Below are 261,177 nucleotides of genomic sequence, written 5' to 3'. Positions count from 1 at the left end.
GCGATCATTTTACAGTATATTATAGACATTGGTTCGCATTAGTGCTCTGTGACGTCATTATGTTCAATCACAGAGTGGGTTCTATTTTACTTGTTAAGGCAGATGTTACCTTATGATTTCACTTACATAGTATTTGAATGATTCGGTCGAGAGTATAGTGTACCAAAGACAATGAATGTATCTGAGAAAGACGGGACTTCCTCACCAGGGTAATTCCTACTAGTGTGTTTTCATTAATAGTGAAATTTAGCGCTCATTTTTAATGTACGTCACGTGACATTTGTTCTGTGTTGTGATAGGTGGACGATGTTCTAGTAATTTTTAATATCCTTTCTGCCAGTCCGAGTACCTTTCTGTACTTAAAGTTTTGTCATGTGAATTTTCTAGATATGCCAAGCCAAGCTTCTGATCAATTTACTATACATTTTACACTATCTCTCTTTGTATCCATTTTCCGTTCAACCACCCCCTAGCTATGAATAGTTTTCTTCCACTTTGAAGAGCAAAGTCACTGTCAATTTTAATGCTTTGTATTCCTGTATTCATTAAAGTGATTGATGAACATTTAGAATTATGGTGGGATTTATTGCATAACATTAGGGAGTCTGATTCTTTGGTTATTCAGCCATGGTCTATCAACATTATGAAGTCATAAACCATTATAAATGTGATTTTTTTACTTTCATGTCTTTATCCAGTCAAAATTTTAAAATACATATGGCACAACTTTTCAAGGTTATTCGTGATTCTGAAATTAAACTGTCTGGGACAGTCGTTTCCAATAATTGTGCAAACAATAGGTCTGCAATTTTGTTTAGTAAAGAAAATACTGCGTCATTTCGTTAACGATAGCAAAGTCTTTAAAAGCTGACAACATAAAACATTCACCATTTAGAATTTATGCTGTAGACATAATAAAGGGCTTTAACACCTGAAACGTTTTCTCATTGTCACTGAATAATATTAATACAGAATAATAAAGGGACCATTGCTCGTATATTAGGTGTTAAAACTTGCCTAGATTTGGCAGAATAAAACCAAATTACCTTTCCCTATGAAGTCTCGAAAGCTCGTCTCTGATATCCAATCTCCGAGCAATGAAATAAGTATTGCAACTTTGATGTTATAAGAATGTCTATCAAGCATGATTATTTTGATATTTTATATATGTAACACAGAAATTTTGGTCAGTTTATATAGATCTGTAAAACTGTTTGTTTACTTGTAACTTTTTCCCAATTTTGCATATTGTACTTATCAGTAGGTCTTCTATTTCCTACTATGGTTTTTATTTTTTTCTTTCTTTTTTGTGATCAGTTTTTTTTCTAGGAATCTCGTTTTGATCGACACGCTTATATCTGACACAGTCAAAACATCATGCTTAGTCATCTGCCCTAGCAGCTGTGCTTAACCAAGTTAAGACTTCATTCTCATTGTTGACATGCAAGTTGCAAAAGCAACTCTAAAAAGGACTGTGATTGGGCGACATCGTGTCACGTGTCACTTGGTGGTCAGTTGTGTTTAGTGCTATATTGTATCATCGCTTTTGTTAAAATAAATTGTAGAAAACATTCATTTTATGTTTTATCTTACGAAGGAAGTCAATATCGGACACCCTTGGTGTGATATTCCAGAACGCTATCCAATGTGTTACTGAAAAATAATTTTAGACTTTTTTTAATCAGAGTATATACATTTACGAGGGTTGTTCCAAAATTACGTAGACAGAAAACCAAACATGAAATCTGTTCACTGCAATTTTATCGTACACCTATTTTTGTCTCATTACTTTTTGTCAAACAATACCCCAAAAAATCAAAACTGCTTTGTGTATTTTTTTTTTTAGAAAAAAAAAGATTAGTAACCACAAGTTTTGCCAGGTGAAGCAATGTCCTTCCTAAATGTGTCGTTTAGCATTTTAATTTGTCGTCCATTTTTATCGGTCAGGATTTCTTTTTTTCACTTGATGTCATCATACTTGTCAGAATATTTTCGATGTTGCCAGACTACTAATTCACTAAATGCATTGCTATACGTTACGTTAATTATAAGTTAACGGTGTGCCGCCTCAAATGCTTGCGAAGTATTTTACAACGAGTTCACATTTCAGTCTGTCATAAAACGCGTTATAAAATCTTTAAAAAAATATAGCCAAAACATTTACTGGTAAATAATTGAGTTAGCAAATTTAAATGCATTTTTATTTGAATTTTATCCTCGCGATGTTCTTTTCTTTCTGTTGGTTTAAAAATTTTGGTTTTTTTTTTTAACATTGCGCCACATGTCGAATTTATGATCTAGGATGCTTTCCTTTTACTAATTTGATCTCGCACAATATTAGACATTAATACATAATCTTAATGCAAACAACTTAACTCTTTGGGACACAAGTTTCATCTTCCTGTTTCTTCCATTAACTGAAAAACACCACGTGTCTACGCAATTTTGGGACAACCCTGGTAAGATGTTATGAGTCAAATGAATTGGGAGTATTACGAGTATAACATCAGAATCTTTTAATGTTATTAAAGTCATAACCAAAAAAATTTAAACCAAAAATAAGTTACTATGTTTTCAAAAGTGTTTTTTGTCGTTGGGTAAACTTTGTCAAACTACACGCATCTGTAATTTGCCACAAATCCACGAGACTCGACCTGAGCATGATATGGAATAATCAACCGTTGAACGGTACGAAAAATATGGAAAGAAGAATGCAAGATTTTTCTTTCAAAAATTTTCAATATTACTGAAATTATATAAATATAACGTTAATGAAATCACGTATTTTAATCAGTTTTTTTTTAATTTTTAATGTAATAGAAAACAAATATTCAGCTTTCAAAAAAAGGTTCTGACATTTCATGCTATAGAAGCAAAAAATAGAAAAAACGCACTTTTGACTTTTGACTTTCATGCGTGTGAATTTATTGTGTATATCGTAATCCAAGACATAACAGTAATGACATTGACGGTTTGGTGAAACAAAGCTACCAGCATTGTGAGTTATACAAAGTGTTATAAGATTCGGGGCGAAACGTGTCAGTATCGTATGTAAAACAATGACACCAGGTACAAAATTAAGGTTGTACTTGTTAAAACAAAAGTTCCAGTAACGTGTTTAAAGCAAAGTACCAGTATAATGGGTAAACAAAATATCAATAATATGAATAAGACAAACAGACCAGTTATATGTATAAATCAAAAGTAAAAGTATCGTAGATTAAACAAAAGAACCAGGGGCCCGTTTTACAAAAGTATCTTATGACTAAGATCAATCTAAAAATCAAAATTTGTTAACAAATTTCACCATGGTTGTTCCACAAAACTGACATATCTTCTGTCACAATCTTAAGACAACCAAATACATGTCTAAGTATAGCGAGAACCTACAATTTTTTTCAAAACCAAAGGCAGTATATACAGTACTTCGAATGCGCGCCACTTTCCATGCAGTCTTTTATTTTCATGCGGCCGTTGGTGCAACATTTACCATTTCTTTAGTATTGTGTTTTTAATATCAAAATAAAAATTATCCATAACATTTATGTGTTAAAGATAATTTATTTATTTATTTATTTTTTGGTACAATAAAAACATGACAATAACAAACCGTCAACCATTCCAAAAATCCGTAAAACGAAATACAAATTGAAAGCAGAGAAAAACAGACCTCCAAAAAGGTAGAGGTATGATCAGCTGCCTAGGAGGAGTGAGCAAATAACAAGAAGATGGGTGAAAAAGGCGTGTAGATTGCCTATATGAGGATAGATAAGGTACTATAAATTTAAAATATCGACAAATCTGATAATTTTTTATCTAAATCATTGAAAACAATGTATATTTATTATAACATCAATTTATAACCTTTAAATATTTATGCTACATACTTGGAATAGGTTGATTTAAACAGGGGTATGCGTGTCAAAACCTCCAAATAGTGTCATTTTCAGAACTTCAATGACCTTTTTTTCATAGAGTGAGTCTGAGCTCGAAAGTTTTGTCATAGTTTTAAAGGGAATCAAATCGATTTCAATCAACAAAAACGTAGGGAGATGACCAACTATACTTTAAAAATGTCATTTTGTATCTCAACAATTGAACGCTTTAGAAAAACAATACAAGTCGTCGAGGTCCCACATAGCGTATAAACCAAGGTGTTTGTTATGATTGAAATGGATTAGTGGTTAGAGCACCAGACAATAGGTAACATTATAGAACTATGGTTTTGGGGATGTGGGTTCGATACCACAAAAACTTTAGAATAAAACTTTTTTTCTTATTGTTTGATTAAATATTTAAAACTGAATATAGTTCGAAATTATCCTTGTGTAAACTTGTATGATGACATAATCAAGTATATCTGGTTGGAAAACATTAAATTAGAAATTGTATATTGCTACTAAACCAAATGGGTATTTTTAGTCATATATATATATATATATATATATATATATATATATATATATATATATATGCCATAAGTCATATCTTTTCACAGTCTTTATAGATGTCTTATAATTAATCTTATGATAGATTTGTGAAATTCGTATAATTTATATCAAAGTCGAATAGATATAATTGACAACTATCGGTATTCAACCATATTTTTTTCGTTGCAAGATCAAGGTGATGTCAAATATTTTTTTCTCTTTTAAAATAAAAAATAAAATACCAAATAATGAATAAACATTGAGACATATTGTTTGAATTGAAAATGATAAGACAATGGATATTTTGCTCTTATTTTATATACTTTCGAAGTACTTGGTTAATTTTCCTTTGCAATTATTATTTAATTTTGTTGTATTTACATATTATAAAACCTTTGAAGAAAAATAAATATGATGAGCTTTGAATAAGAAAGAAAATACAGAATTTTGTAGGTGTTTACTAAACTCTGTTCATAGACTGAATACTATCAAAAGCTAGCAAGGTTGTAATTTGTTAGAAAATCGAATTTTATGAATAAATTCTGAAATCCTTTTTACATTAACTTAATTTATAGGGAATGGGAGGAAAAAGATAGGTGTATGGTACAATTGTAAGAAAAAAATTATGTTATAACATCTAAATTTATAATGGATATTAATTCTATTATACTTTCGATTTACATGTATTAATATAATATTATCGTGAATTTTGGAATAAAAAATATTTGTTCAATCCGTATTCACGTATTTTCATTTACATGCCAATCTTCTTGTCCATTTCAAGATCTTTGTTTAACTGGCATCATTTCGGGAAGGGGGGGGGAGGGGTTGGTGGTTCAATTTTTTTAACCTACTTTCTTCTTATAATCACACACAGAAAAATAAGTAATAACGAACAGGTCTTTTACTTTTTCCTGTCAGTGTTAATAATATAGTAATTAAAAGATATATCAAATTTTAAAAGCACGAGGTTTTTGGGTTAGGATTTTAAGGATTGTTGATTAAATATTTTTCTTTTATTTCAAGATGTAACGTCGCCTGCTAGGACGGTAGTCCCCGTCCAAACTGTCATAAATTACCTTAAAAAATAATGTTATATAAGAACTGTGCATGTGTTTACAGCTTTTAAAAAATATTTTCAATATTCATTTATCAGTAGACTATAAACCCTGCACTTTAAAAATCAATGAATTTTAGATGTAACAATGTTTTACTCTCTAAAAATACGCGTTTTCTTACATAAAAAGACGCAAAAACAAAGAACAATCATCTTCTGTATAACATTGCAGAAATAGTTTAACTAGAAGCATCTAAGTCATGAAACAAAAAAACGGAGCTAAACGCAAATGATCTTCTCTTTCTGAAATAAATATACGATTAAGATGGAAAAAGAAAATGGTTCTCAAGACTCAATGCACCGGGGACAATGTAGGTATGAACCAAGAAGACAGAGGACGGCGGATAACAAAGAATAAAAAAATTCCAGTTCTGGATACCATTAACAGAAAATATTCTTTTCTGCAGTGATTATATTTCAAGTTAAAGAGATGAACCGAAAAAATATTAAACCATAAAGAAAACATATTCCTTATGTACTTGTGTAGATCTGTTGTCCAATCTCTTTATGTATTTATTTTGATGCATGATAATATATTGGTTAATTTAAAATAGTTAAATTAAAAGTGATGATACCTAAACATTCAATAGAAACATGTATAGTTTTGCAATGTTTGGTAGATGATTGTGAAATTATAAACTTATATAGCTCACCGAGACGAAGTCAAGGGGAGCTTATGCTATACCCCCGGCGTCGGCGTCCGGACCTGGTTAAAGTTTTTGTTGCAGGTCATGAATCTAAGCTATTACTTGTCCTATCTTCACCAAACTTGCATGGGTGATGCATCTGGACCTACTTATGGACTTGAAAGACTTGGATGCTAAATCTGGGTCCTAAATTTCAGATGCTGAAGGAGGTTAAGGTTTTTGGAGCAGGTTAAAGTTTTTGTTGCAGGTGCCCTTTGATAGCAATATCTAAGTTACTCCTGGTCCTTACTCCACCAAACTTGCATGGATGGTGTTTTATGATACTGATGCACCAGACAGGCTTGAGTGCTGAATCTGAGCTATAGGTTTCGGATGCTGGAGGAGGTTAAGGTTTTTGGAACAGGTTAAAGTTTTTGTTGCAGGTGCCCTTTGAAAGCAATATCTAAGTTACTGCTGGTCCGTACTTAACTAAACTTGAATGGATGTTGTGTCTTATGATACTGATGCACCAGACATGCTTGAATGGTGAATCTGAGCGATAGGTTTCGGTTGCTGGAGGAGGTTAAGGTTTTAAGAGCTGGTTAAAGTTTTTGTTGCAGGTGCCCTCTGATGATTATATCTTAGTTACTACTGGCCCTTAATTCACCAAACTTGTATGGTTGGTGCGTCTTATGATACTGATGCACCTGACAGGCTTGAATGGTGAATCTGAGCCATAGGTTTCGGATGCTGGAGGAGGTTAAGGTTTTAAGAGCTGGTTAAAGTTTTTTGAGCAGGTGCCCTTTGATAGCAATATCGAAGTTACTGCTGGTCCATACTTCACTAAACTTGCATGGATGTTGTGTCTTATGATACTGATGCACCTGACAGGCTTGAATGGTGAATCGGAGCGATAGGTTTCGGATGCTGGAGGTGGTTAAGGTTTTAAGAGCTGGTTAAAGTTTTTGTTGCAGGTGCCCTCTGATGATTATATTTTAGTTACTACTGGTCCTTTCTTCACCAAACTTGTATGGTTGGTGCGTCTTATTATACTGATGCACCTGACAGGCTTGAATGCTGAATCTGAGCCATAGGTTTTGGATGCTGGAGGAGGTTAAGGATTTTGGAGCTGGTTAAAGTTTTTGAGCAAGTGCCCTCTAATGATTATATCTTAGCTGCTCCTGGTTAAAACTTCATCAAACTTGTGTGGATGGTGCGTCTTATTATACTGATGCACCTGACAGGCTTGAATGCTGAATCTGAGCCATAGGTTTCGGATGCTGGAGGAGGTTAAGGTTTTAAGAGCTGGTTAAAGTTTTTGAAACAGGTGCCCTCTGATGATGATATCTTAGTTATTACTTGTCCTAACTTCAACAGACTTCCATGGATGGTGTGTTTTATGATACTGATGCACCTGGCAGGCTTGAATGCATAGTCTGAGCCATAGGTTTCGGATGCTGGATAGGTTTTTTTTTAACAGGTCACATGTTACATAAATAATATTACTATTTCAAACTTGCATAGTTGATTAAACTGTAATATGAATGAATCGCAGAGGAAGCTTCAGATGCAGAGCTTGATCTCCATTATCAAGGATGCTAAAAAATATATCTTAGTTATTACAAGTCCTTACTTCACCAAACTTGAATGGATGGTGTGTCTTATGATACAGATGCACATGGCAGGTATGGATGCTGAATCTGAGCCATAGGTTTCGGATGCTGGAGGAGGTTAAGGTTTTAATTGCTAGTGACCTCTGATGATGATGTCTTAGTTATTACTGGTCCTAACTTCACCAAACATGGGTGATGCGTCTTATGATACTGATGCACCTGACAGGCTTGAATGGTGAATCTGAGCCATACGTTTCGGATGCTGGATGAGGTTTAGTTTTTTGGAACAGGTCACATATTTTATAGATGATAGCTTGCATAGTTGATTTAACTATATCATAAATGACACGCAGAGGTTGCTTCAGATTCAGAGCCTGATCTCCATTATCAAAGATGCTAAAAAAATCTCCTACCTCACTTAAACCTGCTTGATAGAAAGATGTGGTTGTTGTTAAATGATATAACATGATTCCTATGATAAAGTGTTGTATGATATGAAACACTATTGTTTAATATGATACAATATAATATCATATGTTATATTGTAAAAAGTTATATGATACAATATGATATTGTATGAATTTTTTTGATATTTTATGATATGATATTGTATCATGATATTGTTCTGTATAGTATACTATATTATGATACAATATTATATAAATATTATATTGTATCTATATGTATATTGGATGCAATATCATAGATATTATATAATATTGTGTCTATGATATTGTATGATATGATATTGGTTTCTGAAATTGTATAATATGATATTGTTATAATATATATTATCGTATTATACGATATTGTATAATATGATATTGGTTTATATTATTTATTATTGTATCATATTAAACAATATGTATAATAGAATATTGTATTATATAATATTTAACTTAATCAAATGATATTGTATCATTTGAAATGATACAATGTTGTATCAAATTATATTGTATCATATGATACAATATCATATTATGTATCAAATATTGTACAGTATCATGCAATACAATATCATACTATATTATACAATATAATATCATGTTTCAATGTTATGATGTATTATGTAATATGATATTGTATCATATAATTCAATATTGTATTATATATAATGATGTTGTATTATGTGATCAAATATTTAATTTTATATTATTGTATTGATTAACATATGAATATATGATTATCATACAATTTTTTAACAGATGACATATGATTTTGTGTCAAAACAGAATCCATGAATATCCAAGATCATAAAATTTGATTTTCATTTAATATGATAAAGGTGGTCTCATAAAGGTGATGCCTCATAAGGGTGATGCCTCGTCTCAGTGAGCTTTGTAATCTGTGATTACCTATTTTTTGTATCAGAAAATGATATTTTGTAGAAAAAAAACCTATTAAAGGAGTATGGTCACGATTTTGGTCAAAAACTATTTTTTTCCGATTTTTATGTTTACAATGCTACAGTAAGGCATTCTTAATAGGCAACCAAAATTTGAGTGTCATTCGTTGAGTTAAAAGCGAGTTACAGAGATTACAATTCTTTGACATGTAGTTTTGTTTATATTTTAAAATTTGAAGTGAAAATTCCAGTTTAAGACCCAAAATGAAAGTTTTAAACATTAGAAACTGTTTATTTATGATTTAACTGAAAAAGAAGATAGATAAATCAGCTTGAGGAAGGTTTTTACTGGTATATTGAACCTATGTAAAAAAAAAAAAAAAACAGGGCACGAGCCTTGTTTACATGACAAAGCATTGTAAGCCCTGTACCGTGCTTGTAACTCTACAACTGACTCTCAAATTTCATTTGATCATTAGAAATGCATTCCTAAAGCATTTTAAATAATAATTTAAAAAAACAAGAGAAATAGAATTTGACCATGTCCCTTTAAATCATTGCTCTTTTGTTAGCTTTGAAAAACACATAAGGAAATGATAATTAATTTAATATTAATACAAAATAAGCACATTTTTAATTCTATAGAAATTTGTAAATGATACTAAATCAAACTTTAATCAAAGTTTTGTCATATATGTTATAAAAAATACATAACGTGTCATCAAAATGTGGCAGACTGCGCAACATAAACTCAAAATAGCAGTAAATAAAAAGTATCAGTTCTAGTGAATTTTTTAATGTCCAATAAATACCATGGTTTTATTACTAGCGTTATAAAGATAAAGATAATAGTTATTTCTTTAAACATTAACTTGTACTCAATATCTATGTATAAGTGGTGAACTTGACAAAGTGTCACTTAAAAGAAGTCTGAAGAAGGTGCTGCTAATCACAGGCAATTGACGTTAAAATATTTCCGTTTACCTTAATATAATTCCCCGTACTATAATAATAATATATATACACGTTTCTCTTTTTCATAGGTGATCCTGTGTACTATGATAATAGAGTTATGCAATATGTTGATCGACCTTGGCGTTATGCGCCTGTACTGCAAATAAAGTTTAATAAGATAAGGTGAAAAATAAGTGGGACTCTTGCTTGATGTCAATTGGAATTTGGGAAGAAACGCAAATTATATAATCGGAAATATTGCAATCGCAATAAAAAGTTAATTTATGCAAATTTTTAAGAAAGGGAACGATAGCTAAGTGAACATGTTATGCTAAAAATAATCTAATTAGTAACAATTTCATTCTTCTATGCAACAATGGGATTTAAAAATCAATAGTAGATGGTCATAGAGATGTTTTTTTTCAATTTTGAAATTATATTTTACAATTTTTAGTGTCTTTGTATGTGATGACAATACAGATCGATTTTGTAATGTATTGTCCAATACATTTCATCAATGACTATTATTATATTTAATCGTACAATAGTTGAAAATCATATAAATATACGTAATGAGGAATCATTCTTTTAGTATTATTAGGTGAACAATTACAGTCGGGGTGATTAAACTCAATAAAGCCCAAAGGGCTGTATAATATTTTTGATCATCCCCGACCGTATTTGATCACCTCAGACTTTTCAAAGAATGGTTCCTTATTCCTTAAAGAGATACTCGATCAATCAAGTCAACATTTGGTGTGGTGTTCGCCTTATGTGGTGAGAAAAGTACCGGTATTATAACCATAATAAATGTAGTAACCTAATTGGAGAACAACACATTAATTAATTAATTGATATCCTGTAATTTATGCGACTCGAAATAGTAAGTAACAGTTGATTCTTAATTTACGTTGAGAATCAATGCTTTCTGATTTGTGCATGTAAAAATCAATCCGTGAACGTTACGTTGATTGTTTTGTGAATTCGATCGACAGTTTCTAAACGTACTTGGTAAACAAATTCGTGTAAATTCTTGACATGTAAGTTTTAGAACCATATCGCAATCCTTGAATTTAAACCAAATAATAGTTACTATGTTTTCAAAAGTGTCTTTTGTCGTTGGGTTACTCCATAAAATCTTTGTCAAATTACACGCATCTGTTATTTAGACCCGACCTGAGCATGATATGGAATAATCAACCATTAAACGGTACGAAAATTATGGAAAGAAGAATGGAACATTTATCTTTCAAATTTTTCAATATTACTGAAATTATATAAATATAACTTTAATGAAAGCAAGTTTTTTAAATCAGTTTTTCTTGAAGTTTGAATAAAATAGAAACAAATATTCAGCTTGAAAAAAATAAACTTCTGACATTTTATGCTATAGAAGCAAAAAAGAAAAGCAAAAAAAGCACTTATCTTTTAATTGCACTTTTGACATTCATCCGTATGAATTCATTGTGTATATCGTAATCCAAGACATAAAAGTAATGACATTGACGTTTTGGTGAAACAAAGCTACCAGCATTGTGAGTAAAACAAAGCGTTATAACATAAGATTCGGAGCGAAACTTGCCAGGATCGTGTATAAAACAAAATGTACCAGGTACAAAATTAAGGTTGTAATTGCTAAAACAAAAGTTCCAGTAACGTCTTTAAAGCAACGTACCAGTATAATGGGTAAAACAAAAAAAATACCCTGACCGTGGTTAAAATCCCAAATATGATGAGTTGAACAAAATTCAATAATAGGAATAAAACAAACATACCAGTTATATGTATAGATCAAAAGTGAAAGTACCGTGGATTAAACAAAAGTACCAGTATCGTATGTTAAACAAAAGTTTCAGTATCGTGGGTTAAATAAAAGTACCAATATCGAGGGTAAAACAAAGTTCCAGAAACAAAAGTACAAGTATTGCTAACATTGAGATAAACGGTGTGAATGTTTCAGATGAGAGTCGGAAAATGGATGTATACGAGGGATAATGCCTACCTGTTTAAGAATGTTTTGGGTATATAGTTCCAGTGAAAGTCATATAATAACAATCAATTACAAGTCTTCCAACAATATTTGAAGGCTCGTGTATTTTCTCTGATATTTTATTTCCCGTATGACGCTGCCATTTCAATGAAATTGTGCGTTTTAAGACGGTCAAACCATATATTTTGTTAATGAAACCGGCCTTGATGAAGGAGGCTGGATGGTCAACGAATGCCCATCAGATCTATCGTGAAATTCAAGATATATTTCTTAGCCGTACTAAATAAAGAGATATTCTAAATCTTTTACCTTCAAGATTTGAATATTTTCTGATATCATTTGTTTTCAAAAGTTCTCCTTCTGAAGGCGATTAATGTAGACTAAAAATGGCCACGGCCACCTAGCTCTCTGAAATCAATTCTAAAGATCAGGGATAAGATAGGAGTCTTCTCGTACTTATCAGGGGCCCGTTTCACAAAAGTATCTTATGACTTAGATCTATCTAAAAATCAAAATTTGTTAACAAATTTCACCATTGTTGTTCCACAAAACTGACAAATCTTAGATTACATATATCTTAAAATCTGTCACAATTTTGAGACAACAAAATACATGTCTAAGTATGGCAAGAACCTACAGTTTGGTTCAAAACCAAAGGCAGTATGTACTTCGAATGCGCGCGACTTTCCATGCAGTCTTTTATTTTCATACGGCCGTTGGTGCAACACCAACAATTTCTTTAGTAATGCGTTTTTAATCAAAATAAAAATTATCCATAATATTTTTGTGTCAAAGATAATTTATTATTTTCTTCTTTTTTTTTTTTTTTTTTTTTTTTTTTTTTTTTTTTTTTTTTGGTACAATGAAAAAATGACAATAACAAACCGTCAACCATTCCAAAAATCCATAAAACGAAATACAAATTCAAAGCAGAGTAACACAGACCTCCAAAAAGATAGAGGTAGGTTCAGGTGCCTAGGAGGAGTGAGCAAATAACAAGAAGATGGGTGAACAAGGCGTGTAAATTGCATATATGAGGATATATGAGGTACTATGAAATTAAAATATCGACAAATCTGATAATTTTTAATCTAAATTATTGAAAATAATGTATATTTATTATAACATCAATTCATAATCCTTAAATATTTATGCTGAATACTTGGAATAGGTTGATTTAAATAGGGGTATGCGTGTCAAAACCTCCAAATACATGTAGTGTCATTTTCAGAACTTCAATTACCTTTTTTTCATAGAGTGGGTCTGACCTCCATATTTTTGTCATAGTCTATATAAGTTTTAAAGGGAATCAAATCGATTTCAATCAACAAAAACGTAGGGAGATGACCAACTATACTTTAAAAATGTCATTTTGTATCTCAACAATTGAACCTTTTAGAAAAACAATACAAGTCGTCGAGGTCCCACATAGCGTATAAACCAAGGTGTTTGTTGTGATTGAAATGGCTTAGTGGTTAGAGCACCAGACAGTAGGTAACATTATAGAACTATGGTTTTTGGGATGTGGATTCGATACCACAAAAACTTTGGAATAAAACTTTTTTTCTTATTGTTTGTTATATTATTATGTTATATTACAGAAAGCCGATTCAAAACTCTACCGGTTTCATTATAATCTTCAGGAGTTTTGAACAATCACCACAGATACATAAGTACATACATTTCAAAAGATCATTGTGACGTCATATAACATCAAGTATATGTTGCAAACAAAATACCAGTGCAAGGCTGTTAGCGGACATCTCAGAAACTGTGCCAAAAACATTTTTCCAAACTTTACAGTGTGTCCTATTTATGATTTTATAAAACAACAACTGAAAAAGAACGTGAAACAAAAGAAAAACATTTCATTTCATTGTATAAACCAAAACTGAATGCATTATAACTATGAATGTTTGAATATATTTTATGTTTTTCTTGTACAATTATAGAATATTTGAATATATTATGTTTTTCCCGTACTATTCCAAAACGCTTACACTATGACGTCATAATGAACTCTGAAAAGCGCAACATATACTTGATGTTATATGACGTCACAATGATCTTTTGAAATGTATTTACTTATAATTATATCTATGGTGATTGTTTAAAGCTCCTGAATATTACAATGAAACCGGTAGAGTTTTGAATCGGCTTTCTGTTATTTTTTATTATTTATTACTTGTGTGGATTACCTTTACTCATTTTGGATTATATATCTATCTATCTATCTATCTATCTATCTAACTATATATGCCATAAGTCAGATCTTTTCACAGTCTTTATAAATGTCTTATTATAAATCTTATGATAGATTTGTGAAACCCAGCACATATTCAGAAATTCGTTTAATCTATATCAAAGTCGAATAGACAATACTGACAAGTATCGGTATTCACCCATATTTATTTTTTCGTAGCAAGGTCAAGGTGATGTCAAATATTATTTTTCTCTTATAAAATAAAACAGTAAAATACCAAATAATGAATAAATATTGAGACATATTGTTTGAATTGAAAATGATAAGACTTAATGGATATTTTGCTCTTATTTTATATACTTTATTTTTCTTTGCAACCATATTTGAATTTTGTTGTATTTACATATCATGACAACTTTGAAGAAAAATAAATATGATGAGCTTTGAATAAGAAAGAAAATACAGAATTTTGTAGGTGTTTTCTGAACTCTGTTCAAAGACTGAATACTATCAAAATCTAGCAAGGTTGTAATTTGTTAGAAAATCGAATTAAATGAATAAATTCTGAAACCCTATTTACATTAATTTAATTTATAAATTTTTTTTTTTTTTTTAATGTTAATAAAATTCGTTATTCTGTGGTGATATTTAACAAAAACTTACTCAAACGTCATCATTCCGAAAGAAATAAAGTTCTTTTTAGATTGTAAACTGTTAAATATTTCTATATCAAGTGTATGGTACAATTGTAAAAAAGAAATTATGTTATAACATTTAAATTTATAATGGATATTAATTCTATTATACTTTCGATATACATGTATTAATATAATATTATCGTGAATTTTAGAATACAAAATCTTTGTTCAATCCTTATTCACGTTTTTCCATTTACTTTTATGTCAATCTTCTTGTCCATTTCGAGATCTTTGTTTAACTAGCATCATTTCTGGAGGAGTGGGGACTTGCTAGTTCAATTTACCTACTTTTTTCTTATAATCACACACAGAAAAAAAAAATATTAATGAACAGGTCCTTTAACTTTTTCCTGTCATTGTTAATAATATAGTTATTAAAAAAATATATCAAATTTTAAAGCTCGACGTTTTTGAGTTAAGATTTTAAGGATTGATGGTAAAGTATTTTCCTTTTATTTCAAGATGTAACGTCGCCTGCTAGGACGGTAGTCCCCGTGCAAACTGTCATAAATTACTTTACAAAATAATGTTATATGATAACTGGTGCATGTGTATACAGCCTAAAAAATATTTAGGTATTCATTTATCAGTAGACTATAAACCCTGCACTTTAAAAATCAATGAATTTTAGATGTAACAATGTTTACTCTCTAAAAATACGCGATTTCTTACATAAAAAAAGCAAAAACAGAAGAAAAAAAATATACGTTAATGATGGAAAAAGAAACTCAATGCACCGGAGACAATGAAAGTATGAATCAAGATCACAGAGAACGGCGGATAACAAAGAATAACAGATACCATTAACAGAAAATATTCTTTTCTGCAGAGATTATATTTCAAGTTAAAGAGATGAATCGAAAAATATTAAACCATAAAGAAAACATATTCATTGTGTACATGTGTAAGTCTGTTGTCCAATCTCTTTAGGTATTTATTTTGATGCATGATAATATATTGGTTAAATTAAAAGTGATGATATTTAAACATTCAATAGATACATGTATAGTTTTGCAATGTTTGGTAGATGATTATGAGATTATAAACTTTTTTGTATAAGAAAATGATATTTTGTCGAAAAACCTATTTAAGGGGGTATTGACAAGATTTTGGTCAAAAACTATTTTTCCGATTTTAATGTTTACAAAGCTTCAGTAAGGCATTCTTAATAGGCAACCAAAATTTGAGTGTGATTCGTTGAGTTAAAAGCGAGTTACAGAGATTACATTTCTTTGCCATGTAAACAAAGCTTTTGTTTATATTTTAAATTTTGAAGTGAAAATTCCAGTTTAAGACCTAAAATGAAAGTGTTAAACGTTAGAAACTGTTCATGTATGCTTAAACTGAATAAGAAGATAGATAAATCAGCTTGAGGAAGATTTTAACTGGTATATTGAACCTATGTAAACAAAAACAGGGCACGAGCCTTGATTATATGACAAAGCATTGTTAGCCCTGTATCTTGCTTGTCTCAAATTTCATTTGATCATTAGAAATGCATTCCTAAAGCATTTTAAATAATAAAAACAAAAATCAGAGAAATAGAATTTGACCAAAATCGTGACCATGCCCCTCTAAATCATTGTTATTTTGTTAGCTTTGAAAAACACGTAAGGAAATGATAATTAATTTAAAATTAATGAAAAATAGGCACATTTTCAATTCTTTAGAAATTTGTAGATGATACTAAATCAAACGTTAATCAAACAAAGTTTTGTCATATATGTTATAAAAAAATACATAACATGTCATCAACATGAAACAGGGCACGAGCCTTGATTATATGACAAAGCATTGTTAGCCCTGTATCTTGCTTATCTCAAATTTCATTTGATCATTAGAAATGCATTCCTAAAGCATTTTAAATAATAAAAACAAAAATCAGAGAAATAGAATTTGACCAAAATCGTGACCATGCCCCTCTAAATCATTGTTATTTTGTTAGCTTTGAAAAACACGTAAGGAAATGATAATTAATTTAAAATTAATGAAAAATAGGCACATTTTCAATTCTTTAGAAATTTGTAGATGATACTAAATCAAACGTTAATCAAACAAAGTTTTGTCATATATGTTATAAAAAAATACATAACATGTCATCAACATGTGGCAGATTGCGCAACATAAACTCAAAATAGCAGTAAATAAAAAGTGTCGGTTCTAGTGAATTTTTTAATGTCCAATGAATACCATGGTTTTATTACCAGCGTTATGTAATTAAGATAAGAGTTATTTCTTTAAAACATTAACTTGTACTCAATATCTATGCATAAGTGGTGAACTTGACAAAGTGTCACTTTGAAGAAGTCTAAAGAAGGTGCTGCTAATCACAGGCAATTGACGTTAAAATATTTTCGTATACCTTAATATAATTCCCTGTACTATACTAATAATATACATACACGTTTCTCTTTTTGATAGGATGATCCTGTGTAGAGTTATGCAATATGTTGATCGACCTTGGCTTTTTGTGCCTGTACTACAAATAAAGTTTTAATAAGGTAAGGTGAAAAATAAGTGGGACTCTTGTTTGATGTCAATTGGAATTTGGGAGGAAACGTAAATTATATAATCGGAAATTTATTGTAATCGCAATAAAAAGTTAATTTAAGAAAGGGAACGATAGCTAAGTGAACATGTTATGCTAAAAATAATCTAATTAGTAACAATTTCATGCTTCTATGCAACATTGGGTTTTAAATATCATTAGTAGGTGGTCAGAGATGTTTTTCAATTTTGAAACTATATTTTATCATTTCCAGTATCTTTGTATGTGATAACATTACAAATTGATTTTGTAATGTATTGTCCAATATATTTCATCAATGACAATTATTATATTTAATCGTACAATAGTTGAAAATCATATAAATATAAGTAATGAGGAATCATTCTTTGAGTATTATTAGGTGATCAATTACAAAGGGCTGTATAATAGATTTGATCACCCCCGACCGTATTTGATCACCTCATAATTTTCAAAGAATGGTCCTTATTCCTTAAAGAGATACTCGATCTATCAAGTCAGCATTTCACTGTAATGTCGTGTAATTTATGCGATTCCAAATAGTAAGTAACAATTGATTCTCAATTAACGTTGAGAATCAATGCTTTCTGATTTGTGCATGTGAAATTCAATCCGGGAACGTTACATTAACAAAATCGTGTAAATTCTTGACATCTTAGGTTTTAGAACCATATTGCATTAATTTGAAAATTGACATTTAATGGATTTGTAAGTGTTTGAACTGTGATTATACGTATGATAGTATATTAGTAGTATATTAGTACTCGGGACTTAGTAGTATATTAGTACTCGGGACACGTAAAATCGCCTTACCGACATTCCATGGCATATATGTGGAAAACAAGTTGATTGAGGTGACTGTTATAAAGATAGAGAATATTCTCAAAATTTCAAGCCAAAACATTTCGAATTATTATTATCGTTATTTTTTTTGGGGGGGGGGGTGTTAAAAAAAATACTATGTTTGGCCTATACATTGTAATATCATATCTAAAATTCTGTAAGGTAGATCTTGTGGATCACTTGCTCTCCATCCAGCATCCTTTACCTCTGTATTGTTAGCCTGTTTTGAAAGAATTTTAATCAAAATTGGTTAGACATATTTTCAGAGTTGTTGCCCGTGTGACCTACTCAAGAGAGATGGACTTTGGACTACATCATTCCCTTAGACAATGAGTTCTGTATAGAGTCACAGGGAAATTCTAATTTAAACCTTAAATATCTGGTTTGTTTCTTTACTGAATATATTATATAGTTTTCAGCTTAAAGGGTGGATCATATTGGTAATTTGTTGGACATCCGCCTCCGCAATCACATTTTTTTTTTTAATTAAATAACACAAGACTTTATTTTTGATAATCAACAAAGAAAAATGCAAAACATTCAAGTATAATTTTAACAAGAGACCATATGGGTCACATTACTGACTTGGGTGACTGCGGTTGGACCCTGGAACAATTTTGAAGAATTGTTCATGTATTGGAATTAAGATACGCATTCTTTGCACCTCTTTTTAAAACTTCTTCATACAACCTGTAATCAAAGTATACATTGTATTTTGTTTATTCAAGCACTTTTTATAAATAAAAGTTTCAATTTATATATACTTCTGATTTATTTTTTAAGATTATTTTTATTTCACAAGTTTTGTGATCGATCAAAAGGCTTAGCCATCACTGAAACCACATAATACATCATACAGAAAGAAATATATTAGATAAACTTTTTTTGGTTCTTCCATCTTTGTAATGTAACTATTTTAGAGTTGTTGACCTAGTTGCTGTCATTAGTTGATGATTTAAATTGGCATGGTCACGATTTGGGTCAAAAATTCTTCTTCCGATTTTAATGTTTGCAATTCCCTAGTAAGACAAATTAAATAGGCAACCAAAATTTGAATGTCATTCGTTGAAATATTAGCGAGTTACAGAGCTTACAATTGTTTGCTATGTAAACAAAGCTTTTCTCTACATTTTGAATGTTGAAGTGAAAATTCCAGTTTTAGACCTAAAATGAATGTGCTAAACGTTATGAACTGTTTCTTTATGCTTCAAATGAATAAGAAGATAGACAAATTAGCTTGGAAAAGATCTTCTTTTTGTATTTTCTGTGTCTCATGAATTCCGCATGGCCATTCATCTATAACCTCTAATCTTTAACATATTATACGTGTACTAAGGTTTAACATATATATTCTATATATATTAAGATGGGATAATGCATCGTCATAAAATGGCTTACCTCTGATCGAAACCACATTTCGTTATATTAAAAGGATTTTATCGACGGCAACATGTACCTTACTTCATAGCCCGGTGGTTAGAGTGTTGGGCTAGTGATCCGTACATCCCGAGGTCGAATCCATTAGGGGTTTTTTGCTGTGACTTACTGAATTGAAAATTTTAGATATTCATTTTTTTATCCCCAAACTGCAAATTTTTCGCTTATTTGACATATGTACAGTATATTAATCATAATATCTTCCCTAATCAAATAATTTACTGTTAATTCGAGTGACTTTTTCCAGGTGTGTTTTTCCACCTTAAATATATTCTATATTCATACATGTCTTTAAAATAAAGATATCATTTCAAAATTGTTCATAAATATCGTGGTATGTCGTTCTTGATATTATTTTTTGGGGGGTCAACTTTGCATTTGGTATTTGTATAGGGAAAATAAGCTTCCGAAAGATTATCTTCAAATGCAAACTTATGATTGCTATTCCAAAGTCGAAATGCATGAAAGTCCTAAAATGCATGAAAGTCCTAAAATATATCTTACAACAGTTTTAGGAAACTTGCCCCCAAAACACTATCTCGTGTAAACACATACAGAATCCTTGGTGGAACATTATGTTCCAAACGATGAGCCCAAAAGATACAATGATCAGTAACGATGTCATATTGAAAATTGTTCATAAATATCGTGGTATGTCATTCTTGATATTATTTTTTGGGGGTCAACTTTGCATTTGGTATTTGTATAAGGAAAATAAGCTTCCGAAAGATTATCTTCAAATGCAAACTTATGATTGCTATTCCAAAGTCGAAATGCATGAAAGTCCTAAAATGCATGAAAGTCCTAAAATATATCTTACAACAGTTTTAGGAAACTTGCCCCAAAAACACTATCTCGTGTATACACATACAGAATCCTTGGTGGAACTTTATGCTCAAAACAATGAGCCCAAAAGATACAATAATGAGTAACAATTGTCAACATTTTAAAAAGGGCAGCTGGTTATAATTCCCCAAAAAGGCTGTCCTTTTTCATCCATTTTTTTTAATTAACGACAGATTGCAAATGATACCATTTCAGATCTCAATGAAACAAATGTATTCTAACGAAGATATTGATGTAACAAGGTTGTAGCGATGGCGATGTCATATTGAACGCATTAGTAGATTGTTACAATGACGAAGTGGAAGACAACTGGAATCATTTTATTGTACAGGTCCCTGCTAGAAACACTTACGTTAATTATCTAATTATCATAATTTTTCCTAATGTCCTTTCAAATGCAATTTATTTTTACAAATACATGTAGTCTTTTTGTACATACATGCACTTCTTTCGCTGAAATAAATTACTACGTATATCATGCCGGGAGGACGCTAATCTAAGCCACCAATGTTTTAAAGTTTGATTTTACTTTCCTTCACAACTATGCAATCCAGCGAGATTTCTGAAAAGTAATTACCAAACGAAAGAAAAAAGCCGAAGCGGTAGTTTTTGTTCAAATCGAGTTTATGTCCAAGAAGTCATGTATATGTTATGTATTTTATCCTTTAAGATCACTTTTTAGTGTAATTATTCGTTTGTGAATGTTGTTAAAAGTACATAACTACAGACAAGCCATAAAATTTTGGTTAAATAAACTATTATGTGAAATACTGAATTGAAATCACATTTATTCTTGACCAATAAGATGCCTGGCATTACGGGCGCCTGAATTTTAAGGAAGGAGTCTTTTCTGGTTTTCGACTTGTCAAACGTAAATTTGATTAATTGTTCATTAAATCAAGATGAAAGGAAATTAAAATAGTATAATTTTCTTTCTTTTTTCTATCATACATCTTGGCATAGAAAAAGTAAACAATGTATAGAATCTAACAAGGACTATATTTTTGGCGTAATATTGGCGTAGGAAAATATCACATGTTTCGCAATTCAGAATTGCTGCGGATTAATGAGTCTGTTTTAGCATTTTAAAAACAAGAACATTAATGTTGTATTATTTTACTAATGTGAACTAATGATATGATACTTGTGTTTCAGAATATGTTTTTTAAAATATGGTTTGCCTATCAAATTACATTTTTATAAGCTTTTTAAAGCACCTAATCTATACATTGATTTTTGTGAAAAAATCACTAAAATCAGTTTTTTTCTCTTATTAAATGGTCAATATATTAGATTTTCTTTATATAAAGTCTTCATAACACAAAAAAATTAGAAATAGTTTATTATTGGAAGCATAAAAAAAATAATCAAAATTTTTTTCAAAATTGAAAAAATTTAGAGGAAATGCGGGCTTAGCAATATTAATTTTAGTAGAAATGTCTACAGAACTACATTTATTTTTATCATCCTTTATGTTGTAGAAAAAGGGAGTGACCATGACCTGACCTGTATGCGAAAATAAAAAGGTCAAATTTGATTAAACTGATGGAATCATTTAGTAATATGATCCGTTTGACTGTGTCAAAATTTCATGAATTTCTTATTATAAGAAGTGTTTGATAACGAGAAGACTCCTTCCTTAAAAGGGCATGGTCACGATTTTGATCATATTTTATTTTTCTGTTTTTATTATTTACAATGCTTTATGAATGCATTTCAAATGATCAAATGAAATTTGGGTGCCCGTCGATGAGTTTTAAGCAAGATACAGGGCTCACAATTCTTCGTCATGTAAACAAGGCTTGTGCCCTGTTTTTTGCTTACATAGATTCAATATACCAGTAAAAAATCTTTTTCAAGATGATTTGTCTATATTCTTATTCATTTTAAGCATAAATAAACAGTTCCTAACGATTAATACTTTCATTTTAGGTCTAAAACAGGAATTTTCACTTCAACGTTCAAAATATAAACAAAAGCTTTGTTTACATAGCGAGAAATTGTAAGCTCTGTAACTCGCTTATAACTCAACAAATGACGCTCAAATTGTGGTTGCCTATTAAAATGCCTTACTGAAGCATTTTAAACATTAAATCGAAAATATAATTTTTGACAAAAATCGTGACCATGCCCCTTTAAAATTTTTCTTTCAATATTTCTTTTTATGATAAGATTATTCCATGTAGTACTAAATAATTGTATAAAATTTTTCATTTTATGATCGGATTATTTCATGTAGCATAATAATAATTATTATTATTGTACAGTGAATAATCTAATTATAAAAAAAAATATTCTGTGCCTGGCCTTTGTGAGGACAGGGATATAGGGATTTTAACTATGCCTAATTGCTCCTGATGCTGAATCATCGGCGATGATCGGTGAAATGGTCCTTTAATACAGATTGCCAAGATTTTAAATATAGCCGGGAATATTCTATTATAGTGAGACGATCCTGAGAAAAAAAATGCAAAGTCACTTAGTAAAATCCATCATTAATATTAGTCATAATATACAATAACAAGATATAAGTGAGCCAATGCTCACTGGTAATACCCCCGCTATGATCTGAAGTTGACGTCCGACTGGTACAAAAATTACCCCTTATGTATGGCGTGCCTAAACAGTGTGTTAAAATTTAAAGCATCTGCAATTAATAGTTGCTGAGAAATCTTTGACGAAAATATGTTTGAAAGTGTGGGCTAAAAATAAGCAAAGTCGTCATTTAACAAGAAGTTGGCATCCGATTGGTACAAAAATATATCCCATCAAATTTTCAAGAATCTGTGATGAATAGTTGCTGAGGAAAATGCGACAGAAATATTTGTTACATGTACGGAAAGACAGACAGACAGGGGTAAAACAGTATACTCCTCTCTCCTTCGGAATGAGGGTATAAATATTACATACAAAGCTGGTATATTCTACCTGAATCGCTATAATTAATCTAGCTAAAATTTAATACTGTCTCTTCCGATGAAACAAAAATGATATTTTCATCCAATGCTGCCAATACCCCTCAAAAGTGTGTACTTTAATGCAGGCACAAAGACTCGTTATTCGAACTACAAAATAAAATTCTAAAATATAACGTATTTCAGAACAAATAACATGTCGTTTTAATATTCAATAACGTGTATTTGGTCACTGTCATCTTAGAAGCATGGAGATGTTACATTGGATAAAACTAGGATGCGGGGCAAGGTCCAAAAGAGAATAAAAACAGGCCTGAAAGTGAAGAAAATTGAAACATATGATGATAGGAAAACAAATAAAAAAAGGTCCTTTCAACAGAATGCACATTTTCACCTCTAAGCATAATATATGTGATAAAATAGATTAAAAAATTTGTTATTTTAAATATATCTCCTAGACTTTGACCCGTGCGTGCACGGGTTAAATGACATTGCATATGATATCGGACATATACTAGTACGAAATAGATACATCGACACACCGTATTGTTGACATTTACATAACCAAGCTTTAAGCCTACAATAATACTATTAATTTCACTACACTCTGCTTAGTTAGAATAATCTATCTGTGTCTCGGGAAAGGCCTTCACCACAGTTGCTCCGAAACGATTTTGTAAAAAAAAATGATGAAGCTGCGTTGAAAATAAGTCAAATTATTCCTAACAAACCATTTTGTGGCTGTAAATACCTTTCATCTAAATTAATGAAGAATTCAACTCTTTTTCACCAACTTTATTTACTCTCTTTACACACCATGTTGACATTAGGAACTCTCGGGATTTTCATATTAAATGCATTGAGTTAGAGTTATGTCACGTATTTCCTTTGGTGAGAATACATGACAAATTTTCAATGAAAATTAACATGTTTTTGTAATATCGTTTCTGGGTTTATCCATGCAAATGTGAAATTGAAGAAACATTAACTAAAGAGCTCCCGTGCTTTAGCGTGAATGTAATGCACATGCGCAAGATTGTAAAATCCAAAAAATCCAGATGATTTCCGGATTTTTCAAAGAAATTTTCGTTGATTATTAATTTGCAAAGCTTGATTAAGAAAAATAAAAACAAACTGGTAATCTTCAAACACCAATGATTTTTAAAATATATATAACAAGAGACAGTACTCTTCCGATTTCTCGGTATTAAAGCCCAAAAGTTTGAGTCTATTATTTTAATATAGTAGTATAGATTTACAGATCGATAAACAGCTGACAGAAAACACATCTCATTAGAATTGTTAATTTTTCACTTAATTCAATCTGATTGGCATATTAATCCAAAAGATTTTAACATGACAATTCAGCATGTTGCCTGTCAAAAAACCAGTATACAACACAGAGAACTCTGTATATACAGCAAGAAAGACGAAAAATAACGAGACCAATGACCACGGGCCTTATAGTTCACCTGAGCAACCGAGTCGAAATGGCCTAATAAGGTGACCCATGTTCGAAAGTGACATATTTCTGACACCACTTGTTCCTATATGATCCTAAATTAAAATTTATCTATCTAGTTTGCATCAATTTTATCATTGCAGTTAACTTAACATATCCTATTTTCATCAGAAAAATGTGCGTAGAAATTTGGATAATCGCCCAACTTGAAAACCCCATGGCCATCTACCTTCACTTCTTATCAAATTCACAAATTATATCCTGCATGTTCATTGTATTTGAATGTAACCGGTAAACACGCCTCCAAAACATTGCTTTTTGCCCCTTTGGAATAAATTCAAGGAGAACTTTGAAAAATTAATAGGGTTTTACTTATTATATGTATGCAAAGATTTATGATTGCAAGTGCAAAGTTTTTCTTCATGTAGACTACCTTGAACACTGACCTTTGCACATTAACAATGAAAGTGGGGGGGGGGGGGGGGCAAAATATACAATTTATACCAATTTGCTTCTATTCTAATTATTTACTTCCTTTATTTTACTATATTGTTTCCATATTCTCTAAAGGAATTTTATGGTAAAATTAAAGCTGTACACCTAGTTGAGGCACCTCTCTAAATTCACACATGTAAGCTTACTGTCACATTACTTCACAAGTTATAGCTCCATAATGGCATATGCTTCAGAGGAAGATTTCTAAAACCTCTATCAACTTCATGTTTTACTGTGAGGTTTTGACCTCCTTTGCCTCTTTCTGATTCCACAATCATGGTTTGAACAAATTAATTTTATCATACGTATCATGAATTGTTATGTTAAAATTTTGATTTTGCTGGCTTATTTGAAGGAGTTTATTTAAACACCTACTTTTATATCTTTATTATTTTCTAGTATCTTCTTAATTTGATGAAAGTTTGAGAAGTTAATGGAAGACAACTCCAACACTGAAAAAATGAAATACAGATTACTCTAGCTTTCGCTCAGGTAAGCTAAAAGGCAGGATATATTGACACATTTGAATCATGTAACAAACAGGTTTACCCTTTATATGAACGCAAAAATACAATGAAACAGAGAAAATATCACATTAGAAATCATTATTGCCTATAATTCAATTGCACAAATGTAAAAATACAAAAACTGTTTTTTTCTCCATGTGCATGTTTGGTTACAAATTAACTTCTCTATTCTTGTATATCTCAAAGTTAAATCATGTCATAAAATTAAAGTTTCATAAGAATACAAGAACAATAGAATTGAATTCATTTGATTCTCGGTCAAATGAATTAGTTCTCATCTGTTAGAAAGAGAAATACAAAACTAGTCGACTGTCCGACAAAGGACATGACACAAACAAACAAATATGGCAGAAATCAATCACCTCTCACTCGTCAACAAAACGTTTTATACAATCAATATGATTATTTAAATGATATATATTAAGATAACTCTTTAAGAAATGAAATATTTTCACTATCATAGAAAACATAAATATTTCATAATATAAATGAACATGTATTAGTGTGTTAAAAGTCTCATTCATAATGCATGGACATTGTCTTGAAAAGAGAGAAAAGTTGATCAATTAAATGTTCAAACCCTTGTACATCCACAATTAATGACTAATTTCTGAGAGCTGGGTATGAACTACACAATGTTTGGTGGTTAATGAACCACTAATGATGGAAGATACAGAGGGAGATAAACCTAAAATAAATACATGTAATATAACATTCACATGAAGCATCACAATTCAAAATAAAAAGACAGCATATGATAGTTTGTTGTTTTGTGAATCAGCCTCAGTCCACATTAGTCTTTATTTGTGTTGTTGAAGCAAATAAGCATGCTCTTGATGAACAGAAAATGGAATGCATATTCAACATCTGTAACTTATCAGGCAGCCACTGTACAGAAATCAGGCAGTAGTTCACGCTCAATCTGGTGTTTCTATAGAAATGACCGGCACCACCACTTTGGAGACGTCGGGAAGCTTGTATTTTTTGGCGGTGTCTGTCGTGGTTTGTGTGGTAGACTCCTCTTGGTTTTGGCGGTTTTTGTGGAGGGAGTATGATATATTACCATACTCCTGAAGGAAGGGACACACTCCAAGGAGAAACTGACAGAAGTCCTTGCGCATTCCGAACCACCCTAAAAACAACAGTAACATTTTTATAATTCAGACCTATCCAAAGTTAAGTTTATGATTTTCTTTTAAACTTGCCCACAAGCTTGTGAACAATAGCATGCAAATTCACCCACAAACACACCTGAAAAATGCTCTATTTTCTCCACAATAAGTTTATGCAGATAATACTTACACTGGTTGCCTCCCTTTGACCCAAATGACAGACAAATCATTGTTATGAGGGACACAAACAGAGGGACAGTTATGGCAGTGTATTTAAAATGATTATCCCCATCCAGACGATTGGCTAACAGCACCTGTTAAAAAAGGTTTATATTTGTAAAAATGGTTCTACAACAATTCTCATCTTAAGTAATCTACCGTTATCTTACATTGATTTCAGTTGCTGTGTAAAGGTTCTTTCAAATCACCCATTTTTCTCAGAAAACAATAAAAGCACAACCTCAATCTTGATTTGTTAACTACATGAAATGCCTAGGACTTCAGGTGTAGCTGATGTAATTAAAATGAGTACCTCGAATATTAGTAATGGAACAACAATGAAGGAATTTCCAATGGCTATTGAAATATTTCCTCGCCGATGCTGAGGAATGATGTCAGGAGATTTTACGGTGATAATGGCGAAGATGATGACGTAGAGAACCCCTATCATAGCCGTACACATCACAATCCACATTGGAATAAACACAATCTGAAAGAGATTGAACAGCCATCACTTTAGTCAAACAAAAACTATAAGTTTAATGTCACTGCACACCCTTTACAAACATTTTTGTGTGAACTATAAGTCGGATTGGGCAAAGGGAGGTCACCCTTGTTATAGACAAGGATTTCACTGATATTTTTCACCTTGTTTTAAGATCTAGAAAATGTGTTTATCACTGCACATCTCCATCCCAATACCACTCAGTAATTGAAATTTGACAAAGATTGGCCAATGATAAGTGATACTATATTCTGAACAAATCATATTGGACAGATAGCTAGACAGACATAGGGATGTACAGATTGACCACTTTAGGTTTTTGCAAAAGAAATGCCTGAAAAGTGTTTCACAGTAACTGATTTAAACTAAAAAAGACAGTGTACCTACCACCCAACTCCAATCTATATATTTATCAAGGCGCAGGGCAATAAATATAAACTGTAGAATGTTAACTGAGCAAAAGAACTCCATCTACAAACAAAAAAGACAATGTATTAAAAAATATACAATTATGTTTCTTAATTTTCTATGTAAACACTCAATGGACATTGTGATATGTTCTTTTGGTCTCTGGAGCTGGGTCTCATACAGCACTTCAGATATTCATGTACATATTCAAAACACTGCATCATTACTAAATATGAATATTTTGCAACAGAGAAATTATACAGTTAAACACAGTAAAAACACAGTTTAAATTCAAAGGATGTTACAAAATATGTCTGTAACAAATCAAAAGTGTTCAGATCTTGTACCATGCAATCAGCGTGTTTTACTGTATATTACTTTTTGGATGTTCTGTCTCACCTCAAAAGACCGGTCATTTTTGACGGCCCAGATACAGATGCCAATGGAGACGAGGGACAGGAACATGAGGGGGATGAAGACCAGGATCCAGGAGTGGGTCTCGGCCTCCAGGTTGTTACAGGCCAGGAACTCAAACATCAGCAGCAGCAGGTGCATTCCTGTACAGATCACCATCGCCTTGAACTGAACATGGCTGTTGTGTTCCATTCTACGACAAAACACTGAAGTTGTAATTGGCAAAGAATTACAGTACAATGTACAAGTATACAGACTTCTTCCAGCTAAGTCTGTCTCTCACTCTCCCTCATCTTAAAATGCATCATAAATTTATTGCATTCATTGGTTTAAAACAAAATGTTGCCCCTAGCACTTTGCTATCTGTGTATTTTTCTGTAGCTTATCATTAAAAGCGAAGATTCGGTAAATTTTTATTAAGATGAAAACTATCAACTAACCAGTTTATTTATCATATGTATCTAATTCTCAACCACAGAACTTTTATCAGTATAAATTTTTCTGTGTATCCTACCTATACTGTGGATGTTTCCACCAAATGTAGCTTCCTAAGGAAGCTCCGGCTATGACAAATATTTTCCAGATCCATATTGGAAGAAATATGACCCAGTAGCTCCATTCTATAGTGTTGTCCAACCTCAGGGCAAACAGCAGGGAGAACAGCAGCAGGCAGGTGAAGACCAAGAATTTACTGAAAACAAAGAAAACCATTGACTGTACAGTGCGTACTATACATTGACCAAGAACTTACTGAAAACAAAAAAAACCATTGATTGAACAGTGTGTTCTATACATTGACCAAGGACTTACTGAAAACAAAGAAAACCATTGATTGAACAGTGTGTTCTATACATTGACCAAGAACTTACTAAAAACAAAGAAAACCATTGATTGAACAGTGTGTTCTATACATTGACCAAGAACTTACTGAAAACAAAGAAAAACCATTGATTGAACAGTGTGTTCTATACATTGACCAAGGACTTACTGAAAACAAAGAAAACCATTGATTGAACAGTGTGTACTATACATACCAAATAAATCTAATATCTATAAAACTATTCATGTTGTATTTTGGTATATAGAATGCAGTCTCTGGATTGAATTTGAAAGAATGCAGACATTTATAAGTGCAAAGTGCACATGTATTATCATTTCTTAAGATGTCTTGATATACGGTAAATGAAATACTGGATTTGCTCTAGCTCCTATCAACATGCAACAGTCAGACCAGTTTGATCGCAAGTGCCAAATAGCTCACTTAGCTTTAGGGGTTCATCAGTGTACCAATTTAATGGGATGGTATAAATAATGACAGACTGGACTGGGATTCAAACCCAGGCCCCTTGACTATCTAATCAGAGCATCTGAATAGAGAACCCCTGGAACTAACTCCTGCCAGGGTACATCTTTGCAAGGCAACGCTTTACAATTTGCTCCTTTACTCTCCTAACTGTGGCGAATTTAGTATGAGTTTTGTAGCCTTTAAGCAGTGCCCACTAATGAATAATAAAATCACACTAGTTTCCATTAACATCATTACTAGCTAATAGGATTGTGTGTATCTCGCATAGTTTGGCTATTGATTGAGTTCACAAATTCATTCTTGCAATTTTTGATGTGTACATTCAACAGATAGCTGATGACTCCAAACTCTTATTAAAGGGTTAGAGAGGAGAGTATCAGATCTTAATAAACCCTTAGCAAGCAAAGAAAGCCAAGGGAAAGAACCTGGGATGATGAATTATTGATCTTAATGACACCATATAGCTCAGTTGGTAGAGCATCTAACTTGAGATTCAGGGGGCTTGGGTTCAAATCCTGGTCTAGTCTGTCATTGTTCCTTCCATCCCAAATAAAAATTGGTAATTCACCGAAATGTCATAAATTAAAACAGAAAATCAAATGACGGCCAATTTAGATACTTTACAAGCACTAGTTACTAATTTAAATTTCTGTGCATTTATTAAAAAAATGTTCCTAAACAATGCTAAAATCTTTATATTTGTATCCAGTAAGTATGATTCCCTCTATTTCTTACAGAAATTGATTCATTGTAATTTAAAACTCTATAGAAACTAACAGAACAGAAATCTCAACAATCCAGTTCTAAACAATTAATGGATCAGTCGAAACCATTTGAATACTGTAATGACTGCTCGGTTAAAATGACTTGTTGATTGGGCCAATTTACTCAGGGTGTAATGTGAGCAATCAACTTGCGTGCTTCGATATGAGCATCGAAGTTTAAATGGACACACAGTTGATGGAGAGAGGTGACCCGTAATCAACTGTAGGTTTCCAATGATGTTATAAACAGTAACATACTTTCTTTGATGATTCATGCGGGTTACAAAAGTAGTGAAATTGCACAACCTACTAACGTGGGTTATGTACATTTTCTGCAATGTTGCTGCCTTTATATTCCGCATGAATCATCAAAGAAATTTTAATTGTTTAAATGAAAAATACACTTATCAAAATGAACTACTGACCCTATTTCCGTGCAAAATTAAATCTCCAAGCTTTATTAAATAGAAGAAAAATCAATAGTCTCATGCAATAGTTCATGCTCTGTAAATCTGACTATAAGAACAGAGACCATGTCATTATGCAAATGTGTAAGTAGGTCTTTCCTATCTAAAAACACTATAAGTTTTTTATTTGAATAAAATGATGACGACCTCTACAGAAGCGTTAGTTTACCTGGGGTTGAAATCCTGGAAAATGTTTTTCAAATTCATTATTGTTTAACTTTACCCATCTCTGTTCCTCATCTCTGTGTAAGTGTTGTTATTATGTGAGACCCACACACCAATGCAAAAAAGTAAAGCTCTTTGCATAGCGACAAAAAGTTATTCTTTTGTAAAACAATTCAAAACAATTACTATATTATTTTTGTTCAGAAAAGCTAGCAAAAGTTCAGTTTGACAACATAAGTTAAGTCTTTGTTCCTTTTTTTTTTAACTTGATATAAGCAATTGGATTTAGTTGTTAAGTAGGTTAAATTTGATTCGCGTTATGTTTTTTTATAGCCTTGTTTTCATTTTACAGCATTATAATGTTTTCAATAATAAAAAACAGATAATTACAAAATAACTTTGTTGTTCTGCTAACACCAATTCGCCTACTGTGAATCTGTGATGCATACTTATATTTTTACGAATATCGAATAGAACGACTGAACTAAAACAAACGGACACTCGATTTTCGCGTTGAGATGTCAGAATGTGATTTTGGTGCAATGGAAGCGGCAAACACTATTGTGGAAGCTGTACAGAGCCAGAACGAATGTGAATTACATCTTCTTCTTGAGAAGAGTGGAGTTGATTTAAATGAAAAGGACCAGATGGGTAGAACTGTATTATTCCATGCTGCGTGTAGAGGAAATTCGGAAATAACAAAGTTACTATTGGAAAACGGTGCAGATGCAACGGTATTTGACAGAAATGGCAACACGCCTTTACATTTGAGCGGTTACTGTGAGATTATTGATTTGCTTGTTTCCTATGGAGCTGATGTTAATGCAAGGTAAATAATTTGTTTTGAGCACTGACCATGCAATTATACAAGGACTACCAGGTCATGTACAATCACTGATATAGCTACAAAGCTTCATTTGAATTACAGCGGTACATAGAATTACCGAAATACCCGGGATTTACCGAAATACCCGGTGAAAACACAGAAATACCCTTCAAAACCCCCAAAATGCCAATTATTACGCTAAAAAGAGTGTATGTTAAGTATTGTATATAGATAGTTATTATATATAAAGCTAATTAATTGAATAAATCAGCCGATTTTCGTGGTTATTGATTAAAATGCAATTCTTCCAAGAAAGACAACTCTTTCATTAAATTTAGTTTTTAACCTGTTGATAAAAACCCAATGTAACTAAATCTATATAAATCTTTTTATTAATTTATTTCTTGTGAATAATAATAATTAGATTCATTTTGAATTATTCATTTGAACTGGACATAAATGTTTTCATCTCATTAGTTAACAGGTTAACAGGGTATATGGGAGGAAATAAAGATAGAATGAAAGGAATATTTATGGTATTATCATGTCAAATTATTATATGATATTACAAAATAAAAGCTGATAAACTGTTATATTTAAATCTTAGTTATTTTATTCTGGGAATAAAATTTCACACCTCTATTAGAGTGAAAAGCAATTCATGCAAGAGTTATTGTTCTTAATCCAATGTCTACACATGTTAAGGGCATTGGCAACGTTCCTGGTTTCTGGACAAAATTTTTCATAAATTCTTAAATGAATTTATATATGTCTATATAGACAACAACAGCCACTACAGACCCCTCTTTCCGTCCTTATTAAAAAAATTTGTCCAAAAATATTAATTTCGCATTTAACATTGATTTCAATGTAATTCAAGTAACAAATCGCAATAATTAATATTTAAAAGGAGCAATATTTTGATGAGTGAGATATATGATTATAAATTAAATGATACATATTATTGTAAATCGATTTTGTATGATATCCTACTGATGATGAAATGTACCTGGCCAATATTTTCAGAAAAGTGTGAACCTGAAGTTGCCATTTTCTGTTCAAGAGTTACCGTCCTTGATTTTGTCACTGTACACAAAAAGTAAATAATAAAGATCATTAAAAAGTATTTACTTACCTCTGAGGTATCAGGAAAGAAGAAGGTTCTAATATTTTTGAATTCCGAGTTAACCTTTAGGCGTGCTCTAAGAGAGCAAAAGTAACACTATTATTTAATGTCAGAAATGTCTCTTTTACAAATTAATAATTAAACTGTGTGACATCGATAATTCTGGCTTATCAATGAGGTCAGTTTAATTTGGAAATATTCTCATTGTCCGCAAAATAAAGTAGCTATGAATAGTTTATGTGTGTATAATATGTCATGCATATAACTTATATGTGTGTATTGTACTATAATATCAAAACAATAGGTATGAAAATAAATGAATAAAAGACTTTCGGTCAACTGTCTTTTGTTAAAGAGTATCGGAGTTAATCAATGTTTGGTTTACTTTTTGGTTTTTTTTGCTTGTTGAAGATGTTGCGATAGGTCTTACCCCCGCCCCTTCCTCGGTCGTCTGTCTGATAATTGTCAGTAGTAAATAAAAAAACCGAAAGGTCATTTAAAATCTTTCTCACAATGTTTGCCATATAGGAATTTGCTCCTCTCTTTTCTGAGGCCCTTGTAACCTGCTTGTTGACGGAGAGCGATATATAAATATCACTTCATCTTTATACATGACGTATTTTGTTTTCCTCGGAAACACTGCTATTTTACCATAATATTCAAAAAGAGCTCATATTACGGGAGATTACTCCCAGTTGGAAAACAATTCAAGAGGGGTAACTCTAATTCATTGTATAAAAGAGAAAATGCAGGAGCAGATTTTTTAAATCCGGAGCACTTCGTTGCCAATGCCCTTAAAAATCGCTATTTATGTCAAAATACTCACATTATCAAACTGAAAATTGGGGAAGTAAATTTAATCACTTAGATTCAAACTATGATGTTAAATATTTGTGCTCAAATGAGGCAATTTGGTGTTTTTGAAGGGTATTTCGGTGTTTTCACTGGGCATTTCGGTAAATCACGGGTATTTCGGTAAATCTAGTTACCCGAATTACAGTCAAGTCGTACCCAACCCGACTCGCACCCAAACTAACTCGTACCCAAATATTTGAGTACGACTTCACTAGTCAACTCGTACCCACGGGGAAAAAATATACTTATACTAGGAAAATAAAATGAATGGCTTTTATTCGTATGTTGTTATGTTTTGTATACCATTTTCTTGCAGGAAACACACCTCTCTCGAACCGTGTTGATCTTCCAAAAGTGATGAAAATGTGTGTTTCTTCTTAATTATGAGCAGCATGTTTATTTTGTGCTGACAAACTCATTGGTTGATCGGTTGAACGGAATCACATAAAGCAATTAATTTTATTTTTAATTGATGATAGTTAACCTGCTCATAATCATTCTTTGATCCGTCCGCATTCAAGTACAGAACTATAGTATACTAGATTTTTATAACAAATTCTTTCAAGTTTTTTTATACAATTCGCATATTAATGTTATCGATAATATTCAAAACATAACAACATACGAATAAAAGCCATTCATTTTATTTTCTTATAATAAATATTGATCTGCCCGTATTCAAATACACTGAGATCTATGACTAGGACTCGAGTGAACCACATAGTTTTGGGTACGACCTGACCATTTGAGTACGAGTTGGTTTGGGTGCGAGTTGGGTTGGGTACGACTTGACTGTAATTCCAAATGTGATTTAATAACCCTTTTGGGATATAATATCCCAATTGGGATATAAATTTGACGTAAGTGCAAAAAAATTGATTTTGTAATGAATATAAATCCACAAAAATATGGCATGCCAAATTTACAAAAATGTGCTAAACATAGTTTCATAGTAAACTAGATTTACTACTACTGCCTCGCGTTGGTTGATAATGGTTTTTGTTTGGGGTGTCAATTTCAACTGTTACCCTCCCAAATAGGCACTATTTATTAATTTTATTTAATGGTTTAGGGTTCGTAATCTAAAGTTAACAGTTGATTAACATAGTTTATCATCTATGAAACTTTAGTTAACCCCATTGATCTATGTTGCACCTTTGTAAACCATAGTTAAAGCGATTATCTTTGTAATTGTAATGAACACTGAAAACTAACATTTGCAATTGTAAAAAACAGTTTATCTAATAAATATAGTTTGATTAGTTTCATGATTGTGAAACTAGTATGATTAACAACTCTTACCTGTAGTTAACAATTGTAAATCATAGAATACAGATGTGAATCTATTTCAGCAAAATCTATTGTTAACATTATTTGCAGACAGATAAAACTTGTTAATGCATATTTACCATATTTGTAGCAAAATGAATTTTTTCGAATTTTTGCAATTCAATTTTATATCCCATTAAGGCATTTGGACAATTGATCCCAACCTATTTAGTCATGTCAGATGTACAGAATCCATGAAAACATTATTATTTAATATTGACATGTTTGCAATATAACAATATCATATCTACATATAGATGCTGTACTATGAATTAGGTGTAGAAGTTAGGGCTCTATGGGCTGTGGATATCAGACTGAGTAAGTCAGTGCTAGAGCTCCTGACTAGAATTGCAGGGGCCCCAAGTTCAGTTCCTGCTCCAGCCCTATATTTTTGTTGCATTTGTATGCTCGTTCATCCTTTTCGACTACACAGGTTTCTACTTCACTCACTTTTTGTTGATTTTTCATCAAATGCATGTCATACCTTTCAGTGAAGAACTGTTTGAATCATAATATAGAAAAAAGTTTTTAAAAAAAATCCTCTTTTTATCCTGAAATGCTGACATGATCTATATACTAGTAAAAGGAAAAATCAAATTTCTCAAATCTAATTTAAAATTCTGAGAACACTTCTCTCAATTTTTCAAAATAATTATCATAGTACATTCATTTCTTTCACAATGAAAAATTCCTGTAGACTTTTTGGGTCGAGTTTGAGTTATTTCATGTAAAGTTGTTGTCCTGGGTGCATTGGGATGTTAAGTTCAAAAAATTACAATTGTTATATCATAGGGAAACATTGGTGTGATATTTAGGAATTGATTCACTTGAAAAGGCATCAATTAATTTATAATATGAAATTAAGGAAAGATTATCAGGTATAAACCTTTATTTGGAAAAATGTAAAGCCCATTTTTCTATCAACTCCAATTCCCACAGCAGTACGTCTCAATCAAACTGCCTTTTGCAAAATAAATGTTCCATAATTTTTCAGTGGATATGCATTCTCCACCATGACCTACAAGTATAGTTTCTCAACATTTTCAATGGTTTAAAATTTTTCCTTGTTTCAGAAATAAAGCAGGATTGAGGCCTAGGCAGATGGCAGAGAAAAGAGGAGTTGCTACAGATGTTATTCATCACTTCCGTAGGTTAGAAAAATCATCCACAAAAGAGAGACAAGAGACTCTGTCTGTGATCGTCACATTCTTTAAGGAGATTCACCAGGAGCTGGGTGTGAGATACACCCTCCTCTTCATCCTTGGATTGCTCTTTGTTGTTTTATACATAACTTTTACCATTACAGGAATGTCTAGACATTTTGAGACCAGAGATCCTATCATCGTTGAGACAGAGAGCATTAAAATCTGATGTCAAAATAATCAGAATTATTGAATTTTCTGGATATTGGGGAATAACCTTAATTTGTATCTCAAGTTTTGAGCATACATAAATTTTAAGAAGACTGGTCATATCATGTGTACTTACATTCATGCATTTCAAAAAATCTTCTGCACATAGAGAGATGATCGTAGTTGACAGTTTTTAGCTAACCTGAGCTGAAAGCTCAAGTGAGCTATTCTGATCACATTTTGTCTGTCGTCCGTCTGTCCGTCCGTCCGTAAACTTTTCACATTTTCAACATCTTCTCAAGAACTACCAGGCCAATTTCAACCAAACTTGGCACAAATCATCCTTAGGCAAAGGGGATTCAAAGTTGTGAACATTAAGGGTCACACCCGTTTTCAAGGGGAGATAATTATAAATTAATGAAAAATTTCGAGAAATTTTCAAAAATCTTCTTCTCAAGAACCAGAAAGCCAGGAAAGCTGAAACTTGTGTGGAAGCATCCTCAGGTAGTGTAGATTCAAAGTTGTGAAAATCATGACCCCCAGGGGTAGGGTGGGGCCACAATGGGGGGTCGAAGTTTTACATAGGAATATATAGAGTAAATCTTTAAAAATCTTCTTCTCAGAAACTAAACAGCCAGGAAAGCTGAAACTTTTGTGGAAGCATCCTCAGGTAGTGTAGATTCAAAGTTGTGAAAATCATGACCCCCAGGGGTAGGGTGGGGCCACAGTGGGGGGTCGAAGTTTTACATAGGAATATATAGAGTAAATCTTTAAAAATCTTCTTCTCAGAAACTAATCAGCCAGGAAAGCTGAAACTTGTGTGGAAGCATCCTCAGGTAGTGTAGATTCAAAGTTGTGAAAATCATGACCCCTGGGGTTAGGTTGGGGCCACAATGGAGTGTCAAAATTTTACATAGGAATATAAAGAGTAAATCTTTAAAAATCTTCTTCTCAGAAACTAATCAGCCAGGAAAGCTGAAACTTGTGTGGAAGCATCCTCAGGTAGTGTAGATTCAAAGTTGTGAAAATCATGATCCTTAGGGGTAGGGTGAGGCCACATTGGAGGGGGGGGGGTGTTAAAATTTTACATAGGAATATATAGAGTAAATCTTTAAAAATCTTCTTCTCAGAAACTAATCAGCCAGGAAAGCTGAAACTTGTGGGAAGTATCTTCAGGTAGTGTAGATTCAAAGTTGTGAAAATCATGACCCCTGGGGGTAGGGTGAGGCCACATAGGGGGGGGGTGTTAAAGTTTTACATAGGAATAAAAAGTAAATCTTTAAAAATCTTCTTCTCAGAAACTAATCAGCAAGATGATTCTTTATAATTGTTAAGACTTTGGCTCCAGGACAATTCTTCGGCCTCACAAGAAGGTTCAGAGTTTGATGTAGCGAAATATCCCATATATAAACAATTGTAAAGGATCTTTTTGAGAACTGCAATACTCAACATGTGATATGACTATAAAATTGAAGCAGGCAGCTATTTTTTCATTAGAATCTTTTTGTATTACTGTTTTGGGTTATTGCCCTTGATTTATTGATACTTGATTATTTTAATTAATGCATCCACTGTTAACCAATTATTGTGATGATTATTTTTATACAATAATAAATATTCAATGTATATAAGTTGTTTTGCATAAGTAGTTTTGGGTTAGGCTGGATTAGTTTGTTTATTTTTGATTTCCAATTTTTAGATACTATGAATTATTTTAGGCCGGCACATATATAGGGACAGTTTCTATTGCTTTCTACGGAGAGATTGAGGGTGTTAACATCCCTGGTCTATCTAATCCTTTGTTTTTCTAACCAACGATACAGAATGTGTGGTCATTTCTGCCCTGTATCGCATTAATACAAGTGTGCGGTCATACCTGATTGTATTGGTGGTGATTGCGGCGCCTGCGTTAGGTTGAGCTGTTGGCGCAAGTGTGCGGTCATCCCTGCTTGCGTTATCTCTGCTTGCGTTAACGTTGGTACCTGTTGAGTTGCGTAGGTGTGCGGTCATCCCTGCCTGCGTAACGCTGAGTCCCTATATATGTGCAGGAGCGGTGATTAAAGTCTGCTCTTGTAAATTTTGGCAGCAATCAGGGCTATCGGAGTTCCAAGGGGGAAAAATGGATTTTATTTATACAGGATCTACATGTATTAATGTACATTGTCCAGATTGTATTATGACTCCATTAAGCTGACTTTATCATACCTGTTGTTCCTCAGGTGAGCGATGTGGCCCATGGGCCTCTTGTTGTTATTTGTGAACGTATAAACCAAATAAATTTTAATTTGTGTTTATATCATGAAATAAAATTTTTAATTTCTGTATGGTATTTTTTTGTTAGTATTAATAATGATATAATCTTATGAAATAACTCTATACCTTTTAAGATTAATTTTGATTGATTACTTAAAAAGTTAATTAAGATTGAAAAATAAAGGAAAAGATACGTACTTGCAGAAGCTGGTGGTCCTTGTAAGCCTGCACTTTATGAGGCATTTGAAGTCAGAAGCCTGCTCTTTTTATCAGTCAGAAGCTGATAATTTTTTTTTTATCAAAGTATTGAAAGTACTTGGAAGAATGAAAAGCATATAAACTAAAAGTTTAGGAATAATATTCCTCAATTAAAGTTTTACAAGTGTTGAGTTCTTCATCATTTCTTTTTAGCTTACTATATAAACAAAGAAAAGGAGGATTGGGGTGATCGCTGCAATGCTTATGTAACAATAGATGTGAATTAAGTAGAGAGCTGACTTCAGTTACAGAGTTTGCTCTTAATTACGTACTTCATTCAGATGCTAGGACAGGTTCAATTTTAAATTTGGACATTTCAGCAGTTTAAAGTACTTTACCAGTAATAACCACAAGCAGTAATATACGTAGATATGGAACCTGGAATCTGTTCCAGAAACTTTAATTGGATGCCAACCTTAATATTAAGCTACACTGTATCAATCATCAAAGAAAACAGACTTGCTAACTATACTTATGATTAATATATTTTTACAGAAAGTTCCATATATTTTGGTGAAGACAAAGTATGTCAGGCTTGTCGTGTGAGAATGTAGAGAGTTAGGAGCATGCCGGAAGGCCTTTTTAAAACCCCTTTAAAATTCTGACTTATGAAATTCATATAAAAAAGTTACAATTAAAAACTTTGCCCCCTCCCCCCCCCCCCCCCCAAAAAAAAAGTTCAGAGGATATGCACCAATTAACCTATTGAATGATTTATTCCTGTTATTTACAGTTTTATGCAGACGATCAATATTAGCAGAAATAATATCTCGGCAAAATGAATCCATCAAGAGCGAATGGTCTCGGAGCGAACTTTCCTTAGCGTCGAAACAACCCGACGCCTAATTATTACCTAAATCATAAGCGACATTAAGAAAATTTATTAATATGGCATAGTCAAGCACTCATATGTATATTTTAAAGAAAAGTTAGACATCACATAATTATGTCACACTAAAAGATACAGAAGTTACCACAACATTGAAAAGATATCGATTAAATATGTTTAGTGATGTAAGCGGCTTTACCATTATTATCAAGAAAAGAGAAGTCTGTCACATCGTTTAGATATAGTGACATGTGATCTGCAGGTTATTCAGGTAACATGTGATATCTTTATTATTGATAAATATCTATAGTGATTCGACTAAAACAGTTGTTATTTACACTCTGGGTTTTACGTATTCTTTTACTTTCTCTGCACATACTGGAACCGTGGACAGTGTCAAAGACAGAAAAAGATAGCGACGGAAATATCATCTTTTGAAGTATTTTTATCAAAGTTTAGAATCAAACAGAGCGTTTAAGACTTATATGAATTTATCCTTAATTGAAATATACTTTGTTATCATAGAATTTTATTGATTTCTAGAATTTATCTGCATGATTGTAATTGAAATGACTGTTCCATGGTAAATAATTGTATCTGGCATTATTCTGTTTAAAGAGATGAACAGGCATAGCTTTCACCCACCTCTCTTAACAAACGCTCATGTTTTGGTTCTGGAGTATGGGTAATTGTCAGAAGAATGACTGTTTATACTTTGAATTATGTTTGAAGAAAAATGTACATTTGGTACCTGAATTCGCAAACAGAAGTGTATGAATGCCATGCCTGTCCTGGATGCTGATCTTTAGCTCTATGGGAAAATTTGAGTTGACATTGAGTAGAGCTACAGTGCCTTACATGTACAAAAAATATACAGTAGAGAGGTTGAGATTTCAAACGTGTATGGGTACGTGTACGTGAACTAGGAGAATCACCTAAATTCTTTGTGTATTACGTCATCAGTTTTTGGGACGACATGGTTTCTACATGTTCTCTAAACTTATAGAGTGTCGTCTACACGCAAGTACAAATGTGTAGCTTTTTACAACGAATAAAATCTTATTGATGAGTGAATGTATTATTGTGATACATTATATAGATTTTTAAACTTCATTTGCTCGAAAATTGATAAGAAATTTACCATTTATTTGGAATTAACTAAATAAATTTATGTCACAAAACTGTGTCGATTTACTTACACATTTATATCCTACAAGTTAAGAAATCTCAACTGATAAATTACAAAAACACGTATGTGTAGTTTTAAATCTCAACCTCTCTATTATATGGATGTTTTAAATCTCAACCTCTCTATTTTATGGGACACCAACACTTGTGTTGGTCTAGGACACTAAAGTTCAATCTATATATATTTTGTTTTAGATTACTTATTCAATTTTGCTGAGATATTATTGTAGTCTATCCAAAGTTGTTCGTTCCGTTGTTATTTTGACGACTTTAACATACCTGTCAATTAAGTACAATTAAAATCAATGAAAGAGAAAAAATTCCAGATTTCTTCATTGACTCATCATCTGATTGTACCTGGAGAAATTAAAAGGAATGAAAACAAATATTTCTTACCAACAGAGATTTATGATTGGAAATGTTTACGTCTTTAATTCATTTGGAATACACCTTGGACAAATTTTTAACATTATCATCCAAGGTACTTTCATGTTGTTTGCAGGGTAATAATAAAATACCTATACATAGACGATTATTATATTATTATTAAAAGGACATAGACTTTTCATTTTATTACTATTCTGTCATTTTCTTTGATCATAAACAATTTTAATTGCCATATCTACCTTTAGTTATGAAGTTGAGTTTTAATTAAAATGTAATGCATGGAATAAGCCATTGAAAAGTTTAGTAACTAGCTGTTATTATATAAATAGTGCCTGTTTGGGAGGGTAACAGTTGAAATTGACACCCCTCGAAAACCATTGTCAACCGACGCGAAGCGGAGGTTGACAATGGTTTTCGAGGGGTGTCAATTTCAACTGTTATCCTCCCAAACAGGCACTATTTATTTTGTTATACTGAATGTCTTTTTTAAAATTTTTAAGAAAATTTTACTGCTTTTATATAGGAATAACGTGAATTCTACAGCAAACCGTACGCGCATAATTTTCGCGCATGTAACATTTTTTAATGTTACCCGTTGCCAAGTGCGTTGCTAACGCTGAGGGTAATAGTAAATATTATTAACTGCGTCTTAACCAATCAGATTTCAGTATTTAACATGAAAGTATAACAATAAACATTGACAAATATGTGAGCTGTACTTTGGCAACATCTGCATGTTGAGAAAATTTGACTTAAATTATGATTTTAAGGTCAGACAACACGTTCCTCAAAAATCTTTTTTGTATCTCCCCATAATAAAGAGTTCCAATAAAAAATATGAATTTTATAATTACTTTAAAAATGATCAAAATTTACTTGGATTTGGTTATATGTCTAGATGGTCGAGTGGTAAGAACCGTGGCCGCTCACTGCCAAAAACGTATAGGTTCAAGAGGTTGTGAGTTCGAAGCCCCGCCCCGGCGGAGATATCGTTCTAATATAGTGAATTTTGCTGTGCTGTAGATGTATTAATTTTTATATCAGCAATTCAAGTGTATTTTCACAAAGATTATATGGGATATTGCATACTCTAGTATTTTGCATAAATGCCTGGTAAGGTACCCTAATTTTTTGCAAGAAAGCTTTTCAAAGTAGTAGTAAACCATTAACAAATTCCTAGAAAAAGTTATCCAAAATTGAGGAACGTGTCGTCTGACCTTAAATATTATATACAAGTATATGAAATATCTTTGATGAAATAATGCTAGTTTCCAACAGATGTTTAAATATAGTCACAATTTATAATAGAATTTTATAACAAGGAATAGACTATAATAGACTGCAATATAAAGTTTGTTAAATTTAATTTTGTTATAATCATTTCTATTTCAATGGAAATTAGTTCAAATATAAAAAATTAACAATATTTCTTAAATTTTGCAATTTTATTTCAATTATCCATATAAATAGAATTTGATATTTGTTTTTTTTATGAGTTTAATTCAAAATACCCGTAAAAGACCATTTGTAAACTCATTGACCCTGCATGGATATTGATAACTTTGAGTTGTCTTTCTTTGACTTATCGTAATGAATGAGTACTCAATGTTTTTCAAATTTAAAAACATTTTTAATTTTGGATTTTTTCTCCTTTGTATGTTTTGATATTTTAGGTTGCTGGTATATCTAAATAAATGTTTAATTGATATCAGACAGCCTGAGATTGAAACAGAATTCTGTGTTGTATGTCCTACATCTTTAGCAAAGGAGTATAGAACACTGTAACATATATACCAGTATTTACAGTCAGTGTGTATTTCCCCTTATGTTTCCATTGGAAATCTGCCACGTTCAATTTTCTATGGATACACTTTGCAAATTCATGTGCATGAGCACAGATACAAACGTCTTCACATGTTTTGAGTATATTTAGTTTTGTAAGATTAAATTAAACTTTCAATCTTAAATAACCAATTTGATATGTACTTTTGAAAAACAATCATTAATATATATCTTCTTCTTAATAAAAAGATTTTTCTCCACAAAATTTCTGGCACTATATTATTTGTTGCGGAAGCTAAGTAAATATCATGTTAATATGGCTGTTCCACGTATGTTTCATATCCCTGACTAAGAAGGTGAAAATGGCTTTATAGTGGCGATACACAATATTTCATACAAATAGACATCAGTATGAAAATATAAATATTAAGCATTGAATGCTTATTTTTGAAAGTCGTGGGTCCTATGACACACCAAGCTGTGCAGACAAATTATCATTCTGCGCGTATTCAATTTGTGTGCACCGCTTGGGTTGTCATAGGATCGACGACATCCAAAAATAAGCATTCAATGGTTAAGTATAGCCTGTACAATATGTGATAATTCAACAGGTTAGCCTGGATTTGATTTAGTCCATTTTTTCAATGCACCTATTTATCAACATATATATGTTTGACGTTTGGTGATGTTATCAATTTATAGTGAAAGCCAAATTCCGCCCAAACCACTAAATAGCTAGAATACACAGCCAAATGTAATTCGTTTACAGTAATAAATGTGATATCTTGTAAACTGCACTTAATTATATGTTTAAAGTTTTGGGGTTTTTTTTTTCCTAGAATGGCTTGTTTAAAGATTTGAAACCATTCCCAGACCACTCTTGGTAAGAATTTCAATTCTGAAGCCTTTATAATTTAATCATAACTACAGTTAAATTTCGTTATCTTGAACACTGTTATCTCGAATACAATGGATATGTCGAAGTGATTTGTATTTCCCAACCACCTTATTTTTTAAATATTTTACCCTTGATATCTCAATTACTCGGATATCTCAGAAGTTTTTAAACAGTCCCATATTGTTTGAGATAATGAAGTTTGACTGCATGGGAAGAGATATGTGAGAGTTTCCCAAAATTCCATAGATTGAGCATGAAACTTGAGTCACTTGGGCGAATCTATTGTGATTTGTGTTTGTCAGTGTCCGTTGGCCGTGAACATTTTGACATTTTCAACCTCTTGAGTACTACTGAGCCAGTTTTGAGCACATTTGATATATATTAATCTGTTACGTTGGAAGAATTTCATGAAAAGTCTTCGATTTTGCCTAAAAATTGATGTAAGTTTTGAAAACTTCTGTACTTTTAGGCATCTGGTAAAAAAAACTTACCAAGTACATGTATATACAGGTAGCAATTAATTATTGACAGTAGACTTCTATCCTAAGTTTAGATTTCATTATCCCAAGGTCAGGGGTTCTTGTACATGTTCAGGTATTAATTAGTCCTGAAGTGAAAAACATTCTTTAAAAATATTAATCTTCTCCCCTGGGTATGGCTATCAAATAATATTCTGTTTTATAGTCATGGCAAGAAGGGAGGCCTTTTCAAAAACTTCCTGACCTTAGGGCAAAGGTGTGGTAAGGCAGGGCTACTGACCATATAGTGAATGCATTCTTTAAAAATATTCCTCTCTGCTCCTTGAGATTTAGATGATGGTTTATACTGATCATACGCAGCACTGTTAAGGTTTACTTTGTGGTCGTGCCGATCAGAAAGTATGGGAAATGTTAACTATGACATCACAAAAACCAACAAGTCGTCAAAAATGCTAATAAGTAATGTAATTTCCGATTGTTATGGGTACGAAAACATTCAACTACATTAAAAATTACCTATGCGTGCAACTTTGTAGTCAAATAAGTTGAACTACGATAAATATAAACAACTGACTGATCGCGGTGCACTTGTCAATGTGACGTCATACTGTAAATATTGACGCATATTTTGTGTAGAGAGGCGGGTCAATCATTTTTTAAACATGGAAAAATGCATTTTATAAATGAACAGAAGATAATCTAAAAACAATTATCATACCATTGAATCCTATCTATTATGCTTGAATTGATTTGATGTGTGATTATTTTTTAGAGCGTGTATTATATCTTTTCTAGAGTGTTTACTATACAAATTGGATGTGTTTGACATCGTGAAGCCTATCTAAATCCGCTTTTTACAAGGGAATACACTAAACAGATCATTATGATCTTTTGGATATAAATTAAGGAAATGTTTTATTCATTAAAAAGTGCTGCTGCTTCGATGAAATCTATAGAATGAATTAATAAATAAGTAAAATATTAAGCGAAGGTCATATAAATTCCAACCGGAGCTCATTTCTTTGATATTTATTCTAATAAAAGAAGAACTCTATACAAAGCAGCAGCACTTTTCAGAATCTACCAGAAAAGTAGAATTTAATTATCATTTAAATTTTTAATTCAAATAAGGGTATGCCCTTGTAATATTGAAATTTGTTTCTGACCTCCGTTCGGGAGAATTATCATCACATGTCATGTGACTATCAATTCAGGGGACCACAATAAGTGTCATACAAAGTAGCATTTACTATACTGTTTCATTTTATATTACATATACATAATGATGAAATAACTTTACATAAAAATGTTGCAGTAACAGATTTATCGTTTTATGAACATTTAAATCCGCTGATATTTTTATAGTCAGCCTTAACCATGCTGCATATAGTACAAAGTAATGAAGGGGGGGGGGGGGGGGGGGGGGCTCTACCGTAATTGTAACTTTCATAACCCCGAAGTCAAATATAAATATTTTGGTGTTAATACAGGGATTTATTGTTCATAAAATGCATTTGTTCTTCTAAAACCTTCTTTATTAGCAGTAGCATATAGCAGACAATCTGAATACTTAAAGGTGTATGGAATCCTTCTTTGAGTATTATGAGGTGATCAAATATGGATGGGGTGATTTTATCATGCCCGACCATAATTGTTCACCTAATATTCCTTATTACTTATATTTATATATTTTCAGCGATTGTATGATTACCGTTAAATAGTTAAATAGTCAATGAAGAAATGTATTGGACTAAACGTTACAAAATGGATGGAGATGACTCTAGGGGTAATAAACTAACTACTGCATGAAACTAGATATATGCAACAAAACTATTTGTGGTTTGAACAAATGGGTTGAGATCCTAACCCTAAACCTTAACATTCTCCCAGATCATTTTACAGTACATTTAGAGTAGTCTGTTTGGGAAGTGCCCCAGAGTTACTTCCTTGCCCAAGGGATTCTAAAATTCACGATCCTTTGGTCAGGGGTTCTGATGCCTTGATAGGGTCCTGATTTGGCTGAAGGGGTATCGATCAATAATTTAGTTGAAAAGTATTTGTACTTTTCAAAATGTCCCCCTACTGTTCTCTTTATGAAAGGAAAAATTGATTTGTGTATGGGCCAATATTGTACAAGGATGAGGCAGATCATTTACCATACTGCCCACCCACCTACCCACCCACCCAATGGATCATGTATGGAAAATTCATTATGGATTTAAACAATTCTTGACTTTTGATTTTGTGTTAAGAAATCTTGATTGGAGGTAGAAAAACTTTTTACTAACATCAAAATTCCAATGGCACTTCTTTTCCATGATACCCCTACGATGTCTCAGGAGTATATAGGAATTGTACAATATCCTATATACTGTTTAGGTATACCAACATAACCATTAAACATACCGGTATCCATTTGATAAATGCACATGAGAGTATGCATGTTCAAATGCAATGTTATTTTACAGAACCATCACAGGGTTAGATAATACTCAGGTGACTGTTAAGGCCCATGGGACTGGCAAGGGTTCTATTTAAAGAAAACTTGGTTTGATTTAATTGAGAAGCATTTGATTGAAATTAATTTTAGATGACCATCAAAATGCAATAACAAATGATTCCTTAAAGGTCATAGGGAAATGAATTCAAACTTAAAAGATGTAAAACAAAACTGTCCTATCCAATTGAGATGAAAAAATATTCAAAAATGTAAAACAAAACTGTCCAATCCAATTGAGATGAAAAAACCCCCTGTAGGGATATTTTATATATAATGCTCTCGATACCTGTGTGTCTCCATACAGGTGAGAACAGGTAAATTGAGTGACATGTGTAGAAATATCGGCCATGTAGCAGCCCAGAGTGAAAACATTTAATCTAAATAGCTGTCGCTTGGGACAATTTTAAATTGAAATGTACATTTTCATAAAAATAGCATCACTCAAGCATATAGAATGTCTATTTTGAAGACGGGGAGTGAGAGAAGATAAAAGCATTTTAGTGGTGCTACGGAGTTCAGGGTTTTGTTTAGTCTCGGAGATTCATCGTTTTCGTTTTTCTTCTTAAAGCACATGACAATGAGCTGTCACGTTAAAATGTGGAAATTATTCAAACATTTGATTACATAATTTGGAGGATTTTTTCGTATACTGTGGAGATGGTGTCTGAATATTTGTGTGTCTTAGTTAGCATGCTGATCTGCAGTGCTATGCTCTTAATCGAAGTTGAAACATGCATTCAGAAAACTGCACATGATCTAGGAAAAAATTGATTTGTTCAAGTTTGTGTGTTAGTCGACAGGCTGTCAAAAGAAATAATGGAAGAATGTGCTTCAAATTTTGTATTATGTAACGTTTTATCCTGCGATGATATCAGAAAATTCAACTCAAAATTTGAATGCTGTAGATTTTGATAAAAATAGACTTGTGCACAAGATGAATTTGATGGAATGTGTATGATTGGGAAGCAGATTCGAGTTGTTTCATTAACAGCAGATGGCAAGATTTTCATTTCTTCCTAATGGAGAGGATCTTGATGTTTGAAAAAAAAATTCTCAATATATTTCGCAATGCTTGTCATTGGAATTTATCAAAGAAAATGTCACCAGTTTTGATTAAAAAGAACTAGGAAACAATTGTGTCAGATTCTCTGATCGATGAAGTAAAAACAGGATTAATTGAAGCAGGTGATCAATTAAAATGCAAGTTTTATGGTGTTATATAATAGTGAATGGAAATTTATATCCATGATCAATACACAAGCTTATTGCATCAGGGTTGATAGACAGAGAGAAAAAAAACTAAGCACTATTAAAAAAAATAAAGGGACGTTGTGAATCCATTTCATTTTCTTTGCCAAGAATAGTCAATGATTGATGTGTCAGAGTTATGTAATACTTAAAAAAAAAAAACTAGCTTGTTCTCCCGAGAAATTAATGTGTAAAAAACAGGAATTATCGAGAGAGGAAAAAAAGTGTGGATATCAGATGGAAATGATAGCCGATTGTATATGAGAGAGAAATCCCAGTTTTAGTCCGATCGTACTGATGCCCTTTGTGAGACTAGGCCCATGAACTAATATAGAAAACACATTTAAGAAAACTCCTTATTCACCTGGTATTCTTAAAAAAATACAAGTGAAAGGGACAAGAGGAGAGGAATCTAAAGAAAACAGTTACCGCCAAGTGAACTGAAGTCTATTTTTTCCCTTGGATTACGCCTTTGTCCTCCATATGATGGACCCATGGTTTGAGAATTTTAAACTGTTGCTAACGTACTGGTTAATGTCTACAAACAGGGACAACATGTCAGAGGCTGCTAGTGCTGTGTCTGCTCTCCTGTCGTATGGACAGACCCCACCCCCTCAGTCCCACCCCCCGGGCCGACCTACCTACAGCATGGCCTCCATGACCGGTGGAATGTCTCTGCCTGTGGACACCCACCATCCCTCATCACAGTACATCAGGACCCCACAGGGTAAGTTACAAAGCTATTGGGGGGGGGGGGGGTTATTTATTTATTTATTTCAGATGTACACAAATACTGTAGATTCCTTACTAAATGTGAGGAATGAATATCCGCATAAAATCGCGAGAAGCACATCTCGCAGATTTCAAATTCTTGCTTCTGTTTTTAGGGCAGATGTCAACTAAATGAAACTGTAGGTAATAAGAATTCAGCATTTGCAATGACATGTTATATTCTGCAATTTTATGCAAAGCGGTAGAATCACGGAATTAAGTACTCACTTAATATAAGGAATCTACTGTAAGTCTGTTTACAGTAAGTATTGTGGAGTAGGTATATGCTCACATCTTTCTATATCATAGAGAGTATTGATCTAGACTGCCACAGAATGGTTCATAGTAATTCTGTGTTACTTCTTTGTAGCTCATGGACAAAGATTTTAATTAAGTTACATATTGAACTTGTGCTTGGAAAATATTAAACTAATATGTTTGACCTTAAATGATGGTGCTAGTTTTGGGGAAAAGTGAGGTTTCCAGTTTTTCACTAAGGGATATTATGAGAATGATTAAATTTTTATTTTATTTTCAAGTATTTTCTTATCACAAATTGCTTTGTTTGTGTGAGAAAAAAGTTCCATCCACAGACAATCTACTAGGTATCACAATTATAATAAGGCCCTAGTTTGCAAAATATCTGACACACTATTAAATATGGTATGCTGAAATACATATTTCACTTTAAATATCATATGCCTACAAGTACTTGTAGAAATAAAAAGGATTGAAAAGAGAAAAAAAAATTTAGTAATGGAAAACCTCTTTCCTCGAAAAATTTCTAAGTTACAGATTGATTTCTCCTTTTTTCTGTGAATTAACTTGATTTGAATTTTTTCATGCCTATCATCAATATTTCTTGATTCAGTCAATCAACTGACAAGAATTAGAAACCTGTGTACCAATATTGGCTGTGAAACCACCATGCATTGTTTCGGGGCATGTCTAAATAGACCCTTAATTGCTTGCTTGAATTCCATGAGTACCAGTGCTGCATGTAAAAAATTCAATCTTTTATTAGGTACAAGTAATTCATAAAATTAAGATGGTTACCATAGAGATGCATGCCTAATGTGAAAACTCCAGTGAAGAATTGAATTTCAATAATGTTTCATGGAGGAAAAAACATGGATTTTTTGGTATTGGATTTCCGCAAACATTGTTTTAGGAATGCAAATGCAGATATTGAATTTTATCTTAAAGTTTAATTTTGTTTAAAAAAAAAATTCAATAAAATGAATTAAAATTGGGAAATGAAAAGTAACAATGCACACAGTCTAAGCCCTTTCCTTTATTTACTTAATGCCTACAGATTCTAGTAGTCTTATTATTATTTTCAATTAAAAAAAGAGAAATAATGAATCATTTTTCAGTAGCCTCCTTGTATTGTAATCGCTATCATAAGTTTATACATATTGTTGGATACCATGTTATCAACTGTATTGAACAGATACATAGGTTTAGGAGTTGAAAACTTTGTAATGTATAGACATAATAAGCCAAAAAAAACCATACCATGTATATAGATGTACAGACTGTAAATCATGTTCTTAATCAAGAAGTAAATTACCGGTATGAAGATTGTAGGCATAACATATTTTTTTTAACATGATAATTACAAAGGTGCAACTGCCACTACTAAGCATCTGAAATCAAAATAATTAACTTGAAAACTACCAAAAGACAAAAAAGTCACTTCAAACATTTACCATCAATGTATCATTTCAGTGGAGATAATTGTTAGTTTAAGCTTTTCTTTTTTAAAATTGATGACATTATTTCAGACCTGAGCCTGTCTCACCCCACAGACAACTCAGACATGACCCCTGATGACTCCCAGCTGACCTCCAATGACCAGCACTTTGTGGAGGTCAACTCCACGGTTCATCCAGACCGCACCCACCTCTGTCCAAACTGTAGCAAGGGCTTCAAGAGCAAGCAGCAGCTCGCACAGCACAGTTTGGTGCACACTGGGATACGCAAGCACATCTGCTCATTCTGTGATAAGGGCTTCAAGCAGCTTTGTCACCTACAGCAACACCTTAGAATTCACACAGGTAACTGAAAAATTGTTAACAAAACTTGTAGCAACATGAATGCTGTAGAATTTTTCTTGTATTAAACATAGCCTAAAAGACTTAGGAAAAATGACTGTGCCAAATTGTAAATGTGTTTGTATATTTTGTATATTTTCATGCACCATTCATATAAATGTTTAGATTCTACTGTACAGTAGCTTGTGAAATTAGTTCTAGCCTTAATGCCCATACAGTGACACCAACCTCTTTTCAGCCAAGTCAATGTTATAATTGTTTGATTTTACCGAGAATCATGTACCGGTACATGTATTAGACTTTACAGCCAAGGCTTCAAGTTTCCATAGCTTTTGACAAATCTTATTCTTAATTATCTTTGGGTTTGTTGAATGTGTAATGAAGAATAAAATTTTATTATGTTTTGTGTATTTCAGCTGTCATCTCTCATGCCGTTTTATGTGTGTTTTATACTTACTAACTTTGGCTGGTTTCATGCACCTGAGGCTAGCTGACAAATTGTTTATTTTGTCAAATAAATAGAACCCATAAAAATGAAGAATTTTCAAAAAAAATAGAACCCATCAAAATGAACAATTTACAAATATATATGTATATCCACTTCCAAACACTTTTGAATTTTCACTTGGAAGATATGATAAAACCCCTGGATGAGCAGATAAATCTCTATCTGATGTCTGAAAACCCAAGTACATGTATATATAATTTGAAAGATGAGTTTGCAAAATGTTTAATGCTAATGTTTTTACTATAGCTTAGTATTGTTCTATTTATTGCATGTATGTCCAGGAGCTGAGATTATACCCCCAGAAACATTGATTTTTCGGCAGGGAATAGATTTTATTTTTTCACCATCATGTAATAAATATGTTTAGTTCATTCAGTCATAACCTGGAATCATCGATAAATCTTTATCAAATGCAACATCTTTATTTTAATTACAATATTCATATAACTTTGGAGGGATAGGGAGTCTGATGCTCTTTATGTTGTTAACTACCCATATCACTGAAATTCTAAAACAGTTTGGCATGTCTGATTAGTAATTACACAGCAATAAATGTATACAGGGAAATATTCATCCCCATTTTATTTTTCGCCCCCAATTTGTAAGCGGGCAAATTTGAAACTTGGCGAATTCCAATATCTCAAATATATATCTCTTTTAACACAATTAACCAGGGTAAATTCAAGACGGGGCTAAACCGTTTGCAATTGTAATAGGGCAAAAATGACACGGGGTAAAAATAACCCTGTATACAGTATGTATTATCAAAAGATCAAAGCAATTAAGAAGCATGTAGTAATAACATGTATGACACTAAAAGAAATAATCAGGTTTAGATCAAGTATTGAGCAAACTATTTGGTCAAATGGTTACCAAAGGATTGTTGATATATCACTTGTGATGCCTGTCCCTGTACTTATTATCTGACACATTGTAGGGGAGAAGCCTTACCGCTGTTGTTTTGATGGTTGTGACCGGGCATTTGCTCAGATGGCCAATCTCCACCACCACATGCGGAACCACGAGGACCACGTCAAGAAGGCAGCCAACAAACAGTACCAGTGTTCCATCTGTAGCCGCGCCTACACCAACGAGAGCAGCCTCAAGAACCACACCATCAAGGTTAGGGCTACAGTACTCTCCTCCTCTCTCTCTCTTCCGCTCTCTCTCCCCCTCTTTCTCTCTCTCTTCCCCTCTTTCTCTCAAAAACCGTACCATCAAGGTTAGACTAACAGGAGTATTTGGGTAACTCAAATAAATTAAAACAATTCAATGAAATATAGCAGTATTGATACTAAATTGAAGTTCTTGTGTCTTTTTGAAAACCCTCTACTACATAAAGAAAATATGAGTAGCTGTCTTGTGATACATACCATTGAAAGTTTTGTTTCTCTTTCTCTGCTCCCCAAATCTCTTCCTCTCTCTTCCCCACAAACAAACACCCATCATATGTGTATATGAAGGATATTTATTTTTTTATAGATACTTGAAACTTTTGTTATAAATTGCCATTGTAACATTTAGTACATTTTAGCTGTCATTCGTCTCTCTTATAGATGCATGTCAATGTCCGACACATGGATGGTCAGTTCACTCTTCCATACAAGCCCAGAAAACCGCGACAGTCCAACACCAACAATTCCATGACCAACTCAGCGGACCGAACAAAGGACAAGGACTTCTCCGCTACCACCAGGGGGAGCTCGGTTCCGCTCTCCTTTGTCAGTGACCCACGGACGTCTAATTTCAGTCGTTTTCTTGACCTTCACAAGGATAGTTTGTCAAGGCCACTAGAATCGGATCAAATGTCCTTGGCCATGTCTGCTGAACAATCGAACAATATCTCGTCCACCACACTTCTATCATCGCCTCATCACATGCAGAACCCATTGCTACCCCCGCACTCTCTACCCCCACTATCTCTGATGTCCTCAAACATCCCCCACTCCCTGATGTCGCCTTCGTTCATCTCTCATCTTCAACAGAACGTGCAGAATTCTGCGGGACAATTCAATCATCTACTGCCCTCCACCAGACCCACCCCCCAGGAACTGAGGTCCTCGCCCCTCACCTCCCCACCCCCACAAACGTCCAGCAGCTCCCGTCTCACTCCCTCCTCTCAAGAACAGAGATCCACCCCTCGTCAATCTCCGTTGTCTTCGGGCAATAGCGACTCCAGCACACCGCGAAAGGAAGCAGCAGAACCAACGACCAGTCACGGTGTTCTATTCAACTCCTCACTGCCCCACCCCCTCTCTCACACCTCCTTCCCCCTCACCTTACCCCCAAGACTTAATACTTATTAGTTGTAATCTTTCAGAAAGATGTTTTTATTGCTTTTTGTCATTATGTATCAGCCTTGTGGAATAAACCATATCTTTTATTTTAATTTTATCAAAGTGAAAGCTTAAGCATTTAAATTTACCAAAATGTATATATTTATTTTTTACTACCAAGTAGTATGGATTGTTGTTCAGAATTTTTTTAAGAAGTATTTTAACTGCTTGTAGCAATCATCATGTAACTTAAAGATTCCTATTTTATACATATGCATATAGTTTTTACAGCCATGTATAAATGTACTTGTGAATTTCTTATTTTTGATTACTTATGATTTATATCCCCTTGTGAAGGAGTCTTTGTACATGTAAAACATATAGTACTATTGTGGTGAAGTGCTTCAAGCCTTACAATTAATGTATACATTTGATTGTGTTTTAAAAAAAAATATTTATACTACAAGTATAAATTGGCTTCTTGTGAAGCATACTGGTTGAACATTATAATCTGAACTGCGAACTGCAGCCAACATACCGGGGTTGTCTTGGTTCTTATTCTCTGTGTTCTCATAATCTGTCTAGTCTAGCGAGGTTTGAACATGCGACGTGTGAACATGTTACCGCTGGTCAATTTGTTCACTGGTGAAAATTTAGTGTATTTAATACAGCTGCTATGCAAATTTCATACCATGTTTTCTACCTATGTACTAACCTCTATACATAACTTAGTACAAAGACTAACAGTTGTTTAGAATGTCCTCTTTTTTGGTTCAAAACCCAATACACAAGATGTTGATATATGATTTTTCCAAGATGTCAGATTTTATATTTACAAGTGTTACATGTGCAATTTGTTAAGGTACAATATCCGTTTTTTTTTAAAAGAGATATCTCAATACTAGCTGATATACCCCTATTACATGAAAATGATTCTTTTCTACTTTGTCAACTAGAAAAGATGATTTCTAGCAATTTTCGTCCCACAACATATAGTAAATTATCTGCCTTTCAATTTTAACTAGTACCTGTTAAACAAATCATTAAATTACTGGAAAGTGAATAAAGTACAGCAAAATTTTGACTTCTTGAATGGGAGGATTATGTGGATTTGACCCCACAGATAAGTGATTCTGTTTAAAATACTATAAACCAAGTATTATGTGTTTGTCAAAAATATCCATGACATGAAGGAACAATCTTTGCTTTATGTATTTATCATAGATGGATACCTAATGCAATTCTTAAAGTTAAACAACTTTCTGTACTGGTTTTCTGATTTATTCTCAACTTCACAAATAGAAAAATGACACACATAGTACTTGGTTCACAGTGAAAGCGGCATATCAGTGAAGAGGGGGAATAATTTGAGCGAGTGGGAAAAAAATTGATGACAAGTGTTAGGTCCCAAAATATTGTTTATAGTTTGTTTTTTTGGATGCCACTGGTTAATGTTGGCAGTTTTTAAAAATTTTATTGCAATATTGAAAAGGGGCAAATTGCCATTTTGAAAGGGGCAGTTTTGCAATTTGAGGTTTTGAAAATATGAAAATTGAGTTATTTCCCTTGTCAATTTTTTTACAACAGAAATAATTTGAAGATAATGGTACTGAGCACCTACCTGTTACATTATTTTTTTAATTTTTGGCCAAAAAAAATTGAGCTTACAATGTAGCATGTACAATGTACCACTTACATGGTTTTAAATTTTTCTGACCAAGCATCCAAATGTAATGTTTTGTTTCTATTTTACAGTACTTCTCAAATGTAGAATTTTTAATTCATACACAGTATTCATATTTACGCATGCATAATAAGAAATTGATCAAAACCTCTATATAATATGCCTGTATATGTGTGTGATACCATGTACTATGTAAATTTCAGCATTTGTTGGTAAAAAAAAATATCTATATGTTTTATTTTTATGATTGTTGACCTTTTCTTGTTTTGTGAAATCTCGGAATCTCTTTGGTTTTTTACCACTACAGGGACAGAGGCTGAATAGAATATAGCCTGAAATAAAGTAGCATGAGGAATCTAATATTCAAAACCTTTCATTTTGAAATAACTATTTAGTTTCAAAGTGACTTTTTAAAAAAACCAAAGTATATGTAAAAACATTCAATTTTTGAATGTCTAAAACTATAGAGGTTCATTGTGTGGTGTGTATGAATTTGTTACTTTTTGTTTAAGTTGGGATTATTGTGTTGGTGGTGAGTTAGACATCACTTTGTATGACATTGAAGTGAGATTGAGGGGGTGGGCAAAGTTGATGTTTTTATTTTTTAGGTCCGTAATGCTTGTGCTCCAAATTCAGCAACTGAATTTAATTCAGTATGTCCATAGATAGCATTCTAGGTTACTGTGTTTATTAAACTACCGGTATCTATTTTCTAAATGATAATTTCATGTGTTATGTGTTATGATACCAGTCCAACAATTTATACAATATATTAAGATGAAGAACTTTATATCAGTGTCTCCTTTCCATCTGCCTTGGAATGATGAAGGGAAAATTTGAAAAGGGGTGGGATGTAATTGTTAGAGGGTGTTTATTGTGAACTGGTTTTTGTTTGTATCATGTGACCTGCTCTCTGCTCTGTCCCTGTGGTGTGATATGTTGAATGCTTCATTTCAAACTTTGTTGTACAAGTAGAATAAATGAGACACTTCTTGTTTTTGTATTTTTGTTTTGGATTTTCTAAAAAAAAAAAACCCCTATTTTGGTAGGTTTGGATAATTTACAACATCTTAGAGATGTATTAATGTATTGCTGCCCAATTCACATATACTTGGAGAATTTAACAGTCAACTATAAGTATGCTTGACTTAACACAGATATTCATTTTCATGCATTCATTGGTGTACAAGGTTATAATTTTTTCAAGTATTGTGTTTCAGATACAAAATTAACATTACCTGCAATGCTCATGAGCTTAATCGAGATAGCAATCGAGTAAAATGCTATAACGACATTTTCTGGTACATGTATTACAAAAAAATGCAAAAAGTGGAAGAACAAACAATATGACTGTGGCTTTTGGCATTTCAGTATGAACGTTTTGGCAGATAATCATATTAGCTACCTGGAAAAGTTTTATTTCATTGCAAGATAATCTCAACACTGACTAGCAGAATAGTGAATAACTTATAAACTACAACCCATGACTATTAGGTGTGCTCAGACCACTGAGGAGCTACACACAGTAGGCGTCAGACACAGATAGATGTATTCCCCTAAATTATCATACAAAGTCAATCTTTTACAAATTCAATTTCATATCAATTTAATAGAAATTTTGTATGTTTGAATTTGAAAAATGTAAATAAAAAAAAAATCTGTAAATTTTTTTCACAATTTGACTGAAAATTTATTTAAATGAATGACATTTACATGAACAAATTTGGCCAAAATAAAATACATGATTTTCATGTTTACAAACATTCTGGTAAAATTTACAAATCATTTTAAAAATCTCGCACTTTCTATGAAATACATGTAAATGTATAGATATGTCTTCTAAAAATAATCATATTTATATCACAGATTTCATCACAGACTATCTTGTATGCATATCGTTGATGTTTAACAATTATAAAATACATGTACAAACACACAAGCAAATTATTACAAGTGCATGACTGGGCAAAATTAAACAGACCGAATTTCTATTCAGAAGCAGTAAATGACAATTGTAAGGATTTCTGTACTGAATTGATCGAATTCTCCTTCAAGCTTTGAATAATTAAAGAACAGCAAGGAGTTTAAAAATTCAATAAAAAAAATTGAAGAAAAAAAAACAATCTGCGGTAATTTGGTTATTCATGTATTTGTAACATGATAAAAAATAAACACTAGCATGAAATTTTATCAAAAAATAAAAATGCATGGTTCAAAATGTAGATTTTAAAACACCTGATACAGGATACAATTAATGATAAAGAAGTAAACAAATCCATGATGTAAACAGTAAAAGCCAACATTCAAATTCATGAGATATATTTTATACTAAGGACATGCACTACCACTTAGAGTGGGTGTTTTTAATCACATTCAGAAAAATATATCAAATCTTGCTATCTAAAAATAACTGTCAAATACATGAAATTCATAGATTTCATTCATTTAAAAAAACTTCATCAAACATTCATGCATGAACTGCAAATTGAATAGAGACATTTACAGGTGAAAGACAACGGCATAATAGTGTTCATACTTTGACAACCAATCACAGAATAGCTTTTTACTGTACCACTCTGAATACCGACAAGCAATTACTCATCAATACATATCACTGTGGACTTACAATACACAGAATACAAAGCACAATTATCATGGACCATACTAGAATCACACAAGCACCTTACATAATACTCCACCATTGATGCATTACCAATAGTCTCTTTGATCTTATTTTTTTAAACTTAATTGACATCATTTGTGAAGAAGTTTAAAAACTCCTAGCATAAAGTTTAGCCATATCAAAACATATGATTAATAAATATTAAGAGGCCCATGGGTCACATCACTCACCTGGGCACAGCTTCTAAGTTAATTTTGTATTTTGTTACATCCTACTTCGAACATTGTCACTATTTTCTGATTAAGAACATCACACCCCTCATATAGCCTAACCATTGAATCAAATATCACAATTAATTTCAAAGGTTGTATTGATTGTAATGTTGCAAAATGTAGCACTCTGTTTCAAAAGGTGTTTATCTAGATATATTTCCAAGTTAAATTTTTGCTTTCTTGTATGGCGCCATTATTGGTCCTTGAGTCAGTTTAAAAATAAAACGAATATACATGTACATCAATGATGCTTGCATCCAAGCAATACAGCTATTGAAAAGACCCCATCTGGAGCCCCATCAAAAAATACTGTAAATCAACTTTTATTCCCCATGACTTTATTTCACAAGTTACCAGATATAAACTTGTTCATGACAATTAATTATTGCATTTAAGACCTAAGGCCAGCATTTTTTGAAATTTCGATTTACAAACCCGCCGACCCTATTTTTAAAAAAATTCAAATAAAAATAAAAGGACCTGAACTAGCTATTAATTTTATTTTTTCCTCCGACCCGAAATTTTCTTTCTGGTAAAAATAAAAATAAATGTTGATGCAATCACGTATGTGTAGTCTGAATTATTGTTATTCATGCATTGATTAAAAAGACCAAGTTCTTTCCGATCAAGTCACAGGCACTAGAAGTCACAAAAAAACCACCATAGGGCCTACTCCTGTTTGCTTTCGTCCAACCCTACAATTTACGACCCTATTAAGTTTTGTGATCGGCAACTTAGCCAGAATTTCCTCAAGAAAGAGAAGTTGAAGTCTTTTTCTATCACAATTCCGTAAATTTAAAAAAAAACAAGAAAATGATAAGTTACTTTTTTTCAAAACATTTTTGCAAAATAGATTCTAAAATAATCATAATTTAACCGTTTGGAAATAGATCCTCTACATAACGGTTGTAAGTGGGTCATAGGGTTGGACTAATAACCCTAAACACACTGAACACAGGAGTCTTATGACTGAAGGAAAGAGAATGATTTTATTTGTCATTAAGCTAACAAAATAACGAAACATTTCCTTTATTAAAGGTATAATTACATAAATAAATAAGATTTTAAAAGTTAGTTAGTCTTTTTTAAATAAAAAAACTTGTATGATTTTTTACTGACATTTATGGACATGCTTCTAATCCAATTTATGTTCAGTAACAATATTTTAAATTTTGAATTTGTGAATAGCATTGTTAATTTAATCAAATAAATGATTTCTCAAACTTCTTCCTATTTTTCTGCAAGGAAGAAGTGAAAACTCCCTTAATTTTTTTTGTCTTAATGTATATGTACAGTATGTACTTGTATATATATATATATATTAAAAAAACCTTCGTTTTTATACATGAATGTACAATATATCAACACAAATTTTCAGTGCCCATGGATAAAATATGTTATGATAAGAACATCACCAACAACCAGAATTACTTATATATTTTAAAAAATGGCAGCTCCTGGACACGTGTTCTTATTTTAAAAATAAAAAAAAATGTTGTTGAAAAATTGTTTTATTTTTATTTTTTTTCTCGACGGACAAATTTTTCAATTTTATTTTTATTTTTTTTCCCTCCTCCTCACCAAATAATTTGAAAAATATTTCGTAAATCTAAAAATAAAAAAATGCTGGCCTAACCACACCTGTGTTGTTATTTACTTCCATCCAGCAAGGACTGGTTTGCGTCAAGAAATATTCGGGACAACAGGGTCTTGCAAACCTCAAGAAAATTTCTCGCAACAAAAAGTTGGTTTACAGTAATTTACTTTAAAAATAGCATCACATGAAGGAGCTAGCTCTCCTATAAAAAATTATCGGTATTACTTCCAGTGCGGTTAAAATTTTCAGAGAGGGAATTTTTTTTAAGACACCAAATCTTTAAAATATAATTCAAAATTATCTTCCCTTGATGAAGGCAAGGTCATTCAATTTAAGAAACTTAAAAGCCATGATTGCTTTCTATCAAGAGTGAATGAATTTGGTCAAATGGTTCCTTAGAAAGTTAAACCTGATGTCAACTACGACAATGACAGATGCTGGACAAATCTGAATCAGAAAAACAGCTCAGGTTAGCTAATACTGGTAAAAAGTGATACATGTACGGAGAGCTTGAGCAATTCTAGTAATCAATCTAAAACATGTTGAGATTCACAAAGCAATACTTTGTCAAGATACAAAAAATATCTTAATACCGGTACACAGAACATGAACTTTGCCTGAGGAAGGTGGTGATATGATTCTGTTCATGGCACACTACTGCTTCTAGTGTGGTAACTTCTTCCCCAATGCTCACACCACTTGACTAGGCTAGTATGATATCACATGGTTTTCTTCCATTTTGCACTGATATAGCTTTTCTTGGAAGGGCATCACCAATAAACTCCTTAATTGACAAAGACCATGACACAAAACGCTCAGGAGACTAGCGCAGGGAGTTCTTGTTGGACATAGAGATGGACTGGTTTGAGGGAGACAGCCATTCTAGGAATGCATCAGCACTATAAGGACATATACTCAGAATAACAAATCTATACATGTAGTACTGCTATGTTATACTTATTCCTTTCTTCTCACAAAACTCCCTGAATCTCTTGTTTTCTAGGTCTGTCATTATTTTGTTCAGGGCATATATCTGAAATAAAGATTTCATATTAATACATGCATGGTTGTCTCTAAGGCTTGGGAGGCGGGGAATTCCCCCGCCTATAATGCCTTAATTACCTGGCTATTTTTGCATTTTAAACATAATGTAGCAAAAAGCAAGACCATCTACTTCTTCATTTCCTCCCTCTACTTCAATTTTTAGAGACAACCCTGTGTATCTAGTTATAAACATTTGATACAATAACTTGTAATTTCACTTAAATAAAAAGAGAAACCTTATTTTAATGTTTTTAAATAAATATAGCATATACATATTTAACAAAATGCTTTAAATTGTTAGAGATCACTTTAAATTAAGCCTCTGATCCCCACTCACCTCCATTCTTTGTTTGACCCTAAGGTCTTTTTCCCTCTCTTTCTGTTGAAGTTTTTCCTGTTTGGCATGATCATCTCGTCGTCTAGCTGACTTTCTCTGAGCTTCCTTCTCCAAGACCTGTAGTTTCACCTTTACTGCTCTCTGTGACTATAGAATATTATCTCAAAATAATTGTATGCACACTTACAATATCTCTCTCTCTCACTCTCTTGCTACAAATTAATTTTACTTAACCATATTCATTTTACAACGATTGATAAACAAGTTCTTCAACTTATACTTCATGTCTCTTGTTGGCACAGATGTTAGCACGAGAGGGTCATTGATATGGGAGGTAGCTTGAGAACCCAGAGAGAACCCATGTGTCCAAGCTTCAGCACGCCCTATCAGTGGCTATTACATTCAACCACTGTCGATCATGGAGATGTATATAAACGCTGGTCGCAGTGGTGATAATCTAGTGCACTGTCCATCCCCATGATCAACCGTAGTTGTATGTGATAGGTTAGGTGGTAGTCTGCTTGGACTTTGGGTTCTCTCTGGGTACTCCGGCTTCTTCCCACACCAATCAAAATCTTACTTCCAACATATATTCATTTAAACATCTTAATGCATAGAAAGAAAGAATTGCTTACCCTTATATCATTCATACATGGAATATATTCCACCTTTTTGGAAGGATCTTGAAAAATAGAAGAAAGACATTTAATTGTATTTTCAACATTTACAAAAATATTAATTATTCATGGCATGTACTGTAGATTCTTAATTTTACACAAGTATTTAATTCCCCGATTCAAACGTTTTACATTAAATTGTAAAATATATAAAATCGCAAACGCCAAACTTTAATCAAAATTTTATTTAGTTTACATCTGTCAGAAAAAGAAAGCTTGCTTTTAAGATTGGCAAGATGTGCTCATAGCAATTTTTGCGGATATTAATTCCCCGTGTTAATTTAGGAATCAACAGTATATTTACAAAACAAGCAACAGCAGCCAGGATCAATAAGCAGGATAGATATATTAATTCTTTAATACTAGTAGATGATAATAAAAGTGTAAATTTGAATGGCTGCTGAACTAGCTAGTGTAAATTAACACAATTTTCAGCAATTAGTTTACGATAAATGAGTCTCTACTTTTACTGCTTTTACTGCAGGTGCATTTTTTTGTGTTATGATTCCAAATTAGGTATATTTAATTTTTGCAATTTCATTAAAGAAGAATATATGGTACCACAAAATTTCACAATTAGCAAATATATTGTCTTGTAAAAGAATACATGTACCGGTATATAGTAAATTTGTAATAGTTATTATTGCGAATTCTTTATACAGATATTACGAATAACGGATATATCCACTGGTTCCTAGGACTTTGTTATAACAGAGTTTAACTGTACCATACTTGTATTTGGCTGTAATTTTGTTGTTGGTAGGTAATTACAGCTTAAAATTGCCAAGAGTGTACATTCAATGTATTTCATATTGTTAAACCATTTCTTGGCCATAATTTCCTTATAGTAATTGAAAATATGAACCTTTTAAAGCAGAGTAATGGAAAAATTCATTACAATCTAATTACCTATGGTGAGTCTTGCTGCAAGAGAACACTTTATACTTATTGATTTCAGTGATATATTGGAACTAAACTATAGATTTTTTATATGTTAATTTTAATCAGAGTTACATAATATTATTGAATGCAGATAACTCTACGCAGGAAGTGTAAAACCAAAGTATCACAATACCGGCGGGACTAGATGCAGCCACCATTACAACATCAGTGTGGGGTTTACTGCTGATCAGGCCACACATTTTAACCATTTATAACACATTATCCCTGCATAAATACATGCAGTTTCCATGCACTCCTCCAACAAACAAACAGCATGAAAAATCCAGTGAACAAGCTTCAATCTGAATGAACGGGCAAACCGGTGAACAAGCTACACAGTACGTAAATATGAACACAAGATTGTCAAGATGTCCAGTCATTCACTCTGTTTTTATTTTTTGGCAACAGTGGGGTCTCAAATAAATCCAAATTCCATCTCAAACAAGTATTTCATATGATGATTGCTTACAGTACGGCTTTAAATCCTTACTTAAATATTTTTCACCTTGCAGATTTAATCTTCAATCTGAGATTTTATAGGACTTTAAATTTCATTTTGAGCAAGTGCAAAAACCCTAAAAAAAACAAGAGGCCCATAGGCCACATTATTCACCTGAAAAACACATCCAATTTTGATCTAAGTAAAAAACTAAGTTTACTAAATTGTTGCCAGTATCTGCCACTATGATTATTGTACGTATGTCGGTACACCATACATTGGGAGAAAAAAAAAATACAAAATATACAAGAACTTATTTAGTACCTAGAATCATTTAAACAAGAGCTTGGGGTTTTGGAAGTTGTGTCAAACAGCAATGTGAATAGGCCTGTCTATTTCATTGCTAGCCATTCAGCCATGGCTCTTTAAAATCACAAGATTTGTCTGGCTTTTGAGCTAAGACTACGAAATCAGTGTATATTTCACTTGAAACCAGTGTCATTTTTGTTTCAACGCAAGAAATAGATAGTTACGTCCTACAGAAAGTCCAAAGCCTTGTTAAAATGGTTCTATAGAGACTGAGATCTATATATGGGGGTTTGTGTAGGTGTTAAGGGTTTTTTTGGAAGAAGAGTGAAAGAGAAGACTCACCGGGCAAAGGAGTGGCTGGAGGTGCGCAGGGAACATCCATCCCACAATCCCTCACTACTCCTGACTGTTTCTCTGACAAATAGATCTTGGTGATCCTGGAAATATCAGTATGGTTGACTCGACTAGGAGGGTACACAAAAGACTTGGAAGACTGCAGTGAGTCTTGGCCTGAGGTTCTTTCTTTGACATCAGATTTAACCATGAAATTGTTTGTCATCTGCGGCAGTATTATCTGTTTTGTGCTAACTTGGGTTGTCTGGCGATTCACTATACTGACCAATTTTGTCTCGCGTTTTTCGGAATGTTTGCGCTCTGCAGTCTTGTGAAGAACCATTGGTTTACACATACTTTCCAGGACCCCCATACCTGCCACACCGCTGCCGATATCCTGTACATCATTTTGTATCACCCTGGGCTTCACCTTGGTTGCCATGGGAGTGCACTGCTTGGAGACCCTGCCATCTTTACCTTGTTTGGATTTATTTCTTGAAGCTCGTCCAGATTTTCCCCTCTTTTTTCTCTTTCCTGAAATTCATGCATTAAATAGATATAACAGATTTAAAAACAATAAGTGCATATAAGATGTGTAACACATTAACCTTGAAAAGGTAACAACATTTGTTATACGTGTATATTAATTGATCAATGTATTGCTTAAAACTTCCTATAGTCATCAATTCTGAATCTTAGGGGAAGATGGTTCCAATTTATCTCATCTCATAGCACCAGATTATTCATTTGTAAACTTATAATTGTTCTTTTACTCATATCTTATTCATCTTAATTCTTACTTTATTTTGCTATTGATTCAGATTTTCCTAAATCTGACCCTCAATTAGATACATGTATTTTATATTAATTTGTAAAAATAATTACTACATCAAGTTAAATAGACTGGTCTTGAATGCAGACCACTCTTGAAAATGGAATGGCTCTTTCATGGCTGAAGCACTTGGGTAGAAACCCAAAGATAGAATAAGATCATTCTAATGAATTGGGCCGATCAACATAGAAGAATACAGAGAGGAGAAAGGACACCCTTTACAATACTGTAATATACAACGCACGATCGACTATGTAAAATACAGAAAATATGGGTATGTACATTACTGCTTCATAAAAAAAGGCAAATTTGGTTTGATCTTAAAAGTCAACAGCTAAAAATTCAATTTTTATAACAAAACCATTTTTTTTAATACCTTTTATTTTTTGTGTATTCTATTAAAAGGTTTAATATGTTTGAAATGTGTACACCAGTCTCTTACCTGTATATATGTATTACAATTTATTATTTAAAATGATTGCAAATGCATTAATTACAATGGTAAAATAAGGCATCTAACAGTATTTTTAATAAATATTTGCATTTCACATGAAAAAACGTCGTTTACGCAAAATCTCCCCCTTAGCCAAGTTGGTAAGGGGGAGATTCTCCCACATAGCAGCTTTGAAAGGTTAACAGGTATGTGTATACACATTGCAAACAATGAGCTTTTTAATTTAATACTTTACTTTAATTTAAAAGATATGCTAAATACATGAATGTTTATCAAACAGTATATGTACTAAGATTAGTTTATAAATATACATGTATTCACAATTATTATATTTACATGTGCAAAAATGTGGGAATTAGAAAGTATCAAATACAAATACATGCAGTAATATAAATGAAAATACAAATTCATTTTGTAATGTTAAAATAATGACATGACAAAATACAAAACCAGGTAAGGCATAAACCTGCAAGAACATTACAAAACTGATAACCCCAAAACAGCATGCGCATCAGAATATGTGAAAATTAAACACACAATGAAATCATATCACCTGCTTTCCTCTTTTTTGAAACTTTTTGCAGTGTTTTGGGGATTTTTTTCACTTCTGAAAATTAGTAGAAACTATCAAAGAAAGTTTTAAGAGCTATATTCACCCTAATATCAAGCCAACAGGAATTCACTTAGACTGCAGAAGCTGGCATTCTGTTTTTCATACCTTAATTTACTGAACTAAAGCACAAATGTTTGTTACAATGGTGTTAGCCCTCTCCATTTTTTTTTATCTGAAGTTTTCTTGATACTGTAAAAGGGAAAAAAAATTGGGATGGAGAGACTAATTTATTGCAGTTAAAATTTAGATATCAGTATGTGTCCATATGGTATATCCCAAGATTCCTTTTCCATCACTTTTTAATGTATTTTTTATAACACAAATGTACATATAATACAATTAAATCAATGTACAGGAAAAAAACGAAGATTTTAATTGCATTGGTACATCATCTCATTTTATATTTTTCTTGATAGGATTGAAAACTGATTTCTTAGTGATTTATATTTGGAAAATGACACCCTTTCCTATTGAAATTCCACATGAGGGCTAATTTCATGGGGTTTTTTTTTGGTTTTTTTTTTTTTTTGGGGGGGGGGGGAATAGAAAATCCCCATGGACTTTTTCATTTTGGCTGTGTAATTGTTATCAAAACCCAACAAGCCAGATGGGGCATTTCAATGGAGAAATCTTAGAGTTTTATTCATTGTATGAATACATGTCATTAAAGGAAATGTGCAGCATAAAATAACATGGAATAGAGCATAACAAGCTTCAAGTGTCTTGACAATATATCAACCTACCTTTTCTGCTGGAAGACTTTGAGCTGATATTATTGCATTCAATTTGTTGCAGATGTACATCTTCTGTGCCCCTCTCCCCGTCATTTTGAGGACTGGAAGCCTGAGTGGCTCCAAGATCTATTTTATCACTTATACCACTTGATGTTGGACGCAAGTTCGAATCAGCTGCAAGAAGTCTAAGATGAGAGTCTATCTTATTTATAATGTTGTTGCCTGTATCACTTCTGGTAGCCGAATTTTCTCTACTGTTAAGTTTATCAACATCAAGTTTTTCGCCAAGTAGACTGTTGTTTGTGAATCTAATTACAGCAGTGTGTGGCGTTTTATCGATGTAGACGGACATGCGATTACTTATTACTCCACCGAATTTCCTCGACTCTGTGTAGTAATGACTTTCGTCGAAAGTAGCCGTGCCAAACCCCTCTCTCATTTGCGCATGGGTTGTCATGCTGCATCATTTCAATCAATTTGCCTTACATACAGACAAGATAGCTGGACGATGCATTGTGACATAATATTACCGAGAAAAGCAGCAATCGTACAATATCTTGTTAGCGCGCCCATAGCAACCATTCGGAACACACCGTATTTGTACTTTGATCTCGACTGTAAACATTTTTTTTATATCGGGATCACGATTCAGTAAATATATAACTACGTAAACACGTGTTTAGAGCAAAAAGTTGTTTTGAGATGTGATTTTTGTGATAAGTTAATACCGTAAGCAAATATGAGACCATTAACTGACGAAGAAACGAAATCGTTCTTTGATAAACTGTCAAAATAGTAAGTAATTTGATAATACACTTACCAAAAGCCACTTTGATATAGACCTCATAAGCATGCAAGGAAGCACAATATGCACAAATTCTTATATCCTAATTTTGTACATTTAATTTTAGCATTGGTGAAAATATAAAGTTGCTTTTAGAAAGACCGGATGGATCGTACTGTTTTAGGCTTCATCGGGATCGGATATTTTATGTCAGGTAGGTACCTATATACTTACTGCATGCTAAAATCATTTAAATGTGCAGTATTGGTTTTATGTGCAAATTATTGATAAATTTTTATCATGACACCTTAAAATACATTTTGATAAAAGAATTGTGTCATTATGTTTTTAAAGAGAGGACCTGATGAAGAAAGCTGGCAATATATCCAGGAAAAACCTTCTCAGTATGGGAACCTGCTTTGGAAAAATGACAAAAACTGGAAAATTTCACCTGCAGATAACAGCTTTAGATTTTATGGCTCCTTATGCAAAGGTCAGTTAAGTGTTATAACAGGGGTTCTTTCAAACTTCTAGTTTTGATTCCGTTTCCTCAAAGGCCCTCTTCCCTTTAAATTCAGTTACTACTACATGTAGTACATGCATAACACATGTAATATCTTTCAGAAAGTTCTGTTAACAATGAGCAGTATTGGACTGCAGTGTAAACATTTCTGTCTGAATCCATTCCTATAATATGGTAGTTATACCCCATTTGTGTTGTAATCTTATCCTGCAGCACAAAATCTGGCTGAAGCCCAGTGCAGAGCAGCAGTTTGTGTACGGCCACCATGTCATGAAGTCTGGCTTAGGACGAATTACCGAAAATACTTCACAGTATGAAGGAGTGGTTGTCTACAGCATGAATGATCTCCCCTTGGTATGGATGCATCTATTAAGAGAATTTAATTTTTTCCAAAATGCTTGCTATTCTTCATAAAAAAGAAGTTTCTAGTTGATCACATTTTTGGTTTAACAATGCATGCATGTTTGCAGGGTTTTGGAGTGGCAGCCAAATCCACACAAGACTGTCGCCATGCCGACCCTATGACCTTGGTGGCCTTTCATCAAGCTGACATAGGAGAATACATCAGGAATGAAGAGGCTTTGTTATAGACAACATACAACATGGACTCATTTTACAAAATTGTTATTGTGCATAATTGACATATACATGTAGGCACTCAATGTCAAGTCAGAATCCTATCACAAGTACCGGTATTTCATTGAGAAATGAATTTCATCTTAGCCTTCAAATGTAGAAAAATAAGGAACACATTACATAGATTTGTATATATCTATTCAATTACTCATTACCATTGATACTTGTCAAAATTTTACTGATAGTAAAGGTTGGAATTCAGCATATACAGTGTGAATGTTGAGCATAGATCACATGGTAATACAAATATATGTAAAATTGTTGATAGAAACTTTAAACTGGTTGTTAAAAATAAATTTTGTTAAAAATAACATGCATTCTGAATTTGTTTTAATTAAGGGAGTATTTTACTGACACCATATTTTAAAAAATTCTATCCTTTACGTCTCTCCAAAAATGCTACTCAACATTTGCTCAATATCCCTCGAGCAAATTTGTTTCGCTACAGTATTAGCCTGTTCAAATTGGATCTTCCTTGTGGCGGCTTTAAAGAACTACAATGTACCTCCATTACATTATTATATCTCTAGCTGCCCCTTTAAATAACCATCAATGTCTGATGTTGAGGAATCATTTTCATGTTTTCTTAAGAAGAAAAGAAGTGATTCCACTGAGCATGTTTTGTAAGTTCATCAGTAATTCCTTTTTGCACAAAGAACATTCTTATCTTTCACTAGTTCGTCTCCTACCCCGCTGTCTATGATTGGACGAAGATCTTTCACTAACCCCACGCCTTGCCTGGCGTCTGGGCCTCCGTGTTTCTGAAGAACTGCTCTCAACTGACCATTCCTCATCTGAATCTTGCCTAGAACTTCGTCTCCTATTACCAGAAGTCCTTTCATTTATATTCTGAGTATTTGACAATGTCCTTTCATCATCTATTTCCCCATCAAGGTTTTGTCGACTTCTACGTGAACGACGAGATCTTTGTGTTGATGGTCGTTGCACTGGGGACTTGATGTGAGCTACAGAGTGGCTCTGTTCCCCTTCTGTTGATTGTAGTCTGTACACAACACAAGCAAACTCACTGTTAAATGACCGAACTGTCTGCACTACTGTATCTAAGTCTACATACAGATTATTTTCTTCATGCTGAAAAATAAAGAATTCTTGTTATGCCTTAAAACATCAGGCAAACAATTGAAAAACAAATCTATACAAACAGCTTTGAAAGATGAAAACTGTATATTGGTAACATATAGTGGTTCCTTTTTTATAATCCCCTGCTTATGAAGTGGGGGAGGGGGGGGGGTAATTTGAAAATCAATTGCATGATTTTGTTCAGACCAGAAAAGTTTCTTACCATTGACTCTTCAAATGGTTGTTTCAATTCAATTTTCTTCAAAGTTTTACCGGAAATGATATCATGAAAACGTAGATAGCTCTGCACTTTGTCTTCTGACACAGAATAGTCAACACTGGTCCAAAGGAGATTCAGTTCATTTTCATAATCCACATTGTGAATATACTGCAATGTGTAAAGATAAAGCATCAACGCATTGTCAAGTCATTGAGAAAATTTTCTACCAAATAATGGTCATTAAAGAGGCAAATGCCTGTTGCTACAACACTTAGATTCATAGATCTATAAGGAGCGTCCTAATGAAGTGACTTCTATAAAGAATCATGGTAGATAAAAATGCATAAAAATAAATGCTAGTCTACATGTCAAATATCAATGTGAAAGACCATATAAATTCTTTTTATCAATCTCATCATGTACATGTCATGTACCAAATTAGGGAACCCAAAAGGCTTCCAAAAATATGGTATGTTCAAAATTATGGGGATGAAAGACTATTTAATTCCATTATTAAACCTTTACCAAGTTTGGGAGTTCAGCGTCCATCTGAAGCATAGAACCCAGGCTGATCCTCCGAACATGTCGCCCTGAGGTCGTGGTAGTGATGGTGCCTGGGGGAGGTTCCTGACCTTCCTGGCCAAGGTTAATTGTAAAACATTTCTTTAACTCTGAATGGGAAGAGTCTGCCTTATCTAGTTGGTACATACTGGAAATGACAAAAATAACCCAATAATGAAGTTGAATTTTTCATTCACCAATTGTAAACAAGAGGTCCATGGGCCACATTGCTCACCTGAGCAACTGATAACATCAGCTTAATACGAGTCATAATACAAACTACCTAGACAATGTAGTTTAATACATGTAGATCCTGCATAAATGAGTCAATTTTTTTTACCCTGGATATTCAAGTCCCTTTTCTAACAGGATAATTTTATAACCATATCACCTGTTGAGCATTGCAGCTCTCAAAAAGATCCTAAACAGTTGTTTATATTTATTTATTTATTCACCAATCAAGGGCCCTCAGGGAGCATATACATTAAAAAAAATAATATCATGATTATAACAAATAAGGAATGAAATAATAGCCTAGAATGTCCAGGTTCATATTACAGGCAACAATATGCAAAATGATTCATCAATACAATGAAATATACGGGATATAAACCTACATCAAACTCTGAACCCCTTGTGAGGCCCAAGAATCATACAGGGGCCAAAGTCTTAACAATTTGAAATAATTGTCAAAATGGTTGCATATAATTTTGTGAATAATCAAAATATTTTTCTTTGTAAAATTGGAATCCCAATGTGGCCCCATCCTACTCCTCAAGATTTTGATTTGAAAGAATTTAAATCTATATTATCTGAAGTTGCTTTCAGTAAAGTTACAGCTTTTCTAGGGAAGTAGTTCTTAATCAAAGATATTTTTTTTCTTTTTTGATAATTTTTAAGGTCTTCCGTTTCCAACGGAAGACCTTATTGTTATTGCTTTGATTCTTTTCCTCTATTATTATTAAGGTCTTCCGTTTCCAACGGAAGACCTTATTGTTATTGCTTTGTTTCTTTTTCACTATTATTTTTATTGTTTTTTTTTTTCTGTCACGTTTTCTCAAAAATGCTTCAGCCAATTTTCATGAAATTTTCAGATCTTAATCATGACAAAATTTGTAAGAAAAGTACACGGGCTTTTTTTGATCGTCACTTCCGGTACCGAGATATTAAAGATTTTACGTTTTTGCTTGTTCACGATTTTTCTCAAAAAGTATTTACGATAGAAACTTCAAATTTTCAGAGAAGGTAGAGAGTGAACGGCCGCAGTGCCCTTCGCATATCCGAACGTCCGCCGTCACTTCCGGTCGTCACCGGAAGGAAATGAAAAACCTTAATTTTTCAAATTTTTAGATTTGAATTTTATTTATGTTTTTATTCGATAGAGACGCTGAAAACACTTCAGAATATGAAATTCGTGTTAAAATCGATCCAGGCATTCCCGAGATTTTGAGTTCAAAAGTTCTGAAGCGAGAGTCCGCGTAGCTCAGTCGTTAGAGTGTTGGACTTGTGCCCAGGCGACCCGGGTTCCATACCCGAGTGCCGATTATTTGTTCTTCCCTAATTTTGTTTTGTTTAACGATTTTACCTTTAAAATGATGGTTTTTATTGTTTTGCGTTTTATTTTTATCATAAATAAAAATAATAACAGCTTTTTTAGTACAAATATAGAGCTCGTTTTTGTCAGCAGTTCGCATCGCCGCCATCAAAGACATGCCGCCGAAGCGCCCCTGCAGTACGACCGCATTAGAGTTCACTTGGTCGCTTTGCCGGCATCAAAGAAATGCCGCCATCTCAATGACTGTATGCACACAACATTTAGCAATGCACCAACGTTATTCTACATGACCTTAAAAGGAGGACTGATTAGTATTTGTTCACATATATAGATACACGCTTGCATGTATGCATGCGTTTATTGACATTCGTTGCTGATATACTGATTCCCTAAACACTATAAAAACCTAGAAAATCTCTCTCTCTCTCTCTCTCTCTCTCTCTCTCTCTCTCTCTCTCTCTCTCTCTCTAAAGGACTTGTACAGGTAACATGCAGTAAATTGGACAGAGGCTAAATGTACATTGGCGTCCAAAAAGTATACATGTATTTATTTCAAGTTACGGGATAATGTCTATGGATTCAAATAATTTGAAATTCATTGCTTAATGATTGTCTTCATACTGACTGGAAGTCAACGCTAAAATTAAAGATGGTGGACTTTTTCCTTTTTTTGTGCATGTCTATATACTGATACAAATCTGTTGCCTGTCTGGGATTAAGAAAAACCTCCAAAGTTTATACACGTAGCTATACAAACGAACGGGTGACTGCGACAAGGTTTGAAAACTGACCAGCCGTTTATGAGTGTTTGAGCCTAAGATAAACAGATGTTAAAAAATCAATAGTTACATCTTTCAAACAACGCTTATACATTGTTCTAACATATGTATATTGTTTAGAAATTGTGTAATTTGTGATATTTAGAATTATATAGTCTACGTTTTAATATAGAAGTCACCGACCGACCCCCCCCCCCCCCCATTCATAAAATCATTTAGTTTTTCTTGCCCGATTTTCCTTGATCTTTGATCTTGGGCCTTTAACTTCAACTAATTACCATTCTAGATTACTGTACTAATTACCAGACCAATTCGTTCATTATTAACAGAGTTATGAAGTTTTTGGCATTTGAGTTTCAATTGTCGTGATTGACATGTACTGTAAAAAAAATCATAACTCCCAAGCCCTTCACTCAATCCTAATGAAAATTCGTGAAAATGAACCTCGGACACCATTCTTATTGTCTGCCAAATATGCAGCGGATTGAACAATCAAGTCGAAATTCCTGAGATTAAACGGCGCTTATTGCCTATACCGGAAAATTAAATTTACACAGTACACGTACCGACCCCCCCCCCCCCCTCCTATTCAGAAAATCATTTAGTTTTTCTGGCCTGATTTTACTGGATCTTTCATCTTGAACCTTTATTTTCAACCTAGTTCAATTATAGATTACTGTACTACATGTAATGACCGAATCCGAGATCCACACCTCAAAATTCTATTTTCGATTTATTTACGACGAAAATCAAGCTCAGGTTTTTTCACCCCCCCCCCCCCCCTCCAGACACCCCTGCGAATGTTATTGTCATTCAAATTTTAGACCACGTGGTTTTATTTTACCATTTCAGTTTCGCAGTAAAAATCGTACCTCGTGTATAAAGTCTATTTCACAGTACATGTATCTAGGTTCTTAATATAGGTAGTCAAATATAAATCTAGAGGTTTATTGATTTTAAACTTTATCTTCATTAAAGTAGTCCGAGTATCGCACTACGTCATAATACGGATTTTACAATATTGGTTCGACTTTCACAAAGCGTTTTAGATACCCGGTATTGATTTTGCTCTACATCGCTGTTGTAAACAATGGCAATAATAAGCAATTAGAACGGTAATATATGTATTCTATGAGAGATAGAAATGTTTAATGTTGAGAAACTCGATTCTGTTAAAGTAAAATGAAAAACAAAGTTTCTGATTAACCAGGATCTCAGGTATGCTTATATCTTCTTTGTTTTGATGCCCCCCCCCCTAAATTTTATTTTTCTTTTACTAAAACCGGTTTAAATTTAGAGAAAGAAGCTATTTCGAATTTAATCAATCGTCAATTAATTAATGTTTAAATGATATCTAACATTGTTGACAGATCTAGGCAGAAAACTGTAGCAAAATGTGATTTTTACGGATTTTTTCGTCAGGGTCTACTTGGTTTAGAGCTTATAGCGTGAAAAGTAATCCGTCAACATATAATTTATTTTACCAAATCTTTTTTCTAAGATGTCAATCTATAGAATAAACACCATGAATTTAAGTTTGAGTCCATAAAATTGTAAAAAAAATTACCAAACGCGATACTAGCATTGCATTTTTTGTAGTCTATTTTGATACACCAGGTCCATAAAGCGTACTTACTTACAAAAATTTGCGCAAAATTATTGATGAGATATGGCTTAAATAAATATTTATACTCTATTTTGTATGTTCAGTTCTAATTTTCCAAAATTGGTATTTATTTTTAGGATAAACGGACGTCTGGCAAATTTCATAATTGTCAATAATTTTCGCAAGGGGGTACATCCGTCTGAGAGGTGATAACAAACAAACTAGCATGTAAACATGCATATTTTCTTTTGTATATGTATTGCTAGAATGTATATTTATCATTTAAAGCTAAGCTTTTAATGATTGAGCCTATTTAGTGCCGAGTATAGGACTACCTTAATTGGTGAATAAAATGTGTTCTAGAAATAAATGTGACTATACAAAAATTAGTTTTTGTTTGCTGTTGCAACAACTAACATGTTTAAAAGAGATCCCTCCTGAGGATTAATTTTTGATCCGCGCCTGACCTAGTAATAACATCAATAGTGAAACAGACTATACCATTTTATGCAGAATGTTCCTTGAAAATGGCTCGATATACTAAGTTTTAATGCAAAACAGACACCCACTTTTTTTTTTAAAACATGGTATTGCACACCACAAGCATCAAACATGGCTATGATTTTATTAAGCAACCCAATGGTAATATTTTCAACCACTCTACACGTGTTTGAACACGAACGATAACTCTGTTCTGAATATTATCGTTTAATATAAATAACTGCTAGATGGTAAAATAAGACATACATCTTGAAAGCTTTTCCTGTTTTAACATAAATCATAGTAGGATGTGATATGAAAAACGACCAGTACTTACGTATTTTGAGAATATTATCCGAACACTTATACTTCCGCTCGAAATTTCACAGGAAGTGAACAAATATCGGTGAAGTCTCGTGAAGTTTCATTCGAGCACCTCTGGATTTATTACTTACTTAGCAACGATAAAGAAAACATTCCGAACACATTCGCAGGGGTGCAGACACAAACACGTATAAATATTTCAAATGACCTCGCACTGTTACAAAACCTGAATAGTCAGACATCTTACACGTTGTTTTTCATCTCATACAAAAACTCAGCTCTTCTCCCGGGCGGAAACGCCCCAAATTCAAAGACAAATTCGGGAATTATTTCGCGTCAGCCATGTTTTGAGACATCTGCAAAGGCTGTGTGTTCTTATCTCGCCGGAGCCAAGATTTCTTCTTTCTCTCTATTTCTTTCTCTCCTTTTTATTTAATTTCTAACTAAAATAATCAACATAAAAGGGTTGTTGGACTAAAGTTCAAGTTGAAAAACACTCTTCAATTAAGATTCAGACAAAAACAGTCTTTTATTATTAGGGTCTTCCGTCTTCAGCGGAAGACCCTTCTATTCTTATTGTTATTAGGGTCTTCCGTTTACAAAGGAAGACCCTCTTTTTTTCTTCGGTTTCTTTTTATTACAGGTTATTAGACGTGTTATTAGGTCAAAAGCCCTTTTATTTAATATGAAATATATGGGGCTGGTCCTTCAAATTAGGGATCCAACGGGGTGTATAATCCTTCATCCATCGCTCTTTAAGATCACATCTGCATTTCCTGATATGTTTCGTTGATGAAGATAAAAGTCAAGGTCATTTCCTCTTCTAAAAATCGGACGGAAGACCTCCTCGTTGCTCGCAACGAGATCGTGTCTAGTTATTATTCTTTTTTTTTTCTCCCACGTTTTCTCAAAAATGCTTCAGCCGATTTTCATGAAATTTTCAGATCTTATTCATGACAAAAATTGTAAGAAAATTACACGAGCTTTTTTTGATCGTCACTTCCGGTACCGAGGTATTAAAGATTTTACGTTTTTGCTTGTTCACGATTTTTCTCAAAAAGTATTTACGGTAGAACCTTCAAATTTTCAGAGATGGTAGAGAGTGAACGGCCGCAATGCCCTTCGCATATCCGAACGTCCGCCGTCACTTCCGGTCGTCACCGGAAGGAAATGAAAAACCTTAATTTTTCAATTTTTTGAACTTGAATTTTATTTATGTTTTATTCGATAGAGACACTTAAAACACTTCAGAATATGAAATTCGTTTTTAAATCGATCCACGCATTTCCGAGATTTTGAGCTCAAAAGTTCTGAAGCGAGGGTCCGCGTAGCTCAGTCGTTATAGTGGTGGACTTGTGCCCAGGCGACCCGGGTTCCGTCCCCAAGTGCCGATTATATTTCTTCCCTAATTTTGTTTTGTTTAATGATTTTATCTTTAAAATGATGGTTTTTATTGTTTTCCGTTTTATTTTTATATTAATAAAGATAATAACAGCTTTTTTAGTACAAATATAGAGATCGTTTCTGTCAGCAGTTGGCTTAATTCAGACGCTCGTCGCATCGCAAGCATCAAAGACATGCCGCCGAAGCTCTTTGCAGTACGACTGCATTAGAGTTCACTGGGTCGCTTTGCCGGCATCAAAAAAATGCCGCCATCTCCTTGACTGTATGCACACAACATTTACTTAGCAATGCACAAACGTTATTCTACATGGCTTTAAAATGAGGACTGATTAGTATTTATTTACATAATTATATAGATTAACGCATGCATGAATACATGCGTTTATTGACATAGGTTGCTTACATATTAATTTCCTGAACACTATAAAACACTATGAAATCTCTCTCTCTCTCTCTCTCCTCTCTCTCTCTCTCTCTCTAAAGTACAATTGTTTTAGCATTTGAATAAGAACTAATACAAGTAACATGCAGTAAATTGGATAAATGTACACTGCGCACAAAAATTATACAGGTATTTATTTTAAGTAACGGGATAATGTCTATGGATTCAAATAATTTGAAATTCATTGTTTAATGATTGTTTTCTTACTGATTGGAAGTCAACGCTAAAAAGTCATTTTTATTACAGATGGTGTACTTTTTTCTCTCTTTTTTTTTTGTGCATGTCTATATACTGATACAAATCTGTTGCCTGTCTGGGATTAAGAAAAACCTCCAAAGTTTATACACGTAACTATACAAACGAACGGGTGACTGCGACAAGGTTTGAAAATTGACCACCCATTTATGAGTGTTTGAGCCTAAGAATAAACAAATGTAAAAAAAAAAATCAAAAGTTACATCTTTCAAACAACGCTTATACATTGTTCTAACATATTTATTTTATTTAGAAATTGTACATGTGTAATATGTGATATTAAGAATTTAATAATCTACGTTTAATATAGAAGTCACCGACCGACCGACCGACCCCCCCCCCCCCCCCCATTCATAGAATCATTTAGTTTTTCTGGCCCGATTTTACTTGTATTAATAACAGAGTTACGAAGCTTTTGGCATTTGAGTTTCAATTGTCGTGTTTGACATGTACTGTAAAAAAAAATTCTAACTCCCAAGCCCTTCACTCAATCCTACTGAAAATTCGTGTAAATGAACCTCGGACCACATTCTTATCGTCTGTTAAATATGCAGCGGATTGAAGAATTAAGACGAAATTCCTTAAATTAAACGACACTTATTGCCTATACGTGGAAATTAAATTTACACAGTACACGCACCGACCCCCCCCCCCTCCTTCCTATTCACAAAATCATGTAGTTTTTCTGGCCTGATTTTACTGGATCTTTCATCTTGAACCTTTATTTTCAACCTAGTTCAATTCTAGAATTCTGTTCTAATGACCAGACCTATTCGTTCATTTTTAAGAGAGTTATGATTTTTTGGGCATTTGAGTTTCGATTGGCGTGCTTGACATGTACTGTAGAAAAAAATTCTAACTCCCGAGCCCCTTACTCAATCCTAATGAAATTTTGTGTAAATGTATCTCGGACCCCATTCTTATTGTCTGCCAAATATGCAGCGGATTGAACAATTAAGAAGAAATTCCTGAGATCAAACGGCGAGTATAGCCTGTACGGGGACTTAAAATTTACACAGTACATGGGATGTAAGCAGCCGCGTAATATTTCTGTTGCATGTATATTTCTTGTTTTCCGTTTAATCTGTATCTACGATAGCGTGTGAACTACTTATGAATGTTAGAACTGTGGAAATTACTGTCATCAAATTTTTACCGAATGAATAAACGTGTTTCTTATTTCGTTATTTCTACATTTATAAAGATTTTATCAATCCTGCTGAAATAAAACAGCCAAACATAATAGTAAACGGCACAAAAAAAATTCTCAACACTGAAATACATGGGTAAAATGCATCGGTCATTGTTTTAGGACTTCCCCTAATTGTTGTTAACCGAATCCGAGATCCACACCTCAAAATTCTATTTTCGATTTATTTAAGACGAAAATCAAGCACAGGTCTTTTCACCCCCTCCAGACACAAACACGCATCAATATTTCAAATGACCTCGCACTGTTACCAAACCTGAATAGTCAGACATCTTACACGTTGTTTTTCATCTCATACAAAAACTCAGCTCCTCTCCCGTGCGGAAACGCCCCAAATTCAAAGACAAATTCGGGAATTATTTCGCGTCAGCCATGCTTTGAGACACCTGCAAGGGCTGTGTGTTCTAATTTCGCCGGAGCCAAGATTTGTTCTTTCTCTCTATTTCTTTCTCTCCTTTCTATTTAATTTTCTAACTAAAATATTCAACATAAAAGGATTGTTGAACTGTAGTAGAAGTTGAAAAACACTCTTCAATTAAGATTTAGACAAAAACAGTCTTTTATTATTAGGGTCTTCCGTCTTCAGCGGAAGACCCTCTATTCTAATTGTTATTAGGGTCCTCCGTTTACAAAGGTAGACCCTCTTTTTTTCTTCGGTTTCTTTCTATTTCAGGTCATTAGACCTGTTATTAGGTCAAAAGACCTCTTATTTAATATGAAATAAAATTGGGCTGGTCCTTGAAATTAGGGATCCAACGGGGTGTATAATCCTTCATCCATCGCTCTTTTAGATCACATCTGCATTTCCTGATATGTTTCGTTGATGAAAATAAAAGGCAAGGTCATTTCCTCTTCTAAAAAACAGACGGAAGACCTCCTCGTTGCTCGCAACGAGATCGTGTCTAGTTCTATCTATATTCCTATGTATATCTCCCCCCCCCCCCCCCCATGTTGTGACCCCATCTTTCCCCCGGGATCATGATTTGAACAAACTTGGATCTACCCTACCTGAGGATGCTTCCACACAAGTTTCAGCTTTCCTGGCTTATTATTTTTGAGAGGATGATTTTAAAAATTTACACTATATATGCCTATGTCAAAGTTTGACAATCCCCCCCCCAGGTGTGGCCTTATCCTATCCTCGGGGGTCATGATTTTAATAAATTTGTATCTATACTACATAAGGATGCTTCCAAACAAGTTTCAGCTTTCCTGGCTGTTTAGATTCCGAGAAGATTTTAGCTCTATATATTCCTATGTAAAACTTAACACCCCCCCCCCCCCCATTGTAGCCCCACCTTACCCCTGGGGACCATGATTTGAAGAAAGTTGAATCTACAGTATCTGCTCAGGATGCTTCCACACAAGTTTCAGCTTTCCTGACCAAATGGTTCTTCATAAAATAAAAAATATCAGTATTTCAATAATTCCTAATTATCTCCCCTTAAAAGAGAGTGTGGCCCTTCAGTTTAGCAAAATTGAGTCCCATTTACCCAATGATGCTTTGTGCCAAGTTTGGTTGAAATTGGCCCATTGATTCTGGAGAAGAAGTTGGAAATATAAAACGTTACAGACAGACAGGCGCCAGACAAAAAATGATCTATTAGAGTATATAAACTTGGTTTTTAACATGGCTGCTTCTGAATCATTGGTTTTACATTTCATCGTAATGGCACTACTAATGCATGCTTACCTCATTAAGTCATATTCTTGCCTCACTGTTACACAAATGCTTTGTCTATTCACTGCTTACCTCAGTGTTCACCTCAATGTTTCCCCTGAGTAATGATTTACATGCTTGCCTTACTTTCTCACATGCTAACCTCACTGAGGTACTGTCAATGTGTAAAATTCTGCCAGATTCATCTGCACAAAACAATGCTCTGTCTTCCTCTAGACCAATTGCTTTTGAATCAAGGGTTCCATTCTTCACCTGAAATAGGTAGATCACCACTTACATCTTCTATATATTCCTATGAGAAGTTACAAAATCCACTGAAATTTGAAAACAGTACAGAGATGCTTGATGTCAAAAAAGTTTCTTACATCTGCAGTTATAACATTACCTGTCTCTCTCTGTACATAAAAATGAATAATAAATGAAGTCAGAAATCTAAAGAAAGAAAGGCTCTACACATGAAATGGGAGTCAATGATTCCTTTATCATTGTACTCACCAGTTGTTCTGAGGAGAGAGACTTGACTTGGAAGGACCCCCTCTTGTTGGGGGGAGTGTAGATGAAGTGCCAGGGACAGCCTCCCACCTCAAGACTATTCTGGTAACACTTGACCTGAAACAGCACTGGTGGCTCTTCTACAACAGAAATTAATCACATGCGAAATACATTTCACAGGAATTTCACAAAACAAATTTTAAATTAAATTTTGCATGATATCTTGCACACTTTTTAAACACGGAGTTCGCATATTGTGAGAGACTTTTTTACTTGAAATTAATGCAAGTGCTCTTTCCATGTTTGGTTAGTTTCACATAATAAAATTCAACATGAAATTCATTTAAGGTCAGACAACACGTTCCTCAATTTTATATAACTTTTTCCAGGAATTTGTTGATGGTTTACTACTATTTTGACAGGCTTTTTTGCAAAAAATTAGGGTACCTTACCAGGAATTTCTGCAAAATACTAGAGTATGCAATTTCCTATATAATCTTTTTGAAAATACACTTGTCTATAATGAATTGCTGATATAAAAATAAATACATATACAGCACAGCAAAATTCACTATATTGGAACTCTATCTCGGCTGGGGCGGGGTTTTAACTCACGACCTATACACTTCTGCTAGTGAGCGGCCACGGTTCTAACCACTCGGCCATCTAGACACATGACCACATCGAATCAAATTTTAATCATCTTAGAATAATTATAAAATTAATATTTTTTATTGGAACTCCTTATCACGAGGAGATACAAAAAATATTCTTGAGGAACGTGTCGTCTGACCTTAAGGCACAATTGCCTGTGTAAAGAATGTTGAGTTTGGCTGTTGAGTTGGATTTAATTGATCAAATTTGTTAAATTATCTGTTGTACAATGTCTACCTTTGATGACAATGTTAAGTGGTAAACCATAAGGCTGCTTCCCACAGACATAACCAAGGTCAGGGGTCAAAGTATAAAGGTCAGCCTCAAACTGCTTATACTGAAAACATATAGTAGGCAAAATTCAGATTACCAGTAAACATTAAAAAATCATCAGGCAACAAACAGCTAATACTGAATTTAGTAATAAAACATTTTTAACATTAGGAAAATAAACCCTGCAAATTGCAGTAGATAATCAAAGTACTGAAAAACTGATGGGAGTTGATTTTGTCGATGTTTATTTATTTTAAAATCAATGATATGTTATTTTGCATGACAAGTACATGGAGTTTCTAATTTGAATTACGCACATTTCTATAATATGAATTTTTGGACTTTTTCGACAAGAATGTCCAGAAACCCCCATATGAATCATTTTAAATAATATTTTAAGATAAAATTAATTCAATCAAACTATGTATCAGTAATAGAAATATTTCTCAAAAATTGTATGGATCCAAGCAATATTGAACTCTTGTCTCGTTCAACCAAACGCTCGGCTGACACCGTAAATCTCCTACAAGGATTTACGGAGACAGCCGAGCGTCGAATTGAATGAGACTATATAGAACTCTGGCGCAGGAATACATACGAATACAAAAAATATTTAAATTGTTCGTACCATTTAAAATCTGACTATATTTTCAAGGTATTTATAAATGAAAAACAATGCTTTAGCATACATTACATCGAATTTATCAATTATTTTCAGGAACTAAGTCTTGTCAGCAGCAATGATTTGTGCTGAGGTCCAAACACTGTTTCACTTTCGGTTTGTCAGAGTAACTGCATAGGAGAGTTGATTAAAATCAACTCCCAAAAAGGACCAGAGAAAACAGTTGGTACCTACTTTCTGGATGATGTACTCTAAGCTGTGTAGCTTCACCATGCCCGACCGGTGCATGGTAGTCAGAAACCCACTGGAGGCCATAGCATCCACTGTATCCTTCCCAAATACCTGCAGAACAAATCAAGAGTGAGGCACTGTGGCTAACAAGGCTCCAGTATACAGAGAGTAAGGAGCTCTAGTCAAGTACTGGAATTCTGCTATATTGTATCATATTGCAAGAATATAATATTGAAAGTAACAACATATGAGAGAGAGAGAGAGAGAGAGAGAGAGAGAGAGAGAGAGAGAGAGAGAGAGAGAGAGAGAGAGAGATCTTCTGCTTGAAGAGTATCTATATACTTACACTTCTAGTAATTTCAAACATTCCAATGAACTTTAGAGGGAACACTTCAAACAAAGCTGAGACACCTACAATATTTGATTGTCCTGACTCTGCCTACAAAGACAAGGTCATAAATCAAAAACAGATTCACCAGATTTGTTTGTTTTAATATCTAGGAGGAAAAGACGGAATAAATGGCTAAATGCCCTTTTACTGATTTATGCAGGTACAAAAGTAGCAAAGCATTTGCTGATCCAGAAAAAAACATGAAGTCCATTTGCTAGTGGGGATGATGGCTTTTACTGACCGGACGGATGCCCCCAGCTACATTGTGTGTGGACTTTACAACTATGGATTTACCCGGTTCATTCCAACTCAAATCTCTGAAAGGTAGAAATGATTGATTTTGTGAATTAATTTAGATATTAATTTAACTTTCTAAAATACCACAACCTGTCAAATCAAAACATATATCCATAGGTTAATTCCTACAATAATTTTAAGAGTGGAATAAACAAATATTGACAGATGATGACAGACTTACTTGAAACTACAATAGGACTTCGGGGACAGATAGACTTCCTCCAGTAAACTCCCAGACAACAAGTCGTACCGCATTAACCAGGATTTACCCACAATGCACAGGAATGATGGCCGTTCTCCATGATGTGGTAGAGATAATGTCTCCTATAAAATAAAATTTGACACATGAAGTTTATACTTTTATTCACAAAGACAAGAGTGTTTGTGGGGGGTGGGGGCTGTCCCATTGCAGCTTTAATACACTACTGACAACTACTGTAGAATCTTTATTTCACAAGAAAATTTAAATTATCAATTCTCCTCTGTTTAGAGAAATGCTGTATATTCCAAAGTTTTAGATGGCCTATTCCGACACACATCAATTCTGTTCTTTTTTTTTGAAATTTCAACTTAAAAACATTAAAATTGCAAGTACCAAATTTTTACTTGCAGATCACAACTGTCAAAAAAATAGAATTTAGGTTTCTTGCAATTTTACGCAGAAATTAATTCCTCACATTTAATTAGGGATCTACAGTATTAATCCAAAATCATCAGATCAATTTCATGTACTTATATATCTGAATCATTTGAATTTAATAAAAAGTTTGATTGACACTTTAATATTAGCAATTTACAGGCATTGTTGGACCTACAAGAACCAGAAATTTCATATTATGAAAATATACTGTTGCTGTCACAAGCATGATTCATGTAATGATATTTACAGCTTAGTTTGTATATGTCATGTATAGGTATTACAGTAGTAGTTTTACATACTGGTTGAATGGCAGCCTCTAGGGCTGTCTCGATCTTCTGGTCCTGGGGGGTCCGTAGAGAATAAAGGTGAACTGGCTTATTCCCCTTTCCATACCTATTAATTCGACAAGTCGATACTCTGGGTATAACATCCATTTTACGAACACATGCATACATTTATACAATTACTCTTTGACAAAAAGATTTTAAAAAATTGATTTTAAAAAGAAGATGGGGGAATAAGATGGCGCAACTGCCCACTTGGTTTAGCAATAAAATACAATTTCTAATCCTTCTTGATCCTTCAAACTATTTTCGTACCCTCCATAACACTCTTTGTAATTTTCTAAGAATATTCTTCCCCTGAAAATAGATTTAATAAGAATTAAGAGCTCTGTACAAAGACATAGGAAAACATTCAAATTTTAAAACTTATATATCTTAATTTTTTCTTTACCAAATTTTAGTTTAAAACTCATATCTTAAAATTCTAGTTATATTAATTTCTTGGGTAATTTGTTGAATACTCAGACTCCTTAAGAATGTTGAAAAAATCTCACATTACCCTTCTGTTTTTATGTGTTTGCTTGAATATACCCTCCATACATCTTTGTAAACATAGTTTTCCTGATAAAAAAAATCAAAGAGAAAGAAAACAAGAGTCATAATTATAAAATGCAGAACTCACAAAACCGTCACATTAAATGTCCCATGAGGGCCACTGATTGCTGAATTATACGATGAACTAGTTCGCATCATGCTTATGAAATATGTAATGCCCCGAGGCTGAGACAATGGGACAAATTGGCTGAATAGCCAGAATGGATTATATTGATATCGAGTATAGACCAAATGCCAAACGGGACTCTCTATTATAATTATCTATGTTTTTGCTAGTTATTTTTATGAATAGAACAATTTTATTCAGCTATAATAAGTTATACATATATTGTACGTAACGTAGATCGAGTATATTATAGCATTGAATCATGATTTTTTGAAGTATACACTCTCATAACTGCAGCGGTGTGTGCATACAAATTGAGTAACGCGCGTTAGCGCGTTATGATTTGTATGCACACACCACTGCAGTTATGAGAGTGTATACTTCAAAAAATCATGATTCAATGCTTATATTTACATTTTTTTAACTTCTTGCCTTGTCTGCAAATGCGATTCATACCTTAAAATTCCTATCTTATCCTAAGGGTAAGTTAATATTAATGGAAGAGCCACAGTAACAGCCACAAGCGTGAACTTTGATTTTCGCTTGTGACGTTGCAGTTTACAGCGTTTAACGTTTGTGACGTCATAACAAAAACTCGTCAATTTGACCTTTGACTACTTGTTGCATTTAGAGGCATTTGAAGATCACAGAATTTAATGGAAAAACACAGTAGAATGTAAATATATAACGGTAACTGTACTATATATATATATATACATAACAACAGTCTGTTGCCGTTATAAAAATTGAGAAACTAAATTTCAATGCATAGAAAAAATAACAGTACATGTACTTACATTTAATAACAGAGTCTTAAGGATTTCAAATTTTGATCTCGGCCCTTGTTTTATGCCATATTCACGTCTTCTTATTTGCTGAAACACATTTTGGCATTTCTCTCTTTCCATTCTTTTTTCACTTTTAAAATGAAAGTAGGACTAACTACCAAAGAAATTTAGGTGAAAATGACGTTCCCGGCCGGCATGTACATGTCTCATGGTCGATGGTCTTAACTTTTAAATATGGTTTCTTTTAATCGATGTTTTATTTTATATGTCTAAATTATATAAAAAAAAAGTTGATGATTTAAAATTATCAAATTGTTATTTATTAGGTAATATATATATTTTTTTAATATGAGAAAATTAAAATATATGGTCAGACAGACAGCGCATTCATAGTATCTCAATTCAGCGACAAACACGACTCGTCTTATAAAATTTTAAAAAGATTTTCTAAATCGATCTTATGTATTTTTTAAAAATAAATCATGGAAAAGATATAAGCATCTCTGTGGCAAATGGCAATTTGCATCAACAATATTGTTATATAATATTTCATTGCAATAATACTTGCGCAAAGTTGTTCATTATTCCTCCTGTAACAAAAAATGTCTCAATATATCACACAAGAAATAGCGAAAATTATAGTGTTTCAATCAGCAGATTAGAACTTTACAAAAAATATTTTGTACATGACACCATTCGGAAATGGAATATTCAAGAAAAACATTACTGAATGTATTCCTCAACTTCCAAAATATTTTTCATTTGGTAAACGCACTATTAATATTTTACATACCAAGTTGAGACACAACTGCATTTTGAACTTTGATCTGTATAAAAGAAACATTATTGAATCACCCAATTGTATTTGTGGTCAAAAGGATGAAGTTTATCAATTTTCCTTTGTATGCAAGAATTATGTAAATGCAAGAAAAAATCTATTTGAATTACTTTTTAATAGGCTTGAAGAAACAATTTTAATTAACTCACATTTGCTTCTTTGGGGTAGTGATAATTTGTCTTACAACACAAACTGCTTTATTTTTTCAGCAGTTCAAAAGTTCATTAAAGAGTCTGGAAGATTTAATAATAGCAAAAGTTGTATCATTTTGTTCCAAAGAATTTATTAATTTCTTGCCCATTCAATGTTTTAGCGTAAAGACGCATTTTCATGCGTGACCACGTACATATTTTATTTCGCGAATATGAATTTTGACGGAAGGAATTTTATTTCGTAAGAAGGAATTATATTTCGTGGTCACAAATTTCTTAAGCATAATTATATAATTTATTAAAGGGCTTTAACTTCTATATGAACATTAACAATTATTTAGTTACTTTTATACTTACTCATAATACATTTTATTGATTAAATATTTGGAATAGTGAAAAAGGAATAGTACATTCAACATTTCATTCATGCTATGATAAGTAATACATATATATAATATATAAATCATTTTCGTTTCTGGCATAGCGCAGTGTACCTGCATGCTTCTAAAAAGTAAATTTGTTGAAAACAAAAAAGACAGTTGCTATAATCGGTTTATATCAGATTTGATAATTCAAATCTCCCGAGTTGTTTTATATGTGTAAATTGTCAAACTACACAAGCTAATGAGAAAAGACAAAAATTCAAATCGAGAAGAGAAAAGCTGAGAATGCATTTGATTCTTTTTTAAATATATCGATGAAGCCAAGGTTTTTTTTCAAAGTGCGTTGATGTCGACGATATCTTGATCCCAAAATTAACGCAATTTGAAAAAAAAATTCAAAGAGTGTAATTTTTCAAAGTGCGTTACATTGCTTTTTGACACAACTATTAAAATAAACCTGATCTTTCTAGTTACAACCACTATTATAAAGAATTGTCTCATATACACTCTTCAGAAACTGGCAGGTCTGAAATCTACATGATCCAGTTCTAACCATGCAGTTTATCGATCATGTAGTCGAAACCTTCAGCAATCTAAAAAAAAAATAATCACGGACTGCACAATATATATGTAATCATAATGATATCGGATTCAAATTCCCAAACAATGACTGTTTCTTCTATTTAACACAATGAACATTACAAATAATATTACTGAATCATTTTTTTTTTTTTAAATTTTAATATCATGAGTTATACATACATGTATTTTTCTGAAATGCTCACTATCTTTATACCCGCGCATGAATCACCAAAAAAAAAAGAAGAAGCATTTTTCTTGTTAAGATCAAATTATTTCACTTTCAAATCAAAATCTCTTTTCTAATGCATACGATTTTTGGAGGGGGTGTCTTTTTTTTTGTACACCTACACAATAATGATGAATAATCTTTTGCACGCTTGGCTTAATTCATGACACGTGATGCCTGGCCATACACCTGGCCGACTGAGGCTAAAGTCGGTCAACGTCCACACATTAACAACATAAAAATACACGTACATGTATGCCTGAGAGAGAGAGAGAGAGAGAGAGAGAGAGAGAGAGAGAGAGAGAGAGAGAGAGAGAGAGAGAGAGATGGTCGGTCGCCAAATATTAACGTTCAACAGATGGACATGCATTTTGTAACCTTGGGTGCATGTTTATGTAAGTGTTCTGTTCTGTAATAACTAAAATACATTAAGCCATATAAAAACTACCGTAGTAAACATTTATATATATTAGAGCTGTATATAATCTGCTTTGAACAAAGAAGTCGATCTACTTTTGTAAGAATATTTTTATATAAATACGTTTATAAAATTATGTGATGCCATATATATAATACTTTATAAATATTATTAGGTCACTTATAAATACATGTAACGTTACCTTGAAAAAAACAACAACAATCTTACCGTGGTGATGTACATTGTGAGAAGATAAAAAGAATTATGTATTAACTATACATAATGTTTAATATGAGACTTTGCCAATTTTATTGTGAGTGTAATTCAATTGATTTGTGTCAATGAAATATTCATCTTTGAATTTTTCATAGCCATGTACGTATATGATGATTATAATGATACTAATTTGACAAATTCTTTATTGCATAATCTGGAAACAACCGGAATTTAACTCCAACAGCCACGCATTCACTATTGATATAATAATGTCATCTGTAGGCTTATTATAAAGAATCAAAATAAAGAACCTGGATGAATTTATACCATTATTACATTCACTTTATACAGCATTTTTATAGAAAGTCTTATCATGGCTAATTTAAGCTCAATAGATCTAAACTGTATTTAAAGAAGTCGAATATGTTCACAAAATCATGCTGAAATAATTTGCACAAAAATCATGTACCTATGTGCAAGTTTTATTTTTTTAAATAAACCATATAGGCTACATGGAACGTGCTCTTCGTCGACGAAGAAATAGCAACTTTTCCCCGCTCCCTGTTCTCATATAAGATCCGCGATCCTGATAATGTAAATAAATACACTAGAAAATTTCCCAAGGTCAGACATCCATGTGCTTATCTATTTTTATCCACCAATGAAACGAAAGGTCAAAGGAATATTATTGGTTGGAAAGTAGGGCGATCATGTTTCCATCTCGTGCACGAAAATTTTGTGAGTTGGAGGTATTTCGAATTAACTGTAGACAAAGTCAGACGTGTTTTGTAAAAGTTGTGTAAAATGGCAAATGATAAAGGAATTTTTGTACATCTTGTTGCTGGAGGGTAAGATTCTATGTTTTAATTTTAGACCTCTTTTGGCAAACGGTTGGTGTCAATATAGAAAAAGCCGGTTTGCGCGATTACAAAAGACGTATATGTTGATTGTGTGACAGAGCTCAAATAAGAAATGTTTTTTTTTTCAGTAATGGGTATAATTTCGCTTATTTTGCATGTAACACTTAACAATTTTTGGCAAGATTAGCATAGAGACTATTTTAAAAGGCGCGTGAAGTCCCCTTGTATTGTCTCACTGAAACCGGATTTTGTAAGCCGAACTCCTTATGTAATTGTCAACATTGGCATGTGTATTTCATTTATGGGTTTATATTTACATGAAATATCATAATTACAACTATATATCTTAAAATAGGAATATTATAAGCTAAATTTAATTTTAAAAGACTGATGGTTCTTGCATCGATAATGATGACAACAAACCTAATATTTACGTCAGATAAAGGTGAAAACCTGACTGGCACATACAAATTAAAGTCCAAATTTTACTGGAATGTCTCCCATCTTTTTATAATACTGTTGTTATTGTAATTTTTAAAGAAACGGGATGTACTTTTGTATTTAAAAATGAGATTAAAAAAAATTTCCACACGTGACCGACCGTTACTGTGTCATTGGGTCATCGGTAAGCCTGTGATGTGTGTCAGGTAACGTTAGGCATAATCCCTCAATGAAAACAAAAAAGTTACAGGGGATCAATGGGGTTTTTTTTACGTAGACTACATGATAATAAAAACAAAGATAAAATACTCAGTTTAGATACAGAAAGCTTTTATTATGCAACAAACTACAAGGGTAGAAACAAAAATTAAATTGGAGAAGGCCATGCTGCATCATCATAATAAAACCATTGACCATTATTTTAATATGAATTTTAAGAAATGCTAGAAATTTATTGAAATTTCTTATTTTATAATATACTGTAATGTGCCACCTTTGTAAAGAAATTCAAATTTGCTGATACATTAAGTGTAACTTGATGGAACTGGTTCAAGGTGGAAGTCAAGTGATATTATCTGATGTTAGGTAAACAAGAACCAGACTAAGCCATGATGCCCAGACCCGGTCTAACCCTGTTACGGTCAAGTTGATAAATTTAAAAAGTCCAAGTCCAAACCAGTTTGTTGTTATGGGTGCATGTGTATTGGACTGATAACTAGGTCAATTTGGTATTGATAGCTACTTTTAAATACAAGTATCTAAAAAGATATATTTAAAATTTTTATATCAAAGCTCTTGCTTTCATGTGTAAAATCAACTTTATCAAAAATTTTATATTTATTTATATTTAGAGCGGGAGGAACAGCAGGGGCAGTAGCAACATGTCCTCTAGAAGTTGTGAAGACGAGGCTACAGTCATCGCTGGGGAACAGCCTTGCATCTGCCCACCACCCTGCATTTCGACCCTCACACAATACAGTCCTTGCCCACGCTGCGGGCATCCACACAAGTCAAGGGGCAGTATTCCCAGTAATGAGGACGCGGACAGGAAGCCTGCGGTATTGTTTGGCGTAAGTCTGGATCAAAATTACTCTGTCCAAAAGGAAAATATTGGTTGCCTTAAAAATTGCAGAATATTTCTTTTTATTTTGTCCATACTTATCATAAGATTATATTATGTTTTCAGACACATCCTGGAAACAGAAGGTGTGCAGGGTCTATTCAGGGGTCTAGGACCAAATCTTGTAGGAGTAGCTCCATCAAGGTAAATATACACAATTTGTTATCCTTTAGGTTTTCCACATTAATTTTAAGGTCTTTAGGAAGCTTAGAGTGATGAAAAATACCATTTCAATTCAATCCTCTTCTCTGTACTTCATGGTAATAATTGTAAACAGGAAATATCAAATTCTTTAGTAGTAAAACATTTCAAATAAATTAACACATTGACCTAATTTATAGTTAGATTTTGAATCACTGGCCTTTTTATAGATTATAGAACAATACAGAGGGCTTTGATAGTGGTACACTTTTCACATTAGTACCTTATTATAATGTATTTCTCATATGCATCCATTTTGTAACCTTGGCTAAGTAGATTGATCCTATGAAAATAAAAAAAAATTTTTACTTCGATATCAGTTGACCACCAGGGAAAAAAATCCCATTACATATTTGATTGGTTAATTAAATTTCTAGGTAAATTCAATTTCTGTTACTGAACATTGTACAAAATCTTCAAACACCACACATTTCCATATCTTAATAGAATGTTACATCTACAAGAATGTCACAGAATTGATAGAGATAATTATTCACTTGTATCTACACATTAATTAATATTTATACATGTATGTTATGCAAATAAGTTTGATCGATACCAAGATTTATCAAGTAATCTGTTGAAGGCAATGTATTAAAGTCATTTATATCAAACTGAATGAAGTCTGTCTAGCCTTATTCTTTTATATTTGTTAAAAAAAGATAATATGTTGGACACTACCCTAAAATTTTACCCAGAAAATTACAATAGTTTTATTTTGGGGGTTGGTGAAAAAGTGCTTTGGAATGTTTTTGGTTCAATATACTCTTTGAAAACCATGTGTCTTGAGTATGAATTCAAAGATGTTATTTGCTTTTATTGAGTAGTTGATTTATGAGTATGACCTCATTGATGTACACCTGAAAAACATTATTGATGGAAGATTACTCACCAGTTATATAGCGGCAAGTTGGCCATGCTTGACTACCTTCAATTAAAGGTTACAGAAATATTCCCCTCCAGTGTTGTTTATATAATTAACCATTTAACATTATTCAATTAAGGAAATGGGATTAAGATGTAAATTATAAACATGTGATTTACATTGGTTTTAGAACATAAGCAATTTTCTGCTTGAAAAAAAAATGGAGTCAAATCAAGGGTCATGAGTGTTCATCTTGATAATGGACAGTGAACTCCTTGTTTTTCAGTTTTGTATGATGATGTGTTTTCCAACGCATGAACAAGTTTTAAGGGGTAAAAGGTGAAACTCATTCATGCGGAAAGAAGTAAACATAGCATTATGCATTATGCGGCATTGGCAAGCTGCCATTTCATAGTTGGCTTGCAGATAGTGGAAAATTTCCCGGTTATTTTTAGCTCAAAAGTTCGATATTTCCATTTTGTCAGCACTGGGCAAGTTTTATTGAATGAGGAATAGTGTAGTGGAAGAGTTTTACTGAAAAGAATCGGTGACCTGACTGGAGATAATTCTGTTAGAAATAGGGTCTGAATCACACCCCAACCCAACTGTATTCTTCAGAAATTAACAAGAATTTGAATCTGTTTAAATTTATTTACTGATTAAAAAAAGCACTTAACCTTTCAATTTGTTTATAAAAACTAAATAGATTGAACCACATAGATAGCACCACAAATAGATTCTAATCAGAAGCATTTAAGAATAATATACTGTGCTCCCTGTTGTGTTTATTAACAGCACTTGTCTAAACTTCATACTTAAGTGGGAGTCCATCTAGCATTTGTGACCAAAGTGTATAGTCTGTTGTCTTAACAAGGCCAACAATTACTGATGAAGCCAGATATTTTCATAAATTTTAACAACAAGAACAATTTCATTTCCATTTTCCAAGGTCATATTAATTTCTGATGAAAATGAGGCACATGCAGACGACATAGAAATGTAAAACAAGCTAGATGATTTCTTGGTGCTTTGATGATGTAATAAATATTTGTCTTGTCATTCCAGAGCCATCTACTTTTTCTCCTATGCCAACATGAAGACGTTTCTGAACAGCCGATTAACCCCAGACACCCCCGTAGTTCACTTCCTCTCAGCACTCACTGCAGGTAAATACTGCATTGATTCTCAGAGAAAATGATTAATTATACAAACTTGTGAGAGTGGCCTTAGCAGGTGTGATTGCATACTCTTTCCATGTAGCTTTAACAAAGGAAGCAGACTGTGTCTACCAATAATCTTCCTGCTCAGGCTCACCTGACATACTATGTATTTATTTGCTTTTTTCATTGTTCTGTTATATAGCATTGTTTAAACTCTAAAACAATACAGTATTATGTGTTTGTTAAAATCTTGCACTTAAACATTATCAATTAGTAATATAATATTCCATGTAGTCACCCACATCGATCCATCAGTTTGCTTTGATTCAACTTGCAAAAATATTGTGACGAGTTGCTTTCAAAATTACCTCACCCTTTGTCACACAATTTATCCCTTTGTGGGTGAATTAAAAAAACTATTGAGGGATCATATAAATACACATTGCTTCAAGAAACGCATCAACATATTCAACAAAATTATAGTCACCGTCTAGATGGCATTTAATGTTAAGCACAATGTTAACAGACATGAAGTTTTTAAACTTCGATCACAGGTTTTCTTGGACAGCTTTCAACTAGGAGTTGTGTTAAATGTCAAACATGCAAATTTTTTTCGTAGCAGCAAATCCTAAACAAAGTTTTTTCAGATGGATGCTGCAGCTTTCATTAAAGAAAACTTCTACAGTACACTTGAGTACTGTCCCTTGAGTACTGCCCCTTTTCTTCTCCCTCACCAGAGGGCACTATTAACAGAGAGTACTTTGAAGGTACAGTAAAGGTTACTTGGATTTGGCTCTATTTTGGATTCTTTTCCACTGTGGAGAAATGCTGCAACATTGATGCATGACTGTCCAACTGGCCACACAATTTTGCAATCAAACTGAAGAATTGGCACCTCACATTAACTTCATTTTTAACCCCAATAATGTGTCAAACCATCAGCAGACTGGCAAAGGCTGTCACATATTGGCATTCATGCATCAGTTTTGCACATTGCAAAACAAAAGACTGAAATCCCTTGTTATTGGAAATAAAAAATAAAAATAAAATAAAGCAACATGTACATGCGACACCACAGAAGACTGAAATAAGACGTTTGTAAACTCTGCAATTGCACAACATCTGCACTGCTTTTATTCATAACATTGAATTTTTATGTATATTGTATGCTAAATCATCTAACTACCAATATACAATATGCTTTTGTGTTATATCTATCCTTATCACTCACAACATTTATACCTTGAACAATTTGTTTTGATGTTTTTGAAGATAAAGATTTTGATGTCCTTTTTTTTTTTAATTTCAGGTTTCACATCCTGTTCATTGACTAACCCTATCTGGTTTGTGAAGACGCGCCTACAACTAGATCAAAAGTAAGAACTCCTCAAGTTTCTATTTAATTATTGGTTAACGATCTTCTAAAAAAAGTTATTAAATTATGCTTTTTTGATAAAGATGATTTTGAAAATAACAGTTGTTGCTTATTTTAAAAAAAGGAGAAACAACAGATTAACAGTAAGGGAGTGCATTAGACAAATCAACGAGCAACACGGAATTCGTGGATTCTACAAGGGAATTACTGCTTCCTACTATGGCATGGCTGAAACTGTCATCCACTTTGTGATTTATGAGGCCATCAAAGCGCGTCTACAAGAACGCTACTCTGGGGACAGCACGAACTGGACAGATTTTTTGCGCTGTATGGTGGCTGGAGCAACCTCCAAAACCATTGCAACTTGTGTTGCTTACCCACATGGTAAATATTGTCGGTTTTCAATTGTTTATGCCGGTGAAAGTAACTCCTTTGTTATACATTGTTAATTTATTTTCATCCTTATATTTCAGAGGTTGCTCGTACTCGACTTAGGGAGGAGGGAACCAAGTACCGCTCCTTCTTTCAGACTCTACTGGTGGTGTATAAAGAGGAGGGGAGGGCCGGATTATACCGAGGAATTGGAACTCAACTGGTCCGTCAGATCCCAAACACTGCTATTATGATGGCCACATATGAATTAGTTGTCTATCTCTTCTCAGACTCGCATTAAGGAATCTCATGAAAAATTTGATTATCTGTGATAGATTCTGGGCGGCAAGATTCCATTCCAGCCAATCAAAAGAAAGGACAGGACTGGCGTTAAATTTTCCTGCCTCTCTAGCTGGTGTTCAATGTTCTATCGTGCCAAACCTGTGTAGTGCTGAAGCTAGTCGTGTATAAATGGCCTAAACATTTGGATTACACTTGTGGAGTGTCTCAATTGGACAAACTTCGACATGACAATATCCCATTTTGGCGTCTCATTCAGATTTTTGAAATGAATGGAAAAAAATTGCTCAGAAATGACACATGTGAAAAAAGGAGTCATTTTAGCTCAGGTTAAAATCAACATCCAACCTCTTAATGATTTAATTTGTATATGCACAGTATTAAAAACTACATACATGATCTTGACCATAAAAACCTGTGGTTTCTTTTTTGAAGCTGATTTGTCAATGATTAGTGGCATAAGTGGAGGCTTACCTTTTAATATGAAAACCAGTTTGAAACTGATAAAAGATGTATTTCGTTGAAAACTTAAAAAAAACCTAAAAAGTTCAGAAAAAAAGTGGCTTCCAGATTAAATATAGAAGTAACTTTGCATTTTGTGTCCTCAAACTGTATAATGGTTGTTAAACTTTACTTGAAATTTTATTATTAAAGTTTGTCATAAAAAATTGAAGTTTGTGTTGTTTTATCATTCAATGAGACAAGATTGAATTCTATGGAGAAATTAAGGAAAAGTACTGGTACCAAACATGTGGGCAGTATTTAATTGTAAACATTTTGAATGACCTCAGACATAAACAAGGTTCCCTTTCAAAGCGGGTCTAGTTGATAACCGCTTTCATGAATAAATTGGATCGAGGTCACTTAGGTAAAATACCTGAGGTTTGTCAGGTTTGTTGTAAATTCTTATCAGCATTTTGAGCCAGATATTAACTACTGTGCCAAAGTCGCATGTAAAGACATGAGACGAATGCTTGGATTTGTAGTAATACAAGACAAATACATGTACTGTGGAATCATTAAAATCTGTTGAGGCCAATTTTCATGGATTGCTAAAATATTTCAGTTTCATTGGGACATAATTTCGTCTATTATCTTATACCTATAAAAGGAAATATGACTTAATAATAACCCTAATTTATTAATTCATGGAGGATGTTAATTCGTGGATAAGAGGTACCCACTAATAAAATTGACCCATCATGGAAAATGATTCCACAGTACTAGGATATACTGTTATACTTGCCTGAATTTTGAGAAGCAATACAACATTGTTTCAAAGATAGACATAAATTAAAGTTAGTGAGTCAGAAAGCATTGTTTGAATTCACGGGATTTTTTTAGGTGTTGGGTCACCCGAGTGACTGGAGTGACCTATTTCCATTAACAGTTTGACATATTTAACTTCTTTTTGAAAATTACTAGTTACTGTACTATTTTTTTGTTTGAAGCACCTCTAAAATAAGAGGAATCCAAATAGTGAAATTTAATTATGGCCCAGGGTCCCATGGGTGGAGCCAAATATGCAAAAAAAAAGGTAACATTTCAAAACAAATCTTCTCAACTCCCACACATGTTGGGGAAAAAAAAACTATATGCATGGTTATAACGTCCATGAAGTGTGAAGTTCCTGGGCCCAGGGTCACCAGTCTGGGCCCTAGGATGTGGCAAATATTGTCATATAGTGAAAATGTATTACTGGGTAAATCTTAAAAAATCTTCCAAATATATTTGACAAGAGGCCCATGGGCCACATCGCTCACCTAAGCAACAATAGGTATCAATCAGCTTAAACGAGTCATAATTCAAACTATCTTGGCAAGGTAGTATAATACATGTAGATCCTGTATAAGTAAGAGTCCATTTTTTTTACCCTGGATATTCTTATGGTTATAACCAAGTCCATTTTTTAAAAGGATGATTTTATAGTCATATTACCTGTTGATTTTGCAGTTCTAAACAATTGTTGATATATAGGATATAAACCTACATCAAACTCTGAACCCCTTGTGAGGCCCAAGAATCGTCCAGGGGCCAAAGTCTAAACAATTTGAAAGAATCAGCAATATGTCAAAATGCTTGCATGTACTGGTAAGTAAAACCATATATCATAACATTTCATTTTTGTGAATACTGCATATCCGTTTATTTTTTTCACGTGTCATAAAATTTGCAAGAATGTGGAAAATTTATAACCTTTTTAATTTGCGTTAGTCATTTTTTTGTGATTTAAAAAGTTTGTTATAGAAAATGACACAGAATAATATATAGTTTCTGAGAAGTAGATTTTAAAAGATTTACACTATATATTCCAATGTTAAAGATCGACCACCCCCATTGTAGCTCCATCCTACCCCATGAGTCATGACTTTCACAAATGTGTATCTACACTACATACCAGGTAAGGATGCTTCCACACAAGTTTCAGCTTTCCTGTCTGATTAGTTTCTGAGATAAAGATTTTAAAAGAATTACACTATATATTCCTATGTAAAAGTTTGACCCCCCTCATTGTGGCTCCATCCTACCCCATGAGTCATGACTTTCACAAATGTGTATCTACACTACATACCAGGTAAGGATGCTTCCACACAAGTTTCAGCTTTCCTGTCTGATTAGTTTCTGAGATAAAGATTTTAAAAGAATTACATTATATATTCCTATGTAAAAGTTTGACCCCCCTCATTGTGGCTCCACCCTCCCTCGGAGTCATAATTTTCACAAATATGTATCTACACTACATAAGGATGTTTCCACCCAAGTTTCAGCTTTCCTGGCTGATTAGTTTCTGAGAAAAAGATTTTTAAATTTTTACTCTATATATTCCAATGTAAAACTTTGACCCCCCCCTTGTGGCCCCACCTTATCCCCATGGATAATGATTTGTACAAATTTGAATCTACACCCCCTGAGGATGCTTCCACACAAGTTTCAGCTTTTCTGGCCAAATGGTTTTTGAGAAGAAAATTTTATAAGATTTACACTATATATTCCAATGTAAAAGTACGACCCCCCATTGTGGCCCTACCCTACCCCTGGGGGTCATGATTTTCATGACTTGAAATCTACACTACATGAGGAAGCCTCTACACAAGTTTCAGCTTTCCTTGCTGATTGGTCTCCGAGAAGAAGATTTTTAAAGATTTACTCTATATATTCTATGTATAACAACTTTGACCCCCCCCCCCCATAGGGGCTCCACCTTTCCCCCGGGGACAATGATTTGAACAAACTTGAATCTACACTATCTGAGGATGCTTCCACACAAGTTTCAGCTTTTCTGACCAAATGGTTTCTGAGAAGAAGATTTTTGAAAAATATCAACAAATTTTCAATAAATCCTAATAATCTCCCCTTGAAAGAGAGCTTGACCCTTCATTTTAAGAAAATTGAACTCCCTTTACCCAATGATGCTTTGTGCCATGTTTAGTTGAATTTGGCCCAGTGGTTCTGGAGAAGTAGTCAAAAATGTAAAAAGTTTACAGACGGACGGACGAACGCCAGACAAAAAGTGATCAGAAAAGCTCACTTGAGCTTTCAGCTCAGGTGAGCTAAAAAACTAAGTGCATGGATATGATGTTCATGAAGCCCTCTACCAAAGTTGTGAAATTCATGGCTCCTGGACTGCATTAAATTCTAGAAATTCTCTTTCTCTACTCCTGACCAATAACAATTTGAGTAAAACTGAATGCATGATGTCCATGAATATACATCACTTGATTCTACTGGGTATAAAAGATATCTTAAATTAGGGTTAGACTCCAAAATGAAGCATAAAATGCAAATATGTGACTTGTTCATACTAGACAAGTCTCACTCTGACTTGTTTCTCTGTGAATGAACATTTTTGTATTTTGTTTCTACAATAGATGTTTTTTTTGTACTATTCCTGATTAACTGGTAATAAGTATAATGTAACATACCTAGTACATTTTTTGCAATTGAATTTTAATTTTAGGCTCAAAATGATTTAGGAAAATTTTGCAAACTAAGGAACCTGCAGAAAAATCACGTTGTACAGTGGGAGACAGAAAAATGAAGTGTTGATTTCATCAGACAGTCATTAAATTGTAACAAACAAAACTATAAATGAATACTGGAACATGTACTCTGGGTACAATGTATACTACCTCTCTGGGGATGAGAAAACACAAACAAATACAGATTATTACAACAATTTAATAAACATTTGTTTCCAATTTCAAATAGCTGTCAATAAGTTCTCTTTGTGACAAGTTTTCCTTGATGATTTCTGGCAAACCAGCTTCAAGTAATGACTCCACCATCTTCTCAGCCTGTTTTTTCCTATTTCCAGTTATCCTCTTCATGTATAATCCCATTAATTTCTTCAAAAAAAGAGATCATATAAATATAGAAATAGGAGATGACAGACGAAAGGAACTCTATATCTACTGCAAAACTCGTTAATAACAAATTTCAAGGGACCATAGAAAACCTCATTATAGCCGTAATTCACTTTCCATATATAACAAATTCTTAAGAATTATTACGACAAATTCATTATAAAATAATGAGCTTACAGTTTACCAAACTATCATAAGTTATAAAATCAGTATTACAGTCATTTACAAACAATGTCAATATAAACTTTTCACTTCAATTCTTAAAAAAAAATTCTGTATATTATTTGAATATGAGTACGGTAGTTTATATATGCATCTTAAAATTGCATGTATCTTCAATGATTTGCAATGGAAAATATTTGTTATAAAAATGATAAAATATGTTAAACTATGTTAATATTTTGCCAGCAGGGTCTTGAATTTACTTCACTATAGCTGTAAATTCGTTTTAGCAGTGTTCGTTATATACAGCAATTTTCTGTAGGTTTATGAAAGAAATTTGCCAGGACATGGATAAGAATTTGTTATAGCTGTAAATTTGTTATATCTGTGTTCGTTATATTTGCGATTTGCTGTATATGCCCTGGCCAATTACATGCCAGGGCATAAAAACTAGATTTTCTCATGAACATAGCAATAGATGATGCACACACTGATTTTGCTTGAGACTATCTTTTCAAGGCTTTCATTTTCAACTAGAACTATTTTAACAAGAGCTTGGACTTTGGGTAGTTGTGTCAAACAGCATTGTGACATAGGCCTGTCTGTTTCATTGCTGGCCATTCAGCCTTGGCTCTTTGAAATCAACAATATTTGTCTGGCATTTGAGCTAAGACTACCAATCGGTGTATATTTCGCTTGAAACCAGCGTCATTTAAACTTGTTTTGAAGCAAGAAATAGATAGTTACGTCCTAATTTAAGTCCAAGGCCTTGTTAAAATGGTTCTAACAGGATGTGTATCCTAAACATACCCTCCCCTACCCCATCTGATTTCCCCATGCCCATCAAGTCATTAACAGGGCATGAGCATCCATGTACATGTACAACAAGACAATGCAGCTTCCTTTTCTTCTGGGGGGGGGGGGGGGGGGGGGGAGAGAGAGAGAGAGAGAGAGAGAGAGAGACTTTCTGTCATAGGGTGATATCACAAAAGCATACTCAGTGTTTCAAATACAAACTTTAAAGCATTACATCCTGCATTTTTTTAGTTCTTAATTGTTATAATATCTATAATTACATTACAATGCATTAGATTTGTAATATTTCACTGAAAATGACAAAAATTGTAATAATGGTTTACAAATGTTGTTGTGGGACAAGCTAATTAAAGGCTCAGATAAATAAAAGCCAAATATCAATATTGTCAACCTGAACTTTTTTTAGACACATTTCAAAGTTCAAATCTTTCTTCTGATAAAAGGTCACAATTTGTTTTAATCTGAATTATCATAAAGGTTTAGGTTAAATTTATACATGTAATTTGCTTGTAGTATATTTTGCAGCAATAGAATTTAGAAAGTTACAGCTCATACTGCTTTTGATAGCTATGTTTCCTTTGTAACTTACCTCAAAGTTCTTTTTATCATAGCCAAGAGGTCTAGACAGCGATCCTTTTGACCCTTCTTGACTGTGTATTTTTCTGTGAAGTCTTATGTAATCCATAACATCAACGATGCTAAAACAAATTAAAAACACATATTCATGAAAAAAACCCTCTTCAAATTGAATGTAAAGAGTAAAGTCACCATTCTATTTTGATATCCCACTTCTTCCACCAGAGAATAAATTAAATAACCTCAAAATTTCTTTCATCGCCAGACCCCCCATACCCTTCATATTTCTCCTCCTTTTTTAACCTGAAGGTAGAGAGTCTGACTTTTTGTTTCTGACAATGCAGTTCTGTACATAGACCATGTATGAAAAAATTTGGATGGACTACTTAGGAACTAAAGTTCAATAAGTGTTAAAGGTTGCAATTTACGGCCCACAAAAACTTGCATTAGTGTTAAGACTAGTAACCTACTTTCAACACATATTCTGTGAAAATATGAAATATTATTAAATTCTTCTGTCAATTTACTTCTCCTGTCATTGCTTTATCTTAGAATATTAGAGGCAAGTAAAGTTTCGATGTCTGTGGAAAAATGTAAGAGGAATTTTTTGATATTCGTGGAATTTTTTAATGAATATTTGAACAGAATATGTATGTACGAGGGTCAATCAAAAAATACGAAGACAATGCGGCTGTCTATCATATATTTTTCATGAAAGTCATACTTAACAGATTAATCTGTGCACCAACACTTATGTTATTGATATGCGAAGTTTTAGTCCATTTGATGAAATGGTATTTTTGTTACCCCTTTTTAAAAACAACATGTTTTGTCACCACGGCGCACGGTAACGTTCAAAACATAACGTCAAAATTAAACACGCACAGTTTATAGATATACCCCATCTTTATATCACGCTTAGTCTCTTGTGCCTTTCTTCTTACAATTTAAAATGGCACTGAACCACTTAACATCTTAGTTGCACACATTTGCTTGAGAATCATAAGTTAGTTCTTCAATGTTTTCATTTTCTAACCGTGTAAATCTTAGTTTACAGTAAGGATAACCCTGCACGTCGGTTGACGTTACTTCTTTTATGACCAAATATTTACAGATATTCTACTCTCTTTTGGACTGTTTTATATTCAAAATACAATGACCACCACCCCCACAAAATTTATTACAGTTAAACACAAACTTGCAAATAATTGTTGACTTATTTTTTGCACCATTGAGCATTTTCACAGCTTGTATCGGCTTTTTCCTGAGTTAAATCCATTTTATTTGTACTTTTCGTTGCGCCGTGACGTCAGGCGACGTCAATGTTTTTAGTCAATTCTAAAGAGGACTATCTGACTTTAGTTGCTAATATCTGTTCGACAAAACGATATATCCTATCATTATTTGGTACATAGAATACCATGACTATACTAAATTTGAAGTTTCAATATAATTTGGTTTTAAGCTAAATTTATAGAGATAATACTTTCAACATTATATGGTTTATTGTTGACATAACACACATTTTGACCGTGCGCCGTGACCTCATTTTTGCAGGATTCCATTCTAAATAATTCTTAGAAATAAAGAAATTTATTAACTTTCTTTCTTGCAAATTGTCTGAAACTATTGCTAAATTATGTCTACCAAATTTAGTAATGATATGACGTTAAGTAACATAGCTATGACAAAAGTCTTCGTATTTTTTGATTGACCCTCGTATGAAAATAAGATTGATCAGTCCAAACTAGCGCAAGTTTTAATGGGTTGTTAATTGCAATTTTTTAACACCAAAGGAACTGTAGCTCCCAGGCTGTCCATCCAAATTTTTTTCAGAATGTGAGCTACAGACTTATAGCTTATTTAAGTGTTCATCTTAACCCACTTCTAAGTTCATGCCTCATAAATTGTTCTCTCATATATTTTTTTTTCAATTTCATTGTAATTTGAACGAATTCAAAATAAGACATTATAAAGAATAAAAGAGACTACTGGGTACTTACAGTTTTCTCTCTAGCATGTCCAAGACCAATTCATACTCTCTGTGACATAAGGATAAGTAGAATGCCATGGATCCAAAATGACGCGTGCCACGCAAAGCATCAAACTCCCTCCTCTCCAAGATATAGTCGTAGATCTCTTTAGTGATCTACAAGCAAAGCAGTGAGTCATTTATCAAATAAAAGGTCCTTTCTACAATAAATTATGCTAAAAATATGTAAATAAAACACTAGTTTTCATTATGAATGCAAATGTATCAATTTGAAAGTAAACTTGAATAGTATAAATCTCAAAGGTAGATTTATCGGGTATTTTGATAAGCATGCTTCAATTTTTATAAGTGAACTCATACTGTTAATCATAAAGATATTGAATCACATTTAAGGAAGTAATTAATAAACAAACAATTTCCATAACTTTACACATGGACTAGCTTTGATTAACAGTGCATGTCGTTGGAGTGCAGGACTTGAAACATTGAATTTTTTGCCTATAGCAAATAATAATATTTCCAAAAATGATTTATTTTACCAGCATTACTATACTTTGTCCCGAGTTTTTGCTTCCACCACTTTTCACTTGATATTTCAATGATAATAAACACCTTTGAAAAGTTTGTGCTCAAACTACGTCCATCCATTAATATGAAAAATGTCCAGATTATCTGTTTTGAAACGCCCCCTCTACCGCTTCAAGTTTCAATACACATCCCAAAATATAAAGTCTACGGGGATTTTGCATTGCATCGGCCATTAATAAGCCTGGGTTATAACGTTGAAAAATTGCGCAAGGTGTCTCGGGTACTTCCGTATGGAGATAAGATGTAAACATTTCTCACTATAAATCTCCGCACGAAATTTATTTTCGTTCCTGTAAAATTTTATGAGTTAAAAGGGATCCAATATTTTGTCAATGAAGTTATCTTGGATATTTTCCATTTCATCGATTTCAACTGTACTTCTTTCACAGGTATGTGTATTTTGATTTATAATAAGTGATGGAAGCAATAATTTGAGACAGACTATAATACATACAAATTAAAAATTTCATCAAATGGTTGGTTCTTACCCTGAGGAATTCTGGGTGATCAGGATCATACTGGACACATACTTTATCCAGGACATAGCTGTGCCGACATCTTTGGAGAGCATTCTGGTAAAAAAAATCAGGCACATTGAAATAAATTTAGAAATAGGCCTAGTGAATTTAAAAATAAAATATGTCACCTGCATAGCAAGGTGTTTAGATAATGTAAGCAGTAGCTTTTAACAGGAATTGTTTCTTGAAAACTAGAAAGAAAGTACGCTGGGATTGGTGAGAGCTGAATGGAATAAAAAAATGATTCTTCCATCCAAATACACTGTCTAAAAGCTCTCATCTTATTGGTTGACAGCAAAAATTAAATATGCATATTGCCAAGGTTAAAAAAGATGAACTCAAATGGTGCCTGTCGGACCCTGTCTTTAAAAGGAGAAGGGGGTGTTTGTGTTTTAATCAGAATGTTATACAGACATGACAGCCCTTTAGTGTGATCTGGACAGTTCAATCAAACACTAAGGACCTGTACCCAAAGGTGTTCTGGTTATGTGACTTTGACAATTCAATCTAAGACTAAGCACTCGTACATGAAGGTTCTCAGGTTTGAAGAAGCTGGATGGGAATATGGTCCTGCCCCTGACAGGGAAGGCTATCTGTATGGCTCGGTCTCTTTCCTCCTGGGTGGCGGTCCTTAGTGTCCCCTCTGTGTCCCTGACCACCACGACCTTGTCCTGGAATATCAATATTTAAATTAAGTCATCACCAAAAAACAATAATGACTTGTAGTGGTTGACTTTGATGTCCTAACTTTCTTACAATGTTAAAATACTTACAGAATTACATTAGTGCATACCTGCTAAACTTTCAAAGCTGTTTTGAACTCAAATTCAAATAAAATCTCTCACTTACATAGGACACTGTCCCATATAGCAGCTTTGAAAGGTTACAGGTATGTGTAAGAGTTTTTAATATTGAAAATAAGCTGAAGAAATTTGAAAATCTGACAAATTCAGAGAGTACCCGGTATGTACATTGAAACAAATGTAGCACAGTGAATATTAGCACAAATAAAATAATCCCTTAACATCATTTATATCATCAAATACCAACAGGCAACAAAGGTTACATATTCTATTCTTTTTCTTTTCACTGCTATATTTATGAATAAGAGCAATGTTAACTGTACTAAAATCATAATATATGAAGCCCAATTTTTAAAGCATATATATATATACATAAAGTTTGTATGATTCATTAATCTTTTTCAAGCTATACCGGTAGCTATATCAGTTCTAATGTCAACCTAGGAAATCAACAATGAATACATTTTGATACAAATCCTGCAGTTTCTTGTTATACGTGTAAAGGTTCATGTAAGACAGGTTTCTTATGCTGAGCACAGGCACTTGGGGCATGAACATCCCCTTTAATTTTTATAACATAAGATAGAAAATTCTGTGTCAGTCCAAGACTTTTTTTAATTGAAAAAAAAAAATTGAAAAGAAAGTGTTTATGTCCCATTAAGTGCCTGCAGTGCTGTGGTTTTCCCGACCTTGTTGGCTCTTTCTGAGCGAGTGAAAGCTGAAGTGTCGATAAACAGTAGATTGTTCGTCATGACAGGGGCTATCTCAGGGTTCCTGGCTAACTCACGGCTGATTTCTTTTCTTGCCCTCATGAATGGTGGCCGTTGTTCTATCTTTGATCTTTCTTTTTTGAAAGAGTCTGCTTGTAACTAAATAAAACAAAATGAAGCCTGACAACTATCATCACAGTATCATGGTAAAAAAATCTTTTTGAAATATGGTGACAAATTCAAACACCATTAACCTCTCTGTCAGATTTGATCTACTTAATTGAGATAAATTGTCACACAAAAAAAAAGTAAAACACATCTTTATATATGTCACCTGACAATTCAACTGAATTCATAAATCTGAACTAACAACTTGATAAAAATACTGTTCATCAGACCCCAAGTTTAATAGGTTGGGATCTGATGATTAGTGATGAACCCAGCTGTGTTCAAAGTATTACATTCTAATTTTGTATAAAATTCTTTTGAATTTATTCTAGTAAATATTAGACAATTACCCTTTTCAATTCCTTATCTGGGACAGCCCTCAGCACAGGTTTAAGGGGCAACTTCTTAGGTTGTAGCAGAGCAGTCTTCTTCAAATCTATCCCAGTAATGTCATTGAGTATAGTTTGAACCCCTTCTTCCATAAATAAAGGAAAAGGATCAATGTCAGTGGGAACCACTGGTGGTTTGAACTGGGATACATGTACACCTTAAATAAAAAAAATCAAATTCAGCAAAACTATGTGTTAATACAGTTAAAAAAGCTTTCAGTATGAGAGAATTCAGGAGAGGAAGGAGGTGATTTTTTTTTTAGCATTTCAATGATCATCATTACTCATGCAATCTCGGTCAACAAACAACATTAAAGAACATTTAGATCTTGATTAATTATTGATGCAATATAAAATGAAATTTATCTCATAACGTTATCTCACATTTTAGGTCTTTAATCATGTCTACAACAGCATTGGGTAAACGACTCGAATTTCCTCTATCTATGATACCATTGCAGTAGGTCTCGAAAATCCGATGAGCATCACATATTTGGAGCCAGTTTTGCTCCATAAGCAGAATACATTGATCAAAATATCATGTACGCTTACCTCTCAACAATAAAAGTTGTGAATGAACACATGACAGCTTGCGAAAAGTTTGCAAAAATGCAGCTTTCGACAGGTTGCACGACATTTCGAGTTCAATGTCGTAAATGACACATAATTATGATGTAAAGTTGATGTCATGATATTTGATAAATGTAAGTTAATTTGAGTGTAATTTGTTTTCGTAAACAAGCTTTTTATTCATTAAAGCAAAAATAAGTTTAATTTTAAAAAATAAAGACTTTCAGTGTTCATTGTCGTAAACATGTCATACAAGAACAGCTTGTTCACAAGATAGTCGATCCGTACAGAAAAGAGCAAATAAACAAGAAATGGCGAATAACAGTCATGATCAAAAATAAAATTAGGCAATATTAGTTGTTTTCTGTTAAGTTTGAGATTTGTTCTTTTTTTTGGGGGGGGGGGGGGGGGGTACAACTCCATAGGATCTCCGTGACTCACTCCTGCAACGATTTCCGCTCAAATTGAATAGAATAGCTTTTCTCACTACAACTCAAACATTGTTGTTCTGTCTGACATAAACTAATTCAAAAATATCAAGTATAGTCCATGTATCGGTAAAAAAAAAATTCGTGTAAACAACGCAAGTTGAAATTGTCCGCCACGTTTACTGACCTTGGTCGGTTTTATTTTGGGACAGCAAATGAGAATTCAGGAAGCAGATCTTGAACTGAATATAGGAATTCTCCCATTTTAAACATAAGGCTGTAATTCTGAAATTTCCAATATGTTCCCTTTCCTTAAATGATGTTTTAGTCATAGAAAAAGGTAAGACTGCTTATTTATACTCACATTCACATTATCCGTCTAAAATCCAAGCTTAAATCCCATAAAATCAATTGAGAACTAACATGTTGGTGTGTTTTATTTGGTTTTGATTTATATACAGTAAGTGTGTTCAACCTGAATTAAAAATCATTTTATCTAAAGGATGTCAAACATAAAAACGATCTTTTCAGACCAAAGTCAGCTGCATTAAAAAAATATTTGCACCATTACGGAGATCCTATGGAGGTGTAGCCCTCTCCAGTATTCATCATTTTAAAAATCGGAGAAGGCTACAAAATGCAGCTACGTTTGACTTTCTAAATTTAACTTTTACTAACTAGTTTTCCCACCTAACTTAATTATCAAGCCCGCGCACATTTCGTCCTACCTTGAGAGGGGGTAGACCTGACTAGCTAATATTACATAGCAAGCAGTAAGGTTCTTTAAAGAGTCCTATTCTGTATTTAGAAGAAAAATAATTTTCTATTCTATTCTCTACTGTATACCATTTAAGATATCCTCGATTCATTTAATTTCACTTAATCGATATTTATAAATAATTCGATCAGGGTTCAAACGATGTTCATTCAAAAGTATTCAAATTTACCAAGCTTTCTCCTTTAAAACGCCCCTTTAGCATCCTCACAATGCAAGGGGTCCTGAGTCCACTCGTGGCAGTAGGACGAGCTTACCAAGATTCAATACACGGCTAAAAATAAAGAAATCTACGGGGACGTTGCCTTGCAACAGACCCGGATGACAATTAACGTTGGCGAAAAATTGTGCGAAGCATTCCGAGTGACTTCCGAAAGGAGAAAAAATGTCAACATTTCCCATTACAAGCTTATCTTTTAAAAAAGATTGGTGAGCTAGCGCTGTAGCCATCGTAAAACTTAGAGGCAGATTTCTAAAACATTAGTTTAAATTTCTGAATCGATTAATTAACAATAGGAAGGCACAGTGGTGTAATAGAGTTGTGTCGGGCTTGAGTGGGGTTCTGAATCTAGAGTGGGCTTCACATCGGCAATGGCATAGCTCATAGACTGTGCCCTATTATCATTATGTATCTACTGTAATTTCAGTTTCAAGGTGAAAATTTTCAAGAACTATTGCATTGGTGCTGTTTTATAACAATCGTATCTTCTAGGGCCTTTCCGGCATGCTCGAAAAACATATATCCGAGGTTGTTTTCCGAGCCTGCCGGAAATTTAAGATAAAACTAGCTATTTATTATAATATATTTAGAATAACTTTGCATTATAATACCTAAGATACTGTTACTTTTTGACATTTACAATAAACAAAAAACTTTATGTGAAGATGATAAAACGAAATTCAAATGGTACAGTTTATCTACAGTAGTAGTCCCAGAATCCCGTACTATGGAATCGAGCATGCGTATTCCAGTGAAAAAGACTAACGTAGTTGCTAGCGCTCGAGAGCGCTAGCAATAAATCTTCGTAAGAATTTTTTTTTTCGTTTCGAGTGAAAAATGATAATATGTTAATGAATTAAGTTATTTTGGATATTTTCCCTTTCATCTATTTCAATTTAAAGCAATATGAGCTGCAATTCTCGTGTTGAATTTTTTTTTCACGAAAATGTTATTTTCTAGTTAAAAGACAAAAAATATCATGGCTTTTAAAGAAGATGGGGGAATAAGATGGCGCAAATGCCCATTCGGTTTAGTAGTGAAATACAATTTTGAATTTATTTTCCCCCAATTAAATCTATTCAAATATATTATAATAAAACTTTGCAAAAGCAAAATTTCTAACTATAGTCAGCTTTTAATATATTTAACAAAAAAAAAAAAAAAAAAGAAAAAAAATATTGTCGGAAATTTTGGTGGTATCGAACCCGTAACATAAAAATCCCAGATATATAAGGTTAGCTTATGCCAGGTGCTCTAACCACTGAGCCATTTCAGACACAACAAAGTTGGCTTTTTAAATATTATGTGTGACTAAGGCCACGAACTACCGGACTTGTATTATTTTTCCAAAACGTTCAATTGTTGGGATACAAAATGATATTTTTATGTTGATGGGTCATCTCTCCACGTTTTTGTTGATTGAAATCGGTTTGTTTTCCAATAGACCTTAATTAGACTATGAGAAAAATATGGAGCACAGACCCACTCTATAAAAGAAAATGCCCTGAAGTTCTAAAAAATGACAGTATTTGCAGGTTTTGATACGTACACGCCTGTTTGAGTCAACATATTCCAAGTATTGAACATACCTTTAGGTTAAAAATCAATGATTCGTTAAATATATATTGTTTTAAATGATTTAAATAAAACCCATCAGATTAATAGATACTTTTATTTTCAGTAGCCTGTCCGACCGCGTATGGGCATTTTACACGCCTTATCCACCCATCTTCTTTCTGTTATCCATATTTTTGTAGGAAAAGGCGTTGAGAAGCCTTAATTGGAACAAAATTGAATTATTGTCGTCCTGTACAAAAATTGATTTGCTATATATTCCTTAGAAGAGAAATTGTTCTTTTTACAAAAATTAATGATTTGTTCTAATCCTTTTTATCATAAAAGTTCAAGTTACATGCAGACTTATTATACTAGCAGGTTTTTACACTAAAATAAAATTATAAAAAATACAGCTCATATTGCTTTAACTTATAATAAATTCTTTCACAGGTTATAATCCTCGAACGGACTATAGACAGAAAACACAAAAAACGTGAATTCTTTTGAGACCAACTCCTCGCAAAAGAACTGACAAATACACACATATATACATATATATATATATATATATATATATATATATATATATATATATATATATATATATATATATATATATATATATATATATATATATATATATATATATATATACACACACGTATTGTATGCACCCTTAAAGAAAAGAAATTCCAGGAAACGATTTTCTGCATTCAATAAAAAAAATAATAAACCAAGAAATTTTTGCCTTATTCAGATGGCTCAATTCCGATAACTTACATGTATTTCATGTACAAATGTAGTTGTTAAGTACAAGTTTATGGCCTTGAATATATATACTATAACCCGTGACTATTCGCGAAAATAAAACGATAACGGTAGTTTTCTTTATACTATAAAACGACAAACATCAAATTAAACGGCGTTTATTTTTGAGAACTTGTTTAAGGTATACGTTTACTCAGAATGAAAAAAAAATCCACTGATGATAATGAAAAACCATCTATTGTGTGTTAAAGACCTATCATGGTAGTGCTATTTTTCACTTTCAAAAAAGTAGGTCAATGACCTACTTTTTGAGATAATGGCCATTGACTATTTCTTAAAATTTTAAGAAAAGTCCCTAAAACTTTTTGAGTATCATTGAATTTTTCTTAATTGTGAAAATAATACAAATTGCTAAACTCTTTTAAAAATTAAATACAGTTTATGAATATCAGTGACACTAAACAGACACAAAGCATTAAGTTTTTATTCACAATTTTTATGAATATTCCAGTCCGAATTTCCTCTATCAGTTTTCAAATTCCTTACCTTTTTTGATTCAATTTTACAAAAAACTGAATGATGATAATGCTAAAACATTAATAACATTAAACTAGGTATATTGACCTTACTCTGCAGGCATAAAAGTTATATGAGGTCAATGATCAAAATTTTGAGATATGGTGTATTTTATCGTTTTTAAGCAGTTTTCAATATTTTTGTAGTGTGTGCAATTCGAATATCAAAACAAAATAGTGAGATAAAACCAGCAGAAAATGTGCAAAATTATGTTTTCTAAAAGATAAAATCTTCACTTTGAACATGACAGTACTACCAAAAATATTTCAGTGAAAAATAAAATCTGAAAAATTTAGTCCGAATTTCCTCTGTTTTGCTTAAAGTAAAACTTTGTTTGAGACTAATTGCATAATATAGTAAAAATACTAAATGGTTTGTCAATAATAATTCATTTCATGAAAACTTTTAGTGTTAAGAACAAATTTTACTCATGACATTGAACTTTATAACAATCCGAATTTTAGAACTCAAACCCACAGGGGCTTGGTTGTTGGATAGTGAATTTCCTAATTATTTGTTCCCGAAGAAAAAAATGATTAAAATTGGTAATCCTATGTGTATTTCTGTGTATTGCAATTAATAAATTCACTGAAATCCCCCGTTTCAGTCATGTTAAAAAAGTGTATTCAATGTACATTAAAAAAAGTAAAGGGACGACACTCGCCATCTTGGATTTATAGGGGGTCCTCGTTTCAAGCTATGTTTTAAACAAGTTCTTCCGTTTCTCCAACGATTTCTGACGAGATCTAGGTTGGAAAATGTTAAAATGACTTATTCCTATCGTCTGACTACATCTGTACGCTGCATAATAAACACATCGTTCCAAAATGTACTAGATACTCGCCAAACTTATCGAAAGCAACGGAAGTTGATGCAAACTCCCCATGTAATCACTGAGGAGATCCGAAAGCATTGGATAAACCAAGAGGACAACTTTTCGCGGAATTTTTGCTCTCTCTAGATTTATCATACATTTTCGGATCATCTCAGTGATTATATGGAGAATTTACGTCACTCAAAAATAAACTTCCGTTGCTTTCGATAAGTTTGGCAAGTATCTAGTACATTTCGGAACGATGTGTTTATTATGCAGCGTACAGATGTAGCCAGACGATAGAAATAAGTCATTTTAACATTTTCCAACCTAGATCTCGTCAGAAATCGTTGGAGAAACGGAAGAACTTGTTTAAAACATAGCTTGAAACGAGGACCCCCTATAAATCCAAGATGGCGAGTGTCGTCCATTTACTTTTTTTAATGTACATTGAATACACTTTTTTAACATGACTGAAACGGGGGATTTCAGTGAATTTATTTATTGCAATACACAGAAATACACATAAGATTACCAATTTTAATCATTTTTTTCTTCGGGAACAAATAATTAGGAAATTCACTATCCAACAACCAAGCCCCTGTGCTCAAACCCTGAGTAAACAACGTCCTTAAGTGAACTTTCAATATAAAATCATGTTCTCAAGAAAAATAAAACGCTGTTATTCGCTTCAGCTGGCGCAGATGGAATAATATTTTGTACAACTTAACTAAAAATCTATGCCGAAAACCGAAACTAGGTACCGTAAACCATTGCTGTTTTCAAAGTACCACGATGTTTCGACGGCGTAAAGCCCGAGAATTGACTGAACAATACGACTCTGTTCTTTTTCCAGAGAATGAAAGTGATTCAGACGAATCAAGTATCGAAGACAATGGTGGGTATTCAAATTCTATAGTGAGCAGCGATTCCTTCCGGTAACAGACAATTACTTGATCAGCTGTGCAACAGCCTGAACAGAATTTTTTTTTATATTGATTAATAATAACATACCGAAAACCAAACAGCATCTATATGGCATCAACTTTTAGACAGAGGAAAAACAAAATTGATTTAAACAGACTGAGACTTATCACCCAAATGGGTCTTCGAGCAGGATAAATTTATTGAAGTTTTGAATTCAATAGCTTGCTTGATTGCTCAATAGGGTATACAATTTGGTATCATAATATGTAAACGGTGTGACAGTTGGGCCGAGCGCAGATTTTTATGGTTTGAAACGCAGACAGTACGATCTGCTTGCTTTCTCAAATCATAATTATATGTTAAATATTTATTAATTATGCTAAAGGTCACATGCTAAGTCACAACATGTTAGTAGAGCAATATGCTTCAAACAATTTGCCAAGAAAAGAGATTAAAAAAAAATTAATGCAAACCATTACCTAAAATTAATTAAATTGTTTTATTCATCTTTTCAATGCATGACATTCTTAAAAAATAATAACAAAAAGATATACATTTCTACTTCAATCATCATTAGTTCTCATAGATAAATAAATTCAGGGAGGAAACAATTTTTTAAGTAAGCATATGTGTTACTTACTTTAATGTTTTTAAAGCATTTTTTATTTTTAAATGAAAAAAGATGTTTACAATTTACAGGTAAGAATTTTGGTAAGAAATGCTTCGTTTTCCATGTTGCTAAGCTCTGCAAATGATTATTGGTAATTTTGAATTTTTTACTTGGTCTCATAAAAATTTCTTTGACCAATGTGCAAATACAACTCAAACTTCCTCTGTTTGTACACACTGTCTGTGGAGCACACTTATGTGATACAGTATCATACATTTGTTGTGCACAGACCACCATTGAACAGCTCCAGTTAAAAAGAAAGATCACTTTAATAACATTGTGGGGTTTGTTTTTTTGGAAGAATAAAAAAACCCAAATTTATTTGATTTATACAGAAGATATTACACTGAGCAAAAGAAGAGTACCTCAAGATGATGATGAGGAAGATGAGGAGGTGGTATTAGAGGAGGAGGGGGAAGAAGATGATGATGAAGTTCCTGAGGCTGTTTCATTTTCCTCCGGTCGCGAGGCAGCACTGCAGCAGATGAAGACGGCTCTTCAGCAAATTGGACAGAACAAACAGAAATTAAAAGATAAACGGCGACAGATAGATGAACAGTTTAAAATTCAAAAGGTGAGAAATAAAACCCATCTATGCTTGTTTAATTTGCAAAAATTTTTCTAAAGAAAAGAAAATTTAATTGGTTGTAATTTACATCGAATACCCATGTAATATTTTGAAAAGATTTTAGCAACCATCTTTTACATTTATTTTATCTGCCTACAGCAAAAGAAACTAGAAGCTCTTGCCAAAAAAAGATTGTCCGAAGATTTTTTTGATGATCTCCCAGATTCTGTACCAAAATCAAATGTTCTGAAGAGAAAGGCAGCCAAGGAAGAAGAGAGCAAACAAGAAAAAAATTCAGAAGGTAAAATATTATCTGGTGGTTAAGTAGTATAGTCAAACAATATGCATTGGCATTAGAACCATTTTAACAAGACCTTAGACTTTTAGTAGGATGTAACGATCTATTTCTTGCATCAAAAAAAGTAAAAATGATGCTGGTTTCAAGCGAAATATACCCCGGTTGCGTAGTCTTCACTCAAAAGCCAGACAAATCCTGTTGATTTCAAAGAGCCATGGCTAAGTGGCCTTTAATGAAATAGACAGGCCTACTTCACATTGCCGTTTGACTTAACTACCCAAAGTCGAAGCTCTTTTTAAAATTGTTCTAAATACCTCGATACATGATTACAACACTAAAGTTTTGATTTTTCTAACCATATGCCAGACTTTTTTTTATGGGACTTTAAGCTTACCACTTAACTAAAGTCCGTCCCATGTTATTGCTTCCATCACTTTTTGATGATTAAATTAAACATACTTGTCAATGAAGTACAGTTTAAATCAATAAATAGGAAAAAAAGATTTCTTCGTTGACAGATCATATGTTTTTACCTGGAGAATTTTACAGGAACAAAATAAAACACCATACAGAGATTCAAAATTGGAAATGTTTACATCTTTTCTCCATTTGGAAGTACTTGGGTCACCTCGCACAATTTTTAATGTTATAATTTGGGGTACTATAATGTTTTGTAGAATGCAAAATCCCCTTAATAGACTTTCTAATTTTGGTTCTGTATTGAAACCTGAAGTGGTAGAGGAGGCATTTCAAAACAGATAATCTGGGCTCTTTTCATTCCAGTGAACGAATGTAGTTCAGGCGCAAAGGTATTTATGATTATTGAGATATAAAGAAAATGTGGTGGAAGCAGAAACTTGGGACAGAGTACATGTAGAATAAATTTCGCCCATGTCTAAATAACCACTCTTACAGTATTTAATCTTGAAAAAAAAGCAATAATTAAAGAGTTTATCTCAGTCAATGCACTGTAAAGATGGATCTTCTGGGTGTTGTTGAAAACAATAAACTATTTCTTTGTACTCTGGTATAGGTACAGGATTTCTCCCATGTATGTATGAAGTCCATGTTTTCAAAAGATAGTCAAGTACAAATTGACATGAATTGGATCAGTTGTCTATGTACCGGTAATCCTCCCTTCAAACAATAGGATATTATAGTGCTTCAAATTGGGAGTCTTTTTATAAGAGGATCACTGTCTAACCATATTATTGAGACTGTTCCCCTTAATAGTCATCACATTTTATGTATACACATGTTAACCACAAAGAGATAAATCTTTTAGCTATGTCCCAGTTTTTATATGAACTTTTATCAAGATCCTATTGAAGTTTCAGATATTAACTTTTTCTTCACCAGATGAAGAAAGCTTTGCAGATACTGAAGAGGACTTTGATGTTGGTGATGATTTTATCCCCCTGGACAACAGGTATGGAATTTTGACTTCTATATGGAAGCTGTGTTTTGTTTCATTTAAAGATAACTGACATCACATTAAGCTCTGTTTTTTTTCCTCACAAATGAGCTACAGTGTATGTTTTATAAAAACTTTAAAAAAGCTGGGTACATGTATTTACCTTGAAATAAGTAAATTTTGGCATTGCCATGCTACTGAATGTTAATAATATAAATGTTAGGGTAATCAGATATCTTTAATTGCAGCAGCTGGTGTGATGCATAATGTACATAAATATAAATTTGGTTTTGATAAAAGAGAAAAGTAAACTTTTAGATTATTGCAAAGAAGCAGTGATAATGTTTTCCTCTCTATTTCCTGTTTGATTCGGGAAACACCAGATAAAAAGCATTGAAGAGAGCTACATTATTGCAGCTATTTGCAAGGTTGAGTTTGGTTACAATGACATTAGAATACTGTAGACCACTTTTATTTGTGATCACCGAAATAAACTGGTTTGCATCGATTTATTGGGAGTTGATTTTAATCAACTCTCCTATGCACTTACTCAGGCAAAGCAAAAGTGAAACAGTGTTTGGACCTAAGCACAAATCAATTATACTGCTGACAACATTTAGTTCTTGAAAATAATCGATAAATTCGATGCTATGTATTCTGTAGCATTGTTTTTCAAGAAAACTTATTTATTTATACCATGAAAATAGTTAGATTTTAAATTGTACAAACAGTTTAGATATTTTTGAAAGTCATATGTATTCCTACGCTAGAGTTCAATGTAGTCTCGTTCAACCAGCGATTGGCTGGCTCCGTTAATATCCGACAAACAGAGTCTCTCTTGCTTGTGGGAGATAAACGGAGACAGCCGAGCGATTTTGATTACTGATACTACTTGCCATGCAAAATCACATATCTTTGATTTTGCATAAATGATAATTGATAAAATCAACTCCCGTCAGTACTTCAGTACTTTGATTTTTAAGATTATGATGTAGATTTCATGGGGAAAAAATACCAGAGATATTTGAGTACTGGTACTGGTTTGTGGCGGGAAATATTCACAACAATGAGGCTCTAATGAATCCACTAAAAAATTTTGCACACAAATAAAAGTTAGTTACAGTTTATGACATTTGATAATTGTCTTTTACAGATTGGGAGGAGTTTGTGTAGAAAAAATTAAAGAGACCAAGAAAAAAGTGTTGTCATCAATAGAGAAGGCCAAGCTATTTAAACAGCAGAGATTGTATGGAGGGAAAATCCCAAGAATGACTAGTAAGTACAAATTAGCCAGACAACGGTTTTGTGGAAACCGTTGTACAAGAGTTATGTCTATTGAGAAAAAAATTGTTTGCATGTAATTCATTTGATAATATTAAAATGATAAATGATTTATAAAGAACTCAACAGAGTCCAGAAAGTGTAATTGCTTTGCCAGAAAGTGCCAAAAAAAATTTAGTTTCTCAAAAAACATTTTTAATAAAATGTTCTTTTTTTGTGAAATGGATTTATTTTAACAACAGTATATGATTTATCTTTTCAGATGACAATCTTATTTCCGTGAAAGGAAAGCGGAAAGCTAGATATAAATGAAGCTGAGAAGCAGATTTTAGTGTTTATGTTTTTGTTAATAAATATTTGTATCTTACTCAAATCTTTTGCTCACAGTTTTTGACAGAAAACATTTTGATTTTATGATTGAGTAATTCCTAGCTCTCTGATTGGATGATATCCAACAATGTAGAAAAAAAGAACATTATATTCACCTGCACATGATCAAGGTCAATATAAAATTTGATTTCCTCTACATTGGACTAAAAATAGATCTTCCAATGAAATATCGCATTTCTCGACTATGGCTTCAAAATAAAGTCTTCGCTTGAAAACACTCAAATTTATATATCTGTATCAATTTGTCGCTGAATCATATAATAAAATAATTATATTGCTGGGTTTTTTTTTATCTATAAAATGATTTAGCTACCTGAGAAGTACACTATTTACCTCGCCTCCGGCTCTGTGAAGATTGTACTTCTCAGGTAGCTAAATCATGGTATTGACATAAAAAATAGCAATAATTGTAAAGAAGTTACTGTAGGGGATTTTGTTGAGGGATTGGATGGTAGGTATGATATTGATATATCAACAGATATATCACTTTATTTATACATCTGAGATGGTCATGAGTTAATTTAAAACCTATACAGTAAAACTTGGGTTAAAGCGAAGTCCTAGGGACCAGTGAATTTACTCCACTATGACTGCAATTCACTATAACTAATTTGTGTTAGCTGTATAATGAATTTATGATAATCAGTATAGCGAATTCAATAATTCATGTTTTGTTCCACAAGACTAGTCTGATTAACCCCCCCCCCCCTTCTCCTTACACATTGATATGTCATCTTCACACAACCTTTATTTCTGAAAACCAGGAAAGGGCTATTGGAAAAAATTTATTGGAACTCTTCACAAAGAGGATAGAAAAATTCATTCATGCTTGTTTTCTATATGACCTCTAGAATTGAAAAGTTACACCTCTCCAAAACAGATAAAAGCATGTCTGTGATTGGCTGGGGTATGTTAATGTATGCAAATGCAGAGGTTTTGTAAAGATAACCTTTTATCGATGCCTGCTTCCAAATTTGAATCAACGAGACATAGCATCAATGTTTTGTTTGTTGTGTACCAATAGTCTGCACGAGGTCTTTTTATGGATATTTGGAATTTGACGTCACTGAGGTTGTGATCGTCTTCAATGAGGTCAGGAAAGATTTTACGAGACTTTACTCAAGGTCATTTCAAACTCCTTTAAATAACCTAAAGCAGTCTTTTGGCAAGATTGGGCAAAAGGGAGAGAATAATGATCCAACAGTGGAATTTAAAGAAAACTGCTTTGACTTTCACATTGGACTGGAAACCTGGTTCAAAGTTACTGCACACCCTTACCCCACAAGCACTATTTATGTGAAATATAAGCCAAAAGTAGAGATCATACATAATTATACATGGTCTTGAAAGGTAACATTGAAAACAGAGGTTTGACTTGACCTTGACTTAGAAACCTGGTTCAAGGTGACTGTACACCCTTCACCCACAAGGCACTCTGTTGGTGAAATATGAGCCAGATCATTGGGACAGGTTGAGAAATATGTTCAGGACATGTGGTATTGGACGGACAGACTGATCCGTCATCAGCAGAGCAGGGCCTTTAAAAAATACCTTTAAGAGGGCCTAGTGGTCACGGTCATTTTTAGACTAACTGACTATATTTATCTCCTTAAGATATAAAGAAATAGGAAAACAATCTGATCTTGTACAAGATTACTGATCATGTAAACTGTGTATTACATTAAGTTAAGTTAATACGCATTTAATGATTCATAAAAGTGCAAATTTTATTTGCTATATCGTTGTGAAGTGGTTTTTCCACCTTCTCAAAAATAAATATGCTTTACGTTAGATCATAGATCCACCAGCAAAGTTCTCTAAGAAAAGCTCTCTACTGAAGGAGGTAGATTAGGTTTAACACACACTGACATGGACGTCAAGAGGAAAGAGGATCCAGAAATACAAACTTTGGTAACGTGTCAAACTACGTAATTAGCAAACGATGTTTATCATCGTTCCCAATAGGGCCAGACTTTAACTATAAATAACAGTTCATGTTATTTAATTTTCTACTTTTCTTTACGAATCTGGTCTTATTGTGAGCAATTGTTGATATTCGCACTAAGGAACAGCTGAGGAATGGTTTTTAAAAGTTTCGACGTTAGTCAAAGAAGTGAACTTTTATGAATTGATTATGACTGATCCAGAACATATCGCAATAAGGTTGTCATGCGCTGAATCTAATGAATAACATTGCCGTTGGGTGATGACACATTTTGATAACGCCCACTTTTTAGGGCCTAATACATGATCTCATCTGGCTCAGAACAGATATAATGTATAAAGATACTAAATATTATATAGAAATTAATATTATAATATTATAAAATGTTTTCTATTATGAATTCCACAAATTTCTCCTGTTAAAAAAGCAAACTATGGTGTTCCTATGGGGCGACTTCGACCTTCGCACTTTCGCCTTTAGGTCGAAGATGCGAGAGTGCGAAGTTGCGAAGGCGAGAGTGTGACGGCGAAGGAGCGAAAGTGCGAAGATGCGACGGCGAAGCGCGAAGATGCGATGGCGAAGGCGAATGAGCGATACTACTATCGCTCCTTCGCCTTCGCAACTTCGCACTTTCGCCTTCGCCTTTTTTGATAGCATTCAGAAAGTCTCGGCCGATTACATAGAATTTGATGCAGATACCGTACTCGCCAAGGTTTTCCAATTAATCCATGATATCATTGGTACGCATGCGCTAGGCCATTGTGCTTACTATGAATGTTTATAAATAGTTTAATGTGTATATGTGACATATATGTTTACCAGTGCTGGCTATGTCTAATCATTAAATATACTCCATATAAAATGTAATGTCCGCCATAATGTATACATATGCACTTCCAGGCTTCTGTCACTTACAAGCTGTCTGTTTACCGTGGATCAAACACAGTTAAATTCTAATTTCATTATGCGACACTCCTTGCTGATGTATGGATCTAGGGGGGGGGGGGGGGGGGGGAGGGGGTCCGCCCCCTGGAAAACTCAATATTAATAACTTCACACATGCTGTAAAGGGGGAGAGAGGGTCCGCATCTCATCCCCCCGGACAATTTAGTTTTATTAATTATATATTATAATAATAAAATCTCCAAAATATGTCTCGGAACCCTCCCCCGCCCCCCACAAATATAATTATTCATCCACCACCCCTCCTAGAAAAAGTTATGGATCTGCGCAAGCTGTTGAAAATAAATTCTAAAAAGTTCATCGTCTGCCTCAGATGTCCTTTTATACAGCTAAAATTGTCTTTAAACGATAGAGAGCTCCACAATTATAAAAAGGCGAAGGCAAAATTGCGAAGATGCGAAGGCGAGAGTGCGAAGTTGCGATGGCGAAGGTGCGATAGTAGTATCGCTTCTTCGCCTTCGCACTTTCGCCTTCGCATCTTTGCGCTTCGCCATCGCATCTTCGCACTTTCGCCTTCGCACTTTCGCCTTCGCAACTTCGCACTCTCGCACCTCGACCTAAAGGCCAAAGTGCGAAGGTCGAAGTGGCCCCATCGGAACACCATAGCAAACAGCTTTATTTCCAGAAGACGAAAAACTGTAGATTGAAGCAGAATTTTTTATTGGGAAGGGGATAAAATTTTGTTTGTGATAGAAAAAAAAACTTAGTTTCAGGGGTTTAAATGAAAGAGTTGAATAGAAGTAAAAGTTGTCATATAAAAAAATGTCATTTTATTTAAAGGGACCTAGACACTATTTGAGATGAAAGATTTGATATTAAATTTTTCTGTATCAAATGATCTATTTGTGTATTTTGAATGATTCACCAACATTTTAATGCTAGAAATCAAGTTACAAGCGAAATACAGAGGAAAGAAGAAATTATTATTTACATGTATTTGACAAAATAACTTGTGGCAACAAGATAAACTGATTTAATGTGTTCCTAATTTCTTCTATCAACAACAAAAAGCAACACTAGAGAGAAACTTATACCAATACAATGCATATGTAAACAATAACAAGACCCGAGCTTTGTTTACAAAACAAAGAATTCTAACCTCTGTAACTCTCTTGTACCGGTAACTCTAATTTGACTTTCAAATTTTGACAAAGCATCGAAAACATCCATATTATTAATAACCATTACTATATATAGACAATAAAATTGTGAAAATAAATTTTGAAAAATTTGCACTTAAATCGTGTCCAAGTCCCTTTAAAATATTACAAATAATTTTTTTTTAACAAGATAAACATTTTAATTGTAGCTTTGAAGAGTCTCTTTATATGAGATTTAAAGTAAATATAAAAAGTGCTTAATATAGAAGACATATTTACCAAATTTTGCTTTAAAAAAAATCTCATTTATCAACTTACCATATAGTGTCATACAAATTTTTGTAAATGTTATGAAAAACACAAAATTTAAATTATATCTCCAACTAATATTTCTGCTTTTACAATAGATACTTTTAATTCATCCCTTATTACAGAGACATGAACTAGACTGGCTATTAAGGGACCAAGTTCACAAGGTTTTGGAGGAAATTAGTAGCATATTGTTGGTAAGTAATATGTAAACGGTGTGACCATTGGACCAAGCGCAGATTTAACACAGTGCAGTTTGATTTTTATAGAATAAAATTTATTTTAAACGCACACAGTAGGATTCGCCTACTCAAATCATTAGCCAAAATTTAACGAAACGTCGCGTGCTCAGTCTAATTATGACGTCATGTTTCAGATGTAAAACGTACTTGCTTTGTCTTCGGAAATAGCCGAAGAGAGTTACGTTATTCCGAAATATTTTTTTTTTATTTATTCTTTCATTGTTTATCACTTTAATTCAAATAAATGCCCCGGTAATAAAATCGAATATTTTATTCAGTACCCAAAAGATCAGTTCCTTGATGTTAATGTTTTTATTTTCCATCTGATAACTTGATAAGACATACATAGATCTAGTCGTGTTTCTTGACTGAAGCACTATTGAAACTTATCTGATGTCCTCTTTTATTTCTTTTAATTCAAATTACCTTCTTTTGAAACACTGGAACATTTTAATCGAGTTTAGGGGCAATAAACATCGATAAGTGCCAGTCAATCAATGATCGAACTAACTTTTAAAAAACAAAATGGCTGCCAATATGGCGGCGCCCATGGCTGGAAGAATTTTTTTTTGGCCTTAGTACCCCTGATTCAACTTTCATATTTCACTAATTTTCTTATATATACGTGTTACCATTAATCCTCGCTTCGCGAGGCGGGCTTCGCCCGCCTCTCGCTGCGCTCGGTATTAATATTACTGTTGATTAATGACATATATTTAAAGACTCTGATAAGAATAAGCTGGAAATATAGTTTGATTTGTATGACGACAGTTGGATAATAAATCCATAGATATAGCAAGTTCTGATCCCTGTCAACATTCATTACAATTACTTACATGTAAAAAAAAAATCATGGATATAAACTCTGACATGAGATATTTACTGATATTATATAGTCAAATGAATATCTGTTCCAAAATTGGATGGTAAAGAAAAAACAGATAAGCTTCATGCATTTTTAACATTTTTAGCTCACCTGAGCTGAAAGCTTAAGTGAGCTATTCTGATCACAATTTATCTGTCGTCCGTCTGTCCGTCCGTCCATCCATTTGTCTGTAAACTTTTCTCATTTTCAACATCTTCTCAAGAACCACTGGACCAATTTCAACCAAACTTGGCACAAAGCATCCTTAGCCTAAGGGGATTTAAATTTGTGAAAATTAAGGACCACGCCCTTTTGCAAAGGGAGATAATAAGAAATTTATGAGAAATTTTCAAAAATCTTCTTCTCTTCTGAATATTGTATGAAAGCATCCTTAAGTAGTGTAGATTCAAAGTTGTGAAAATCATGACCCCTGGGGGTAGGGTTGGACCACAAGGGGGAGGGGGTCGAAGTTTTACATCGGAATATATAGAGTAAATCTTTAAAAATCTTCTTCTCAGAAACTAATCAGCCAGGAAAGCTGAAGTTTGTGTGAAAGCATCCTCAGGTAGTGTAGATTCAAAGTTGTGAAAATAATGACACCCCCAGGAGTAGGGTGGGGCCACAATTGATTGGGGGGGGGGGTCAAAGCTTTACATAAGAATATGTAGAGTAAATCTTGAAAAATCTTCTTCTCAGAAACTAATCGGCCAGATGATTTTTTATAATTGTTAAGACTTTGGCCCCAGGACAATTCTTCGGCCTCACAAGAAGGTTCAGAGTTTGATGTAGGTTTATATCCCATATATAAACAATTGTTAAGGATTTTTTTGAGAACTGCAATACTCAACATGTGATATGACTATAAAATCATACTGTTATAAAAGGCACTAATGATTATAAACCTAAGAATATCCAGGGGGGGGGGGAATGGATTTCATTTATACAGGATCTACATGTATTATTGTACATTGTCCAGATAGTTTGTATTATGACTCCATTAAGCTGATTTTATCATACCTATTTTTCCTCAGGTGAGTGATGTGGCCCATGGGCCTCTTGTTTAACATCACAATGATCGCCCCATTTAGCTTTCACTCTTCTACACTTGCAAACAGTTTTGCTCCTCCTTGAATTCGCCCAGACAAGGTTGTGTTTAAAGAGAGATAATTTGAGACATTGGAAAAGTCCTTATTTTGCCTGGCAAAAGAGCGAAAATAAAATGGGGGTGGGGAGTACCTCCTTGTATATTTCAATATAGATACTCTAGCTTACAAGTTACAATATGTAAACTGATATTCATTAATATTATAACGAATTACGAATTACAGATAACATGTACCGTAGTAAATCCTCAGTTTCCTTAGGTCTTTGCTATAACCAAGTTTAACAGTATTTATATTTAAATTTGCATCACTATCAGTACCCAAGGATTGAAAAATATAATAGACAAATGTTGTTTTGTATTGCTAGGAGTGTTCCCGACTCTTCCCTTCAAGACCTGGACATGGTATGCATTGATTTAGTACCTGTGTCTACCAAAATAATTTCTATCATGCGATAAACATTGAATTGAAATTGCAAATAGTGGAAATTTGATTAATTGATGCAAACTCTTTGTATCTCGTATAATAAATTGCAGCCTTTGTATTTTTCAGATGAAAACAAATGTATGGTTACCTCCCAAAGACTGCTGCTGAACAGTGCTAAGTACGTCTACTTTACTTGTTTGTTATCTGTGAAAGTGTCTTATTCGATTAACTTGTAAATAATCCTTGCTTTGATCTCATGCTTTTCTTTAAACTTTCTCTGAAAGAAGTGATTTTTTTTTTTGTCTTTGTTGATATGGCGTAAACAAACTTTTTTCAATATAGATTTACTTCAAGATTTGGTTTGCAGTGGCTAATTTTGTTGACCAAGCTTGCATTTATCATCTGAGAAAAAAATACAAAAGACTTAAAAGAAATGGTTAATAGCAATAAAAATCTTGTGTACCTAACAAATAAAAGTTGGTTTAAATTGGCATTAATTGAGAGCTGGTTATATACTCAGTGGCAGTAATGGTTCCGTGAAGTGCATGGTCACTCTGGTTGGGGATCGGATCTCGGAAGGGGTAAGCCGTGTCATTGAACAAACTCCTTAATTTACAGAACTGTTTTAATGAAGATTAGGTAACACAAGGTAAATTAAAGTTAAAACATTCAAAAAGAGATATGTCTTTGATGACACATACTAGAAAGTTTTTACTTGTAGGATATCAGCTTTAAACACAAACAAGGCAAAGATAACCACACGTACAAGACAACAATTAATCCAGAAATTTCCTGGAAGCTTCAGCAGGTGGGAATTGTACAGAAATGCTGTGTTTTAGTCAAGATATGAATTTTTAATTGATTTCAGGAAATCTAGCAGGTCCTTTACACAACCTCAATCACAGAAAATTAAAAAGCAAAGTTCAGTTCAATAATGTCCATTTTATTTGATTGTCAGGTCCAAGATGCCACAAATTTCTTGTACAGTGCCATTAACACTATAGAAGAACAGGAGGAAAGGCAAGGTTACACATCCTGTACACAGGTTACACTTGTGAGTATCTACATTGTAATACACACCTCACTTTGACTACACTGTTTAAACTCACTACATATAGGGTAAAAGTTGGATACTTCAGTTACTTTTCAATGGATTTAAGCAGCAAAACATGATGCTTTGTGATGAAAAACCCTTTTACAATTCTGGGAAGCATGTCTCTTCCTTATGGTATGCTGACACAATGACATTATGAAGTCAAATGCAAATTTGTTGTGGCTTTTGGATTTTTGATTTAGAAAAAACGACATAATAAGAGAACTTTGATATTCTTGTAGCTTTTGGATAAAGTGATTGACAGCCTTAACCAGGGTCGTTCAGCCTTGGCCTTCCCGAAAAGAAAATCCTTAGAAGATCTGGTGTATAACCGAAATATGGTAAGACATTGATCAGAGAGCTTGCAACATAAAGTTGTGCACATATGTAATTGATAGGATTATAATGTGATTCATGTTGATATGTCAACATCTTGATTTGTTCAGATTAAATATAATAAGAAAATGTAACAAAAGCAAACCTAACTGGGGAGTGATTATAGCTTTAATATACAAATAGTCTTACAATTTTGTGTAATTACAAGAATTATGAACTCGAAAATTCCGTTCCTGGCTTTTCTTGCAGCAAACTCTTCGCCCCTCTGTGCCAAATGATGTAGCTTTAAGTTTTTATGTTCATGCCTCCAAACTAATTCTCTCTGTGTATCATCTTGGTATCAATGCCTCCACACATCAGGCGGATATCATATCCAGAAATCAGGTATGTTTCCTATCAGATAATAATGCAGAGTTTAAAGAATACAAATATGTTCTTAATTTTAGGCATTAGTAAACATATGGAAAATGTCATAACTTATAAAGATATTTAAATTTCTTTTAAATTATTTATAAAATAAATGATAATGCTGGGTATTATGACCTAAATTCTTGTCATTTTGGAACCCCTCTGTGTTGTAGATTGATTGCTGTGTTCAGTAATTTGCTCATTCTGTTTTGACTTAGTTGTAAAATATATCCACTCTGTGACAATGTTGGGGAGTACGACTTACTTCTTGTACCTCTGTGTTTTAGGTTGAGTGCTCTGTTCAGTGGTTGAACGAGGCACTGATGTTGTTTACCTTAGCCTTACAACGATGTCAACAACTCAAAGATAAGGTCAGCTTAATCAGTATTCAATAAGTACATAGGCAACTTTGCCACATACATGTATGTGGATCATATGTGACGAAATTGCCTAAATAACAGAGGTTATCCATGAGTAATAAAGTATCCAAGATTTTTCATTATGACCAATTTTTCACTTTTTTTGCAATTATTTCAATTTAAAAAAAAACAAAAAAAAACAACCAAGCAGAAATTATATTGGATAAAATGTACTAGGTATTAATCTTTGAATTTAAAAAAAGAAAAGCCTTATGCAAATTAAATAGTAAATACATTATATTTATATTCGCCAAACTCATAGTTTAAAAGACTGCACATATATTTGGATTCACTTTGGGCAGGTTTAACATTCCATTGTTATTTTTACAGGTGACCCTTCTTGAGCAGATTGGCAGTGGGTCATGACACAATTCACATTCCGTAACAGGGATCTCAGCGAGGAAATACACAAAACATTTCATATCTTACTCTATGTGATATTTGTTATCAAAGATTATATTAAAAACTTGTGTTAATAACAAGATTTTTTTTTTTTTATATGCAAGAGTTTATTTATGAAAATGATATAAAATGAATTTGCACTCTTGTTGAGAATAGCATTCATTGTGCTTGAATATTTTTGGAAAGAGTCATACAAATACAAAAGCATTATTTAATTTCCTTGGAATTTCTGATAAATGCCTGGGACCGTGAGAATCGCTATTATGTGGCCATTGAGGGGTACTAGAGGAACAACCTGGCCTTGTTTGCAGGAATTCTGAGACTACAGCACACATGCATGTTTCTGATTATCAGAGATTTTAAAAAAAAGTTATAATGAATAGAACGGAAATAAGGACTTGCTGTTTTAGTATCAGTGCGATGATAAGGAGGAAGTAGAGTACTTGTGACTCAGCATCCGTCACAATGACAGTGTCCCATATATAAAGCACATCAGTAAAGATAAAGATCACAAAAAAGCAGACACTTTGTTGTCTCCCCTGACTGTGAAGTGACCACTTCATAGAAGGACGTTTGTCTTAGATATGTCTATAGATATTTACACGTCTAGATTATAATCTGATGTATACTCCGTAAACATAATAGACATACGCTGGAGTTTCTTGCGGTGGGCCGAAGCGGGGGGGGGGGGGGGGGTGGCTGCTACATGTAGATATTAGGGCCACCTCGGGTCATGTTTTGCGAGAATGACTGAAATATAATCATATGTCTAATACGTTTTCCATGTTTTAAAGTATACACCACACAAAGTGAAATTGTATCATGCGTCCATCAAATGCAAGATTATGCAGTATATAAGACAAATACAAGATAGGCAGTATATAAGAGGATTAAAACTTTAATTAGGCTGAGCGAATACTAGGAATGATAATCTAGGAGAATCACTAATTGTATTGGTCATGATGCAGATTAATAAAATGTAAACAAAAATAAAATCTATGAAAGAGGCGGGGATGGGATGAAACAAAACGCATCACGTGACTTCATTTCCTGCGCATATAGCGATATGAATCACAGTGTATCATTATCATTATCAGTCGTGAAACTTAATTTCGGAGGATGTATTTGCTCAGCTTTTTTGCTATTTTTGTTAGCTTAACGCTTTGTGTTATTTTCATATTTGGTAAGTAAGTTACGTATTGATTAGAATAAAAACCTTTATTTATGTTGAAAGTAATGCTCTCAATTGTAAAATATTCTATAGTTTGGTTTGTTTTGTTATTTTTATTGTTTGTTATTGTTTTCTTTATTTTATTTCCAAATCATTGATAACACGAAAATTTCCAATTTTAATATCAGTTATACTCTTACTTTAAACTATTTATTGAATTTTCAAAGGTTTATCTATCTAAATTCAATATTTTGATTTATTTGAAAAATTTTGAAAAAATATACACGGCATGTCTTTTCTTGTGAGAGTAGTTTTCTTTCGTCAATTAAAAGAATTATGCTCCAAAAATCGGGGACAGGCGCCTGACGTTAAAAAATATTTCTTTTAATTATGAAATTATCACTTATGCTTATATTACTTATATAATTTTATCATTGCACAGGGAATAATTTTATCATTAAAAGAAATATTTTAAGGTCAGGCGCCTGTGATCAAACTGAACAGAGAATAGCATCCGCACATTTTCAAAGAAAAAAAGATAAATTCTTTTGTGGACAAATTGGCACAAATTTTATATCAATATATAATTGAATTCAAAACAGGCTCGGCCCAAGGAGAAGCCATTGACTATGACACAGCGGTGCAGACGTGTTACTTGGATGGAGAGCTGGTCAATAGAGACCCCGGCATCTTGGAGCTTGGGCAGAGTTACTGGGTCAGCGGAAAACGTGTAGAACTTGGATGTCCCCACACAGGTACGATATATCCAACACGACAGTAAAATAATATATATAATTTAATCTTGAACGGGGGGGGGGGGGGGGGCAGGTGAATCTGGGTCTCGCCTGGAAAGTGAAGTCACCAAAATAGGGCTGCAAGTTTATAGCCCTAGTGCAATAATAATATTTAGCTTTACACGTACATATTTTCCAATTAAGAAATAGTAAAAAAAAAACCACCTAAATATTGCAAATAGACGTGCATACATACATGTAGTTCTCCGTGTTTCATGATATACTAGTTACTACATTGTATGTGTAAATTCAAGGAATGCAATAATTTTTTAGGGCATTGTTCACGTTTGGAGATTGGAAAAACTCTTAGATCGCTCTCACAGAGCTTGGATTTCATCTGTGGTAAGTCAATGTCCACTCAAATGAATTCAAAAGTTTAGAGTTGTAGTGGTTCCAATTAGGGTACATATATGAACGGTACTAAATGCTACACATTCCATACTTTAATTTTAGTCAAACGTTCGCAATCTAGTAGTTTGACTAGAATGGCGGTGCAGTGTGCAGACGGCTATGACGTCGCTTCCATTACGTCGTATCAGGACATCAATGAACTGTACAACCGGTCCCTGTTTCCAACCAACAGAACCATGATCATCAGGAACTTCAACAGACCAGGTTAATACCCTTAATATTCGTTGGGGATTTAAATTCGTTAGTTTCGTTAGGAGGATTATTCAACGAAATTAAATCCATGACGAATTTTTTTTACCCAAATATTTATATAATAAACAGTGTTGATACGTGATAGATTTTTGAGATTACGATAAGACGGAATTAAATCACAACGATATTTTATTTGGTTTAAAAACAACGAAGTTTTAACCCAATGAATATATGTGCTTCTATAGTATTTTGATAAGACGAAACCAACATTGTTGATATATTTTGTTTGAATAAAACCAATGCAATTGTTGTGTTTTGTTTTGGGGTGTTTTGTTTGATTTTTAGATCACCTGAGTCACTCAGGTGACCTATTGCAATTGGTCTTCGTCCGTCGTCGTGCGTCGCCCGTCGTGCGTTAATATTATATTCACGTTAACAATTTTACATTTTAACATCTTCTTAAAAACTAAAAGCCTAATCGTTGCAAAATTTTGGTGTGAAGTATCTCTATAGTAAGAGGAATTGTGAAATTTATAGCTCTACCACCCCAAAGGCATCGTAAATGGGGCTAAATAGGAAAAAAGACAAATTTTCAAAAAATCTTTTTCTCTATTTCCACAAATTTGGGGAAAAACCAAAATGCATGGTTATGATGTCCATGGAATCCTCTACCTAAATTGTGAAATCCATTGGGGGGGGGGGGGGGGGGGTTTAAATATATTGACGGACATATATTGAACATGTATTTTTACTTTTATATAGAGTATTATGTGTGTCATACATTAACAATTTGAACTTCATCTTGAAAATTAAACGGTATTTTCACTGGGCAATATTGAATTAAATACATGTTCTATATTAGACAATCTACTTTAACACCCTGTATATTTAATTGTAGAAATAAGCTGTATGCATTTTGTGTGCATTATAAATAAAACTGTGAATATACGAAAAGATTGACCATTAAAAGCCTGCAAGTGTTCTATAACCAAAACAAAATTTGGCCCCTGGAGCTAATGTATAGATAATCAGAGATTCCTCTTACTCTTGAACCCCCAACCCGCTTTTTATATTTGAATATTTTTCAAACATGAATCAATAAAAGCAGGTTAACAGTCAGATGAATCTCATATTAGTGTTTAGACTTCAAAATAAAACTTAAAATGCAAACTTGAGACTTTCTGACATTTCAATTTCAGAGATATGGGACTCAGGTGACCGTCAAGGCTTGAATGCCTCTTTTTTTATTTACAGGCGAGGGTACGGCAAGACATATTAAAATTCTACTTTTTTTATATAGAAATATAACGTTATCTACACTTTCAGGGTTCCTAACAAAATGCAAGACTGTGGTTCGTACCGATACTGGAGTTAATTTTAGCTACCGTGATTGTAGGAGCTTGCTGCCCTCCATTTGTAACAACACATCAGGTACGTTTTGTTTTAAAAAGTCATTTTTTCTATTTCATTAGCTTAAGAATTTGAACAGCAAATGTAATTTAATTAAAATTAACATTTTTTCCTCACGAAAACCATTTGGTGTCGTCAAAATTAAAAAGGGTTTTTAAAAAACCATAATAACCTGATAAAAGTTGTTCGCAGGTGTATTAATGATACAAAAGTCGTTTTTCCGTATTATGTGACGAAATTTTTTTTTTATAACGGATTATGAAGTCGTAATTTACGATTTAGGAAGGTTTTATTGTAACAATGCATGCATATGTGTAAATCCATGTCCGTCCAAATTGTACTATTTCTTAGTGATAAGTCATGTATAGGATTAATTTAAAGTCTTCTTCGAACAAATAAACGTATATGTAAATATCAGTTCGGAAGATTCTGACTTCTTATTTTAATTGATTTTTTTTACCTTTTCTTTAAAGGATTTGATTTCATTATCATTACGAAAGCCTATTGAGCTCATTTCCTTAAAAAATATTATTATCGCGAATAAACGGGAAACTTTTGCGAATAAACGCGTTACTTTTGCGAATAAACGCGAAAGTTCATCTTGATAAAAAAAATCAAGACAGCCTGGATAATATTTTGAAAAAAAAACTTTAATATAACATAATATAAGGAAATTGGAAGTAAAAAAATTACTTGATGAATTTTGATGCAATATACTATACAATAGATATTAAAATACTTTTTACGACGACTTTGTATATATAGAACGATTCATTTTAGAATTTATTACATACATCATTCAATAGATCTTATTTGGCAAAATTGTGAAAAATGTTTAATGATGTATCAAACCCTATTTTAAAAAAAAAACCAAGTAAAATAATCAATACGGAAGTAAGAAATGTATGCCACGGGGAAGTGTAAGTCATTTCCCATGCACAGAAAGCTATTTAGACAATTTTAATTTGAACAAAGTTTGCGCTGTAACGAATTTGTCTATAGAAGTTACATAATGAACATTTTTGAAATATCTTCGGTGGAGAGCAAACAGAAGTCAGAAGGAAGCAATTTTCGTTGAAACGCTCTTTATTCATTATCGGACACAGGTTGAAGGATACCAAATTTTCTGATGCGTGTATAATGCCTAAAATTATGCGGGGTTTTTTTTGGCGAAAGTTTGGCGTCATTTTTGCGTGAAATATGCGTTTATTCGCAAATGTTAAGCGTATATTCGCAAAAAGTTCCGTGGAATATTGCAAAATTTTCTTTAACCGACGAAAATGATCTCAGTGGAGTTTCATATGTAACAGAAATGATCGAAGCATTTTCCATTCTTATTTTAATAATTTCATTTTTTGCAATGCAGTCTTGATGCATGACAAAAATGCAAATATTTATTCAGGTATCAGCTAGGGCTTATTATAAAGACAAATCAAGTCTGTTCTACGATAAACAGATAAATATGATGTTAATAATATCAATTTCATATTTTCTATTCAAATTCTTATTAAATTTTAGATTGATATCTGGAGTATAATGAATTATTGTTTTTGTTTATATTTTGTAACGAAGTGTGCTTTTAAAAGTAGTGCTCTTGACGAGACGGACACGGTGGCACGAAACAGCTTTGCAATGTATAGAGTGTAATGAAAAATAGTGCTTTGTTTGTTTTATACCTTTTAATAAATAGATACCCTGAGTATATTGTACATGTATACGAATACCTCACAAGTTTTCGCGTGAAAATTAATTAGTTTTACTTTTCGTACACTAAAATATTCATACACGATAGCGTCATCAAGTTTTGTTTACATTCGAAGAAGATCTAAGAAAACTGCTTATAGGAGAAGAAAAGAAAATCAGGTTTTTGTCAAATCCTATCAAAGTCAAGGTAAATGCTGAAATAAGTTTTACTGCACGAATTCGTATTTTCACTAAAATTCCGTTAGATTAGAGCTGTATATGTGCAAGCCGATGTTCACGTGTTTTCGTTTTGTGGTTTAGGTAGAATAAGACCAATGTAAAATCTTCTGATTACGTTTATGTCTATGATATAAGAATCTATTATTTGAATATTTTAGAATGAACCTGAAAAAAAGACTTTTGTCGTGATTTATGGGTTCCATATTTAGTGTGTTTTGTTAGTCTGCGAATCTGAAAGTTATAATAATTGAAGTCTTGAGTGCAATGAATCTCGAAAGTAATTAGTGGTATTTATTAATTTGTGCAAAAGTATTTACTATGACTGTACATGGTAGTGATCTGTGAAATCATTGTGCTGCAGGGTGTAAGAGGCAAGGTTTTATGAGTTGGCAGGTTTTGATTCCGTGAAATAAAAAAAGGTTGATTTGAAACCCCTTATATACCAGAAATCTTACTCAGTTTTGCTCTTTACAACAAATGCAAGTATGGTTGAACTAAAAAATGTGATGTTGATTTTAATAAAAAAAAAGAACTTATCAAGAGTTGAAAAACATGGAGATGAAAAAATTAACATTGATTATTGAGATTAAATCGTAGAGTTGAGCATCCAATGGTAAATGGAACAAACAAAGAGATGAACATTCTGGAGACGAACTTTCAAAAAAGAGAGGAATTTTATGCAAATCAAGGACATGGGACTAGAACAGTTATTTTTCTGACATACATCGATAAAAGGAAAGAGCGTATTGATATGTGTATGTTCAGTGTATCAACTTATTATGAGGGAATTTTGTTTTTAAAATTGAAACCAATATGCCAAAGAGATATATATCAACTTCTTGTTCTAATGAAAGGAAGAAACAACAAAAAGGTGCTTGTGGTAGCAGTGATGTTGAAAAAAGTGTGGTTGGTAATTTTCACCAAGGTTCTAATATATTTCCAGAATGGATTCGAGGAAGTCAGTGTGTTTCCAATGCACTCATCAGTATTTTGTAAAAGTATCTCAATTGAAAGGAAGTTCTGGATTTGACTTCAGGAGATATAGATTTCAGTTTGAAAAATGAAGATGAGCTGTATCAGCACGTTTGTCAGTATGCTACACATGTTTATTTAAATCCATGTGATCTGCCAAATTATTTTTGTGTTAAAAACACATTGCTACGATGCTTTCTCAGGCAATATAAGTGAATCATTTGTGAAAATTGGTCCTTTTCTGGCCCTAGAGTCGGCTATATCTATGTGTTTATTGAATCGTCTCAAACTGGTATCTTTATTTGTAAAGAAACGTTCTTAGCAAGATGGAAAATTTCAAACTTATGGGTCAATGACAAAGCAAAATTCTTTGAAAGTCTTTTCATTCTATTGTAACAGTCTATTATTTAAGCAGGGCCCTTTGAGGTGGTGACCATCTCAATGTTGTCTAGTTATTAATGTACATTGTAGAACTACAAACATACTACTGAAATTAAATTTATGCAAGTTCAACTCCTATGAGTACTTTCAGTACTTTGATTAATATTTACTAGTACACGAATCACCCCCCCCCCCCACACACACACACTCAAAGAGACAGACCAAAACGGTTTAATTGACAATATTACAGTTGAATGGTATGCAAGGCCCGTATGCAAGTATGCGGCGGACGTTTGATGTCTAGTTCATAGCTTTTGCTTTAAATTTCGTATTTCATCTGTGACTTCTTACAGATCTAAGCGACCTGTTGACAACCCTGACCATCACAGAATACAAGGTCCAGACAACAACAGACGACAGAGCGCCAGTGTTCCGCGACCTGTCCATCTCCGATCCGCCCACCTCTGATCACGTGACACAGCTTGAATCCACAAGTCGCTCTCTGCCTGAAATAGAGGAACTGCCATGGAAACCGGACAAAAATGGTAAAATAACCGGCCAAGATATTCACAAACACCAACAAACTCCATTTTTCTTTCTTTATTTTTCACGAGAATGGTGTTTCATGTTTTTGCAGAGATCTCCGTGTTTGGTCTTGGGCTGAGTGCCGTCCATATTCTGTCCATTGGGGCTGCACTGGTGCTCTCATTCCTAGTCTTACTGGTCATAATATGCGTGCTGGTTAAAAGGTATGAACAATATGAAAGAAACACACGTTAACGCAAACTATAACCTTTAAAAGCTTTTTAGTTCTATGGTCTGTTATCTTGTAAATTACGCAAAACATGTAAATGGCAGGAAGAATACTTCCTTGACATCTGTAAAAAAATTATACTCTCTTGCCTTCTTCAATTTTTTGCATGTATATTCTTATTATACATTGTTTTAATATTTGGTACCTACCTATCAGGCTTGGGGCGAATTACATTGTAAAGTAATGCATTACATTACCATTACTTCATGAATTTGGGCATTAAATTACCATTACCATTACTTGATTTTCTTGAAGTAATGCATTACATTACCATTACATGAGTAAAGTAATGCATTACCATTACCATTACTTTTTTTTTAAAGTAAAGCTTATAAAGAGTATAAACATGTTTTAAATATACAACACTCTTTAACATATCTACAGCTTCATGCTCAGTATCAGGTTCAAATTCAATGAATAACCAAGAGTCATTCTTTATTTGCTCAATATATAATCATATTGTGGCAATATGAACAACATATTACATAAGTAAAATGATATTTATAGACATTTGACATGATACAATATCAGATATGAAATAGAGACACAGGATAACATGCGTAACAAAAAACAATTTATGAAATAATGTTGCGGTTTTTAAAAGCTAAATATAGATATATCTCCAGATTACACAAATCTGTATAATTTTGGACACTAAATTTTATTAATTCATAAACAGATGATTTTTCCCAGTTATATTTCTTAATATATTTTAATCGTATTTCTTTTTACGGAGGACACTTTAAGACAAAAGATTGCTGTTGCACTTTATGATCGAAGTTTCAATGGGTTCATCTTTTAAATGCAGCCATCTTCCGGGCTGTACTAAATAAATGTTTTGCAGGAGCAGTCAAAGCTTGGACTGGAAAATACTGTTTGACGATCTTTATCTTAGGATATATTAAGTGCAATAATAGATTAAATACATAAATCTTGTATTTTCTATCAGTCCAAACTAATGTACAGTGTAATTAATATACAAGAGAGAGAGAGAGACAGACAGACAGACAGAGAGAGAGAAAGGGAGAGAAAATAAGTAAGATTATTTTCAAATGGGTTATAATATTGGAAGTGATATTGATTTTCATCATGGATTGACAGTGCATTCATTTTGCTTTTAAATGTGCATGTCTGTCTCCTATTCTATTGTGACATAGGGGATTGGGGTGTTTAGCATTAGTACTTCTTATAACAATAGATTGTTTTGATACTTAGGTTATCCTGGAGGCATAGTGTGTTGTTGACACATTTCTTATTGAAGTGCAAACTAATTGGAGTAAATTGTTTAAATGATTAAAAACTCTTAATAATAACAATCTTTTAAAAAAAGTTATGAAATTGTGCTGTTATCTTCAGTAATATAAACAATTCAAAAATGAATTTTAAAAAACCTTTTTTAATAAAACATGTACAATTAGAACATGTTTTTTCTTAATTAGAATTATATCTTTCTTTTAATCAAGTTCAATTTCAACTATTCATTTATTCATCACATTTTTTAAAGTGAACATGCATAAATATGCATAGTAATGCAAAGTAATGCCATGTAATGCCAGCATTACACTAGATTTTGGAAAGTAATGCATTACATTAGCATTACTTGTAATGCTAATTTTGAGGCATTACACATTACTAGCATTACTTTGAAAACATGTAATGCATTGCAATGCATTACCATTAGATTTAGCATTACTTCAAGCCTGCTACCTATGCATAAGATATGATTACCTGTTCCGTTCATTTTCGCAGAAATCGACGTCACAGAAAAGCGAGAGACAACCCTCCAAGTGTCAAAGAAAACGAGAATGATTATGCATCCTGGTTTTCTAGCAAAGAACAACTGACTGAGGGGTCAAAAGGCAGCGGTAACGAGGAATCTCACTATATGACGATACCTGCCGATATGGAGTACCAACCACTGAATGTAATTCCCGCCCCCGAGAGTCACGTGTACTCCTCAGTGGCGCCATCTGCCGGGAGGACGCGCGTGTTCGGCAGAGTAGCCCCTTTAGTGTCTTCTCACCGATGACAAAAAGGACAGGGTAGATTTAAAAAAAAACGAGAAGAAAGATTATATACATGTAGGCGGCTAAATGCAAACACCCTCTTGCAACTGTTTAATCGGTGACGCCTTGATCACCACTAAGGACAGAAGGTTACGTGATGTGTCGATCTCTGTATTCAAATGAATATCATCAGAAATTTAACAGTTCTGTTTTGAATTGTACATCGTCATTATGATTGTGTTACTTTGTGTGGTGCACGTGCAATGATTCATGGATGCTTCCGATCACGTTATGCGAGTAGGCACTTGGAAGGTATTTTCACTTCATCACGTGTGTGTGTTTAGGGGTTCTGTAAAAGCACGTCAGATGTGTGTTTATACATTGTGTGTTTTACAGGAAATTTTATATTGAGTTCTTACACGAGTAACTGGTATACATCTCTTTTAATATTTTTTCTCTTTAAAGAATTCGATCGTTATCACAGACACCCCTGCGAATGTTATTGTCATTTAAATTTTAGACCACGTGATTTTATTTGACCCTTTCAGTTTCGCAGTAAAAATCATGCCTCGTGTTTATAGTCTATTTCATAGAATCTGGGTATTTGTAGTCAAATATAAATCTAGAGGATTATTGATTCTAAACTTTATCTTCATTAATAATTGGTGGATAAAATGTGTTCTAGAAATAAATGCGACAATACAAAAAATAGTTCTTGTCTGCTTTTGCAACAATTAACATGCTTGTAGAGATTCCCTCCTGATGATTAATTTTCGATCCGCGCGCCTGACCTAGTAATAGCATCAATAGTGCAACAGACTATACTATTTTATGCAGAATGTACCTTGAAAATGGCTCGATATACTAAGTTTTTATACAGAACAGACACCCATTATTTCTCTAAAAACATGGTATTGCACACCACAAGCATCAAACATGGCTATGATTTTATTAAGCAACCTAATGTTTATACTTTCAACCACTTTACACGTGGTTGAACACGAACGATAACTCTGTTCTGAATATTAGCGTTTAATATAAATAACCGCTAGATGGTGAAATAAGACATACATCTTGAAAGGTTTTCATGTTTTAACATAAATCCAAGTAGGATATGGTATAAAAACGACCAGTACTTACATATTTTGAGAATATTATCCGAGCACTCATACTTCCGCTCGAAATTTCACAGGAACTGAGCACATCTCGGTGAAGTCTCGTGAACTTTCATTCGGGCACCTCTGGATTTATTACATACTTAGCAACGATAAAGAAAACATCCCGAACACATTCGCAGGGGTGACAGAGCAATGCCAAATTTAAACAGGATCAATTTTAAACCTGCCAACAAACGCATTGTTATCAGTGTTCAGTTCATTAACTGACAGCGGCTATATATATAATAAAAGATGTTTTGATTGCGAAATGATGTCTTATTTAGTAATTTTGAAGTTTACTGTCAAAGGGCAGAGACATAAATAACAGTTATTTATGTCTCTGCAAAGGGCTTTTTCTACATAGTTTAATGATCGATCAAAATTTTACCTACAATTGCAATGAGGATCATACTGCCGAGGACTGTTGCCAAACTCGGCGCCAGTCCTCATTTATCCTCCAACCATTCGGTAAAACTCGGCTGATTCATTAGACGAGGTACGAATCGGCCGAGGCGCATGTGCCGAGTGAACCTCTCCAATGGAAGAATTGACCGTTATTTCCATGCAACTTACTGGTCGTCAGACACGATTTTTTAGAGAAATCTTACAAAACCCTGCACCCTTCCAATAAGTTACCTGTAACAGTCAAAAAAAGTTTAGACAGCTACATGTAAGTTCCGGGACATTTGCAGTTACAGGTAAATGGGATAGAACACAAATACAATGAAGTGACAAAAAGACACGGAAACTGTTTCTCAAATTCGAAGAAATTTGTCAGAACTGCGAATTCATAAAATACTAGTAACTGGAAGCATGAATTTTAAAATGCATTTATCAATTAATTTCGTCCTATTTGTATGAAATTATTCAGAATAGGAAATTCCTTTTAATCACGTCACATGGTACTTGCATATCTTGTGTTTAACATTTAATCTTAATCTGGCCGTTTCCTTTCACATAGTTTGTACAAAAAAAAAATGACGGGGATTTGAACTGTAATCTGTAATGCACATTTTTACATTCCTGTGTTTGTGACAAGGTCCATTTCTTACATTTACATAAACACACATAAAACTTATCCAATTCAATTAATTTTTTTTTTTCAAAATGCGGATTTTTTTTTTCGATGTGCGTTGCCACCTGCATGAACCACCTTCCACGATTATAAGATGAATTCTTTTAAAAACACGTCGATTTATTTGATGGAATTTCTTTTCTTTTTTTAAAAAACATTTCTAGACCGTAGAAATCGTGAAGATGAGCACAACTTGACAAGGACCGAAGGTTTGTGGTGGACCTATCTCAATCCCGACAGTTCCGTCACAACATACATGTACACAGTCACTTCGCTACTGGCAAACAGATTGATAAACATTTTAACAAGACCTTGGCCCTTCGGTAGGATGTTGCTATCTATTTGTTACATTAAAAGTTTAAAATCGAATTTGAAGATTTCTAAACTTATTTATAACAATCTGGTTATCGATTTAAAATTTACAAGCTGCTATGAGAACTTAAGTTGAATTTTTTTTCTCTTAAATTAACTACGCAATTTAGTTTGTAACTAAAAAGGAAATAACCAAGCAAACAAACGGATATGCTTTCATGTGACAAAAATGTTAATCCTCCTAACACCTGGTCACTGAGTGAGTCTTTGATATCTTCTTTACTTAATCTCCAGGCAAATTAAATAATTGTTGGACAATAGAAGTGTGAAATTATCGTAACAGCTATGTATGTGTGAATGTTTACTTTTCTGGCATGCCATTAATATCCCTTTGTCTTAAAAAAGCAATGCCTGTCAAAAAAAGAATTGTAAGAGAGAATGGTTTAAGATCTATACTCTGTCCCGAGTTTTTGCTTCCACCACTTTTTGCTTGATATTTCAATAATAGTAAATACCTTTGTGCTCAAACTACGTTCATCCACTAATATGAAAAATGTCCAGATTATCTGTTTTGAAACGCCCCCTCTACCGCTTCAGGTTTCAATACACATCCCAAAATTGAAAGTCTACGGAGATTTTGCATTGCAACAGCCATTAATAAGCCCGGATGATAACGTTAAAAAATTGCGCGATGTATTCCGAGTGTATTCCGAATGGAGAAAAGATGTAAACATTCCCCATTATAAATCTCTATAAGGAATCTGTTGTCGTTCCTGTGAACTTTTCTGAGTGGAAAGGGATAATTGTTCAATAAAGATATCGTGGATATATTCCCTTTTAACGATTTCAACTGTATTTCTATCACAGGTATGTGTAATTTTATTAAAAATCATCAAAAAGCGATGGAAGCAATAACTTGGGACAGACTATAGAAGAGAACGGTTGGGCTAACTGTGCTGGAACCCCGCACGTTAGCATAGAGTGTTATGTTGGGTTAACTGTGCTGGAACCCCGCACGTTAGAGGAGTGTGTGTGATATCGGGCTAGCTGTGCTGGATTTCCGCACGTTAGTGTCGATTTTGTGCAAAGAATTGTATCAGACTGTCCGTGCTGGAATCTCCGCACGTTATTAGGTTGTTCTCTCGGAACTCCGAGAATCGGTTTTCATTGGAACCCCATGTACCGTTTAATTACCAACTTATATACAACTTGTTGAACTTTTGTTCCGTTTTAAAGTTTTTTTATTCAGCGTAAACTTGAGCGAGCGTAACGAATTGAGCTTTCCCCTGAATTCACCTTATGGATTTTAAGAACTTTTACATTACAATTTACAATACAAATACAAGATACGTTCGTGAAAGTTGGGCAGTATTTATAGCTGAAAGCCGATTGGCATGCTACCGGGCTAACCGCAACTTCACGGAAAATTCGCGATAGGATCTTTACATTTAAAATTCATTGGTGAAATATTTCTTGCGTTAGAACAAGTTGAAAACAACGCTGACGTTGAAAGAAATATATACAGACTACGTAGTCTTAGATCAAAAGCCAGATCTGATTTCAATAAAGAGCCACGGCTGAGTGGCCAGCAATGAAATAGACAGGCATACGTCACACTGCTGTTTGACACAACTACTCAAAGTTCAAGCTTTAAAAAAAAATGGTTCTACAAGTAACAGCAAACACTTTATTTTCTACTAGATAGGTTTAAAGAAATAAACAAGATGCATACATAGATGGATTAATTAATGTATAAACATACTGCAAGACTTTAAAAAGACAAAATACATGGTCGATGATGAACAGTTTTATTTCTGCAAACTTGTCACGCAATATTTGAGTTACGACATGATGAATTGAGATAAGTTTGATCACAACAGCAACAGGAAAAAAAATAATCATCAGAAACACCGAGAACAGATCAGGATTTCTTGATTATTGTAAACGGAAGGAGGAACGGGGGCAGCGCAATTCCTGTCTATAAAAAAACAGGAAGTTTCTACACGGAAGTGAGTACCAGGCACATCGAGAGGTGAGGGGGTGTGTCTATTTATAGACGTGCTTGTAATTACACAGAGTTATCATGTTAAACAGAGGGTTGTCCTAATGATATAATAAAGGTCTGTCCGATTCTTTAATGGGTGATACATATATCGAGACTTAACAATGACAATGAGAGGGTGCATTAATCAGAGGTGTGAACAATCAGAGAGATAAAAATAGAGAACAAGTTGAACAGCAGATAGTTTGTTAATTCAAAATTCTACTCAACCTTATTGAAGAAAACAGATTCATATAAACAAAAACATTTTCAGCTAAATTAAAGCAACAACGAGCAGGTTCGGAATCTTAGAAAAAATAATTACATAACACAACAATGAAATAGCAGTATGTGTTTTTACAATAAGTATAGGTGTACAACAGTCTGTCCAAATCTGCTGGTCAGGGGAGATGTGTTGCCAGTTTGAAACAGAGATAATGCCCCGTATCCTTGGAAACCAGTCCAAAAAAAGTATCAATGAAACATTTCCTTGTCCAACGAGATTACCAAAGGTCTGTGCATAGAAATTATGCACAGTGAATGAATAAGTCATTTACAGACTTTAAAAAAAAAATTACAATAGAAATGCCTTACCCTCATGTATACAAAGCTAACAACACACCAGAATAATAATGCATAGCCTACACAATAGCACTGCTGCCTAAATCAAGATATTGTTAAAATAAAATCACATTCTTTTGTTCAGACAAAAATAATGAAAACATTATTAGAAATATATTTGATATTATACAATTGGTTCCAAGTTAATATTTCATTTTTTTTAAAAATATATGAGAATACAATTAAGATTTTTGACATATTCATTTGAAAATGCAAAGTTACCTCCAAAATATACCCATATACCATGCTTTTTCAACAAAAATAAAAAGCAAAGAAATAATGTAAACTCAACAAAAAAAATTCACAAAGTCATGCAATGAAATGCAAATGAAATGCAAGTTTAAATATTTTTCAATAAAATGAAAATAATTCTACATAGAAAATATTTGCATTTGCTACTGATGGAAAACAATGTTTGGCACCATCATGTTCTAGAAAAAAAAACGTAAAAAGAGAAGAATATTTATAACTCCTTGTCAAATCAGTTCATGATTAGCAATGTTTTTACCACTGGAACTACATGCATATTACTTTGACTAGAGAAAACTTACAAAAGAATAAGTCAGAGTATTGAAAATGCTGTCATTACCGGTATATTCTTGAAAAAAAAAGTGAAAAAAATTTCACTTCATTGTCATCAAAATCTAAAATAATCCGAAATGACATACAGGTTTGTAACCAATTAATTTATCTGTATTCGAGTAGTAAAAAAATCATCAAGCAAATTGTAACCAAAATTTCATAAAATTTTGACCATAAAAGAACTTTAACGACTTAATTTAAAAAGACTAAACTTACAAGTCCATTAATCAAGTTAAGTCCTCAAATTAAATTCCGTCTCACAGATACAGTTATTTATTAAATACAATGTATCTGCTATTAAAATTTTGAGATTCTTAAAAGTCAGCAACCTAACATCACTTAATTAATTCAGTATAAACAAATTCATGCAAACCCTTTTCACTCACAGACCCTGCATTTCACAGCAACAGTACATGCAAAAAACAGAAGCAATTTCTGGAATGTTGGTTTCATTTACCTTGAGCTGACATTGATTGTTACAATTAAATTTCAAGAACATGATATTTCTGAGATTCTGTTAAGTTACTTTGGCTTCTGACTACACATTGTTTGAATGCAATGAGAAACTTTGGGATCACATTAGGTTAATTTCTTCCCCTCAGGGTACATCATTTATGTCAATTATTGATTTATGACAGACATTGAAGTTATGTTTTTATCTTTAAATCAAAGTACTGAAGTACTGACGGGAGTTGATTTTATCAATCATTATTAATTTTAAAATCAACGATATGTTATTTTGCGTGGCAATTAGTTTCTTAACTGTATTTTTATTCCGCACATTTTTAGAATATGAATTCTCTAACTTTTCTGACAAGAATTTCGAGAAAACTCCATATGAATCATGTGTTAATTCCATCAAACTATGTATCAGTAATCGAAATATTTCTAAAAATAGTACACATGTCTGGATCCAAGCAATATTGAACTCTAGTCTCGTTCTACCAGACGCTCGGCTCTCTCCGTTGATCTCCGACTACCAAGAAAGACTCTCCGTTTGTCGGAGATTTACGGATCCAGCCGAGCGTATGGTTGAACGAGACTAAATGGAACTCTGGCGTAGGAATACATACGACTACAAAAAATATCTAAATTGTTTGTACTATTTAAAATCAAGTCTGGTCAGCGGTGATGATTTGTGCTTAGGTCCAAACACTGTTTCACTTTCGGTTTGTCAGAGTAACTGCATAGGAGAGTTAATTAAAATCAGCTCCCAAAAATACATAAGAAAGCATGTAATAATTTCCTTATCATCCAGTTTAACATCTGAAATACATGTATATGATGTGTTTACTTGTACGTGTATCATTTGTTCAATGCATTTCTTATTTCCTGTTGGCCATCTACCAAATAGCTGGCTCCATATAATTATTTACTGTATTTCATATTACTTTCAATGAGTTGTAGATAACATCTAGTCCATTGATAAACTTGTTTCATTCATACCTACAATTGCTAAATGCATTTCCATTAGAGCAATGAACGTTACTGTACAACGATTGTTACAGAAATAAATGCAAGTTCATATGGGAGTTGGTGATGAGCTTTGGTTTTCAATACACAAAGTATCTAATCTCAAAGATATGGTTTTTGATGCCTTGAATTTTGCAGTGCAAAACATTTTGTAGGATTTTACATTGAAGAAATATTGAGGATGGGGGTAGGGGGAGTTAGAAACACCACTTATATCAACCATCTTGTGTAGATGTTATAAGATATCTACAGGGATCACATTACCCATGGAAGAATCTGGATTACAATAAGTTGTGTTAAGTTCTGGTGAGATAACTATGAGCAACAAGCTTCAGTAACTAAAACTACAGGATGTAAAAACATACATTGAAAAAATAAAAACCCATGTCCTAGATACAAAGTACAAAATACAATGGGAGAATTTTACTGAGACATCTGTTGGGGGGTGTCTCTTCTACAGAAGGGTCCACCAGCCAAGATATGTAGGAACCAGAATACACTTCCTAGTGAACACATGTATGACACAGAACAACACACAAGGCCGGACAGAAAAATACACATAGGCACCGGCTAATTTCAATTCTACGACTTGGGCACAAAAAAATTCTATAATAAGTTCTATGAGGGCTAGCATGTCATTCTTTAAGAGACAAATTGTACATGGAGTATTCCGTTAAACCCGTAACTTCTCGCTCAATCTCTAGAAAATCAGGTAAAGGGAGATCATCTCCTTTCAGAGCAGTGTACGTCTCCAACAAAATCAAACCTTTGCACCTGCAACATAAAACAACAGATTTATTCGTATGTCATAAAACAGCTGAGTTTATTTAAGTAGATCAATAACTAAGCTTGTTCAGGAAGACTTGAGGACTCATTTAGTATAAGCAACAGATGAGCTTTTTTTCCAGAAGACTGAGCCAAGTTGATTCAGCAAGACTGCCTACAGCTGAGCCAATTCATTGAGACTGAGCTACTGACAGCTTAAAGGGGCATGGTCACAATTTTAGTCAAATTCTTGTTTTATGTTTTCATTATTTACAATGCTTTAGAAATGCATTTCTAATGATAAAATAAAATTGAAGGTCATTTGTAGAGTTATTAGCAAGATACAGGGCTCGCAATTCTTCGTCATGTAAACAAGGTTTGTGCCCTGTTTGTGTTTACATAGGTTCAATATACCAGTAAAAAATCTTTTTCCGGCTTATTTGTCTATCTTTTTATTTATTTTAAGCATAGATACACAGTTCCTAACATTTAACACATTCGTTTTAGATTTAAAGTTGAAATATTTTAATTCAACGTTCAAAATGTAAACAAATGCTTTGTTTACATACCAAAGAATTTCAAGCTCTGTAACTTGCTTATAACTCACCAAATGACACTCAAATTTCGCCTGCCTATTAAAAAAGCCTTTTTAAAGCATCATTAATACATGTAATAAAATGGGAAAAATGATTTTTGACCAAAATCGTGACCATGCCCCTTTAATTGATTCATCAAGACTGAACTACAGTTGATCTAATCCATTGAGACTGATCAACAGATGAGCTGATTTATTTTGGCAAAGTGACGACTATTCTAACAATAAACTGATTCTTGTACCTCAGTAAAAAAAAATCAGCCAAAATTTAAGCCGTTGACTTAAAACTGAGCAGATCAGAGAACACATATAACATGAAGCAAACCTTTCTGGACTTGGTTCCTTGTAAATGTCAAGGTGAAAATATTGATTGTTCCACAGGAAACACCGCCTCTTTTTATAGATTGGGTGTCTTTTGGAGTCTTTTTGTTCATACAGAATCTGAAATAATAAGATAATGGTGATGTTTTTCTAATAAAACATTTAAATGTACTCTGTTTATTCATAACCAATGAAATTATGTTCAATACCTCATATCTCTTAACAAAGCCAAGTCTACGGTAATTCAAATGAGCAAGACTGGTCAGCTTCTACTTTCACGCAGTTGTTGCTGCGGGGTAATAACTTCCTATATACTGGTATGTATATTGTTTATAATATGAAATTGACAATACCCATTTCATTCAAACTGTAATTTTAAGACATAAATTGGGGATCATAACTTTCATATCCATGTATTTGAAAGGAAAAGTAATCCCTAGTGCAGAAATACAACAATATGTGAGAATCTAGCACATTCTCCACATTCCATTGTAGTTGTATGGTGAAAAAAAATTGCGCTATTAGGAAATCAGAAAATAGAAAATATCTAATATTTCATTCTGAGAATGATTTATATAGTTGTAAAATTCATACATATATTTTTATTGAAATACCTAGCCAGTAGGGCAGAAATATTTCTACTTATTCTCATTTATTTATGTACGTCTACAAGACAGTATAAGTCCTTGAAAGTTCTAAATGACAAATTTTTATCTGTTATTTTACCAGTAAACAGATGAGCTACTCATATGCAGTACCATTTATCTGATAGTTTTTTTGTACTTCACCTATGCCAACTCATGATACATACATTGAAGTCTTTCTCTGATATAGACATCCTTATTTCCACCATTGAGTCCTGGACTTGTCTTCTCATGGTGTGGGTGTAGGTCCAGTTACCTAGAAACAAAGCAGTGGTATTTGATATCACTATTGTAGGTCAACTTTCACAATAATCTGATGTCCTGAAGAACCTTACATTCTTAATATACAATTATTTTATCAGATGTATTTGCAAAATTCCTGAAAATGTCCTCTTCAAAATTACTTTTTGCAATAAAGTTAAAGAATTCAAAAATCTTTCGGTACATAAAATATGGAGGTTTGCAAATTCAAATATTTTCCTCTGATTACTCATCCCAGTTTCTCCTCAGAAATGATATTGTATTCTTAGTGTTTTTTAAACAGTTACCATTTTGGCCCCTTCTTCGGATCCTGGCCTGTGTTTTTCTGCTGGGACTGGACAGATAGTAATGCTGTACATCGAAGTCTTGGAAGCCAGGGAATGCCTGCCACAAAGATTACAAAAAATACAGCCATCTGAATATTGTAACATTGTAACAACGGCTCTCTACTTAAACATTATAACATCTGGCCTTAGAACCATAAAACTTAGACAGCTTGATTTTGATAACTCCTTATAATATAACCCATAAAGTTGATATTTGAAGCCTCTTGCAAATTCCACACAGACTGATCTCAGTTTCACTTTCCAACTGTATATTCATAATGTAAAAATGAAACTAATATGTAAAGTGAGCTTGCATAACTTTTATGGCACTATGGCCAGTTCTCTACAAAAACATGAAAACAAATGCTCACTGTAGAGGCATTGTAACAATTTCCTTACCTCTTCTGGAGCCAGAGACTTGACCAGGAATTTTCTTTTCTTACTTTCTGAGCTCAATCTGTCATTGACTTCTATACCCAGCCTGCTACACACTGTCTGAAACAAAATGTTCACTGGTATGTCAAACTTCACAGGAGTGTCAAGTGGTGTCAAGTAGCTATATATCAAGGACTTGGTTATAACTATAACTCAAATGATGTATATTTACATGTACATGGTTGAGGCCAACAATAGAGACATTAACAATAAATTTTTGTAAACAAATAGCTTGACCGCAACAATTAGTGTCCCATTGGTGAGAAAGAAAATCACTCACTGAGATCATTCTGTTGACTTTCTCTTCAAAGCCTGTGCTGTTGTCTATGACATCATAGTATGGGTGACCTACCCAAGCCTGCAAATCACAGTCTCAGATATTATCCAAGAAATGAATAAAGAAAGGAAAGACAATTTACTCCCAACAATTCAATATCCTCTTAAGTTTTAATATGTTTCATATGTAATCTTTGAATGTACCGGGTAAACAAGAAAAATCACACATATTTAATAAAGAGAACAGATTACGCACTGCTGCGGTAATTTCATCGAGTTTGCGTGCAGTGTCCAGGCCTTCATGCCGCGTGTTATGGCCATCCAGTGTGTAGAAAGGCTCCGCGCCATTGGCTGCCGACACCATGTGTATGATCTGGTTATACCGGTTGTCTCGCAGCTGAACCGAGTGCCAACCGTTTTCAGTCTTCATCCTCTCCCAATCATTTGGATCCAAATCTGATAAAAGTTGAGTAAATAGTTCCATTTTGTCAGGATGATGCAAAAATCAGTTCTCTCTTTTCAGCAATCCAATCACAGTATATTTCTTTGTTTACCGATACATTTTTCAATTTGATGCAAAACATTTTAATGAGATCTTTTTTTAAGAATAATCTTTTGAAAACATTTATACTCTAATCAAAATCACTCTAACAATTGATATGATTAGGAATTTTATCTCTGCTGGATATAACTCCATGTTGTCCTAGGACACCTTGACATTATACGTACAAGCTGAGGCATCCATGAGGCCTCGATCACAGATAAGCAGACAGTTCTGTTCACAGGTGTTGGCCAGATCAAAAAATGTGTCCTCAATCTGCATCATGGTTTTTATGAGATTCCTTTGGAGTCGGTATGCTAGAAATAGATAATTAGATATTATATATTGTTCTTTTTTATTAATTTGTCAATTCGCTTCAACTTGTTTACAGCATATAAAAGAATCAAATATTAACAAACTCAATTTGTACAAAACTTACCATCATCTTTGGAGAGACTTGTAAATTTAACACCACCACTGAAAGAAATTAAATAAGCCATGAAAATCAATTCAATACATGTATATAGTTCTAATGTTGTGTATGCTGGCTCCTGATCGGATAATATAAGTGCATTACATGTATACTATGTAATAAGACTAAACATGTCAGAACAAATTGAATAGTCAAACGGGTAAGAATGAAAATTGCCAAGCAGCAGCTTATCAAAACTTATGGGCAACCTAATCAAAGAAAGACTTCCTCATTAAATGTACTTCCCCATACTGGTATTATTACAGTATGGCTTCAACTCAAAACTTAGTTCAATGTCTGGAAGTTACCAAAAGAAAATCATTAAAAACTTTTACTGAAAGATGGATGGACAGAACAGACAGGGCTAACATAAGTCTTAGCCAAGATATGGGGCGAGTTCGATCACCAACTAAAGTTGAACCCCGGTTGTAAGAATAACTTATAGTGCACGTCATGTTCAAATGCACATTGGTCAACACCAGGTTATTACAATAAGAAAGATGTAAATTGCTTCTCAACTGCTACTCATCTTTTTATTGTTCATTAAAAAGGAAGGAAAACGGCATGTTATTGCAATAAATCCTATGAGTGTATGCTAAAATTTAACAGAGAGTATGCTATGCTGATTTAACAAACGCAAAATTACGAGGCTGCGCTTTCTTCCGCCATCTTTAAAAACCTTGACCAAAGTCTCTCTGCTGGTTGAACCATGGTTTCATTTTAGTCAGACTAAAGTGAGTTTGATATCATTTTACTTGAATTACAGCAACCTAATTTGTGACTGAACTCGCTAATGGTTGAGCACAACAACTTCTATAAATGTAATATTAATAGTCCCTAACAGTCATGTACAATGCTAGTCATACTGTTCTTTTCTTGTTCGTCTTTATAAAAATTCCAATCAAATGGGCTTACCTAAGGAATATATAAGCTGTTTCTGGTAATCGATAGACCTGAAATAAAAGTCAACAAATTTCATTTCAGGTTTTTTGTTTTCTCATTGTGCTACATCACAAATCAGAAAATCAATGCATGAGAATCAACATTGGCATAAGAGAAAGAAAAAACAAACCCATAATCTAGTTCATGATTACACTGAAAGCATATATTATATATTAGATAAAATATTGGAGATTTCACAGAAAATGCACAGAGACCAAATCCTTATCCAATGTGTAGTACTGATTAAATGAAACTAATAAGGTACGTGTTGACATTAATGCTGACATTAATCAGATGTCATTGCTCTTCCGGATAAAAGTGCAATTAGTTTTGGAGTCATGTCCAATATCTGGTGTTCACTTCTCTATCTGTTTTCTTTTTGTGCAGCAATCTGATACACTTTATATGCATAAAGGAGGCTTTTTCTCTGGTATGTTGAATAAAGAAGAGATTTTTTTTTTTTTACATAGTCAGACATTTGACATCCGTGCCGGACAATCACACCAATGCCTGATGATGATAATAAATGGATGGTTGCTGTGAACTCTGATCTCAATATGTCTCACCTTCCAGTTCATGCTCTCAAAAAAGGAGCTAAGTCTGGCCTGGCCGGTGGTTTTCCCTCCACATGGCCCTGAAAAACAAACACAAATGACAACCAACACCGACAAGTACATCCATTGCTATCAAAATAACTCCACATATACATTCCTGACCCCATGGGGAGACAGAAAACTGACAGTCACCACTAAACAGCCTGTCCATCCCCTGTTGATTTCAGAAATAGAAACCAACTAAACCATTTAACTCCCAGACATTTTTTGGCATACCATCATAATGTCATTTTTTATCCCTTCCCCTCCTACATATTTGATTACAGTACTTTTTATGCTAATTCAGCTTCATTGACAAGATACAAACATTTAGGGCTTGATTAAAAAAAAAAATTTTAAACTGCATATGCTTGTACATATGATCAAAAGTGTCAGGATTTGAGGTAAATTAGATACCTGCATGTATATTTGAATTTCTAACATCTGCTTAAAAGCATTTCTCACTTGAAGCATACACAATGTCTTTTCTTATGAAATATTGAACAAAAATATTGAAATATAGTTTGCATCTTTTATATACAATTTGAAGTTGTAACTGGTTTATATACTACATGCATATCAGAAGTTATATCTTAAAATAGGACTATTTTCAGTTTAAACCTTATCAACAACAAACTTCCCTCATATCAGGTTCTATATCAAATTCAGCACTCTGATTTCATCTTTTAAGGAAAAGGAGTGAAAAGAACAAATGAATAATTATCAATTAAAGATATTAATGATGCATCAATGACTTTAAATGAGCTCTAGCTCCGACTTGCATTGTCAGGCCACAGAGATCAAATGAACATGATCGACTTACGATAATTAAACACAATAAAGTGTCGTGATTATTCATAAAATCTAAAAACATCCTGGAAACCAGGAGATAATATGTAGAAGGGGGCTATCTAATATTCCAGATAGTCTGAAGAAGTTATCTAAGGCACTAAAAATAAAACGCAAAAATGATTGTTTTAAGTAATGTAAAACACATAACGAAATCCAGTACAATTTTAATTGCATTATTTGAGGTAGGTGAAATGCTGTGTATGGATGGCAAAATCACACAAAAGAGTTCATTAATCAACTATCTACAAATTCTTCATTTGCTTTGTCAGTTTGGAGCATTATAATATCAAATATATAACACTGAGATAGCTAGCTGCACCAGTTTACAAAGCTCTAGCAGTTTCTAGAAAAATTATTTCAAGGACACACGGGGAAGTTGTTAACGCTCTATAGCTACTGGTGTATTATAAAATGTTTGTGTAATGTAAATAATGATGATGGCTAACAAAACAAACAGGTCAACAATTTATAGATCTTGCATTAGTACTGTGAACATTCGAATTTGTCACTTCTTGCAAAATGAAAATTTATGTAACAGGATATATATTTGCATACCATAGGTAAAGGCAAAGTGCTACTTGTTAAGGGTATTCCTTGGTGATGGGAATTATGTCTTTCTACATTCTTTGAAAGATGCTTGATAAGACTGACATAATTCATACTACAATACATTCAAAATTTCAATGGCTGTGGATCCAAATTGAATATTTTTAAGCCTTCTATACAGTGAACTACGTAGAAGCTTTTAAAAGGCATTAACTCCAGAAAAGTTTTCACGTAATGTTTTGACTGACCCTTGTCCAATCAGATCAAAGAAGTGGAGTTGAGACATAACTGCTCGTGACTTGAATGAGAGAGAGAGGGGGAAAGAGAGAGTTTTTCATGGAGTAAATTAGAAATGACAAAGATGATCAGGAAAAATATCTATCAATAGTTATAAGTGACAAATCAAAGTTTAGTATATCTTATAAATATATGTAACTTTGAAAGTGATTTGAAATTCTTTCACCGGGGAACACCGGGGATGTCTATAATAGATAATGGGATGAAGTAATATCAAACATTAAAGAATGTACAAATATTTAAGAAACTGCTTTTCATTACAAGTATTACCGGTAGTAATTGTAATCATAGTATGCCGAATCTTCCAAGAATCAAACATAGGTCACTATTTTGCTGGAAGAAACGTAGGTATAATATGTGACTTTGATCTATAAAACTTTCTTCATGGTAACTCAGTGTAAAATATTCTTTAACTTTATCTGCCATTATTTTACTTTTTCCCACTAAGCTTTTGCATCTAAAAATATTTATTGCCCATATACATATCCCTATTCTCTATGAAAGTTTTGGTTTGTTACATCATCCCCATATTTGTAGACACTGCTGTCGGCAGCCAAGAAAATTAAAGTTACACCAATATAGGATATACATGTAATATATAGACCTCGATCCATTTGTCATTTTATAACTAATGATGATTTTTACTTCTGCATCACCTCCATTAGCTTTCTCTTTCTTCTCTCTCTCATTTAAGTCATGAGTGACAATGTCTTAACTTCGCCCTACTACAAACTGATTGGACAAAGGTCAGTTAAAACATTATGTTGAAACTTTTTTGGAGTTACCACCTATTAAAAGCTTCTACATAGTTCACTTTAGATACAGAAAGAATGTTCTACCTTGTTCCTACATGTAAATTTATTTCAAGAGACAGATTTTTAAAAACAACCTTCTCATATAATTGAAACTACTGAAATTAAAAGAGAGTTTTTAACCTTCTATTTATCATATACTAACTAAAAATAAAACAGCATTGCCTGTGATTTTTTTTTTTCAAAAGTGAACATAACATGTTATGATGTAATGTTTTTACCATTTAAAATATATCACTTTTTACATACATTAAACAGATAACTTCTGATACTTAAGTAACTTCACCACTATATAAGTACTTAATTTAGAAGGTGGGGGAAATATGCAATTGCTACTATAATCTTTGCCATAGGATTAATTATTTTGCACTGAACAGTTATAATTATACATTTGTCACATTTGTCAATGTTAAAACCAACTATATAATAAAATTGAGGATTAATTTTTTATTATTGTTTAATAAACATAACAAAAGAATTAGTGGACGAGAAAATAAAGATAAATAATCATCTGATACTTCTACTTAAGAATATCGTTCCAGTTTATCTTACAGGATCAGCATCAATATTATGTTTCAATGACACACAAGAAGAACTTAGAGTTAATCGAGACCACGTGCTCTTCTCAGGTTTACAAACATTAAATGCAAGAAACAACGTGCACATACCTCCCGTTAACACGACTTTATAGACCTTGTTACGATTTTTGCCTTCTTCCTGCGACATCACGAAGATCTGCCTGTGGACGTCTATGTAACGGTAACCTCGTGTCAACTGAAGGGGAAAGTGCGATGCATACCTCCTAAACAAATGGCAGAAGTGTTTCATCCAATAGTAGGACCGCAAGTAATGAGAGAAATCAAAACAGAAAAAAAATATTTTGTAGAATCCTGAACCCGATGCATTTAAGGAGAGAGAGAGAGAGAGAGAGAGAGAGGGAGAGAGAGAGAAAGAGAGAGAGAGAGTACACATAAATCATGGGTAATTTTTAAAAAATACATTATGATTTTAAAAAAGAACTATGATGTTTTGAATGAACATAACATTTAAATGCATACCTTTGTATTTATACAGTTATATTTACATCTACATGATCCCCTCTATTTCTTACGGAAACTGGCTTATAGTTAATTCATAGATAGAATGTCGACTAAGTAAGGTGTGGTCATCGAACGGTAAAATATCAAGACATCAATGGCAAAGTATATCACATTCGCGAGGAATCAGAGCTGGTTCAATTCGGCCACGACATTCGGGACGATATCTGATGGACTACAGTGACTTCCCGTACAATCTTCTCCACTCCTTTTGTGAAAGTGAACTCGGTGTTATTTTCTTATAAAACTACCTCTTATTAGACTAAAGATACCACACCTGTTTAAACATACAATGTACCATTCCATTATATATATGTCACTATAATTCAGTAAAATAAAACATAAGCAATTTTATATAAATCTAACTATTTTCCATCATAACCTCTCTCTTCATCCTCACACAAATTAACTCTTTCCATGCAACTTCTACGTCTGCATACATTTTGTACATATATTTTGTTATTTTTCATTTACCAATTACGGTTTTGTACTTCTCCAAATGGAGAGTGTTCCCAACGTAGTTGTTTCGTTTCCACTTCCTTGTTTTTTGTATTCTATGTTTACCTTCACATGTGTACGATTTATTTTTGTTTTGTTGTATTTTTTTTCTGAGACTTTACTTGAACAATATGTTACCAATTGTCATAGTACATGCTCTGTAATTTCAATGTTTAATTTCTTAGCGCAATTTTTCTATCCCGTGTAACGAAGAATATTGACCCGGGTTGAAAATTGACCCGGGGGTCATTTTTCAACGTTGAATTTTGACCCGGAGGGTCATTTTTCAACGTTGAAAATTGAGACCAAAATCGTGAAATTTATACCCGGGGTCATTTTTCAACGGTATGAGAAAGATTTTTCTAAACTCTGATGTCCTCGACCCGTTGAAAATTGATCCTGTTGAGAATTGACCCAAACCTCAGAGTTTTGATCTTACAATTGATCTTACACTACTATGTATAAAAGCTAAAAAGATGACCGTTTGCTTCGGAATGGAGCAGGCGAGTAGGGCTAGAATATTTTTTGACATAGATGACATGGTTTTCATTCCCTCATGTGACAGAATTTATTGTTTAAACTTGTCACAATCTCTGATAAATATATCTAACAAACATATTGTCCGTCACTTTTAAGGCAATTCAACAATTTTCATTTATACTGGTTTTTTTTATACGTATACATATATACAGCATATACATATTTACACATGTTTTTAATTTTTTACGACTTAAAAATGATTTTTCATAAACTTTATTGAAGCACCATCCAATTTTCTGCATATACAGTCATGGTTCTTCTTAAAAATGCAATTTATTTCTATTATTTTGAGTTTTCAATTCTATTATTTACCTGTAAATTAGAAACACAGGCAACTGACGTAATATATTTTCTAAAAAATTAAAAACATATACCCTCTACAGCAAAAATGTTATCAATTAAAAAAAAAGTAGGTTTGCATCTAGATATACAGTCGGAGGATGGTTGATCTAATTATATTAATGGTATATACATTAAAAAGGTATGCGAAAAGTAAACAACTGATAGATATGTTGTTTGGAGCAGCTGTATCAAGGAAAATTCCGAATTGCTTAAACATGTACAAATTGAAGCAACCAGGACAGTGACAGGGATCAGAGTTAATTCTTCTAAAATAATTTTATATAATGAGCTTAATTTGGAAACCCTGCAATCTCGAAGGGATACATTGTAACCATAAACTTATTATATTCTACAAGAATATAAATGGTTTAGCTCCACAATATATGTTAGATTGAATTCAATCATATTTTCTTACTGAACATGCATATAATCATAGATCGAATTAGCTTTTTTACTATCTACCACTATATACTTATTACAATAGCTTTGCTCCGTCTACATGTAAATTATGGAATAAAGAAAATTTCATCAACTTTATCTTTCTATTAAGGCAAAACTTAAAAAACAAAATATACCTAAACCTTTCAGTTAAGGCAATAGGAAATATTATTTTACGTTAATTACGGAATAAAGGTAGTAAAGCTTACTTATTTAAGGTTTTTTTCTGATGTGAGTCGATGTTTATACTGTGGGTCTGAATCTGAAGGAAATGTGATTTTTCCCCTGGATATCCAAGATACACTCAACAAAGAGACGAACTTTTTAAACAACTTATTGACATTAGTGTACCATTTTATATGAACTATATACTTTGTGGTAGTTCTGATTTTTCATAAAGATAAAATTGTAAAATTGTTTCCCATGTTTATACTTATATTAGATCTCCAAAGCGTTTTTGATTCTCTTAAGGTACACTGTTTAAACCTATTTAAGTATTATACCTGTATATTTACTTATCTTTCTATTAAGTCAAAACTTAAAAAACAAAATATACCTAAACCTTTCAGTTAAGGCAATAGGAAATATTATTTTACGTTAATTACGGAATAAAGGTAGTAAAGCTTATTTATTTAAGGTTTTTTTCTGATGTGACTCGATGTTTATACTGTGGGTCTGAATCTGAAGGAAATGTGATTTTTCCCCTGGATATCCAAGATACACTCAACAAAGAGACGAACTTTTTAAACAACTTATTGACATTAGTGTACCATTTTATATGAACTATATACTTTGTGGTAGTTCTGATTTTTCATAAAGATAAAATTGTAAAATTGTTTCCCATGTTTATACTTATATTAGATCTCCAACGCGTTTTTGATTCTCTTAAGGTACACTGTTTAAACCTATTTAAGTATTATACCTGTACCTCAAAATTAGCGATTTGATGATATTTAGTAACATCAAAAGTTAGTCTAACGGAACAAATAAAACACCGAAATTCGGCTTTCAAGGTATAGTTACTATAGCATTGTTCATGAAAGAGTATAATCATGTTAGCATATCATAATTTTGTAAACTGTTATTGGCTGGATGGGTGTGAATACAAAATTCAGACAGTCACAGTTTTAACAAACTGAGTGGGTGCAAACACAAAAATCTCAATATGACATACTGTAATTTTTTTTATTTACACCCACTCAGAAAATTGACAATGAACAATATCAAAGTTTCAATTTACTGGGTGAATGTAAAACCAAAATTAAATAATATGACGTATTGTAATTTTTTAAAATTATTTATATTTGTACACTTCTCCAGCAAATTAAAAAGAGAGTTTTACTGAATTGAATATTTTAACGTGTAACCATGTATACTAATATTATTAAAAACATATATTTCTTTAAAAATATATAGATATCACACACAGCAATTATTCGCGAAAAGATTATTATGAATAAAATAGTTATTACATGTACATATTTAAAGGGATACTATGTAAATTCAAAAAATAATTATTTATAAGTCTCATTTTAATCCCCCCCCCCCTTTGAAACATTTGAACATGTATATCTAAAGAATAAATATATAAAAACTGATAATTTTTAATTAAATAAACTCAAGTTATAATATTGATTCGTTAATTTGTGCTTCTTTGCTGTTGAATTTTGAACCGGTTTCATGATCAAAATTCCACGATGCGGGTCAATTTTCAACGGATTAGGGTCTTTATTCAACACCTTTGGTCTCAATATTCAACGTGGAAAAATGACCCCCGGGTCAATTTTCAACCCGGGTCAAAATTCTTCGTTACACCGGCACTATTTTTCTATCTGGCACTATTTTTCTATAAGGCATTATTATTTTCTACCGATTGCAGCCGCTTATGTTACCCGGTATTTTTCAAATCCAAACATTTTGACAATGGCTAACTCTATTGAGCAATACCGTGCTGCAATCGGCTCTTTCTATTTTTCATGCAGATGTTTGTCAAAGACCGCCACTTTTCTTTTTAAGTTTTCGAAAATGTATTCAATATTCAAATCATGTGTCATCACCATCACAAATACTGCAATACGTATTAGGGATAACGCAGTTTTAATCAATTTTTACCTACAATTTTTCATATTTATTTTGATGATATCGATCCGGCGATATTGAGGTAAACCCTGGACCAATGACTGACAATGTCCTTGACATAATTCACCTAAATATTAGAAGTATCAGACACAAAATTGCTCATCTTAATACTTTGGTTCATGATTTCGACATTTTATGCTTTACCGAAACTCATCTCAACGACACTGTGTCGAACGATATTCTTTCACTTTACGTTTTTGATACTATTTATAGAAAAGATAGAAACTGTTACGGAGGTGGGGTCATGATATATGTTTCAAACATCATTCAAGTACATAGACGCTCAGAATACGAACCAGTAGGGATAGAATGTTTGTGGATAGAAATCGTAAACAATACCTGTAACTTTTTCCTCTGTTGCATATATCGTCCTCCTCACGCTGACAATAGATTTTGGACAAATTTTTTATGGTCTTTAGATAAAGTTGGGGAAATATCCGACAAAATAGTCATAGTTGGAGATTTAAATGTTGATTTTCTAAATATTCCACAGTCACATCCAATTGTCGATGTTATGTCAAACTATAGTTTAATTAACAACATCCACGAACCTACACGAATTTCCAGCACGACACGCACACTTATAGACCATATTCTCACAACAATAGATACTCAAATAGGCGAAGCAGGGACTATTGAAATTGACTCTACTCTTAGCGACCATAAAGCTACACATATCTCGCTTGTTCTGAAGTATAATTTAAAGCGGGCGTACAAACGTAAAATTTCGGATTATATAAGTGCGGACTTTGATAGGTTAAATCTTTTGATTAAGGATAGTAACTGGTCAACTCTTATATCTGAAGCCAGTAACGTCTCTGTCGCTGCTGAAACTTTTGCCATTCATTTCCTCAAATGCGTACGTGAGTGCATTCCAGAAAAAACTATTACTGTTCGACCTAAGGATAAGCCATGGTTTGATTCTACTCTACGTAAAACAATTAGGATTAGAGATCGTCTACGTAACATTGCAATGAAAACTAACAAAATATGTGATTGGTCAAAGTATAAAAAAGTTCGAAATCAAGTAAACAACATGAAAAAGCAAGCATTTTCTAACTACTACGACAACATTGAAACTTTTATTGATGACTCTAGTAAAAGCAATAACAAATTATACTGGAAACTTCTTAAAGACGTTTTCCAAACAAAAACAACCAGTGAAATTCCACCTTTACAATACACAGATGATAAAAATAAAAATAATGTTAAAACAGCGTTTTCTGATGTTGATAAAACAGAAGTGCTTAACAAATATTTTTCATCTATTTCGAATATTCTGACTACCGGTAAGGTTTTACCAGAATTGTACTTACAATGTGACGAAACCTTAGACAACATTTTTATTGAAGAGTTTGAAGTGACTGACATTATATCTGTTTTGCCAGTCAACAAAGCTATTGGACCTGATAGTATTAGTCACAAAATGTTAAAATCAATTATGTTTACAATATGCAAGCCTTTATGTTTACTTTTTAATAAGTCTCTTTTAGAACGATCATTTCCTAATAGTTGGAAAATGGCCCATGTTCTACCTCTTTTTAAAAAAGAGGACCCATCACTCGCATGTAATCATAGACCCGTTTCTTTACTAAGCTGTGTAAGTAAAATAATGGAGAGAATTGTTTTCAAACATGTTTATAATTATTTCCATAGTAACAATTTATTTTATAAATACCAAGCCGGTTTTCTACCCGGTCATTCAACAGTGTACCAGTTAATTGAGACATATCATAGCATTGTTAAGAATATTGATGAGGGTAAATCATGTTGCATTGTTTTTTGTGATCTATCAAAAGCCTTTGACAGAGTTTGGCATGAAGGGCTTCTTTTTAAATTACAAACTTACGGTATTTGTGGCAATCTTTTTCAATGGTTTAGCAGCTATTTGTGTAACAGATCTCAAAAAGTGATGTATAAAGATTTATTATCATCCAGCTTAAGTGTTAATGCTGGAGTGCCACAAGGATCTGTACTTGGGCCCCTTTTGTTTTTAATTTATGTCAATGATGTTGCACAAAATATGTTGTCCTTTTGTAGATTATACGCAGATGATAATTCAATCCAGTATGCGGATAAAAACTTAAGAAATGTCGAAAATGTGTTAAATCATGACCTTAGAATATTAGAAAAATGGTCCAATGATTGGTTACTTAAATTTAATCCTAATAAAACCAAAGTTGTATTTTTTAGCAAATCAAAACGTAATGTAACCCCAGAACTGTTTTTTCAAGATTGTCAGTTAGATATTGTTTCTTGTCATAAACATCTAGGCCTAACGCTCTCTGATGATTTGAAGTGGTCTGTGTACATCAATGATATAGTGAACATCGCTTGTAAAAAATTGGGACTACTTAAGAAACTTAAATTTACTTTAGGCAGAGACAAACTATCAAAATTATATATAACTTTTGTAAGGCCATTAATATTAGAATATGCTTCTGTGGTATGGGATGGTTGTTCTTCCGCAGAAATTGAAAAGTTAGAGAAAGTACAACTACACGCTGCAAGAATTGTCACGGGACTTCCAATTTTGGCCTCAAGGGAATCATTGTATTTCGAAACGGGTTGGGACTCTCTATCAAAAAGGAGAGAAATAGCTAAACTGGCGATTATGTACAAAATTCATTACAATCTTGTACCTCAATATCTTAGTGATATTGCTAACATTTTTAGGAAAGATAATTCTCGCTACAATACTCGTTATGAAGACAATTACTAGTATATACCTCCTAGAGTTAAGTACGATACATACAAAAAATCATTTATTCCAGATGCTATAGGCAAATGGAACTCACTAAATTCGGATATTAAAAAATCAACATCCATCCGCCAGTTTCAAAGAATCATCTATAATAATGGCAGTGATTCAAAAGTTCCAAAATATTTTCTTCATGGCAAAAGAGTAGCTAACATCATTCATACAAAATTAATACACAATTGTTTACTAAATTATGATTTACACAGAAGAAATATTGTTGATTCTCCAAATTGCATATGTGGAAAGAAAGAAGATGTATATCATTTTTTATTTTTTTGTAAACTATTTTCTAATGCAAGGAATACCTTATTTAATGAACTATTCCAAATACAAAGTTTAGGTATTATAGATTCGCATACTTTATTATGGGGTAATGACAACCTAGATTATAAAACTAATGTTAGAATTTTCACAGCTGTGCAGAACTTTATAATCAATTCTCGCAGATTTACATAAGTATACTATTTTGTTCTTTACCATTTTTTTTTCAATATATGTGTATATACCTGTACCATGTTTTATGACAATTGCAAATTACTTGTAATTGGGTGAGAACCTAGTAAGTTGCAAGAACTTGTGTTCGAACCCTTTGTATATTATATATACAATAAAATATGTTCAAACTAACTAGATAGAATGTTCTATCTTTAAATGACAGATGTCCTACGGAAACGGTTTAGCTCTACAATGTATATAGAAGCATTCTAACAAGAGCTTGGACTTTGGGTAGTTAACGGGTGTGAAACAGCAATGTGTCATAGGCTTCAGCCTTGTCTTTTTCATTGTAGGCCACTCAGCTATTGCTTTTTGAAATCAATAAGATTTGTTTGGCTTTTGGGCTAAGACCATGAAATCGGTGTATATTTCATTCGAAACCAGTATCATTTTAAACTTTTTTTGACGCAAGAAATAGATAGTAACGTCCTACTGAAAGTCCAAGGCCTTGTTAAAATGCTTCTAGCTCTAAAGAATTTACCCTCTATCGATTGGTTGAAACCTACAGCGACTGAAACTGACAGGACTGAAATCTACACGCGCCGTTTCGTCGAAACGTACTAATAAGTTTTACTTACTTTTTACAATCAATTTATCAATTTGTTAAAAGAAAGATGTAAATAAAAACAATTAAATGCTTTCTATGACGACTCATGCAGGTTTCAAGGTAGCGATCATTGCAGTATTTTTTTTCTGCAATATGATCGCAGAAATTTTTTCTGCAATGTCGCCACCTTCATATCCCGCATGAATCACCTAAAGTGGAAAGGATTTTATTGTTTTTAAAATGTTTTTATAATTCATAGAGCTAGATGACTTCCTATTACCACACCATATTTACATGAACTCACACAAGATTTGAACCGATTCGTTTATCTTAAATGTACGTGAAGTTATCATTCGCTTAATTATGAAATAAACGTTAAAAATAGTTTTACTATGTAACCGTTTATATTTACACTGTATTATTATTATACTGTCATATATATAGGCCTTTAAAAGAAATTAAAGGTTACGTGAATCGAACTGGCGATGTATAATTATTGTATTGTATACGTATCGAACCATGCAGATATGGCATCGAAAGCGAATTTGAAAGTTGGGTCTTGACTTATTATGTACATTTATAACTTCGCAAAAAAAAAAAAGTTGGGGGGGGGGGGTGTTAAGACACCCCCACCGTTTCCGACGCCTATGATAGGGTCGTATACTTATAAGCTTAATGCAAAGATTTCGCTTTATACGTGTGTTATATTGCGAAAGTAACCTATTTATTTACGAAATATTTTCGTTTTCCACCCCCCCCCGGGAAAGTTACACGTGTTATTCGCAAAAGTACCTTGCATTGCAAAAGATACGCGCCTTTTTTTTCTCGAAAGAACATTGAGCATTTTTACGATACATGTATATCTATGGAGAAGTAACAGGTTTATTCGCAAATTTTTATCATTTTATAGCTATTAAAATAAACACCATTGGCTTTTTAGTAACTCATTATACTGTATAACTATTTTGATATACATCAAAGCAGCCTTAATTATTATTATTAATCATTCATTATTATTAAGAAAATCTCGAGGCAAAATATCAGCATTTGGCCTATTTATCATAGGTATTCCGGAATAAATAAAAACAAAATTAGGAAAATTTTTAACAAATGTCATAACGGCGGACGATTTTTGCCAGTTGTGGTGTTGATCTGTTATTCATGTACATGGCTAATTGCACTAAGAATTAAATAGACTTTCGTATTCAATCAAATAAGACCTGGTTCATATTTATAAATGCAGACTATAAAAAAATAAGGCTTTCAATCCCTATGGCGCTACTTTAGAACCGTTTTCAACAAGAGCTTGGACTTTCTGTGGGATGTTACTATGTAAATTATAGTTTGCTCATCAAAACAGCCCCTTTTTTCTAATCGGGCGAGTGTCATTGCGTTCAAGTGTTCAATGTATTCAGTATCTATTAGCCAAAGACTGCAGGCACGTAGCATCAGGGGGGGGGGGGGCCAGCCCCCCCCCCCCCACTTTTTCTGGCAGCAACAATTTTTTTTAAAATTTACATATAAAAAAATGAATTATAATGGAGTTGCCCCCCCCCCCCCCCACTTTTTTGGAAGCAAGTAAAAAATTGATATGAAAATAAGGAAATGAGGAGTCAAATTGAAGTTACCCCCCCCCCCCCCCCCCCACGGATTAGGAATATCATGATTTGGAGGTAAAACTTTTGTTTTTTTTTTGAAGTATAGTTTAGTCTACCCCCCCCCCCTCCCCCCACGGATTAGGATTTTGAAGATTTTTGGAAACTTTAATTTTTTTTTTTTTTTGCTTGTCAAGATTTTTTGGATGGGTCTGCCCCCCCCCCCCCCCACTTTCAAAAACCATGCTACGTGCCTGGACTGGGCAGTTAATCATGAGTAGACCCCGCCTTCATCAAATCAAAGTTTGTCACGTACTGCCCAAAATCCAAGTTCTTGTTAAGGATGATGTTTACTCAGAATGAAAAAAAATTCCACTGATGATAATGAAAAACCAACTTTTGTGTGTTATAGACCTTTTATTGTAGTGTTTATTTTCATTTTCAAAAAAGTAGGTCAATGACCTATTTTTTGAGTTAATGGCCATTGTATATTTTTGGAAAATTAAAGGAAAATCACTTAAAATTTTACACTATGATTGAGAATTTCTTAATTGTGAAAATAATACAAATTGCTCAACATTTCTGAAAATGAAATACAATTTATGAATGGCAGTGACACTAAATACATACAAAGCATTAAGTTTTCCTTCACAATTTTTATAAATATTCCAGTCCGAATTTCCTCTATCACTTTTCAAATTCCTACTCATTTTTAATCCAATTTTACAAAAAATTGAATGATGATAATACAAAAACATTTATAGCATTAAACTACTTATATTGATCTTATTATGTTGGCATATAATTTATATGAGGTCAATGATCAAAATTTTGAGATATGGTGTTTTTTCTCGTTTTTAAGCATATTTCAATATTTTTTAAACTCATGCCATACGGTTATTATAATGAATAAATGAGGTAAAACTACCAGAAGATATGCAAAATTATAAAGACTAAAATATAAAATCTTAACTTTTAATATTAGAGTACTTCAAAAATGTTTTAGCAGAAAACAAAATCTGCAAAATTTAGTCCGAATTTCCTCTGTTTGGCTAAAAGTCTATTTTTGTTTTGGCATAACTCCATAACATAGTAGAAATATCGAATGTTATGTCAATAATAATTCATTTCACAGATACTTTTTGTGTTTAGAACAAATTATACTCATGACATTGAACTTTATAACAACCCGAATTCGAGAACTCAAACCCTGAGTAAACAACACCCTTAAAACGGTTTTAAGGTTTCTCCACCCTCGATGTTTTTATGGTTTAATCTGTGTAATTTTTGTTTAAATTTGATGATTAATATGCAAACAATCAAATTAAAGTTAAATATTGGTATGTTGCAAATATTTTGTTCATGCTGTAGGAGCTAACACAAGTACACTATCAGGACAGTTATAGCAATGACTGCTCTCTTATCAAACATCACATTTATTTTAACTAATTTCGATATAATAAAGCAATTTTTAAAAGAAATTAATCGCAATCCTTTATTTTAAGTATTTTAACATTTTAAGGCCATTTAAAATTGCCAGTATGAAAGCTATCACATTTACAGTGCATTTTGATACGATTTTTCAACCATGAATAAGTACAGTTTAGCAACATAAAACGTCTATAACTTTTGAAATAATGGTTCAAACTCACTGAAAATTGGTACATTTGTAATTCATTATATATCCTATCGAAATCTGCAAAGAAATGTTTACCTTGCCTGGTAAAAAATTATGAATTGTGGTCTCTGTCAAGTTTGCCTATATACGGTTTTATCAGTTTTTCATTGAATTCAGCGATTTCAACTCAAACTACTCTCTATGAATTGTTAAACATTGGTGTCATTTCACTTTACATAGCTTAAAATATGTTAAACACAAGTATAAATCAAGAAATATTGGCAAAACTATGCACCACATAACACTATTATTATAACCGATAACGATAAAATATTCCGGATTGCTCACAATGACGTCACACGACAATCGAAAGACCTTAAATGTGCAGTTAACGTTCGGTTTTTTGGTAAAGTGGGGACACATCGTTTTACACGAAACACTTGAAAATTATATAGTCCCGATTTAAATTAAAATGGTTGAACAGCTTACATTTTCTTGGTGTTAATATTTGTTATAACTAACACCAAGAAAATTTACAGTGCAACCACACAATATCGTTGAGTGTCAGAGTATATACCTGCAAAATGAACAAAGAATGCAGGAACAAGCTGTTTATAATTCGCACGACTTACTCTAACACGACTTGTCTTGCATCTGCGACATTCCTGTAAACAAACGAAGGCTTAACTTTTTTGTGGTATTTGAAATGACGTTTTCAAATTAAAACGGTAATATTTTGTTTAGAAAGAAAGCTGTGTTTATAAAGAATGTCCATAATTACGAAATCGTGAAGAGAGAATATATACAATTGAATCACGAATGAAATAATTAGATGAATTGTCTTTTCTTAATCATTTCTGTTAATGTAAAAGAAATAAGTATAGCGATATCTTGAGACAGCGGTATACCCTATGGATGCGAAATTCAATTCATTTTTAGATACTTTTGTTTTAGATCTTTGTTAGGGACAAAAATATATTGAAATTTTTATTAAACTGTATAGTACACAGCTGGTACAAGCATGATCAATTGATAGCCATAAATCACAACTAAAATTGATATCAGTAATCACCTCTTTTATCAGAGACATAAATAACAATGTTATTTATGTGTCTGGACATAAATCACAATGTTATTTATGTCTCTGCTTTATATACTATTATATTTTTATGTATTCAGCTCCAGCAGTATATAACGTCTAGGTATGGCAGAGCTGTTGGGAGGGGAGGCGATTCTTGAGAGTCTACGCACAGATGTGTCAGACATTCAGTGGGCCATAAGTGGAATCATATCCCGGGCAGGCCCAGTGGAAGTTGCCTCATGGAAATTTCCTGACAAGCAAAGTGCAGATTTAAACATAGAGGAGCTTCTTGATCTTTACAGTTACAGTGATGATGCAGAAGATAACCAAGTGGCCCACATTGCCTTGTATGAACTCGTCATAGACAGGTACAGGTTGCAATTTATGAAATACAAAGTCATAGATTAGTCACTCATAAATTATTTAGTTTCCACATTTGCATCAAAACCTACTGTACAGATATTTTAAACATGTTATTTGACATAAAATTATTCTGCACATCAAAGATTAAAATGTATGAGTCAACATAATTTTAAACTTGTGGGGTAATTACTTTAAGTGACTGAAAATTATTTACTTTGATTCGATTGTGTCTTAATATAAAGAACACTTCTGAGTTTTCTTTGTATTGAAAATGTAAATTAACTTTAGTTTATTATCATGTACTGGTATATACATACATACTGGTAAATAAATTAAATTGAATTGAAAAAGTATATATTTTATTACTAATTAGATAACATGAAGTTAAAAATATTTACTATGTTTGTTGATTTGCAGATTCGTGTACTTGCTACAAGCTCTGTCTGCCCTGACCCAGCAGATGTTGGTCCGTGCAGGGGAGGATGTTATTGACCAGCGGACCTCTTCTATTGGACTTGTGGTCAAACAGTTCTGTAACAGACAAGTACAGCTCAACACAGTCGTCCAGCAGACCATGTCGGATGTAAGTCAATATGCTACTAATCTTAGAGTAACTATCTACCTTTATGAAGTTAAACTACCATACAATAGTTCATTCACACTCAAAGAAATACCGGGTATGTACATGTACAAACATAGACACAGAAGAGGCAAGCATCAAATTAAAGAGATTTTAATAAAAGTTTAAGGTATCTATTAATCAGTAAATAAAGTTTTCAAGATCAAACTATTGGCACCTTCATGTACCTGAATGTTGATATGGAATTTGATGAGAAAAATGATTATTGTAGATCAAGTCAAAATCAAGAAAGATGGTTGACTTGGAAAACAACATGAAGCAGATGGCAGAGGAGCTCAGTCAACAGAGTGAGACAAGTTCCCAGAGTGGACAGAAGCCATATCACTTCAGTCCTCACAAAGTGGGATCAGCCATGACTGGCTTTATCACCCCTAGTAAGATGGAGGAAATTGCCCGTGATGCCTGCACAAAGTCTTGTCAGACAGTGGAAACTGCTTTTGTGCCTTGTGAGGGTTGTCATGTTGTGCAGAAGAACTTCCGCAGTGCTGGCGATGTTATCGTCAATATGTGTCAGTCACAGAAACTACCCTCCTCTCTTCAGAAGTACCGCCCCCTGGTGGCTGAGGTGAAGTGGTTGTCCCCGAACGATGTCATAAGATGGTCCACTGAACAAGCCAAGGATCTGGGGCGGATCAACAAACACATGGAAAACCTTATGGCCACCATCAACCCTCTCAAGGAGGATCTGGAAAACTGTGAACAAAAGTGTAAAAAGCTAGAGAGGAGAGTAGCAAACTTTGATGCTGAAATGAGAAAAGAGAGAGAAATTCAGACGACCTTACAGAAACAGTTTGATGTGAAGTTAACGGAAATTGAGGCTGAACACAAACAGACAGTGTCCCTTGTGACTAGAAAGATGGAGGAGGTGGTGTCTAATAAGGAGACTATAGAAAACCAGCTCAAGAAATACAGGGCAGAGTTAGACTCCCAGCAAAGAATGCTGACAGAGTTAGGTTTGTACAAAATGCCAAGAGTAATGAATTGTAATTGATATTTAAAGTAATCAATTTTACAGAATGTCATACGTACCAGAAGTTAATTATACAGAATGTAAAAAGTAATAAATTGTACAGAATGTAAAAAGTAGTTTATTGCAGAAATCATATGTATTAAAACAATTTTTTTATGAATATAAATCACATATATGTATACATAGATACATTGTATATTGATTTAAACTATAGAGGATACAAAGAAAGCTTTAGTAGATGAATTAAAAGTAAAGCATGCAGACACCTCAGAAGTCAATAGACTCCAGCATCATCTGGAGGGCGTACAGAGTCGTCTACAGGAAGTGGAGGGAAAACTAGAGAAATCGACCAAAGATCTGTCCAAAGAACAAGCCAGGAACAAAAGTGCTGCCAAACATAATCAAGTAAATAACATTTTTATGTGATCAATATTGTCAATCAAGATAGAAGATAATAGACAGCAAGGGAATTTTTATTTTTTTTCTACCAATCAGGGCAGACCAGGGTGTCAATTTTAGGAATCGTTCTTTAAAGCTGCTTGGTCCGATTTTTTTGTTATTACAGTATCAAAATTTTTTCCATACAAATCATTTATCTTAGAAAGTTATGGACTTTCTCCTATTTATACCACCAGAATCAGTCTCCTTTCAAAGTTAGAAATATTCAAAGTAAATAAAAATGATTTCTTTTTGGGCAAACGAAAAAACAAACCAAAATACATCACGGGAATGTTTAGAAAAGGAAACCGCTTGGTTTCCTCCCCCGAATGATTGGGGTTATTCAACCCGCATGCTATGCATTGATTGTAAAGAAAGCAGACTTCAGAAATATTAGCAAACAAAACGTACACATGTTTATTTGTAATTTTTCTGATCATTTCGAACTTTTTCTAAAGCGATGTTAAAGTCGTAATGCAATCTTACCCGTCTCGTCGTCAGGGGTGAAATTTAACATGAGGCGAAATAACGCGGTACCTTTTAATGTCGTTTGTTTTGTACATATTTTTCTTCATTGAAATATGGCATAATTGACTGGAAAAACTACTGCAATGTCTATTATAATACATATACTAAGCATAGTCATCGTTTAAAAGCGTGCATAAAATTTGATATAAAATCAGACCAAGCAGCTTTAAATAAAAAATACATTGAAGAATGTCTGATATAAATTTATATTTTCATTTTTACTCTGAAAAAAGAAGCATTACGCAGAGGTTAATTAATATGACAAGTATATATGTGAACAATGGATGGACTATCTGTTAAATATCTCTTCACTGAAAATGTACTCAAATTTAAATGAAAAGTCACTATGGTTGCCAGTCAAAAAACACACAATCCCAGGTTACTGTAAACTCAGCAAAATTATACACATGCACCTGTGTACATTTTTTTTGTCCTGATTTCATTGGATTTACAAATAAAGTTTGCATCTGAACAGAGTCTGCAGACAAAGCAGGACTCGCTGCTGCTGAGGATAGATGACCTTGATCAGGAGAACAGAGAGCTGAAAGACCAAGTGTCAGAGATAGAGGAGGAAAAGGACAGGATAGAGGAAACTCTGGAGAAAGTGCAGAAAAATGTCAAGCAGTACAAGCAAAAACTGAAGGACAACCAGGTACAAATTGATAATACATGTATCTTTAATATGTGGTGTTTACAGGTATTAATGATGAGGTTTAAAATCTTTTTAAAATAGTTTGTTAGTATGTGAATGAATCTGACCATAGTGCTAGTTCATTGTGATGTTTTTCTGTAAGTTTGTCTATATATATATGACAATATTTAAAAATCAAAGGTGTCTAGCGACCACGGCTGGCTGTCAGGCATTTTGATGTTTGTGTTTTTGTATTTTAATGTAAGTAGTTATAAGTAAATACTCTGTACTACCATTGTTCAATTATTTTCAGACCTTGATCGATAAGTTAAGTGCCCAAAAAGAAGAACTCCAGGGTTCAATTACAACATTGAAATCCGATATACAACAACTAGAAAACAAACTGGAGGAGGCTGTGGAACGAGAAAAACTCCTAATAGAATATCCAGACCTCCATGGACCAGTGAATCCAGACATGCAAGGTAATGTTACAATCTCATGATAAAATATCCAGACCTCCATGGACCAGTGAATCCAGACATGCAAGGTAATGTTACAATCTCATGATAGAATATCCAGACCTTTATAGACCAGTGAATCCAGACATGCAAGGTAATGTTACAAACTCATGATAGAATATCCAAACCTCCATGGACCAGTGGATCCAGACATGCAAGGTAATGTTACAAACTCATGATAGAATATCCAAACCTCCATGGACCAGTGGATCTAGACATAATATTGAATGGAATAACTTCAATAATCCAGATTCTGAATCGAACTTGTAACACTTTTGTAGTTTGCAAGTTGAGGCAATAAGTACCTGTAAACATCTTGGTGGTATAGATGCGTGATGATCCCGTCATCAGGTGGATCCTCCTTCCTCGGTTGTTTCGGCGCTGTCCACTACAACCTCCAGAGGTGCGCTGACTGGGGTGATTAGCTCCCAGCCCGGGACCATCCAGCTATCCGCCTGTGAAATGATCTTACATTCACAATTGTCTCTCACTGTCTTCCCCACTGTCCCTCTCTTCTTCTCCACAACCATAGCGATGCTATTTCTGCCTCTCTGCTTAGTCGCCCTATGAGCTGTCTTCTCTCTAACCCAATAACTCCAATGACTCTTAGGGCTCGCCACAAGGATTGTCCAACAAAGCCCCGCGTGCCAACCTCCACTTTCTAAACACCATACTCTCCACCCTCTCTCCTGACAATCTGCCACAAGCTCCTGATATTTTCCCATTTTCCGCTCATATGTGTCTTCCATTCTCTCCTCCCAAGGAACTGTCAGCTCCACTATAATGACCTGCCTACTTGATGGAGACCAAATCACTATGTCAGGTCGCTTGTTGGTGGATGCTACTTCCGTTGGGAATTGCATTCTGGTTTTCAGGTCAGCTCGCATTTGCCAGTCTCCTGCCGTGCCAAGAAGTCCTCTACCCTCCCCAGTGCTGCCTGTCTTCTCCCTCTCTCCTGCTCTTACAAAGTTGATGAACTTGAGCCGCTTGTCCTTTGGTGGTGGTCTCTTCCTGGCTTTTTCGAGAGAGTCTGCAAGCACCGAAAGTATCTGGTCATGCCGCCATGTATATCGGCCTTCAGACAATGCTACGGAGCATGATGACAATATATGCTCCAAATTTGCTGGTTTTCCACAAAGTTTGCAATTTGGGTCATCAGTTAAGCCCCATACTGCCAAATTTGTTGGACTTGGTAGCACATCATATACTGATCTTAGGAAAAACTGCAATCTGTTTGGCTCCATCGACCATATGTCATTCCAGGTCACTTTCCTCTGCCTTACTGCATCCCAATTCACCCAGCTTCCTTGTTTCTTCATGCCTACTGCTTTAACCATTCTTGAGTCTTCCTCCATCACCCGGACTTCCTTTTGCACTAGCTTCCTTTGCCTGCTGTTCTCCATCTGGTTGATGTAATTGTTCCAAGGCCCAGTCTTCCGACTGCTACATTTCCCACAATGTCTGCTTGCTTCAGGCGTAACTCTGCTTCCCGGACTGTGTCTTGAACAGACCACTTCCTGCCTGCTTCTAGATTCACCCTGGCTCCGCGCACCTTCTCATCTTTACTGTCTCTAAGTGTTAGATGTTGTCGCACTTTGGTTACCTAGTATTCTTCGACAAGAGATGATAGCGGTAATTGTAGTTTAGTCCCTACACTGTAGAGTCCCACGCTACTAAAGCACTGTGGTATTGCTAGCCATCGGCGAAGGAATTTTGTAGTCAGGCGCTCCATAGCTTCTACCCGGGACATTGGTACATCGTACACCTGCAAAGGCCACAAAATCCGAGGGAGTACTCCATGCTGGTATATCCAGGTTTTGTATTTTCCTGGCAGTCCACTTTTGACTATTGCGTCCATCCACTGTTGTTGTTGTTCTACAGTGTTGGTTGTGTTCTTGGTGTCCCTCAGTGTGTCATCAAAATACTTCCCCAGGCATTTCACTGGCTTCTCCGAAACTGATGGGATTATCTCCTGTCCCAGCTGGAAGTCGTAGTTTGTCACCCTTCCTTTCTTCAGCACCAGACTTCTAGACTTTGATGGTTTGATTTTCATCCTAGCCCAACTGATAAGCTCTTCTATTTCTTTGAGCGTCCATCTTGCTTCAATTGCAGTCTTAGTACTGATTGTCATATCATCCATGAATGCACGCACTGGTGGTTGACGTATGCCTGCTCTCATCCATGGGCCTCTACTCATCTTCTCTGTTGATTTCACCAGTAGGTTCATAGCTGCTGCGAATAGTATGACTGAGATTGTACAGCCAGTGACTATACCAACTTCTAGTCGTTGCCATGAGGTTGTGTAATCTCCAATGGAGAATCTCAACTCCAGTCTGTTGAAATATTCCTCTAATAGATGTCTTGTCTTTGCTGGAACATGATACTTCTCCAAGGTTAGCTGCACAAGTTTATGTGGCATCGATCCATAGGCATTGGCAAGATCTAACCAAATAACAGCTAACTCCCCTTTTCCTTCTCTGGCCTCCCTAATAATTTGAGTGAGAACGCTTGTGTGCTCAATGCAGCCTGATACACCTGGGATTCCCCCTTTCTGCACTGCTATGTCCACATAGTTGTTGTCCAACATGTATCTTGTCATGCGGCTAGCCATTACTGAGAGCAAGATCTTCCCTTCTACGTTCAAGAGTGATATAGTTCGGAACTGCGACAGGTTCTTGGAATTCTCCTCCTTGGGGATGTAGCAGCCCTCTGCCTGATTCCAGCTGTCTGCCAGGCGACCTCTTCTCCAAATGACCCGGATATGTTTCCATAGACGTCTTGTCAGCCTTGGGCAGTTCTTGTAAACTTTATATGGAATACCATTTGGTCCTGGCGCTGATGCTGCTCTTGCTTTCTGGATGACATCTCTCACCTCTTTGGCCGTAGGTTCGCTTTCATCGAAGATGTGTTCTGGTTCACATACTTGAATAAGTTTGGGTTGCTCAGGCAATTCTTCATCCCTCTTCTCATCACTGTGGACTTCTTTTAGATGGTTTTCCACTTCTGCTTTCTCAGCCAGCAGCTTTCCTGAGCTTTTCTTCCCTAACAGCTTTGATGTAAATTGAAATGGGTTTGCTGTAAACCTTGCTCTTGCTCTGGCCCTCTCTTTCCTCCTCTTCCTGCTCCTTTCTGCCCTGTTCAGTATCTTCAGTCGTTCTCTCATGCCTTGTCTTAGCTCCGCCAAAGCTGCTCTTTCCTCTTCGGGTGCGACTCTGTATCTCTTTGACAACTGCCTCAAATCTCTCCTTATCGACGCTCTTTCCTGTTGTCGTCTATTTCTGTGCCCAGTTGATTTCTGTTGTTTCTGCCTTACCTCTTCCAAACCGAATCTCTCCTTTCCCACTTTGTACATTATTGTGGCCATGGCCTCCACCTTTTTGTCTATTCCTCCAGCCAATGATGTGTTCAGGATTGAATCTACATCAAAATCAAATTGATCCCAATCTGCTTTGTTGTTATTAGGTGGCCACCTGATTTTCTGCTTCCGTTTTGTATCAATACTGGGCTCTGGCATCGCCTGGCTGTGATCCTCTGGAACCTGCTGGTCGACTTCCTCGCTGTCTGACACTTGGACACTGTGGTCACTTTGGTCTGAGTCCTGGACCACCTCCTCCTCCGTCTCATCAGGTTGCCCTGTGCGTTGTGCCAGCCGTTGATTTGGTCTGCACCCCATCTTTGCCATATGAATCTTCAGCCCCCTTGCGTTCTTCAGAGTCTTTCCACAACTGCAAGTTGATCCGTTAATCGTGTTCATCTCAGTCCTTTCACGGTTGGTAGTCGTATCCGTGTAATCCTCCTGGTTTGGTCGCTCATCCTCCCCCACTCTCGTGCGACCTCGGGGGTATCTTAGTATGTATCTGTCTATAGCGGATATAGTAGGTTCCTCTTCACAGAGGATGTCCATTGGCCTGCTAAGCCTCCAGACCCTGGGGTGTCCGTCTTTCCAGACTGCCTCCTGTCTATCCAGGTTGTCACTGCCCTATTCACAGTCGTCATCCAGTCTTTCCTGGCGGTCACTGGTATACCAGTATAAGCAATTACCTGTAAACATCTTGGTGGTATAGATGCGTGATGATCCCGTCATCAGGTGGATCCTCCTTCCTCGGTTGTTTCGGCGCTGTCCACTACAACCTCCAGAGGTGCGCCGACTGGGGTGATCAGCTCCCAGCCCGGGACCATCCAGCTATCCGCCTGTGAAATGATCTTACATTCACAATTGTCTCTCACTGTCTTCCCCACTGTCCCTCTCTTCTCCACAACCATAGCGATGCTATTTCTGCCTCTCTGCTTAGTCGCCCTATGAGCTGTCTTCTCTCTAACCCAATAACTCCGATGACTCAGGGCTCGCCACAAGGATTGTCCAACAAAGCCCCGCGTGCCAACCTCCACTGGGAAACACCATACTCTCCACCCTCTCTCCTGACAATCTGCCACAAGCTCGAGATATTTTCCCATTTTCCGCTCATATGCGTCTTCCATTCTCTCCTCCCAAGGAACTGTCAGCTCCACTATAATGACCTGCCTACTTGACGGAGACCAAATCACTATGTCAGGTCGCTTGTTGGTGGATGCTACTTCCGTTGGGAATTGCATTCTGGTTTTCAGGTCAGCTCGCATTTGCCAGTCTCCTGCCGTGCCAAGAAGTCCTCTACCCTCCCCAGTGCTGCCTGTCTTCTCCCTCTCTCCTGCTCTTACAAAGTTGATGAACTTGAGCCGCTTGTCCTTTGGTGGTGGTCTCTTCCTGGCTTTTTCGAGAGAGTCTGTAAGCACCGAAAGTATCTGGTCATGCCGCCATATATTTCGGCCTTCAGACAATGCTACGGAGCATGATGACAATATATGCTCCAAATTTGCTGGTTTTCCACAAAGTTTGCAATTTGGGTCATCAGTTAAGCCCCATACTGCCAAATTTGTTGGACTTGGTAGCACATCATATACTGATCTTAGGAGAAACTGCAATCTGTTTGGCTCCATCGACCATATGTCATTCCAGGTCACTTTCCTCTGCCTTACTGCTTAAAATTGCAAATAAACTGGATGCCACATATATGTAATTCAAAATAATTTAGTTGTGTCAAAGTATATGTTCCTATTCATGTTATGTGTTTTAGTTCTCTATTTTTAGACACACACAGTGTACATACAGTGCATATACATTTACCAGATAGTCAGAAAAGTACATGTAGAATGTCGCCCATACAATATTTCACAAAGTTTTCATTATTAAGAAATGTCGTATTTCCAGTTTACTAAACATTCATTCATAATATACATGTACATGAACTATCTTTAGGAACTGGAGACATTGTGTTTGACATGGAGAATCAGGTCAAGGCCAACACTCTCCGGATCCAGGTGTTGGAGGAGCAGAACGAGACTCTCAGGAACTCGGTCAGCAAAGTCCTGAACCTGCAGCAGGGCAGGGCGCCTCCCAAAGTGGCCTGGGAAAATGTAAGAGTCAAATACAGCCAAACTTTGTCATTTGAACTTTAATGTCATATACCTTACTGTGGATATGTTGTCTCAATGTGAGTTCATGAGTTTGAAAAATACCAGCCTACTGTTTCTTTATCATTATTCTTTTAAACTTAATATCTCAAAATCCTCCAATATCATGTTTTTTTCTTGGTCCCATTGAGTTTTAAATGACTGAGTTTTACTAGTTTACAATATACATTTCATACAGAGAATATATGGTCATCCTTAAGTATTACCGTTAAATAGCAACATCGGTATAAACATACATAACGTTCAAAGTGTTTCTAAAACCTGTGGGTTTTTTTAGAAAGAACCAATGCATCTATGGTCTGATGAAAACCTCACAAATGCGAGACAAGAAGAAAAAGTAATGAAGAAAGATATTTGGATGCCAGACAGGTTTGACTTTTTATAAACAAAAAATATTGATTTTGGCCAATATCTAATGCACAAGTCATTGATGGTTCAATTTGATGCTATCTCTTGTTTCTAATTTAGTTCATATCATGAAAACAAGAATGAGAATGCCAGAACAGAACACGAGGAGAGACCAAGAACCAAGCCCTCCTCGGGAAAGCCCCCCAAATCCTCACCATCAGCCTATGGGGTGAGACTTATAAAGCAGGGTGTCTTCTTTTATCTCGCTAATTTTGTTTCTTATTAATAATTTAATCAATGATTAATTATATGAATCAAATATATGTCTATTTATGTTAGAATTTCTTCTTTAATCTCTACAAATTTATTATGTAGTAATACAGTAATTTTATGTGAATCAAATGTATGTCATTATACATATCAGCAGTGTTATAATAACTTATTTTAACAACTAACCACATTATGAAGCTTTTGTTATGAATTGACGTGATTTAAATGTTCACAGATCCCTGTTTCTGATGAGTTCATCGTTGGAAGAGGAAGCAGACCTTCTAGTGCAGCGAAGAAAGCAGAACGCCCAGCCAGCGGCAAAAAGATGATCATGGCCCCGGCTAACACAACCAGTATCAGTGCCTACATACAACTGAAAAGATCAGGAAAACTAAACATGGAGGATCATCCTAAATGTAAGAAATCTTGTCCTGTATAACTGTTGTATTAAAGAGTTACTTCCCTTGCATTGCAAAACTATCTAAATGACTCTCATTTTAGCTGCAGTGCCCCCTTCAGGGCGAGAGAAGAAAAGGTCCCCATCCCAAGAAAAACATCCTCAATCAGCGGACACTTATTCCAAGTCGAACAATGACCACCATTACCGGAAAAACGAGATGTTCTCTTGTACTCAGTGTGATAAAATGTATTCACGAGCCAGGGACTTGGAGATACACAAATCTTACTGCACAGGATAATGAAACCTTCACACGTAGTTTTAAATCAGGTTGAAGCAAAAGGAAAGTAGATTGTTTTTGAATCTCCATGCCACATTTTTATACACAACAGCAAAGTACAGTAGTGTCAATATAAGAAAAGGCAGATACTTTTTTTAACCTCTGTAAAGACTAGCAATCACTTATACATTGCAGTCTTAATTCTAGAATTTCATAGACACTGCAGTTCTTTTCAGTAATAATTGTAAACTGACAGCTTATTGATAATACAACATTCAATTCTGGTGTTTGTATAGAAATTTTATTTGTATGATAACCAAAAGCAAAGCACTGTATAATTGTTACATCAATATTTATATTATTTCCGTCCAAGTGAAAGACAAGTTCACTGTACATATAATTCAATGCATAATTCATGCTTCGCATGATAAATTTCTACAAGTTTCTTTCATATAATTATGTATATTAGTACATACCACGTCTTGTGCTAGCATTTTTTTTTTTATAGTTGTTGAACATGTTGTGATGTAGCATTACATTAATTGTTGCAAGGTGCTCTATATGTGGAATAAATCAACATAGCTATAATAAACATCCCCTGATTTTCTTGTCATTACAATTTAGAATTACAGTACAGATGCACAAACAGCACCAAATACATCACCTATACAACACTGTCCTCAAATCTACTACACCAGTATTAATAAGCATACTTTTTCATTCACTTTGGGTAATTAGCCACAATAACTGAACCTGGAAGGTGGTGTTTGTTGTATTAAACACAGATGAAAATGATGCCTATCTGAATTAAGCACATCACATCTCTCTGGGAACAACCTCTCTCTTGTTGAGAATCACAGCCTTTGTGATGTTTCCTGTCCTCACACACATAGGTCTGGGAAAAGTCCTGAATTGTCCTCATTTCTTCTTGTCCTCCTTGCAGCAGATGACGTACCTCTGGGCGACCAGGAGGGGCGGGGAGTAACCGTCGGGGTAGGAGGTGTCCTCAAACAGCACCGAGTAGTCATCCTGGGGCTGGGTAAAAAAAAAGATTGAAAACATTAGGGTAACATATTGGTCAGTTCATGTAACACTACATAGGGGCATACATGTAAACAGATACATAGGACCTTTCTACTTTTGTAATAAGATAGGTATTGTAGGATCTTTCTACTTTTGTAATGGGAGACGTATTGTAGTATCTTTCTACTAAATAGATAACGTGGGGCTGGGTAAAAAAGATAAGAAAATTAATTGGCTAGGACATTTCTTTCTACATTTGTGTTGGGATGGGTCTTTTTGTCCAATGTATTGTGTGAAGGAAGAGAAAACAAGCAGGATAAAAATCGTTCTCAACCATAAAATTGTAAGAGATTCTTTTTATCACATACAGTATCTAAACCCTGTTTTTATCATTGAATTGTTTTTGAAAGCCTTTTGAATTATGAAAGATACAAAGTTCATAGCAATGTTATGTAAAATACATTATGATCATCACACTGATATATAATACAATATACAGTGACATTGATAATACATTCATGTATACATGTACATATATAATCAAAATGTCACAGAATTTCAAACCTGCTACACAAACATTACCTTTTTGGGGGGTTCGTGGATCAAGGCTCTGTAAAAACAAGTGGTTTGTGGGTACAGGGCAAGAACAAGCTGAAATACAAAATCCAAGAATCTCTATTAAATAGAGACATCCATAAGATGAACGTTCATTCTCTGCTTAAGATTGTTTTTGCCAAGTTTTTCTTTATATAACACATAGAAAATTTAAAAAAAACCAACCATTTTTAACAAAAGAATATATATTTTCCTCAAATTAATAATATTGACTTAGACCTCTTTATTAATATAATGTATAAAATATAAAAAGTCTAGGAAACTGTTTAGAATTGGAGCACAAGCTCTTGTGGTACTTAAACTAGATACTTACTGTGTCCTTCATGAACAGGGCATCTGGATCTGTCTCCGGATTTGCTTTCCAGATGGGAAGTGGAACAATTCGCCTCTTGCTGAGGGTATGTCTCCTTAAAATTAAATACAAATTACCAGTAACCAAAAACCTACCTCAAACAACAGAACTAATAGTCCTAAATTAAAGATGCAGGTTACTACAAGTATATTTATAGGGATCCAAGGACCATTATATTAAAAATAAACTAGGTTTCAAGCTGCTTGATCGTCATATTATTTTACCAAAGGGTAAAAGTTAATTTACTCTTTAAAAAGATTCACCCTTAATGTGGAAGTCAAAACATTTTCCATGGGACCTTGGCTTTTGACAACATAACAACCTAATGAGCTTTTAAAAGTGTTTTGGTGAACCAAAAATAAATTTTGTGTTCAATTTTCATAGTAAAGTATAAGTTAATGATGTTTTCGTAATTTAACCCAACAATTTTTTTTTTCATATACATTGTAACGTAATGATATCTTTGAAAAAAGCATAGTTATGATGATGTAATTTGATGAATGGTTATTTGTGGGGTTTAAAATTAATGGAAAAATATAAAACCATACAGCTTTGAGGTTTTAAATTTTAAATTGCTATAACTTTATTGCTGGAGTCAATACCACATTCGGGATTGTTTGATCATCAATCCAAATTAAACTTCATAAGAAAAAACTCTTTCTAAATTTTCATTAAATTTTCCTACTGCATGAATAATTTTCAATAAATCCCAAAATTTGATTGATAATAGTGAAACCACATTTTTATTACTATCTGTTACAAATATCTGCCTATTTTCATTGAAAGTCAAACTTTTTGTCTTCATTTCTTGGTTTGGTTAAAAAAAATACCACAATGTGCACATCATCTTGACAATTCATAAACAGAATAATAATTTCATTGTGGTCTTTCACCATGGGAACATGTCATGGAAATATATGTACCAGGAAATGTAATACGCACACACACACATACCTCAAGACTATGTAGAAGTATGAAATGAATAAATAAGAAAAATTTTCATGTTGAATTAATTGCTTCTACATCTATTTCACAAAGTAAATATTCATTTTCTTCTCTCTTTTTTCAACACCATTTTACAAAATTACACCCACTCCTACTGTGGCCTCTCTCTGGGATTATGGTTAACTTAACTATCTGTATACATGTACTAGATTGCTTCTCTTCATCATACCGATATATGATAAGAACATACTAAGTTGTCAGAACTTGTGCTCAAACCATTTTATATAATAAAAAATGTTCAAACCACTACTGTACAGTAACATCTATTTCACAAATTATAGTTTTTATGTATTTTTTAAAAGAAATGTTTATCATATATTTCCTATTTAAAATAAATATATATCTTTAAAAAGTGGCCCTTTCTCATCCCCAGGGGTTACTAAATATCTAAAAGTGAAAATGGTGTTTTACATATAATTCTACAAGTTACAGCCTTCAATTTTCTTCAGAAGGATTCTTTTTTGATGTTGTAAAAACTGCACTACTTCCCTTCGGATTGTGGTGAACCCTCTCATTGCCAGATCACTCATGGCTTCCTTTTACATGTATGTTGATTACATTTATTCACAGCTTCTATTTACTTCAAAAGAATTTGTGAAATCGATACTCACTCTTTGCCTTCATCTGCGTCAATGTCATCAACGTCGTATTTATTTGAGCTCTGATTGAAGTTGACAACTTCTGCCAGGATCCAGTTCTCCTCCTCGTCGGACTTGACCCGTGCTGCCACCTTGTCGCCAGGCTTTGCCACGTAGTTACTGTCCGCCGGCATAGCACCGCATAAAGGCGGGGGTCTACAAGAGGAACAGATCTGTAGAACCTAGTGTACCATAGTGCATGCACCACATGGAGGCTTCCATCAGATTTATGCATACAAGACTGTCAAACTCATTATGAATAAAAAATGTTTGTTGGACAAGATTTCAAAATAAAATGCACAATATCCAATCTTACTAGAGGTACACTACATTGTTAAGTTCAGGTGGATGTAATGGATTCTAAATTTCAGTTACTACTAGTATATGTAATGAGCAAAATGGGTTGAATTCTGTGAACTAACTTTTATTTGCGACAACTTTATTCGCTATTTACTTCTGATAAAAAGACTCGTGAGGACTAATGTTCACGACCAAGCCTTATTCAGACCTGTGTTGTTATAACAACCATACAACAAGGACTGGTTTGGGGCAACAAATATTCATAACGATGAGGCTCTCGCTAACCTCGCAAAATTTCTTGCACACGAATAATAGTTGGTTAACAGTAGCTAGTCCCCAAAACTTAGATTTGCCAATTCTGATACAGTTACAAACATTTTGCATGTGTAAAGTTTGCTTTGCTGGTGAAAGCTGTTAAATACAAGTATATAGCAAGCAACACCCATTTGATCATCTACTGAATAGCACCTTGACCCACCTCTCTCCTGGCTTGCTGACCCACAGGGGCAGAGTCTGGGCATTCTGCTGCAGCATAGACATCAGAACTCCACGCCTCATGATTGGCTTCGGTCGGTCCGAGTCTGCAAATGTAGGATTTGTTTTTATATACTGACCATTCAATCTCTCTCTAAATATGGGAAAAATGAGACTGGAATGTACAGACCTAGCCTTCTGTTTTCTCTTATGCTTTTCACTTCAGTAATCTTATCAAGAGCTTTCCTCAGTAGTCTAAAAATCAGAAAAAGATGTAATAAATAATTAAAGGCTCTAAGGGAGGCATAAGATACCAAATAGCAGTAGATTAATTTGTCAGAATCATTATACAATGGTGTGTTGATGAATATATTTCAGAGAATAGTGATTAGCTTAATTTCTCCCTAAATCAAATACAAAACATCGTACTCAGCCTCTAACTCTGCATCCTGCATGGCTGTCTTGTATAATCCTTTTAGTTTGTTCTTGTAGTATGGTGTTACTAAAAAGGAAAAAATAAGACTATATATGTACTGTATATCAATTACATGTATATCAACCGATTCCTAGTGTGATTTCCTGATTCCAGAGCAGTAAACAATCATATAAAACTGTTTCAAGAGGTTAAAAATACAAAATCCTTTAGAAGATACACATGTTTGTGTTATTCTCAAAATCTTGGTTGAAGGCAGGCTTAGTAACTCTTAGTACTGTATAAATGCACTTAATGGGGAAAAACTAAAATTACATTCATTATTTAAAATCATCAAAGCAATTATAATATTTATAAATGAGATAGAAATTAAGGATAAAAGAAATGGGCTTACTTTCGTTCTTACTTTTTTGTTCCTGCTGCATCCGTTCGTGGGTCTTACATTTATAAATGAGATAGAAATTAAGGATAAAAGAAATGGGCTTACTTTCGTTCTTACTTTTTTGTTCCTGCTGCATCCGTTCGTGGGTCTTAGAGATGTTGGTAAGATTGTGTTCACCTTGGGCTCTCTCATCCTATTGACCAAGATTTCAAGTTGTTTTTCTTATTTATTTTAACATACTGTATTTCATTACATTGAAAATCAAATAATTCATAACTTAGTTTATGTTTCTGAGCAAAATGTTGATTACCAATTCAAAAGAATGAATCAATCTTACAATGGAAAAATCGAATCAGCACAATCTGACTCTGTCGTTATGACAAGACAGGAAAACAATTGTGGCACCTTTTCAAGTGTGTTAAGAATATCCTTATATTACAATCTGAGTGCAGTGACAAAGTGACTACAGTGACAATGTGACTTATTGATAATGTGACTACAGTGAGAATGTAACCACAGTGATATGTGACAACAGCGACCATGTGACTACAGTGACAGTGTGACTACAGTGACAATATGACTACAGTTACAATGTGGGTGCCGCGTACATGTACCTGTATCTGATGAATGAGTTCGTACAGCTCCTTCAGTAGGTCTTTGATGCGCGTTTCTGCAGCGGCTGTGCTCGTGGAGTTGTCAGACGTCAGCGGACTCTGACTGGATCCCCCACCACCACTGTTTGTTTTAGTTCTCCCCATTTCTTCAAACAGAAATGTTTAAATTTCATACAAAAAGTAAATTACTTAAAACATTTCAAATTTGCTGACAACTTTATGCTTAGCATCAAATATGTTTTAAAAAAGAATAATGATATGTGATAAAGGTATTCTGACCATCAGTATTTTCTCCCATCATATTACATTGTGACCAGCCCTTAGAATTATCATGTTAAGGTTAAGAGATAAATGGAAATCTAAAAGAACCTCGATGTCACTGTATGGGGCAGGATTGTTGCATTAAGATGGTATGGTAGAGAATCTATCTTAAGAGTTTGATAGAAAACCCCAGTCTTTAGTATTTTATTGTGTCTCTTTACCAGATACATATAAATGAAACTGTACTTCTCATGGATATTGAACAAAAAGATCATGAGTATTAGCATCTATAATGTCAATGATAAGTTTAGCTATAAAGCTTGAAAAAGCTATTAAGTTTAATAAAGCTATTCGGAATAGCTTGATTTAGGTGTTTTGTCATACGTTTTTCTTAAATGGGTATTTTTTCATTATGTATAAACAAAATTGCACTTCGGTGCAGTGACAGTTTTTAACTTTTAACTGTTATATAAACAATGCAAGATTATATAAACAAGGTAAAGATTACTCATCAAATTGGGTCTCTTTCAAAAAACACAAAAGTTTAAGTTCTAAAAGTTTTTGGGCAATTAATATGATTTGTGATCACACAGTTACTTCATGAATGAAATATAAAGAAGGTCAGTTGTTGTAAAAAAGATAATTGATCATGTTGACTGGAAATAATACAGCACAATGTGAAAAATCATACTGATCCACACCTCAGTGCACCCAAGGTGGTGGACAGTAATATCCATTGCTTTCCCTTGGACTGAAATGTCACATTTTCATTGGTTAAAACATAGCACGTGATTGCCTCATATATCTCTATATTTGTTCTGTGAAAAATAATATTAGGCAATATATATGGCCATCATTGGTCGATGCTTCGCTTACTCATTTCGACATTTCATAGTATTTTATACGTAAACTGCATGCCGTAAGTTCTTAAAGTATTTGGAGTAGTTGCCCTTTGAATTTTTTTAAAATTAGAGTAGTTGCCCTTAGAATATTGACGTCACATTGTTTTGTCTGGAGCAGAACAAAATGGCAGCGTCGAAATTTGCTTAAATCTCTGCAGAGGAAAGGGAGAAAACATTTAAAATTGAATAGCAACAAAACATTGTAAGTAAACATGGGTGAAGCAAAGATTTTGAAAGAGTATTTGAAAGGTGAAATTGAAAATTTTGAAGAGTTTAAACGAGTTAAATTGGACGAGATGAAAGGCATCTTGTACATGGCTTTGCGTAGATCATCGCTATTTGTGAATAAATATGTCGCTTAATGATAGTCCTCGAGAAAACAAAACACTTATCAGGTTAGTTACTGACTCACTACGGAAATATATTGGGTTGATCAATCTCATAGAAGGCTCGGCTTCGCCTCGCCATCTATGAGATTGATCAACCCAATATATTTCCGTAGTGAGTCAGTAACTAACCTAATAAGTAATAATATATGGAAATATATATAAAATTTTAATAAGGGTTGCTTTTTAAATGGTCTATGGTATAAATATGAGTGGTAATTAACTTGCAGTTTTTTTTGTATATTTTGGAGAATTAACATTTTTGTGAAAAATTGCATATTTATAGCTATATCAAGCTATTCTGAATAGATTTATTAAGCTATTTAGCTTTTTACAAGCTTTATAGCTAAATCAAGAGATTGTGCTGGACCTGCAATAACCAATTTTAAAAACGATGATAGAGTCTGGTGCCTTAATCATGTGGCATATCATTTAATCTTGATAAAAAGTTAATTGACCTTTAAAGCATTTTCATGATTATCACAATATTCCGATAAACAATGTATCGAATCAGCTGATTTAATGTGTAAACAAGCCCAACAACATTCTGACGTACATATGAGCTGTCGGGTTTTCCTGTTGTAGATTCTTAAATCATAGCATTTTTACTTTATAAAAACATCTCTGACACAAATATCTAGATTTGAAACAAACTTGCCTGTTTCAAATTCGTTGTTCTTGCAACTGCAAGGCAGCGAAGGCTCCTTAGCTTTGTTCACCGGAAGTTAAGAATTAAGAACTAAATGTAAACTTGCTCTAATATTTCGATCATCTGTGAATAGCTGCCTCCAATTTTTTACGATAAAGCCCTAAATACATTTATTTATAAATATAATTTCATTATTTGCTCTGTGTAAAGAATGAAACACCTTTCTACAATTGAATAAGAAAAATCGGGATCGATATACAGAAAATTGACATCTGATTTGCAACGATGTTTTTGATTCGTTGATTCGTATTCTTACGATACATTTGATTAGTCGATGGTAGGTATCAACAAATATGGAGGAGCTAGGCGTTTTCGTCTGCGGTTCCATATTCTTTCCTGCATGTTTTATCATTATTCGATATCTTCTTTACGCGTTTTTTGCCTCCAGACTTACTGATGCTGACGTCCATAATGTAACTGAAAAGTATGTTTAAGTGACATCAATATTTGGATTTTAATAGACATATTTGATGATAGAGATAGTCGGATGTCTAATTTTAGATGTCAAAGTTATTGCAAAATGTAGAACACCCTCTTGCCCCGAAATTTACTTTGTTAGTTTTTGATTTATGTATTTCATTTATGTTTTGTGTATGTTTGCGTGTGTTGTTTAATATGTAAGAATGGGGTCAAAATATAGGTTATAAACCATGTAAACTGTCGTGTTAAAAATAATTAATTGCACAAAATTTGTTATGTTTATGGATTGTTCAAATTGTAAGATGTTAACATCCGGAACATGGCTACTATAACCTGTCTCAAGTTTCCTTTTATCTTAATGAATGTTAAACTATTGAAATCTATTGAAGCATAAAAGTACCTTACACCAGCTTTTTCTATTCTCTTTTGAGAAGTGGACAGGCATAGCCTACATCCACTTCTCTTCGCAAGCCCTCATATAAAACGTGTAAATGTCGGAACCAAAGACGGTTTACGCTTCGACCGATGTTTCGACTCCAGTTTCCTTCAATTTTCGTAACAAACCTTTTATTTCTACATTTTAAACAATAATGCATCCATATATCGCATACAAATCAACACTAACCCGCTGTCAAATCATTTTCTCAACTTCTGCATTCCGGGTTTAAATTGTGTGATCGCTTGCTATAGGAGGTTTAAAAGGTAGAAAATTTAGAGTCGGAAAAAACGGAAAATATTGTTCTGATTGTAGACTTTAGATTAAAGGTGTTTTTATTTTAATTTAAAGAGGTGTAAAGAATGGTTTTACAAACTAAGACAAATTGACAAAATGCATACGATTAAATAAATAATTATGTCACATAAATCAATAAAACCCTTTATCTTTCTTGTATGCTATATTAATCAAAATCGTTTTAATGTTTAAAAACAGTTGTAGAGCAAAATTTGTCACAATAAGAGAATAACTGATGCTTAAAAAGGGAAGAAATACAACTTTGTAATTTTGTGACTCAGTATTGGTTTGAACATTGTAAGATTCGTTGATCAAGTAACGTTTTTGACATTATTGTCTTTGATAGGATTCCAATTTTATCCGAAACACAAACATTTAATCTGCGATGACCTAGATAAACATTTTGATACACAAAATTTAAACCCGGGATGTAGAAGTTGCGAAAATGATATGACAACGGGTTAGTGTTGATTTTTTTGTGATATATGGATGCATTTATGTTTAAAATGTAGAAATAATAGGTCTGTTACGAAAATTCAGTGAAACTGGAGCCGAAACATGGCTCGAAGTGTAAACCGTCTTTGGTTCCGACATTTACACGTTTTCCAGAATCAAAACATGAGGGCTTGCGAAGAGAAGTGGATGTAGGCTATGCCTGTCCACTTCTCAAAAGAGAATACAGCTTTTTCCAGATATGCCTACACTCTGACATGTTTTCAGCAGCTTGATGTTAGGATCTCCAGGACATATTAAGAAACATTTTTTAAAATTCATGGCGTGCAACCATTTCTCTCCACGTACCATTCCTCACCAGTGCATTGTTTAATATGTCATTTTATCGGCACTTAAAATTATACGCGAAAAATGACATAACAATGCACTGGCGAGAAAGGCTACTCAGCAAAAACTGGTTGCATGCCAGTAATCGATAAATTTTATAATCTTGCTTGATATGTATTCTTTTTTCATAATTGTGTTTGGGTGCCATAAAATAAAAACCTAAGTTTTAATTTTAAATATGCTTTATTAATGTCGGTATATGTATTTATTACTTATTGGCAAATATAAAAACCATTTTTTTTTTTTTTGGTAGATGTGTATCAAGTATCCAAGCAGCCACAGCAACAGTAGTTGGTTTAATCATTGCAGTAAAATGTCAGAAAGATATCATGATGGACAGGTAAACTTTATATCGATGTCAGTTTCCTAAATTTGATTTACCAGAGTATTTATACTTAATCATGTTAATAATAGGTAAATTACTTACATGATATATTTTGTTTTGATGTTTTTAATAACAGACCAATGCTCATAACAGATGAATGCTTATACCCATTAAGAATTGTTTATTTTGTTGTCCCTTCACAGACAAGGAAATCAAGATTTCAAACTTGGTGACGTACTTTTCAGTTGATGGCAAAATCTGCATTTATTTTAGTCTTGCTACATGCATCTGTATAATAGTATGTGTGTATCATTAAGGGATTCAAGATGATCTGAGTATTTCACTGATAAATTTCCAGCCAGTGTACAGACTTTTTGTAGTACAATCTGCTTTGAAATAAAGAAAAAAAAATTGTTATTACTTTCAATTACCCTGTAAGACATTTTTTAAATTTATGTATTAACTTGGCTGACAGCTGATTGAGGATGCCTCTCCATATATAATCTCGCAAAAAATATGAATATGCTTTACTTGTTTCCTTGAATTAAATGATATCAGATTTCTGTAAAACATTGCTTACATCATGATATCAGCTTATTTCATTCTGCTGAAATAGGAGTTTGAATTTCTAGAATACAGGTGCTAGACAACAGGTTTGTTTTGTTGGTATTTTTTTTTTCTTTTTTCCCCCTCATTTAAATTATCATCATGTTAATTTGCTAGACAAACAAATCATAAAATTGGAGAAGTCTACCAAATTTATTCACTAATTAAATTTTACAGAATATTTGTATGCCTGTATGGTAAATAATGAGTTAGGAGTGTACCTGTTAAGTTACTTCTATACCCAGCACATGGAAGAGTTTTGCCTTTGATGTAGAATAAACAAACTATTTTTAGACATGATATCTAAGCATTTTAAAAACATTTTATTTTGTTTGCTGCAATATACAGTACGTTAAAATCATTGATGTCATGTAATAATTTTTTTATATTACACTGTGATGAGCCATCCATGAATTTAAGGCAGACATATCTTTTGCATCTGAAATCCAATCAAAATGTGATTTATTGATTAAACAGTGGGTTTAAAAGTTCAATATGTGGAGAAAAAACAATTTAATACCCATTTTATTTTAATAGTACCCCATCGCTCCCGTTAAAAACGATATGAATGTCAATTTTTTTTATCATCAAGAACTTAATTCTTACAAGTATTACACTATAAATAGCATCCTAGTATATATTTTTTATTTATAAATAAAAAATATACACTGATTTTTGTTAATGTAAATTCCCATGTAAATATGGACATGTTTATGTAATTACGGATGTATGATGGCATAAATTAACCTCCCTTCCCCAAACTATATAAATTTTGGGGTTTTTTTCCGGACATTGGTCTTTGATCTCGCTTTTAACAATGAGTTCTATTGAAGAGGCTCCTTGGTCAACAAATTAAGCATCAGATCGGTGCAAAACTTTTAGATATGAAATTTTTGGTCATAGACTATCATTTAGTGAAGAAATAATTTATCCAAATAATTTTAGTTTTAAAAAAATTTGTACATTTTTCTTATATCTTTATACAGAGCTCTTCATCTAAAGAAAGTAATTTTAGGCTAAAAATGGCCACAACCATCTAGCTTTCTTAATGTAGTAATGACTGTGGCATGGAAAATTTTACCATGGCCCTAGATACTTGACTGTGGCACTTAAAAAAGTGTACTTACTGTGATAGTCGCATGTACACAGTGAAAAGGCTTAAAATGAGAATACTGCGCATGTATTAAACTAAATAACTTTTGGGGAAGTTCCCATTGACAGCATTTCTGTCCTTTCTTCATTTCCATATGTTATTGATCTATGAGTATATATATCTTTGTTATTTCTTCAAAATTTATTTTATTTAGGAAGTTCAAATATTAAAATTGAATAATTTAATAAATGATAGAGCATTGATAATCATTAGTCAATTGTTTGCTTAAGAGGCTACTGGTATATATATATAAGTGTCTGAAAGTAAACTCAACAAATCTGGCATAATTTTACAAAATGAGGTTGGACAGTAATTAATTTGAATCAGTAACTTCTTGATTTCTTGTTTCAGACACTGGTTGACCAATACCTATGCAGTGTTTGGGATGCCCTACTTCTCCTATGATACTGTTGCTATGTACTATACTTATATTCATACCAAGCCTGAGGTTCAAACCCAACCCTTCTTACATCGACTTCAGCATTTTGCTGTAAACTCCAAGGCTATGCTAGTTCATCATCTTCTTCTACCACTGATCTTGTTCCCTTCAATAATTGTAAGTATTGTAGAAAGATGATGATATACTGTAAATTCCTAATTAAAACAGCGGGATCATGGAATTAAGTACTCGCTTAATATAAGGAATTGACAGTATTCATAAATATTATTGTACATAAATGATGATATAATTGTTCATGTACAAGAAACATGCAAGTACATATAGTTGTTTTCTAACTTTCATTATGTAAGAAATTGAGATACTGTAAACCTTTATTCACAATAACTTTATTTCTCGATTTACTGGAGATTAACTGGTTTGCGGCAATTGGGTTTCATGTCAAAGATGCACATTATCTTGAAAATAAAACACCACAGAAATTTGAGGACTGGTTCATGGGTAGAAATATTTGCAACAATGATCGAGGCTCTCATGAACCTGCAAAAATTTCTCGCACTTGAATAAAAGTTGCTTTACAGTATGCATACATGTACTGTACATTAATTACCTTGTAATTAACCTTGTAAGATATTTTCAGTAACTAGCATGCTTCATTTCTTTCAGTTTTTCCGTAGAGGTCTTGGAGACTTTTTTGTTGGAGTTTTGTATATGTGTGAATTTACCATTCCATTTATCTCGGCAAGAATGATTTTAGCTCAGGTAAGTCAGTCACCTGTGAAGCCATCAAATCAAATAACAGGAAGAAAGACAAAATTATAGAACTTTATGCTATATATAACATTTTCTGCTCACTGGAAAGAGATGTACAGCTGGTGTTAACTAAAGACCACAAGGTATTATATAAATCACCGTTTTATGTATGTTAAGGAATACAAGTGATGTAAATCAGCTGACATATTATCGAACGAAGTACAAATAACATATAGTTTCTGTCATAGATATTGACAGGTGTTGAGGGCAACATAAATTTTGTGATTCCTTCAGGAGAGAATAATTTCCACTGCTTTCTTGGAGGGAGATTATCAAACAGGCAGTAAACACATAAATTATGATTTATAGGGTAGATATTATTAAGATAATGTGGTTTACTTACATGTATACCAAACAAGATAATGTACTAGGGAAAACTATTGGTGCAATAGCACTGTATGGACCAGTATAGTTCATATGTACAAGAATTTTTTAATACATATATTGTAAACCCGGAAATGAAAACTCCCTGATCCTATATTGGTCTTTACCTTTATTTCTCAAACCACAAAATTTAAAACTCATGAAAGTAAATGATTTTATAGGCAGGGCATAAATCAATAGTTATTCCATCACATTAATGAAGATGTCAAATTCTTGTACATTTTATCTTTTTTCTAATTTGGTAGCTTGTGGATAAACTTAATGAAAAAAAGGGATTTGTCTCCATGGATATATGTGGCTTATTAGTCACTTCTCAATGATTGTCAGAGATTCATTCATTCTACTGAAATAGATAAGGTTCAATCCTATGTCTCTTATACTTGCTGATCATTAATTAGAGAGTGATTGATCATGCTACATTAACCAAATTATAATCAAAGCAGCTGTTCTTTGTGTGTCATCAAAAAGTGATCAATAATCAATCAAAATTAGAATTAAAATTGAGGTTTGAACTGTATGACTTCAATGTCTTTATTAATGATTCAATAGAGGAAATCATGCTCGCACAGATATTATTTGGAAGACTCCAACATTTGAAGATATTGTGGACCTATAAATGACTAGCTGATACGTACAATACAATGCAATATTTAGATTATCCAATTTATACAGCCTTCATTTTATATAATTACCTGCAGTTCAAAGAACATAATCAATCAATCATACAAGCATTTATAGAATGCATGTAAATCATGTATTCAATTGACAAAATTTGCAGCATTAATTTTTTTCTCATCATCATGATCATACTTTTCAAACTGAATAAGACACATGAATGTGAAGCAATGCATGCTATGTGGTATACATGTACATGATGTAAAGGATATCACTATTTCTGTGGATTTTTTGGAAATTGTCATTACTGGTATTTGTTGTGCACCAACTTTTGTGGAGTTCATTGTTGGTCATGACAGCAATTTTAAGCGTTTATCAAAGTGAGATGTGACACAGATTTTAATGGGTAGGACTACTGTTGAATCATTAGAATTTGCAGTGGCTCAATTTTTGTGGTTTTTGTGGGTAGCCCTCCCCCCACGAATTTACGCCCTCCACGAAAACAAGTTTTGAAAGAGTTTTCTTACTAAAACTGATCGAAATCAACACATCCACGAAAAGACCTTAATAATATCCCAACGATTAAGCAAACAGCCAAAAATCCACGAAAATTGCCCCCCACAAATTTAAATGATTCTACAGTATTGTCCATGGAATAAGGTATTCTCAAATCTGTGTATTAAAATTTCTTTTAAATCCACAAAAAATTGATGCCCATGTATGAATTATATTTATGAAACTACAGTACTGTGTTTCCGTTGACTTGAGGTCTGTGTTCCTTGTTCTACAGCTACAGATGAAGCACACGTGGTACTACATCACCGTGGGTCTCCTGATGATCGGCTCCTTCCTAGTCTCTAGGGTGCTAGTGTTCCCCTTCCTATACTGGAGGTATGCCGTGTATGCGGGCCTCCCCCTGGGTCAGGTGCCTGTACATATTCCCCTCAAGTGTAACCTGGGCTGTCTGCTGATCCTGGTCCCCCAACTATACTGGCTTTTTCTGATGGTGCGAGGGGCCAGCAAAGTGTTCTACAAGATCTACCTCAAGTCCAAACAACATTGACCGAAGAATAAGGTCTTTCAAACAACCATGTGTTACTGGCTAGTCATACAGATTGTGATGCATGTTATTAATTGCTCATTAATTTATTTAACTTTAATATCCATATACATGACATTATACAATGTTGAAGGAATGCCCCAAGATGTTGGGACATTCCTTGTTTGACAGATATGCAAGGGGTGTGTCACAATATAATGTGATTTAATTAATCATGTCAAAAAAAGGGTTTTTTTTGCCTTCAGAGTTATTAACCTTTTTATATTTGATATTGTGTGATTATATTATATAAACATCATGTTAAACATGCACCAGATGGAACTGTCTTACCAAGTGTTAACCAGCAATAACTCATTCTCAGTAGATGTTTGACCTAATTTGTACATTTATAGATATTTGACATTTTTGATTCATTTTGTACATTTATAGATATTTGACATTCAAGTTTAGATGTGTTGTACCGCGTTAGTGAGATAATATGCGAGCTGCTAGGGCTTAATATTCCAGTCCATGCTCAATTTTTGCAATGTGTTAAAATTTATTATATAAGATCAAGGAAACTGTCAGATGAATGCAGTCGTTACATTCCGATTTCTCTGGATGTCAGAGGTGTATTGCCAAGGGGATTAGAATTTCACAATCTCCTTGTTGACAATAGAATTGTTTGTGCTCCAAATACATGTATTTATTATTGCAAACAAAAACAAAAAACAAATATTTAAATACAGTTACAATTAAACATAAGTGACAATAGGTAAACATATAAGTAAGATGATTTGGTTGTTGAATATTCATGAGCTTATTATAAAGACATTGTTTGTTTTTAGAAGAATACTACATGTATTGTTTTGAGAAGTCTTGTGCACTGATTTTGTTTTTGTGTCAACAATTGGTACTGCTATTTACCCTACCACCAGGGCTTTATTTGTGTTCTGTTCGTTTTTTCTTTATGGTACATTGTTGTAGAATTCTGTATGGTATTTATGTTTTCAATCTCTCATGTTGGCTTTATTTTACTTATCAGTGCATGCTTATTATCCATGAATTCCTGTTGACTACTTTAAGTTTCCATTGCCTAGAATTGTTCAAAATAACATAGGCTTATGGTAGTTAAAACTGATCTTAAATGACATTTTGTACACTAGATTCTGATCAAAGTGCCTATACATCCTGTTTTTCAGTATTTCCTTTTGTGCACTTGTAAATTGTACTAAACTATACCAAATATATTTAAAAACAAAATAATAGACTTTACATAAGATGAAGGTGCATGTATTGAAGTTTTCAAACATTAGCGAGGTCATTGTTTTTTTAAGAATGTCACATGCAGTATTCCTTTTCTTTTTATCCTTGTGTGAGAATTTTGAAATATTTTGTGCAATAAATTCCATGCAAGTGTTTTTTTTTTTGTTAAAATAACAATTCTTAGTGTTTTGTTAATTTTTTAAATAAAAAATTGTCCATAAATTTCATTTTTTTACTGTGGAATTGAAGAACATGTATAATGGAAGTAAAAGAAGAAAAAGAAAGTAAACAACAAGTTGGAAATAAGAAATGCTGTTATTGGTTAAAGACAGTCAGTGTTGATTAGGCGCTTGATAAGTCACCTGTTGGCTTTGATGTGGTAAACAAGAATGGGAGAATAAATCATTGCTTGGAATACACAGCGTATTATGTATCAGAAGAGAACACAACTGACAGCATTTTTTTAAAAATTGAAACAATAAACATTTGACAGTGTGATAAATATTTCCCATTAATATGATAAGTGGATTCTTCGGAACAATGACTTGGGCTATAGACTCTTGGATATAAGGGGCCCGGTAACAGACCACAGAGAGCGGATTGGCTTGTAGACCATATACTAAATCAAAGACTGATAAGTTTGAGAGCGCTGGAACTGTCGTAGTACTGTCACAAGTATAGGATTACATTATGTATATAGTTTTATTTTATAACGATTGCGCTATATTTGAAGCCTACAATATAATGTTTAATTAGTTGACTATTTATGGAAAAAAATTAATTCCCCTGCTTATACCCAGTAATCAATTTGTCGATTTTGATTTTTGTGGTTTTGATCTCAATTTCCTCATTCAGTGAACTAATGAAAGAGTATATAATAATATGTAAATACTTCAAAGACATCTAAACTTATCTATAACAATCTAGGTTGTTGATTTTATATTTATATTATTGTGCCATTAAAATCTCTTCTTGTTACTTTGTGCAAATATCTTGGACTATTTCAGACAGCTTTCATTCCTTTAAAATTGCAAATATGACGCAGTGTAACAGCTTTACAAGAGATAATTGTATTCAAAAATACTAAAACAATCTTGAAACCGTCCCGTATAAGGTATATATTCATAACTTTTGAAACTGGTGTTAGAATTCGGTACAGCATCACATCAAGAATACGTTGATCAAAAAATAGAAACATCAGTAGAATCATACGTTAAAAAGAGACATTTTGTTTATAGTGTTTTCGAATTTTTTTTTTATAATAAATGCGCGTGACTTTCAGAGAACCTTACTCTTCAGAAGCACACGGCGTTGGGACTTAATGAAAACATACATTTAGTAATTTGTGTGCAAATGTGAGCTCAAGGTCGCATCTAAAATGGCCAACGCCCGTGACTTGACGCAACAAACTCATTGCCTTCCAGTTACAGATGGTCATAGATTATTTTTGAATTGTTATAATGATATATCTTTCTGAAGACGTGTTTTATTTTTTTTTCCAGAAAGTCTAACCACGTAGGAAGAAACCAAGAGGATTAAAGTTGTATGTTTACTTCTTGTGTTTATGATTGTTGTCCAAATTGTTGTTTTGCATTTCATTTAATATTCCCAATGTCGTCAGAATAAAAATGAGTAAATAGGTTAAATAATGGCCATACACTGATCTTTCATAACAAAATTTCACGTTTAATATATTCTGGATACATGGTACATAAAATAAAACTCCACCCTGGCTAACTGAGAGAAAAAAAATCGGCAGATTTAATCATTGTGTAATATATGAAAGCTATATATGCACAATATAAGTATTTTACAAAGTATTTTAATTCATTTTTGGCCCACTTTTACTGAAATAGAAACAAATTAGTATTATAATATACTGAGTAAAGTTGTCTTTTTAATGGAAATCCTAGGGTTTAATTTGACGTGCTTAGTCTGAAACTGAATCATCACAGCCAAATGGTTAATTAATTACTGAGAAATGAAGTCATTAAAGAGATTGTTAATTGCTGCTGTTAACAATTAGGCCATCCACATCTGTTTGTGTTTAATACAGGATGTCATGTATTGGCTATGTAGAGGGCAAAGACATTAGAGAGGATTTTGTCATCCAACAGAGCAATTTACTTAACAATGAAAATAAAACGCAACCCCATAGATAATAAGAATTATTAATAAAACATGAAAGTTTAGGGACCAAAAAGAAGTATTAATGCTAAAAAACATTACATAAGAAACTGTTCAGGGGCTTGCCCCGCCCCCACATTGATAGTTCCTGAAGGAGAATTAAACCCCCCCCCCCACTACCACCTACAGCTGAAATATTTTGATTGAAATAAATCGTTTATCAGGACATGTAGTACACTGTCGATAATTAAATCTATAAAAAATCAAACATTTCATTTTTGATCTATATTTAAACTTTCTCAAGGATTAAAATTCAAAAAAGTATGCAGATATATAGCGAAAAAAAGTAATCATGAAAAGATCACAGTTAACAGAAATAGATCTAAGATAAAAGGCAGGGGCCTGCATCAAAGACTTTGAGTGCTTGTTTTACATAACAAGTCGTGTTCTAAGGCATGCAAAAATTCCGAAATTTTTTGGTACGCCTTCATTGAAAATAATTTTTTGCAAAATTTCATACGATGTATTTCAGCTTGGTTCAAACTATTAACATTTCTATAAAATTCGAAGGTCGTGTTAACAAGACTATGAACTGCATGGCGATGATCCAAAATCATGAACGACAGAAATCATAAACAATCATTAATGACAGTACCTGTCTTGTACGTAATGAATGACGTATTTATTGTACCTTACAATATGTATGTATCAATATAAAGAGTCATAAACATATTTTTAGAATATTGCTGATTTAATTATCAGTCACGAATGGCTTTGATAAATACGGGAAATTACTTCTGATATCAGTCTGTTGCTTGAATATGACGTCACTTGGCCTCGTTTTGCTGACCTCTGGGTGGACCCGCCCGTTCTGTTTGTTTTCGTGACAAAAGGTGATTTTGAATTTTCCGGTCACTGTCCAAAATGGAATAATTTCCGCCCTTAAAATAAGCAAGTAGTCTATGATTCAGCCCGCCTCTTTGAAACTTATAAATAAGATTTTCATTAACTTCGAAATTTCCAAGTAAGGAGTAACATTTACAATTAATGTTCAGAATACAACCTTTTCAAGAAAACCAAGTTACAAAAATATACATAAATTCTTTCTAAGGTGTTGATTAATTAAAATATAGATTTACATGGCAATTTATAAGATTAATAAAAAAATAACACTATACTTTGCAAATTGGTTAGGGAGATTAATTCCTCTATTTAGTTGTGACATGATTTATATAAGAAATTATGTTGAAGTTAACTACGAATATTGCCTTATATTTGTTTCAGTTCACGAGGCTTTATTTTTGATGTTACAACTTAAATAAAACGATAAACATAAATAAATAACTGAAATACAATCAATATTATATCTTTCTCTATAATACATGTACAAGAATATTTTTTTCTTTTTTTTGATTCTTGGAATTTACAGACTCTATACAAAAAGTTGTTTACTTTCGTAGAAAAATTTGGTCATTAACACAATATATGAGCAGATGTTTTGAAATGAAGAAAAGTCAAATTTGTGGATAAACCTTGATATGTTGTCAAAAAATGCTGTCGTCTGCCATTTTCTTGTGAAACAACTGTGTACGTAAATCAAGTTAAGTTCTAATTGAAATGAATAATCAAAATGTAAACCGAACGAAAATGCATGCAAATATTATTCCAAACAAATTCAAATGTCAACAGAGCTGCAATTTCTTTGCCTCATGAAATTCATTAACCAATAAATATTAGGTGCAAACACGGATTATTATTTCGGCATATACAGTAAGTATCTGTTTTTATCATGAAGAAGTTGAGCAACCTCAGGAATCGTAAAAACTGTGACCGCTAAACCTCTGAAGATTGGCAGCAAGTGCGAGAGCAGGATTCCTTGGAAGAAAGCTCTGGATAGGTGTGTCTGGTGTACGCAGGCCACAGGCCAAGAGGAGAGGAAACCAACACGTTCTGTCAAACCGGAAGTACGTGGGATAGGGCCTGATGGTACCAACTCACCATTCATCGGACCGAGGATGATTGGTACTTCTTTGTTTGATTTGATATTAGGGACGGTTTGGCTTGATTTGTCAAATGGCCAAATCGCATCGAAAGCGTTTCACATGAACATGAAATATTAAAAGGCAAAAATAAAACAAAGCCCTCAATTATCTAATTTTCCCAATTATAAGACAAATTAGTCAAATAAATCAGAATTCATATTAGACGGATGGTTACTATTTGAACCAACAACAGTTTGTTTTTGAAAAAAAACAACATTACAACCTACCATATATAATAGAATTATACATTTCAACTTATTATAAAAAATCCTTTCTCAATAAAATGTGGTCTGTTATTTGAATAAACTTGATATTCACTCAATGGTTATACTTTGCTCTCGGCTTGATTGGAATTAATCTAATGGGTTTTGTGAAGAATATGAAAATGTTATATAAAGTGATTATTTATTGTGTTTCGAAGTAAAGTTTTATCCTACCATTTTTATGATTTTTTCTCACAATTTCGATTTGTTTATATCGAAATAACAGGATATTTTTTGTTAAGTTTAATAACTAGTGATGATCCGGATTTCATTTTTATATAATTAATTGCGGTGTTATAAATCCACCATAATTGAAAATACATGCATTTGCGACTTATTGCGCTGGTTAAAAACACATTTAATATGTAGATGTAACAACAATCCAAAATTAAACATCAATCAGAAATGAACGAGTTCCCTACATCCCTTTTATTATTCCAAGTCTGCTACTAAATGTTATTTTTCGTGTCGTAGTGGTAAACAAAAGTATTTAACCAAGCCTAAACTACGATTTATCATTTAAAGTCAACCGTTTTGGAGCTTGGAAGAGAAAGACATGCCCATTAACTCGATGACACGGGGTCAGTAGTTTAACACGCCTTGGAGGTTATAGTTTTCATATTTCACAACGGTAATAACCAAATCCAAGAACAAACACATTCTTATTTCGAAGCAATATTGCTTTGCTCTATCCATGCCATGCATCGCCTGAAAATCAGGGAATAATTCTATTTGGAAATTAGGCATATTTGAAGATGGTTGATTAATTATTACCAGTTTAAACCGGATCTATTAAGGCCACATTTTTGTTGCTGCACAACACCTCCAGATTATAACGTACTTTTCAAGTCTAATTTCCAAATCCTGTAAAACACGAAGGGCTTTTCAAAAGATTTGATCACCAAGTTCATACTTGAGAACTTTATAGGCTGTTATCTATTTTTCAAGCTACCAAGGGTATAAGCTTATGGAGCTCAGGATTTGCTGGGCATCACTTGAGGAAACAGTAGGATTATCTTAGGAAATTTACATGTATATGGAAATTAGTTCAAAATCCTCTTGAAAACAACGATTCAGTGAAGTTAATTTTTTAAATATAAAATTTTGAATAAACACTATCATGAAATGACCATCAACGCAATAAACTCATACGAAACCCTGTATTCCAACGTATTTCAACCTATATTCTAAATACATTATAATTTCACTGGCATCAGGCTGAAACATTTGGTAGCAGATAAATTATTTGTTGTAAGACTTAGGTATCTTCGTAAATCTGTAACTAGAAAGATGCAACTAGAATGTATTACATAGTCGGAAAATATATATTTACACTGGATAAATACTAGTATGCACTTCCGCCCTTTACTTTGCTGTTTGTTGATGTAATTATAAACATCCGCCCTTTCAATGAATACAACAGTTAACACGCAAATTGAGTTGAAATAAAGCACTCTCACATATAGAGACAAAAGTTCCCACCAGTGTATCTACGGCTCTAGTTTAAAAATTATAATAATGTACATGTGATTTGAAATTTATATCATTTTAATAAATAGAAAAAGTAGTTTATAAATAAAGAGATTTCTAATCCAATTTTATTTTGGCAAAGAGTTATGAGATCATTTTAAATTGCTTCAGAGTAGTTTAATTATATAAATTTGTCTTTTTTACCGACACTACAATCAGAAATATCTACAGTGATCTGCTCCTAAAGACAGAAATTAAATCAATCATATCATCTTTATTATTGCAGGGTTTACCATGGAGATATAAAGAGAAGAACCCCTAAAATTCCCAGTTTTCGGTTTAGCTCGTTGTGAATTAAACAATGATAATTCGGGATTGCCATGAATAAATTTGGCTCAATATGCGATTCAATCAAATATTAATTGTCAATAAGAACAAAACATGTACTTGGTCTTTAATCACGAAGAGTTATAACAAGAATTATGAAGTGACACGCATTAACCAACACTTGTAGGTTTCACATTAACGACACCAGTGATCACCCAGGTATGAAATTTCATGCAATATTTTAATTAGAAGTATAAATTGGAAGGGATGGGAGAGAGACCAGGGCAATAACACAAGGGACGTCGCTTTGACGCAACATCAACGTACTGCCTTCAACCTTCTGGAATACACTTTCAATTTTCATATTTAGCGAACCAGAAGTTTCTCTTTGCCGATATTTGTGGCCGATTTATAAAAGTTTGGAATCTTGAAAACAAATATTAACAAGTACATGTAGAGGATTTGCAAGTTAAGTGTGTACAACGTGCGAAGGACATATAAAGGATTATACAGAATCACATATTTAGTGTTGAAGAAAATTGACATTGAATGTTTCCAAAATGAGAATTTCTAAAAGAACTTTTAGCTTGTTTCTGTTTCTAATAGCATTGCATGCACCGCTTTCACAAGGTAAGAATTATGTTATTAATTTGATTTTTATGAAATACAGAACAAATCACTTTTTTGGACTTTTCAGATATTAAGTTTCCATATTTGAACACTTTTGTATTCGACTAGATTTTTGCAACGTACTTTTTATTAGCATAGATATATCTGGATATTTCCTAATTCCTCCTTAACTGATAATTAAACGCATAAAATATCCTTATAATAATCCCTTAACATTACATTGACATACTTGTATATATACACCGGAACAATTCAACTTAGGAAAACTCTTTTTTCAGATATCCGTTAACAGTACTAAATAGTTATGAAACTACAACTACAAAATAAAATAAACGAATAAATAGATGAATAGATAAATAGAAAATAAAATAAGACAAAATTGAATAATGAAATAACAAAATCAGTAGCCTAAAAACCCAAATTTCCCTGCGTTAAAATTACAACCTAATAACATTATAAAGGCAATGCAACAGAAATAAGATTTCGATGACTTGTCGTGTGAAATGTCTTTGATAGATGAAATGAGACGAAGATCAAACGCAGAAAGAATCAATGAATATGATATCCATATAACCATGGTCTCGTGTCATCAAGTTTCTCATTACATTTTGACAGATGTTTAACTCACTGCCGAGAAAGAATATCACGATTTATGTATTTTGGAAAAGAAATAAAGTTAAATTTGATGGATAACACTCATGTAACGATATATAGAAAGCCATTTTTGTGGGCTCTTAAGATTGACAACACTTGACAGTGAAATCTCCGACTATACGTCAAAAATGATATGTTCTCTCATAACTCATTCTGCCTAACAGAATTAATTCACTGCAATTAATGCATCGCATACAGATGTCATTCAAATATTTAATAATTTGATACGTAGATTACAAATACATTGATAAGTATTTGATAGAGATCATATGTACTGTTAGTTGATCTAATACCCGCACTAACGTGTTTTAAATGAATATGTTGTTTTACTATATCTTTAAAATAAAGAAATTATTCTTTCTAGGCCAAGAAGACATCCTGCCAAACATTGCAGCATTTCCCGACGGTCCCCCAGCCCCAGGAGGTAGGTTAAAAAAATTAAATTCCATGTTACCAATAAATGTTTAATGAAAAAAAAAATGGATTTGTATAATTTAGAGACAAACCCTTTTCTCAATAATATTTTTCTTCTCAGATATATTTGAAGAACCTGCAGTAGTAACCAACGCCAATGAACAGGTTGCATTAGATGCAGTAGGAGACACAGCGACAGTCAGTCCGGCATTAGAAGACCCAACCCCTCCACCTGATCTAGTTGTAGATGCTGTTGAAGGATTGCCTTCTGTGCCAACCGGCTTAGAGGAAACACCTGATGTACCGACCGAAGCACCTTCTGCTAATGGAGATATGACTGCTGACCTTAACCCTACCGAGGAGATCTTACCAGAAGGCATCATTGAAACAGTTGCAACAGCTCAAGGGGAGACGCCTTTGGTAGAATCTGGACCAGAGGTGATTTCAGTAGGGGATGGTGTAATAGCTGTGGACAATATGGAAACTACTACACCCATCACAGATGTACCGATGACAACAGTTGACTCTAACTTTGATCCCCAAGGAACGTTTGATGGTAGAAATGATCCAATTCTTCTCACTGGGACAACGTTGCCAGCAAACAGTTCCAAAGTACTTGGAAATTTGGATAATAGACCGATTGTTCAGGATGAGGTTTTACCAGTTGTACCTGGACAGGACACTGCTATGGCAGAAACTCGCAGCGAATTTCCAATAGGAATTGAAGCCGTATCTACGACTGCTACATTGACTATAGAAACAGAAAACGTTGTAGACGAAGCTGGTGCCACTGGAATAAACGCCCTAAATGAACAAGTCAACCCTGCAACCGAAATCCTAACTCCAGAGGCAATACCGGATATAACAGAATTAACAAATACTGCAGAAAACGATGCCATGACAACCACAGATTTAAACACAATAGTCTCTATCAATACAGCGTCGACCAATGATGTAATCGAAAATACTGCCGAAAAGCCTATCGTTGTTGACCAGAAAACTCCTTCTGAGTTTATGGATGTAACGGTAGCAGAAGTCCCAAATTATGAAGAAAAACTAAACGAATTTAAGGAGTTTGTAAAGAAGAATCCTAACACAACGTTTCCCGCTCCACCTATGCCGCCTCCAAGAAACCCCCCAGCATCTCAACTAACAAGAGAAACCTCAACTCCATTAGTTGTTGCGGATGAAATTGCAGTCATTTCGACAACCGAGCCTGTTCCTGGACCTTCATTGGAGGAAAACACTCCACTTCCTCCATCTGAGGCAATCGTAAGACCAGAGCCATCAAAGCCTACACTGAAAACAGGAAGTGTTGCAAAAGAACCATCTCGCCCTCCATCTATCCCTCTCTTACCAAGAGAAAATAACTTGAAGGAAAAATCTCTGCCACCGTCTAAACCTACGTTAGGATCACCAAAAGTGGCTCTATCAAATTCTGGGACTATACCAAAGAGTACCACTATTTCAAAACCTCGTTTAAAAGCACTATCTAACGTTGTGCCCGCTCCACCCCCGCCTCCATCGGACGTATTTAGGAAAGATTTCAATGAGAACACAAACAAAAAGGCAAACATGTTCAAATATGAACCAAAAATTCCATTCGATCCTGATTTTGATTTTAAACCAAATGACCGAACCGAAACAGCAAACCAGAGATCTACTTTGACCAAAACAACCAATGTACCAAGCACCAGGCAATTACCTGTAGATGTCCAATCCATATACGACAAAAACTCTCTTCCGAACAATGCTTTTCCTCTTTCTGTTGCTAAAAAAAGACCACAGAAACCCATTTCTACGCAACGGGATAGGGGAGTATCCCTTTATCAGTATCAAATTAACAACAAAGATGACGTCGTATCAGCAAGAAAATCTAATGTGCGTGAAAGAAATGAGAATCCCACAAAAGTCAGAAATCAAAGTAGTGGCCAAGGTTCAAATGATATGCAAGCTTTATTTGACAAAACTAGAAAATTTGTAGCAAACTTTGGAGCACCAGGTATGCCAATTTCCTCGAATTACTTTAACCAAAATCATGGTGGCCAAATAAATAATGCAAACATACCTAATGTTCGTCGGAACCAGCCATTTGAAACTGTTTGGTCTCCATCGAGTCCAAATGCACGACTTCAAAAAAGTAAACAAAATTCAATACAAATTTTCGAAAGTAAAAATACGATGCCACCCATCATTGTAGTTGAAGACGGATCAAGTGTGAGCAATAGAAATACAGCATCAGCTAGCAGATCACTACCCGTATCTAAGCCATTCAACCAAAGAGACTTTAAAAACCTGAATATTGCCAGAACAAATGCACCTTACACTGAAAACAAAATGGGCAACAGTCTTGAAATGTGGTACCAATTAAGGGGAAAGTATTTTCCAAAGGATGAAATCAAAAACTTTCAAAATGGAGTAAATGTGGGTACAAATGCACAAAATATTGGAGGAGAAGAATTTAATACCTTTTTCTCTGTTTCAAAGTACAAAAGAAATCAAATACGACAAAACCTACGATTGCGCAACGATAAAGTCAATAATGAAAATAGAAAACGAGCCGGAGGTCTTGCACCAATATCATCACAATCTCAGAAAAATGTTCAAAAACCAAACGCTTATGTATTTAACCCTAAGAAGCAGAGATTTCAGATCGAGGATACGAAAACTGTTCAGAGAAGAACACCAGAAACAACAGCTCAAGTTTCAAACAATAATGCAATTCCATTTGAACCTCAACGGCAAAGATTCCAAATCGAAAACACAAAAAATATACAAAGAAGGTTACCACCAAAACCAACAATTTCTAGAAATAATGCAGTTGCATTCAAACCACGAAAAGAAACATTTCAAGGTGACTTCACAAGAGATTCCATGAAACAATTAAAAACCAAACAGACAGCTCGAAGGCAAAATGCCTTCATATTTGAACCTCAGTTACAAAGGTCTCAAATCGAAGTAGCTGAACCATATAGAATAAAAATCAAAGAATATTTAGTAACTGGGAAACCAAATACAGTAAGTACAACGGAAGCACGATTAAACATGGGCGTTCCAACGCTTTCATATTCACTTGAACCACCTGACATGTTTTCGCAAGATAATCCACCACCGATAAATATTGACGGTAAATTTGATAATATCGCTTTTCAGAGCTTCATTACAACGACAGCGAGACCAAACACACTGCCACAGCCTTCAATGCTCTCACCTAGCGCCTTCAGAATTAAGCAACGTAATACTCAAACACCAAATGATTCATCCAGGAAAAGTGTTGCTTCCATTGCAAACCTTCCTCGTCCGCCACCAATGAAATTTTCTGGTCCATCGTTTTCTAGCACGCTGAATAAAAATTCAGAGACAAATTCTGTTCTGAGCCAGAAAGAGAAAGACATCAATGTCGAAACTAAACTAAATGCAGTTCCATATGAACCAGCAAAACGTACGCTTGGGCCAAAAATTAGCAAAATTTCAGATCTTCCACGCCCTCCAGCAATAAACTTTGCAGGTTCATCGGGAAGCGGCACGGGAAAGGATTCAAATATAGAAATAACTCCCATTGCAGGAGGTTCCATATTTAAGGAAATACCAGAAATTACCCCAGTCCCTCCATTGTTTTCCGTTAACAGCACTATAGTAATGAAACTACAGAATGATTCTGTGACAAAAGAGGAACTGCATCCTAGTAAGTTTGTTTTTAATTTCTAGTTTTACATGTGCATATTTTTCCAAGCTTGTTCCCTTTACGAGTTTTTTTTTCAATTGGTTTTTAGGCGTTTGCCACCAATGTCACTATGTGAATGACATCTGCTATTTACCCGAGGCTGAAATTTGCAACAGATTTGTCGAATGTCACAGAAATGGGGACCAAGTTAGAGCATTTGAAAAGGAATGCGCAATTGGAAATTTTTGGAATCCTGAAACACTGGCTTGTCAAAAGTCTGTTTATGTCAACTGTGCAGCGGGTAAGGGTTATGCATATGTAATTTACTTTTATTTATTAAATAATTTAGCAAGCTGAAGACAGACACTCATTTTTGTATCGTTTTCTTTTATTTTAGATCCCTGTAAAAATCCTGCAGTAAAATCCCACCCGTTCTTGGGACGATGTCGATATTTTTGGAAATGTGAGCGTAGAACATCAGATTTCGAATTCTGCAGCCAGAATTATCGATACGATGGGATAGGAGACACATGTGTACCAGATTTCACGTGCAAAGACGAAGATCCGCCAATGGACGTGGTACAACCCACAGAACCTGAAAGTAAATACTAGTATACTTTCCAATACTATTACATAAACCAATAGGAGTTTTGTTTGTCTATTTGCTTTCACTTTAAGAGGGTTACGATACCTGTAAATGGATAACAAAATCCAACACCGCTCTGGTTTACATTTTGATACGAATAATTTCATGATAATTATAATAAAACATCGCCAAAATAATATTTCAAGCGATATATTTTTTTTTGTATAGACTGCATCTGGACCGCCGTGGAGGGGTCATTGACTACGTTTACAGATGGGTTCAATGTCCAAAAATGCGCACCCGGCACACGATTTGACGAAGTTCAGTGTACATGTGTTATCAGTAATATCATACCGGAAGGAGCAGGTATTCTTTTGGTGTCTAACTGAAATATTTATTCAAATTTTCTTGGAAGGAATTTTGTTGTTGTTGTTTTTTTTTTTTTATCTTATGCCTATAATGATTCTCTAGTTTGTAACCCCGATACACTGATCGACTTCGAGGGAGATGAATTAGAAGCTTTCACTGACAAATCTGGAAACAGGAATGGAATTGGCAAAGAAAATGTCAGGCTGAAGGATGGAACTGGTTTCTTCTATGGAGTAGGAAAAATTTCATTTTGGCGATACGCTAATGTTGAACTTGGGCCTTTGCTTGGAATACAGATTCGTTTCTTTCCTTATGGATATTCGAAAAACCCGATGGGCCTTGTATCCAATTGCAATGGTTCTCCTATTGGTTCTACAGTTGACATTCGACTTGACACAAAAACAAAACAAGCTATTTTCAAATTAAGTACCAACAAGCAACGCAACAATCAAATAGTTTTACCGTATGAGGTAAGCCATAATCGTATAAATACACTTATAAACCGTGATATAAATACGATAGGTTGCATATTATTATACAATTTAGACCCAAACATAAATTTCGAAACAATTCAATTACCGATTGTATATAAACCTTTTTCATCGAATTGTATCTGACATTTTAGCCCTTCAAATGGAACACAGCCACCTATGTGTATGCAGGGGATACATTTACAGCTAGCATCAATGATAAAAAGGAGACCATTCCAGTAGAAGGTCGGTGAAATTCAAATATTGACAAAGTTAACCCGATGCAATGAATGTCAGTTAAATTGGATACCAATCTAATAACGTTTCTTTTTCTTTTTTTAACCCAGGATCCATTCCTAACAGACATCCTGCCATTCAGGTTGGAGGGTGTAACAGAGAAGACGGGTTCAGAGGTTACGCTGATGACGTAAGTATTATCTAATGGAACACCATTTATACAATAAATGTATAAATATCAAAATCTAGTGACCATGCATCTTATGTTTCTTGAAATCGATGTTTCAGGTAAAAATATACAACGGGTGCATTCCAGACGAATTTGAATACATTATTTTTACATGAAGATGAAGGGTACAATGCAACATGAAATCCTCCAAAGGACAACTCTCATTGAGGCAAGGGGCAACTGTAGAGGTGCTTCTACAAAGCCATTCTGTTTTAGGCATCGTGACAATTTGTCATATTCTCTCGTGCTGGAGCTTGACACCGTGTGACAGCGCTAAATATTTATGACAGCGGGGATTAACCAGAGGTTTTGAGACACGCCCTAAGCCGTTTCTCTTCATTTTAATGAGAGAAATGTGCTCCGTGGCAAAACGTATGGAGATTTGAATGTTTAACCACATCGTTAGGTGCAAGGGCGCGCTTTGCCGACGGGAATATGCATTAATTAAAATATGTCATGACCGAAAGTTATATCAGGTAAATTATATTTCTATTGTTTTGTAATAATGATGTATATCTAATATTGTCGATTACGAGAGAAAGTGTCATTTTTTTTGTTAGAAAAATGTTTAATTTTTCTCGTTTAAATCGACCTCCTGAGTGTTTAATTTTTGTTTTGTCACTGACTGTACTGCGGTTTACGACTTGGTGTCGCTGTAAGCGTCGACATTATTATGTAATTTGTATTTAATATGTATGATATACAGATGAGCAAGCAATAATGCCGTGTGAATATATATTATTTATGACTTATTTATTTTTATCGGTTTTATCTGGACAGATGTACATACCATGTATGAAGAAGAAACACAAAACACACACATCATATTTATTTTGTTTCTTTTGTCAGTTATAATGTTTACTAATTGTTTATTTATTAATGTCTTATAAATGTTATGTTAGGTTTTGTTTAATAAATGTTAGGTTTTGTTTAATAAAGTATTTATATATCATTCAAATTATTACAATAAAATATGTAATTGATTTGGAGTATCTTTGATCCTTTATTTGAAATACGCAGTTTCAATAACCTTTCGAAACTAAAATGTAAAAGAACCAGGGTTGGTAATAGTAAATCCTTGTATAAAGCAGGTATCGAGTTTGAGAAATATTTCAATTGAATCGAAACAGATGTTAAATTTCTCCAAATGGTCAACATGCTGGTTCAGTTGAAGCAACGTTACTACTAGCTGAAATATTCACTGATTTTTTTTAATATTGTTTTTCATTTTATCACGTAATGATGTATATATACTGATTTTCCCCCAAGAAATCTGATATCGTTTAAATAGCCTCAAAGAATTGGTGCTGTACCGTAGTGGTACTGCTCACAGGGAAATGTTCACCGCCGTTTTATTTTTGCCCCATTCGTCCTTGTTGTCAGCGGACGAATGTCAGATTTGGCAAATTCTAATGTCTCAAATTGTCTCTCTGAAATAAGCACAACTGTGTCTGGGCGAATTCAAGACGAAGCGAAACTGTTTTCAAATGTGAAAATAACATGGGGCAAAATAAAAAAAACCCAGTTTACAGTAACCAGTTTCTCTTGCATTGCTGATCAGTGTTTATGACATCATTCATAAATCAAAGTACATACGGTACGGTTTCAAAACCTTGATTTGTTCAAGAATAAATTAAGCCGGGATAGAAATGTTTTTTACATCCCGTTAGCATTTAAAATGATCTTCTTGTCAAAAGTCTAAATTATTTCTTACTGCCCGAGGCAATACATTTTGAATGCAATAGATAATAACTTTCTAACAACTGTTAATCTTTATCTTCTATATCTGTTGTGTAATATATCTCTAGATTTTCGGCAAAAATAAAACTAACTCATGACGAGGTCCTAAATTTTGAAATCTTAAAAACTTTTAAAGACTTGAAATCAATTTGCTTGTTCAAATATGCTAAAATGAATCTGTGTCTTTTTCATTCTCATTTAAACACACCTTACACCCCCCCCCCTTCCCTGCCCCAACTAAAGAGACACACGCAAAAGACCATTTGCAAATAACTTTATTGCTATCTTTGGTAATCCAGACAAAAATAAAAAGGGTATCCATACTAATACAATCATCTTTTTTGTCCGAACACCACATATCATTCCAGGAAATACTCGTGTATATACTACTAGAAAATTCAATATATAGAAACACGTTTATAACAAGATACAGAGTTTGCAATGGTACAAGTAATGGTTTGTAACAACAATGTAATCTACCCGCTGCCTTTTAAACGTGTGCTTAGTCAATGCCACAGTATTAAAATGAACTTGAAATCACGCTAAGTAGTATTATTTGAATGTATCCCTGGTTTTTAGAGTACCTCACATCGAACAAGTAATCTAGCCTTCATTTTGATTGAAATAACTAAAACACAAACTGGTGGTAACATACTATAGCTCAATTATTTACTTGTGCCGTGAAAAATTACTGTTTTTCGATTTTGTTTTCATTCCTAGTATATGAAAAATATGAAATAGCAATGGAATTTATCAGTCGATGGGATAGGGTGTCTGTTGTTTGGTGAGGAAGAATAGGCTTCTGAAAGATAAATCTACACCCACGATCAAGATCATATACAATATATGCACTTCTAGTGATGTGTCAACATTATCAGCCGGTGCCAAAATTTTCATAACCACCAAATCTCCATTTTGGTGCCGCAGGACCATTAGGTTTGCCGTCTTCAAAGTCGTAGCGTTTATCTCCGGCCAGCAGTCTGGCCTCCTGTGTCCTTGCTACTTCCGGTAAGACGTCTATGCTGACATTGACGGGGTTCCGTTTTCGTTTATTTCCTTTGTATTCTGGGAACGTTTTCAGCCCTTGAGATGACCAATGTGTTGTGAGAAGCATTCGCTGATAAGCGTCCTTCCTAAATGCCATGTCTTTTTCGTTTGCCCAGATTGCAGGTGTCATGCTGACAAAGACGACGAAGCGCCACCTATGAGGATTCGCTCTAGTTGCGATTGGAGGCGCATTGTCGTGAGCGGTACGAGAATCCCATAAAACGATGCCACCCTTGGGAACGGGAACACTCTCTATTTTGCATCCCTTGTTATAAAAGAACTCCTTCTGCTTTTTAAACATTTTGTAAAACTCAAAGCGCTTTGTTTTTTTCGCGGCGTTCGGGAAGGTTTGGAAGAATTCGGAATGGTAGAGGTGGGACTTTGACAACACTCTGAAGCAGTAGTCGTCCACGGTCTGCTCTTCCAGGCACACAGCCGCTTGGTAAGAATGAAGCCCTTCCCGGCACACACCCTGATCCAGGTGTAACCAGTCGTAATCTACGTCACGGTAGTCATCATCTATAACATTGCTTTACATTTTATTCCAGTGAAAATTTAAATATAATTTATTCACGAAGGTGAGCTGGATAGAAATATTTCACTGTGCAATTCAAACATGAACATATATCTGGAAGTTATCAAACGGCTTATACACACAATCAACTCTTATTAATTTGATAATATCTTCTTGATTAAATATTTCTTTATTATAGTTGTGTATTCAAAATAGTTTGTGTACCATTTTGAGGTGGTTTAGCGATGGCTATTCCGTCAACACTGGACAGCAGTTTCTCAGTCCCCCATACTGCTTGAAAAACGGCCTTGGCTCTAAGGCGCGCTTCCCAGCTCGCCTCAAAATGGCCGACCCTGTAGGTTTGAATCACCGATCTCCTCTTTTTGAGGGGAAGCTCGGCCTTGTCAAACTTGGCCACCCAGTCTTTGAACTGCAAGGCCAACCTGTCGCTTTCTGTCGGGGTGAAAAGGTCAGGGACAACAACGTAACCTTTCTCGTTCAGCTCTTGACGCAAGCGCTCTCTAGAAAATTCACAAGTAAATCATATGCTAGTATTTTTCTATTCTGATTACATTGTATCAAAATAAATACTGTTGAAACACAAGACATGCCAACAAAAGCCCGACAACATGCCCGCCAACAAGTTTCTAAAAATCATGCTGTATGTCCCACGGAGACCATACCAATGTTAATGTGACCTTGACATTGATCGGATAAATTTAGATCAGGGTCACACACTCTCAGATAACGGCAATCTTTGTGGCAAGTTTATTCCTCTGATTATTTTCTGATTAACTAATTAGACGTTGGAGGGACGATGACACGGGCGCAGGAACATTATGATTCCAAACCCTGTTTACTATTGGCAAAGTTTTCAAACTACGTGTGTATATCACGACTATGTAACCATATATGCTTGTGAAATATCGAATACTCCAATTTAAATGAATCTTATCGATATTTCCTAAATTAGATAACAATTTCATGTTTCTTGTTCATATTACGTACTTTTGATGGTCATCTCCCTATTACATGCCCCCTCTCTTCTCCATGTACCAATCATGTTCAATACTACTATAATTTGTTATTTTGTCTTGAGAAATAATAATTTGTATTTTGATAACATTTGATACAAATTACCACAAATAGCGGTAAAAACAACAACACTAACAACAAAAAATGAAACATTTCATGAATTTTATTTTAAGATAAAAAATAAAATTTTATTCATCCTTTTACATAACTATGATTTGGATTAAACAGCAAAAAATTATCTTATTTTAGTTATCTCCATTAAAACTCAAGATAAATACATGTATGATAATAGTGATTATTCACAGGTGTGTGAGATACTTCAGGGGAAATGTAACGGACAGGTAACTACAAGTACATATAATTCAATAAAATATGAAAAGGAAACATGTATTGTTACAATGTATTTTTTTTTTCTAAAATCTTTACTTTTTTCTTTTTAATATAATAAATAATATTTAGCGAAATGAAAAATATTCAAATAAGTTTAATACAATATGAATGAAAGGAAACTGGCCCTTAACGTAACACAACTTAGGTAATACAATATGAATGTCTATATGTAGTCAAAGTTATTAATGGGTTTTTTAAAAAATATTTTTACAAGACTGGACATTGTAAAAAAGAAATTGATCGATATTTAAACTTACTAGTAATCTCTGTTCGTATATTTGTACATAGAACTGGTCTATAAACTCTTTTTTATTGATATTTCTATAAAGAGAAGTTTCTAAACAAACAACTGAAGGTAAGTATTTTTAATTCATCCTTAGTACATACACCAACAACAAGAATTCCACCTTTTTGACTCTGTATCCGTGGCTATGTCGGTAATCTGTTCCTATCTTTTAACACTCTTGTTTTTTTATCATGTAGTACACTGCTCTTCGACAATAATTAAAAATATTGATGTCAAAAGCACAATACTACTGCCCATCCATCAGTTTCTACAGTAGCCACCTACCCGTCATAACGTTTGCTTCCTCCTGTAGCAGAGGCCATGACTGGATACGATCAGACTGTGTCCTGCCTCGGTGGATTCTCTTTTATATAGCCCAGAGAATCTATAAGGATTGCACCACAGTATGAAATGCCGAGTATCTTTCCATTCCCTTTAAATTATTATAACTGACGCACCTAGGGACTATTTAATCTTTTCACGTTTGTATCGGTCAAATTTGATTGGTAAGCAATTTAATTCTTACTTCCATAGAAGCTTTGTATCGTTATGAACGTTAAATTCTTCATGTATTATACTTTTTTGGCAACGATAATTCTCCGTGAAAATGAAGAAAAAAGTCCCAAATATGAAAGGGTTAAGAATTGGAGAGGAGACAAGTCAACAAAAATATCTTTTTTTTTCATTTCTTTTTTTTTATTCGTATACTTTACGTATGTAAGAACAATTTCAAAATGGCATTATATAACTGAAACAGCATGATCACTTAATCACCTGAAAGATAGCGAAGGGAAGTTGTTTTAGATGGAACAATTAATCCTGTGAAAAATGGATCTTACCAGTACTGTTGAGAATGTTAAATGTACATGTATTAAACTCATTTACCTCTCATTGGGCATTTTTGCTATAGTTTGCTTAGGTTTAGAAAAAAAGATTAGCATTTTAAAAGCAACATTTGTATGCTTTAAATGTTATAAGAATGGAAAAAGAAACAATAAAAAATGTGTCAAAGCAATAAAAACTAAACAAAAGTATGCACTGTAGTTTAGGTGTTTCTCATCTCTGGTAAAAATATAATAACAGAAACAACTCCAAAAAACAAAACAAAGAGAAACAAAACAAACCCCCCCCCCCTCCAAAAAAAAGGCACCCCGCCCAAAAAAAAAATTAGCCCCTCTAAAATACCTACAATTAACTAGAGAAAAAAATATAAAAAGTCAATAAAGCGTGAGTACAATGCATGATGGTTGTTATTTTTACTTCAAAGTAATGTAAAAGCATCACCGGACAAATGAACAAAAGTTCAGCGAGATTGAGAATGTGTCCGTCAGCAAATAATCAATGCAAAACCGGTATATAACAACACTTTCGAGATGAACATAATCATAAAACAAAAGGTCACATAAGATCTACCTTGATTTATGTTCTTTTCGCAATACTATAGTGATCTTTTGATGCTTTAGCAATCGTTTGACATGCATAATTGTACTGATATGACAAAGCACATAAATATTACAACTCGTGGTTCCTTGGAGCATATTCACACAAAAATGTTCCTGACTAATTCTGAAATTCGCTGAAATTTGTTATGTAATAACGAACAAAACAAGCGTCAATCACTCAATTACGACGTAAAGAATTCATCCGTTTCGTCGAATCCATTCATGTTTTTGATTCGCTAGAAATTCCGAGTAGCGCTGAGTTCCGATCTTTTGAGTAAGATTCTGATAGATCTTAACGTGGGGGAGGCCCTTATAATAGCTCCAGGTCATACCGCCCGTGTCGGGATGCTGCGTTCGGTATCGGATGCGCTCTTCCAAGCAGTCTACGGCGGTAGTATCGACGTTTATATCAAACTTGTTGGCGATTATCTGAGGCTGTTTCACCAACCAAGACAGATCAGAGGGACCGTACACACACACCGCTCTCACCCACCTCCCACCGCAAGCCTCGCCCTTCATCTGCCACTTGACAGCACGTGACAAGAACGTGCTGTTGTCTTCCGATGTCTCGATGTCGTAGCCACCCGGAGCCCAAGGCAAACTGTTCAAAGTGGCGAACAAGGTTTCTTCAGGGGAATACGTCTCAGACAACCACGAGATAAACTCCTCCGATATGTCATCATGTAAAACAAAGTTCACAAAATCATAATTCAACATGGCGTATGCGCTTCCTTTTCTCATTTTTATTCGGTAACGGAATGATGGATGAGTGTTGTTAGTTTCAACCATTTTGTTTCCAACTTTAATGTATTTGTGCTTAAATCTATAATGTAAGGCTTCAGGAAAATTGTAACTTTCAACGTCATTAGCCCCGTTTAAACTCTTCAAAATCTGAACAATTTCTAAATTTGTCCTTAAGGGGAATTCTTGTCCAGTAAGGTTGATATAGTATTTCCATTTCACGTTTGACTTCATAAGAACCCTCATACATTCTAACTCAGCGTGCACCAAATCAATGCTGGCGTATGTCACCCTTTGCCTCCCCTCTACCACAAAGACATTGTCAAAACAGCGTCCCAGATTCTGCATTATCATAAAGAACTGTTTGATTGTCTTCCTGTCCACATACAGTACAGGCAACGCGGATCCCGTATTGGCCCGCGTTACCGTCACGGTATTTTTATCGTTCCCGCGATACACCATCGCGGTTTTTGATCGCGGTATGGATTGCGACCGTGATGACACCGCGACGGTGTGATTTACCGTTATTCCTGCTGCCGCTTGTTGTTGTTGTTACTTTACCTGTACTGTATATTACAGGCAATGCAGGTCGCGTAAATCCACGTCAAATATGCGACTTCAGATTTAAGCATAACAGCTGCATTGTAAATAAATTGTGGTCCATATTATTATAAAATTAATAAATTATATTTATGAAATAGAATTTCATGAAATCGGAAACTACATTCAAATTACAACATAACATGATTATTATGCTGTTAAATTTTGTGATGTGTAAATAAGAACACATATCTTTGTATTTGACGTGCTTATTTCAGTTATTATTTCTATTAGTTGATGATCCTGTTGTTATAACAATCTTAAAATTAGATATTTTCATAAGATGAACTCGTATCAATGCAGAGCAATTTTAACTTCTCATTTTATAAGTTGACACGCATAGCGCCGTAAACTGTCAATACATGACTTGTGTATGTTTTAAATTGAGAAATGAACAAATGTCGGGAATCAACTAAGAAATCTATTTTTCCATTCAATAATAAAATTATCATTCATATATAAAGTTGGTGCTGCGTTAAAGCACATGGAATCATAACGTGTATCAGTATGCGTTTCCTGTGTATACATATAAAGTTTAAGTCACGATCATTTTCTGTGTATACATGTAGTGATTAACAAACTCAGGGTAGAAAACGACATGCCCTTGAGGGTTTTCACACCTATTCACGACAAAAGAAAAAGTCTATATCGCGTACGGCTGTATTTGTAGTAGCTTTATATTCAATAAGATTACATGTACATGCCCACATAAAATGATATCATTACATTTACTGAAATGTTTAAATGTTTTTTTATCGGCATGAAATGCAAAACTTTCAAAACATGTACTTAATTACTTAATAATCTAGTTATTCTGTTAAGAGAGAGAGAGAGAGAGAGAGAGAGAGAGAGAGAGAGAGAGAGAGAGGGGGGGCTCGGTCGCGAGCGAACGCTAACCTCCGTCACGGCGGGTAGCTGGTACACCATCACGACACCATGACATGGGATACCTACAATATCTTTCGATTACATAATTTTATGCAACTCTGGGTATCTCTAAGGCTCCTTACTCTCTCAGTCAGATTGAGTCTTGAAGAACACACGGCTTCGCACTTAAAGATTGTCGTCGCAAACGTAACGCACTAGAAAGTGGGACTCCTCGCGCTATGACAAACGACGAGCCATACACGTACCTAAAGTAACTCAACACAAATTCACTAAAACGTGTATTCACAAAAAATGTTCTTTACACGTAGAAAACCTTGTAAGAAATGAACGGAACATGCTAAAAATACCGGGTTGGTAATTTTATAGGAAGCCCTAATTTTTAATCACTTGCTCATCATTAGTTGACAAGCATGGACTTCAAAACAAACAATACAAATTTAGGCGGACCAATTAATTGTTAAGAAAACACAATCACACTGCGTACATATTTATAATTTTATTGGCAATTAAAATCATTTCATGATAATTTTTGATTTAACGACCCTAGCTCTTAAAATATGATAATGGATTCGAAAATATTTTATTTGCATTTGCTGCACGAGTATTAAATTAAATACTTTAATAATTTATTTAATAGCTATGAAATAAAAAAAATAGTAAAACAGACTCCATGTATTTCGATTATAATCTCTGTCAAAATTTGGTTAAATATCGTCATTAAATATTAAGAAACATTCAATTTATTTGTCATTCGGGGAGATAACTCCCGCTTGTATACGATACTTTTCCATCGATAATTTTACCGTGGCGGGGACAGGTAGATGATGAGTTTACCGTGATGGGAACGCGGTTTACCTGTCTCACCTGGCCGATCCCCTCGATGTGTTTATACCGTGACGGGGCGCGGGAAACACGGGACCCGCGTTGCCTGTACTGTAGATACAGTAGACATTGTGTGGTCGGTATATAGTCCGCATCAACTGCTCGCCTTGGTCGGCGTTCGTGTGCATTTTTATCGTAAAGGCCAGTGGGAACTCCAGTTCCTCTTGCGACATTGGGTTTAGCATGTACTTATGCACATCCATTAGATTTGAACAGTTTTTGACTAAATTAAGAATCAAGCAAGGCAAAACCAATTCAGAAAATCTTAACGTCCGGCTTAATTTGATTGCCCTTTCTTCTCCTTGAATCAACGGTTGACACGTGATGTTTTTCCTTTTCATGATTCGACATTGCGGAAGGTTGGAGCTTGATGGCTTGAGTCGTCTGCTTATTGGAGGTCCATCGTCAAGGTAATCGACTTCCCCTTTTACCTTTTTTACAGCAGATGATGCTGTACTTGAAACTATATTCTTTGCCGTTTGATGGTAGATGTGTAGAGTCAAAAGAAGCGCTAGAGTTAATCCAAATGCAAAGCACCTTAAATTAGATGGTCTCATCGTAGGCTAACATCTAAAAAGCAAAAAGTTTTTTTTATTATCAAAAATTTATCCAAACAACAGTCATTATCTGAAAATATTTATACACTTGCAAGGAAGAACAATAGATTTGTTAAAATATTCTTGATTTTAACCAAATTTTAAGTGAAATTAATTCATTTGTGTTGATATGGTTTTCATTTCTTACCTTCTACACCCACGTCTCGCCAAGACCGGCCTTGTGGTTTGAAATGGAGCATGGCGAGAGTAAGATAAACGGCTCTTCTGCCTCCTCCCCCTCTCCGTTAGCTGCCGTGCCACGGGTCACCGGAACTCCCACTCAGGCGCCAAACTCACGTGCATCAAACTACCAAGTTACTGGCAAAATTGAAAGAACAAAAGTTTTTAACACTTGTTAGTGAATCAATAGAGTCCTTATATGTTTCTTATCGCACAAGACAAGGACACGCTGATAAGGAACGATATTTCAAATTTTTCAGATTAACAACGGTTAATATCCTAATAATGCAGTTAACAACCTTTGTCTGCAAAGTTAAGAAGTGTCAAAATGTTTGAAGACGTGTTAATACATGGTAACAGTTTAATCTATAACTCAAACTTTAAATGTCTTTCCAAGAACAGTAAATTGATGCCTTATCACACTGACCTCTTGGGGATTTCACGCAGTGCTCAAGATCGTTAATTACAGTTAGCTGAAATATATATCTCTGATGTAGACATGTTTGATGAATTTTTTATTTTTGAAGTGAATTAAGAAATATGTTATAATTTATGAATAAAGGAAATGAGCAGCCTGTGTTTGATGTTGGTAAACACGAGTCCTAGACGATCCAGCAATTATAAACGTTTTTGTTCCTAGAATTTTGTTGATGTAGTGAGTCACGTATTAATCTTCTTAAAAACATCTTATAATACGTGCAGCGTTTTGAAAAATTAACTCGAAAATATAAATATCATGTACGTGTTGTGATGATAATTTCACGAGAGAGAGAGAGAGAGAGAGAGAGAGAGAGAGAGAGAGAGAGAGAGAGAGAGAGAGAGGAGGGGGTAACAGATATAATTAATTTTTGAATAGCGTTGTTGAGACACCAACCCACGAATACATAATTCCATTCTGTATTATGTATGAACAGTATATTATGAAGTAGATGCTTGGCATACCCTCCCCTTCAGGAATCAATTAGAGGTACATTAGTGAGAAAGAGGTGATGGATGACTGAATTAAGGCAAGCAGTTTATGAGCTGTTATTTTATTATTTCTAATGCCTCCATTTATTTTGAATATGTAGTGTTGTTAATGCGTCTCATATATATATACGAAACAGCAACAAAAATAGTTTTTTTTCTTCATAATTTGCAACAAGTTGCTGTGGATTTGTCACTAGAATTTACTTTATATCTGCTTCAACAAAGTAACAAGATGTCCAGAAGTACTGTATGTATTAAAACCCCGACGTCGACGTTCTTACAAAAATTACAGAGAGAGAGAGAGAGAGAGAGAGAGAGAGAGAGAGAGAGAGAGAGAGAGAGAGAGAGAGAGAGGATATCAACATCTTAAGAACAAACCATATGGAATGGGCATTGCACAGAATAAAATTAGTTAATACCTAGAAGGCAAGGTAATTATATACAAAGCAGTTATAATTATGTATGATATATCAATATACACAGTACACAATCTCATTTACTCTTTTAAAAATTATATATAATTAAGTAAACAATTTTATTTCATGGTTGAAAGGCTAAACAACTTGGTTTTCACGTTTCTTTTTTCACTGCAATTTTATTTTCTACTCGCAACTATTTTGACTAAATAAGATGCAAGAATATTGAATATATGATCAATTGACCTTTTATTACAAATCTAATAGACCATATCACAAACTCACCTTCTTGAATTGCAAAAAGACCGACGCACGTTTGCCTTCGAGACAAACACAATACAAAAACTATAAGTCCAGATGGCTTGAATCCTTAAAGAAAGCTTGCCTAAATATTTAATGTAGTCAATTACGATAAAACTATTGCAACATTCTTAAAAACAAATGTGGTAATGATTATTTTTTCCTTTACCCTTCATAAAGTCTACAAGCAATGCAATCATTGTAAAGTAGGACAGTGAGATACAGAACAGGTGTTTTACTGTTACTCTACATTTGTCAAGGATTTAATACTCGAGCAATGGAAATGCAATTGTTTTGCAGTTCAAAACCTGTTTTCGCATTGAAACATAAAATGCAAAAAGAAAATATATTATTAAGAAATGAAGACTGAAATATATTTCATTGCTATATAAAATAATTGATTAAAATGCGCGCCCAGTGATTCTTAGTTCATAGTATATTATGCATTTTGTAGTACATCTCCTTCTTGTGCCATTTCTTTAACTGTCACCAGAAAATCATTAAAAAAAATTCTTGTTAAATCTCAGATATCACGATTATCTTCGAGGTTAGATTACTAAGTACAGGCAAAGACGTACCGGGTTGTCACTTTATACAGAAAGTTGTAAGTTAAATTGTACGACCAGTTGTGGATATGTACAGGAGTCTGCCGGACAAGGTTATACTCTCTCTCTTTAATTACTCTCAAATTGATAAAATTGCAGTCTTCTAAAACACAACTAATACCAATCCATGGAAAACAAGTTTCGGTCAGTTTTTAAAGTTTTTGTTTTGTTTTGCTTAACGCTATCTAGATAGATCAACCATACCGATTTTGGACAAAAAGGAGCAATGTTCACTCATCCAGAAAATATTGGTCGCATACAGCATCCGAAGAAGGGTTAAATTGACATTATGTTTTCTTAAATACTGGTAGACCCTACTGTCCAATAGAACCTTAAGTACATTTGAATCTCTGTTCTGCTGCTACTTTGAAAAATATAAAAAACAAAAAAAAAATGGATAACGATACAAATGAAAAACTTCACAATATAGATAATTTTTTAAAACTTTATAAAATCAACGGAACAAATTGAAATCATACAATAAAAAACCCAGAAAATTATACTATAGAAAGCAAAAATAGAAACACTGGAATGAAAAACTATATTTAAGTAAAATATTGTTTTCAATTGTATTTGTGAAAATCATTTTACAAATGGAAAATAAAACATTATGAATGAAAATGATAAAACGCAAAATTCAATATGGCGGGTTATGTTCTTTTTTTCTGCCATGTTTTTTTTTACCTAAAGTATACATGTAAACCACTAAAAAAAATCAGTTATTAAACATAATTTGGTTCAATCCCTTGGATGCTTTTAATCTAACTGACATAAAAAATTCCAAAACGACTTAACATTCGTTCCCCAAATCTTAATCAGAACGCCTTGCTGTTTTGGTTTAATTAGAAGATAAAGGATGCTATTTTAAGATCGATGACGCGTGTCAAGGTCGTCTCCTGTAGTTATCATCTGGGAACCAGTTCGATGGTTTGGTGCTTTTCGATTTTAAGAGTATTAACTCATTGCTTCCACTGATCCATGAAGTTAAAAAATCCTCCTCTAGTGCCACATCGATTGGTTATACCAATGGTGAAAAAGGTTGATTTACTATTCCAGAACAAACGACGGTTATATTTAGCGGACAAAAAAGAGCAATCTGCGTGCGCTCTGCTAAAAAAAAAATTAAATATTGAAATTAAAGGAGTTACGTGTATGTCATTGATATTCTAATTGGTTTTATACCTCATTCTGTAGTTTAATCTGGTTTCAAATTGACTTTCTAACTAGATAAACTTCTGAAGTTTATTATTGCAGTTTCCATTTCTCTTGAGAAGCCAGCTTTATCTGAAAAATTGAAAAATCAGAACATGACATAGACCATTTCTCAAAGTGTTTGATCTTTTTAACTAAACAATTATACATAATTTCCATATAGCAGCATTTCCTTCATTTGACAGTTTTGGTTCTAATTTCAAATAAGCTTGATTTAAATTATGTAAAGTTCAAAAAAATAATTGGAAATGAGGAAAATGGTGCCCCCATGATATTTTGAAAAGATCAGCGTTTTGACAAATGTCCTTTATTATCAACTATGTATGGATATTTTAATAACGATCCATTGTTGAGTTGTAGTGCTTTTCATTATGCTAGTTCTATGCTATTTCCTGTTTCAAATATCCATGAAAAAGAAACAAGAAAACAAAAACAACAAACAAACGAAAAAAGACAAAAAAAAAAAAAAAAAAAAAAAACCCTAAAACAAAAACAACAAAACACACAAAAAAAACTAACCCCCCTCCCCCCGAAACCCCCCCCCCCCCCAAAAAAAACCACATACACACACACACACACACATCAAAACAACCATTTATTGACGAGTTGTAGTGTTTTTCATCATCTTAATACTATGCTATTTCCTATTTCCCATATTTATGAAAAAGAAACAAGAAACCAACAACAAACAAACGAAAAAGACAATAATAAAATATGTTCAAACGAAACGGCTTGGGAAAAAAAAGAGAAAAATAAGCATTTACATCCTCTCAAAGCGTAGGAAAGAGGGAAACAATAAGAAGAACAAAAGGATAAAAAGGGCACATCTAGTACATAATTAATATCAAACTATGTGACATCAAAATGAAAAAATGCTTTCTCCTGTGTGTAAAAAAACTGAACAAGATCCCTACACTATGTTATGTACAAAGCCTTTAAGCATTTCGATAGATCGCTATTTAAATCAGCTCTGCATCTCTTAAATGATTAAATATAAAATGATGAAATTATTAATTTCATTATAGTTATCTCTGACTCAATAGATGTTTGAGTTAGAGATTAGTTGCTGAAAACGAAACATTTTAAAATTCAGATAGGCACTCAATACCCATTAACAAACGATAATTTTTTTTTTAAATTCCATGCATGTAAATTTCTTTTAAATTCCTAATCAAATAAACGTCATCTTTTATTTCTTAACATCCCGATTTTGCCAGTTGAGGACATGGGATTGTTCGGGGACGAATGGAAATGATTGACACATTACTAATTTTATAAAAAAAAATATTTGTCATATAAGAAAAAAGAAAAAGATATTTAAAAATATTTGTTTAAATTTTACAGGGCTTTTTATTAGATGAAGTTAACTTAACTTGAGTACACATTCCTTGGAAAAGGTAGAATGGGAAATGAAATATATCTGAGTTACATCTATATTTTAAAACCACAATGAATAGATGATAAAAGTTCCGCCCTTCTAATTTATTACAGACTATTGTAATAAGTCGTGTAGTCTATATACTGTGATTAGAGAAATTAAAATTCATATCTATGTTTGCGCAACATTTACAATTAGATGGGATTTAGAGTTGATATGTCTCGAAAAGTATTTTGCATGAGTGAACGTATTTACGTTTCTTACATGAAGAAATCCTTCAAAATAAGGCTTATGCGAAACCTTGAACCATTGGGCTCCCAAACGCAAAAAATAAGCTGGAGGGAGTCATCAACAAGAGAAACATTTGCGAAACTTGATTACATAATAACTGATTCCATATTTGATGGACATTCACTAAACAAAAACGGTTTTCGTTTTCAATTTCAGTTGAACAAACACAGGCAATTCATAAAAACAAAGCTCTATGACTGAAACTGTCTACAATTTGCTGGGAATCTTTTTGCCTCAGTTTTTGGGACTTTCTTGGTTGCACGTTTCATGCAGTTGCGCAGTAGAAAGTAGCATGATTTATTTGTCTGTGGTTCTTCTCCCAGACAAAATTCCTCACTACAGTAAACAACAGACATATCGAATGTAAAAAAAAAAAATTATAAACCGCTTTCGAGTAAATAAAACATTAGACAAAATAGATATTAAGAGCTACTCACATCACCGCATGCTTCAACTGATAAACAAGATTGCGAATTATAATTTTTGGAATTTTGAATGAACATACAGTGCATAGATAAATTATGAATATATTGTCGTTATATTATCTATGAAAACCATTCCTTTTGCACATTAGTACGGTTATTTGATTGACAAAGAGACAAATGAAATGGCCAAAATTAATGTGAAATATCTTATTCAAGTACATATAGATATATGAAAGATGAGTAAGAACAAGAAAATCTTGGCTTAGTAGTCTGGAAAAATACCACGTGTGTCTTATGTAAGGCATGTCAGTTTAGATTAAAAAAGAAAATTGTTTATACTTTCAATCCAAGCTGATCTAAATACATATTGACTAATTTTAGAGAACAGCTTGATGAGTTTCGTAGAAATATCTGATATTTGATACATGCATACAGTGCATATAAAATGATTGTTACAAATATATCTGCACAAAAGTGCACATCAAAACTGATTTAAAATCTCAAAATCGTTAGTATGATCAAGTAATAACAATTTTACTTCGTAAATGTCTTATTAAAATACAAAAAAAAAAACAACCCCAAAACCCCCCCAAAACGTGAGTGCTATTTCTTTGAAAAGTCCGTAAAAATATCTTTTATTTCATCTGCGAGTTAAGTTGATAATTTCAGATTGCATGGTACTGTTCTCCGAGTTCAGCATCTGTCGGCGCCATTGCACTGATGACATGGCGGTACACAGTCACATCCAATCATCACAGTAGAGCACCTTGCTAAGAATGACACGACCCTAAGAGCCTCACGTACGGATATATCCTTCAACATTTTTTTGGGTATTTTTTTTTATATTTTCATAAGCTGTGTACAAGTCATATGATTATCGGAAAAGCAATCATCTTGCAGCTGGTAAATAGCAGGTATATGGGGGCTCTTGTTATTTTGTTTCAAAATAAGTGCATTGCATCATGCGTTTTGGGATTTTCCTCAGTTTCAGAACAATAATGAAACGAAACACTCCCATCCTTTTCCCTTTTGTCTCTAAGAACATACTACGAGGGTTGTTCGGAAATAAGTGAGACAACACAAATATTTCCCTTACTTAGTGACGAATTTAGATGAAAATTGGCATTTATAAACATTGAAGAAATTCAAACAAATAATTGAACAAATTAATATGATTTTTTTTTAATATTTCGTTTACGACGGTGCATAAATTAATTAAGTCGGAGCAGGCATAAACTCGGAGATTAAAAAACTTAAACATCTACATGTACATGTACTTCTTAAGTGTCGGTAGACCAACACTTCATTACAAAGGAAGTCAAATTTTATATATCTTCATTTTGCTTTTATTGTGACTAACTTTTGTGCAAGTTTCACTAGTAGTTTGTCTGATTCTGTTTTTGTTGATATTTCTTAATCCATTCTGTCACGAGTTTGATATTTTTGTAATGGCTTTTCATGTGACGATGCAGAGATGCGACCGATTTTCCAGAAATGTTCTTCTTCTGTGAAAACTATTTCCATATGTGGTTTAGAAACGTCATGTTAAAGTTCTTCAGACTATTTCATTATTAATTTTGGAGGTTCTTTTGTTAACTGATTGTTTTTGTCAGCTTAATCAGCTTAAATTATGAATACAGCAAAACTCGTTTATAACGAATTTCAAGGGACCATAGAAAAAACTTCGTTATAGCCGGAATTCGCTATGCGTTTATAACGAATTCGTAAAAAAATATTATAGCGAAATCGTTATAAAAAATATAAGGGTTTTTCCGGCTAACAGTTTTCTAAACTATCGTAAGTTATAAAATTAGTATTACCGTCATTTACAAAAAATGTCAATATAACCATTTCATTTCAATTTTTAAAAAAATTCCGTATACTATTTGAATCTGAGTATTTTGTATATACATCTTAAAATTGCATGTTTCTTCAATGAAATTTGAAATGGAAAAAATTCGTCATAAAAATGATAAAATACGTTAAAATTTTGTCTTAAAATTACTTCGTTATAGCTGTAAATTCGTTATAGCCGTGTTCGTTATATACATCAATTTTCTATAGGTTTATATAAGAAATTTGCCGGGACATGAATAATAATTCGTTATAGCCGTAAATTCGCTATATCCGTGTTCGTTATATTCGAGTTTTGCTGTATATAGAACCATTACCGTTCAGTCATTTGTCGAAAGCCGTACACTCGAAGAAAAGAATAATCACAATAGTAAAAATTAACATCATCGAGATAGAATCGAACCTTATTTGTTTTAATTAGTCTCTTTTTTAAAAAATTAACTCGAGAATATGTGCTAAGAGAGAAAATCGATACTTTTCAAAATTTTAGCACGTATAATGATAAAAGTTATTTCCCTTGGGACATCGCAATAGTTTACGTTTGAGCCCACGGCAGGAGGCAGATCCATAATTTTAAATAAGAATGGTATTTGCAAAAACATAATAAATAAATTACCACGATTTATTCATCTCCTCTTATATCCGGCCCATTAATAATTTATGTACCGGTATTTCAACAGAACTTCCGGAGAAAACACTGCGAACACGGATGCTAGGTTTACCAAGAGAAGACAATGCTAAGAACTAGATAACTGAATATCGAGGTAGGGATTCTGTAGTTACAACAGCGTGTCACCAAGTACTGTCGGGAAATCTCTAGTAGTCCTATTGACTCAGAGACAAAAGACGATTGATCTATTCACAGAAGACAATCAAGTGCGTGAAACGTTTAACCAACCCAGTGGGTTTAAAATACACCATCTTAAATAAATTCATAAACAGATACATCCCTTGTTTGTGTTAGAATAAGGCAATCAGCGATACCCAATAACAATCTAAATTCATGAAGCGTTCAACGCGATAAGTATGGAGACAATGCGATACAGAGAGAATGTAAATGAATGTCGTGCGAGGACATTGTTTCGGGGCTAATCTAGAGGTACGCCTGCTAATCTAGCACTACCCGAGCTGGTCTCAGGCCACGGTTCCTCCACTGCTTGGGGTGTGATTGAATGGAAAGAAAGATCCATAAATTGCTTAAACTATCAACAAGTTATCTTTTGGCTACGGTTTATCTGACGAATTCTATTAAGTACTTGGTCCATTAATTGACCTTTTCCTCAATGTATTGAAGCTTTTTGAGATTGGAAAACGATTTGTTATGTAAACGGTACCCGTTTTGAGTTTTGTAGAATGGCTACCTCGCCAACCTCTAGATGAATGTCGCCGATGGTAAGTCTAAATTTATTACATTGAATTTACACCTTTGCAGCATGTTTATCATCTTCATAAAGTTTCATTTTGACTTTTTACTCATCTATAGTACCTTAATGTTAATTTCACTATCCATATTCCAATTGCTTATGGTAAAAATAACATTGCATTGCTTACACTAAGCATATAAGCAATTGCCGATAGTATAGCAATGAAACTATTGGCCATTTAGCATGAGTTGTAGTTTAAAGCAATATGAGCTGCAATTTTTATGCTGAATTTATTTAAGAAAAATGTTATTTTGTACTAAATGACAAAAAAATCATTGGTTTAAATTTCTGTTACACAAATTGTTGTGGGAAATGCCGTTAAGAAGCCTTAATTGAAGCAAAATTGCATCACTAGAATTGTCGTCCTATACAAAAATTGAATTGCTATATATTCTCTACAAGAGAAATCTTACTTCTGACAAAAATTAATGATTTTTTCAAATATCATAAAAGCTTAAGTTACATGCAGACTTAGCATACAAGTAGGTTTTTGCAGCAAAATAAAATTATAGAAAATACAGCTCATAAATAATTCATCATCATTACTCATCATAATACATGTACGTACCAGGGTACACTGCAACAATTTGTCATGTAAAATATGTAACATGATATCTTTTACTCTAAAATACTTGCTATTCGGATAGAATATAAATATAATTCATACACTTTACGCCATAAGAACTCCAATATCCATTTTCCACGATGAACCGCTTTTTGAAGATTTAATACTAGTAATTTGAATTTGAATTATAAAAATGATGTATCTACTGATTTAACTTGTTCTCACTCTTGAATTGGCTGACAACTGTGGAAGATTAACCTTGCATATTTCTTTACTGGTTGACTTGTTAATCAAATCGTAAAAATCGTTAATTAGTGCCCCCCCCCCCCTCCACTTTAAAAAGCGAGAAGAAGAAAAGGAAAGAAAACGTTATTTGATACATGTATTTCATACACAGACCGTTATGCAAATACATAAATGATATGATATAATTATATTGAAAACAATAGTATAAGACGACTTCATAGAAAAGGTATATATATACATGCAAAATATTTATACATATATCTACTTGTAGTTATAGTAGATCCGAGCCAAAACCTGCCCCCCCCCCCAAAAAAAAAAATGGGGATTGGGGGTGGGGGTGGGGGGTTCTCGTGTCTTACCATAGCCTTACTAATAATTCCAATATACTGACTTGTACTAAAATGTAGTTGTATCACACTCCGTTTAAATTGTATCTTAGCTAGATGATTATTAATTTAAATTAATGGTAAATCTAACTTTCAAGGAGTTTTAAAGTCAGCAAAGGGTGTTCCGCCCTTCTTTAGGGGTATAGTGACGTGTAGTATCAACAGGTGATCTGTGGTTTACTGTCCCCCAACATCGGAGATCGATATTGATTTTGGGAACCCTAATTTGGGCGTATATGTGATGAGTCAATGTTTGTTTTAATGGGCAGGAGTGTGTACAGAATATATGTAAAGGTAACACAAGAACTGTGAAATGTATTCAAAAGTTGTGACATAATACGTTTATTGAATTTAAAATCACGCAATTGATCTTGCAATTACGGATCTTAAATCCTGTTATATTTATAGACATACTTCTGTAAAATGAAATTGAAGCCTAAATGATTTACCTTACAACAAAAGTTTTTATTTCTGACATATGAGAGGGTGTTTTTAAAAATCTGCTCATTTGCATTTGCACAAAACAATTTGATGAATGTGGATAGGTTTTCTAAATAACGGAGAAAGAAAATACGTTTAAATATACCTTACTTTTTTATTTAACATTCCAAGAGATCCCGTGAAATTCTAATTCAGTGTATATTTAAGGGTGTATAGAAAATAAATTTTAAAATCATTTTAAACAGGAGATTCGGTGTTTTTTATATCTTGTATTGAAATGATAAATAGTGATGTACTGAAGTCTGACCGATAGAAGTGCCTAATACGTGTTAAATTAATTTCAGCGAAAGTGAAAAGTGTGTATATATATATATATATATATATATATATATATATATATATATATATATATATATATATATATATATATATATATATATATATATATATATATATAAACACATGAGCACCCACTTAATGAAATGTCACCACTAATAGAATTTCCACAAATGTTTAAAAATTCATTGAAACAAGTACATGTATCTCACATCTCAGAATGCTTTCATTAGCATTGAAATAGTATATTCTATTTTGCGTGGTTAGGTTTTGTTTATCATAGATATAACGCGAAGAAAACTAGCCAGCATATACTATCTTACACAGTCACTGAAAGAGATGTCAGCCACGGCTAGGAAAAAAACACAGAATCAATATCACAATTCTTGACGGAATGACCTTGACAGTGCCAGTAACCTTGGCATAACCTTGAAATTTCTACTTCCAGTGACCTACGCAATAAATTCTAAGGGTTCAGTTTAATGTATCTATTCCAAGAGACGTGTAGTTACAATCTAAATATAAGTTACCAGTAAAGTAATATATGTACATGTAATGTGACAACATTTTGGATTTTGTAGTCTTATTTTATTATTTTTTAAATTTAATTATTTGATTGATATGGATTATTTAACTAATCAAAGAATCAAAGATATATGAAAAAGTCACTTAGTCATCACTTGATCTTAATAATGTTTGACTTGATTAATAGAAAACTATTTTAAACAAGAGAGAGAGAGAAAGAGAGAGATAGAGAGAGAAAGAAAGAGAGAGAGCGCTTTCACCGAAGAATATGTAGGTATTGAATACATAGTATCCTATAAAGATTATTTAAAAGCCTTCAGGTGACTGTTATAAGATTAGCCTCCAACGTTCTCGCTGTAGCATTAATATTGGATGAAAAAGAGTCAACTCTTTACTTCATAATTGACTTCATAGTATAATTTTGCTGGGGGACGGAAAAAAAGATAATATATAGAAATTTAATCTTGTGGTAGGTCGATATCAAACGCCAGTATGCACAATAATTCTCATCCACCTTATGATGTTCATCCCAGCCTAAAGAGTTGGTTTTATTCAATATAAAAACAACAGCGGGTTGTAAAATTATCACTTCGACGATCAATACAACAGCCTTAGATCCCCTATTTTCTCTATCATTTAAAATAAGAAAACACTGCCTTTTACAACCAAGCAAAAAATTTTCATTTATTTATCCCAAAAGAAAAAAAAAGATATTTCCCTTCAAGTTAAAAGACAAAAGTGAAAATAAAATGACAATTAAATGAGTGGGATATTTTAGCCCTTGCACTAGTTCACTCTGCAAGATTTAAAATCCAATAACCATTTAGTTTCGATTGGCTTTAATTACTCTAACGGTGTGTTTGAAAATTAATAATACAATGCGCTCAATTTTTTTCAAACTTTTTATCGTTGCAACAGCACATAACACAAGCTTTTGTAATTCTTCCAATTTTAATTTCACTTTATCGATATCTGTTTCATTTTCAGCGCTAGTCCTGCTCATCTGAAAAAGCTCCAGGCTGGGTTGAAATCACCGAGCCAGCGCCGATCAATTATGCTCTGTTTGTTTGTGTATTCATTTATCACCCCCTGTTTTGATACATTTCTTGACATAATGTATAGGTAAAATAAAACGTCATTCAAAACTATTGATCTTGATATTTACAGGTTTAAAAATGTCGTCTGCTTATAAGTCACGTGATTTAAATCCTCCCGGCAAAGTGCCAACGATAGAACTTGGCTACCCTGCAGTCGTACTTTTTACCTTCAGTCCAAGTGAGAAAGAATCTAGCGAGATCCCTGTTTTAGAGGGAGACATCGTGCAACTTCTATACAGCATTGGAGGATGGGTGTTTATTCAAACTTATGAAGGAAATGTAGGGTATATTCCCCTTGACTTTTGTGGGGAGTTGGAAAGTTCCAAAGAGGTCGGATCTGTGTTCAAAAAAGATTTTCAGAAGGATTGCTACCCTGGACCCACTCATCTAGGCCACGAAGATGTGACTGATTATCGCTTTAGGTTAGATCAAACTCGGGAAGCTTTCCCACCAAGAAAAAATTCTGAAAGTTTAAATGACAAATTAAGTTGTATACATGAAAGTTTAATAAATCGTGACGACCGCGTAAACAGAGAGTCAAAACATTGGAGTTTTTATACAGAACACGGGTTCAATACAACGGTCTTTGAAACAAGACAGCTAAACTCCTATAGTTCTGACAATGAGCTATCCTGTTTGACGCAGTCGCTGTCGTGTGACATATGTAATGCATTTCTGTCTCGGTTGATCTCCGGAGTTCACAGTTTGGCCATAACTGATAAAGAAAAAGCGGATTTGAAATCTCGAAAGCTACTTAAGCTATTGCAAAGAGCGACACAAGAAGGTCTGAATTTGATTTCCAATATAAGATATTTAACTGGATACGGACAGAAGTGTTGTGTTGGATTTAAAGAGAATGGAATTAGCTCTGGTAATGACCTGGACCACGAGCCCGTGCCAGAGTTTGGTGCGCAATGCATGCAATGTGAAATTTTAAGGGAATATTTTAAATTGTCGGAAAAATACTCCATGACGGATTTATACGCTACGATTCGGGATCTGCATATCCACGCTTTAAGTGATTCAGATTCCGATCCCGACTCTGGAACTCATATCAAGTCTGCATCGTCAAAGAATGACTCGTCTAAAACGTGGGCCTCAAAACACGAAGAACCAAAATCAAGAAACGCTGAACTATTCTTAGCTTCGAAATCTCCCAATGAAATAAAGAGAAGCGTTTCGTTTCAACTGGAAGATAGGACTATGATTAAGTCGGAGATCATAAGAAACAATTCTTTTTCGGGGGAAATTCATTTTGCAAAGTCGAGTGAAGAGAAAACCGACGGAACGCAGAACAGAGAGTCTTTGCATTCGGGATATTCTCAAAAGACTGTAGACTCGGGCATAGCGGATGTTCACGATGACCTTGATTCGAGTTTTCACTTGGAGCACAGGTCGGAGTCTGTGGAAGATAAGGACGAGAATTGCAATGACAGAAAGGACACAGCCTCGCCTTTGATCCAGTTAGACTCTAGTAAGACCCCTGACACGTTTGAAGGTTCCGGGGTGTATGGGTTTCAGGCATTGCTTCACTCGAAATCGTCCCTCTCACCGCGCATTTCCTCCACTAAACCTAGTGCCCAAAGAACGCCACGAAATGAGGCTACTGTGAAAAGACAAGATGCATTTAAGCAAAAAACAACCCCCTTTCTCGGGAAACCTTCCCCGAGGGAGAGTTTTCCTGCTCCTATTGTCGAACACAAAGCTTCCTTTCAACCATCTGTGTCCAAAATGTCGTTCTCACAACGAACATTTGACAAATCAAAAACTCTTTCTGAAATGGAGCTTTCAGTGTCGGGCGCTGGGCCGCCCTTAATTAAACTAGACGAGGCTGTCACAAAAACGGAGGGGGATCAAGTGAAGCTTCCTGTCATGCGCGGTAGTGGGGAGGAGGCTGGGGCTGCTGACAAACGGAAAATATTAGCTAGACGTTTCCAGTCCATGAAAAGCCCTCCGGATCTGCGCCAGTCAGCAGGTATCAGAGATGCCGTGCATTGTTGCAAATCTAATGCACTGATATTTGGCATTGTGGTTTTAATAAGCAATATGAGCCGCAATGTTCAAGTCGATTTCTTTGAGCTTAATTGATTGACTTAGATGACAAATATAAAATGGCTTGAAAACTTCTATTAGTCGAATTGTAGTATGAATATGATTATGAATCTATAATTAAAGCAAAACTACGCCGTTGACGTCTTCTTAAAAATTGGATTGCTGCAACATTAAAGTTTAATGATTCAAAGAATTTTACAACTATATATGGCCTTATAATAATTGGTTTTAATAGTATGCTTTATTGGGGATTATGTTACATGCAGAATTATTACAAAATCATTTTTTTGGGCAAAATTAAATTCTGAAAAATACGCCTCATATTGCTTTATATGAAAAGTGAACGTAAAAGTGTTGTTTGGTTTGCTCGAGTTCTAAATACCCACTAAATTATTTGAATACTGGATATATCAAATACCTAACCTTCCAAAGTCAAATATCTTTATTCATTTTAGGGTCAAATATTTGTTTTCTAAAGCCAACAAGTGATCATCGGAGAGAATAGGCTAGTGAGGTTATGTAAGAAGTCTTGCCAATATTTGGCGGATTTTTCCTTGAGTGCTCCCTTCCTTGGGCCTGTTTACTTTCCTCCTTTACATGACCAAAGTGTATCTTTAAACAATATTTATTTGGCAGAGGGAACAATTAAACGCCCAAAATGACAGCTTGCTACCCAAGTCACCCGCTTCAGTGACTTCTAGTTCCATATTTTTTTGTCTTTAAAGGCAAAAGGTTGGAAATGTTTAGACGATTAATACGAGCTTGACCTAATTCAAAATGATAAGTTTTGTAAAAATAGAGGAAAGAAAATCTTTCAAAAAAATATTTTCAGATGAGTTATCTTTTTGAAAAATGTTGTGTTTTCGAATAAAACTCATGGCAAGCCCACATAGTTCAATTTGTATTGTGTGATTGAATTCCATCGCAAGCTTGCATTGGTAAAAAAAAAAAATAATCTTAAACCGTTATTTATATCGGATGTCCCAAAGTGTGTAGAAACTTTCACCTATCTGCTAATAATAAATAATCCTTGAAATACAACCCAATATCGATCTTCATAACCACTTGTTTGCTCTTCTAAAGGGTCATGTCATAAAATTAAGTAAATATTCGAGTATTCTGTCAAATGTAGGAGAGTCCCCTTACTATCACATAAAACAGGCACATTTGCAACAGGTGCTCTAACGAAATGGGTTAATGCTGTACAAAACACTCCGTACAATGGTTTACAAATTCAAATGTTTGATTTCAGATTTCACACGGAGGGACGATAAAGACATCAGGAAATCGTTGCATGATCTCTCCCAAGTCAAAAGAACATCTAGTGTAAAACCAGCTCCCATGCGCGCGCAGCATTCGATACCAATTCAAACTTCACAAAAAGACGGTACCACCGCAAAAACAGTGCTAGTGAAAAAGTTCAACAAACAAATGTGGCGACCCCCCGTTGGGAGCCCCGAGGGTTCCGATCAAAGACCCTTCTCTCCATTTGGAGGAACTCTGCCACCGTCAAAAATAAATAAAAAGAAAGTCCACGAAGTGTTTGTTTGAGGAGAATGGCGGCATCTTGTGAAATATTTTAACCCTTAAGGCCACGGAATTTTCAGATTTGGGTCAAAGTCATCATTGATGTGTTGAACAATAAACCAATGACTGAACAAATGATTTTCATTTGGCAGGGACTTCATAATGACATTTATACATAGTATGAGGATATCGTTCTACATGGACTTTACTAAGCCATATTTCTTTGTAGTGCCAATGCAACTCGTGTGTGATACATTTACTCCGTCCACTCATTCATGCAGTGAGATGTCCATCTTAATTATAATATATTTTTTAAAATACTGATATAACTGGTTATGCATATGTATTTGTATTTCATAGCTGGTTTTTAGTGTAGAACGAACTGTTCGTCGAAACATTCTACCATATATGGTTACCAATGATCAGTGATGTTCAGCAAACAACTGTTATTGTGATTGCATTTGTTGGTGATGTTATTGCATCGCAAATAGCAAAAATGATACTACATAGCTAGCTTTAGACGGTAAACAAAAAACTGGAATATAGGTAAAAAAAAAGAAAGAAAAGAAAAGAAAAGTTTATAAGACATGATGTAATGGAATTCAGTTTTACCGAATCAGCCGTTGGTCTGGTCGGTTTTAAAATTTGCTGATTTACCGCTTGTGACAGGTTTTGAGATCTGACCGATTTACCGGTCGCGTGACTGGTATTGATATCGTATCGATATATCGGTCGTGGGACCGGTGTAGGATCGTATCGATATACCAGTCGTGTGACCGGTGTAGGATAGTATTAATGAATCGGTCTTGGGACTTGTTTAAGATCGTATCGGCTAATCGGTCGTGAGACCTGATTAAGATCGTACCGATTAACCGATTGTTTGTTACTCTGTGATAACGAATGGATTTTTACATTGTGATATTGTTGGCTATTTATTATACTTTATCCTCTTGGAGGAGATGGTTATTGTACATACGGTTTTAATTTATGTTAACATATTTATTGCATTAAATTGTTAGTTATTCTAATCTATTCTCATTTCTATTTTTCTTAAACACAAGAGACCCCCACCTTCGACAGCCTTTATAAGTTGTTCATGCAATTATTCATGTGATTATAATATGGCTCAGCAAAGTGGATGGTTTTTAATTTTTAATTTTGATCCTACATACCTTGCTTGTAGATGCATGCACTTTCTATAAAGCATTTTATTCAGTGATAATTGAAAGCGAAATCTTTACTTTACATCTCAGTGAACGATTATAAAACATACCATTGAAATTAGAAGTATGAACATGTATATTCTCTGAGAAAGATTATTTTGACAACTGAGACTTTTAATCAAAAATATAAACGACTGATAATGACGTCGCTAGTCTAGCTGCTGTTGTGTACTTTCTAAAGAACAATGGCTAAAAAGCAATAAAACGCTCTCTTTAAGGATCTCCATCTCAGACAACGGTTTAAGCAGCGGTTGAACCCGAGGGACGGACCAAGTTCCCTAATGTCGCTTTCAATGGGTCTTTGTTGGAAACGATTTTACTTGCTTAGTATTAACTGTTTTGAGGAGAGATTTATGAACTACATGGGCATAATGGTTCTATATAAAAATACACTTGGGTCTGTTAAATTACTTATCGCTGATATTTATATTGAGAGCAGCCCTGGAATCCTGGTCCTTTATAATTGCCTATCCAATAACTCTGTATTAATAAAACCTTTCAAAGATAACCGTGCATTATATCGGTATTGGGGGACAATTTGAAATAAAATGAATATCATTGATTAATGGATTTTTTTTTCAGTACAGCTACACTATAAGTTATGTAAATATTTCTTTGAAATACTGATAGTGCCATTTAGATTTAAAAGAACAAACGTTTTTGTACTTTGACCAGATCATACATGTAAGACGTGACAGGGTGACAATTAAAATAGTTGAAAAGAAGTTCGGTACAAATTTACATATAACTGGATGCACCATAGTGCATGGTGAGGCACCCAGTAAGTCTAAATAACGAACATATATAAGGCTAAGTAGATTGTGGTATACATGTACATGTATATGTATCTTTATAGCGAAAATATCTGGAGATATTCGAGTACCAAGCGTATGATATCTCATATGTTAGACTAAAACCATTGCTTAACTGGTATCTCAGAATCTAAATTGTTTTGATTTTTGTATATTATTAGGGTATCCAATAATATCCAGGGCATGAAATGAGACTAGGAAGGGTTTCAGATGATCTATAGACACACGTATTTTATTCAAATCAGGCCATAATATCTCAGTTGCTGAAATGTCTTCAGCCTGAGAAATAAGACTTGCTACAGCATAGTATCTATACAGCTATTTCTTCTTATTTTTTCATGCAATTAGAGACATAAACTTATCGTATCTCAATGGTCAAATTGAAGACACTGGACAGGCTAGTGGATTGTATCTCAAAATTTGATTTGACAAGTCACAGAACAAACCAATGTGTGTTATCAAAATCACAGTAACGTATTCCGAATGATAATGATACGGGTAGTAGTTGTATATTTTCTTTGTTTAGCTTCCAGATTAACAGATTATCGGCTCACGTTAATTCCAAGTGTCTGGTTGGGCTTTGTGTCGACTAATCGGGAATAGATTATCAAATCGGGGATGTGAGCCAGTGACCATGTGCAATATTTTACCCAGCATTCATTGGAGCGGTGAACACCGAGCTCTGAGGGACTTGTCAAGGCCATGTTGTTGTAGGACGTGGTTGGCTTAGCTTGTTTATTTGCTTTAGTAGATTTTTGTACACGTGTAAAATTATACAATAATGGTAGTAGTAGTGAATTTAAACAAATTAAACGGACTCGATTGTTAAAAGATAATTCTTAATTTCAAATCCCTGTCTTCGAATATTTTAAAGTTGATTATGTAGTGAAACTAAATTAACGCGAAATTGTATTGATTTGCACACAAACTGAAACTTGTGAGATGTAAATCTGTATTATAAATACAAATGTACTATATATAATTTAAAAAAATCGAAAAAAAAGGCGATATCTCAAGAAAAAAATATATATACAGCTCCGTATTCATATATATCACCTCTCTACGAAAAAAGTGATAAACCTCCCGGGCGGTACTCGTTGGACCGACGTACAACTAAGTTTGGATCTTTACCAAAATTTTTAATCTTGTAACCCCAATAGTCGAGTAAAGTGGTTTGTCGATGGATTTAAGTAATGTGCTTATATGCTTAAAGAATTTGAATTTACAATGATGTGTGGCGATAGTCGGATAATCTCGGTTTGAACCCTTTTGTTGTTTCTCTTCATGATTGGTGATAACGAGAGAGAGAGAGAGAGAGAGAGAGAGAGAGAGAGAGAGAGAGAGAGAGAGAGAGAGAGAGAGAGAGAGAGAAGGAAAGAGCGAGCTTGAGCTGTCTCATAGATTTGTTAGGCTATAATTATTTTTTAGTAAGGAAACTTCAATAATTACATGTATATTTTACCTTTTAAAATTGGTTATTTTCTATATAAATTTATATAAAGCTCTATATTATTTTAATATAGAGCTCTTCTTTTCAAGGAGATCAATACATGCTAAAAAAAGGCCACGACAATCAAGTCCTCTTAAGTAATTGAGACAGTCATAAGATGGGGAATTCATGGAGGGGACGATTCAACATGGACCCTTGTCCAGTGTGAGAAAAAGAACATGATTTTATAGCATACTGGCCATTAAAACCTTTATTTTTTTATTTATTTATTCATTTATTTATTAACACAAATATATGTAATTGTTTGACATAGGACATTTGAAAGAAACTGAAAACCATATAAAATTTAATAAAAAAATTTGCCGGATACTTGTTGATAGACATTATAGTTCACTTAAGACTGATATTTATGGAGGCTGGGTGCTCAGCAAACTCATCATATCTAACTTAAAATTTATTTGGTAATTTTTTTAGCCATGCATAAACAATATTATTTAGTAAGAGAGAATCCAAATATTTTAAGTTTAGAATTAAATAATAAAAGAAGTAATTAATGTAGTCTAAAAATCGCTACGACCATCCAGCCGACATAAACATGGAAATGTACACACACGTGCACAAATGTAAGATTTCTAACTTCATATCACTTGATATTCATTTTTTAAAGCAATTTGATAGCAAAGATTCAATGTTATAGTACGGTATGGTAAACAAATTAAAAGATAATGCTTTGTGAATACTCTGGTTACGACAAGGGTCGCTTAAATGGAGGAAGGGAGATCGCAACGACTTTTTCATTTAAACGCACTCCTTGTTTTTGACCTTCAGGCAATGACAAGGGAAACAACACGCACAGCAATCTAAACAAACATACAATAATTATACATTCTTATTAATACTTGTGCAATTCTTTAATTTGAACAGACGTTGAGTCGTTTTGATTTTGTAAAAAAATTCTCATCCTAATATTTATAGATGGAGGGTAATAGGTTGTGTAATCGCTTCGATTGTACTGGGGTACTTAAAACAATACTGTGGTTTCATCAATATTCGTTGAATACCAATTGTTCATTGAAGTTCAATTTCAACTAACATTTTGTATTGATAGGATCATTGGCCACGAAGTTACGAATCCTTGAAACTGTGGTTTTCAGAAAATCCACGAAAATTGATCCCCACGAAAATTAATGAAACCACAGTACATTCATTCATTCTTTATTTCTTTTAGCTTTGCGGCTCATCAGATTATACAAATTATACATTGTAAAGTACAGAAGTGGGTGTTTTACAGGAGACCTAGTGCATACATAAATATGAAAAATGACATAAGTAAAGGGGAAAAAATCAAAAGAACAACATCTAAAGTTAATTACAAACATCAGTTCTTAATTTCATGCTACACAAAATATATTTGCCGAGGATACGCATATCTTTAAAATTTTCGTTATTAAACAATTGCAACAGTTTGAACATCGATGGTTTCTCATTAAAAAAAACCCCTTTTTAATATATTTTTACGGTATTTAATATATACTGGACATACTTCAATAAAATAGAATTCATCTTCAACATAGTTTTTACATGAAAAGCAGTTCCTTTGGGCTCTTTGTGAATTACTAGTATTGTACCTTCGAGTTTCGATGGCTAAACAAGGAGAAAACAATCCAATTTCGATATAACTGTTGAATATTAATTTTACAGGAACTGACTTTCTAAGGCACATTGGAGATAAAATCCATCAACTAAAATATATTCATTGGTTGTTTATCGGGTATGAAGGAAGTAAGCATTGAAGCATTGGATAAAAAAATACGAACATAACCCGCGTCAGTGATTTCTTCTGTTCATCTTATATTCATTTTACATGAGAACTCTCAAAGAAGGCAAAGTATTGTTAACAAAAATTAGTTTAATACCTGTCCATTTTGGGTTTTTTAAATCAGTATTTTAAGTGGAAAAAAAACCCGAGCAATTTTTCCATATATCGACTATTTAGAAATCCGACATCAGCCCGTGCAGGCTGTGCTCCGTGCAGTCTGTGCTCCGTGCAGTCTGTGCACCTTGAAGTCTGTGCTCCGTGCAGTCTGTGCACCTTGAAGTCTGTGCTGTTAATCGAATGTTCACGAGTTGCGATCAGTCTCGAAAATACTACGAGTACAATCGAATTTCTTTATATACAATGGAGAAAACACCCAATGTCGACTCAATTTGTACCAATTCAGTTAGACTTTTAACTCAATTTTGAACATATTCAGTACATTTCAGTCTTTACTCACAGTGTGGCAAATGAGTAATACTCAAAGCGTCGAGAGTAGAAGTTAAAGCCGTGTTTTTTTCGGTTAAAAATAATACGTTGCCTTAAAATATGTAAAATATGAAATTATCATGTAGGGACTTTTGTACATTATCTACTGAATTGGAAAACATCGGAAATTGCTGCTGATAATAACCATACTCAGTCTGAAGAAATCATGTCCATATACACGGCGTTTTTTTCTTTCTTCCCTCAGACACTTATTATCATTATCACAAATAGTTCAAGCATACAGAAATTAAATCATAGTTCTAAGTATTGCCCCCCCCCCCCTCCTCGGGGGGGGGGGGGGGGGGGTGTTGAGGGGTTAAAAATACACCCCTTGGGAATGTTTAAAATACAGTACATTAGGACGACCGAACATAACCATTTCTATTGGACTCTTTCGGACCCTCCCTTAGAAGAGGTATTATGCAGGAAAGACAACCCTCGCTTAAAATAAAATAACTGCAGTTCATTAAATAACAGTTATTCCTCCAATTTTCAATCTTTCAGAATATTATCACATCGTATCATCTTAGGAGGGTTAAACAGGCATCAGTTATCCGGCTGTATATAAGAAGGAAAAAAATCGAATTATCGTTATACTGTAGATTAATACTACATGTATAATCACTTTAAAAAGGTGAAAAAAGGCAACTAATACGATTTTCTTCATCAATAACTCACACGGAATTAATTTGAATTGCAACATGAAGTGTGTTTCATTCCGTTATAACGCTTTCTTTACAGCATTGGTGAGCTTAACGACACTTGATGCGCTAACACCACTGATAAAGCCAAACTCCCGAGTCAAAATACTAATATAACGACACATCGATCGGCGAAAAAATCCCCACAAAAACAAAGTATTTCATCACAGGACTGATATAATGTAATTCAGTAACGGCTCTGAACTCCAGTCAACCCCTGTAACTGTTTTTTTAAGTCACAGTAAACAATAACATCTATGATCATGGCAGTAGCATATTCAGGAATTGCATTTTAACTTCTAAAAATTATTTTAAAAAAAATAATATTAACAAAAACGCATGACAAATTATCGATCTAGTTCGGGTTTTTTTAATCGCAGGGGAAAAAGCGGTTCAAATATGATTTTGTAACACGACCTTGAGACCTGTTGCATTAAAAATCCGTGGACGAAAGGTTTTTATTATAGGTATAGTTCAAATTCCAACTGATATAATCCAAGGCCTTGCTTAGTTAAATACCTCCCATGTTGACTACGGTTGATAAAGAGACAACCAGTTGTCAGTGCCTGCAGTGTGCTTGCTCCCACAACATATCAACAGCACCACTGCGCCATGACGACAACCCACCGGTCAGGGCCGCGAGATCCGAGGAGCTGGGACAGGATAATCCAGATAGTCCCATGTTTGTCAATCAGCATCTACCTGTCTGATAATCCAATCAAGTCTTTATCAACAGGATTTTATCCGTGTGTTGCTATCACCTTCTTTCCCAGACATAACAAAAAGACCGTAATCGATAATCAATAACTGATATACATGCATGTCAGCAGTAGGAATCAATTTTTAAAGAATCCAGGTAGTACCATGGTATCAAAATCTGATAATCCAAATCTGTCAATCGAAGATCTGTCGAGGCAAAGATTGATCGCGAAATACAAACTATAACAAATGTAAATTATTTAGTATTTATTGAAGCCTCTCAACCATAAGGCGTGACAATATATAAATAATATTGACAACAAAAAGAAAGCAAGTAACAAACATAGCACTATATGAAAATCTCCAAACACAGTCGATTACAGGATTTGGATGGTCAAGCATACACTTATACATGTACATAGGTGATACACGACCAGTCAGAAATACAGGGCTCCCATTCAATCCATAAGTGGTGAATTCATTGTGTGATGAAAATGTTTCACTTCCGGGTTACAGATTCAAATGGTCAGTTGTTTTTTTGACTGCTTAACAGTGTCAGAGGAAATCAAACAACACTGTGGTAAATCTATCATATAATGGTACTTTGTGGATTAATTAATCCAATTCCAACAAAATAAATATTTGAAAAAAATTATTTCAATACAATGGCAATTTCATGGGGGTGAAAAAAATATGTGTTAAAAAATGATTTTTAACAATTTGAAAGACATTGGATAAGTTTTATATGAAATATCCCCTACAATTTACACATGTTATGAGATGAATTGATAAAGGTAAGTGCATTGACAAGTGTTCCACACATACATACATACATACATACATACATACATACATACATACATACATACTTACACACATGTATTTACAACAGGTATTCTACAAATCTATCAAAATATGTTAGCAAAGAAATGTAACAACAAAATGACTCAACCTCCATATTCTAATCACTAATTCAAATGTATTGTGTCAAAAAAAGCAAACCAAATTGAAAGATACAGATAACACACCTGAAAGATAGAAACCACGTTTACAAAATACATAGCAAATTAGGAGTTATCTCTCTTGATTTGAAAGTGCTCGTACAAGCAACACGTACATGAAATCATTTCTAAAGTATCCTCTTGATAGTTCATACAAAAGAGGGTCAAAGGCAAGGAATCAAACTATGAACACAGCAAAACCTGGTAAAATTTCTGAAAATATTGATGGGTTTAGATATGAAAGTGCTTAAAAACTGCATTACAGGGAATTGTCATTTAACATTACATGCCCTGTTCAATGTAACAGCTGATAAAGACTCATTCATTCTGGTGTTTTTCTCAACCTCCAAAAACTTTTTCAGTGGTTTGTTATTTTTTCTCCTTTTTTCATAGTTATGTATTACCTGAGATAAGCTTATCTTGTGCTTCTACCAAAACACATACTCAGTGTACAAAATCTTATAGAATTAAGTTTGTCCATCCACAAACTGAGAAGTGCGCTGAATCACACTCTGACAGACATATTTACTTATATAATCGGAGGCATTGACAGATATATCACAGATGTGTTCTGTCTGGATTGAATGCCAAGGCCTTGTTCTTTAAATGAAAAGTTTAGCCTCTCTTCATCAAGACTGAGTGTGTGTGTGTGTGTGTGTGGCTTAGAATTCCATTCAGATCAAGCTTCCGATGAATTCTGATGAGTTGGTCCATAGAGAGACTTTTCCTGAGAGAAATGAATGAGAGAGACATGAACACTGTTCTACAGCCTACCCAAACACACAGAGAGAGAAGCCCAAGTCTACAGCAATGGCACAGCTTCCCTGGCCCTAAGTCAACCTTGCCCTCATCATCATAAGGGAGAACACATCACATTCTGCAGTGGTCAGTAAAAAACGGTCAAAATCCAAGAGCATTGTCTGTTTGTTTGTCATCCTAGTCAGGCCCAGCCATTGTCCTTGATCATGTGAGCAAGTTCAATGATGAATTTTCCTTCCTTGTATTTTTGACTGGATTCAAAAGCGTGCTCCTGAAAGTGTGAAAAGAAAATGTTGAAATAAATTTCCTTCTTTAACTTTGCAACATTGCACACAGTTGTTCAAATTTTGCATGTGCAGAAAAATTAAATAACGGGATAGATAATTGGTTCACTTTTGGCAGGTATAAAACAGTTAGAATACAATGAAGGCTCTATAGGTACATCTCATTTATTTGTTTACAACATGCTGGCTTTGTTTTGAACCATTTGTACAATGTAACAAGCTCTTACATATTTCCATCCTAGTGTTGTTTTACAGCATTCACAGAATATGTCAGCCACAGCATGGAGTCCCGTTAATAAAACCCTCTCTTCTGCCGGGCCACAACCAACATTAACCCTGAAAAAAAAATCATTTCCCCAATTAACACACAAATATTATCTACACTGTAAACATTGCTAGAGTTCACCTCAGCCATTATCTTCAGCTTCTGTACTCTAAGTAATATCTATCATCATAATATTCTCTGATTCTAGTACATTCTCTGAGAGTTTTTGCAATTTTCTGTAGTTCTTTAGATGCAGTAACTTGATGATAAGAATTCATATCTTCCCAACAAACCCAAAACTACATTCTGGCACATCATTTGCTATCGCTAAGATTAATTTAGATTTGTCATTTTGAGAGCAAACACCTGAACAGAATAGGTATCAATGCCTACTGATGGATTGAACCTCATCTAGGTTTGACCCCTGACCTACATCTGTCAATCACATGTACAATGTAGATGTGTGCAAGATCTGGGACAGTCCTGTAATGAGAGGCACCAGGGATCATCAGGCTAATGGGTCGATCCAATCAATGCCCCCAAGGTCATCATTATTCTACATATATGTCCTATTCTACTCTGAAATAAGCCCATCATTCTATTTCTAGCCTAGCATTAACATGAAGAGAAAAATCAGAGGGAAAAACAATTTTTTGTGCAGGAATATTTTTTGACAGCAGATGCATACATGTATATCCTTTTTAAGGTTGAGTCATCAATATGCATATAGTTTCCTAACTGGATAGTCATCAAAAGCAAAACTTAATGTCTGAAGCAGTGAAACTTGGTTGCGTCTGATAATAAAATAAGGAGGATGCCTACATCTTGTTCAACCCAAACGATTCCTAAAGGACCTGATGTTTTTATAAGTGTTATATTGATTTTCACTCAATGCCAGGACCAATTTTCTGCTTCCATGTTAGTCACCACAAACTTGTTTTTAAGCCTGCCTGCCCTGTCAACTTTCAATCATAAGCCAGTTATTCCTGGGTTATATAATTTCCTGTCTTGCTTTAAGAGACAAGGGGAGATAATTCGCTGTCAGGATACCACACTGACTTAAACAGATAAAACAAGGGGAGATAATTTGCTGTCAGGATACTTACACTGAGTTTAACAGACAAGGGGAGATAATTTGCTGTCAGGATACTCACATTGAGTTAAACAGACAAGGGGAAGTAATTTTTATGTCAGGATACTCACACTGAATTAGGGGAGATAATTTGCTGTCAGGATACTCACATTGAGTTAAGGGAGATAATAAGCTGTCAGGATACTTACACCGAGTTAAATAGATAAGCTCTTCCTTGACTTCCCTGGAAAGACTGAAAGATAAAAGAAATAAGGGTAAATTTCTATGTCAGTACAAGTACTGCATGATTACAAGATGTTAGCTAAGGACTGAATTCTAATTAAAAGATTCATATATATACATATAAAGTTTAGATGGTAATTCTTTGGATTCAAATTGCATAAAGGGTAATTCAAAACATTAAGAAACTTGAGAAATTCAGGACACCTGTTGGAAAAAGAAAATGTCGATTTAATTAAATATGAATTGGTTGGGTTGATATTCTAATTTATTGAAAGATTCTTAATGAGTGATTTAAATTACATTTATTTAATTCTAATGCATTGCTCTTTTTAATTACAAATAGAAAACTAAATGATTTTGAATATATTAACAAGGAAAAATCTTCACATTGCATATATTTTGTCTTAAATAGATCATGTGATCCTTATCATCGAAACCTTTATATTTTTTCAATCCCTTATATAATGGGATCATTATCATCAAAGAACAAGAATCTATTAAGATAAATTTCATCATGCTAAAACCCAGCGGGATAACTATCTCACTGTTGACAAAAAGGACCATAAGGACTATAAATATCACCTTAACCTTAAGCTTGCATGACTTCTGGCTTTGCTCTATAGGTTGTGAGGGCCTAACAGCTAACTTATAGGGCAGCATAAATTTTGTAGTATCTTTATACTTGTATCCTGTAATAAGATAAGTTTGATATACCTATCTCATATAGCATTGGGTCTGACCCATTTTGACCCCGAGGTTGTGTTGATGTTACTTATATTTCAGATAAAACAAAGCAATGATGGTCATATACTGGTCTTGTTTATATGGCCTTGTTTAAACTGTGGGTATAACCCTGGTGACTTTGAGGGGTGGGTAAGGTTGCATGACTAAAGCTGGGATCCCCAGGTTCAACTAGGTCATGTTTTGACTTGTATAATATTACGCCTGACTCAAACTGAAACCAACACTGGTGAACTTGTTGTGTACAATTTTAAAGATTGTAAAAAATACATTATACATGTAGTAGAATAAAATTAGTGAACATAAAAATGATTTATATGATAATCAAAAATCCAAAATTTTATTGTGTCCAAATCAAGTTGAAATACTGATCTACATCCATAAACAAAACAATCATTACCCATTTAGTGATAAATTATATTAAAGGTCTTTATATGATTTAAAGCATACTGACATCAGGTAGAAACATGCTGGGCTGGAATCTGACTCATTTCTATTTAACATGTATTATTTTCACTTGACTAAATTCTAACAAAGATTTCATATCCTTTTTGCGGTAGTTTTATCATTTAAGCCACATATACATGTATACTCATGTACATGTTAACCAAACCTTCTTATGCCCAAATTCAGCGGTAAAACAAATCACAAAATAAATACGATGACACAATCTATTGGTATCCCACAATTTATGATGCTACTTATCTATATGAAAAATAAATTGCAGGTAAGCTCGTCAGTGATGAAAGGTAGTGCATTTATTACACAACAACATACGTCTGCTAAAGTCACGTTGTTCACCTGTCTCTGAGCTATTATCACCGAGTCCCTTGCTAATTAACTGTATCAAAATACATCTGTCCATACTTATATTGATAGGAAGGACTATCAGTCTTAATGACCAAGGCTCGTAATGACCGTCATTGCTGAGTACAACAAGGTCCTACAACCATATTGATTTTGGCATAAAAAGGGAAATGTGATATACATGTAACAGTAGTCCTATAGTTAATAGCTGCGGGGATCACTTCTACTTTGATAAATATATAATTATTAAAAGTTTGCTATTTTTTACAAGTCCTGTGTACTAGTTATATGTAAATACAGCTATTTTGTTTTACATGAGCTAGTCTCCAATGACTAACAGTCGGATACCGTGATAAATTCCGTCCCCGGGATTTGGTGACTGGGAAACAAGTGCCCTTAAGTTATCATAAATAGCTCTCTGTTAAACCAGGAAACACCACTTATGTATATATTTCCTTTCCTTACCGCATATTGCTATCACTTAATCCTACCGTTAACAAAATTTCACTACTACACAGAAAACTTAAGATTTTGTGACATAATTCCACACAGTACTACAGTGGCAATTCTTGTTTAATTGGTACAGGACCTAAGTAGCAGTAAGTAGCAGTGACGAACACTTGCTACTTTTTAATGTCACATATACATGTATTTCTGAAGAACACACTGGATATAATTCTGGCTTTTAAAAATGAATTAATTTTTCCTGCATGTCTAACTTCATTTACAATGAAATTTAACGGTGCAATTTTTTACAAATACTTCAACTCATCTTTCTTTTTTTACTTTTTGGTGCAGGATACGGTATAACATGCTTATCATGCTTATAGCAAAATGTCTGATGAACAATGTAGCATAAACTGTTTTATCTCATACGTGTGGTGTATATTACCCGTGTGATAAACCTTTGCTATATCACACGGGTGATGCTATATCAAATACTTCCAGTCAGAACTACTTTTGACACAGCCCCTCGCTTCAACGCTTTTCGAAAATTTGCTAGTACTTTCAACATAACTATATCTACTACAAAAATTAATATAAAATTGATTTTGTCAAAGTTACAAATATGAAGGAAAACACATAACTGCCTAGCACAGGCGTCGGAACCGGGGGGCTATTGTGGGGGGGGGGGGGGGGGGGGAGGTTAGCCCCCCCTACCTTTTTTGCAAAGATATTCAAAACCGTAACCACAATACCCTTTTTTCTTGTTTGTCAAGATTTTTGATAAATTTAGCCCACTTCCAACTTACAATTTGCTTTGTGAAGTTTATAAAACTAACACAGTTACAAATTACGTTAACTGTCAAGGATCGAGTTCATCCTGACGATGCGATGAAAACAGAGCGCTCTGGTTGTGTTTATATACAAGAACTTACCGAAATAATGTTTCATAAGACTTTTATTCCACCACCAGTAAGCATCCTTATTCTTGAATCATAAGGCTAGCCTAGTGTTTGTTTTATAAAACATCATGCATCAACAACTGTTCCTCGTTCGAGTCAATTCAAACTAACGAGCATTCGCAACTTTGTGTATGTCAACAAAACTGATTATTCAAGTCTTCTAATCGGAATTTCCATTTAATCAAGTGAATAAGCTCTAAGAAAAATTATCTAGAGCTAAAAAATTATTTTAAGGTTTATTTCAGTGAAACTTTACATTAAAACAGTTAGATTTATCTCAGGAATGACGTACTAAATTGTATTGCGCAAGGTCACAATAGCCGCATAACACAGCGTTGCATCATCGTTTTTAATCTTTGAAAAAAAAATCCAATTTGGGTCACACAAGGGACTGTCTCAAAAGCTTCATAATATAAATCAAATTGTATGAGATAAATAGAACATCTATAATTGTGTGATTTTATATTTGCTTTATCCAACTCGTTGAAATGGTTATATTCGCTCGGCAAGCCTCGCGAATATATACACCATTTCAACTCGTTGGATAAAGCAAATATAAAATCACACAATATAGATATCCTCTATATATCTGATAAACATATAATACATTTTAAAGACTAAGGGGAATGAAAATGAGTTAAATGTAAGCATGAATTCATTATAAGTATGTATGCTGTAACCAAGCTTTATTGTAAACTACAGGCTGTGCTGATAGCTTACCTTTGAGATAAGTTCGTCGTGATTGGCCAGGTGAGCCCGGCAGTGAACACAACTATATTTATAGCTTACCTTTGAGATAAGTTCGTCGTGATTGGCCAGGTGAGCCCGACAGTGAACACAACTATATTTATAGCTTACCTTTGAGATAAGTTCGTCGTGATTGGCCAGGTGAGCCCGGCAGTGAACACAACTATATTTTCGGTGGCACTCGTTTGGCAAATACGCTTGAAAGGTTTTCACCATCTTGGAAAATCTTAGACATTAAAGCTCTGTGCGCCAGTTTCTGTGATCCCAGAATCCCCCTCAGTCTCGCTCTTTTTGCCTAGATCAGCCTGTGTGTTTGTCCTGTTGATCAACTGCTCACTTCTCTTTGGTCATCTAATAAGCCTGCTAGATTTTCTCACCTGGAAACAAAATCAATATTGAGTCTACCTTGTTATATACAGCTTCATACTGGATGTGGAAAGTTCTGCAAGACAAAGATCATGACTCGGCTCTCCAATGGAAGTGAGTACGATTAGGCAGTCTTCTGTCAGGTTTAATCAACTGCTATGACAAAAACAAATACTCCAATGCCAGCAGTAGTGGTAACTGTCACTGAATCATCTCCTACTGAATGAAGAGCGTTAATGTACGGTAGCATGGTAACTTGGTCTGTCAATACTTAACAGGTGTTCTACGAGTTGCCATGCAAGAACAGCCGTCTGCTAGAGAAATCTTACTCAATACCGCTCAATATACATATATGTATCAGATTGTCCCATGGTATAAGCATGGGCCTAGCCTGTTATCCGATATAAATTGTCTAACATGATTGACAGTATAACAGATCAGCTAGTACCGGAAGCTCACAATCACAAAAATATCAAAGAGAAGGAAAACAATAAATTCTTAAAATTCTACCGGCAGATTTTAAATTCTTGAAAATAATAAAAAGAAGCATGTACTGAATTGCATGAATGTCTGCAGCAAACTTAACATGCATGACAACAAAAGGGATTGATAAGTGGTCTCCCCTGAAACTCCCCTCTTTATGAGCTGTCTGCCTTAAACCTGTTTTGTCTGATGTTTTTAACACCAATATCAAGAAACTGCACCTTAAGATCAAGCACCCACAATTACCAAGCAGCAACCAATTGCCAATACCAGTGCTGTTGAGAGCTGAACTGACAGCTTTAAATTAGCAACATGTGATTATTCTTAAAATGATAGAGCATTCTCCAAACTAAAATTAATACAAGACTCTGGCATTCCTCTTTCTAGAAAAAGCATGTACAGTGCAAAAATAAAAAGTTATGAAAGTCATATAGAAATACAATGAAAAATTAGATATAAATGATGTTAGAGTTTCAACACAAATAATCCATTTTGCGTATTTTTTTCAAATTGGTTGCAAAGAAAGTGGACATAATTATCCTGATTTCCTAGATGCAGCACACTCTTTGTTAGCAGTGGGATAGTGATAGGAAGACACACAAACATTGCCAGAAGGCTCTGATGATAAAGATTACCCAAGGAAAACAAGACACAATATTAAAGAGGGCAATGAACCTCACAATATTACAGTACTCTGTGTCAATTACATCATTGGCCATCCTGTCCATGCACGATAACACTGGGTAATCCTCTTAAAAATAGGACCCACAGACCAAACAACACCTCCCTATCTCTCTAATAACCGTCTACATACCTCTAGACTCTGAACCAGTTTATGTATATTCCTCGATTCAAGCAGATTATAGACTTAATAATGATACAAACAAAACACCCTTCTTTGGTAAAGACATTAATTAAAATATTGAACACTATCAAAGTGTTCTGTCTCTTAAACCAATAGTTTTATATGTTTGACCTTTACATCCTTTGATGACACCCCTCTTCTTAAGACTGGTGGGAGGGGGTGTAAAAGTCACATAGGGGTTTATAAGTATGGATTCCTTTGTACTTTAAATTGTCTCATCTTTCAAAGGCAATCTGCCTATTGTATGCAGTGATCCCAGATAGAACTGGTTGTTGATCACATTTAATTTGCTGCAGTGAGGATTCTTAATGATTTTGTACTGAACTCTTGCAAAGGTTAACGACATAGGTGAACAATATATGGTTGTGCCTTTGTCTGTTAAAACAAAACACAAGATATTTAATTCATTAACGTGTGGGCTCAATAAAAAAGCCTGGGAATCAATAGGGAACAAAACAACAATCTGACACATCAATGCATGGAGACTGAAGACATTGGGTTTTGGTTGTTTATGCCAAGCTGGAACAAAGACCACCTATCTGATATGCCATGCAACTTAAATCAAATAATTCTGGGCTTATACTCATCAACCAAACTACCCTGTATACCTTTTTTGCCAAAGCCATTAAATTTTCCACCAATCATATTTTGTTACTCGGAAATTGATGTCTTTCTGTTTCCTTGTGCCATTTATTGGTATGAGTCAGAGGTAGCAACAGTTACTGGACGAGGGTATAAATGTGTAATTGGTCCCGGGATTCCCTCAGCCTCGCTTAATTCAAGCAATTGTCAACCCTGTTCTTTCATGGATGTTGACCGTTTTATATCAAAATCTTTCACGCTGATGCAGAGTCAATCCCAAATAATTCTGTTCCAATTCCTTCTAGCCTCCTTTTTAGCGATAAAACAAGATTTATGGGACAACCCTTGAAACAAAAAGACAAGTCTTAATTGGATCTGTATCTTATTTTCAATGCCAGTTTTGTAATGTCCGGGGGTTATTTCTTATGGAGAAATCTGTAATCACTCATTTAAAAATAGCTGGCTTGGACTGGGGGCATTCAGACGGAAACAGATTGTTGTGGTTATTGATTGGAAAACTCTCCCTTTACCTGATCAATAAGCAATAGAAATTGGTTGTGTGGTCCTTGTGAAATTTACAGATGTATACACTTAAACAAACACAGCCAGATCAATTAGAAATTCAAATAAACGATGCTAGCTTTGAATAACAAACTGCATGGATTTTTAAATTTTGAAAAACAGGTATTTCAAAACAACTATACTGCGCGTGATACACCAAAATAACAATATCATCAGTGAACCCAACCTGTATAAAAACAACTTGTTGGAATATGTGCATGGGTAATAATACCTCATTAAAAGAACGGATAAAAATAAGTCTCTGTGCCTGCTCTTATTTCCTCCCCCAAATTATATTACATGTATATATAAAGGTATTATAATGCTACTGAATAGAAACCCCTTACTCTCAATCTGTAGATATAATCTAACCTTTACACTGAGTAACTTTCTTTTTTGCCATTGGTATAATGGTATCAGCTAGGTTTGTGTAAGTAGGTTTGAACCAATGCCAAGAAATCTTTACACTGGCAAAACACAAAATCAGTCCTTACTCTTTAGTAATAAGGTTTCTCTACCTGCTTTCTGTCATTAAAGCAATTATGCCCCTACATTACAAAGAAATGTTACACCTGCATTCACTTTGCTTCCCTATCCCCCATCCACCCCATTCACCCTTAAAAACGTATGATGCACTTTACACAACAGTCTAATAAACAGTCAAAAATACAGTTTTTAATAATCATGTAGATAAGGACACTAATGTGTACCCAAAAAAGAGAACAGACAAGTACACGAGATATATAGTTTATCGATGTGCAAAAATTTTGTCAGTGCGCTCGGCTGTTGACTCATTACTTTCCTTGTCGAGATATTAATAGATCCCACCACAATAAATAAGATACCAGCCTTAATTAGTATCACTTGATTTCCTTCTTCCTGCTGTACAAGTTTTGATCATATCTCCATCTTTTTTTTTGCATTAACAGGAAAATGTTAGACATAATAAAGTGCTGATATTTCACAAAACTGCCATTATGATGCTTATACTGAAGATATTAACATGATAAACAGCTGACCTTGCTTTTTTCACCTTGTGACCCTTTGTAATGAATTACCTTTATCAATTAGGGAGAGACTTGTTCACCAGTTTAATGAACTTGTCCAGATCATTAACCAGCCCTCAATGTGCAAAAACATTACCTGGTGTAAGAAGAAAACAATATAAAGCTCGTATCTGATGCTCCAGTTATTCTAAGGCTTAGTTCAGGAAGGCATTTTGCAGAGATCAACAGTTCAATATCAACAATTCAACATTAGTATGCCTTTATTTGACCAACTCTTCTGACAGTTAAAAAACAAAAAACCAAAACAGACAAAGAATTAAACAAAAATGAAAAAGTACTTTGGTGATATTTACTGCAAGCATGAATAAAGTTGCAATGTACCTGGTACACAAAATAACCATGTCTGTCTTTTAAGTTGGTAAATTGTTATAATCTGTCTTCAATCTGTGAACGTTCTCCTGGTTGTTAACTACTATCATATTTATCAGCAAAGATTCTTGAATAACTTTAGTACCCCTGTGTACATGACACAACTGCTAGGAATAGATTGTGTTAAAAAAATAATAAAATTTTCATCATGATGCATTTAAATGCATATCGATCAATTTATAATCAAACTAATTTTTACATGAATCAATACAATTAAGATTATAATGAAATAATTTTGTATTGCCATGCTAAATCACAATGATCTGCTCAATGCCTCATACATTGCTAACACTTTCATTTTTATTTCCTGTATAATTATCTTAAATGATTATAAACAAAAAATACTCCAATATCTATTGATCCAAGTAATATGTAATATATGAAAACATATTTCCATTGCTAGTAAATATTCACTATAAGATTGGAGGAACTGCGCATTAAAGGAAAGTAATAACACTGTCACATTTAAACCAATCGCATCGCAATATGTTGACCTAAATCTGCGATGTAAACAAACTACAGCTGATTTCATGTTCTATAAATAGCACCATTGCCTCCGAGTCTCTGCAGGTTAAACGATTTCTTTGTTAAAAAAACCCCTGAGGAAACGAAACCAGAATTCCCATTTTTTTAAAAGCCCTGTTCATGATTTCCTTTCCAGTTAGGTTTTGCAGAAAAAAACTGATCTATATTCTGATCAGTGATCAGTAACCAGAACAACTTACTTAGCAATGAATAACAAAAACATTAGCAACAAAGGATCAGGACTGCATATTGAAAATCAATGGGCAGTCTTTGGTTGTATATTGTCATCAGCATTGTCTCTGACTGCAGGTAACACATTGGTGTTAATTATTCATACGGGACTTCCATGATCAACTTCTCGAGTCTGTGGTTTTTTGTATCGTGCACTGTTTAAGATAAAACTTTTGGCCTTTCAAGTTCAACTTTAAAGATCTTTCATTACTTATGTATGTATACTTGTTAAAACCTGTATAACAAAACAAATGACTACATGCATATGGGTCTAAGTGAATTCAATGAGAAATTATAATTACATTTTAATATTTAAATTGATGTTTGGAAATTTACATTAAAAGCACTTTAAACTAGCCAAGATGTTGATAAGAAAAAGCCACATACATGTAAATTAAAATTAACATCAACACACCACACATCAAAGAGGACAAACAATAGACATCGGACTATTATCAGAATACACAGCAGCTGTACACAGCTGATCAATATGACGTTTTCTCCCCAAACAAAGAAAGTTAACAATTCTTCTTGATTTTTCTTTCATGAGATGCCACATATTCCATTATATCATAAAAATCGTGCTTATATGATTCACATTCACCTAACATATTGTGCTTAATTTAGTGAGTGCCCGTGGTTCTTTGTTTATATACATCGACTGTCACATGGCCTATTTTTTAACAAAGGGGTTTCTTTGTTTGCAGGATTTTATTAATTTACTGAAAACGTTAACATTTTAACAGTGCAAAAACTTCGTAGAAATAGTCAATCTGACCATGTGGAAGATGATCCCAGACGGAATCAAACAACAAATGTTTTAGCGCCATTTCAATGCAATACACAAATGGTCGACATGTCTGCTCCAAAACAAAACAAAAACAGCGAACTGAAAGGAAACTACACATCGACTTATGAATAGTATAAATTATGCAGTACTCACGGTGACTAAGTCACTGTCAACACTTGCCAGTGGACTGGACTGTCTTTAATTTCAGTTTGTTGTCCTGCAATCTTCGAGCCGTCAACACATTCAAGGATAGTACACCGTCTGTGTTTATCTTCTTACTGCGGAAAATTATGACGTAGCGAAGATCACGTGTCTCAACACAGCAACGTAAACATTGCCATGTGACTGGGAACATTGAGCACTGTACACATTGACAGTTGCAACAAATCCTACACAGAGTAGATAATATGGAAATAAAAGAAATGTTGTAAGTTATGTGAACTAATGTCGAGACGAGTACTACACGTACATGTATTTAAATGGCATGCATATGCTGTTGCGTAAATATAATACCTTCTGTTATATCGTTCTGAATATTGCTGCATGAGGGATAAGGTATGTAAAACAAAACAAACATATTTTTAATGTAAATATGTAATATGAGAGAGAGAGAGAGAGAGAGAGAGAGAGAGAGAAGCGTGGTTGCTATACACCTTCCTTCTTCAGTGCATTTCAAGTGCATTAAATTCAGCACCTCAAGTGACATTTACTTCCTTCTTTAATTCTTTCAAATACCAGTAAAACCACCTAGTTACTGCCTATTCAGGTGTCTCAAATAGGTAGAAGCATACAGTTACTTACAGTAATGAATATCATGGAATCGAAACCAAATTTTTTAAATTATTTTATTTTTTTTCCAGCGGGGATATTACCTTTTTACCAGTATATTTAAAAAAAAACCTGTTAATTGCATTAAAAAATTAAATATTTGTTGTAAAAGAAATTTTCTTACCTACCGGTATCTGACGCTGGATTGCTACATGTACGTTGGTTAACAGTTAAATCAAAAGGTTGTGACACCACATTTAAATTTAAGACGTCACTTTTAGATGTCATAGTATAAGACATTGAAAATTCATTTGAAGAAATAGATATATTTCTGTCATTATCCAACGATTTCTCATTCAATCCAATGATTACATAAGTTACATATAGCAGTAAAAAATCATACAGTTCAGACAGAGTCTCCCTCGATGGACATCGAACTCATAACTCTTAGAACAATGGTTCAATGCCTTACCGATTGATGAATTAAGTTATTATTCAAAATTACATGTATTTTCAAAATTTTTGGTAATTGAAAATAGACTTACAAAGTATTTTGTCTTATATATATAGGTACACATCTAAATGGCGCGTAATACGACGTGGACGTTAGTTAATTTAAAAAAAAATGTTACAATCCAGATAATCCAGTCTAGTTAATGTATATATTAAATTTAAGCCATTCTACAATGTACACCAGCTGCAATAAAATATAAAGTCTTTCCATTTTTTACAGCATTCGTTTCAATCGTATGCATACTTGCTGAAAACCGCCATGTTCTGCATCATTTTTTTTTTCAAAATCAAGAAAAGAATTTTTAGAAAATAGTGTTCGGAACATCAAATATAAGTTAAAGGTGAAAAAAATCTCGTTCGTTGCATCATATTTTGCAAGTGTGTATGTGAGTGCATAGAACGTTTCTATAATCATGCGTTCAGTCTGTTCACTAAGAATAGCACATTTTGGATGCGGGTTAACTATGATTCTGCACATTATAGCTGAGTTATTGGTACTTTTATATCACAATTTCTTCCCCTTACCATAAATATCTGATAACTTATATGTTCTGATAATCGCTAAGCGATTAAGGCGCTATTATCTAAACATATACCCCAATATTATGGTATAAGTTTAGTTTTAATCGAATTAGGTGGGGAATGCCTATTAATCGACCAAAAAGGATGTCCTGTTCCGATCTTCAACATTTCACGAATGCGGATACCTTTATGCATGCAAACTAATATCCTAAAAATTTCTTTCAAGTGGTATTCCGTAAAGCGTGTCTTTCCGTCACGGATGAATGGATGCTGCAATACCGTGGCGCCCCACCCCCAGGAGACCTGGTGAATGGATGCTGTAATACGTGGCGCCCCACCCCCAGGAGACCTGGTGAATGGATGCTGTAATTCCGTGGCGCCCCACCCCAGGAGACCTGGTGAATGGATGCTGAAATACCGTGGGGCCCCACCCTCAGGAGACCTGGTGAATGGATGCTGTAATACCATGGCGCCCCACCCCCAAGAGACCCGGGGAATGGATGCTGTACGCAATACCGTGGCGTCCCACCTCTAGGAGACCTGGCGTTGGTGAACACCTTTTGATGGTTTGACGGATACATGTAATAGTGCAACATGCATATCTGTGACCATGTTTACAACGGATTTATACAGCGCATTCTTAAAATAAAATTATGAGGAAAAACCACTTTTGTTTTTTCTTTCTCCCAACAACATTCAAAATTCAAAATATTATAGGAGCCACTATATAATCAAAATATTTATCTGAAGTTATTTAATGCATCAAAGCCAACAGTCCTGATATGAAATATGGCGGTAAAGCTTGTACTTATTAGATAAATATTTATATGATTTTGTTTTCACATAAAATTATAAAACGCATGGTTGTATGAATAACTTTCTCACATTCAAGTCAACGTGTTATCTGGACGAGGCATAACAAATTTTTTTTTCGATTAATGATGTCGATGTTTGAAGTTCACCTGAGCTGAAGTGGTTTCTTGAACTTCCTGGTGTATTAAAGAGTTTCCTAGTGTATTAAAGAGCTTCCTGGTGTATTCACAGATGCATGCTTGTTGACTAGACCCCCCCCCCCCCCTCCGACCAAATTTTACAGAATAACCCAGATAATTTACTTCCATGTTAATATATTCAATTTAATCTTTAAAAACTGTTACAAAATATATCCAAGTGTATGAAGTAAAAAAGGAATTAAAAACCATTTTTAAAAACCCTACCCTTTCCCCCTCTGCACATAAAAACGTGTATAGAGGGGGAAAAGGGGGTTTAAAAATGTTCTTGGTATTTTAAAAAAAATTATTCGCTGGATATATTTTGTAACATTTTTTATTAGATTATTTATTAATATGGGAGTAGATCCCTTGGGTTATTCTGTAAAATTCGATAAGGGGGGGGGGTCAGTCAACAATTAAGCACCTGTTGGTGTATTAAAAGAAAAGTAAATTACCGATAAGAACGAGAGGATCATTGGTCCACAAGGATCGGACTCGAATTGGTTATTATACGAAATTCTACCGAGTTTCCAAATTTTACAATATTTTCCACTAAATAATTGGTAAATGATAGGTCAAAAATTTTATGGAAGTAATTTATTAGGATTAAGCAAATACCTATGTACATGTGTATCAATTTTATATTTAATTAATATTTTTTAGCCCCTATTTCTAAGTAATCCGATTTATAAAACTACGGGCTGCTTGGACTAACGTTGGACTTATGAATGCAACGTACAGATATACTTACTACCTTATGGGAGATAACTTCAAAACCCAAACATGCATGTTTACTATGGTAGGTTGAACCATTTTAACAGGTGCTTGGACTTTGGGTAGTTGTGTTAAACAGCAATGTGACGTAGGTCTGTCTATTTCATAATTGTCAGCTAATCAGCCATGGCTCTCTGAAATTAACAAGATTTGCCTGGCTTTTGAGCTAAGACTACTCAATCGGTGCATAATTTCGCTTGAAACCGCGTCATTTTTAACTTGTTTTGACGCAAGAATTAGATAGCTACGTACTACTGAAAGTCCAAGGTCTTGTTAAAATGGTTCTAATGTCCTTGTCATGCATTTAACATATGTGTCATATTGTAAATTTTGTATTTACATACACCCAGTAAATTCAGATGACATATACATGTATACACGTACATGTACATTGTATGTAAACGCCCAGTTGGATCGTCAGTATCAAACACTAGTACCATTTTTACTCTATCAAATTTTGGATGAACAAATGAAATAATTTTTCACTTTCGAATTGATTTTGGCCAACAAAATGTCAAATGTGAAAAATGTTGAACACCCGGAAAACAGAATGCAGTAAGTGAATTAATGAAAAATAATTTGCGTTTTTAATCAATCGAAAAACACAAAGAGTTTGATGTTTGTTTCTGATCGTTTAAGCTTTTAGTGCTCTATATAAGGAGTAGATATATACATTGTACATGTAAGTGATAATCAACACAAATAATTAAAAATATCAGAAGTACATATTGAATTAAATAAGCATAAACCTATATCAAACCTTGTACCCGAATGAGATCATGCAAATACCACCAAGCGTTAGATTGTTCTAGACTGAGTTCAAAACGTTGTATTGAATGGCTTAGGATTATCCGTCAACCCAATCCTTTTCTTGTTCAAAATTCTGTCATTTTGTAAATTAACAGGCAGTTATTAATACAAAATTCACATTTACTGATATCCGGTAAAATCAAAGTATGTAAAGAAGGTGCTGCGCTTCCTACGCTATTTTCCCCTAAAGATGTTGCAGATAAAATGAAAAAAATTAAAGTTGTGTAATTCGATGTAAACCTTTTCTTTTTACATGCTATGTAAAAAGCAATAAAATGCTTTGTTTGGTGATTCATTCGGGATGTAAAGGTAGCGACATTGCAGAAAAAAATACATAACCTGCCTTTAGCGGGTTATGCAAATTTTCCCGTAATGATCGCTACCTTCATAACCGGCATGAATCATCAAAGAAAGCATTTTATTGTTTATATAAACGTCTTTCTTTTAACTAATTAATTAATTGAATATAAAAAATTATTAAAATTCACTAAATTACTCTGAATGTATACATAAGTACGTAAGCTAAAAGAAACAGCGAAACCGTCTCATGTGAGACTTCGAGTCTGACATCATGATTATTTCGTGTAGTCCTATTCTCTTTTGAGAAGTGGACAGGCATAGCCTATTCTCTTTTGAGAAGTGGACAGGCATAGCCTACATCCACTTCAGAAGTGGATGTAGGCTCTGCCTGTCCACTTCTCAAAAGAGAATAGTGCAGTCCGTGATTTTACCTAGGTCACTATAGGTTTCGACCCATTGATAAACAGGGCGTGTCAAGTTCAGTCCTGTCAGTTTTAGCCGCTGTAGACTTCGACCAATCGATAAACGGGGCGTGTAGATTTCAGTCTTGCTGTTTCTATAGAGCTATGAATTAACTATAAGTGAGGAAATAATACTTGGTAGATGTTAATATAATGCAATGTAGAGTTTTATCTAAAAAACTTCATACCAAATTTGAAAAGACCATGAAAAGAATTTTAAAATGAGTACACGGAAAAATGTGACAGATTACATGATTTTTTTTTTTAATGAAAATTAAAACAAATCAAAACGGGACTAAGTAAATGTTCTTGTTGTTGCAACAGTTCTCGCAGTCGTATAGGATAACTTTCTGCGTTAAGCGTTAGAGAGACATGGGGTGACAGTGGCACAGGTGGTTATCACACGTGGCGTGGTGACCAGGGTCACAGCCACACTCCTCGGGGTGGTTACACTCGTGTGTGCTGTGGTGGCAGTAACACTTGCCGTGGTGGCAATGGGCAATCATCCCATCTGCGCATGTGCAATCGCCATCGGTTACGCAAGTTTCCTTTGCTGCCCAAACTAGAAAATCATTTATAAAAAGTTTAAGGTACATGTTCCTATAATTTATAATGTTAGGAATTCCTTGTCTAAAATTGGCATTCCACTTGGTTTAATTTATTGCATGAACTTCAGCGAATCGAATTGAGTACGATCAAATTAAGATAAAGTTTACTACGATGCATCGTTTTACACGCATGCATTCTCAAAAAGTTTCAGGGTTATTTCAACGAATCATAATTACATGTAACTTCCATGTTGAAGGACTGGACACACTTAGTATATATATATTATACTTATATGTCATATGATGTAAATTTATTTTCAAATAATACTTATAATACAGATGAATAAGCTACTTTAGAAACATTAGTCAAGAATTCGTTCAAGTTTTAAAGACCGTGGCTTCTTATAATCTATAAATGAATACTAGTATCCCCAACGATTATATATAATAATTATACTTGGATATATTAGACAATGTACGTGCAATGTTATTCGTGTATATTTTAGCGTGTCACAAAATATCGTACTTAAATTGCAAATCTGTCTCAAATTATTCATTATACATTCAAAGTTTACAAAACTAAGCATTGACCACTTACCAATGGCAGAGAATAAAATGCAAAAAGTGATCAATATCTTCATGCTTGTTGTCTTGATAGGGATGTATGAAAACCTGACCACAAGCTCTGTCAGTTCCAAAATAGATGAACTGCAAAAGATAAGAACAAGCATAATGTACAAACACATGGGTCATATTTAAGTATGAGAAGTCTTTCACGTGGTGTCAAAATCAAGAATAGAGCAAGAATTAGCCATCAGAACAAGAAAAAATCAGCGAGTTGGTCCTCAGTCAATAGGTGTGCGAGACTGACCGTTGGTTTTCATCGACGATCTACTAAAAGTATGAAAAGTATCTTTATTGCGAAAT

The 261,177-nt window shown here is 33.8% G+C and overlaps 19 protein-coding genes across 32 annotated transcripts in view; 10 read left to right on the top strand and 9 right to left on the bottom strand.

The window, feature by feature from the left end:
- Positions 1-1,575, top strand: part of LOC128189753 (zinc finger transcription factor lin-29-like) — a 143,031-nt gene extending 141,456 nt beyond the window's left edge. For all 7 annotated transcript variants that reach the window (XM_052861491.1, XM_052861493.1, XM_052861495.1 and 4 more), the window contains one exon: positions 1-1,575. This exon is cut by the window's left edge and continues 3,263 nt beyond it. The gene's annotated coding sequence lies outside the window, so the exon portion shown is untranslated.
- Positions 1,576-24,832: 23,257 nt separating this feature from the next.
- On the bottom strand, positions 24,833-31,561 carry LOC128189758 (transmembrane protein 185A-like). The gene is made up of 7 exons (XM_052861505.1): positions 31,393-31,561; positions 29,201-29,377; positions 28,672-28,879; positions 28,252-28,335; positions 27,673-27,849; positions 27,331-27,454; positions 24,833-27,160 (listed from the first exon to the last, which is right to left on the bottom strand). The coding sequence occupies exons 1-7, from the start codon at positions 31,428-31,430 to the stop codon at positions 26,946-26,948; spliced, it is 1,023 nt and encodes a 340-aa protein (XP_052717465.1). The 5' UTR covers positions 31,431-31,561; the 3' UTR covers positions 24,833-26,945.
- A 312-nt stretch (positions 31,562-31,873) lies between these two features.
- Positions 31,874-37,400, top strand: LOC128189764 (ankyrin repeat domain-containing protein 46-like). Its single transcript, XM_052861513.1, has 2 exons — positions 31,874-32,217; positions 36,598-37,400. The coding sequence occupies exons 1-2, from the start codon at positions 31,907-31,909 to the stop codon at positions 36,893-36,895; spliced, it is 609 nt and encodes a 202-aa protein (XP_052717473.1). The 5' UTR covers positions 31,874-31,906; the 3' UTR covers positions 36,896-37,400.
- A 2,982-nt stretch (positions 37,401-40,382) lies between these two features.
- Positions 40,383-56,991, top strand: LOC128189752 (zinc finger transcription factor lin-29-like). 2 transcript variants are annotated; one of them, XM_052861490.1, is made up of 6 exons: positions 40,383-40,487; positions 44,413-44,456; positions 49,247-49,425; positions 51,257-51,529; positions 52,972-53,156; positions 53,591-56,991. In XM_052861490.1, exons 3-6 carry the CDS (start codon positions 49,254-49,256, stop codon positions 54,338-54,340), a joined length of 1,380 nt encoding a protein of 459 aa, XP_052717450.1. In that variant the 5' UTR covers positions 40,383-40,487; positions 44,413-44,456; positions 49,247-49,253; the 3' UTR covers positions 54,341-56,991. The 2 variants fall into 2 exon arrangements, with proteins under 2 accessions (XP_052717450.1, XP_052717449.1); XM_052861489.1 differs by lacking the exons at positions 40,383-40,487; positions 44,413-44,456 and having other exon boundaries at positions 46,392-49,425.
- A 3,531-nt stretch (positions 56,992-60,522) lies between these two features.
- LOC128189756 (uncharacterized) lies at positions 60,523-67,792 on the bottom strand. 2 transcript variants are annotated; one of them, XM_052861502.1, is made up of 6 exons: positions 67,210-67,792; positions 66,407-66,460; positions 64,577-65,101; positions 62,503-62,549; positions 61,868-62,014; positions 60,523-61,519 (listed from the first exon to the last, which is right to left on the bottom strand). In XM_052861502.1, exons 1-6 carry the CDS (start codon positions 67,655-67,657, stop codon positions 61,433-61,435), a joined length of 1,308 nt encoding a protein of 435 aa, XP_052717462.1. In that variant the 5' UTR covers positions 67,658-67,792; the 3' UTR covers positions 60,523-61,432. The 2 variants fall into 2 exon arrangements, with proteins under 2 accessions (XP_052717462.1, XP_052717463.1); XM_052861503.1 differs by lacking the exon at positions 66,407-66,460.
- A 43-nt stretch (positions 67,793-67,835) lies between these two features.
- LOC128189762 (60S ribosome subunit biogenesis protein NIP7 homolog) lies at positions 67,836-69,454 on the top strand. The gene is made up of 5 exons (XM_052861511.1): positions 67,836-67,995; positions 68,112-68,198; positions 68,339-68,477; positions 68,721-68,861; positions 68,978-69,454. Exons 1-5 carry the CDS (start codon positions 67,940-67,942, stop codon positions 69,095-69,097), a joined length of 543 nt encoding a protein of 180 aa, XP_052717471.1. The 5' UTR covers positions 67,836-67,939; the 3' UTR covers positions 69,098-69,454.
- Positions 69,266-86,288, bottom strand: LOC128189751 (DDB1- and CUL4-associated factor 17-like). Its single transcript, XM_052861488.1, has 14 exons — positions 86,143-86,288; positions 85,184-85,245; positions 84,940-84,981; positions 84,640-84,733; positions 83,882-84,024; positions 83,645-83,720; positions 83,359-83,451; positions 83,016-83,123; positions 82,124-82,223; positions 81,236-81,372; positions 80,883-80,992; positions 70,969-71,152; positions 70,447-70,611; positions 69,266-70,235 (listed from the first exon to the last, which is right to left on the bottom strand). Exons 1-14 carry the CDS (start codon positions 86,251-86,253, stop codon positions 69,807-69,809), a joined length of 1,854 nt encoding a protein of 617 aa, XP_052717448.1. The 5' UTR covers positions 86,254-86,288; the 3' UTR covers positions 69,266-69,806.
- A 3,366-nt stretch (positions 86,289-89,654) lies between these two features.
- On the top strand, positions 89,655-96,315 carry LOC128189759 (solute carrier family 25 member 36-like). Its single transcript, XM_052861507.1, has 7 exons — positions 89,655-89,796; positions 91,101-91,319; positions 91,436-91,513; positions 93,501-93,601; positions 94,905-94,971; positions 95,095-95,354; positions 95,444-96,315. The coding sequence occupies exons 1-7, from the start codon at positions 89,753-89,755 to the stop codon at positions 95,641-95,643; spliced, it is 969 nt and encodes a 322-aa protein (XP_052717467.1). The 5' UTR covers positions 89,655-89,752; the 3' UTR covers positions 95,644-96,315.
- Positions 96,316-99,805: 3,490 nt separating this feature from the next.
- On the bottom strand, positions 99,806-107,381 carry LOC128189757 (28S ribosomal protein S22, mitochondrial-like). Its single transcript, XM_052861504.1, has 8 exons — positions 107,282-107,381; positions 106,691-106,887; positions 106,152-106,331; positions 105,187-105,330; positions 104,630-104,713; positions 103,564-103,709; positions 101,574-101,682; positions 99,806-99,988 (listed from the first exon to the last, which is right to left on the bottom strand). The coding sequence occupies exons 1-8, from the start codon at positions 107,364-107,366 to the stop codon at positions 99,821-99,823; spliced, it is 1,113 nt and encodes a 370-aa protein (XP_052717464.1). The 5' UTR covers positions 107,367-107,381; the 3' UTR covers positions 99,806-99,820.
- Positions 107,382-113,099: 5,718 nt separating this feature from the next.
- On the top strand, positions 113,100-138,149 carry LOC128189763 (uncharacterized). The gene is made up of 18 exons (XM_052861512.1): positions 113,100-113,335; positions 114,370-114,608; positions 114,762-114,903; positions 116,260-116,329; positions 117,468-117,593; positions 119,020-119,077; positions 125,660-125,746; positions 125,897-125,992; positions 126,274-126,372; positions 127,063-127,146; positions 127,525-127,549; positions 129,370-129,522; positions 129,835-129,903; positions 130,015-130,176; positions 131,491-131,595; positions 135,204-135,395; positions 135,488-135,599; positions 137,414-138,149. The coding sequence occupies exons 1-18, from the start codon at positions 113,233-113,235 to the stop codon at positions 137,691-137,693; spliced, it is 2,202 nt and encodes a 733-aa protein (XP_052717472.1). The 5' UTR covers positions 113,100-113,232; the 3' UTR covers positions 137,694-138,149.
- A 3,738-nt stretch (positions 138,150-141,887) lies between these two features.
- On the bottom strand, positions 141,888-155,205 carry LOC128189754 (TRPL translocation defect protein 14-like). Of its 3 annotated transcripts, none has more exons than XM_052861501.1 (13): positions 155,181-155,205; positions 154,278-154,411; positions 151,076-151,143; positions 150,483-150,520; positions 149,535-149,572; positions 149,284-149,412; positions 148,811-149,010; positions 148,559-148,636; positions 148,243-148,338; positions 147,805-147,901; positions 147,424-147,512; positions 146,617-146,732; positions 141,888-145,705 (listed from the first exon to the last, which is right to left on the bottom strand). In XM_052861501.1, the coding sequence occupies exons 2-13, from the start codon at positions 154,333-154,335 to the stop codon at positions 145,567-145,569; spliced, it is 1,146 nt and encodes a 381-aa protein (XP_052717461.1). In that variant the 5' UTR covers positions 154,336-154,411; positions 155,181-155,205; the 3' UTR covers positions 141,888-145,566. The 3 variants fall into 3 exon arrangements, with proteins under 3 accessions (XP_052717461.1, XP_052717460.1, XP_052717459.1); XM_052861500.1 differs by lacking the exon at positions 155,181-155,205 and adding an exon at positions 154,668-154,912; XM_052861499.1 differs by lacking the exon at positions 155,181-155,205 and having other exon boundaries at positions 154,278-154,484.
- An 11,119-nt stretch (positions 155,206-166,324) lies between these two features.
- Positions 166,325-178,243, top strand: LOC128189749 (coiled-coil domain-containing protein 157-like). The gene is made up of 12 exons (XM_052861487.1): positions 166,325-166,407; positions 166,859-167,128; positions 167,541-167,706; positions 167,975-168,716; positions 168,948-169,138; positions 170,175-170,351; positions 170,644-170,812; positions 176,142-176,299; positions 176,634-176,725; positions 176,825-176,933; positions 177,210-177,390; positions 177,476-178,243. Exons 2-12 carry the CDS (start codon positions 166,884-166,886, stop codon positions 177,670-177,672), a joined length of 2,427 nt encoding a protein of 808 aa, XP_052717447.1. The 5' UTR covers positions 166,325-166,407; positions 166,859-166,883; the 3' UTR covers positions 177,673-178,243.
- Positions 178,244-178,376: 133 nt separating this feature from the next.
- Positions 178,377-185,936, bottom strand: LOC128189760 (SAGA-associated factor 29-like). Of its 2 annotated transcripts, none has more exons than XM_052861508.1 (10): positions 185,695-185,936; positions 183,488-183,633; positions 182,979-183,066; positions 182,488-182,560; positions 182,249-182,313; positions 182,063-182,165; positions 181,258-181,440; positions 179,603-179,696; positions 179,257-179,325; positions 178,377-178,686 (listed from the first exon to the last, which is right to left on the bottom strand). In XM_052861508.1, exons 2-10 carry the CDS (start codon positions 183,629-183,631, stop codon positions 178,570-178,572), a joined length of 936 nt encoding a protein of 311 aa, XP_052717468.1. In that variant the 5' UTR covers positions 183,632-183,633; positions 185,695-185,936; the 3' UTR covers positions 178,377-178,569. The 2 variants fall into 2 exon arrangements, with proteins under 2 accessions (XP_052717468.1, XP_052717469.1); XM_052861509.1 differs by having other exon boundaries at positions 182,991-183,066.
- A 71-nt stretch (positions 185,937-186,007) lies between these two features.
- On the top strand, positions 186,008-194,558 carry LOC128189761 (ceramide synthase-like). Its single transcript, XM_052861510.1, has 5 exons — positions 186,008-186,169; positions 187,992-188,078; positions 190,174-190,378; positions 190,886-190,981; positions 192,822-194,558. Exons 1-5 carry the CDS (start codon positions 186,039-186,041, stop codon positions 193,092-193,094), a joined length of 792 nt encoding a protein of 263 aa, XP_052717470.1. The 5' UTR covers positions 186,008-186,038; the 3' UTR covers positions 193,095-194,558.
- Positions 194,559-200,862: 6,304 nt separating this feature from the next.
- On the top strand, positions 200,863-208,802 carry LOC128188666 (uncharacterized). 2 transcript variants are annotated; one of them, XM_052859864.1, is made up of 11 exons: positions 200,863-201,195; positions 202,214-202,273; positions 202,385-205,281; positions 205,417-205,948; positions 206,037-206,228; positions 206,325-206,528; positions 206,742-206,879; positions 206,985-207,352; positions 207,508-207,598; positions 207,700-207,779; positions 207,878-208,802. In XM_052859864.1, the coding sequence occupies exons 1-11, from the start codon at positions 201,126-201,128 to the stop codon at positions 207,932-207,934; spliced, it is 4,689 nt and encodes a 1,562-aa protein (XP_052715824.1). In that variant the 5' UTR covers positions 200,863-201,125; the 3' UTR covers positions 207,935-208,802. The 2 variants fall into 2 exon arrangements, with proteins under 2 accessions (XP_052715824.1, XP_052715823.1); XM_052859863.1 differs by having other exon boundaries at positions 202,385-205,948.
- A 138-nt stretch (positions 208,803-208,940) lies between these two features.
- LOC128188667 (uncharacterized) lies at positions 208,941-213,248 on the bottom strand. Its single transcript, XM_052859865.1, has 3 exons — positions 213,116-213,248; positions 211,345-211,640; positions 208,941-211,124 (listed from the first exon to the last, which is right to left on the bottom strand). The coding sequence occupies exons 1-3, from the start codon at positions 213,151-213,153 to the stop codon at positions 210,433-210,435; spliced, it is 1,026 nt and encodes a 341-aa protein (XP_052715825.1). The 5' UTR covers positions 213,154-213,248; the 3' UTR covers positions 208,941-210,432.
- LOC128188668 (beta-1,3-galactosyl-O-glycosyl-glycoprotein beta-1,6-N-acetylglucosaminyltransferase-like) lies at positions 212,300-218,676 on the bottom strand. Its single transcript, XM_052859866.1, has 3 exons — positions 218,128-218,676; positions 217,440-217,953; positions 212,300-215,400 (listed from the first exon to the last, which is right to left on the bottom strand). Exons 2-3 carry the CDS (start codon positions 217,938-217,940, stop codon positions 214,471-214,473), a joined length of 1,431 nt encoding a protein of 476 aa, XP_052715826.1. The 5' UTR covers positions 217,941-217,953; positions 218,128-218,676; the 3' UTR covers positions 212,300-214,470.
- Positions 218,677-226,775: 8,099 nt separating this feature from the next.
- LOC128189045 (uncharacterized) lies at positions 226,776-235,236 on the top strand. Its single transcript, XM_052860456.1, has 3 exons — positions 226,776-227,001; positions 230,700-232,604; positions 233,934-235,236. The coding sequence occupies exons 1-3, from the start codon at positions 226,986-226,988 to the stop codon at positions 234,230-234,232; spliced, it is 2,220 nt and encodes a 739-aa protein (XP_052716416.1). The 5' UTR covers positions 226,776-226,985; the 3' UTR covers positions 234,233-235,236.
- A 7,056-nt stretch (positions 235,237-242,292) lies between these two features.
- On the bottom strand, positions 242,293-254,870 carry LOC128188368 (protein yippee-like 1). Of its 2 annotated transcripts, none has more exons than XM_052859373.1 (5): positions 254,716-254,870; positions 248,697-249,100; positions 244,989-245,032; positions 243,670-243,778; positions 242,293-243,429 (listed from the first exon to the last, which is right to left on the bottom strand). In XM_052859373.1, exons 2-5 carry the CDS (start codon positions 248,937-248,939, stop codon positions 243,340-243,342), a joined length of 486 nt encoding a protein of 161 aa, XP_052715333.1. In that variant the 5' UTR covers positions 248,940-249,100; positions 254,716-254,870; the 3' UTR covers positions 242,293-243,339. The 2 variants fall into 2 exon arrangements, with proteins under 2 accessions (XP_052715333.1, XP_052715334.1); XM_052859374.1 differs by having other exon boundaries at positions 248,835-249,100.
- Positions 254,871-261,177: the final 6,307 nt, after the last annotated feature.

Source organism: Crassostrea angulata, chromosome 6 (assembly GCF_025612915.1).
Source record: "Crassostrea angulata isolate pt1a10 chromosome 6, ASM2561291v2, whole genome shotgun sequence".
Lineage (NCBI taxonomy): Eukaryota > Metazoa > Mollusca > Bivalvia > Ostreida > Ostreidae > Magallana > Magallana angulata.
This window is presented reverse-complemented; position numbering and strand designations above follow the sequence as displayed.

Bases quoted from the DNA above. Each gene is read 5' to 3' on its own strand.
- LOC128189758 (XM_052861505.1), bottom strand. From the start codon at position 31,430: ATGAATTTGAAAAACATTTTCCAGGATTTCAACCCCAG. The intron at 27,850-28,251 runs GTAGGTACACTG...AATCTCTTTCAG, and splicing joins ATATAGATTGGAGTTGGGTG to ATTGTGTTTATTCCAATGTG. The intron at 27,455-27,672 runs GTACTCATTTTA...CTTTTTTAACAG, and splicing joins TTCCATTACTAATATTCGAG to GTGCTGTTAGCCAATCGTCT.
- LOC128189764 (XM_052861513.1), top strand. From the start codon at position 31,907: ATGTCAGAATGTGATTTTGGTGCAATGGAAGCGGCAAACACTATTGTG. The intron at 32,218-36,597 runs GTAAATAATTTG...TCCTTGTTTCAG, and splicing joins GGAGCTGATGTTAATGCAAG to AAATAAAGCAGGATTGAGGC.
- LOC128189752 (XM_052861489.1), top strand. From the start codon at position 49,182: ATGATGGACCCATGGTTTGAGAATTTTAAACTGTTGCTAACGTACTGG. The intron at 49,426-51,256 runs GTAAGTTACAAA...ACATTATTTCAG, and splicing joins GTACATCAGGACCCCACAGG to ACCTGAGCCTGTCTCACCCC. The intron at 53,157-53,590 runs GTTAGGGCTACA...TCTCTCTTATAG, and splicing joins TCAAGAACCACACCATCAAG to ATGCATGTCAATGTCCGACA.
- LOC128189756 (XM_052861502.1), bottom strand. From the start codon at position 67,657: ATGACAACCCATGCGCAAATGAGAGAGGGGTTTGGCACGGCTACTTTC. The intron at 62,550-64,576 runs GTGAGTCTTCTC...CTATTTTTCAAG, and splicing joins TCCAGCCACTCCTTTGCCCG to ATCCTTCCAAAAAGGTGGAA. The intron at 61,520-61,867 runs GTGAGTGGGGAT...TCTTTATTTCAG, and splicing joins GGGTCAAACAAAGAATGGAG to ATATATGCCCTGAACAAAAT.
- LOC128189762 (XM_052861511.1), top strand. From the start codon at position 67,940: ATGAGACCATTAACTGACGAAGAAACGAAATCGTTCTTTGATAAACTG. The intron at 68,199-68,338 runs GTAGGTACCTAT...ATGTTTTTAAAG, and splicing joins GATCGGATATTTTATGTCAG to AGAGGACCTGATGAAGAAAG. The intron at 68,862-68,977 runs GTATGGATGCAT...GCATGTTTGCAG, and splicing joins GCATGAATGATCTCCCCTTG to GGTTTTGGAGTGGCAGCCAA.
- LOC128189751 (XM_052861488.1), bottom strand. From the start codon at position 86,253: ATGGAAAGAGAGAAATGCCAAAATGTGTTTCAGCAAATAAGAAGACGT. The intron at 84,025-84,639 runs GTATGTAAAACT...TTTATTTTATAG, and splicing joins TAGAGGCTGCCATTCAACCA to GAGACATTATCTCTACCACA. The intron at 71,153-80,882 runs GTTAGCATGTGA...TGTCATTTCCAG, and splicing joins ATTGACAGTACCTCAGTGAG to TATGTACCAACTAGATAAGG.
- LOC128189759 (XM_052861507.1), top strand. From the start codon at position 89,753: ATGGCAAATGATAAAGGAATTTTTGTACATCTTGTTGCTGGAGG. The intron at 89,797-91,100 runs GTAAGATTCTAT...ATTTATATTTAG, and splicing joins GTACATCTTGTTGCTGGAGG to AGCGGGAGGAACAGCAGGGG. The intron at 91,514-93,500 runs GTAAATATACAC...TTGTCATTCCAG, and splicing joins GTAGGAGTAGCTCCATCAAG to AGCCATCTACTTTTTCTCCT.
- LOC128189757 (XM_052861504.1), bottom strand. From the start codon at position 107,366: ATGTCGTGCAACCTGTCGAAAGCTGCATTTTTGCAAACTTTTCGCAAG. The intron at 106,888-107,281 runs GTAAGCGTACAT...TTTTTATTTAAG, and splicing joins ACAACTTTTATTGTTGAGAG to GTGTACATGTATCCCAGTTC. The intron at 101,683-103,563 runs GTAAGTACCCAG...AATTTGTTTTAG, and splicing joins GACATGCTAGAGAGAAAACT to CATCGTTGATGTTATGGATT.
- LOC128189763 (XM_052861512.1), top strand. From the start codon at position 113,233: ATGTTTCGACGGCGTAAAGCCCGAGAATTGACTGAACAATACGACTCT. The intron at 127,550-129,369 runs GTGGGTCATGAC...AATTCAAAACAG, and splicing joins CCTTCTTGAGCAGATTGGCA to GCTCGGCCCAAGGAGAAGCC. The intron at 129,904-130,014 runs GTAAGTCAATGT...CTTTAATTTTAG, and splicing joins GAGCTTGGATTTCATCTGTG to TCAAACGTTCGCAATCTAGT.
- LOC128189754 (XM_052861499.1), bottom strand. From the start codon at position 154,437: ATGAAACACTTCTGCCATTTGTTTAGGAGGTATGCATCGCACTTTCCC. The intron at 148,339-148,558 runs GTGAGTGATTTT...ATTTTGTTTCAG, and splicing joins AAGTCAACAGAATGATCTCA to ACAGTGTGTAGCAGGCTGGG. The intron at 147,902-148,242 runs GTAAGGAAATTG...TCTTTGTGGCAG, and splicing joins AGTCTCTGGCTCCAGAAGAG to GCATTCCCTGGCTTCCAAGA.
- LOC128189749 (XM_052861487.1), top strand. From the start codon at position 166,884: ATGGCAGAGCTGTTGGGAGGGGAGGCGATTCTTGAGAGTCTACGCACA. The intron at 169,139-170,174 runs GTAAATAACATT...GCATCTGAACAG, and splicing joins GTGCTGCCAAACATAATCAA to AGTCTGCAGACAAAGCAGGA. The intron at 170,813-176,141 runs GTAATGTTACAA...AACTATCTTTAG, and splicing joins AGTGAATCCAGACATGCAAG to GAACTGGAGACATTGTGTTT.
- LOC128189760 (XM_052861508.1), bottom strand. From the start codon at position 183,631: ATGGGGAGAACTAAAACAAACAGTGGTGGTGGGGGATCCAGTCAGAGT. The intron at 183,067-183,487 runs GTACATGTACGC...CTTGGTCAATAG, and splicing joins AACTCATTCATCAGATACAG to GATGAGAGAGCCCAAGGTGA. The intron at 178,687-179,256 runs GTAATGTTTGTG...TTTTTTACCCAG, and splicing joins TCCACGAACCCCCCAAAAAG to CCCCAGGATGACTACTCGGT.
- LOC128189761 (XM_052861510.1), top strand. From the start codon at position 186,039: ATGGAGGAGCTAGGCGTTTTCGTCTGCGGTTCCATATTCTTTCCTGCA. The intron at 186,170-187,991 runs GTATGTTTAAGT...TTTTTTTGGTAG, and splicing joins GTCCATAATGTAACTGAAAA to ATGTGTATCAAGTATCCAAG. The intron at 188,079-190,173 runs GTAAACTTTATA...TTCTTGTTTCAG, and splicing joins AAAGATATCATGATGGACAG to ACACTGGTTGACCAATACCT.
- LOC128188666 (XM_052859863.1), top strand. From the start codon at position 201,126: ATGAGAATTTCTAAAAGAACTTTTAGCTTGTTTCTGTTTCTAATAGCA. The intron at 202,274-202,384 runs GTAGGTTAAAAA...TTTTCTTCTCAG, and splicing joins CGGTCCCCCAGCCCCAGGAG to ATATATTTGAAGAACCTGCA. The intron at 207,353-207,507 runs GTAAGCCATAAT...CTGACATTTTAG, and splicing joins AAATAGTTTTACCGTATGAG to CCCTTCAAATGGAACACAGC.
- LOC128188667 (XM_052859865.1), bottom strand. From the start codon at position 213,153: ATGGCCTCTGCTACAGGAGGAAGCAAACGTTATGACGG. The intron at 211,641-213,115 runs GTAGGTGGCTAC...TGAATTTTCTAG, and splicing joins GGAAGCAAACGTTATGACGG to AGAGCGCTTGCGTCAAGAGC. The intron at 211,125-211,344 runs GTACACAAACTA...GCAATGTTATAG, and splicing joins CGCTAAACCACCTCAAAATG to ATGATGACTACCGTGACGTA.
- LOC128188668 (XM_052859866.1), bottom strand. From the start codon at position 217,940: ATGAGACCATCTAATTTAAGGTGCTTTGCATTTGGATTAACTCTAGCG. The intron at 215,401-217,439 runs TACAGTACAGGC...TTGCCTGTACTG, and splicing joins CACACAATGTCTACTGTATC to TATGTGGACAGGAAGACAAT.
- LOC128189045 (XM_052860456.1), top strand. The intron at 232,605-233,933 runs GTATCAGAGATG...GTTTGATTTCAG, and splicing joins GGATCTGCGCCAGTCAGCAG to ATTTCACACGGAGGGACGAT.
- LOC128188368 (XM_052859373.1), bottom strand. From the start codon at position 248,939: ATGGTGAAAACCTTTCAAGCGTATTTGCCAAACGAGTGCCACCGAAAA. The intron at 243,779-244,988 runs GTAAGTATCCTG...TTTTTTTTTCAG, and splicing joins GCTTATCTATTTAACTCGGT to GGTTAATGTTGGTTGTGGCC. The intron at 243,430-243,669 runs GTAAGAGCTTGT...TCACACTTTCAG, and splicing joins CAACACTAGGATGGAAATAT to GAGCACGCTTTTGAATCCAG.